The sequence below is a fragment of the Homalodisca vitripennis genome, chromosome 3, assembly GCF_021130785.1.
Source record: "Homalodisca vitripennis isolate AUS2020 chromosome 3, UT_GWSS_2.1, whole genome shotgun sequence".
In the NCBI taxonomy this organism is placed as follows: domain Eukaryota; kingdom Metazoa; phylum Arthropoda; class Insecta; order Hemiptera; family Cicadellidae; genus Homalodisca; species Homalodisca vitripennis.
Window position 1 is genome coordinate 203,549,865 of NC_060209.1, and position 288,358 is coordinate 203,838,222.

The 288,358-nt window shown below is 36.6% G+C and overlaps 1 protein-coding gene across 1 annotated transcript; it reads right to left on the reverse strand.

Annotated features, from left to right (window-relative positions):
* Positions 1 to 22,436: 22,436 nt before the first annotated feature.
* Positions 22,437 to 27,779, reverse strand: LOC124358560. The gene is made up of 9 exons (XM_046810863.1): positions 27,152 to 27,779; positions 26,718 to 26,994; positions 26,173 to 26,520; positions 25,846 to 26,090; positions 25,249 to 25,622; positions 24,010 to 25,158; positions 23,156 to 23,926; positions 22,751 to 23,034; positions 22,437 to 22,716 (listed from the first exon to the last, which is right to left on the reverse strand). The coding sequence occupies exons 1-9, from the start codon at positions 27,777 to 27,779 to the stop codon at positions 22,437 to 22,439; spliced, it is 4,356 nt and encodes a 1,451-aa protein (XP_046666819.1).
* Positions 27,780 to 288,358: the final 260,579 nt, after the last annotated feature.

A 288,358-nucleotide genomic window follows, 5' to 3' on the forward strand; every position in this document is an offset into this window, starting at 1 on the left:
AACTTCTTTCTTGCAGTTTTCTTACCAAGTCTTGTCTTTCTTCTCGGTATCTCACACAATCTTTTATTACGTACCAGGCATTTTCTCTCTCTCCACATCTGCATCTATCAGTCTCACTCAATCTAAATGTCATCAATTTTTCTTTATAATTTCCGTGTCCAGTCACACTTTGTACCATATAGTGGTTGAGACTAATCTTCATCTTTTCTCTATCTCTCACATCCGGAAAATATTTAAACGTCTTACGTCCCTTCATAGTTCTTTCCCATCTCTGTTGCCATTCCTCCAACGCAACTTCCCTCCACTCTCTTTTCGCTCTTTCCACATCTCCTCTTTCTTCTTTTATTTTTCTTACTGCAATCCGTATCTTTATTGTGAAATCTATTGGCATAATTCCTGCCACCACTCTAACTGCTTCATGCGACACTGTGGAGTATCCTTTTATGGCCCTTAAGATCATCGATCTTTGCATTGACCTTATCTTATTCACATCTCTTCTATTCATATCTGCCCCCCACAGTTCGCAGCCATACAACATTATGGGCTCAAACACCCCTTTATAAATTGTCATCATCTGTGAGTCGGGAAGACCCTTCTCCGCCTTCAGATACCTTCTGATCATTCCCATCAAGTTCAATACTTTTTGTCTAGTCCGTGTTATATGTTCTTCAAACTTCATACCTTCTTCAATTTCAACTCCCAAATACCTTGTCTTTCTGTCCGTTTTGATTCTTCTTCCTTCAACTTCTATCACAGGTCTCCTCACCATCTTCCCCTTTAACAATACAGCAACTGTTTTCTGTTCTGATAACACTAATTTGCTTTCTATTAGCCACACGATCCTCTCCATTGCGATCTTCGTTTTGGACTCCACTTCTCTTCTACTATTCCCTCTTACCATCACCAAAGCATCATCTGCTTATGCTAGAATATTAACTCTTTCTCCCAGATCAAGCTTCAACAGTCCATCGAATAATACCGCCCAAAGGAGCGGTCCGAGAACCGATCCCTGGGGGCATCCTCTTTCCAGTACTTTTTCCACCTTCGTATTCACTTTCGAAAAACTAAGTTTTCTTCCAGTAAAGTAGTCTCTGATAATTCTTATTAAACTTCTTGAACAATTCCACCTCCTTAATTGTTCCAAGATTCCGGGCCACCACGCACCATCAAAGGCCCCCGTTATGTCCATAAAGACTCCAAGCACAAATTTCTCTTCCGTCTCCTCAACCTCTGCTCTAAGCCTTCTTAGGACATCAATTGTCCCCACTCCTTCTCTATATCCATATTGGTCTAGGCTTAGTTTCCCCTCCTCTCTCAATCTTCTCCCCAGCCGGTTTACAATCAGCCTCTCAGCCACTTTTCCCAATACAGGCAATAGTGTCACCGGTCTGTAGGATCTCACCTCCGCTGGATCTTTTCCCTCACCCTTTATAAACACCTTTAAGTTTCCTTCTTTCCAATCATCTGGAAAAATTCCTTGGGCCATCATCAAATTCATCGCTCTTAGCATACTTTCTTTAATTGTTTCATACTGTCTCTTTATAATTTCTCCTTTTATGCCATCAATTCCAGGAGCTTTTTTATTCTTTATCTTCATTACCGCAGCTTTTAATTCCTCCATCCGAAATTCTTCTTCATCCATTCCATCACCATCTTCCTCGTATCTTCTCCTTAATTCTCTTTGTCTTTCTGTATCCATTTCTTCATCATCCGCTAGAATAAGCTTTTCCAACATATACTCCATTGTTTCTCTCACATCTTTGGTATATTCACCATCTTCCCTTTTCAAACTTGTCAACTTTATTGCAACTTTCTCCTTCTTCATTATCAATTTGTACATCCTTCCCCAAGGGTCTTCTTCACCCTCTTCAACCATCTTCTCCCATAATTTCATCTTCTCCTTTCTAATTTCTTCTATATATTTGTTCCTTTCTCTATTATACATTCTTCTATCTTCCTCCAATCCAGTTCTTTGCCATATTCTTCTTCTTTTCCTTGTCTCACTCCTTCTTCTTCCAATCTCCTCCGTCCACCATTCCACCATCTTTTCTTTCCCCGTACTCAGTGGTATGGCCCTATCACAGGCTTTAATTATCGCCATTTGCATAATTTTCACATAGTCGGTAGCATTTTTCCCCTCCATATTAGTGTTCATCAGGGATTCATTCATCATCCTTAATTCTCTATGGAGCACTCCCCATCTTGCCTTTCTCACGTTGTATGTTTTAGGCCTCATATTATTTGCTCCGCCATCTCCATCTCTCACTCTCCTCATATCATCATACATCATCACAATCATCCTGTGGTCGGCCACCAACTCCTCCACAATCTCCCAATCATGTATCTTATCAATTACATTCCTTGTCGCCATAGTTATATCAATATTCGAGCTTCGTCCTCTGCTGTCCTCAAAAGTCCTCCATTCCATTTCTTTGTTACAGGTTTCCATCTGCAGTATCTTTAGATACTGTTCCACCTTCTCTCCTCTTTCATCGGTCCTCCCACTGAACCATTCCTCAGACTTAGCATTTACATCCGCACAGCAAACTATGCTTCGCCCTCTTCTTTTAATCCTTTCCAGCTTCCTTAGTTTCTCTTCGATGCTCTCTGCGGGACTGCAGTAGAGACTCACCACTGTCACCTTCGTATCTCCATCTTCGATATTTAAGCTTACGCAATCCTTATCCGTTTCTCCTTTATTCATCAGTACTTCCCACTTCTGGCCTCTTACCACAATTGCAGCCTTAGATACTCCTTCACTTTCATCTTGGTAGATCGTCCCTCCTCCACTGAATTTTGCTTTTCCTCTCACCGTATAAGGTTCCTGAATACATATTACATCCAGTTCTTTTTCCAACACTTGTCTTTCCACACCATCCGACCATTTTAGGCTTTTTCCAACATTTATCTGTCCAATTTTAATTTTCATATCTTATGCTACTTAAATACGTTCTCACCACCCTCTCATACACTCCACACTCCGTCCATCTCACCGTGTGTCCTTCACCACCTCTGCCTTCTCTTTCGCAATTGCAACACTTCATTCGTTCCTTCCCTTCTTTACAGTCTCTCGTACTATGTCTCCCACTGCAATGCCCACAAGTGGGCTCAGTGTCCTTGCAATATTTGGCTACGTGGCCATATCTTTGGCACTGAAAGCACCGCACAATGTCAATGTAGTCCTTGACTCTACAGCTGCTCCAGTTTATATATATTCTATCCCTTTGTCTTAGGAAATTTCTAATTTTTCCTGTACATTCAACGATTAGATTCTCCAGCAGCCTCGCTCCTTTCCCTTCTCCTCCTTTCTTTTTCATTCTGTGCTTGATCTTAAATCCTCTCGCCAGCTCATCTTTACTTACGCCACTGTTTTCCATATTGCTCTTATATATGGTTTCCACAATTTCTTCTTCTTTCAGTCCTTGTTCAACATCATAAATCATCAAATTCGGTAGTTTCCTCTTAGGCTCTTCCACCTTTAGCCCTTTACTTTTAAGATTTTCATTAATCATCAACATCTCTGTATCTTTTTCGCTTTCAACTTCCACCATGATTCCATTTCTCACCTTACCTACTCTCTTTACTCTTAGACCCAATTTTCTAGGGTCAACTGCTTTCTTTACATCCTCCTTAACAGCTTCACTTTCTGCTCCATCTTTTTCTTATTAATACAATCCGTGCTTCATTAACTACTTTCTTTACACCACTCACTTTCGGTATCTTAAGCCCTTCTTTCAGCTTTCCAGCATACGTCTTTCTTCTCCCTTCTATTTCAACATCAGTTTCTCCCACCATACTTCCTTCATCCATCTTTTCGATCCTCCTCTCCAAACTCACTTCTCTTATCATTTTCATCACCTCTTCTCTTCCTTCCATTCTTCCTTTAATTCTTTCTCTCTCCATTTTTTTCTTTGTCCACACTGTTCTTTATTACTCTCAGATAGCCAAGTAATTTAGTTTCCACGGCCATACTTATGCCTTTTGACTTAATTCTGGTAGCTCTAAACCATCTCTCAATTGTCTCTAGTGTCTCTTCAACTGCTACCAAATTATCCTCACTTTCTCCTCCTTCTATCGGGCTGTCCAAACCCTCTCTTCTTTTCCTTTTCCTACTAGATTCTTTATCCGATTCAGCCGTTTCCGACTCTGTCTGAGTCAATCCTTCCTCCACTTCCTTTAATCTTCTTCTCTCTCTCGCTCTTCTTTCAATTTCCCTTTTCTCCGCCTCACTCGGAGATCTTCTCTCTTTCTCAATCTCCGACTCTCCTTCATCTTCTCCTTCATTTCCTTCTCCTTCTTCGCTTGCTATGGTGCTCTGCTCAACACCTTCCATTCTTTCAGCCACTTGCGACCTTTCTATCTGTGCTGGTAGAATGGGCGATCTTGCCAGACTTTTCCTTCTTTTCTGTTGTTCTAACAATTCTCTTTCGTATTTTTCTTTCTCCATTTCTTCTTTCCTCTTTCTTTCCAGTTCCGCTCTTCTTTTCTCCTCCTCCTTCCTTCTCCTCTCTATTTCTTATTTTCTCCTATCTCCTCCTTCAACATCACTCCGCGCAGGTTTGCTCCCCCAGAATCCATGGAGCGGCCTCCAGCCGTAGCTGAAGGGAGGGATTCAGTCCCGAGGGACCTACCCTCCTGGGGTAGTTTATCCTTTTCGTTTGTACCTGCCATAGTAATATCAATATCGAAGATTTTTGCTGCTTGTTTGTTGTAAAATACAGCCCCAATTCCTTATGGGAAAAGGGGTTTGGGCTATTGCGACTCCCGCCGAAGCGACAGCCGGGCCATGCGTTCGCCACCTCGCCAGGCCAATGAAGCACTGAGAACCATGAAGCAATGTCTAATGTGTCAAGTGTGTGTCCCAACTTTCATGTATCAGCGGAGACTAATGATGTGTGCCCCAGTATTCAATCGCCATCCGATTCAAATCTGTGCCTTGGTCTTCAGTCATCTGCTGATGTGAGCGTAGCACTTTCCAGTCCTCGATTATTACATGAGCAAAATAATGTGCTTCCCAGTGCTTCTCATTTGGCTCAACTAAATGATTCAAATCTGTGCTCTTTGAATATTGACCAGTCGGGAAACGACACAGACGTGCTGCCGGCAGTTGTAGGGTAGCACATCCCCCCGGAGACTCTGCAGTGGCAGATCCTGGACATCTGGATAGCCCGCCTAATACTGTGAAGATTCTGCACCAAAATGCTCGGGGCATCAGTAACAAGATTGATAATTTTCAACTTTTTATTGACGCCGAGAATGTAGACATAGTTTGTTTATCTGAACACCACCTGAGAGATTTCGAGTTTGAGGTTTTGTCACTGCATGGTTACACTGGTGTTACAGCTTTCTGTAGGACAATTTACCAAAAGGGAGGTGTTTGTATCTTTAGTAAATCTTCAATAAAACACAATGTTTTAGAAGTCTCCCGATTTTGTCAGGATGGTAGGTGTGAGCTTGCGGCAGCGATCTTTCAGTTCAGACAGTTTCCTCTTCTTGTTGTTACCGCTTATAAGCCGAAACCTTTTTCAGCGTCAGTGCAAGAACATGAGATGTTTTATGAATGTTTATCCGATTGCCTTCACAATATCACAAATCCAGCAGTTAGAACTGTTGTTGTGGGTGATTTTAATGTTAATCTCTCTGTTCCTGACATAAAAGTAGCTAAGCTTTTATCCATGATGGCATCTCACGATAGTGTCCCCGGTCTCCTCGGTCCGTTGGTCGACAGTCGGCACAGAAAAGACTTTTAAGTAATAAAGTAACTTTATTTACGAGGGAATTTAAAAACTCCCGGTCTGGGTGGGGAAACCTGGCAAGATGTTCATGCGGCTAGAACAATGGATGATAAAATGAGCTTGTTTATGTCCTCTATAGAGTTTTATTTCATTCAGGCTTTTCCTGAGAAAAGAGTTTGGATTCGTGGGCGTTCTCCAAATGCCAAAGTGTTTAACCCAGGAGCAAATTGAGCTACGTGATTTGGTTGTGCATTGGTATTATAAAACTAAAGACCTGAGTTCTTCTAATGAGAGAAGAAAACACTACCTTTCTTTGAAGAGGCAATTTAGGGCTAGTGTAAGGGAAGCTAAGTCATCTAAAGTTAAACATTTACTGCAGACTTCCTCAAATAAAGTTAAGACTGTGTGGGACATAGTGAACGAGCATAGAGGTAAGGCAAGAGTTTCAGCAGATATCCCTTCAACCATCAAGGATAGTAATGGAGTCATTGTTAGGGACCCGAAAGACGTTTCCAACTTGTTCAATGATTTCTTCATTAATGTGTTGAATGCAAGTTCATCTTCCACATCGTTGTCTCTTCTTCAACAACAATCAAGTGCAAGGGTGTCTTCATTTTTCTTTTCACCTGTTTCTGAAGTGGAAGTATCTGACATCATCAGATCTATAAAAGAAAAGGCTTCTTCTGGCTTCGACAATATATCATCGAAGCTTCTTAAATCATGTACGGAGTATTTTGTTAGGCCACTTGCCCATTTGATAAATTTTTCGTTTGAAAATGGCGTGTTTCCTGACATTTTAAAGTTGTCTATAGTGAAGCCATTGCATAAAAGGGGACTGGTTGAGGAACTTGATAATTTCAGGCCTATTTCGATCGGATCGTCATTTTCTAAGGTGTTTGAGAAGGCAGTTTTGATAAGGTTGGCTTTCCTGGAGAGTAATAACGTTTTGTTTGACAAACAGTTTGGTTTTGTCAAGGGAGGCTCAACTGTGAAGGCAATGTTTACTCTCTTGGATAATGTTGTTAAAGCTCTTGATGAGGGAAAGTTTTCTGCTTGTATCTTTTTTGATTTAAGAAAAGCATTTGACATGGTTTCGCATGAACTTCTTTTGCAAAAGCTTGACAGAGTGGGTGTGCGTGGCTTGGCAAATCAATGGCTGTCATCTTTCTTGAGTCAGCGTAGACAAGTTGTGGAACTTCCATACGTTGACGTAAATACTAGGAAAAGATGCTTTTCTGACGAGCAGATTGTCAAGACGGGTGTGCCACAGGGTTCCATACTAGGACCCTTCCTCTTTATTTTGTATGTGAATGACCTCAGCAGTTGTGTTTCGAGGGGCTTGTTGTGTTTGTTTGCTGACGACACATCACTTGTATTTGATGAGTCTTGCCGTTTCAATATGGAGATGAATACGTTTGTTCAGTGTACTTCAATAGTCCAGTGGTTTCAGAGTAATGGTTTGGCCGTGAATGCTGATAAAACTACATTGCTGGACTTTTCGATTTCGTCAAGACGCAATGACTCTTTGAGTGTTTGGGTTGGCGATGCAGAGGTTTGTTCTGAGCAGATGGTCAAGTTTTTAGGCCTAATTGTTGATAAGAATCTTAGCTTCTCCTTTCATGTAAATCATGTTGCACGTAAAGTCTGTGCTGGTATTTTTGTTCTTCGTAGACTTTCATCTTTCACGGGAACCGATGTGCTTCTGACTTCATATTTTGCATTGGTTTATCCCTTATCTTTCATACGCTGTTGAGATTTGGGGTTTTGAAAATTGCAGAACAAAACATGTATTTCTTTTGCAGAAAAAAGCGGTGAGAGCTATTGCTGGCATCCGTCAATCAGAATCCTGCAAATCACATTTTAAGAAGTTTAATCTGCTTACTTTTCCAAGTATATATATTTACCACACATTGGTATTTTTAAGCGAAACCAGGGCATTTTCGAGTCACTAATTCCACAGTCCGGACACTACCTCAGAAATAGCAACAAATTAAATATCCCCCCCCATGCAACCTCTTTTTTCAAACATCACTGTTTTTATAATGCCGTAATTTTTTATAATTCTCTTTCTGTGGACCTAAAGAATGTAAATGATGTAATGGTCTTTAAGAGAACACTGAAGGCTTTTTTAATAGAAAAATGTTTCTACACCTTCAGTGAATATATTGGTAAATAGTCTGTATGTATAGATGTAAACTGTACTTGTATTTTTATAATATTTATGACGAAATCCAATGCATGTTATATGTCTGTTTGAAAATAAAGGATATTTGATTTGATAATCTTGTTTTTAAGTTATAATCTTGTAAGGATACAATATAACTACTTTTTTTATTGATTTGAATCGCATAAAATCACCTTTTATTTTGTCCACTTTTGTATAAACATAATCGTTTGGTGAGTAAGCTTTCAGAAAATAAAATATTTTATTGAGATCTATTTTACAAAATGTAGTAATCTAGCGTAATATTTAGTCATAAATAATGTTTTAGTGTACATTATTTAATTTGGATGATAATTTCTGTAACCCAGAACCATTGTTTGTACTGCACGATTACCGTATCTTGGCAGTCCTAATATTGGAAAGTAATATTTGAGTTTACATTTTATGTTATTAAGATAACCGAGTATGGAAAAGTTAGAAAGAAAGCTTAGTGTAAAATAGGCCTCGATTTTAAATGAGCATTTCTTTATTTCTAGTTATACCTACAAAATAAAATAGATACAAAATAATAATCTAAAGTTTGATTCTAAAATCAGAGTTAGTAATCCTTACATAAAAGCAATAACAACTATCGGGATATCTGGTAGTATTTCTCTGTTGTGGTGGGAAAGGCATCTTATTCACTGTAATAACAGTTTAGGTCTCTTTGTCTCTTTATTTTTCCTCTGTTTTAGTGTTTGTATAATTAATTCTTAAACTATTGTAATGGAATTTTTAAAAGACAGCGGAGTATAGGAATGTTAGTATTTTGATATATGGAAACATAAATCAGTTTCGATTGTGTAAAGGCGTCAATCAGTCCAGTGGTAATTTATGTCTTGCATGTAAACATCAGCAGCTATAATAAGCATATAGATGAATTTTTAACTATTTTGAATAGAATTTGTGAGAAAATATTGATGTTATAATGTACGGAAACTTGGATGGATGAATGTGGTGTGATTGTTGGTGTCATAGTTAATAAAGTAAGCAGAAATCAAATGATGGTGTGATTGTCTATGTACGAGAGTGTTTCATTGTTACGCATGAGGAAGTCAGATTGCATGGGGCCACAAGTATTAAGGTAAACTTTGCATGGGATCACAAGTATTAAGGCAAACTTAACTACAGGTAACGAACGTCTGTGTTTACTCGTGGTATATCGTAATTCATCCTCTGACTGTGACCTTGAGCTAATTTATTTATTCAATTAATAAAAGTGTAATAATAGGCACATGGACCGTATGCACTGAATTGCAAAACCGCGGTCACAACAATATCTAGACGTTTTGTACGGGTCCGATTTTATTGGCTGTATTACTGTTCCCATAAGAGATATGAGTGTATCTAAAAGTTTTATTGATAACATTTTTACGAACTGTAACAGGGGGGAGAGGGAGAGAGGTTCAAAGATTCAAAGATTCAAAATTTCTTTATTTACATAATCGTTAAGATTAGTAATGGCGTCAAATACAAAGTTACTAACTATTACAGTGTAGAACATTAATTAACATATTATAAAACATGTAATGTTACATGATCAGTGATTATTACTTGACACAAATGTTAAAACTGTTAAACATTAAAAATAAAGCAGTGTTAAATGAATACAATCTGGCTGCATATGAAACTTCTACAGAGAAAAATGTACATATGAAATAGAATGAAAAAATCTAAAGTTAACATTGATGATACAAAATGAAACAAGTTGGAGTTAAAAATGGACATGTCAAAGTTTGTGTTAAAATGCTCTATCAAAGTGGTAAAATAATTTCAAGTTAGTGCTAGTTGAAATGTTGTTTCCAGTTATAGAACTCTGCTAGGCTGTAGAAGGGTCGGTCCTGAAGCCAACTCTTCAGGCGGCGTGGAAACTTTTGTACTTCTGTCTTCTTAAGGTCTTCTGGTAGAGAGTTCCACATTTTGGCGCCAGTGTAGCTGGGTTTCTTCTCAGTCCTACTAAGATGATGCACAGGAAGGCAGTAGTTGGTTGCGTGCCTGGTGTTATGGTGGTGGATCTGTGCTCCATTTCTTGCCGCGTTTGGCGCCTTGGTGTGTATATAAGTCACAACTTCTAGAATGTAGATGCTTATGACTGTGAGGATCCTCAGGCTCTTGAAAGTGTCTCTGCATGTTTCTCTTGGTTGAAGGTTCCCTAGAATTCTGATTGCTCTTTTTTGTTTTAGGAAGACACGTTGTAGGTTAGTGTTAGTTGTTCCTCCCCATACAGCTATTCCATAGCGTATGTGTGACTCAAAGAGTGCATAGTATGCAGTCTTGGTAGTTGTGGTGTCACTTATACTTCTCACTCTTCTCAGCACATACAGTCCTGTGCTAAGTTTTCTTGCAGAGTAAGTTGATGTGTTGTGTCCACGATAAGTCTTCGTCAATTGTAACTCCAAGGTATTTGGTGGAGCTAACTTCATCAAGTTCTGGTATTCGTGTGACAACTTCTCTGTTTCTTCCTAGTACTAGTTGTTTTGTTTTCTTTTCATTGAGGACAAGGTCATTATTGTGGCAGTATTGGATTGCCATATTTATGGCTGTGAGGGGGTGGGTTCTATTTGCAGGTCAATCGGTGCCACTTCTGCCAGCACTCTGATTGCGTCATGCGATACCGTGTTGTATGCATTTGCTACCTTCAGTAGAACTCTTCTTTGAATGCTCAGCAGTTTCCTCTTCAGTGCAATGTTTCGGACATTTTTCCTCCAGAACTCACATCCGTACAACATTGCCGGCTCCACGCAACCTTTGTATAGCATCATAAGGTGCTTCCCTGTCATACCTCTATTGGCTCTTGTCTGTCCTGCCAGTTTGGCGTAGACTCCTTTCATTTTATCGCACACCTCCTCCATATGTTTCTCTAAACTCATCCTCTGTCCTACTACCACTCCTAAGCACTTCATTTCCTTTTTGCAACGTATATATTCTCCTTCCACTAACAGCCTAGTTGGTCTTACCACCTTTCCTTTCAACATCACTGTCACTGTCTTTGATTTTGAAAACTTCAGCTTCCTTTGTTGTCCCCATTCTATTACATTTTCTACGGCCCTGCTACCCCTATCAACCAACTGTTGTGTACTCTGTCCTCTGACTATCAGCAATGCGTCGTCAGGATATGCAGTGATTGTTACTCTTTCCCCTAGATCCAATCTCAGTAGGCTGTCGAACGTAACATTCCACAGGAGTGGTCCCACAACTGATCCCTGTGGGCACCCTCGAGTCATCCTCTTCCCTGCCTCTCAATTTCCTACCCTGAGTAACACATCTCTAACTTGGAAGTAATCTCTAATTAGGCAATACAAACTCCTCGAGCAATTCCACATCCTTAGTACCCTTAAGATTTCTGGCCACCATGCCGAGTCGAATGCTCCCGCTATGTCCAGGGGAACGGCCAGCACATATTTCTCTACGGTCTACTCCACATCCCTCTTCGCTATCATCAACGCATCCACTTTTCCTCTTCCCTCCCTAAATCCGAACTGCCTATCACTTAATAAGTCTTCTTCACTAAACCATCTTCTCATTCTTGTTACAATCAACATTTCGCCTAACTTTCCCAAAACTGAAAGCAGTGTCACTGGTCCTGTATGATTTCACCTCACTGGGATCCTTGTCCTTATTTTTCAAAAATATCTTTACCACTCCTTTCTTCCACACTGATGGGAGAGTACTCTTTGATAGTATTTCAGTACCCCTAGTGGAATATTGTCAGATCCACATCTCTTGCCGTCATCAAGAGACATAATCTTTATTTCCACTTCCTGAGCTAAGAATACACTGAAGACAAAGTTATTAGTACTATCAAAGCTGAAGTCTGGGGTTTTCCCTGAATGCAGATAGAAAACTAAACTGAAGTTTCGGTCAAACATTTCACTCTTTTCCTGATCATCGCATACCATCTAACTATTAAGACATTCTTGTGGGTAATCTTGGTTTCACTTTTAAAGTAGGGTCATAGCTCCAGAAGTATTTAACGTTGTTAGGTAAGGAGTCACTTATGTGATTTTGGTAGTCCTGGTAACATCTCTATTTGAGAGTTCCTTGCACCTGTCACGAATAATAAAAATTCATAATATTCTGCAGGACTCGCAGTTTGTTTATATGGTTTTTATTTGTTGCAGTTTTAACATGGACTTTTCACTTTATGTTTTATAGCCTTTACTCTATGATAAAGAATTAAAATAACGCCAAATTACAATATAAAACAGCTAAGTTAATCAACGAATGTGTATGAAGAACTAGTGTATAATGAGGCTTTATGATTAATAATTAAAGCCGACCTATAGGCAAAAGAGAAAACGTCAAAACGTTTGTCAATAATACATCACAATCAACATGAACAAATTTGTCATAACCTAACTTCCCCCCCCCCCCCCACCCCCCCCCCCCCCCACCCCCCCCCCCCCCCACCCCCCCCCCCCCCCACCCCCCCCCCCCCCCACCCCCCCCCCCCCCCACCCCCCATTTTTATGTCGATCACACGCCAAGATTGGGATTAGTGCTACACACAGACGGGTTGTTATGTCTGTCAACTCAACTGTGCTGGACGACGAGACGCGGTGTGTAGTGATGACAATATAAACAGTTGCATGTCGATCACACGCCAGAGATTGGGATTAGTGCTACACAGACGGGTTGTTATGTCTGTCAACTCAACTGTGCTGGACGACGAGACGCGGTGTGTAGTGATGGCAATATAAACAGTTGCATGTCGATCACACGCCAGAGATTGGGATTAGTGCTACACAGACGGGTTGTTATGTCCTGTCAACTCAACTGTGCTGGACGACGAGACGCGGTGTGTAGTGATGACAATATAAACAGTTGTATGTCGATCACACGCCAGAGATTGGGGATTAGTGCTACACAGACGGGTTGTTATGTCTGTCAACTCAACTGTGCTGGACGACGAGACGCGGCGTGTAGTGATGACAATATAAACAGTTGCAATGTCGATCCACACGCCAGAGATTGGGATTAGTGCTACACAGAACGGGTTGTTATGTCTGTTCAACTCAAACTGTGCTGGACGACGAGAACGCGGCGTGTAGTGATGACAATATAAACAGTTGCATGTCGATCACACGCCAGAGATTGGGATTAGTGCTACACAGACGGGCTTGTTATGTCTGTCAACTCAACTGTGCTGGACGACGAGACGCGGTGTGTAGTGATTGACAATAATAAACAGTTGCATGTCGATCACACGCCAGAGATTGGGATTAGTGCTACACAGACGGGCTGTTATGTCTGTCAACGCAACTGTGCTGGACGACGAGAACGCGGCGTGTGTAGTGATGGCAATATAAACAGCTGCATGTCGATCACACACGCCAGAAGATTGGGATTAGTGCTACACAGACGGTTTGTTATGTTCTGTCAACTCAACTGTGCTGGACGACGAGACGCGGTGTGTAGTGATGGCAATATAAACAGTTGCATGTCGATCACACGCCAGAGATTGGGATTAGTGCTACACAGAACGGGCTGTTATGTCTGTCAACGCAACTGTGCTGGACGACGAGACGCGGTGTGTAGTGATGGCAATATAAAACAGTTGCATGTCGATCACACGCCAGAGATTGGGATTTAGTGCTACACAGACGGGTTGTTATGGCTGTCAACTCAAACTGTGCTGGACGACGAGACGCGGTGTTTAGTGATGACAATATAAACAGTTGTATGTCGATCACACGCCAGAGATTGGGATTAGTGCTACACAGACGAGCTGTTATGTCTGTCAACTCAACTGTGCTGGACGACGAAGACGCGGCGTGTAGTGATGGCAATATAAACAGTTGCATGTCGATCACCACGCCAGAGATTGGGATTAGTGCTACACAGAACGGGCTGTTATGTCTGTCAACGCAACTGTGCTGGACGACGAGACGCGGTGTGTAGTGATGGCAATATAAACAGTTGCATGTCGATCACACGCCAGAGATTGGGATTAGTGCTACACAGACGGGCTGTTATGTCTGTCAACGCAAACTGTGCTGGACGACGAGACGCGGTGTGGTAGTGATGGCAATATAAACAGTTGCATGTCGATCACAGAACAAAACGCCAGAGATTGGGATTAGTGCTACACAGACGGGCTGTTATGTCTGTCCAACCGCAACTGGTGCTGGAAGACGAGACGCGGTGTGTAGTGATGGCAATATAAACAGCGGGCATGTCGATCACACGCCAGAGATTGGGATTAGTGCTACACAGACGGGCCTGTTATGTCTGTCAACGCAACTGTGCTGGACGACGAGACGCGGTGTGTAGTGGATGGAAATATAAACAGTTGCATGTCGATCAAACGCCAGAGATTGGGATTAGTGCTACACAGACGGGCTGTTATGTCTGTCAACGCAACCAGTGCTGGACGACGACGAGACGCGGTGTGATGTAGTGATGGCAATATAAACAGTTGCATGTCGATCACACGCCCAGAGATTGGGATTAGTGCTACACAGACGGGCTTTTATGTCTGTCAACTCAACTGTGCTGGACGACGAGACGCGGTGTGTAGTGATGACAATATAAAACAGTTGCATGTCGATCACACGCCAGAGATTGGGATTAGTGCTACACAGACGGGCTGTTATGTCTCTCAACTCAACTGTGCCGGACGACGAGACGCGGTGTGTAGTGATAGCAATATAAACAGTTGCATGTCGATCACCACGCCAGAGATTGGGATTAGTGCTACACAGACGGGCTGTTATGTCTCTCAACTCAACTGTGCTGGACGACGAGACGCGGTGTGTAGTGATAGCAATATAAACAGCTGCATGTCCGATCACACGCCAGAGATTGGGATTAGTGCTACACAGACGAGCTGGTTATGTCTGTCAACCCAATGTGTTAGCGGCAGGATTACCGTAATTGGGTATCAACTGATAGCTGATATGTTTATGTCAACTCTCCCGTTTATTGTAGTATTGTTTTTGCGAATTTTAATATGAGTCTCTTAATTAAAGCAGGTCTAATTAAATTATGGGTTTTAACCCAGTTCATTATACATTGTTTATGTTTACCGAAATAAGTAAAAATGCTTATAATCAGCATACTTAGTTTTAAAAAGTTTTTTATTAGCTATAATGCACTAAAAAAATACATTGTTTCTAAAAGAATTGAATCAAAAGAAGAAATCAAAATTCTAGTATATTTTAATTATTTAAATAAAAAAAAAAATGTAATTACATTGTTATGGAAAATTAAATTTTTTAAACGCTGAATAGCTATCAAGTTAATTGTAACATGTTGAATATAAACCAAAAAATGAAGTAGCATATATGAATTTCAACGTCTTGATAAAATGTGAACAGTGAAGCACGGAAAACCAGAATAATTCTTCGTGAAAAAATATGATAATAGATTAAAATCTGTTGTATCCCCTGAAGCGAATTTCATGGGGGAAACACAATAATTGAAACGTTACTCTGGCGAATAAAATTTAAAACCTCATTATTTTGTTTCATATTCAAGTCTTATATTGTTTTGTGCAGCCTATGGACTGGCGGTATACACAAGCATCCACTCGGCATCTAACATCTCTTCTCTGCTGCCGATGGGAGTAAGATATGTCCGTTCAAGCAAGGGTTTGTTCCGAGTTTGTTTTCGGAGTAAAATAAGGCATGATAGGAGAATTAATAATTATATGGTTTTCTACGTCCCCATGTTACAATGACATATAACTATACTCAGTTTGTTTTACCCAATCTGATCTTCTACGAAACAGACCTATTTAAAAAGTTTTACTTGATAACATGAACCTTCAGTGAACTCGATGTTGCCTATAACAAAAATCAACATTGATGCAAAAATTTCAAGTTTTGTTCTACAGATATTGTGCAGTCACACACGACATCAAATTCTCTAGTTTGCAAATGTTAGGGCTATCTAACGTTCTAATAAATAATTTAATAAATATAACCTCCAGCCTTGCGAGTAGTTACATTCCAGGGCTGCTATATAATTTTCGGACGTTTTAGGCTAAAGGGTTTAGTATTGAAACGAATGGTATGTCATATATGGCAGTACAAGATGTGTGCAAGAGGTCACGTGCAGAACTTCGGAAAGTTTACCTGCTGTCAATAAATTATATGTAAATGTAACACCCGCGTCTATACTTCTCTACTACATATGGCCATTTATTCCTGCTACAAATATTATTTGTTGCTAAATGTATGACAATAATGACAAAAGTAATGTTATTAAACTTTAGACATAATACAAAGTTTAAATGTTATATATTTCCAAATTATCTTTAAAATCTGGTTTATCCTGGGTAATCGTCCGTAAAGAAGAATGGTGCCAACCACATTACGGAAAAATAATCCATTCTGAAGTCTCTCTTTTTGGTTTACCTTAATTCAGTAATTTTCAGCAAATGTACGCAATCATGTCCCCATACGATAGATAGCTCTAAAGGAAAGCGATCCTTTTGTAAAGATCAGTGGTGTCATTACCGACCCCAGAAATCGGGCCCCGTCGAAATATATATGTTTGTAAACGTGGAGGGTCCGGAAGAACCTTGCGGAGGGTGCAGACCCTTACGGAAGCAGCCACATCTGCGCAAATAATTCGGTCTCAAGGAGATCGCAGTGGGTTTAAAGGCTCAAGGAGAAAGATCTGGTATACGAAATCGACAAAATATGAACAATTGTCCTATAAATTATAAAATGTTTAGCACTTTTATTTGGTGTAATTGAGCAACTAAAAAACTGCAAACTAGTGGTATTATTGCTATGGCAACACACTAAATTACTTAACACATTATAGTTACAATTTGTCTGTAAGATGGCACATTTTTGCACACGTTATGATTCTTCAAAATATTCGACAGCCAAATCAGTTTTATTAATACTAAGCATTTGTTTGATAATCGGAAACGATTACTATTTAGTCTCCTTGATGTAACATAACCGTGTAAAATAGCAATTATATAAATTACTTATAAATTAATTATATAAATTTGAATTACAACTTTATGAACATTTGTATTGCAAATCTTTATTGCTTTAGGCAGGTAATTTTTTGTGTACAGGGTGTTCTTACTGTGTTAAGATAATTAGAAGATCTTAAAAAGTATTGGATAAAAGGTTCTTTTTACTGTGAGTAAGAACGTACATTCCACTGCTTCGGAATAATAATCGTACATGTCAGTGCAAGGCTGGAGATGCGTGAAACTAAATTTTGTAAGAGCTCTTAATCTGAGGGTTTAGTTTTTCTGTGCCTCATTTTCAGATTTTCCCTTCTTTTTTTTGAATAAACCCTATAAGCAGAAGTAATCACATTTTTATGTCACCAAATTGAGAATTTAACATTACATGCATCTGTTATAAAACGTAACCAAATATTTTTGTAATGTGATCGATCATAATTACGCATCTCGTAATTTAATCGTTTATAATCAATCCACAAGTATAAAAATATTGTTATAAGTCATAAAAAATAGGTTTTAAAATAAACACTCCATGAAATAAATGAGAAAATAAAATTATATCCTTAAAGAACTTTAGACAGCAATTTGCTAACATACAACATAGAACGAGCGTATTTATTCACACACGTCGATGTATCATTAAAGTGATTGGTAGGTATTTAGAAATATAATTTGTTAACAAAACTGAAATTCGGTAGTATTAATAAAAATCTAGTGAAATCATCAACGTTAAATTCACTTTTGTTTAGAGTTTGTTTTTGGAAGAATTGTGAAGATTCAGCATTTTTCTGGACATTCACTACCGTCTAGTGACACAAAAGAAAATACCACCCCTACGTTGCGATATCTTAATATCATATCTTTCTCGAGTGAATTACTAAAATTTAGGTTTTAAATAAACAAATTATGCATAATTCAAACGTTTTGACTCTAGTAATGAAACATAAAAAATCAGGTTGTGTGCATTTTTATAATTTTACGTGAACTTCTTAAACCCACAGTATGATTGCGCATTGATTTATTCAAATCGAGTCATTTATAGTCCTTCAATATACATACATTGTACATAAACATGTCAGGTAACAGAGCTAATATTGCAGATTTAATCTTTACTATTATATGAAAATGTAATGGTGCGCGCGCGCGCGTGTGTGTGTGTGTTGCTCAATCACGTAAAGGACTACTGGACCGATTGGAGTAAAATTTTAGATGAATGTTTTTAAGGTCTCTGGTTAACACATTCGGCCTATTCCTTATACCTAATATCTCTCCCGGCTACGCCCGCTGGTCTTAGAGACTCCCTTGACACACTACTACCAATTATATTTGTGAAATTGGCTTAATCAGCAGACAGAAAATATGTTTTTTGATCGTTAAGGTCAAGAATAATAAGTATAGTATATTATATAATATACATTATACACAGTAAACAAGTGATAGTAAATGTTTCTTGTTATTTAAATATAGTTTTAACCAAGATATACAAGTTTAATTGACTACAGTCAAATGCCATAATTTATTACATTGTAAGTTTGTTGATAGAAAAAGCTAAGGACTTAGACTGTACTCACTTTTGAGTTAGGATTTCTCCACACATTGCCTATAGTACAATGTTATTAAAATCATTGTAGCTATTCAATGAAATATCATGAAATACTTCAGAAAAATTTGATAATTTCAGAGTACCTTATACAAAACAATTTTCACTCTCCGACTTTAGTGCCTCGTCTTTAAATTTAAATTAAAAATGTATCAAGAGATTGGAATATCTTTCAGTGACTATAAATTATCCGAGGAATGTATGGAATGCCATTTAAAATAATATGCTCGTGGTGTCTCTGTTGAAAAAAATAAAATATCGGGTCAAGCCACGGGGTTGCGGGCTAGTATCTTCTGAGGCCATTAATTTAATTAATAAACCAAATTATCAGCTTAGTATCAAAGGACGTCTTATTTGAAAACTCTAACTTTACTCAGTTCGATTCTGTAGGTTTTTTTATTTTGTTTTCGGTCTTTTGGCAGCCAAAGTTAACTGACAATTGACTAATTGATTGGTCAACTAATATAATTTATGAAGCCTTTTATTATTTTGCATTATTTTAACAAAATAAGATGCTCGATTTATAACGTCGTGGTAGCTTAATCCCAGTTTGTCACTGGGCAAAGAAAAGTGTCTGAAAAAGCCTGTAATGTGATTAAACTGTATCTTAAACTTGTACAGATAAAATGCATTGTCAATAGCATATTTATTGTAATTTATTAGAAAATTTTATTAAAAATGAGTTTTTATGAAGTGAGTCAGCTTAAGATGAAAAATATAACAATTTTGATGTTTAATAAAACCAACAACAAACTAATCAAACAATTTTGTATGGCAATAAAAATGAGTTCTATGAAATAATTTGTTATGAATGTAAATAGAGAGTTTGTATGTAAATTTGTATAATATATTTTTAACGAATTCACGTCTTATATATATATATGCAGTGTGTGTTAAAAATATGGAATCACTATGTTCAATTTTTGATGAATTTTAGAAATTGGGAGCCGGCCTCCCAAACTCCCATTTTGGGGAAATGGGGAAAATTGTAACAATGACTAAAAGGTTTTGTTTCCTAAAAAGGTGTTCCCGAGTTCCATCTTTTTCCATCAGAAACTGAACAGAGTGTATCCATACTTTAAACTCACACTGTACAATACCCAAATCGTAACTCACACCGAGCAGTTTTACAATCAAGAAAAAACTACGAGAATGATGAGAGGTTCTTTTAGGGTAGACTGTTTCATTAAGGATCTTCTTTTAGTACTGGGCCGGACGTGAAGCGCGAGACAAACGAGAGGGAGGCCTAAAATATTCAGGCCGCGGTCTGCAATAAAACCGCAAACTGGGGCTCCTCCTGCACTGGGTAATATGAGAGGACAGCTGTTGTGTTCGTTCTACAGACTCTGGTGAATCTTGTCTACATTGCCAACCTATGAGGTTATTTTTAAATAAATTAAGATGTTAATTCATATGCCTGCAAGTTTATAAACCTCTGTACTAATTGGATATTTTTACATGTCTTGTACAATGCTGGTACCCACGTGAGCGTCTTCTTTGTTGAATAGTTTTTATCTTGAAATAGTTTATGTGTATTTGAACTTACATAGAAGGTTGTCAGTTAGAGCTGGTTTGTAGGCAATATTCATTATTGTCACCACTGTCTATACTATTTAAAAATACATGTTTAACCCAGATCGCTGTGATGAATTTGCAGCCATTTTGTCTGCTAAAGTCACACAGAAGACTTTCAATTTTGCATGATAATTCATTTCTACAGAGACAAGAATGAGTTATATGATGGCCTATGTGAATCCGTGGGATTTGGCTAAGTGTCATTGATTTTGAAGGTCAAAGGTTAAGGACAGTTTATCTGCGTGTTTTTAAAGTCTGCCTGCCCGTATAAGAATTCTTTGCTCTATAGATTGTTAGGATGAAAAAGCAAAAGAGCAGTCTGACGCCTTTCTATCGGTCAGTGCGCTACCTCTGTTGCTAAGTTCTGTTGAGCCACGAAATATTCCACTGTAACCGTGTTTACTTTTAATACTGAGGGTGTCACCAATTCTTAATACATCTTATATTCATCTCTGTGAAAAAACCATCATTGAATGCCTCTTTACAGTTCATTCATCCCTCCAGTAATTTGAGTACGTCATCTCCGCATGTTACAGAAAGTAATGTCTATGTCTACTTTGAGAAAGCCTAAAAAAAAAAAAAAAAAAAAAAAAAAAAACATCTGGGGAAATGTGAAGATATTATTAAACATTATAGTGTCGGCTTTTCCACTAAGATTTTAATTAAATTACAAGTTTAATTAATACTTAAACTATTTCACAGTGAACCCTTACCCTCACTGTTAAAAATATTAATTTAAAAGTAGAAAAAGTTAAATTAATAATTTTTATTGTGTGTATCTGCTACCTTACGATTCATCATAAATCCACGTGCGATGTTGTAAAACATACGAAAATAGGGGATGCTGTTGTACTGCGTTCGTGCACTTTGATAAATGACCTGCTTAGATCCTTACGTACCTTCTCGTAGAAATGTTAGGTTGAGGACTTATTTCATTCGTATATATTTCGAGAATTTTATACTTAAATCAAGTAACGCTATAATTATTAAGTAACATTAAAAATATAGTAATGTTGTGATGTTATGTGATACTCGCTTCCGCTCGCCGGGGGGCTCCGCCCCCCCAGGCCCCCTTAGGGGTGTTACTTTAAGTTCGGGTTCGAGATCAATATATAGGTATTAGCTAATTTTCTATTAGTACAGTTTTGAAATCAGGCAATTTTTTGAGAGTGGGTAATTTTATCAGACTCAATTGTATTTGGGGTAGATAGTAGTTGTTCAATATTCAGGTAGGGAGAAAAAGATAGGATTTCAGTGAAAAAAAGGTGAAGAGGCTGATTTATGAGCTTGATATCAAGGATATTATAAACTATTGCATTTGATCATTTGAAGGTAATAGAGATGGTGGTTTTAAATGAAGAAAATGCTTTTGATGGAATAAATGGGTGGTTGGAATTTCAGTACAAAAATATGTATGAATTTTGAAATGAGTAAAAGTAAGTTGGCTGTTTGTCGGTTAACCTACGCTCAGGCATTGAGGTTAGCGTATTCAGTCTCGCCACAGGGATGCACAAAACGCAGAGACCATGTATATGTACACATTTATAACAACAAGTAGCTTATTAAATCAGCTTTGGTTTTAAGTGCAATAGTTAGTTATGTTTATGGCATAACTTATGGTTGAATGCAATGGTAGAACAGGTTGTTAAATTGTTAAAGTATTGATTAAATATGTCAGATGGTTGATGGCATGAAAACACGATGACTTAGACAATGTTAATGAATGGTGAATTGACTTTGAGGTAAAAGAATTGGGTTTATTTTTTAGGATGAAAAGAATATTGCTGTTTAATTAATTTGTCATTATTCGTTTTAAGCAAAAGAGATGGTTGATTTTGTGTGTGTTGAATATGAATAGTGGTTTAAAAATATAGAATAAAATGTGTTTGGAATTTTGAAAAGAACAGAAAATCAGTTGTTTGCCCGTCGGTTTACCAACGCTCAGATATTGAGGTTGGCGTATCCAGTCTCGCCACGGGGAGGCCGGCAAACTTAGAGACCATATCTATTTACATATTTACACAAAACGGGGAGTTTTATTCTGGCAGATCCCCTTGCCTACTGCTAATAAAGTCATCAGGGAGTTTTGGTAAAGCAGTTCCCTTTGCCTACTGCTAATGAAATCATCAGGGAGTTTTGGTAAAGCAGTTCCCTTTGCCTACTGCTAATGAAATCATCAGGGAGTTTTGGTAAAGCAGTTCCCTTTGCCTACTGCTAATGAAATCATCAGGGAGTTTTGGTGAAGCAGTCCCCTTTGCCTACTGCTAATGAAATCATCAGGGAGGAGTTTTGGTAAAGCAGTTCCCTTTGCCTACTGCTAGGTCAAATCACGACGGGGAGTTTTTTTTAAGTGGCAGATCCCCTAGCCTACTGCCGAAGACTTAATCAGTGTTTTAGAAGGAGCTCGTCATATACAATATTCTTTGCATAGGCGACTCCTTCTACTATTCTGTCGTCTGGTACAAGAACGACGATGTCGTCTGGACGTCTCACTCTGCTCAACAGGACGTAGAGCTGGCCATGAGTGAAGCAGTCCGTTCTCAGGTCGACTCCGACGTACTCAATTGTCTGGCCTTGGCTCTTGTGACCAGTCATGCAGTACGCCAACATGAGGGGGAACTGACGGCGACAAAACCGGAGCGGCGATCCTTCGGCAAACGCGAACCTGAAACGTAATCCGGGGAATTCCGATAGGTTGCGTGTTGCCGATAAGTCTGACGGTGATCAGTCGGCTGCTGATCGCCGTCACAATGACTTTGGTGCCGTTCACGAGTCCATCACCGATATTTAAGTTTCTCATGATTAAGCATACGGAGCCGACCTTGAGACGCAGGACGTGATCTGGCACTCCTTTGCCAGTGGCCTGGTTGAGGAGATTTACGTCCACATCCAGCCCGTCGTCGTCTTCTCTGTCCACGGTGTCCGCGCTTCTCAACTCATGAATGCGCCCGTCCATGAGGTCTAGGATGCGACCGTTGATCTCCTTGACGTTTCACATTCAGAGTTGAGAGTATTGCCCGTCTCGCACAAAGATCAGGATCTCGCAGAACACCAGGAGGAAACACATCCGTTATTAAGTCCGCGAGAGAAGTGAGGCATCTCACCCCAGTGAGGGGAATGAGAGACTCTCTCTCGCGGCCTTCTCCAAAAAGTAAAGGATTTATTGTTCCATTGCCTACTCCAAGGAGGAAGTTGGAGTAGTCAATGGAACCACTAGTTCTCTGGGGTGTCGTCAGGGAAAATAGTGTGAACAGTCGCCACAGATGTGACGCCCGAAGTGACACGCACGCGACATCAGCTGGTGTGCGAGCCTTCTCAACGACGGGCGCAATCTGACGGAAGTCCCCGGAGCAGATGAAGATCTTATTCCCGAATGGCACACTACTATTCATGAGATCCCGGAGGGATCTGTCGATCATCTCGAAGATGTAGCGGTGTGCCATCGGGGCCTCATCAAACACAATGAGCTGTGCTGCTCTGATGAGTTCTGCTCGCTGGGACCCGTTGGTGATGTTCCACACACCTGTGCCGTGACCTAGGTCTAGAGGGAGTCGGAACATGCTATGTGCTGTTGTTCCTCCAGCCATGTTCCTTGCAGCAATCCCTGAGCTAGCCACGGCGAGTGCAACCTGTCGACAACCACGGACATACGCAAGGATGACACGAATCAGAGAGGTCTTCCCATAACCCCCGGGACCGTCCAGAAATATGATTCTAGAAGTGCGTCGGTCACGGGGGTTGAGAAGCAGAGAGCGAACGTACTCAAACACACGGCGCTGGTCTGGGGAGAGTTTGGGCACCCAGTCCTCAACGATGGTTCGCTGGAGGTTCTCGCCGTAGTTGAGTAGCTCTCTACCTAACTCAGTCGTGTCATCCTCGACGTAGGGAGTCCATGATCTTTCAAGCACGATCCCTGCTGGCGGAGGCTCCGATCGATGTCTATCAAGGTAAGTTTCACCGCCAGTTCAGGGTCGAGAGGGTTCCTTTCTAAGTGATCCTCGCTAAGGTGGTTCTTGAAAGACTCCCACAGAAGAGCAGCGGGAGCTCCCATGTTGCAGAGGATCACGAAGAAGGAACGGAGCCTACGTCCAGTCATAAACGTAGATGCCTCGCGCAGCGCGTGATTGTATTCTTCTTCGTCTTCCACCAGGCCGAGATTGCGGGCTACGTCCTGAAACGTCCGGCAACCAGGACCGCCACGAGCCAGAAGATCAACGTAACCACGGCAAGGTGTAGACATAAGTAGAATACGAAGGTAGTATTGTTCTCCTCGGTTGGGAGAGACCCACATCAACCTACATACCTTCTCACTACGCTGGCGAGTCGTTACAAAGTGATGGCCATCGGGGTGTTCGTACAATTCCGCAGTACGTGGGCGCTTAGTGTGCACCATGAACTTCTCGTAAAATGTCTGGTACGTGACATTGTCAAAAGTTTCATGGTGCGGGCGATTGAAGTAGACCATAAGCTTGGAGCTTGCTTGAGTGACTGCATCAGAGAGCTGTCTCGGCCGAAAGACAACACTTTGTTTGCCCTCTAAATGCACGGGAAGACACTCAACGGTGGGCTCGAGCTTTGACACAGGAAAGTCGAGAAGACGCCAGCATGCGTCGCTGGCACCCACCATTCTCTTCGTCACGTAATGCTCGACCTCATCCTCTTGTTTCCCCAGGGGAGTGACGGTTACGTTCTGGAGAGAACCGCCTTTCATGAGGTACTTAAAGAGGTACTTGATTACGCGACGAGTAGAAGCAAGCTCCAAGTTTATGTGCGCCTCGTATTTGAGCAGTAATGCGGAATTGTACGGAACGACCCAGCCATCATGCACTTTGATCTGTCTCCTCCGTGATGTGATAAAGCCTTCGTTTGTGTAGTCTCGTTTGTATTGGACGAACCCCCTCTCGTCCACGTGGGTGGTTTGGCAGGCAGGCTTGGGGTAGAACTTGTTGCAGTGCCCCTTTGCAGAGTCCCAGCACAGGAAGTCGGTGCGGTGGTCAGTACCACATGGACCATGAATCATGTGTTTCAGCACCAACTTCCTGAGTCTTCCAGCGGCTTCCTCCTCCGAAGGGATGTCTGCGCGTATTACGGAGTCAATGTCACGTGCCTGTACCGGTCCATCGCCGTCAATTTTAAACACAATGTGGGCATGAGGAAGGCCCCTCATTTGCATTTCAATGACATAGACGATGTAAACCGGACGGCTAAACATTGCTCCGCTGCGCAGATCTCGGAGGAGTTCGCCAAGTTTAATCTGGAAGATTCTGCAGGCTGTTGAGGGGTCACTGCGCCCGCTGTTGTGAGGGCAGGCCTTCTTGTTTTCCTCCCAAGTAGCACTGAAGGTGAACGTCAGGAAAAACGTAGGTGAACCCAGACGAGACACAAGGCCCATTGCGTTCTCGTAATGTACCTTCATGTATCTGGGTCCACCGGTAAACGAACTTGGGAGGTAAACTTTTCCAGCCTGCACCCCACCCTCACCCAAGACTGTTTCATCGCGGGTGATGTCGCCTAAAACCTGCCCACCAGCTTGCCTACCCCGTTGAGCTTCAAGGAGCTCGTCCAGTGGTCCTATCCTCAAGGAATTTTGAGCAGCAGAACGCGTTTGGGAGAAAACGAATAAATCTTAGACGCTCCTCCTCGTACCTCGCGAACATCTCGACCTGCCATGCTTGAGACAGCCTGCCGAAATGCGAGAAACGGGGATCGGAGAGGAGGAGACATCTAGAGTAATTGTATTGTGAAAGTTTCCCCCCGTGGTTGTCTAAGCGCCCAATATGCCACCCTAAATTACCTTGAGGATAGAGCAACGGATATTGGAAAGGCTCCATTAAGGGGCTAAAGAGGTCAACGGAAGACGGACGCCTATCACTCTTCTTCCAGATGGTCAATTTTCTTGGATCAGTTATGGTGTCTTCATTGCTCAATACAGCGTGCACTTCAATGCCTGTTTGCCTATCTCCAAGAACAGGGCCATGGGTAGATCTGCTGGTCACTTCAAATTCCAAATGAGCGTTGACTGAAGGCTCATCACTCAATCTACGGAAATCATTGATGAAAGGATTACAGGAAAGAAGATATGTATTAATTTCATCAATGACTTCTGAGTTCAATGATCTACCCATGGCAATGTTTTTTGCGCTCCTCGCCATCATCTATGTACAGGCGGCACCGGTTCACAAACTGGACATCACCTCCCTTGGTCCTAAACTTTTGACCTGGAGCGTCCAGACTGTGAACCTGGTGGTACATCTTACCTTCGATCTTAAAGAAGGCGAGGCCTGAAGGATGACGGTACCCCCCAGTCACCTCGAGAGCGCAGAAGGCAAACAAGTCATTGTAGGCACGGGCTCGTTCGATGAACAGACGGTTAGAATAGAAACTGGCGTCCAGAGGAGGTAAATTATGGACTTTATAAGATCCCTCACCGCAACACCATTTCTTCCTATCCTTCTCTTCATCGAACAGCCTTGCATGACAATGAGGACACTTTGAAATGTTTTCGTCCCATAAACTTATTTTTTTTAGTTTGTAAGAATTAATATAGACTAAATTATCTATTTTCCAATACGCCATTGGGCCATGTTCAACTACACGTCGTGCTAGTATGTTGGAAATGTGCCTTAATTCTGTCAATTTAGGATTTTTTATTCGAAATATTTGTACTTTTTGTAAATTTGTGTCAGGATGTTTTTCTGTATAACGCTGAACAGCACCCCTGTGAACTTCAGGATGCTGCTCAGTGTAGCGCTGAACAGCATCTCGATGGACCTGAGGATGTTGCTCAGTGTAACGCTGAACAGCATCTCGGTGGACCTGAGGGTGCTGCTCAGTGTAACGCTGGACAGCATCTCGGTGGACCTGAGGGTGCTGCTCAGTGTAACGTTGAACAGCATCTCGGTTGACTTGAGGGTGCTGCTCAGTGTAACGATGAACAGCATCCCTGTTGACTTGAGGATGCTGTTCAGTATATCTTTTCACTGCGTCCCTGTTGACTTGAGGATTGTTTGAGGAGTACTTTTTCTTTGAATTTTTTATCTGCTCCTCCTTAGTGGTTGAAAGAGTTTTAGGGCGGCCACGTTTCACTTTTTTAGGTCTACCCGGCCCCTTTTTAACTGGAGCACAGACGGACATGGTACTTATTTCTAATGGCGGTAAAGATTCGACAATGCTTAAACAAGTAGAATTAGGATCTTTGATTATTGGCTCAGGAGGAGAGGACACTGATAGCGTAGGGAACATATCCAGTCTACCCGTGCGCAGCATTTCAGCCAAATGGGGGCGCATTGATGGTATATCATAGCGCAGTTTGGCTGGGTCCCGGCCAAGGGCAAGTGAAGTAGCATTAGCAATGGCGAATACGCCGCAGTCAAAACCGTTTTCTTGCCTTTGGACGGGAATAAATGCTGGAACGATGGATAGGTCCGGGAACAGAAGGGAGAGCAGCTTAGTTTGGTCTGCAGTGAGGTGGGCACTGTTCAGACTGTCGTACACATACAAATTACTGCCATCGTGGAAGACCACAATCCAATGACCGATAGAACTGGCGTCGATCTTCCCCGAGAACAGAATTTGTATGTGAGGTGTAGCGACAGCCGAAACACCTTCCATTGCATCAATGGCCAAACAGCTTACAGGATGATACTCAGTGTTTTCATCCAGTATGCTTCCGAACCTATCCATATGGTCAGTACTAAGATAGTCCCCACTCTCAACCTCTCTTACCATTCCCTCGAGGAATGCATTCATTTTAAACGTCAAATAAAAAGGAATAAAAAAATTAAACAATAATTAAAAAGGAATATAAGCTTCAATTAAGAACACAAAAAACACAACGAGAACACAAGGAACAGTCAGAAAAAAGGGCAAAATGTTGCCTAATAGTACAGCGAAGAAGCAGAAATAGTCACTTGGACGTCAACAACAGTGCCCGCCTCTATCTACAATTTAGCTGATTTCAATAAATATTAAAAAGTTAAAAAGGAAGTTATAAGCTTTAACTAAGTAAAAAAAATAATAAAAAGATATAAGATAAAAAACAACGAGAACACAAAAGAAAAGTAAGAAAATTGGTCACAATATGGCGTAATAAGAAAGAAAAGAAAGCAAAGAAGTAGAATAGAAGTAGTCACTTGGATGTTAAGAACGATGAACGTGAACTTTTATTTAAACGTAAAATACATATATTTTTTACTGAAACAGTCAATCCATTAAGGAAACAACAAAAAAATAAAGCCTAGTATAAAACCGAAAATATTCAGCCAAGTTAAGAGTACGGCTATTCAAGTAGTCAATGTAGACTGAGTAGGAACGTAAAGTTAAGTTTGGATTTCATAGACATCTAGGGATATCAACTCCTACGTACCGTACAGAAGTCGCTAAGGCCATCAATTCTCTTCACTAGGATCCCTAATGTTGTCCCGACACAAAACTATCACTTCGGAAAGCAGCAACTGAATTTTGCTGTTGACTTTTGGAAACGCGAATGAAGATGGGTGGAAAAATAGCAAAAAATGACAGTTTTTTGCAAATATCTCGTAAACGGTAAGAGATATCGAAAAAATGACGAAATTTTTTCCACCCCTGGACCGTCCCCCACCCCTCTGAATTATTTTTCCCTATCTATCGACACCAAAAAAGTTAACCTAGGACTATCTTTACGTTAACCCCCCCCCTCCCCCACCCATCCTCGCAATGTCCCTATCTACTATATCACAAAATTATTTATTTCTCGGGATTGGGTAAACATATTGAGACACTTCAAACTGTTTATTGGTGTAGAATTTCACGATGCATCTTATGGTGTTATTATTTATTTTCTAAAAATTTGTTTTTTTTTATTAGAAATTTTTGAAAATTTAAAAAAAATACGTTTTTCAACTTCTCGCGCCTCCTGTATATACACTTTAAGAGATAGAGCAAAAGTTTAAATTGCAAACTTGTAGAGAGTTTCAAGGAGAATACTGTAAGTGGGCTCCGTTTTTCGATAGGATGCTTCGTTAAGTCACAATCGAGCGCCTACGAAAGGTCTACACGGGGAGAAAATGCGTCCGCCATTTTGATTTTTTTAAGGGGTTGAAAATGAAAAATTCTCACTTTTCGGGATTTTCCTGGTGGTTACACGTGGAAAGCTATCTGTGTACCAAATTTCAAGTCTCTATCTCATCTGGAAGTAGGTTAGAATTAGTATACGTGAGTGAGTGAGTCAGTCAGTCAGTCAGTTACACATGCGGTTGTATATATATTAGATTGTATCAGTGTACGATGTTGCTATTATTCAGTACGTGTAAATTCTTGTGCAACATTTTCTCAGAAATACCGTCAGTTAAGAAATTATATAATGGTACTTCCGTTCCAGTGTTCAACGAAATATAACCTATTATCTATATATTTTTGTAATATTAATCTTTTTTCGTGAAATTTCATCCTATAATGTGCTGCAGACAAATATTATAAGCTAATGTCAATCGGACCTCTTAAACATCGGCAACGTTCATGGCATGGTGAGAGTTCTCAACACACACATATCCATTTATTGCATCAACATATACGTATCCAGAATCCAAATTAGGATTCAATCAGATAGTAACATTTCTGATCGGAAAATCCGACGGAAAATAAAACGAAAGAAAATTATATATAGTTACACAGTACTGATACCTTACAGACTAGTGTTATGTTTACAATGCAATTATTGTTGTTTAAATTGAACAAGAAAACTTTCCAGTAAAAGTACCCAGTTTTGTTTTGATGATGAACTGCTATTTTTGAAAATGTCTATTATTTGTTAAACACAGTGTGTACATTTTGGTGTTTTCATTTTTCAATACAATAGTGATTACATTGTATTTATAGGTTATAATTTGCAAATACAATGTAATCACTATTGTATTGAAAAATGAAAACACCAAAATGTACACACTGTGTTTAACAAATAATAGACATTTTCAAAAATAGCAGTTCATCATCAAAACAAATCTGGGTACTTTTACTGGAAAGTTTACTTGTTCAATTTAAACAACAATAATTGCATTGTAAACATAAAACTAGTCTGTAAGGTACTTAATATATCAGTTTAATAACGTGTTTAATAGTTTTTTTTTTAAGATGTCTAAATTTACTTATGGACTCATAAATTGGACTACGTAAACCTATTATCTTCATGATTTGTTATAAATTGATTTATGAATGTGGAGCCGAATAGAAAAACACAATCAATCACTACCTTTCAAATTGAAAGAAGAAATAAATGATAGCCTAATCTATATAATTGAAGAGAGTTGACAAAGATCTTTCCTTAAAGAGTTCAGAAAGTTGGAACTGAGAGAAGAACTGCAATGGCCACATTAAGATAGCGTTTAACACTGCCATTACCGTTTCATGTCTTCGTTTCCTTCATTGTTTTATTCAATTGCAAACCATTTATATTGTCTAATACAATAATCGGAATATTCATATTGACATGAATAGCAATAGTTTTACAATCATGACACGATTGTTAGGGTTTTGCAAATCATGATATATTCCATATTTATTACTAATATAAGTCTTATTATTATGTACTTTAATTGCAGTAAGATGACTTCTTTATTCACTACTCGAATGTATTCTTATATAGTTTGATTTATTCTGATACTTTTTCATAATCTTTATCATTATGTACCGATTGTATTAAATAGTAATTTTGGGGTAACTGGATTACCGGTGAAAGAAGTAGGCCCAGAAGAATGATAAGGACTGGACAGTACAAAAAAGCCTTCTATCAGCGAGACGCGCATCGCAGATGGGAGAATTTGATAACGAAATTGAGAGGTGGGGTAAGGTAGACGTGCCGTACCTCCCGTCTCAGTTGATCTGTATTAGTGGTAACGATATAAAGCCTTTGAAAGTATTTAGAATATTTTCTTGCTAATCGTCATAGAACCTGCGGATGCTTTCAGCAATTTAATTCTCTAACACTGAAAAGAAGTAATTTTAAAATTCTCTAACACTGAAGAATATCTTTAATATTCTCTAAAATTGAAGAATATCTAATATTCTATAACACAGAAGAATTTTTACAATACAAATATTGTTGATATTTGAAGTAAAGTAAAGAAATTAGTAACAGAATAAAATTGAATTTTGAAGATAAATTAAAGTGAAGAATTGCCAGATCAGATTAGAGTGTGAAAGTTTTGAATTTTGAAAATTGAATAAAAGACAAGCTGTGAGAACTTTGTACCTCTTTTTGAGTGACGAATATATTGCAAGTTTGAACTTAAAAGTCACCAAGAAGTTTTTATTTTAATTTTAAATCCAGTGATTATTTTCAAGAAGAAGTTTTATTTTAGTTTGAACTTTATTAATTTCATAAGATTTACGTTTCCTTTTTGAACCTTTACAAAACTTAAATTTCAAAGCTAACCCCTCATGTGCCAGTAAAACGGTCAATTAAACTGTCAAACAATTAGCCGTTTCCCACAGCTTCAATTACATTATGTGCAGTATTAGTCAATGTGAGGAATTTGCATAGTTTTACCAGAATAGCAGTTTTAATGTGATTTAAGTGACAAGGTACTAGAGTGTGAGGTAAAAAATAGTGATGTGATCTTATAGTGGGTATCGAAAATTGTAGAAAATAGAGATGTGATTTAAGGATGAGGATTTCAGAATATTTAAAAAAGGTGAACAGTGAAAAATACGCCACCAAAAGATGTAGAAACGCCGTTTAGTGTAATATAAGGGTAAAGATACCAGATGATATGGTAAGGTAGTACAGTTTGATCTATGAGTCAGCATAACAAAGGACCTGGTAACGCAGTTTGGTGTGATCTAATAGTAAGGATACCAGAGGATAAGGTAGTACATTGTGATCTAAAAATCAGGGTGCCAGATTATGTGAAATTACAGTGCGACGTAATCTAAAATTTAGTCTATCAGAAGACTTGGAAAAGTAACTTATGTATCACTTTGCAGAAGAATCGGATGGATTGATTCGTGGTTAATATTTTAGCATAACTTTATTTTATTGTATTGAGATCGTAGGTCTGCCATAAAAATTGAATCACTTGATGCAGAAAGGGCAAAAGTGCTTAAAACAAAACTTTTCAGGAAAAAAACGATTTTTTCAAACATTTCTGATAATTTTAATAAAAAATAAAGATTATTAATTATGTTTATTACTTTAGAGCAGGACAATACCCATTTTTTTATTATTATTTATTTCCGTCATTTACTATTTATTATATTATTTATTGCACTTATGTCCTTTCTGCATAAAACAATATTGTCAATACGTAAAATGTGTTTTTGTGTTGTTGTTGACAACAATTGAAATAAACAAGGAAACCCATTAAAACATTGTTTCATTTTATTAAATTCAATTTAATCACTTTAAAAACTGCGAAAATACTTGAAATAGCCTGTTTAACATATTATATAGACCTGTGTCTAATTCATGAGGATAAAAATTGGAAATAAAATATGAAAATCCATTAAAATCATTTTAAAATATTGAAATTAAAACAGTATTACTGTTAAAATATTACTATTAAAACAAATAAATTTTGTTCAATTCAATAGATATAAACTTTATGAGTCATCTCTTGCTGTTTCTTGGCAAGTTGGCCAATCAAAAATGTCTTTTGTAGAAGAACTCGTAACCAACCAAGTATGGTTCTAGTTTTTTTTAGGTCATTGATTTTCTTGATATTAATGGCTATCTTACCACCTGGATATGAAAGGGTTGCTGGAGGTTCAGGTGGTTGGATTCTCCACTTTTTCAAATTGAAAGTATGCTTGGTTAAATCACTGTCGATGAATTCTCTCACAGTCACCATACCCGGGATAGCACTGTCATACTGAAACTCTATAAAAAGAAATTTTGAAAATCACTACTTTGTCCTTTGGAACTCCTCTTCCAGCGGATTCCACATATGCACATGTTATTTTTTAATGTTCAGTCCACCAGTTTTTGTAAGAAAATATGTTCCTGGCACTTATAGTTTTACAAACATACTTGTTTTTTTTAGTGCTTTTTAAAATCAGTTCATTGTATTCCTCCATAGTGTACACTCGATCGACTTTTTTACACTCCGCTTCACCAGACCAAAGTCGCGGTCGCACGGTAGGAATGAGTGGCCGCGGATTGGGAAGTAGTGAGTAATTTTATTAAATATTCCCCTGTCTGTTAAATCGCACAGATACAGACAAATGGCATGGTTACGATTTTGGCCACCACAAGAATCAGAAAACACCACTAAGTTTTTTATGTCTTTAGTAATTTCTATGGTTAAATAATCATTTAGCAAACTACACCCTTCATCAGGGGGTTTTTGGCAATGCCCGTCGTGATATGTATAAAGTACAGCCTTGTCGGTTTTTACATCATGAATACAGAAAACATAAATCCACAGTTGGCGGAGATAAAAAATATCTTGCACAGGGATGTTGGGCAGCAGCAGATTTTGCATATAATCAAATGAAAGTACTAGTGTAGAGCTGTCATCATTTTTTGAATGTTCTTCCATTTTCATGTAAAATATGTTGGCACGCCTTTTGTGCACAATAAGCTCTGCGGCAACAACCCTTTTAGCTGTGTCGTTGAGAGTTTGGTCTCTCAATTTCGATTTTAAACTTTCACATGTTAGACAAACATCTGCTTGAGGACCAAATTTTAAATCAAAATTTTCATGAAAGTATTCTCTAAAAAAAGTAATATGACACTTTACCCTCACATTCTGGGTGCTTGCATAAAAACATATCAAACATGATTTTTAAATTCAGACATGCATCTAAGTAATGCTTTTCATGACTACCGTAATGGGTCATTTTTGTAGGATAGGCCTGTATGTGGCCATGAATCTTTTGACATATATCTCCAGGAATGGCATTTCCACTTCTGTTTTTTCCACGTTTGTCTATTGGCGTTATATTTTGTACCAATAGCTACCACAGCCGAACAACACGTTTTTCGGATATGCCATATATAGAAATAAATGCTTTTTTGCAAACTGAAATCTTTTTGCCATTAAATTTTACAAAATATTTAAATGAGTGATTTCTTTTACTGAGCATGGCATTGGTGCTAGAATTAGCTTCAGACATACAATCAGTCCTAGTCTTGCCAGAGTTACGTCTCTTTTGAACATCACTTCGTTCAATTTGGCTCTGTAAATAAATGTCTTGCCCATCTTTGTCTTTAAAAGATGCGAAGCCTTGCAAAATACTAATGAAGTCTTCATCTTTAAATTGCTCAAAACACTTAAATTTACACTTACAATCATTTCCAGTACACCTGGCAGCCACTACCTTTCCACCATAGTTTGTGTATTCAGATCCGCTCACCCTAGCACTTTTAATAATATCACGCTTGACCAAATCACTGTTTACAAGACCTTTTATTTTCCTCGGTATGTTCAAGTTTTTTCAGTTTCACTGTCACTTTCAGCCATCACTTAACCACAAAACCTTAACAATCAATCACTAAATCAACCACAACCAACTTTAACTATAACCTCACTAAAGTAATGCAAAAGCGACAGCAACACCAAATAAACTGATGATCAAGATCAGACAGTAAGCAACTGTTGACAGGCTGTGTGCCATGTGCAAGTATAGTCTGTTTGATGCAGAAAGGACATAAGTCGATTTCATATGTCCTTTCTGCACTACATGGAGTGTATGGCCCAACAATACAGCTCATTATAGCTGTGATACATATTGCCCTTTATGCACCAAAAGACGTCTTTATAATCAAACAACCAATTTCAACAAAAAAAATAAATTCTCAATTGTGAGCACTTATGGCCTTTCTGCATCAAGTGATTCAATTAAGATCGTATCTTAGTTGATAAAATATGTGACGCAACATTATACTAGTAGAATTATTTTAGACAGGAAAATAATTGAACTTTAAAGAAACTTTCATTAAAAACAAGCAATAGCGCTCGCTGTAATGTTCCTGCAGCAAGACTCAAGTACTGCAATATTCCTCCACATTCCGCTCGACAATCCCGCCCCATTCCGTATACAGGTCATTGGAGTCATAACTAGGTCTCAGGAACTCTGTATAACACTGGTTTGTTCCATACAAATCTAGTATTTCTCTAGATGTTCCTGCAGTAGAACTCAAGTACTGCAATATTCCTTCACATTCCGCATGACAATCCCACCCCATTCCGTATACAGGTCATTGGAGTCATAACTAGGTCTCAGGATCTATTTATAACACTAGTTTGTTCCATACAAATCTAGTATTTCTCTAGATGTTCCTGCAGTAGAACTCAAGTACTGCAATATTCCTTCACATTCCGCTCGACAATCCCGCCCCATTCCGTATACAGGTAATTGGAGTCATAACTAGGTCTCAGGATCTCTCTATAACAGTGGTTTGTATCATACCAATCTAGTATTTCTCTAGATTTTCCTGCAGCAGAACTCAAGTACTGCAATATTCCTTCACATTCCGCTTGACAATCCCACCCCATTCCGTATACAGGTCATTGGAGTCATAACTAGGTCTCAGGATCTCTCTATAACACTGGTTTGTATCATACCAATCTAGTATTTCTCTAGATTTTCCTGCAGCAGAACTCAAGTACTGCAATATTCCTTCACATTCCGCTTGACAATCCCACCCCATTCCGTATACAGGTCATTGGAGTCATAACTAGGTCTCAGGATCTCTCTATAACAGTGGTTTGTATCATGCCAATCTAGTATTTCTCTAGATTTTCCTGCAGCAGAACTCAAGTACTGCAATATTCCTTCACATTCCGCTTGACAATCCCACCCCATTCCGTATACAGGGTTCAAATATACCCCATAGGAATTACGCAATATTCTATTGTACCTTTGCTCTTTTGTTAAATTCCGTTGTATGAAATTTACAATGTAGAACTCTCCATTTATCCTTAATCAAATTAAGTTTTTTCTGTCATAGAGAAAACATAATATATATACTGTATATGGGAACAAGATTAATTCTATTCCTTGTTGTATTCCAACATTAGAAAGATAGACATAGATGTTCTCGCCGATATATAACACACCTCATACAGATTCTGTATAAATGTTTGTTTCATAAAATAATCGTATTAAAAAATATTTGAAATTTTTTATATCTTAAATATATTTGTTTACCTTTATGGGATTAAAGGGAAGTCAGATAATATGACAAACAATATAAGGACTGTTCCTATCGAAATATAAAGTTCACTCACTATCCTGCACGTTTTTCATTTTGTTCAATTAAATTTATTAATTTCTATAAACTCCTACTTAATATTAATCTAAATAGTTCAAAAATAAATATGCATATATTTTGAGTAGACTACGTTTGTGTTTTAAAAATTAAAATATGTTTTTTGTCTTTGAGGACGTGTTATTAAAGGAAGGGAGTTTATATAGTTTGTACTCCATAGGCAAGTTTATAACTTTTTGGAGTGGATAAGTTGTAGATCCATAAATTTCTACATTAGGTAAGAAAATTATCACGTTTTACTTTAAACTTATCAAGTTGGTCACTGTCCTGCATGGATGTAATAATATTCAGCTGATATTTTCCTAAATATTTTATATTTACTCCATGTACCTTCCACATACTAATTACTCACTACAAAGGCAAAAGGGTCACAGGCGGCGATTTATATGTGTCTAAGTATGTAGAAAGTGTTTGAAGTAAGCATACAATATTTCAGGAAATGTGTAGAAATAAGTCCGAGGAACTGAAATGTTCTCAAGTTACAAACTATTTTACAAGTAACAAGTATTTTATTCCAGGTTATTTTTTGACATATTTTTCGAAACTTTGAAAATTTTCGTATATCCTCTTATTTTATCATAATATACTTTATCATAATTTTAAAAGCGAGTTCTGCTAAGGCGTTCGAATAATAACTCTCATGACTGAAATGATATTGCTTTAAATTAATTATGCCATACTGTAATTTGTAATACATTTAAATTTATAATTTATTATTTTATTCCGCTGGTAAATTTATATTGTCGCCGATAATAATGTAACAATTTTGTAAAAAATCTTACCTTTCAAGTTCATGTAGTTTGAAGTTCTTTTAATAATTATTTATTAAATATGAAGTATAATAAGACAATATAATAAACATATAATACTTATAATTGTAATAATAAGGTGGTATAAGTTCAATTTTAGTTGTTAGAGAGTGATAGGACGAAGTTGCTGGTTAGGCTCCTCGGGGGGAAATGTTTAGTAACCTAATAATGCTACTTATCGTACACTGATAGTATTGTAAACTATCATTTGGACTGCATTAAATGTGTTTACACATCACACCCCATATAGGTCTGCAGTAGACTTTAATTACTAAATTTCATCATGAAAGTTTCTCACTGCAGAATACAAAAGAATAATTTGTCGATGAATAAAACAATGAAGGAAGCGAAGACACGAAATGGTAATGACAGGGTTAAGCGCTATCTTAATGTGACCATTGCAGCTCTCTCCTCTCCGCTCTAACTTTCTCAACTCGTTAAAGAAAGATCTTTGTCAACTCTTTGTCATTGTATTGATCATCCTGCAACTTTTTCAAAGTTTTCTTGAACCTTTAAAAGACAATTTAGATTTCATAATTATTTTTAGAAGATATAAACATCACAGTTTACACTAGCATGTAAAAATGAACCTAGGAAATACTAATTAATTAACGTTATAGTTTGTATTGTAAGAATATTTCAGCTTCAAATAAGGCTCTTTTGGTATATTTCCTTCTATACTCACCCTGAACTCTACTTATATACATATGACATATCTAAATTGCCATCCGTGATCTTTTTATAATAGCCTGGTATATTTTAACAAAGTAAGATAATATAAAATCGTTATCTCATTTTTCTTTGTCAAATGACAAATTATATGCTTTACATTAGATGTGTTTTGAGTAAGTATAAAATAGTTGCGTTATAAAACTCAATGTTACTCTTTAGTTGAATAAGAAAATGTTAGAGAAAATGAAAAATGCGCTAACACATTTATAAATATTAACAACTTCAGCAGAATATGAAGACGCCCACCCAGGACAGTGACCAACTTGATAATTTAAAAGGAAAGCCTGATAATATCTTCCTTACTGATATGGAAACTGATGGATCTACAACGCCTTTCTTAAAAAGGTTAGAACTTGCGTAACCTGAACTTAGTAAACCTGACTGAAAACATGTCAAAAATTACTGCAATTCAAATTTACTTTGTTGATAGTAACATTGTTGTTTAGATCTAATGCTTAATATTTAATCAAAATGTACACCTAAAAATACATTAAAAATGGCACTAATCGTTTGTTTCTTTATCTAAATCTGAATAATATTGTTGATATTTTAGAACATTTAGAGCTGGAATTAGTACATTAGTTCAAAAGCACAGTCCAGCGAACTTTCGTCTAGCATAGTTCTTGCCGATTGTTTCAAAGGAAGTCTTCGGTGTTAAATTCTGACCATTTTATGTTCTGGCATTTTTTAAGACAGATGATTACTTACCTAATCGCTGAAATCTAAAACGGCGTTAAAATATTTGTACTGACTTAAAATGTAAAAAAATTTAAAATTGTAACAAATGTTTACACAGAGCAGTTGATCACATTACAAGTGCTCTTTCAATTAATATTTCACAACTTTAGAAATCAAGGTGGGATTTTGTCACTACTTTAAAAACTAATGGAGCGTGGCCCAGAAGATTTTCAAAATAAGAATAGTTCTATATTCTTTCTAAGGACCCTGTCAAATTTCTGCGCAATCGGCTGAATAGTTTATGCGTGAAAGCAAAACAAACAGACCACCGGGACTTTTGCATTTATAATATTATTATTATGAGAATTTGTAGGTACAGTTTTGAGTAGTTTTAGAAAAAAATCATCTGTTGCGACAGTTCTAATATACAAGGTATGACAAAAATTCAAGTTGATAATATAACACAAGATTATAGAGATTAAGATTATATAGAGATCCTGAGACCTAGTTATGACTCCAATGACCTGTATACGGAATGGGGCGGGAGTGCCGAGCGGAATGTAGAGGAATGTTGTAGTACTTGGGTCCTGGTGCAGGAACATTAAGAGAAATACTAGATTTGTATGGAACAAACCAGTGTTATAGAGAGATCCTGAGACCTAGTTATGACTCCAATGACCTGTATACAGGTTATATGGGGCGGGATTGTCGAGCGGAATGTGGAGGAATATTGCAGTAGTTGAGTCATGCTGCAGGAACATTAAGAGAAATACTAGATTTGTATGATACAAACCAGTGTTATTGAGAGATCCTGAGACCTAGTTATGACTCCAATGACCTGTATACGGAATGAGGTGGGATTGTCGAGCGGAATGTAGAGGAATATTGCAGTAGTTGAGTCATGCTGCAGGAACATTAAGAGTCATACTAGATTTGTATAGAACAAACCAGTGTTATAGAGAGATCCTGAGACCTAGTTATGACTCCAATGACCTGTATACGGAATGGGGCGGGAGTGCCGAGCGGAATGTAGAGGAATATTGCAGTACTTGAGTCCTGCTGCAGGAACATCTAGAGAAATACTAGATTTGTATGGAACAAACCAGTGTTATAGAGAGATCCTGAGACCTAGTTATGACTCCAATGACCTGTATACGGAATGGGGCGGGAGTGTCGAGCGGAATGTAGAGGAATATTGCAGTACTTGAGTCCTACTGCAGCAACATTACAACGAGCGCTATTGCTTTCTTTTAATGAAAGTCTCTTTGGAATTTAACTATATTTCAGTCAGGAATAATGCAGCTATAAATAAAATATCTAATTCACTTCTTGGCTGAACGTCAGCGAGGCGTATCTCTTGAGGGCAAGATCAATTTTATTCCTGTCTGCCTATTGTTGGACCTACAGAGTTGAACTTGCAAGAAGCTTAATTTTATAGATGCAACATCGACTATAATGGTGACTTGCCACTCTGTGGGGTTCGCCTGAGTGACAGTAAACAATTTTAAATTCGTTTTATGGGTATTCATGATGGAAAAGTGAAAATATCAGAACAAATACATTTTAAAACTAACTAAGTACAATAACTTTTTCCTTGTTAAATCTACAAGAGGAGTAGCATTGTTCTGTAATTTGGGTTAAATATGTTGAAAATAAAGAAAAGATATTCTAAGTAGACGAACAACCTTCCGGATCCTCCGATACAAGAATTTAACGCTTACAAGTGCCAGAAGATTGTGTGGAAATGTCTTTTCACGTTCTCTGATATCCTAACACTTAGATCACATAAAAACTGCAAATCTTATTGAATTGGAGTTGCAACTATTTTATTTAGCACGTTAAATTTGAAGAAAAATATTCTAGCCTTATCAAAATATGTCTCATTGTCGAAGTTTCCAAAAGGAAAATTAATCTTAATGCATTTCGAAAGAAAAAAACCTATTTTAGTAATATCATCATTATATCCGAATATGATAGATTTGAAGTTGTTTTCAGTATGAATGATCAGATTATAGTATTATACATAAGGAGTGAATTCTAATTGTGTAAAACAATGAAGGAGACGAAGACATGAAACTGTAATGGCAGTGTTAAACGCTATCTTAATGTGGCCATTGCAGTTCTCCTCTCAGTTCCAACTTTCTGAAATCTTTAGCGAAAGATCTTTGTCAACTGTCTGCCACTGTATAGATTAAGCTGTAATTTATTTCTTCTTTCAACTTTCAAAGCTGAACGACGGTCAGAAACCAGCGTATAACGTACCGGTACGGTATAGGTGTTATACAATCTAAGTTAAGAGCCATATTAGAATTTGAGAAAATCCTGACAAACTCTCAAAAGCCTAATGCAGTAACTGGTAATTTAACCTGACTATTAAGGCAAGCTTTATATTTTTTTAAACAGTAATGTAACAACTTTTAGTGCTTGCGCTTACGCGGCCTGTCTATAAAGTGACGCGTAATATTTCTTATTCACACTGCGTCGAAACATAACTCAAATTATTGTATTCTTGAAATATTTCGCCCTGGCTTTGGAAACCATTTTCAGTCAACAGACGTGGAACCATACCTGCCAAAACTATCAGCACATACATGTGAGTTTAAGGGGATGAAATTGAGCTTCTTACCACATTGGCTTCTTTAATCTGAGGCTGCCAGCTTTTTGATAGTTTGAAGCTATTTAATTTCTTCTCCTTCTTGATGGTTTCTGAGGATTCACTTATTATCCTTGGGTAATAGTAGGAACTGCGAACCGGAAAGCCTGATGATAACTTAATATGTAAAGTTGAAATATTCAATTTGTTATTCTTAGATACATACTTTTTAAATTTTAATGAGATTTTATTTCCTAAATATATACATATTTTTATAGAAGACACTACCCTAATATGAATTATGTGATTTTTTCGATTTTTGTATATGAAGGCAATTGAATTATAATTATAATTTTTTAAATAAAAGTAGGTGGATACAATCATAGTTAAGTAATAACAGGATTTCTGACAATTGCCATCGTTATAAGCTACAAAATTAGAACTAGACTGGAAGGAAGATAATTGCGGCAAAATTAATTTTGTTACTGATTTCTTAAAAATATGAAGATTTATAAAAGCGCATGCCCTCACAAAGAGAGTAGACTATGCCAAAATATTAACCGGAGAGTTCTTTAACACCATGTATATAAGGGTGTCTGGTCTGATTTTATTATATTTAAATGTGAACTCACGATTATTTTGGAGTTGCCCTTGAAAGGTTTGGCCATCATTCGTGCTGTGAGATCTGAGTCGTACTCACTTGAGAAGAGGTAGCCATTTTGTAAGGATACGGCTTTAAGCAACACCAGCGATTGGCCATTGGGTTTGTACTCATTTGAATAAATCACCTAACAAAACCTTGAAATGAATGACCAAGCATAAGTTTATTCCAGACACGTGTTTTTGAATGGCACGAAACGTTTACGAAGGGAGAAGAAACTCTTGAAGACGTATGGTCTATTGAGGTCATCAACATCAAAATAGAGCCAAACACTTCACCATAGATATAATGCTGCACGAAGATCCCGATTGACAGCACAACATATTGCTGACTTGACGTAATCATGTGATGCAAAGAATGATGGAAATGTGCGTAAGGATAATGGTGTTGCACACAAGGTAACAAGAGACACGATAAAGGATCGTAGCGATTGACGTTATGCCGCATCCTATCTATTTACCAGATCAGGCGCTTTGTGACTCCCACCTTTTCCCACAGGTGAAAAAGGATCTTCGAGGATGACTAAACAAACTCTTAGAGAACTGTTTCATTGAATGTTTTTAAAAGTGGGTAGAGCGTTACAATTGTTGTATAACACCTGAAGAAAAGTAGTTTTATAGTTTGTAATAGAATTTGATTAAAGAATTTACACGGTTTTTAGTTATTCCCGAAGTCCTCGCATAAGATCTTGTCTTAGCTCTTCCATAGGTGAAACGTCTCTTGTACGAGCCAGCGTTGCTAGCAATGACTGTGGTCATTCATGCATGGTCCTTGTCATAAAGTTTCTCTACCCACGTTCCTGTGTTTTTATGTCGGTCAAACGTTTGGCTGTGTAAGTCACCTTAACTTATTATAGTCCAGGTAGAGAGTATTCTTATGAATTTTACTGTATTTTATAAGAGCCACATTTATTTTTTAGTGAAATCTGTAGAGAAATTCACCAATAAAAGGAGTTGGTTGTCAGGCTTGATCATTTTGATGGGAAAGAAATTATACACAATAATATAGATAAGTTCGACATAATACTCGTATTTAAAACCTACGGCTATTTCGTATATAATACTTAGTTATGTCTACATCAGCCAGCAAGATACAGACAATAAAAGTCGATATGGCCAGAGTTCTTATCTAGTAGGCTGAAGATGGTACAGCAATTGTTCACGAGTATGACAGTTAGCTTTAACTCTCCTTTCTTCCACTCCTCTCCATTGTCTACTTATTTTCTTTGCTCCCGTCGTTTCAATTTTTTACTGCAATATAAAATATGTCTTCTATCCAATTGCTAAATTATGCCGTTAGTTCAAGTATGAACGCAAAGATACATTTGAAATATAGGGATAGTAAGTTGGATGTTGAAAGCTCACCTGAAGCTATCGATTTACATTTTAATCCATGAATGCATGGCCATAAATTAACATATTCATGAAATGAAGATGATATGTATTCCATTTCATTCCATTCCATAGTAATGGCAATGGTTTTTATTCATTAAGCACATTTTTTAATTTCAGAAACCTTTATTTAATTAGGGGGACATCGTTTCCAAATTATATTGGCTTAGTTATAGTATATTTAACAATCAACTGAAAGATTTGTGTAAGGTGAAATTAAATTATTATTAGTATTATTAATTTATTATGTTACATGGTACCATTTTTCATTTCAGTTTCAATTTAAAAATTTGCAAAATCATCAAAAGAACTATAAATTGTACTGTAACTGAATTTGATTACCATTAAATGTTAAATCACCTTTTCTTTTCTAATCTCAGTTTTAAGAATAATGTATAATATATTTAAATATATAATTATTAGTATTGTGAATTTATCTTCGCAAATATTTTAACTAAAACATATAAAGTTATGCAGGAAACGTAAGTTTCTTACCCTTTGGTTATCATAAAATAACAAAAAACTAGTAAAGATAATAAAGCTCTACTATTATAAAAATATACTACAAGTTTCACAAAACAAGTTTAAATATACACTAAATATTAACTAAAAGTAATTAACCTTTTTATAATACTAATATAAATACCATATCAACGTGCGCTCAAATCTGACCGCTAATTATAATATTTTGAAAACTGCTTACCGTAATACTTTTATTGAGAGTATTATCTTATTGAACTTCATGTGAATAAGATAAATTTACAGCTTTATGCGATATTTCAACAGGTGAAATACATGTACGATTCAGTAACTATTGGAGTGTGTTTCTTTCTTATTTTTTTAATTGATTGTATTATCATTTTACAAAGGTTATTCTTTATGAATATTGTGCACATAATTCCTCGGAGGATTTTATTGAAAACTGTAACTGTTCGTAGCACCTTAGGCATAGAAATCCCCCGTTAAGGAAAGTACAGACAACTACTTATATTACATTTGCCAATGTATGACACTTACAACTATAAATATCGATGCTATTACACGAAAGCATATTGCACTACACATATATTTACAGGGAAAGATAGCGATGGTTAAAGTGCTAATAAAGTGATATACTTCGACTACACTTATTTTAAATGCCATTTTAAAAATCTGTATATCTTAAGTGAACCAGGAAGACCCTCAAAATCTACTCGATGCATATCTTTACGGTAGCCGAAAAAATATATATGAAGTAGTCCACTTTTCTCATTTTTTGAAAAAGACATCTTGAGAGATAGGCGTGGGTCAGTTAACAAGGAAACACACGTATTCAACACAAGTAACAAACTCACGTGTTTCTTTCACTGCGTTAGTGAAGAAAAATGAAGAACGAACTGCACTTATTATTACACTTGAAATTTTGCGGGGAGTTTATTTCTATGTAGGAAACTCCGAATTTGATTATGGTGTATGACTTTCCATGAGATTTGGCTGATCGTTTGTGAACATTTTACAATTGATCTTATCGGTAACAAGAAAATCGTAGAATACGCAAATTTTTAGGAAAATATTTCTTCCGACTGTTTCAGAAAACAGAGAATTTCCGAGAGCCTCCAGTCCCTAGAGTGAAGAGCCACTTAATAACAGCTATTTTTAATATATTAAAAGTGCGGCTCTTGCATTGTTAATAAAGTGGAGAGGTTGTATCGTGGATATTTGTGCTACAATACCGAAGTCAGACATTGTACCCCTTCTAATTACTTAAGAAATACAAGTGACTTCTCGCGCGTAACAAAATGTTCCAGTATCTCAAACTTCATCATTGTATCTACTGTGTGTTTAAGATTAAACCAGGGTAAAACAGTATAATGCATACAATTTGTGACCACGAATGTACTATTGAAATTATTAGTTAGCCACTACGTGGAGTGGATACAAAATCAACATAACGTGCATATTTTATATTATTTGCTCCGAATATTATATTAATTTCTAAATCCCATGGAAGGATTATAACTGATACAATAGACTACAGTAAATGTATAAAGTATACACACTAAACATCATTACATTTTGTTTCTTGTGTGGCAAAATAGAAGTACGGAAAACAAAATTTATCTGTTAATTTTGCTGTACGAATAACGCAACAATAACGACACGTCATGGCGTGTTTACATCCGTGACGTCACAAGTTTACATTACATTATGAGGCCCTGCTCTGATACTCGACATATGTTTAATACGTTTTTGTGTATATAAACAGAGCATACAACTTAATACATGCATTTCTCTGTTAAGAAATTGTTTTCCTACCCAAAATAATCATTGTAAAACAGTTGATTAACATACTAATTGTATCAATAGAAAATCAACACCAAAAATTTTGACATAAATTACCTCTTTTAATCATATGAGACGTTTATAAACTATTTGCTAATTACTAACTAATTAACTAACTAACTAATTATTTATTCCCATTTCTAAATATTTCTTTATAAACGTTATTTGCCTTCAATAATAAAAGACAGATTTGAGATTTAAACGAGATAATTAAAATTATTGAAAATAAATATTCTAATGTAAGTATTGCACTATAATCTCCCTTTTTCACAAGAAAACATGATCAGTTGTACTCTAAAATGACATACACATTTGTAAGACATATGTGACTTGAGCTTCGTTCTGGGGACTTTAATTATTGATATTGTGATAACGGGTCCTGCCAGTATCACCACATGGAAAATCACCACATTGTAATTGAAGTATAATCAATCTTGACGACCACCATGTTACAAGCGTTAAACGATAGGGTGTGTAAAAGCTACTGATTGTGGTAACACCAATTACTGCACGAGCTAAGTTTAATTGAGTCTATGTGAGAACAGTTCCGGGAGAATAACTGACCTTTACCACGTTAACGATAGGCTGTGTAAAAGCTACCGATTGTGGTAACACCAATTACTGCTAGAGCTACGTTTAATTGAGTCTATGTGAGAACAGTTCCGGGAGGATAACTGACCTTTACCACGTTAGCGATAGGCTGTGTAAAAGCTACCGATTGTGGTAACACCAATTACTGCTAGAGCTACGTTTAATTGAGTCTATGTGAGAACAGTTCCGGGAGGATAACTGACCTTTACTACGTTAACGATAGGCTGTGTAAAAGCTACCGATTGTGGTAACACATATTACTGCTAGAGCTACGTTTAATTGAGTCTATGTGAGAACAGTTCCGGGAGGATAACTGACCTTTACCACGATAACGATAGGCTGTGTAAAAGCTACCGATTGTGGTAATACCAATTACTGGTAGAGCTACGTTTCATTGAGTCTATGTGAGAACAGTTCCGGGAGGATAACTGACCTTTACCACGTTAGCGATAGGCTGTGTAAAAGCTACCGATTGTGGTAACACCAATTACTGCTAGAGCTACGTTTAATTGAGTCTATGTGAGAACAGTTCCGGGAGGATAACTGACCTTTACCACGTTAACGATAGGCTGTGTAAAAGCTACCGATTGTGGTAACACCAATTACTGCTAGAGCTACGTTTAATTGAGTCTATGTGAGAACAGTTCCGGGAGGATAACTGACCTTTACCACGTTAGCGATAGGCTGTGTAAAAGCTACCGATTGTGGTAACACCAATTACTGCTAGAGCTACGTTTAATTGAGTCTATGTGAGAACAGTTCCGGGAGGATAACTGACCTTTACCACGATAACGATAGGCTGTGTAAAAGCTACCGATTGTGGTAATACCAATTACTGGTAGAGCTACGTTTCATTGAGTCTATGTGAGAACAGTTCCGGGAGGATAACTGACCTTTACCCACGTTAGCGATAGGCTGTTGTAAAGCTACCGATTGTGGTAACACCAATTACTGCTAGAGCTACGTTTTAATTGAGTCTGTGTGAGAACAGTTTCCGGGAGGATAACTGACCTTTACTTACGTTAACGATAGGCTGTGTAAAAGCTACCGATTGTGGTAACACCAATTACTGCTAGAGCTACGTTTAATTGAGTCTATGTGAGAACAGTTCCGGGAGGATAACTGACCTTTACCCACGTTAAACGATAGGCTGTGTAAAAGCTACCGATTGTGGTAATACCAATTACTGCTAGAGCTACGTTTCATTGAGTCTATGTGAGAACAGTTCCGGGAGGATAACTGACCTTTACCACGTTAGCGATAAGGCTGTGTAAAAGCTACCGATTGTGGTAACACCAATTACTGCTAGAGCTACGTTTAATTGAGTCTATGTGAGAACAGTTCCGGGAGGATAACTGACCTTTACCACGTTAGCGATAGGCTGTGTAAAAGCTACCGATTGTGGTAACACCAATTACTGCTAGAGCTGCGTTTAATTGAGTCTATTTGAGAACAGTTCCGGGAGGATAACTGACCTTTACCACGTTAGCGATAGGCTGTGTAAAAAGCTACCGATTGTGGTAACACCAATTACTGCTAGAGCTACGTTTAATTGAGTCTATGTGAGGAACAGTTCCGGAGGATAACTGACCTTTACCACGTTAGCGATAGGCTGTGTAAAAGCTACCGATTGTGGTAACACCAATTACTCCTAGAGCTACGTTTAATTGAGTCTATGTGAGAACAGTTCCGGGAGGATAACTGACCTTTACCACGATAACGATAGGCTGTGTAAAAAGCTACCGATTGTGGTAATACCAATTACTGGTAGAGCTACGTTTCATTGAGTCTATGTGAGAACAGTTCCGGGAGGATAACTGACCTTTACCACGTTAGCGATAGGCTGTGTAAAAGCTACCGATTGTGGTAACACCAATTACTGCTAGAGCTACGTTTAATTGAGTATGTGTGAGAACAGTTCCGGGAGGATAACTGACCTTTACTACGTTAAACGATAGGCTGTGTAAAAGCTACCGATTGTGGTAACACCAATTACTGCTAGAGCTAACGTTTAATTGAGTCTATGTGAGAACAGTTCCGGGAGGATAACTGACCTTTACCACGTTAACGATAGGCTGTGTAAAAGCTACCGATTGTGGTAATACCAATTACTGCTAGAGCTACGTTTCATTGAGTCTATGTGAGAAACAGTTCCGGAGGATAACTGACCTTTACCACGTTAGCGATAGGCTGTGTAAAAGCTACCGATTGTGGTAACACCAAATTACTGCTAGAGCTACGTTTAATTGAGTCTATGTGAGAACAGTTCCGGGAGGATAACTGACCTTTACCACGTTAGCGATAGGCTGTGTAAAAGCTACCGATTGTGGTAACACCAATTACTGCTAGAGCTGCGTTTAATTGAGTCTATTTGAGAACAGTTCCGGAGGATAACTGACCTTTACCACGTTAGCGATAGGCTGTGTAAAAGCTACCGATTGTGGTAACACCAATTACTGCTAGAGCTACGTTTAATTGAGTCTATGTGAGAACAGTTCCGGGAGGATAACTGACCTTTACCACGTTAGCGATAGGCTGTGTAAAAGCTACCGATTGTGGTAACACCAATTACTCCTAGAGCTACGTTTAATTGAGTCTATGTGAGAAAACAGTTCCGGGAGGATAACTGACCTTTACCACGTTAACGATAGGCTGTGTAAAAGCTACCGATTGTGGTAATACCAATTACTGCTAGAGCTACGTTTAATTGAGTCTGTGTGAGAACAGTTCCGGCAGGGTAATTGGCCTTAACCACGGTTACAAACTAATAATAGACATCTCCTTATCGGAAAATCGATTATTAATTACTGGGAATTTCATTCCTGATTAATGATAAATGAAAGATTAATAAAATGTAACGCAAACAGGTTAATTTAACTTTATTATGAGATATGCGCACGCCCACTTTTATTAAGCATTGGTGAATGTTTTGTGTTTCTTTACATCTCCTAATCATCTACAAATTCTTGATTCTGCAAGTTTTTTCAGGAAATCTTTTAGAGCATTTATCATTTGTTTGAACCAATATAGCATGGTTCCATACCGTAGGGAATAAATTGCGTGACCTCGTGTTTATGACGACCTTGTCCTTGCTATGCTGGTACGATTCATCTACACACAGCTCGAAAGTTAAAATATTATTCAACAGTTTCTTGAACTTATATTATAACAATATTTCTCTGTAATTTAGTCATCGAGGTGGTTGGAAAGGAGGGTGTTTTCTGGCATGTCATCACTTACTGTATAAAAATGTAATGGTGTAACTCTATCTATGTGTTTGCCTGAATGAATGTGTGTTTATGTGTTTTTAACTCAATCACGTAAAAACTACTGAAACGATTGTATTATATATAAATTGTAAATTATTATTCGATATTATAAATACGTTTATTAAAGAGGGTTTTCCATTTTCAACAATTTTAGTATACAATGTGGAAATACTTGTGGCATTACAGGTTAAAGTTTCGCCAAAGCTGCATGCACGTGTTAAAATTACATGATGGAACTGAATTAGTAAAAGAAAATAATTATTCTTCGATTTTATTGTTTCCATCATGGTTACAGATTAGGCCAATATAAAGATTTTCGCTAACCCTCAGCCAACTTCCAGGGAAAAATAGTGTTTTGGAGAAATCGTGCGGTATGACAAACAAAAATTTACATTTCCAGCCCTAAGGTACTTCGCTTAAACTTGGCCAATTAAACGCCCAATTAGTAATTTCACGAAATATAATTCAGTAATATGAACATCGTGCAAAAAAAGTATTTATTGCAAAAATACTTTTCAAAGTAAAAATATGTTTTTATCCTGTTTGACTAGTCGTTTCCAGTTAATTTTTGTTATTTAATATTATTTACCCTTCATATTTTCAATATCATCAGTCAATTTGACCACGTGACTTAACATCGCAAAATTGTCGTAATGTAATTTCGCTGTGTTAAATTTTGTTCTTGTAATGTGTGAGAATACGTTTATTGCTTAACAAACTTTATGGGTCAAAACCGACGTTTGACTCATCAGCATCACCTCAATGGTCTTCTAGTATTCCCACAAGAACCTGGACTCCCTCATTAGAGACTTACGTCTATTGTGGGAATGTGTGAGAGATAATTTGGCAAATTGCATACTTGGACTTTTTGAGTCATAAACGGTTTCTCTTGAGAAGCTCAATCATAGATGCATCATCTTCATGTAGTATCTCTCGATGTCACACAGATGTTGAACACCGTGAATGATTTGCCAATGATAATGTTTTGACGTACTTAAGAGAAATATATTGGTTTCGTCAACAAGTGACGCAATACTCTCCAGATAGATTTAGTGATGGAATTCTTCGATGAGTGATGAGGCAGGCGAGAGGTCGCAGATTTTTTTGTGCGGGCGTCTTATAAAGTAGAACCCCCCACTTCGGCAACGTTGCAGCACATGTGTGCGAATCTTTGTTTCAATATATAGGAAGGATGATTTACTGTTAATAGGTCATGGTTGTTAACAACTGCGCCAATAGATGTTATAACATTGTAATTTAAAATATACCATCTATTCCATTACTAGTTTTCATATTCTACGAACCAAACAATCACTACGAAGGAGAAACACCGATCAACAGAAAGGTAATCAAGATTGACAAAGTTCAAATAAGAGATAAATGACGTCAGTGACATACAATAAACACCGCGCCGGTATTTTGTCGTTCTCATTCTTCTCATGCGGTAGCACAGATGCTCATCTGGGCTGATGTCCGAGCACGTGAATGTAGCGTCAATCGATCAATCAATCCATCAATTACTCCATGTCAGTATTGACGATCAATCACTGCTCTTCTCTGAGCTCTACACCGGGTAATGGAATCACTTCTATTCTCAACAAGTTGCTTGGTCTGAATCACAGTCGTTAACAAAGTTTCTTTTCTACTACAAATACAATTTTAACTACAAATTTGATCGCTTGTGACAGCTAGTACGACGTTATAATTTTCAATCAACATTCAGGTCATTATGCAGATATTTCAATGTAAAGACATTATAATTCTATTGATATAATTCTAGATAAGAATATTCTGCTCACAATTCTAGTTACTATCCACAATTAAATTTATTTTCCGGTGGAGAGAAAGAAACTACGTAATTACTGTTGAGCTGACATCGCACAATAGACCCTGTACCCACGACAGCAGTCGGTTGTTTGTATTGCGGACCTTTCCCTGAATATTTCAACAGGCTACTGCTTCCTACCGTGGGCGCGTAAAAATTTCAGTTTTATGACCTAACAGACTTTTTAAAATTCAAACCCTTTTCTTTCGAGATTATAGTCAACATTTATATAGTTCACGAGCTGAGAGCCGAATTATATTATATAACGTTCCTTTGTATGCCATAGCTTTTTGTGACGTCAATAGAGGAAGTTCCCTTTAGAAAGAAATCAATCCGAGAGTGACTGATTAATGTATTGTTTAATTAGCTATATATATATATATATACATACATATATATATATATACATATATATATGTATGTATGTATGTATTATCTTACTAAACTATACTGACCAAGACCACTAATACTTCACACGAGACTAAGTATTGTAATTGAAGTTTTATTGTACTGGAGACTTCATATTTAACCATTATCTCCTCTGCATTAACGTTCGTCACAGAGCAACTATACACAAACAAGAAATTTTTACCACAACAGTTAAATAACGATTGTTAAGAAGAAAATCCTGTTAAGGCAGGTCAATGTTGAATAGGATGAGTTTCCGAATTAGTCCATACAGTAAACATATAAAACTTAAATTGTAAATTGTAGAGAAAAGACTTTATATGCAATAACTATTAGAAGATCGCATGTCCTTGGCTACATGGCAACTATACTATGTAACGTACAACAATTGTTTAGTTTAATGAACTTATTTTCGTACTTCTCTGATAATACATTTTGTAAACCTTCCTAAAATTATACTCAAACGTTTGAACACTAGGCAATAAAGATACCATGAACCATATTGTGATTTATCTATATGTTTCGAACTAATAGGATGAGTTTCCGAATTAGTCCATACAGTAAACATATAAAACTTAAATTGTAAATTGTAGAGAAAAGACTTTATATGCAATAACTATTAGAAGATCGCATGTCCTTGGCTACATGGCAACTATACTATGTAACGTACAACAATTGTTTAGTTTAATGAACTTATTTTCGTACTTCTCTGATAATACATTTTGTAAACCTTCCTAAAATTATACTCAAACGTTTGAACACTAGGCAATAAAGATACCATGAACCATATTGTGATTTATCTATATGTTTCGAACTAATAGGATGAGTTTCCGAATTAGTCCATACAGTAAACATATAAAACTTAAATTGTAAATTGTAGAGAAAAGACTTTATATGCAATAACTATTAGAAGATCGCATGTCCTTGGCTACATGGCAACTATACTATGTAACGTACAACAATTGTTTAGTTTAATGAACTTATTTTCGTACTTCTCTGATAATACATTTTGTAAACCTTCCTAAAATTATACTCAAACGTTTGAACATTAGGCAATAAAGATACCATGAACCATATTGTGATTTATCTATATGTTTCGAACTAATAGGATGAGTTTCCGAATTAGTCCATACAGTAAACATATAAAACTTAAATTGTAAATTGTAGAGAAAAGACTTTATATGCAATAACTATTAGAAGATCGCATGTCCTTGGCTACATGGCAACTATACTATGTAACGTACAACAATTGTTTAGTTTAATGAACTTATTTTCGTACTTCTCTGATAATACATTTTGTAAACCTTCCTAAAATTATACTCAAACGTTTGAACACTAGGCAATAAAGATACCATGAACCATATTGTGATTTATCTATATGTTTCGAACTAATTGTTTAACTATAATTAAAAAAGATGTGCATTTTTATAAATGGCATTCAAAATCTTTTATTATAGACAAGTTTTATTTTTTAAACTGTACTTTTACAAATATTTAATTAAACTTATGAACTAAGAAATATATTGCTTTATAGGTAACTTTTTTCGGAATTGAAAACACTTAACGATACTAGTATTTATACAATTATTGACAATTTTACACAACTGTTTGTCGGAACAATTAAGCAGTTTTTAGATGACAACAAACGTTTTTATATCACACTATTCAACGCGATGTAAACAATATTCGACTAACTTTATTGATTATTAATTACTATTACTGTTACATCCAATAAAATCAATAGTCGATGACCACTCCAGATTATTGAGTTAATTACTGTTGGTTGATTTCAATGAACGATTGATCACAAGGCAATTCTCGTCAAGATTTAATTAAAACGGAAGTGCATTGTATTGGAAACTGTGGTCACTAATTGGTATTGTGCTTAATACAAACTTTAATTAATTTACCCCAAAGAATATGTTTAATGATTGCTAAATGCTCCTAAAACCAAAGAGGGATTTATAAAAAGTAACAGGGTCCAAGCGACCAAAGAGACAACTAAAGTCAGAGGTTTCGCTCGTGTTTTATTGACCGAAGCCGATGTTTGTGTTGCACTCCACACTCGCCGACGGAGATAAAACTAACCGACACAAAATGCTCAATTTTAGAACGCGTGTTCGAAATGTTTTACATTTTCTGACAATCGCTTAGTAAAATTGTCCTTAACAATAAGGATATTTTAGGTTGCAGATAAACTAATTGAATTAACGATAATTAGTTTAATTTCCATGTTTATGGGATATCAATTTTAACTGTTAATATTTATCGATCAATCATTTAATTAAGCTTCTTAGATAGAAAACATGATCACTCAAATGAAGATTTGTAGATAGTTAGTCACTGTAAGTTAAGCTCTACAGATAATTTGCAACAATAAATATAAATGAATTACGGAAAGAAGAACGACAAAAATAGTATACGTTTTTACAATCCCAATATCATATCATTTTATTTTGATATACCAAACTTTTGTTAATAATAAAATTTCATTTTCACATTTATTATAATTCTATAGCAAAAGCAGGAAGAAATATATATATATATATATATATATATCATAATGTCTTTCTTCAAAATATTCTTAAAATTCCATATAATCACGATTTACTGTAAAATATTGTCACTTAAAGATCTTAACTGGAGTTGCGTGCAAAATTTGAAGATTATTGCCCATTCATTCTATTATTTAGCATTTATAGGTTACTATAGCATTTGCTTTGAGAATACTTGGTTTGTTTACAAATTTATTTCCTCTATGATCTTCTCGCTGCTATCATGGTTACCTATAAGATCAGTACGCTAACACACAACCAACCCTCATTAAGTGATATGCACCATCACTGAACTCGCTGTTGCCTTTACAGAAATAAATCTTTGTTCATAATTTCAAATTAGTAAATCAATTTGCTCTAGAGATATCGTGCGACAGATATTCAAAGACAAACGATATTTTTCCAGCCTCATGAGTCATAGGCTTTGCTACCTCTCAGTCAAATATATTTGTCCTGGGATTAAATATGTTAAACACTAAAAATTTGGCTAAATTTTAATTTTTGAAAACTTATAAATTAGTGACAGCGTAATCAATAGAACGGCAAAGAGTTGACAAAAGTTGGAGCGGAGAGGAGAGAGTTGCAATGGTCACATTAAGATAGCGCTTAACCCTGTCATTACCATTTCGTGTCTTCGCTTCATTCATTGTTTTATTCATTGACAAATTATTCTTTTGTGTTCCGCAGCAACAAAACTTTCCTGATGAAATATCGTAACTAAAATCTACTCCTCGATCAAAAAGTTTGAAATTTTAACCACGAACTAACCAGTAGAGCTACAGTGACGATTTTCTAGATGATGATTGCAACAATTTCAAATACATTGTTTAAAACTGCAACATGAAACTTTTAAATTAATTCATTGATAATTCAATTCAAATGCTGAGAGCCGGTTACCGAGCCGTTTAAGGCGTACGACTTTGGGTGTGAGTTAAGGTAGCGCAGGTTCAATCCACAGAATGCAGCAGTAGGTAGCACAGGTGCTCATCTGGGCTGATGTCCGAGCACGTGAATGTAGCGTCAATCAATCAATCAATCCATCAATTACTCCATGTCAGTACTAGCGATCAATCACTGCGCTTCTCCGAGCTCTGCTCCGGGTAATGGAATCAGTTCTGTTCTCAACAAGTTGCTTGGTTTGACTTACAATGCCTTTAGTAAGGGTTATGCTGTTAAAGAAATGGAAAAATCCTGTTTCCTTCACAAAGAAATGGAGTTACATTTTCTTATTTTGTCAGATATTTATTCTCCCCAGAATATTTTGTTTTCTATATAGGGTTTAGGATACATCTAAATTTGAAGTACAAATAACTGTACTTCGTCCGTACTGTGGCATCGTCCGTTATTGACACAGTTTTAGTTTTTCCCTAGGAATTGATATTTATACATTTCACTTTTTTAATTACCAATTTAAGCACTTGTAACGACTAGTACGTAGTTATAATGCACATAAACATTCACATTAGTATGTTGAGATTGCAATGTAAAGAAGTTATTATAATTCTAGATATGAATATTCTGCTCAAAATTCTAGTTACTATCATAAATTAAATGTATTTTTTGGTGGAGAGAAAGAAACTACGTAATTACTGTTGAGTTAAAATCGCACAATAGACCCTGTATCCACGACAGCAGTCGGTTGTTTGTATTGCGGACCTTTCCCTGAATATTTCACCAGGCCACTCCTTCCTACCGTGCGCCGGTAAAATTCCTGTTGAATGACGTCACGGACCCTTTAATATTCAAATGCTCTTATTTCAAGAATATACGAAAAATGTATATAGTTCACGAGCAAAGAGACGATTTGCATGATACAAGCTTCCTTTGTATGTCACAGCTTTTTTTGAAGTCAATATAGGATTACCCTTAAGAAAGAAACACATTAGAGAATGACTGAGTAATGTACTGCTAATTAACTGAAGTATCTATATATTGTTATTGATTGTGAAACATTAGGGTAGGTTATCTTTCTTATTATTGTGACTAACACCACTATACCTCATATGAAGACTAACTATTGTAATTGAAACTGCATATCCAAACAGTGTCTTCTCTGTGTAACCAAATACTTTGCAACACAACAGCCTTATAACACAATAGCTTTAACAATGTAGTTTAGTGTCGTCTTAAGAACAATACCCTGTTGTGATCGGGAAAAGTATAATATTTCTCCTGATTACTGTAAGTAAAAATTTGAAACAAAAGACTTAATTACACAAATAGTTTGATAGTTAATATATCTATTTAAGAACTTTATAAATTCAAAAGTTTTAGGATGATGCGATGAGTCGTCAAATGGTAGCACCATTTGTATTTTTAAATTAAAAATAGAGAGAAAAGACTTTAAATACAACTGTTACAACATTGAATGTCGTTGGCTACATATAAAATAAACCATGTAAATAATAAATTTCACATTATTGAGTTTGTTACTATTGATTTATTTCAAATAATCTAATAATTGATAAATAATTAATTATTGGTTACATTAAAATTTCATTAAAACGGAAGTGAATTGTGATGGAAGCTGTGGTCAGTAATTGGTATTGCGCTTAATACAAACTCCAATTAATGTATCTCAAAGAATATATTTAACGACATTTAGCAGCTCCTAAAACCAAGGAGAGATGTATGAAAAGTAAAAGGGTCCAAGCGACCAAGAGACAACTTAAGTCAGGGGTTTCGCTCGTGTTTTATTGACCGAAGGCCGATGTTTGTGTTGCACTCCACACTCGCTGACGAAGATAAAACTAACCGACACCAAATGCTCAATGCTAGAACCTTTTACTCGCGGACTGGCGCCCTCTGTGACAACACAGGTTTGTCTGTTTGTCTGCCGCGCTGCTTGTTTTTTAAACCAATTTTTAAATCTTTTGCCAATTGCTTAAAAATTACTTAATCATTAATATATATTAAGTTGCAAATAAATTGATGGAATGAGGGGTAGTGATAACTACTTTTTATATTTATGCGATTAATTTGTTACAAATTTGAGTTGTTAAATTATATATTCACATTACGATAGAGTTTGACACTGCCCTTACCCGAAGAACATGATTTCGACAGAGAAAGACAAGAGGATCAGTGTTTCCATTCTTATGAGTTTAACATACATAAATGTGTCCAGCTCTATATCAAGTAATTTTAAATATTTGTAAATTACTGAAAAACATTTTGACACTTTCTTGAAAGAGGATTTCAACAATATCAAATGCGTTCTTCGAGAATGCAACGTGACACCTTTACATTGTAATATTATAACCTTCTGAGAGATTTTCTGAACTTGGATTTATAATTTATTGAGGATTAAGATTGGATAGTTAAAACGTGAGATAAAAATGTCGAGAGAACCGGTTTCAGAGCGGTCTAAGGCGTCGGACGTGTTTTAACTTTTTTAAACAACTATAAATAACAAAACCTTTTATTTACTAAAATGTTCAGGATGGAAATTCTTTTGAAATTATAAACAAAATGATGCGTGTTTGCATTAGAAAGTTTTAACATTCGTACATGAGGCCCGTCGACAATTGAGACGGGTGGTCTGAAACGTATTTGTATGTACAGTATCCGATTACTTTTTGCCGAACCTTAGCGATCTCTCTAGAGCTGTAACATTTTAATTTGTGTCTGTCTGTCCATGCAATATTTAAAATATAATTTACGTATAGGCTAGAAACTTAACATTAAGCTTCATTTCCGCATAAGCAACAGTGAGCCAGCAAAATAGATAAATTTGTAAATAAAGCTGAGTAGAATTATGTGGCAATTTAACATAAGACGCTACACGCCTATTGCAATAAGCCTCAATATTTTAGGTGCAACCTCAGCGACGTCTGGGGGCATACTACTAACTTTTAAAATTTTATTAAAGTTGAAAGTTTTGAACAGTGTCATCTTATCGGTAATTTGTACTGCCAAGAAATTATAATTTTTATCTACTAATGTATGTGGGTTAGAGAGAATAAATATTTTCGTATTTTATTAGGCTATGTAGGCAATTGGGAAAGTAAAGTAATATTGGATCTGAAATGTGTACGAAGAAATATCTGGTTTTCGCAAACTGTTAGTTTTATGATGTTTACATATTCCATCACCTATAATATTTTAATGTCAACATAATATTAAATTCCTTAATAGAATTTATATTCTATCCATAAATTAAAACTTAAGCTTGAACAATGCCTCATTAGTGTATTTTCTCAGCCAAAGGAATTAAAAGGTGATACCAGCTGTTTCCTTTTAAGACGAGAATAAAATAGTTTTAAATGAAAGCCCACAGATTCATTAGTCCTTCCTTCTTATGATTTCAGAGATGTTTCTTATTAAAAGAAAATCTTGAAAGCGTTTACTTTTAAAGTAGTATGAGCGGATAAGATGAAATTTAAATATTTCCAATTGTTAAATATATTAATTACATCGATTATTTTAGTTTGTACATTTCGAAAACCTTATAAAACGTAGGATATTTTATGATAATAAACTTCTTTATATCTTGTCTTTATAACTCTTAAACTTAATAAAAAAAATTAGTCTGGATTTTAATGGCGTAAATTGAGGAAAAAGATTCAAACTTTACGAGTATTAGTAACAAAACAAATTTGTACTTATAGAAAAGGGGGGGGGAAGGGAAAGATATGTATAACTATATTATTGTAAATCATCCAAAGTTAATATGTTTATAATCAAAACCAGTGGTACAATCTTGCGAACAACTCAGGCTAAACACGAATCTGTAGGTGATATCGACTCAAGATGATACTTGAGATTTATTATATCCTGCGAGGACTACTAGAACTTCACGCACTTCACTTCCAAATTAGACGATTATAGATTAAATATCTAAATTTCGAATTGATTATCATTGCTTTATCGAATAATGACTAATCGTAAGGAAAAGAGGAGGATAAGTATTATGGATAAAAAAGCTAAGTCAAAATCTATTAGGGAAATAAATACCCGCTTATTTAGAATATTTAATGTTCTAAACTACATCCTATGGAAAAAAATGTTTATCTGAAGCTATAATATAAATACGAGTATTTATAACGATGATATATTGTGAAAGGAAAATTATTTTATAAAATTAAAATTGCACAAGATATTATAATGGTACGTATCAAATCTTCGTATCTAATTCTATCATCCAACTTTCCGAATATAATAAAGCAGAATAAACCTTCCTTTAATAAACACAAGTACGCGTTTTCCCTTACAATAATATTTTGATTAGCTGTATATTACATACAATAAGTATTCAAACGAAGGGCAATGTAATATATAATAAAATGTTGTTGTAAAACTATGCACTTAAATTTGAATAAATAAAGTTCTCTAAAAGAATCTTATTACTGGCAATAGGCGAAAACAGGATGCATATGGAACAAACCAGTGTTATAGAGAGATCCTGAGACCTAGTTATGACTCCAATGACCTGTATACGGAATGGGGCGGGATTGTCGAGCGGAATGTAGAGGAATGTTGTAGTACTTGAGTCTTGCTGCAGGAACATTAAGAGAAATACTAGATTTGTATGATACAAACCAGTGTTATAGAGAGATCCTGAGACCTAGTTATGACTCCAATGACCTGTATACGGAATGGGGCGGGATTGTCGAGCGGAATATAGAGGAATGTTGTAGTACTTGAGTCTTGCTGCAGGAACATTAAGAGAAATACTAGATTTGTATGATACAAACCAGTGTTATAGAGAGATCCTGAGACCTAGTTATGACTCCAATGACCTGTATACGGAATGGGGCGGGATTGTCGAGCGGAATGTAGAGGAATGTTGTAGTACTTGAGTCCTGCTGCAGGAACATTAAGAGAAATACTAGATTTGTATGATACAAACCAGTGTTATAGAGAGATCCTGAGACCTAGTTATGACTCCAATGACCTGTATACGGAATGGGGCGGGATTGTCGAGCGGAATGTAGAGGAATGTTGTAGTACTTGAGTCTTGCTGCAGGAACATTAAGAGAAATACTAGATTTGTATGATACAAACCAGTGTTATAGAGAGATCCTGAGACCTAGTTATGACTCCAATGACCTGTATACGGAATGGGGCGGGATTGTCGAGCGGAATGTAGAGGAATGTTGTAGTACTTGAGTCTTGCTGCAGGAACATTAAGAGAAATACTAGATTTGTATGATACAAACCAGTGTTATAGAGAGATCCTGAGACCTAGTTATGACTCCAATGACCTGTATACGGAATGGGGCGGGATTGTCGAGCGGAATGTAGAGGAATGTTGTAGTACTTGAGTCTTGCTGCAGGAACATTAAGAGAAATACTAGATTTGTATGATACAAACCAGTGTTATAGAGAGATCCTGAGACCTAGTTATGACTCCAATGACCTGTGTACGGAATGGGGTGGGATTGTCTAGCGGAATGTAGAGGAATGTTGTAGTACTTGAGTGCTGGCTGCAGGAACATTAAACGAGCGCTATTGCTTGCTTTTAATGAACGTTTCTTTAGAATTCAATTATTTCCCTGTCTAAGATATTTCCACTAAAAACGTCAACGAATCTGTATACAACCTCAGCGAATCTGCATACAACCTCAGCGAATCTGCATACAACCTCAGCGAATCTGCATGCAACCTCAGCGAATCTGCATACAACCTCAGCGAATCTGCATACAACCTCAGCGAATCTGCATACAACCTCATCGAATCTGCATACAACCTCAGCGAATCTGCATACAACCTCAGGGAATCTGCATACAACCTCAGCGTATCTGCATATAACCTCATCGAATCTGCATACAACCTCAGCGAATCTGCATACAACCTCAGCGTATCTGCATACAACCTCAGCGTATCTGCATATAACCTCATCGAATCTGCATATAACCTCATCGAATCTGCATACAACCTCAGCGAATCTGCATACAACCTCAGCGTATCTGCATACAACCTCAGCGTATCTGCATATAACCTCATCGAATCTGCATACAACCTCAGCGAATCTGCATACAACCTCAGCGTATCTGCATATAACCTCAGCGAATCTGCATGCAACCTCAGTGAATCTGCATACAACCTTAGCGAATCTGCATGCAACCTCAGGGAATCTGCACACAACCTCAGCATCGCGTTTTACGTGACGCGTGCTGTGTGCTACTCCTTCCTTTGGTATATCTACAGGAGGAGTAGCATTGTACATTGTATTGTCACTTGGGTTAAATATGATACAAATAAAAATCATCTAATTTTTAATTGATATTCTAAGCAGGCGAATAACGTTTTCTGGACCCATCACAATAGTTTAACACCGTATCCAGTGACAGAACACAATGTGTATTTGCTTTTCCACACTTTTAAATATCCTGAGACAGATCACATAAAATCTGCAACTCTAACTATATTACAGTTGAAATTAAGTTATTTTGCAGGTTAAAGTATACAAAACCCGATTCAAACCTTACTAAACTATATTATGATTCATTATAGTAGTTCCCAAAATGACGAGTGATCAAAATTCAAAAAAACCATTACAGTAATTATAATCATTATTTCCGAATGTGACAGTTTTGAAGTTGTTTTCAGTACGAATGATCAGATTATAATATTAGACCTAAGGAATGAATTCTAATTGTGTAAAACAATGAAGGAAACGAAGACATGAAACTGTAATGGCAGTGTTAAACGCTATCTTAATGTGGCCATTGCAGCTCTCCTCTCAGTTCCAACTTTCTGAACTCTTTAAGGAAAGATCTTTGTCAACTCTTTTCCATTATATAGATTAAGCTGTAATTTATTTCTTCTTTTAACTTTAAACATAATGATTTATATTGGTTTTATTTTCAGCTTAACAGTCATATATCAATATATAACCAACAAAATGGTTTACGAAATCTAATTTAAGAATTCTTAACTGAATTAAAGGAAATCTAAAAAAATATCAAATTCGTCATTAAAATAATAAATTAAATACCGGGCCGTTAAGGAGAGGTTTTTGTTTTACAATGTACATTAATTGTTTGGATTAAATGAACCTTTCTGTAAAATTACCCATTTTTAAGTTTTATATAAAAAATTTTTAATGTCAATTATTTGAAGAATACGCTATTTACATTTTGTCTTCTACATTTTTAAATATAATGGAAATTACATTTTAGTTGTAAATTTGTGTTTGTAAATAAAACCATAGTACTTGAAGAAAATATAAATCTAGGGTATGATAGTATATGATATATTTACGAAGATAAAAGGTGGTATTTAGTGAGTGTCTTACAAAATACAATATTTGCCTCCGTATGGTTGCCCACCTTGTAAGAAGTCCACACCGCAGACATGTTCTCTTATTCCTCTAGGATTCGAAGACCTATGAGGTCCAGGCCGGTGATGTTCTCAAATCTGCATCTGGAGGGAAATATCCCCAGACAAATGGCGTATAAAATGATGATTCGAAACAAATGGAGTGAGGTTATGGAGAGCGATCCGTTCCTACTTCCTACACTGAATTATAAAAGTGCGCGTATAATTATAAATTATTTTTCACATTTTAGTTCTTTCAGCTTTTTTGTTCGTAAATTTTAAAGCCTGACTGTCCTTCGCTGCAACAGCACTAGTTTTGATTCTGGTTATATTTATCAAAGTATAACATCATCTCCCTTTTTCGAATATTTTGTAATGTCGCATGTGAGATTACGATTAATCCTACCATATACATACTAAAATTGAATAGTTTGACTTATATTTTTTTAAACTTAGCAGTTTTACAACGACAAAGATAACTGTAATATAATTTATTAAAGATCCACTAGTATTATTTAATAAAGTGTTACTTTTATCTTTAATTAAAATCAAGTGTACATATTCACACTATTATGTTTAATGTTATTAATAGTATAATAGTAATTTGAGCAATATTTTAATCATTACCTGAACAAAAGATTAAACAACATTTGCCTTTGTTTGTTTCATAAAACAGGACATTACGAGTGTCTTAGAACCTTAGTGTCCACTTTCACTTAGTATTAGCTATTTAAATGTATTAAAAGTCCAATTTGTGTAGCCGTGCTTATTAGCAGTGTTTGTAACGTGCAGTTCTTGTGTCACAAACCTAGGGCAAGTTGTAATTTTAAGTGTTCAAGAAATTCAATGCGGTCTCTTGGGTTAATAACATTAAACCAAATTAGTATACGCTTATCATTCCTTATAATCATATCACGCATTATAAAATATAAAGTAATTACTAATTTGTATTGCAACGAAGTCACCACCAAGTGTACGTTTAAATTTAATTTTCCCCAACAGTTTTTTTGTTATTTTTGGAATTATTTCGAGTAGACATCCCTCGCTGTAACATTTGGAGATATTCATGATGTAATCTAATTACTCCATATAATCTGGAGTTACATGAATGAACTGCGAAGAAGCTATTTCAAATATATGGTTTTCACACAGATATGAGGATAACGAGTATCGAGTATCGGTGGCACCCACAGTATTAAAAGTAAACCCGATTATTGAAGGGCCGAAAAAAGAAAAAAAATTCACTAACTTGCTGAGCAATAGGCTTCAATGACATCTCATGGCTAGACAAGCACCGTCACAGAACTCATTCTTGTCTATGCAGAAATAAGTTCATTTATTCTGCGATATTCTGGGTGCTATCATAGTTCCAATAAGACCAATGTAAAAATGTGCTCTAAGTAAAATCTCATGGCATATTCCTTTCACGTTTACCACGGTTGAACCAAGTGTTACCTATATAACATGAAGCTTCATACAAAATTTCAAGTCTATAGTTAAGTCCCTATTCGAGATATCGTGCGGACAGACAGACAGAAAATAAATGTTTCCAGTTACTCGAGTTCCAGACTTCCCCGATCCTTAGCCAATTACACTAACGTTAGAGTTATTGATTGGTGAAACTCAATCAATAACGGACAGGTAAGTTTTATAGCCGTATAAATGCTAAGAAAACTTAAAAGGATCGGCGCAGAACCGGTGAATGCCGTGACTTACTTATCTCAGGCAACTTCAGCTAGACTTAGATGTTAAAAGTTGGCTACGTCTACTAACTTGGCTTAACACATCAAGTAAGCAAGTTTTCCCCTGTAACATGATTTGCATAGGTTACGACTTCCCTCGCCTTGGTTCCAGAAAATCAATACGTCTTCGTGAAAGGGAGGAAGCGATACTAATGTGAACTTTACATTAATGTGTACCGGAACAGTAAAGGTTCACACTATTATTGGTTACGGTCGCAATGATATTCTGTACGGAACAGTAAAGGTTCACACTATTATTGGTTACGGTCGCAATGACATTCTGTACGGAACAGTAAAGGTTCACACTATTATTGGTTACGGTCGCAATGATATTCTGTACGGAACAGTAAAGGTTCACACTATTATTGGTTACGGTTACAATGACATTCTGTACGTAACAGTAAAGGTTCACACTATTATTGGTTACGGTTCGCAATGATATTCTGTACGGAACGGTAAAGGTTCACACTAATATTGGTTACGGTTACAATGACATTCTGTACGGAACAGTAAAGGTTCACACTATTATTGGTTACGGTTACAATGACATTCTGTACGGAACAGTAAAGGTTCACACTATTATTGGTTACGGTTCGCAATGATATTCTGTACGGAACAGTAAAGGTTCACACTATTATTGGTTACGGTCGCAATGACATTCTGTACGGAACAGTAAAGGTTCACACTATTATTGGTTACGGTCGCAATGATATTCTGTACGGAACAGTAAAGGTTCACACTATTATTGGTTACGGTTACAATGACATTCTGTACGGAACAGTAAAGGTTCACACTATTATTGGTTACGGTTACAATGACATTTTGTACGGAACAGTAAAGGTTCACACTATTATTGGTTACGGTTACAATGACATTCTGTACGGAACAGTAAAGGTTCACACTATTATTGGTTACGGTTACAATGACATTCTGTACGGAACAGTAAAGGTTCACACTATTATTGGTTACGGTTACAATGACATTCTGTACGGAACAGTAAAGGTTCACACTATTATTGGTTACGGTTACAATGACATTCTGTACGGAACAGTAAAGGTTCACACTATTATTGGTTACGGTTACAATGACATTCTGTACGGAACAGTAAAGGTTTCACACTATTATTGGTTACGGTTACAATGACATTCTGTACGGAACAGTAAAGGTTCACACTATTATTGGTTACGGTTACAATGACATTCTGTACGGAACAGTAAAGGTTTACACTATTATTGGTTACGGTCGCAATGATATTCTGTACGGAACAGTAAAGGTTCACACTATTATTGGTTACGGTTACAATGACATTTTGTACGGAACAGTAAAGGTTCACACTATTATTGGTTACGGTTCGCAATGAAATTCTGTACGGAACAGTGAAGGTTCACACTATTATTGGTTACGGTCGCAATGATATTCTGTACGGAACAGTAAAGGTTCACACTATTATTGGTTACGGTTACAATGACATTCTGTACGGAACAGTAAAGGTTTCACACTATTATTGGTTACGGTTACAATGACATTCTGTACGGAACACAAAAGGTTCACACTATTATTGGTTACGGTCGCAATGATATTCTGTACGGAACAGTAAAGGTTCACACTATTATTGGTTACGGTTACAATGACATTTTGTACGGAACAGTAAAGGTTCTCAATATTATTGGTTACGGTCGCAATGAAATTCTGAGCGTAACAGTGAAGGTTCACACTATTATTGGTTACGGTCGCAATGATATTCTGCACGGAACGGTAAAGGTTCACACTAATATTGGTTACGGTTACAATAACATTCTGTACGTAACAGTAAAGGTTCACACTATTATTGGTTACGGTTACAATGACATTTTGTACGGAACATTAAAGGTTCACACTATTATTGGTTACGGTTACAATGACATTCTGTACGTAACACAAAAGGTTCACACTATTATTGGTTACGGTCGCAATGACATTCTGTACGGAACAGTAAAGGTTCACACTATTATTGGTTACGGTTACAATGACATTCTGTACGGAACAGTAAAGGTTCACACTACTATTGGTTACGGTCGCAATGATATTCTGTACGGAACAGTAAAGGTTCACACTATTATTGGTTACGGTCGCAATGATATTCTGTACGGAACAGTAAAGGTTCATACTATTTTTGGTTACGGTTACAATGACATTCTGTACGGGACATTAAAGGTTCACACTATTACTGGTTACGGTTACAATGACATTCTGTACGGAACACTAAATGTTCACACTATTATTGGTTGCGGCAAAAACCTAATCAGTTACCAAATAGCCTGTTTTAATAAATTAATGAGAATTACAAATATTTGAAAGACAATTTGTCTTATTCTAAGGTAGCTTTTATTTTTACGATCATAAATTAATTTTTATTGTAACTTTAGAAATTTTCAAAGCGTAAATATTTTTTATGAAAGAAAAACAATGAAATTTGTGTCATTTTTACGGGAAAAACCTCTAAAGTTGAAAAATTACGCCTATGTTCAATACGACGAAAATTTGCATATGTACATAACAAGTATTGTTGTTCCAAATATATTTTAAAGATAACACATAGTAAATACTAATTGAAAAGGGTTACACGATTAAAAATAAAGCAAAATTTTTATACTTTTGTAATTTTAATATATCAATGTTCGAGTAATATGATGTATATCTCATACTCCAAAAAGAAGCTTTCCGGTTCATACAAAATACCTTAATAACAATAAAAAACACATAAATCCTACTATCAATCCACTAAAATCATATAAATCAAGTTTTGTACATATTTGTTTATTTGCATTATTCTTCAGTTATTCATAAAAGTATTTACCGTTTTTGACGACAGAGAATACATTCGAATCCATTATAAAGTGAATAGAAGTCAAATTCATTTTCACAAGAGTCCGTGCTCACTGTTATTACCAAATGTTGGCAGTATCAAAATACAGAGAATTTGTACAGTAATGTGTCTTGAGGAGTTTAATTAATCAGTATATTGAAAACGGCTCTGCAAATAGTTGTTGAATTTGTGAATTTTAATTATTCAGCATCTATTTAGTACTTCATATTTTCCCATCTTGAATATTCAAACTGAATGTATCTACTAAAGTATCCGTTACTTTAAGTGGAACAGTGGCAAATTACTACAATACTACCGGAATACAATTGGAGTCCCATGAACATTGGCGGCAACCAGGTTACTACCGGTTTAAACGACGAGCTGCGGGTAACCAACCAATTATGATTACTACAATACTACCGGAATACAATTGGAGTCCCATGAACATTGGTGGCAACCAGGTTACTACCGGTTAAACGACGAGCTGCGGGTAACCAACCAATTATGATTACTACAATACTACCGGAATACAATTGGAGTCCCATTAACATTGGCGGCAACCAGGTTACTACCGGTTAAACGACGAGCTGCGGGTAACCAACCAATTATGATTACTCCAATCACTGTTGCAAGCGACGTTTAATTGAGTCTATGGGAGAACAGTTCCGGGAGGGTAATTGGCCTTAACCACGGTTACAGACTAATAATAGACATCTCGTATCGGATAATCGTTTGTTAGGTACTGCAAGTATCACCACTGACTAATGTAGTATCGGTTCGATGAAGTACAAGCTCAAAACTCAGTCCATAGTTTAAATTAAGATTAACACGAGATACATATACGTATTACACAATTTTTAAATTTAAATTAACATTAAATATAAAATAACAGAATCAGTGTAGGTTTTATATATCTGTACTCCTCATATTCATACTAATCCAGAGTAGCTCCAGTGGATGTTTTTCATTTTTTTACTGCTTGCGCTCATATTGGATTTAGGAAGCTTGCGATTCATTGTACTTTTAGTTTTATATTTCTGAACTCCTAGTACCAGAAATCGTCCACAGTATCTTGATTCATAATTACAGCTTGTGTGCAGGTTTTATATTTCTGGACTCCTAGTACCAGAAATCGTCCACAGTATCTTGATTCATAATTACAGCTTGTGTACAGGTTTTATATTTCTGAAATCCTAGTACCAGAAATCGTCCAAAGTATCTTGATTCATAATTACGTGTCAATTTAGTTATCCATCTGAGGAAGTAATCAAATTGCACATCTCGAAACGTAGTGTTACTGATTTCTTGTGTTACTAAACTATGACTAATGATAGATATTATACACTTACTTTTTAAGGTAAAATTGATTATGTCACTAAATATTGATAGATTGCTCTTGTTATAACAAGTCACAACCGTATGTGACCGAACTGCTGCACAGCCATCACATGCTACACTCCATCAGGCTGATCAATGCCTTTGGAGCGTGATAGGTTATTCTACAGAAAAATAACAAATTTACAGAATATTTTACATAGTATTATAATAGTTATTATATTGTAGTAGTTAAATATATAATATGCAACAACAATTTTAGTATATAAAGGATAGAAGGACCAATACACCAACAAACTCATGACTTTCAATTAAATACCAGACCATCAACCTTAGTTTTATCCGCTCTAAAACATTCTTCCACTTCTTCTGCTACCGTCCGATCTGGAGCATCCAACGAGGGTATATTATACATTTTTTCACTTAGGACAAGAAGTTTATAATAAATTCCACGTTCTGGATGTGCAAGGTTAGGGATAGGGCCGCCGAGATCCATGAGGAAGTATTTTAGACATTAATCTCAGTCATGTTTCCTTGGGAGAAGGGCAGGCCAAAGTGGGCAGGGAGTGGCACGTCCTTACGTCTAGACTAGCAACCGCCTTTAACACTTAGCGAGTCCCACCTACTCCAGCAGTTATCACCCGCTGTAGGTAAACTAGACCTATCGATCTACCCCTTGCACCCCAATATTTCAGCTCTTACGGCTAGACTAGCAACCGCCTTTAACACTTAGCGAGTCCCACCTACTCCAGCAGTTATCACCCGCTGTAGGTGAACTAGACCTATCGATCTACCCTTGCACCCCAATATTTCAGCTCTTACGTCTAGACTAGCAACCGCCTTTAACACTTAGCGAGTTCCACCTACTCCAGCAGTTATCACCCGCTGTAGGTAAACTAGACCTATCGATCTACCCTTGCAACCCCAATATTTCAGCTCTTACGTCTAGACTAGCAACCGCCTTTAACACTTAGCGAGTTCCACCTACTCCAGCAGTTATCACCCGCTGTAGGTGAACTAGACCTATCGATCTACCCTTGCACCCCAACCCCAATATTTCAGCTCTTACGGCTAGACTAGCAACCGCCTTTAACACTTAGCGAGTCCCACCTACTCCAGCAGTTATCACCCGCTGTAGGTGAACTAGACCTATCGATCTACCCTTGCACCCCAATATTTCAGCTCTTACGTCTAGACTAGCAACCGCCTTTAACACTTAGCGAGTTCCACCTACTCCAGCAGTTATCACCCGCTGTAGGTAAACTAGACCTATCGATCTACCCTTGCACCCCAATATTTCAGCTCTTACGTCTAGACTAGCAACCGCCTTTAACACTTAGCGAGTCCCACCTACTCCAGCAGTTATCACCCGCTGTAGGTAAACTAGACCTATCGATCTATACCCTTGCACCCCAATATTTCAGCTCTTACGGCTAGACTAGCAACCGCCTTTAACACTCAGCGAGTCCCACCTACTCCAGCAGTTATCACCCGCTGTAGGTAAACTAGACCTATCGATCTACCCTTGCACCCCAATATTTCAGCTCTTACGGCTAGACTAGCAACCGCCTTTAACACTTAGCGAGTCCCACCTACTCCAGCAGTTATCACCCGCTGTAGGGTAAACTAGACCTATCGATCTACCCTTGCACCCCCAATATTTCAGCTCTTACGTCTAGACTAGCAACCGCCTTTAACACTTAGCGAGTCCCACCTACTCCAGCAGTTATCACCCGCTGTAGGTAAACTAGACCTATCGATCTACCCTTGCACCCCAATATTTCAGCTCTTACGTCTAGACTAGCAACCGCCTTTAACACTTAGCGAGTCCCACCTACTCCAGCAGTTATCACCCGCTGTAGGTAAACTAGACCTATCGATCTACCCTTGCACCCCAAATATTTCAGCTCTTACGGCTAGACTAGCAACCGCCTTTAACACTTAGCGAGTCCCCACCTACTCCAGCAGTTATCACCCGCTGTAGGTAAACTAGAACCTATCGATCTACCCTTGCACCCCAATAATTTCAGCTCTTACGGCTAGACTAGCAACCGCCTTTAACACTTAGCGAGTCCCACCTACTCCAGCAGTTATCACCCGCTGTAGGTAAACTAGACCTATCGATCTACCCTTGCACCCCAATATTTCAGCTCTTACGTCTAGACTAGCAACCGCCTTTAACACTTAGCGAGTCCCCATCTACTCCAGCAGTTTATCACCCGCTGTAGGTAAACTAGACCTATCGATCTACCCTTGCACCCCAATATTTCAGCTCTTACGGCTAGACTAGCAACCGCCTTTAACACTTAGCGAGTCCCACCTACTCCAGCAGTTATCACCCGCTGTAGGTAAACTAGACCTATCGATCTACCCTTGCACCCCAATATTTTCAGCTCTTACGGCTAGACTAGCAACCGCCTTTAACACTTAGCGAGTCCCACCTACTCCAGCAGTTATCACCCGCTGTAGGTAAACTAGACCTATCGATCTACCCTTGCACCCCAATATTTCAGCTCTTACGGCTAGACTAGCAACCGCCTTTAACACTTAGCGAGTCCCACCTACTCCAGCAGTTATCACCCGCTGTAGGTAAACTAGACCTATCGATCTACCCTTGCACCCCAATATTTCAGCTCTTACGGCTAGACTAGCAACCGCCTTTAACACTTAGCGAGTCCCACCTACTCCAGCAGTTATCACCCACTGTAGGTAAACTAGACCTATCGATCTACCCTTGCACCCCAATATTTCAGCTCTTACGGCTAGACTAGCAACCGCCCTTTAACACTTAGCGAGTCCCACCTACTCCAGCAGTTATCACCCGCTGTAGGTAAACTAGACCTATCGATCTACCCTTGCACCCCAATATTTCAGCTCTTACGGGTAGTGGTGTACCGCTTCCGGACATGAACTGATATTAAACAAAATGAGGAAACAAATAAAATAATTTATTTCATCCTGGATTACAAAAGTATTACAGATCAAATACATGGAATATCACTATCCATCATCTTCTGGTACTGATGGACTATCCATCATCTTCTGGTACTGATGGATAGGCAATAATTTACTTATAAATTAAATCAGTCTACCTTATACTTATTTTAAAGGAGTACTAGTGCTATTACGCTAAATTAAGATAAAAAGCATGGAACGATTAACGATAGTAACGAGTATAATAAAAATAAGAATTACTAGCAGTGAATAATAATTATTATTTGTACCAATACAATCACTAAATAATAATAAACAGAACAGTCATCACAAAATGCCAACAACAAAAAATATTCATATAATGAACATTGTCCATTTTTACCACGCTTATCTATCTAGTCACTCACGTCTGCTCTAATGATTAGAAGTGTAAGGAGTGTAAATCATTAGAAGGACGACGGATGTTCTGTCGCTGTCCTTGTTCAGTGTAAGTCAGTCTGTAGTGCAGTTCAGCGTAATAACAAGAAATAATAAATAAGATAAAAAAGTGAGTAAATTTTGTAGTGCTGTGTAACATTTAGGAAAAGTAAAGGTAAGTGAATTATGCTGTGTTTTTTAATTATTTGAACTCATTTCTTTCCTACTTTAGAATCTGTGTTAGATATATTATGTTTTCAGTTTTCAAATCCCCTTTTCTGATAGTTTTTTAATACGTAAAAAGATTTTTGTAAACACAAAAATTCAATAAATAAATTAAAAAGTGAGTGCATAGTACAGTGCTGTGTAAAATTGAAAACAGGAAGGTGCGTTTTAGGGTTTTACTTCGCACTAACGTTTAGATTTGAACTAGGACAAACGGTTAGGCCGCTATCAGGACCGGAAATAAATTTTTCACGTACAAATTTCAACACTCTTACATTTAAACGCGTTTTGCAGACTAACCATTTATGATATAGGGCAAATTATTACTGAACCTTTTTTGTAGATCACGTAATTTTCCAATTCTAGGTTGTACTTTGTTATGAGGTACGACGTCTGTAGTCAGCAGTGATCCTGATTTTCAAGTCTTGGACACCAGTGGGATGTGTTTTAAAAACTACTGATTTCAGGTGACCCCACAAACAAGTCTAGGGGTGTTAAGTCTGTAGACCTAGCCGGCCACTCAATTAATCCTCTTCTACCGATCCAGTGATAAGGGTAGTGTGTCTCTTTGGCAATGCATGTCTTTTAGTTAAAAATATTTTCGATGGTTCGTTTACACAAAGTCATCAAGACATTTCAGATAGTTATTAATTTGGAGGAATCACAGTCAACGGTTGAGTCCTCAAAAAGAACATTAGGAAATCTTATTTCCTTTATTTAACAGGGATGATTGATAAAAGAGATCAATGAATACGCTATCAAAACGTTGTAAAAGTAATTTTAAACAGTGGATTAATCTGAGAAATAGAATGGTTCTAGTAGACACATTTAGAAAAGTTAGAACTGCCATTAACTGTATGGCGTGCGTGTAATGCGATAATGCTTTTGAAAAGTTCACGATTGATGTGCCTGAATGTCGTGCCAGGGCGGTGTTATAGTCTCGACACTGTAATTAATGTGGTGTTAACTACCGACACATTGCACATACACCGTGCAGTGACGGGTACGGCTGTCGTTAGGCTCTGTAATTGTTGTGGAATATCGACACCACTTCGTGACTGTATGTACCGACACATTGCACATACACCGTGCAGTGACGGGTACGGCTGTCGTTAGGCTCTGTAATTGTTGTGGAATATCGACACCACTTCGTGACTGTATGTACCGACACATTGCACATACACCGTGCAGTGACGGGTACGGCTGTCGTTAGGCTCTGTAATTGTTGTGGAATATCGACACCACTTCGTGACTGTATGTACCGACACATTGCACATACACCGTGCAGTGACGGGTACGGCTGTCGTTAGGCTCTGTAATTGTTGTGGAATATCGACACCACTTCGTGACTGTATGTACCGACACATTGCACATACACCGTGCAGTGACGGGTACGGCTGTCGTTAGGCTCTGTAATTGTTGTGGAATATCGACACCACTTCGTGACTGTATGTACCGACACATTGCACATACACCGTGCAGTGACGGGTACGGCTGTCGTTAGGCTCTGTAATTGTTGTGGAATATCGACACCACTTCGTGACTGTATGTACCGACACATTGCACATACACCGTGCAGTGACGGGTACGGCTGTCGTTAGGCTCTGTAATTGTTGTGGAATATCGACACCACTTCGTGACTGTATGTACCGACACATTGCACATACACCGTGCAGTGACGGGTACGGCTGTCGTTAGGCTCTGTAATTGTTGTGGAATATCGACACCACTTCGTGACTGTATGTACCGACACATTGCACATACACCGTGCAGTGACGGGTACGGCTGTCGTTAGGCTCTGTAATTGTTGTGGAATATCGACACCACTTCGTGACTGTATGTACCGACACATTGCACATACACCGTGCAGTGACGGGTACGGCTGTCGTTAGGCTCTGTAATTGTTGTGGAATATCGACACCACTTCGTGACTGTATGTACCGACACATTGCACATACACCGTGCAGTGACGGGTACGGCTGTCGTTAGGCTCTGTAATTGTTGTGGAATATCGACACCACTTCGTGACTGTATGTACCGACACATTGCACATACACCGTGCAGTGACGGGTACGGCTGTCGTTAGGCTCTGTAATTGTTGTGGAATATCGACACCACTTCGTGACTGTATGTACCGACACATTGCACATACACCGTGCAGTGACGGGTACGGCTGTCGTTAGGCTCTGTAATTGTTGTGGAATATCGACACCACTTCGTGACTGTATGTACCGACACATTGCACATACACCGTGCAGTGACGGGTACGGCTGTCGTTAGGCTCTGTAATTGTTGTGGAATATCGACACCACTTCGTGACTGTATGTACCGACACATTGCACATACACCGTGCAGTGACGGGTACGGCTGTCGTTAGGCTCTGTAATTGTTGTGGATTATCGACACCACTTCGTCGTTGGTACTGTATATACCAACAAGTATATCATTCTAATCCAATTTTAGAAATTTATTTGCCAAAATCTACAATTTAATTTTGAACTCCTCAGTTTAAAAAATTACCGTGTCATTTCATGGGGGATGATTTGACTCTTACAAGCACTCTATTGTTAAGTAAAATAAACTTAAAACAAATAGCTGTGGTGTGTAGGATTGGTTCAATGCGAATATAGAGTTTTGCTTAATTTTCTAGTCTGGACTAAGAGGAAGGTGAAATGGAGCAAAAACCAACATACGTAAAAGAAATGTAGTACAAGTACATACGTTAGTCTCAATTTTCCAAGAAATTTTTTTTGGCAATGTTAGGTATGCTGAGGCGACATTGTATTCTTTACTAAATTGTATAGGAGTGGAATATAGATCGTTACATGCCTCAATATTTTGACAATCTGAATAGTACAATAAATAACAACCTCGCTTTAACATACGGAAGTGCCTGTACTGAAATTGTGTACTGAGTGAATGTTCCATGAACTCGCACCTTTGAACCAAAGTTATCCCTTGAATGGGAGATTAAGTTTCTCGATTAATATTTGTTCCAAAGGCGCCCCAGCCAATTTTCCTTGTATAATTAGATTCCCGGAACAGTTTCAGAATCAAACGTGTTTGATCCCTGCAATTAAAAACTACCCTAGGTTTCCCCCGAGTATAGTTTCGTTACTAAGACAAGCGCGATTGTATTAAGACATGTTTATGGCCATTCTAGAGGTCTAAATTATTTGCTTCTTAAGCGAATTAAAAGTATTCTGGATCATTCTTTATTCCACAGACGGACGGCTATATTTTGTTCACAGATTGCTGAACAATTCTACTGGGTCAAAATGTATTCTTACGTCAACATTAGTAAAATCCGAAAGACTCAAGTAACGTGCACAGTTGTTGTGTACGAAATGTTTTAATGCATGGTTCACTAATCAAGATTTTATACAACAGTTTTTAATTATGTATAAGAATATATATATATATATATATATATATATATATATATACATTGAAAAATAATGTTATACATGACCTAATGTAAAATATTTAACCTAAATGGAAAACGGCTACCAACATTTGAAATAGCCAATCTGGAAGTAGCCTACATTTTTATGGATTCATTCTAACGGAATGTGTTATCCCTATTACATTCCATCATGAATTCCATTCTTCATGTACACACTGTGTGCATAAGTAGAGATTTGTTTGTACGAACAGGAAGGATATAAATCTAAAAGGGATTAGAAAGGCGATTTCAAACGGATCAAAACGTACCGTCTCCAATTGTTATGAGAAGACTGACAACGGAATAACAGTTTGTCACGTCAAATAATAACAGTTTGTCAGTCAAATAATAACAGTTTGTCACGTCAAATAATAACAGTTTGTCACGTCAAATAATAACAGTTTGTCACGTCAAATAAAGACGCAAATGGTTATTCTGATCCTTATAGGTTTCGCTCCAATAATCCGGCAAAAATGGCAAGTCGTATCGTTTTGTTCGCAACATCGTAACTCGTTATATCAACATTGTACCTGAGTTAAACACATAGTCTTTGTTGGGTAAGGCAATACACTGATGTTTTACGACATTTAAAGTAAAAATATTGTAATGGCTCCCATTTTGAAAATATTGATTAATAAAACAAACAGCTTTTGGAAATAGTTACTCTAGATGCGGTGACATTTAACCCAAATTTGGTAGTATTTAATTTATTAGTTTTCAAAATATAAAATTTTTGTAGAAACACCTACGAAAAACAGACGGGAAACTAAGCACCGGAAAATCATATTCATATGGTGAAATACGTTTGTCTTGACTTAAGCAATAATGTCATGTACGTTTGTACTAAGAGCACCAAGGACGCCCTTTATAGTTCATATAAGTTTAAACAGGATACACATTCTGGATTCCTGTATTCTTGTTACAAAATACACAAGACATGTTCAAACACGTCACAATTAATCTATGTGACTTCAAGTTCCAACCGTGGTGGAAGGGGAACCTGTACGTAGATAAGTTATTTGCTGGCCTGGAGAAGTGTGAGCGGTTAGGCCGAATAGTCCGCAACTTCAGTCCAGAACTACACACGCCTGGAGGCAACCGGAAATGCGAACCTCTCTCTCCTGCTAGCTCACTAAACTAAACGTCTGATTTCAGTTTAATTTTGAAAACATAATGGATCCCTCGCCCTTCTGATGACCTACTGATAACAATCTGATATAGACTGCTACAACTTGCATAGTTTTATCCCAGTCCATACAAAACAAATATGGTAGTCGCACCGATGATAGATTTATCATGGATATAACGCTAACCCAGAATTTGCATCTCAACTGCAAATTTCAATAAAAATAGGATACATAATATGCAAAACACTGACGGCACTTACTATTTGTAACTTGTCTGTTACAATAATAAATACAAAAACATATCCACACCACGTGTAGAGTAACAGATTGCATGCAAACTTTCAAGTCTAGTTTATTTAATTAAGCTACATGTGTCTATATGTAATATGATAAAATTACTCAGTATATCATACGTTTGTACTCAGATTGTTAAAAAACGTATTATCCTGGGATATTTGCATTCATAGTTACCCTTAAGACTATTAAAAGAATGTTCGCTAACTCTCAGCCAAATCCCCATGGAGCGACGTATGTACCATTATCGAACTCGATGTTACGTGTATAGACAGACAAACATGAAAATATCGAGGCTTCTCTAGAGCTCAGTCTATATATAAGAACAAAGTACACTGAACAATAATACGTATTGTATTATTTTTGCATTGTTCTTTTGGTTTATCTATCTTATCTCAGTGAGTAAAGGTCAGTGTAGGTTTTGTCTTCCAATCACTTAATAGTAAATTAAGGGTGTTTAGTCTATTTTACCGGTGTGAAAATTATCCAGAATTTTTAGTTTTATTTCCAACAAATTCAGTGGAATTGCATTACTTACTCCATATTTCACGATGAGAAATGAAACACAGAGTATTAAAACTATTCGTGCATCGAGTCACTAACGCTCAGGTGAATATGCTAACGTTAAACATTACATGTTACAGAAATATAACACTACGTTTCGAGGAAGTAAAGCCGCTCCCTTCATCAGGTGTTGAACTGTGGCATTTTATGATTTTTGACTCCTGAGCAAGAGGACAAATTTCAATTTTCAAAACGTGTTGTTCTATTTATGTACCATAGACGATGGCTAATGTCAGAAACCTATTATTAATTAAAATCACTTATTGTTAGTTACAAACTTTCAATGAACTGACGTTATTTTTTTGTTGGTGAAAGCAGTAAATATTTTTATATATTTCATAAAGACTTAGAAAAGTTGGAAAGATCGAAACTGCAGCGGAGGGTGCCTTGACAGTTGCTTATCTCTAGTAACTTCTGCCAGACTTGAGATGTTGTTAAAACTCTGTAGCTTCTCCTAACTTGGCTTAACACATCAAGCCAGCAACTTTCTCTCCGTAACTCGATTTGCATAGGTTACGACTTTCCCTAGCTTGGCCCTGAAAAATCAATACGTCTTCATGAGGGGAAGGGCGCTACTAAGAACTAAACTTTCTACCATTAACTAAACAGTTGGAACTAAATCTATTACAACTTTTCGTAAAGCATGTCATAATAACTGTAATTGCTTATCTATCAGGTTCTTCTGTTCTTCTCGTTTGCATGAGGGGAAGAACACAACGACGCTGCTAAGAACTAAACTTTCGTCTTTTAACTAAACAGTTGGAACTAAATCTATTACAACTTTTCGTACAGTACGACATTAAAACTGTAATTGCTTATCTATTAGGTTCTGTCCTTCACGTATAAAATATTGCCTTCAAGTATTCTGGAATGAAATATTATCTTTTAATATAACTTAAATTAATAATCCATAAATTAGTATTATTATGCTACCTTTCTCCTGTGCTAAAATAAAATGTTTCCCACTTCACTAAATATATATATATATATATATATATATATATATATATATATATATATATATAATCTGGTAAACTAAAAAACTATGAAGTAAATTATATGAAAATTATAATTACAATTATTATGAACTATAGTGAATATTGAAAGAACTATTAGTAAATAATTTACAATTTACGCATATTAGTGTTAGTCCGTGTTGTAAAAATTGTGTTCACTAAATGAAAAAAAATAAAACGGATTGGCATGAAAGTTTTAAAATCATTTATATAAATAATAAAATTTAAAGCTTTTTATTTAATTAAAAATACGGCAATTTATAATGCTTTGATGGATTTAAAAAATATTAAAATAGTTTTCATACATAAAACAACTCTATTACATATCAAGTTATCTTTCCCAAATTATGTACATAAAACATGCTACTAAGAAAATAATAATATACCAAATAATTATTTAAAATGTTACACAATTTAAAAAAGAAGGTTTATTAGGCAGATTTTACATAGTTTTTATTATGATGGTAATTAATTGGCTCTTACTAATATTTTACAAGTACTTACAATATACCAAAACAAGATTTCGCTATCCATATACAACATTCCAATATGATATATTTTGAACATTCCATGTATATCACGAAACAAACCGACCGTACTTGCACTGGGGTTTATAACCAATTAATTGACACTCTTGGGCCTACATGGATGGCTCAAGTTGTTTTACAATTCACCCACACCGTCCCGTAACCTCGAGGAACCTTGGCAGCCAAATTTGACTATTCAATAGAAATCCTCTAACCACACATTGGCAATGCCAGATACACGTATACGAACAGAAGAGCGCTCAAGAGAGAGGACATGCTAATGACATTGGTAATTAAACTGAAGTGAATTGTCCAGAACTTTCCAGAGCAGGAGCATAGCTTCAACACAAACTACAGACGGGCTGCAGTAACATAGAAGAAGGCGGGAAGGTGCCGCCATTTGTAAAACCACCGGCAAGTGGTAAACGCCACAAACATTTTAACACAAGATAATCTATTTTAATCGTATGAAACGTTTAACTATGAAATGATTCACAACTAATTATTTATTCCAATTTGGAAATATTTGCTTGTAAATGTTATTTGTCTTTAATAATAAAAAAGTATTTGAGATATAAACGAGATAATCACTGATAAATTTTCAAATTTACGTATTGAAACCTAATCTCCTTTTTTAAAGGTAATTGGCCTTAACCACGGTTACAGATACATCTACTATAGACAATAATAATAGACGGTAATAGACATCTGCAATCGGAAATCGATTATTAGACACTAGTGAGAGCATCACTACCAGTTTAATATAAACTAAACTATCGATTATAAAATAAACTTGAAGTAGTTATGATTAAAGCTTTTTAATTAATAACTATTAATACAAAATATTTTACCGGTTTAAAACATATAACGATTAATAGTAATTTACCTCGCCAGCAGCAATCACACAGAAATACGAAGCATTGTTGTTATACACAATCTGAATAGGATATTCTACAATTTTTCAATACTCAAAATTAAATTGCTACCATAGAAATAAAAATAAAAACAAGAGAAAACAATGTTATATTTCCTTATTACGAAAATATAGCTTGATTCAGATATCTAGCATTGTTATACTTGGTAGTTTGAAGTTATAAACATATCGGTATAGACTACAAGCATCACGTACAAAAAAAGGAGTTAAAATTGTTTGAATAAAGCTCCAACATACTCTACATAGCTATGGTGGAAAGTATTGATTAAATGCGAAAGTTCAATCTCCGCTCAATGCATCGTACTTTACTAAATTTCCCTTCACTATTCCTGCTTCACTATAGACTGTTAATAAAACACAGAAATGTATATTAATATTTGAGTATACAGTGATGGTACGCAGTTTCAAATGTATGTACTGGTTGTTTATTACCATATGACACATAATGTCCACTAAGAATCTATACCAACCTCATATGTTGTAGTCGATAAATAATTATCAGGATGCTAACGTCAATTTGAATAATATCCTATAATACGCTGTGACAGAATTTTTTTTTAGATCTCCTTTGATGAACATGACTCCAGATTCCAGGAGTCAAGTCTGACACAGCGTCAGATACCAGACGCTGTAATAAAAGGAAGGTGAACTGGAGCTAAACTCAATATTCACACCACCAACCCTTCCCACCATAGCTACGGTATATACTCGTACTATAGCTCTCAAATATAAGTCACAGAAAGGTAAAACTGTAATATTTAAATTCTGTAATGCATATCAAATATTTAGTAAATTTTAATATTATCAGTTAGATTTAAATTGTCTATGAAATCTGTGACGATGAGTTTAAATGGATTAAACAACTTTAAATTAATTCCTTTACGACCAAATACAACTATTGTAATATTGATCGATTGTAAAGTGATTCAACAAATTAACTCTGATATCCAAATACCAAATATTATTCCTCAATTATATAATCGAGAATGTACTGACCTAAAATGTAAATGTGCTAAAGTCCAACTTGTGAATCATGAAAAGTTATTTCTAACAATACAAAGTCATTTCATATTTTTTCTTTTGTAAAGTATTGTATGCACAATATCAAAACTATTATCAATTGAAATTAAAACCTGATAGCTTACTAGCGGTTACAAGCGATCGAGTTGGGCATTGTAAATGTACAACTTGTGAATCATGAAAAGTTATTTCTAACAATACAAAGTCATTTCATATTTTTCTTTTGTAAAGTATTGTATGCACAATATCAAAACTATTATCAATTGAAATTAAAAACCTGATAGCTTACTAGCAGTTACAAGCGATCGAGTTGGGCATTGTAAATGTACAACTTGTGAATCATGAAAAGTTATTTCTAACAATACAAAGTCATTTCATATTATTCTTTTGTAAAGTATTGTATGCACAATATCAAAACTATTATCAATTGAAATTAAAACCTGATAGCTTACTAGCGGTTACAAGCGATCGAGTTGGGCATTGTAAATGTACAACTTGTGAATCACGAAAAGTTATTTCTAACAATACAAAGTCATTTCATATTTTTCTTTTGTAAAGTATTGTATGCACAATATCAAAACTATTATCAATTGAAATTAAAACCTGATAGCTTACTAGCGGTTACAAGCGATCGAGTTGGGCATTGTAAATGTACAACTTGTGAATCACGAAAAGTTATTTCTAACAATACAACGTCATTTCATATTTTTCTTTTGTAAAGTATTGTATGCACAATATCAAAACTATTATCAATTGAAATTAAAACCTGATAGCTTACTAGCGGTTACAAGCAATCGAGTTGGGCATTGTAAATGTACAACTTGTGAATCACGAAAAGTTATTTCTAACAATACAAAGTCATTTCATATTTTTCTTTTGTAAAGTATTGTATGCACAATATCAAAACTATTATCAATTGAAATTAAAACCTGATAGCTTACTAGCGGTTACAAGCGATCGAGTTGGGCATTGTAAATGTACAACTTGTGAATCATGAAAAGTTATTTCTAACAATACAAAGTCATTTCATATTATTCTTTTGTAAAGTATTGTATGCACAATATCCAAACTATTATCAATTGAAATTAAAACCTGATAGCTTACTAGCGGTTACAAGCGATCGAGTTGGGCATTGTAAATGTACAACTTGTGAATCATGAAAAGTTATTTCTAACAATACAAAGTCATTTCATATTTTTCTTTTGTAAAGTATTGTATGCACAATATCATAACTATTATCAATTGAAATTAAAACCTGATAGCTTACTAGCGGTTACAAGCGATCGAGTTGGGCATTGTAAATGTACAACACATTGACGTCAATTGCTAGTGAGAAGCTATACCTGCGTCATTACTCAACGGGAAACAGATATTATTTGAACTTCAAATTTATTATTACCTTAAATCCTATAAACAAAATACAGTGTTAACAGAGGAGAATAAATATTTCATAAAACAATCTCACGTAGTAAAATGTAACACAATTCCTTCAACAACAAACCTTTGTGAAAGGCATTGTGATTCAGACCAAGCAACTTGTTGAGAATAGAAGTGATTCCATTACCCGGTGTAGAGCTCGGAGAAGAGCAGTGATTGATCGTCAATACTGACATGGAGTAATTGATGGATTGATTGATTGATTGACGCTACATTCACGTGCTCGGACATCAGCCCAGATGAGCATCTGTGCTACCGCATGAGAAGAATGAGAATGATAAAATACCGGCGCGGTGTTTATTGTATGTCACTGACGTCATTTATCTCTTATTTGAACTTTTACATTCTTGATTCCCTTCCTGTTTGTTGATGTCCTGTGTTTTCTTTCGTGGTGATTGTTTAGTTTATAGGATATTAAAACTCTTGTATCGGAAGTAGATTGTATATTTTAAGCTGCAGATGAACTGTCTGTATTATGATACTAATATTATAAATGCGAAAGTGCCTCTGTTTTTTTCTTCTATTTTCATGCGTAATCTGTTCAACTGTTAGTAAAGGAATTTTACATGGACTTTCTATGAAGTCTATGTCTATGGTATGAATATAAGCCTATTCTTATTTCGAAAATCCCTCCGGCTACGCCCCACTGGTCTCTAGATTTGCGAAATGTTATTTGAATGAGCTTGTTAAAATGTAATCAACTATTTTATGTAAACATTATTTTATGACAGCGCGACCAAATTTTTAATTAATTTAACCACTATTTTCAATGTGAAAATTATCGTGTGATTATCGTGTGAAAGCATAGAGTAAATAAGGCTGATAGTAACAAGACATCTATTTTAACCATTTCTGCAACAGCTGTTGAGCACAGATTAACACAATATCCACATAAATATACTCCCAACCTTACCCATCAAGAATATTCTGTCACTCCGGAGGCAGTGGAGAGGCCTTGTTAGGACTAGGTGCAATTTCTAAGCTTTGGGTCCTAAGAGAACAAATAATACAATATCAACAAAAGAAAATTAAAAGTTTTTGTAAAAATATTTTTTAAATGCACATTTTTAGCAAATATTATTACATACAACAGACAAAGTTACTACCTATCTAACTTTTAATATAAATTTGAAGACTGCTATATAACCCATCTTAATTGTCCTTTGACAGAAGTAGGAGCCCCATATCTGTGTATGTATATACATTTTATTTATCGAGAAAAAAGGCAATATCAACTATTGAAGAAAAAATATAATAAAACGAAGAATATTATAATGACCCAAAATATACAATTATTGAAAAATTTCTTGGTCGTGGCAACAATTCAAACTCAACATGGCGTTTGAAATATCATTCACTCGACCAGATTTAGCTATGCCAGCGACATCGTGCGAAGCCGCGGGTAACTGCTAGTAATATTATAATGTCTATTGAAGTAGCACAGTGATTAAGGAGTTGGCTGAAACTTGACATTGATATTAAATCGTCCTTACTATTCATCGAAACACAGATTCGCACACATGTGCTACAACAACACGTGACCGAAGTGGGTGGTTCTACTTACTGTATAAGACGCCGCACAATAAATCTGCGACCTCTCGCCTGCCTCATCACTCATCGTAGAATTCCATCACTAAATCTCTCTGGAGAGTGTTGCGTCACTTGTTGACGAAACCAATATATTTCTCTTAAGTACGTCAAAACATTATCATTGGCAAATCATTCACGGTGTTCAACGTCTGTGTGACATCCAGAGATACTACATGAAGATGGTGCATGTATGACTTTCAAGAGAAAGAGTTTATGACAGAAATTTGTAGGATGCAATTTCTCAAATCATTTCTGTATGACTCATTCTAACAGCAGGCGAAGCCTGTAATTAGGGAATCGAAGCTCTTGTGGGAATTCTAGAAGACCACTGACAGGATGCTGATAGCAAAGATCGTTTGGTAGCAATACGATTATTTAGAAAAATATAGTCTCATACATTCGAATAAAAATAAATTCCCATGGATCAAAAATACGGACAAAGATGTTGAATGAATTATCTTTAATGACAGTGATTCATTATAGAGTAAATTTTCCCTTTAAAGTCACAAGGTCAAACTGATTGAGAACATGAAATATTGAAATCGTTTTGTTATAACAATGTCAATAAATATAGATAGTAACCGGATTAAGAATATATTTATTTAAATATTGATACATTCACTCTTTTTGTTGCACAATGTACATATTTCATTATATTTTGTAACATTGAAAAGGAACTATTTATATTAAATATATTAATAGGGCGAACTTTGGTTTAGCGTTAGCGAAACCTATCGGTCGTCAGGCTGAAAAAAGTAATCAGTGATGAAATTACCAGTAATTAAAACTCGATTGACCGATACGAGATGTCTATTCTAGCAGTAATTGGTGTTACCACAATTGGTAGCTTTCACACGGAATATCGTTTAACGTGGTTAAGGTCAATTACCATCCGGAATTGTTCTCACATAGATTCAATTCAACAAAGATCGTGCAGTAATTGGTGTTACCACAATTAGTAGCTTTCACGCGGAATATCGTTTAACGTGGTTAAGGTCAATTACCATCCGGAACTGTTCTCACATAGACTCAATTCAACAAAGCTCGTGCAGTAATTGGTGTTACCACGATCAGTAGCTTCCACACGGAATATCGTTTAACGTGGTTTAAGGTCAATTACCATCCGGAACTGTTCTCACATAGACCCAATTCAACAAAGCTCTAACAGTAATTGGTGCTACCACGATCAGTAGCTTCCACACGGAATATCGTTTAACGTGGTTAAGGTCAATTACCATCCGGAACTGTTCTCACATAGACTCAATTCAACAAAGATCGTGCAGTAATTGGTTTTACCACGATCAGTAGCTTCCACACGGAATATCGTTTAACGTGGTTAAGGTCAATTACCATCCGGAACTGTTCTCACATAGACTTAATTCAATAAAGCTCTAAAAGTAATTGGTGTTACCACGATCAGTAGCTTTCATACAGAATATTACCTGACAATCGTTTAGCGCGTGTAACCTGTTAGTCGTCAAGTTTTAATTGGACTTCAATTACACTGTGGTAATTTTCCATGTGGTGATTCTTGATGGTGGTAGAGCCCGATACCTCAAGGTGAATAATTAAAGTCCCCAGAATAAAGCTTAAGTCAAACAGGCCGCACATATGTGTATGTCATTTTAGTGTAAAGTTGATCACTGTTTCTTGTGGAGATTAGGTTTCATACGTACATTTTTATTTTAACAATGATTATCTCGTTTATATATCATATTGTCTTTTATTATTAAAGTCAAATAACATTTATAAACAAATATTTACTAATGCGAATAAAGAATTAGTTGCAAATTATTCTTTTACATTTACGTTTTTTACGTTAAAATATAATATGGTGGTAATTTTCTATTGATCCACTTGGTATAACTTTACTTCAGTGCCGACGTTGATATTTAAAAGGAAGTATTATAAAGGAAATATTAGCAAGTATTAAATAAATATCTTTCTCTAGGTATCTAAAGTGCATCGACTAAATAAACCTATAATTATAAATATTTGTGCTTTGGAATTATGATTTGTATGCATTTTATACAAGATTTTTTGTAATTCTGAAAAGAATCAAGTATAATCCTGCCTTTTTAGGACAAATAAATAGTTCTGAAACGTCCATATGTTAACAAATGATCGTTAAACTCTACATGTCTTTTTAACTTTCCAAGTCAATACTGCAACACTTTATATTTTAATCGTGATGTTAATCAACTGTTTTACGATGATTATTTTGGTTAGGACAAAGAAATTTTTAAAGAGAAATGCGTATAGTACATTGACACAACAATGTATGGAACGAATGTCGAGTATCACAGCAGGGTTCATAATGTAATGTTAAATTGTTACGTCACGGGTGTAAAACACGGCATGACTTGTTGATTAGAGAGAAGTCATGTAGTTAACGCTATTCGTACAAAAAAATTAACAGATAAATTTTTTTTAGAACTTATCCGTACTTTTTGACACACAATTCAAAGAGAAGAAATAAATTGAAATAATATTTAGTGTGTATACTCTATACATCTACTGTAGTCTATTGTATCTTTTATAATCCTTCCATGGGATTTAGAAATTAATATAATATTCTGAAAATGTTATATAAAATATGCACGTTGTGTTGATTTTGTATCCACTCCACGTAGTAGCTAACTAATAATTTCAATGTACATTCGTGGTCACAAATTGTATGCATTATACCGTTTTACCCTGGTTTAATCTTAAGTACATAGGCGACACAATGATGAAGTTTGAGAAACTGGAACATTTTTGTTACGCGCGAGAAGTCACTTGTATTTCTTAAGTAATTAGAAGGGGTACAATGTCTGACTTCGGTTTTGTGGCACAAGCATTCCACGATATAACCTCTCCACTTTATTAAAGATGCAAGAGCTGCACTTTTAATATATCGAAAAATGTTACTAAGTGGCTATTCACTCTAGGGACTGGAGGCTCTCGGAAATTGTCTGGTTTCTGAAAAAAGTCGGAGAAAATATTTTCTTTTATCTTTTTGTTTCTTCGAGTAATGGAATACTACCAATCATTATTAATGATTCCAGTGTAATTCTTATTAAATTCACAAATCGTTGAATTTCATAAATTGAAATAATACTGAGAAGTCTAAGAAAATTATTTCAACAGTTCAAACTACTTGTCAATCAGTTGACAATATTTATTTTTGTGTTTAAATAGGTATAAGAATTCATTAGTATCATGGTATATTACAGATTAGTACGCATAGAAATATGTACTAACTTTCATTTTACTATAGCAAAAGTTACGTATCTACAACATTGGAGTCTGCCACACCACGTGTCACGTGACAGCGTAATCTATGTAATGGAAGAGAGTTGACAAAGATATTTCCTTAAAGAGTTCAGAAAGTTGGAACTGAGAGGAGAACTGCAATGGCCACATTAAGATAGCGTTTAACACTGCCATTACCGTTTCATGTCTTCGTCTCCTTCATTGTTTTACACAATTAGAATTCATTCCTTATGTCTAATATTATAATCTGACCTTTAATTCTAAATATATATATATATATATATATATATATGATTTTAGGTTTAAAAATACTTAACTTCAACGCTAAAATAGTAAGAGTTACATATTTAATGTATTACAAGTGCCAATATATCAGAGAATATGGAAAATCAGATCCGAACACTGTGTTCTCTCAAGCGATACGGCGTTATATTGTTGTGATGGACCCGGGAACGATTTGGTCTACTTATACAATCTCTTAAGTAATTGAATTTTATTTTCAACATATCCAAAATAACAATATAACGCTACACCTCTAGTGACTATAACAAGGAATGAATACTACACTCACGTCACGTCACATATGCAAAATTTCAAATTTATAAATCATTTCATTTTGATGCTCAGGCGACATGTAATAATATGACACATTTTTAAATGAACAGAATTGTACTTATTTCGTTAAATAATTTATTTCCTATGATATTTCCTCGTCGCTATCATTATAACACATAAGACACAGATGGTATAAAAGTTCACTGACGCTCAGCCAAGCCTTATAGCGTGGGTGGGAACCACCACCATAATAGTCGGTGCTGCCGTTATAGAAATGAAGCTTCTTGCAAACTTCAACTCTGTAGGTCAGTATTGTTTTCGAGATATAGTGCAGACATACAGAAAGGTAGAAAGAGAAATATATAATTGTTCTTTCCCTTCCAAAGATACGCTTTGCTGACGCTCAGCCAACAAAAGCATTAAGTTTTATTATTTATAGTGGAATTATCGTAGAATGGAAAATAATTGAACTTTAAAGAAACATTCATCAAAAGCAAGCAATACCGCTCGTTGTAATGTTCCTGCAGCAGGACTCAAGTACTGCAATATTCCTCTACATTCCGCTCGACAATCCCATCCCATTCCGTATACAGGTCATTGGAGTCATAACTAGGTCTCAGGATCTCTCTATAACACTGGTTTGTTCCATACAAATCTAGTATTTCTCTTAATGTTCCTGCAGCAGAACTCAAGTACTGCAATATTCCTCTACATTCCGCTCGACACTCCCGCCCCATTCCGTATACAGGTCATTGGAGTCATAACTAGGTCTCAGGATCTCTCTATAACACTGGTTTGTTCCATACAAATCTAGTATTTCTCTTAATGTTCCTGCAGCAAGACTCAAGTACTACAACATTCCTCTATATTCCGCTCGACACTCCCGCCCCATTCCGTATACAGGTCATTGGAGTCATAACTAGGTCTCAGGATCTCTCTATAACACTGGTTTGTTCCATACAAATCTAGTATTTCTCTTAATGTTCCTGCAGCATGACTCAAGTACTGCAATATTCCTCCACATTCCTCTAACAATCCACCTCATTCCGTATACAGGTCATTGGAGTCATAACTAGGTCTCAGGATCTCTCTATAACACTGGTTTGTTCCATACAAATCTAGTATTTCTCTTAATGTTCCTGCAGCAAGACTCAAGTACTACAACATTCCTCTATATTCCGCTCGACACTCCCGCCCCATTCCGTATACAGGTCATTGGAGTCATAACTAGGTCTCAGGATCTCTCTATAACACTGGTTTGTTCCATACAAATCTAGTATTTCTCTTAATGTTCCTGCAGCATGACTCAAGTACTGCAATATTCCTCCACATTCCGCTAACAATCCCACCCCATTCTGTATATAGGTCATTGGAGTCATAACTAGGTCTCAGGATCTCTCTATAACACTGGTTTGTTCCATACAAATCTAGTATTTCTCTTAATGTTCCTGCAGCATGACTCAAGTACTGCAATATTCCTCCACATTCCTCTAACAATCCCACCTCATTCTGTATATAGGTCATTGGAGTCATAACTAGGTCTCAGGATCTCTCTATAACACTGGTTTGTTCCATACAAATCTAGTATTTCTCTTAATGTTCCTGCAGCATGACTCAAGTACTGCAATATTCCTCCACATTCCTCTAACAATCCCACCTCATTCTGTATATAGGTCATTAGAGTCATAACTAGGTCTCAGGATGTCTCTATAACACTGGTTTGTTCCATACAAATCTAGTATTTCCCTTAATTTTCGTATTAAGATTATTTTAGAGAACTTCATTTATTCAAATACGAGTATAGTGCATAGAAACAACGTAAAATTATATTCTACCTTACATTGATCGTTGTTTGAATAACTATTATAAGAAATATAGATATTACGAGTAAAAAACTTTAATTTAATATAGCTAATTAAGTAATGAAGTATTTTATAAAGATAACTCATACTTGTATTTGTTACAGAAGGTTTATTATGTTCTGTTGATATTTGGTGATAGAATTAGATATATAAATTTGATAAGTATCATAACGAATACAATTTATTTTTCAGTATTTACCTCAAAATAAAAACATTACCTCCCTTACAAAACATTTTAAACTCTTCCAAGGCATTTAACAGTCTTCTAGACTTATCAGCCCTGCTTTAGCAATTCAAACGAAAATAGGCGAATTTTCTTTTCATAATGTGGAAATGTTACTTGATTATCTCTGAGTTTATGGTTTTGTTCGATTAAATTAGTTTACATTTTACAATATTTGTACTACCTATATAGAGAGTTTACAATACATGTGTCCATGTTTTTATATTTTTAAAAGTAGACTGTATTTAATTTTCAATACATACGGATGGTAAACGTAAATTTTACCTTAAAGGTATTTTATGTCTTCTTAATAACTGTTTCAGAGGATATTCAGAACTGTATGGCTCTTAATTCTTCCTTAAAACAATTTAAATTTGCAGTATTGCTAACGCAGTGTCCTTAAAGACAATTTTGTTGCTGTCTTTTTATCATTGATATTCGTTTAAATAATTGTATTTATGAGGTCAGAGTTTTTTAAAGAATTTAGTATAGGAAATTAAATGGTCCGAGCTGAACACATCCTTAATAGATTTTGTCTCAGGTTACTTATCCATGATCCTTAACCTCCTCTTTTCCTTATGGTTAGTCACTATGCGATCAGGCAATGAGAGCAAATTCCATAGGTAGATATTTAATGTATAATCGTTTTATTTCGAAGTGAAGTGCTTAAAGTTCTAGACGTCCTTGCAGGATATAATAAAACTCGAGTATCGTCTGGAGTTGATGTCATCTGAAGGATATTTGTGTTCCGCCTTCTGTTACGAAGTTTTCGCCTGAAGTTATTCCCCAGAACGTACCACTTGTTTTAATTATAACAGAATTACATTTCTATGCCGACCAATTACATTAATACCCACTAGTTATATTAGTCTTAAATTGATTTGTTTTATTCTTAAAATTTAACCAATAAGCAAGAACACAAATTATCATTGTTGTTATTTTAAGTAACTCGATACCTAAATATTATCATATAAACTAGCAGTTTCCCGCGGTTTTGCACGCGATTTATTGAACAAGTTTAATAATTTATGAAGTTAGGGGTTATTGAAATGTCAGATAGAAACATTTTTTAAGTACCAATTAAATACACAAATTTCTTTGCAAAATTTCTGAATATTGCTGTAAAACTTTCACAACAATATAAGTTAGATTATTTTAAAACACAGCTGATTTAATTCGATATTTCATTTTATTTGATTGTTCGTGAGGAAGATGTTCAAGAGCTAAACAATTAAGGAACACACTCTTATTTTAGGGTTGTCACGTGTAAGAACACTTCTGATTATTTTATGATATATTTTAGACATCATTGTAGAACTGGCCTTGTTTTCACGATCAAGAAAAATATACGTAGTAGGTACAAAAAGTTTCGACTTAAAAAACCATTTAACTTAACCATGACTTAAAAAAGGTATTTTCGGTGCCGTATTATTATTTAGATCGATTCTCTCATCAAGAATTAATTACATAGGTGGGCATCATAAGCCTGTTTTGTTGAAAAACCGCCTAAATTCCGGTCGTTGTAATCTACTTCCGATCTAAGGCATTTGTTATGCCTTAGAAGCATTTGCATTTTTACCTAATTCAAGAAACCATATAAAACCTTTTAGTTTCTCTTCAGACGAGGCAAGTCTGGGATAGTGAAAGATTTCAGATGCCCCAATAAGCAAAAGTTGAAGTGGAATTAAACTCAATATTTGCATTGGATCAACCCTCTGTACCATAGCTAAGTTTTGTGTACCTATTTCCGCGTTTATTATAAAACCACTCTCCTAACGTGAATGGCCAACGCCATACTGCTGTCACTCCAGTAAAAATTGCAAAGTTCAATTAATTCTATTTTAGACTATATTTAACTTTTTGGGTTCTTTTTTAGACTTTTTTATAAAGGAATAGTGTAAAAATGTATATTAAGTGTAATTAATGTCAGTAAATCTAGATATAAATCTTGGTTTTAATGGATTTTGAAAAAAGAATATTTGGTAATTGTCTATAACTATGCATTCAGATTTAGAAGTATATTGTATATTCAAGAAATTTAAACAGCATGGACTTGCCGGAACAAGTATTGTACTAAAATTACGAACGAAAGGATAGATTTGACCGTAACTTTGTAAGAAATTTATTGGTGCATATGACTAGTAGATGAGCCTTCTGCACCTATGCATTTATTACAACAATTCTACAGAAGTTTGAATTTCCATATCTATAATCCACGGTTATTCCAAATATGTATATCCTAAGTGTTAATTGATAAAGCCAAGCTCTAGAACTCTCGGGCTCTGTTATGCGGTGTTTCCACCCTTGGAAGAATGTTTCCACATGTTTGGTCCGATCTAAAATATTATTTAGAACTAAGATATTGAACCGTGCGATCCTGGTTGTGACAGTCCCAATTGGTTAGATGTCAAAGCCCCTCTTACCTTTGACAGTTTTAGCAAACATGAAGCACCACCCGTCATCAAGTTTACGCTAACTGACCTGACAATGTTGCACAACCGTAGTTATATAGTTTTTAATAGTGCATTAAATAATAGTTTCAGAAATAATGTAAGACTAGAGAAGTTGGCCTACTCGTAAATGGCAGAAAGGCCGGGATCTGAAAGGATGTAAAGGACAGCTGTGACGACACAAGCCGCCATATCGGACTCCGGAATTGTGTCTTTTATGAATATTACAACTCATTTTGCGTTACAAAGGGTGCAATATTCCAAGCATTGGCATTTCATATTGAAAAAGCCTAATGTTATTAAAGATAAATCAAGCTACTTTATTGCCAAAAACTGCCTTATTAGCTTTTCTTATTTTCTTTAACTGTAACTATATTAAAGGTGGAATTCGTGTGTAAACAATATACCTGCTGGGAAAGTGACCAGATATCGACTACCATTAGAGCCGGTTCTGACTCAGGAGTATATCTTCTCTTCATCAACGTTCATAGACGGGGGAATATATAGCCTCGGAGAGAGGTGTTCTTGGTCAGATATCTCAACTGCTTGACGAAAGGCGATTATACTATTAGAGCCGGTTCTGACTCAGGAGTATATCTTCTCGTCATGAACGATCATGGACGGGGGAATGTATAGCCTCGGAGAGAGGTGTTCTTGGTCAGTTTTGGTCTGATATCTCAACTGCTTGACGAAAGGCGATTATACTATTAGAGCCGGTTCTGACTCGGGAGTATATCTTCTCGTCGTGAACGATCATAGACGGGGGAATGTATAGCCTCGGAGAGAGGTGTTCTTGGTCAGTTTTGGTCTGATATCTCAACTGCTTGACGAAAGGCGATTATACTATTAGAGCTGGTTCTGACTCAGGAGTATATCTTCTCGTCGTGAACGATCATGGACGGGGGAATGTATAGCCTCGGAGAGAGGTGTTCTTGGTCAGTTTTGGTCTGATATCTCAACTGCTTGACGAAAGGCGATTATACTATTAGAGCTGGTTCTGACTCAGGAGTATATCTTCTCTCGTGAACGATCATGGACGGGGGAATGTATAGCCTCGGAGAGAGGTGTTCTTGGTCAGTTTTGGTCTGATATCTCAACTGCTTGACGAAAGGCGATTATACTATTAGCGCTGGTTCTGACTCAGGAGTATATCTTCTCGTCGTGAACGATCATAGACGGGGGAATGTATAGCCTCGGAGAGAGGTGTTCTTGGTCAGTTTTGGTCTGATATCTCAACTGCTTGACGAATGGCGATTATACTATTAGAGCCGGTTCTGACTCGGGAGTATATCTTCTCGTCGTGAACGATCATAGACGGGGGACTGTATAGCCTCGGAGAGAGGTGTTCTTGGTCAGTTTTGGTCTGATATCTCAACTGCTTGACGAAAGGCGATTATACTATTAGAGCTGGTTCTGACTCAGGAGTATATCTTCTCGTCGTGAACGATCATGGACGGGGGAATGTATAGCCTCGGAGAGAGGTGTTCTTGGTCAGTTTTGGTCTGATATCTCAACTGCTTGACGAAAGGCGATTATACTATTAGAGCTGGTTCTGACTCAGGAGTATATCTTCTCGTCATGAACGATCATAGACGGGGGAATGTATAGCCTCGGAGAGAGGTGTTCTTGGTCAGTTTTGGTCTGATATCTCAACTGCTTGACGAAAGGCGATTATACTATTAGAGCCGGTTCTGACTCAGGAGTATATCTTCTCGTCATGAACGATCATAGACGGGGGAATATATAGCCTCGGAGAGAGGTGTTCTTGGTCAGTTTTGGTCTGATATCTCAACTGCTTGACGAAAGGCGATTATACTATTAGAGCTGGTTCTGACTCAGGAGTATATCTTCTCGTCATGAACGATCATAGACGGGGGAATATATAGCCTCGGAGAGAGGTGTTCTTGGTCAGTTTTGGTCTGATATCTCAACTGCTTGACGAAAGGCGATTATACTATTAGAGAGCTGGTTCTGACTCAGGAGTATATCTTCTCGTCGTGGAACGATCATAGACGGGGGAATGTATAGCCTCGGAGAGAGGTGTTCTTGGTCAGTTTTTGGTCTGATATCTCAACTGCTTGACGAATGGCGATTATACTATTAGAGCCGGTTCTGACTCAGGAGTATATCTTCTCGTCGTGATCATAGACGTATAGCCTCATCTGACTGAGTATATATGAACGACTCGAGAGATAGTATTAGACTCAGGAGTATATCTTCTCGTCGTGAACGATCATAGACGGGGGAATGTATAGCCTCGGAGAGAGGTGTTTCTTGGTCAGTTTTGGTCTGATATCTCAACTGCTTGACGAAAGGCGATTATACTATTAGAGCTGGTTCTGACTCAGGAGTATATCTTCTCGTCGTGAACGATCATGGACGGGGGAATATATAGCCTCGGAGAGAGGTGTTCTTGGTCAGTTTTGGTCTGATATCTCAACTGCTTGACGAAAGGCGATTATACTATTAGCGCTGGTTCTGACTCAGGAGTATATCTTCTCGTCGTGAACGATCATAGACGGGGGAATGTATAGCCTCGGAGAGAGGTGTTCTTGGTCAGTTTTGGTCTGATATCTCAACTGCTTGACGAAAGGCGATTATACTATTAGCGCTGGTTCTGACTCAGGAGTATATCTTCTCGTCGTGAACGATCATAGACGGGGGAATGTATAGCCTCGGAGAGAGGTGTTCTTGGTCAGTTTTGGTCTGATATCTCAACTGCTTGACGAAAGGCGATTATACTATTAGAGCCGGTTCTGACTCGGGAGTATATCTTCTCGTCATGAACGATCATGGACGGGGGAATATATAGCCTCGGAGAGAGGTGTTCTTGGTCAGTTTTGGTCTGATATCTCAACTGCTTGACGAAAGGCGATTATACTATTAGAGCCGGTTCTGACTCAGGAGTATATCTTCTCGTCATGAACGATCATGAGACGGGGGAATATATAGCCTCGGAGAGAGGTGTTCTTGGTCAGTTTTGGTCTGATATCTCAACTGCTTGACGAAAGGCGATTATACTATTAGAGCTGGTTCTGACTCAGGAGTATATCTTCTCGTCATGAACGATCATAGACGGGGGAATATATAGCCTCGGAGAGAGGTGTTCTTGGTCAGTTTTGGTCTGATATCTCAACTACTTGAGTGGCCTACTTCATGACGTTTTGCGATCATGACAACGTAAGGATTGTAAAAGTGATCATACCAAGGTGATGGCTATAATAGGGAACATGAGGAGGAGATGGGGGTATTAAGAGTGGTCACGAGGAGGTGAGAGCTGCAAGAGTGGTCATACGAATGTGAGGGCTATAATTGCAATCATGAGAAGATAAGGCTTGTAAGAGTGATCATATGAAGGTTAGAGCTACAATTGTGAACATGTGGAGGTGAGGGTTTTAAGAGTGATCATCTATCTCCTTCCTCTATTCCTATTAACCTATATCATTATTTATTATTCTCTTGATGTGACATACTCTTCCCTTACATTTTTTTCTGTGTGTTTAAAGTCAAAAATACAATTAAATAATTATATTTATTTATTCTTCTTAAAACTCCGATGTCACTGAAATGTTGTATAAAATTTGTTTGATTCCCTTTCATGATTTTTTTCTTTATATTTTCTTCTTTATCTTACTAGACTATGAAGTTTACGAAAATTACGATCTTTTCGATTTCCTCGAGTTAATTTCATCAGTAATACATGTTTCTTCCCAATCTGCGCCCCTACTGTACGCTAATAATTATGTTTAGCAGATATAAAGTTATAATAATATAAATTATAATATATTATTATATATAATAAATCATAATAAATAGCCTTTGCGTTATATAAGTTTATAAGTAAGAAATTTACATACGGAAAATAAATTTATATAAATTTATTGATGTAAATAAAATTATATATATGTGTGTGGGGGTGTTTTATAAAATAATAATAATACAATTTAATCGTATCCGCTTATTCTATTTTTAAAGTAAACGCTTTTAATGTTTCCTATGAAAAAGAAACATCTCTGAAATCATGAGAAGGAAGGACTAATGAAGCTGGTTGCTTTCATTTAAAACTATTTTATTCTCGTCTTAAAAGGAAACAGCTGGTATCATGTTTTAATTTCTTTGGCTGAGAAAATTCTCTAATGAGGCATTGTTTAAGCTGCAGTTGTAAGCTATGGATAAGAATATAAATTGTATTAGGATTTTAAATGTTATTTTGATATATTTTTAATGCTTAACTATAGAAATGTAAACATCATAAAACTAACAAGTTGCGTAAAGCAGATATTTCGTGTATACTTCAGATCCAATACTACCATACTTTCTCAATTGACTACTTGACCTTGTAAAAAATACGAAAATAATTATTATCTCCAATCCACAAGGTATAAATACATAAAAATTATCATTTCTTAGCAGCATAAATTATGTATAACATTACAGAATTCCAAATGTAATAAAAACCAAGTTAGGGGTCTGCCACCAGGCTTCGCTGAGGTCGCTTCCAAAATTGTAAATTGAATATTGTAAGTCTAGAGCTCATTTCATTAGGCCACGCATGTTAATACGTTATATGTTACATTGTTTCATGATTCTACTTAGTTTTATTGGAAATCTTATTTCTTCTGCTAGCTCAGTGCTGCCTACATAGGAATGAAGCTTCATATAAACTTTTAAGTCTATAGACGTTAGTATTTTTAGATATTGCGTGAACAGACAGATATGAATTACAATTTCCCAGCTGTAGAGTGATTGCCAAGGCTTAGCATAAAGTGATCGGATGCATGCAAATATACAGTGTTTCAGACCAGCCGCATCAAACGTATAATGACTACTTGCAGTGATTTAGTTTAAACGATTTTTTCCCACTAAATCAACCCTAAAGAATTTGTTTGAAATAATTTCAAATCTGTAAAAATACAGCTTGTCCCAAAAATAACGGGTTCCATGTTCCAACACGTCATTTTGTACACACTTTCAAAAGCATTTGCATCCTAAAATTTCAGCGAGGAAAAATTTTTGTTGTTTACACGTTTTTTTTTTTTTTTTATATAATACCCCTTAGACCGCTAGGAAACCGGTTTTCTCAAAATTCGTATCTCACATTTTAACTATCCAATCTTAATCCTCAATAAATTATCAATACAAGTTCACCATATCTCTTATAAAATTAAAATATAAAAATTTAAAGGTTTCATTTTGCATTTTAAAGAATGTATTTGAAAATTGTTACAATCATCTTTCAAGAAAATGTCCAAATGTTTTTAGTAAGATACAGACATTTTAATATAGCTTGATATACAGCTAAGCATATTTATATCTGTTAAACTGGTAAGAGTGGAGATGCTGATCATCATGTATTTCGACTTTTATTACTGTTTTACAAAACAGATTTGGCTAAGCATGATAATCAATGGATCCACAGGGTTGACATTATATCCATGTTCTCTGTTACTTAATATATAATATATAATATAATAATAATATATAATATAATAATATATGTTTATATATGTTTATAATATTCTGTAACCTCTTATCTGGTGATATCTCAGGAGCTCGAGATCTTTACCACTCTTGTGAATGTTAAAAACTAAGTGGATTAAATTAACACTGATGTCGAAAGCAACATGCAAAATGTAACAATCCAGACCGCAGAGATCGATAATAGTTTTCTGACACCAAAAATAAATAATGAAATACTTTGTTTGGGATTGTATCCTCTATACGCACTATTGCCAACGTTATCGTGGGTCTCTTTTGTAATGAGTAATTCAATTCCTTTCTTCTGAATGGAATGTACTTAATCTGCTGTGGAAATTGTGGTTATATATAATAAATGGCCTGGGTGAAATTGCCTCTGCAGTATAACTATTGCTCGTTCTGACGAGCAGGCGCCGGCTACTGTAAATTAACAAAACCAGTTCAATTAAATCAGTGTACAAAATTAAACTTTTTAAATAGTGGATAAAAAATTACACGCCCGATAATAATAATTATAGAGCTTCATAAATTGACATATGCCCTATGTTGCTAAACCGTCTTGTCAAGAATAAAACTTAAGATTTAATAAAAATATTTTTGTCACATAGTCCTACACTTCCGTACTTACAATGAGTGCACACTTCTACTTTCTCGTATAAGGAATTTTATCATCGTCACAGTTTTATATATGTTTAAAGTTTTAGTTTGGATGAGGAGCATCAATAACCGGTACTGTTTTACGTTGTTATCGTCATAAAGATTGGAATTTGTTGTTTAGAAATGATAAATTTATATGGCTAAACATAAAGAAACTACATTTTAATGTAAATCTCATTATTCTCGTTCTACTGGTTAATTTGTGGTCAATTTTCAAACTTTTTTATTCTAAAGCAGATTTTAATTACTAAATTTCATCAGGAAAGTTTTCCTACTGCGGAACACAAAAGAATAATTTGTCGATGAATAAAACAATGAAGGAAGCGAAGACACGAAATGGTAATGACAGGGTTAAGCGCTATCTTAATGTGACCATTGCAGCTCTCTCCTCTCCGCTCCAACTTTCTCAACTCGTTAAAGAAAGATCTTTGTCAACTCTTTGCCGTTCTATTGATTACGCTGTTACTAATTTCAAAGTGTTCTCAAAGCTGAAAAATTAATATTTTGCCAGATGATGAGTTATGAAAAAATTTATAATCCCAGGATGAGGATAATTGACTGAGTGGTAGCGAAGCGTACATGGGGAAGGCGAAATTTCCCACGGTATCTCGAGAACAAATTGACCTACAGATTTGAAATTTTGCATGAACCTACTTTTCTATAAAGGCAAAAGCGAGTTATTTATTGATAGTTCAATCATTTCATGGATATTGGCTGAGGGTTAGCAAACATTTTTATATTCATATCATTGTAATCTTGATAGGAGCTAGAAACATCGTGAAGAAAATACAATCAAGTTGAGAAAGTATAATCAAGTTGAGCCATATAGCATTAGTACAAATGACATAGCAACATACATAAATAATAAATTGAATAAGCGATAAACCTGAAATTTGCATTAAACTCTAGTAAAAGTCGTTTCGCAACATTTGGTTGTGACAGTAGTTTTCGTCATTATACGAAATATTTGTAAATAAAAAAAGAACTCAAATTATTTTAATGACTTACATGAATATGCAGCTTTACAAAAACAAGTGTAACACAATTCAAATTAAATAAACTAATAAATACTGTCCTAATGTATGTCTATAACTAAACATCTTTTATGACGTATATTTAGCTTATTACTTTTAACTTTATCCTAACTTAGATTGTTAACAAAATTTTAGTATAGGGAAATTAAAACCTATAAGTATGAAATTTTGTAAAGTATACTATTTCGTAATAATTATTTTCGTACTTGTTTCATATTTATTACTAAGTTGTATCAATAGATTTTTAACATCGTAATTAACTATGAAAATAACCTCTATTCAAGCCATCAAGTTTTCTAAATAAGAAGCTCAATTGAATGATTTAATTGATTGTATTTTTGTATAATTGATTGTATTGTATAATTAAATTGAAATATGGAAAATTAGGCGTCACTAACGCTCAACCAATTAGTTTATTTTCAACTTAAAATATCTTTATTGTTAAGTAAACATTTTTTAGCTATTAGCATACAAATTTCAATCACACGGCGGAAAAACAGCAAGACCTGTGATCACAGAGGGCGCCAGTCAGTGAGTAAAAGGTTCCAGCATTGAGCATTTGGTGTCGGTTAGTTTTATCTTCGTCGGCGAGTGTGGAGTGCAACACAAACATCGGCCTTCGGTCAATAAAACACGAGCGAAACCTCTGACTTAAGCTGTCTCTTTGGTCGCTTGGACCCTTTTACTTTTCATACATCTCTCCTTGGTTTTAGGAGCTGCTAAATGTCGTTAAATATTTGAGATACATTAATTGGATATACACTAAGCGAAATGACAATTACTGACCACAGCTTCTATCGCAATGCACTTCCGTTTTAATTACATTTTAATGTAACCAATCAATTGTTCATTAGATTATTTGAAATCAATCATTGGCAATTAACCCAGTGTGAAATGGTCATAAACAAAGTGTTAAGTATGTTCGCACATTTAAAGGGATGTAACGGTAATTGTAATAAATAATCAATAATACTAGTGTTTTTACAACGAGTAGACTACTGTAATGTAAACAAGGCTTTTATTCACTACAAACAGGTCTGTAAAACTATTTTAAATTCATGGAATAATGTATAATTACTACTAGTCGTAAATTGTCTTCAATTTCGAGTAAAAAAGGCAAGAAAAAAGAGTAAATTGTAACAATAATATAATTACTAGTTATGAAGTATAAGTAAATGAAAATACAGTTTACAAAATTACAACACCGCTAAAACAAAAAAAACTGGCAGTAATTGAAGAATGAACATATCACCTTTTATATTTATTAGCTATTAAAAACCTCAAGATGTCAAAATGTTTTAGTAATTTTAGAACGGATTTAAAAAAAGTATTTTATCAGTGAAATACAAAAATAAGTTAATTAAACTAAACAATATTTGTACATTTACTTAGTTAGTTATTTATTTAGATAGGCTACTTGTTATGTAGCCAACGACGTCCAATCTTACATAGTTGTTCTATTTAAAGTCAGTTCTCTAAAATTTGAGTTTTACATTTACCAATGGTGCCACTAATGACACGACTCATCATATTCACTTCAAACTTTAAAATTTATGAAATTCCTAAATAAATGTATTAACTAACTGTTTGTATTATTGGGTCTTTCGCTTCAAATGTTTATTTACAGTAATCAAGAGAAATATTATACTTTGGCCTGTTCTTTATAATTGATACTACACTACATTGGTAGAGCTGTTGTCCTGTTACACGGCTGTTGTGTTGCCGGGTATTCGGTTACACAGAGGAGACAAAGTTTAAATATGAAGTTCCAAGTACAATACTACGTACTTAGATTACAATAGTTAGTCTCATATGGAATATGAGAGATCTTAGTCACAATAATAAGAAAGATAACCTACCCTAGTGTTTCACAATCAATAACAATATATAGATACTTCAGTTAATTAGCAGTACATTACTCAGTCATTCTCTAATGTGTTTCTTTCTTTAGGGTAATCCTATATTGACTTCACAAAAAGCTGTGCCATACAAAGGAAGCTTGTATCATGCAAGTCGGCTCTCAACTCGTGAACTATATACATTTTTAGTATAACCTTGAAATAAGAGCATTTGAATATTAAAAAGTCCGTGACGTCTTTAAACAGGGCTTTTACCGGCCCACGGTAGGAAGCAGTGGCCTGGTGAAATATTCAGGGAAAGGCCGCAATACAAACAACCGACTGCTGTCGTGGGTACCGGGTCTATTGTGCGATGTCAGCTCAACAGTAATTACGTAGTTTCTTTCTATCCACGGAAAATACATTTAATTTTGGATAGTATCTATAACTGTGACCAGAATATTCATATCTAGAATTATAATAACCTCTTTACATTGCAATATTTGCATTATAATCTGAATGTTCTTTGAATATCATAAAGACTAAAGAATATCATAAAACTACGTACTAGTTGTTACAAGCGATTAAATTGGTAATTAAAAACGTGAAATATATAAATATCAATTCCTAGTGAAAAACTAAAACTGTGTGAATAGCGGACGATGCCACAGTACGGACGAAGTACAGTTATTTGTACTTCAAATTTAGATGTATCCTAAACCCTATAAGCAAAATAAAATCTTCTTCTGAGGAGAATAAATATATCAGAAAATAAGAGAATGTAACTCCATTTCTTTAATAGCACAACCCTTATAAAAGGCATTGTGATGCAGACCAAGCAACTTGTTGAGAATAGAAGTGATTCCATTACCCGGTTGTAGAGCTCGGAGAAGAGCAGTGATTGATCGTCAATACTGACATGGAGTAATTGATGGATTGATTGATTGATTGACGCTACATTCACGTTCTCGGACATCAGCCCTGATGAGCATCTGTGCTACCTACTGCTGCACTCTGTGGATTGAACCTGCACTACCTGAAACTAACATCCTAATTCCTACGCCTTACACTTCTCTGTAAACTGGCTCTCTCAGCATTTGAATTGAATTGAAGAGTAGATTTTAATTACGATATTTCATCAGGAAAGTTTCTTACTGCGGAACACAAAAGAATAATTTGTCGATGAATAAAACAATGAAGGAAGCGAAGACACGAAATGGTAATGACAGGGTTAAGCGCTATCTTAATGTGACCATTGCATCTCTCTCCTCTCCGCTCCATCTTTCTCAACTCGTTACCCCCCCCCCCCCCCACCCCCCCCCCCCCCCACCCCCCCCCCCCCCCACCCCCCCCCCCCCCCACCCCCCCCCCCCCCCACCCCCCCCCCCCCCCACCCCATTTTTAAAAAAATTTAAATTTGGGGCCCAAAAAGGGGTTTTTCTCACCCCCTTAAAAAATTCTTACATCTTTATTACCGAAATAAAAATTACATAATGACGAAACATATACAGCAGTGACCTGCAATCGCTTGTTCGATGTCAGTACAGTAGTAGTAGTAGTAGTAGTAGTGTGGTGTAACATATGGTGTGGTGTAGTGTACTCACTACCTATAAATATACTCTTCAATCTTATTACCGAAATAAAAATTACATAATGACGAAACATATACAGCAGTGACCTGCAATCGCTTGTTCGATGTCAGTACAGTAGTAGTAGTAGTAGTAGTAGTAGTGAGGTGACATATGGTGTGGTGTAGTGTACTCACTACCTATAAATATATTCTTACATCTTATTACCGAAATAAAAATTACATAATGACGAAACATATACAGCAGTGACCTGCAATCGCTTGTTCGATGTCAGTACAGTAGTAGTAGTAGTAGTAGTAGTAGTGAGGTGACATATGGTGTGGTGTAGTGTACTCACTACCTAGAAAATATACTCTTACATCTTATTACCGAAATAAAAATTAAATTAATGACAAAACATATACAGCAGTGACCTGCAATCGCTTGTTCGATGTCAGTACAGTAGTAGTAGTAGTAGTAGTAGTAGTGTGGTGACATATGGTGTGGTGTAGTGTACTCACTACCTATAAATATATTCTTACATCTTATTACCGAAATAAAAATTACATAATGACGAAACATATACAGCAGTGACCTGCAATCGCTTGTTCGATGTCAGTAAAGTAGTAGTAGTAGTAGTAGTAGTGTGGTGACATATGGTGTGGTGTGGTGTACTCACTACCTATAAATATATTCTTACATCTTATTACCGAAATAAAAATTAAATAATGACGAAACATATACAGCAGTGACCTGCAATCGCTTGTTCGATGTCAGTAAAGTAGTAGTAGTAGTGTGGTGACATATGGTGTGGTGTGGTGTACTCACTACCTAGAAATATATTCTTCAATCTTATTACCGAAATAAAAATTAAATAATGACGAAACATATACAGCAGTGACCTACAATCGCTTGTTCGATGTCAGTACAGTAGTAGTAGTAGTAGTAGTAGTGTGGTGACATATGGTGTGAGTGTGGTGTACTCACTACCTATAAATATATTCTTCAATCTTATTACCGAAATAAAAATTAAATAATGACGAAACATATACAGCAGTGACCCACAATCGCTTGTTCGATGTCAGTAAAGTAGTAGTAGTAGTGTGGTTCGATGTTTGTACAGTAGTAGTAGTAGTAGTGTGGTGACATATGGTGTGGTGTAGTGTACTCACTACCTATAAATATATTCTTACATCTTATTACCGAAATAAAAATTAACATAATGACGAAACATATACAGCAGTGACCTGCAATCGCTTGTTCGATGTCAGTAAAGTAGTAGTAGTAGTGTGGTTCGATGTTTGTACAGTAGTAGTAGTAGTGTGTGGTTCGATGTTTGTACAGTAGTAGTAAGTAGTGGTGTGACATATGGTGTGGTGTGGTGTACTCACTACCTATAAATATATTCTTACATCTTATTACCGAAATAAAAATTAAATAATGACGAAACATATACAGCAGTGACGTACAATCGCTTGTTCGATGTCAGTAAAGTAGTAGTAGTAGTGTGGTTCGATGTTTGTACAGTAGTAGTAGTAGTGTGGTGACATATGGTGTGGTGTAGTGTACTCACTACCTAGAAATATACTCTTCAATTTTATTACCGAAATAAAAATTAAATAATGACGAAACATATACAGCAGTGACCTACAATCGCTTGTTCGATGTCAGTACAGTAGTAGTAGTAGTAGTAGTGTGGTGACATATGTTGTGGTGTGGTATACTTACTACCTAGAAATATATTCTTACATCTAGTAGTACTAAAGTAGTAGTAGTAGTGTGGTTGACATATGGGTGTGGTGTGGTGTACTCACTACCTAGAAATATATTCTTCAATCTTATTACCGAAATAAAAATTAAATAATGACGAAACATATACAGCAGTGACCTACAATCGCTTGTTCGATGTCAGTACAGTAGTAGTAGTAGTAGTAGTAGTGTGGTGACATATGGTGTGGTGTGGTGTACTCACTACCTAGAAATATATTCTTACATCTAGTAGTAGTAAAGTAGTAGTAGTAGTAGTAGTGTGGTGACATATGGTGTGGTGTGGTGTACTCACTACCTAGAAATATATTCTTACATCTAGTAGTAGTAAAGTAGTAGTAGTAGTAGTGTGGTGACATATGGTGTGGTGTGGTGTACTCACTACCTAGAAATATACTCTTCAATCTTATTACCGAAATAAAAATTAAATAATGACGAAACATATACAGCAGTGACCTGCAATCGCTTGTTCGATGTCAGTACAGTAGTAGTAGTAGTAATAGTGTGGTGACATATGGTGTGGTGTAGTGTACTCACTACCTAGAAATATATTCTTACATCTAGTAGTAGTAAAGTAGTAGTAGTAGTAGTGTGGTGACATATGGTGTGGTGTGGTGTACTCACTACCTAGAAATATATTCTTACATCTAGTAGTAGTAAAGTAGTAGTAGTAGTAGTGTGGTGACATATGGTGTGGTGTGGTGTACTCACTACCTAGAAATATATTCTTCAATCTTATTACCGAAATAAAAATTAAATAATGACGAAACATATACAGCAGTGACCTACAATCGCTTGTTCGATGTCAGTACAGTAGTAGTAGTAGTAGTAGTGTGGTGACATATGGTGTGGTGTAGTGTACTCACTACCTAGAAATATATTCTTCAATCTTATTACCGAAATAAAAATTAAATAATGACGAAACATATACAGCAGTGACCCACAATCGCTTGTTCGATGTCAGTACAGTAGTAGTAGTAGAGTGGGGACATATGGTGTGGTGTAGTGTACTCACTACCTAGAAATATATTCTTACATCTAGTAGTAGTAAAGTAATGAAATGAAATGAAATGAAATATGCCTTTATTCAAGAGGCGGAGTTAGGGCTATTTAGCCCTCTCTACCACTCAACCTCACATAATATACAGATATATATATATATATATACATATTTACATTTAATGACCTTAAAACTATAACAAATTCCATTTTAAATTTAAATTTAACCAAAATATATACTACTATGTAATAATTAAAAATCAAATTTATCAGCTGAATATGTAGAAAATTTTCAAACAAAGATAAATTAAAACTTAAATTAACAATTTACTTTTTAAATAATTTCTTGTTATTGCTACATTCATTCTCTCAAACACACAGCCTGACCACAGGCACGCCACGAGCACCGCCATCCGCCACCCCTACAGACCGCCCAGCAACAAGTCCCTGACCCCCGCCCCAAAACGAGCCCGACCTTCTATAATACGGATATCATCAGGAAGAGAGTTCCAGAGGCGACATGCCTGAACAGTGAACGACCTACTGAAGAAGTTCGATCGATGAACAGGAATTGAGAGTAACGTGGATCCCCTTCTCGTAGGTCGCTCACTTATATCGGAAATAAATTTGAAATTTTCGGACAGGTAAACAGGTGACTTGTTTCTGATAACTGAATGTAGAGTTGAAAGAATGTGAAGTTGGCGAAGTTGTTGAAGTTTCAGAAGTGATAGCTGTTTGAAAAATGGAGTCACATGCTCATAACGTCTGAGATTGAAAATAAATCTGATACAATAGTTTTGAGCACGTTGAAGCCTGTCCGAAAGCTCAACAGTCATGTCACTGATCACAGCGTCACAGTAGTTGAAGTGTGGCAGTATGAGAGTTTTAACCAGCATAACCTTGACACTGAATGGTAGATATAAAGCAAAACGCTTTAAACTGTGAATGCCAGCAAATACTCTATTACACGTTATCGTAACCTGGTCATTCCACTTAAGACTTGAGCTCATAGTAAGACCAAGATTTTTTAATTTGTTTTGAAAATTTAGTACGTGGTTATTGAGTTCAAGTTTTGGTGCAACGTTGAAGTCCAAACGGTCGATCAATCTTGGGTTTCCCAATACCATTGCCTGCGTTTTGTCTTCATTTAATTTCAGCCCATGTTTATTTGCCCAACAAGCAATTGATTCAATGTCTTGATTGAGTAGAACCATAAATGTGCTCAATTCATCAGGCGAACAGTGTACGTAAATTTGTAAATCATCGGCATAAAGATGAAACTTAGAGTGCCTTATAATAGATGTGACGTCATTAATATAAATTGAGAACAATAGGGGTCCAAGAACAGAGCCCTGTGGAAACACCCCGTGTTACGGCTTTCCATTCAGATATTTTTTCCCTTTCTTTGACACATTGCTGTCGCCCAGTAAGATACGATTTGACCCAGTTAACACACACTCATCGGAGAAACCATACTTCTTCAATTTGATGAGGAGAAGGGGGTAATAAACACAGTCGAAGGCTTTGGAAAAGTCAAAAAGCAGTAAAATGGTGATTAGTCTCTTGTCCATTGCCAATCTGATATCATCGGTGATTTTAATTAGGGTTGTGGTGGTGCTGTGATTAGGCCTGAATCCAGACTGGTATTTAGATAAGATGTTATAGGTATTCAGATAAGATGAAATTTGTTGATGTACCACTCTTTCAAGGCATTTGGAGAGACAAGGGAGAATACTGATTGGACGTAGGTCAGAAGGGGATTGCGGATTAGACACTTTTCTCAACGGACGAATTAGAGCATGCTTCCAGGTTAAGGGAAAGACAGATGAATTTAAAGAATAATTGAAAATGACTACTAAAACAGGAAGGGTGATTGGCAATGTATCTTTCAGAAAGCGCAAAGGTATGTTGTCAGCCCCAACTGCGTTGCTGGTCATCCTCGCGAAAGCAGCAAGCACGTCAGCCTCACTCACAGGTGTGAAAGAAAACTGGCGGCCAGCAGCCTCTCGAGGAGCAGCCTCCAGCTCAGCAAAATAATCGCTAGCTGCAGATATATTAACAGGGATATTAATAAAGTAATCATTTATAATATTGAGGTCAAACGGAACAGGTGGACTGATATTGGATTTACCCACACCAAGGTCTTTAATTTTACTCCACAGTGATTTAGTGGACTGAGGCTCTGAAAGTGTTGTGTGGTAAAATCTAACTTTGGCGTTACGGATTTGCTGCTGCGTGTGATTCCTAAAAGGTTTATATGCCTCCCAATCTTGAGTGGATTTAGAACGTTTAGCTTTTCTGAAGGCGGAATCCCTTTGCTTTTGCAAATTTCTTATGAAATCATTCATCCATGGAGAGGGGGCTTTGGTTACTCTTTTAGTTATGATTGGGGCAATGATTGGGGTAAAATAGTAGTAGTAGTGTGGTGACATATGGTGTGGTGTAGTGTACTCACTACCTACAAATATATTCTTACATCTAGTAGTAGTACAGTAGTAGTAGTAGTAGTGTTGTGACATATGGTGTGGTGTAGTGTACTCACTACCTAGAAATATACTCTTCAATCTTATTACCGAAATAAAAATTAAATAATGACGAAACATATACAGCAGTGACCTACAATCGCTTGTTCGATGTCAGTACAGTAGTAGTAGTAGTAGTAGTAGTAGTAGTGTGGTGACATATGGTGTGGTGTAGTGTACTCACTACCTAGAAATATACTCTTCAATTTTATTACCGAAATAAAAATTAAATAATGACGAAACATATACAGCAGTGACCCACAATCGCTTGTTCGATGTCAGTACAGTAGTAGTAGTAGTAGTAGTGTGGTGACATATGGTGTGGTGTAGTGTACTCACTACCTAGAAATATATTCTTACATCTTATTACCGAAATAAAAATTACATAATGACGAAACATATACGGCAGTGACCTGAAATCGCTTGTTTCGATGTCAGTAGTAAAGTAGTAGTAGTAGTAGTAGTGTGGTGACATATGGTGTGGTGTGGTGTACTCACTACCTAGAAATATACTCTTCAATCTTATTACCGAAATAAAAATTAAATAATGACGAAACATATACAGCAGTGACCTGCAATCGCTTGTTCGATGTCAGTACAGTAGTAGTAGTAGTAGTAGTAGTAGTAGTAGTAGTGTGGTAACATATGGTGTGGTGTAGTGTACTCACTACCTAGAAATATACTCTTCAATCTTATTACCGAAATAAAAATTAAATAATGACGAAACATATACAGCAGTGACCTGCAATCGCTTGTTCGATGTCAGTACAGTAGTAGTAGTAGTAGTAGTAGTGTGGTGACATATGGTGTGGTGTAGTGTACTCACTACCTATAAATATATTCTTACATCTTATTACCGAAATAAAAATTACATAATGACGAAACATATACAGCAGTGACCTGCAATCGCTTGTTCGATGTCAGTACAGTTAGTAGTAGTAGTAGTAGTAGTAGTGTGGTGACATATGGTGTGGTGTAGTGTACTCACTACCTAGAAATATACTCTTCAATCTTATTACCGAAATAAAAATTAAATAATGACGAAACATATACAGCAGTGACCTGCAATCGCTTGTTCGATGTCAGTACAGTAGTAGTAGTAGTAGTAGTAGTAGTGAGGTGACATATGGTGTGGTGTAGTGTACTCACTACCTAGAAATATACTCTTCAATCTTATTACCGTAATAATAATTAAATAATGACAAAACATATACAGCAGTGACCTGCAATCGCTTGTTCGATGTCAGTACAGTAGTAGTAGTAGTAGTAGTAGTAGTGTGGTGACATATGGTGTGGTGTAGTGTACTCACTACCTATAAATATATTCTTACATCTTATTACCGAAATAAAAATTACATAATGACGAAACATATACAGCAGTGACCTGCAATCGCTTGTTCGATGTCAGTAAAGTAGTAGTACTAGTGTGGTGACATATGGTGTGGTGTGGTGTACTCACTACCTATACATATATTCTTACATCTTATTACCGAAATAAAAATTAAATAATGACGAAACATATACAGCAGTGACCTGCAATCGCTTGTTCGATGTCAGTAAAGTAGTAGTAGTAGTGAGGTGACATATGGTGTGGTGTGGTATACTCACTACCTAGAAATATATTCTTACATCTTATTACCGAAAAAAAAATTAAATAATGACGAAACATATACAGCAGTGACCTGCAATCGCTTGTTCGATGTCAGTAAAGTAGTAGTAGTAGTAGTAGTAGTGAGGTGACATATGGTGTGGTGTGGTGTACTCACTACCTATAAATATATTCTTACGTCTTATTACCGAAATAAAAATTAAATAATGACGAAACATATACAGCAGTGACCTGCAATCGCTTGTTCGATGTCAGTAAAGTAGTAGTAGTAGTGTGGTTCGATGTTTGTACAGTAGTAGTAGTAGTGTGGTGACATATGGTGTGGTGTGGTGTACTCACTACCTATAAATATATTCTTACATCTTATTACCGAAATAAAAATTAAATAATGACGAAACATATACAGCAGTGACCTGCAATCGCTTGTTTGATGTCAGTATAGTAGTAGTAGTAGTGTGGTTCGATGTTTGTACAGTAGTAGTAGTAGTGTGGTTCGATGTTTGTACAGTAGTAGTAGTAGTGGTGTGACATATGTTGTAGTGTGGTGTACTCACTACCTAGAAATATATTCTTACAGCTTATTACCAAAATAAAAATTAAATAATGACGAAACATATACAGCAGTGACCTGCAAATCGCTTGTTCGATGTCATTAAAGTAGTAGTAGTAGTGTGGTTCGATGTTTGTACAGTAGTAGTAGTAGTGTGGTGACATATGGTGTGGTGTAGTGTACTCACTACCTATAAATATATTCTTACATCTTATTACCGAAATAAAAATTAAATAATGACGAAACATATACAGCAGTGACCTGCAATCGCTTGTTCGATGTCAGTAAAGTAGTAGTAGTAGTGTGGTGACATATGGTGTGGTGTGGTGTACTCACTACCTAGAAATATATTCTTACATCTTATTACCGAAATAAAAATTAAATAATGACGAAACATATACAGCAGTGACCTGCAATCGCTTGTTCGATGTCAGTAAAGTAGTAGTAGTAGTGTGGTGACATATGGTGTGGTGTGGTGTACTCACTACCTAGAAATATATTCTTACATCTATTACCGAAATAAAAATTAAATAATGACGAAACATATACAGCAGTGACCTGCAATCGCTTGTTCGATGTCAGTAAAGTAGTAGTAGTAGTGAGGTGACATATGGTGTGGTGTGGTATACTCACTACCTAGAAATATATTCTTCAATCTTATTACCGAAAAAAAATTAAATAATGACGAAACATATACAGCAGTGACCTGCAATCGCTTGTTCGATGTCAGTAAAGTAGTAGTAGTAGTGAGGTGACATATGGTGAGGTGTGGTGTACTCACTACCTAGAAATATATTCTTACATCTTATTACCGAAATAAAAATTAAATAATGACGAAACATATACAGCAGTGACCTGCAATCGCTTGTTCGATGTCAGTAAAGTAGTAGTAGTAGTGTGGTTCGATGTTTGTACAGTAGTAGTAGTAGTGTGGTGACATATGGTGTGGTGTGGTGTACTCACTACCTATAAATATATTCTTACATCTTATTACCGAAATAAAAATTAAATAATGACGAAACATATACAGCAGTGACCTGCAATCGCTTGTTTGACGTCAGTATAGTAGTAGTAGTAGTGTGGTTCGATGTTGTGTACAGTGGTAGTAGTAGTGTGGTTCGATGTTTGTACAGTAGTAGTAGTAGTGGTGTGACATATGTTGTAGTGTGGTGTACTAACTACCTAGAAATATATTCTTACATCTTATTACCGAAATAAAAATTAAATAATGACGAAACATATACAGCAGTGACCTGCAATCGCTTGTTTGATGTCAGTATAGTAGTAGTAGTAGTGTGGTTCGATGTTTGTACAGTAGTAGTAGTAGTGGTGTGAAATATGGTGTGGTGTAGTGTACTCACTACCTATAAATATATTCTTACATCTTATTACCGAAATAAAAATTAAATAATGACGAAATCAATCAATCAATCAATCAAATCAATCAAATTCTTTATTGCCTTTATACAAGTTTCACAAGCATGGCATCGTCAAATTAGAACAGGAACAAGAATAAAAATTCAACTTAATACTAAAAAAATATTAAGAACATTTCACAAATATAATATCGACTGTAGGGCATGAGTTATTATATTAAAAAATTTAAAAATTTAAGTTTAAGATTAAAGACTACATAAAAGACAACTTAAAACATTTAGATTCATACATTTTGAGATAGGCTGCAAAATTCAATAAATTCCTTAATGTCATATACACTTAGCTCTATCAACAGTATTTTTAACTTAAATTTAAATTTTTTATCATCAAGACATTTTATTTCATATGGTAACATATTATAAATTTTCTTACCTAATTCAAATGTCGATTTAATTGTTGTGTGATAATTACATTGCCTAACTCTAAGAAAGTTACTCTGTCTAGTAAAATAATCATGAACTGAGCTGTTAGTAGGAATTAGATCTAAGTTAGCCCTAATATACATTAACAAATTCAACAGATACAACGAAGGGACAGTAAGAACACCCAGACTTTTAAATAGAGGCTTACAATGAGTTCTACAGCTAACACCACATATAATTCTTAAAACTCTCTTTTGTAAAATTAAAAGCTTTTTTACATTATTATCACAGCCCCAAACAATTATTCCATATGACAAATGGCTTTGAATGTATGCATAATAAACAGACATCAATATATCTAAATTTACAGATAATTTAAGTCTTCTAATCATAAAAGTACATTTAGAAATCTTTTTACAAACATTTACAATGTGTGAGTCCCATTTAAGATTTGATTGCAACAGAACTCCCAAAAATGTAACTTTACTATAACTGACAAAGTTGCTTAAACTAAACTTAATGCTTTGAGTTTTATCCATATTAAGGCAGAGAGCATTAGCTGCAGTCCAGTCCTCAGCTACCGAGTTAAAATTAGACAACAACTGATTAGCCAAATTAAAATTTGAACAGCTTATTTGTACTGCTAAATCATCTGCATACATAGAGGATGAGACACAGACATTGCTAAGAGCCGATGGCATGTCATTAATATATACAATAAACATAGTCGGTCCTAGAATTGAACCTTGCGGTACACCAGTATGCACTTGTAAATATTGAGAAAAGCAACCATTATGAAACACAGATTGAAACCTTTCAGACAAATATGATTGCATAAGATTAACAGACCTAACATCAAATCCATAAAATTTTAGTTTCTTTAAAAGAATAAGATGATCGATAGTGTCGAAAGCTTTCGACATATCATAAAAGTTACCAACCACACATTTTTTTTGCATCTACATTTAATGTACAATCTTTCATAAAATTAATTACAGCCATACTAGTACTCTTACCAGGTCTAAAACCATATTGACTATTAGAAAACAAAAAATTATTCTCAAAAAATTTCATAACTTGATTATTAAGCAAAATCTCAAGAACCTTGGACACAACAGGTACAATCGACACTGGCCGGTAATTAGCTAAGTCACTCTTTAAACCCTTTTTATGCAAAGGAATTACCTTAACTAACTTAAGACACTGTGGGACAATACAACACTCAATACAGAGATTAAACAAATAAGACATTATTTCAGCTATAAAAGGTGATGCTAATTTCAAAATATGAGAATTAATATTATAAACATCAAAACATGAACTGCTACTTAATGATAACACTGCACTATGAACCTCTTCAACAGTTACACGACAAAACAAAAAGACTTCCTTTACATTATTATGTTTATTTACACCAGAAAGTTTTAGTTTATTTAAATAGTATGACATATCATGTTTTGCCTGAGGCACATCCTGGGCAATAGACTTAACACTACTAAGAAAAAAATTATTAAAACCAGAACTAGACAAAGTTGAGTCTAACTTATTATCAGAGGGGCATTCATTACCACCTAAACTGTCTTTGACAATAGACCAGATTGCTTTAGGTTTGTTAATAGCGTTCTTAACTTTACTACCATTGAAAGCTAGTTTAGCTTGCCTTACCTCATATTTATATCTACACCTAAGTGCTCTATATGAATCTCTATGAAAATCCAAACCAGTACTTCTAAAAATAGTATAAGTATGCAAGCATTGCTCTTTAAGTAACCTCAGTTGTTCATTGTACCATTTTGGCTTTTTAGGCCTACTTTTACAAGCCCTATTGTATTTAATTGGAAAGGCTATATCAACAATATCTAAAAACATACTAAAAAAAAGATCAAACTTATCTTCTATTGAGGATAAAGTGTACAACATTAGCCAATTAACTTTACTTAATAGTAATCTAAAATATGCACTATTTACATCATCAATTGCTCTGGATATTTTACAATGACTTTCAGACCTACTGTAGTCTTTAGAGCAAGAACCACAACTATTAACTGAATCAAGTTTACCCTTGAATATCACGCTATGGTGATCAGACAGTACCATCAGTTCCACAAAGGCAGAAATAATCCTATCCGGGTGCATAGATACAGCTATGTTATCAATACAGGTACCAACACTATTACCATATAGGCCAGGTCTAGTTACATCATACACAGAATTCCTCAAATTTAAACTAACAAACAAGTTTTCTAAAACCCTTTTCTGCAAGCTATTACTTAAAAAATCAACATTAAAATCATTACAAACAATAATAGAGGCATTAGTTTTATTTTTACTCACTAAAACATTCAGTACATTATTCAGAGCTTCGGTAAAACTATCGAAATTGTCATGCTCTGGCACTCTATATATTTCTAAACAAATAACATTAACTTCCTCAATGTACACTGCAGCAACTTCACATATTGAGGGTATGGATAGATTCACAAGGTGGGTTAACTCTTTAAACTTCAGAACAGACTTTAGGAAAATTGCCGTGCCTCCACGTTTTGCTAAAGGACGGTGATAGGCACTTGCCAATATATAACCAGGAATACCTAGGGATGTAAGGTTATCTCTGTGCTCCCAGTGTTCACATATACAAATCACATGAGTATCAAATTTGTTAGAAAGAAGAATAATTTCGTCCATTTTTTGGAGAATCCCCTGAACATTCCAATGGACCACTGTAAAGTCTACACATTGAAGTTGAGTTGGTTCCACAATAGGAACATTTAGGTAGCTCGAAGTGACTGGGAATTGTTGTCCAAAAAAGAATCACTGATATTCACAGTAGGCTTAGGCCTATTTCTCGAAGCACGGTATTTTCCAATAATGCAACCTTCGAACCATAAATTGGGATGCATAAGTTCTTCTCCCAAGGCATAAGGAACTCCAATCTTGAAAGAACTATATGTATTATACCTTGTTTCAAGTCGTTCACACACAAAAGTTTCAGATTCCTTAAGTGACTTTAGGTAAGTTATTATATCCTCTGAGCTAACAGAAGGGTCTAGCCCTGATAGGAACAACCAAAACAGCTTCTTGGCCGGTTTTAATAACATGTTTTCACTAACCTGTCTAGTACCGTGCACCACATTGCTTTTTACAGTTTTTACTGCATCACTGTAACTAAACCTGGTTGAGTTAGGCTGAAGAACAGATTCTTTAGACTTAGTCTCCGAGGCTGAAAATTGTTTCACCTTTGTTATAGGTTTAACCATGTAAGGCCTACTTTTGTAGTTATTTCCACTACGTCGACCTCTGTAACTTGCAGTTTTCCACTCTCTGTTAGAATTAGTAAATATCCGCTCAGAATTTTGCTGGATATTACCATTAACATTAGAACTAGTCTCTGTCCTAGTGGAAACTGTTTCTTCATTCTCACACGTTAAATTTGACTGAAGGCCCAAGGTAGTTTGAGACTGTACTACTTTGTTAGAATTTAAGTTATGCAAAGGCTCACTTTCCATTTGAGGTTGTTTGCTAAACCGTAAACCTAAACCTGGTTTGTTACCTATAGACCTATTATTATTACCCTTAGGCCTATCTGTATTACTCAAGATTATTGAAGACGGAGTGTCATCGGTATTAGAGTAATTATTTAGGGACGGTGTAGAAGAGTTAAACTGAGACCCAGAGCACACCTCCATGAGTTTCTCATTTAACTTTGAGTATTGTTCAGTTAATATGTCCATCCTGTTGCATAAATTTAAATTATTATCGTTCTGGATATCTAATTGATCCAATACAACATTTAGAATGGAAGGCCACTCACATGAGACTGAATCATCCATAAGTCTTGATTTTTTAAACAGCATATCTAATTTATTTTGACACTTCGAGCAGAACCACTTAACATAAGCATCAAGATCGTTAATTGCTGAAAACACATCATCATCTATCTCAGCACAAGCGGCATGGAAATGTCGATGACAGAAACCGTCACATACCATTGAAAGGTTAACATAAACACGACCATTACATTTTCCACAAGTTGCCGTTTGATTGTCATCGTCAAATGAAGGTTGTTCAGTTTCAAGGTTAGTTAACCTTGGTTCAGTTTCACTGATCCTCTTCTTTACTCCATCCAATTCTAAACCGCCTCCACTACGGGTTCTCATTTCCCGTGAGATCTCGTGATTCCTCACTTTAAGCGAGATTACAACAAAACTGAACTGAACCAAAACTGAAACACGTTGACAAAGAGTCACATAACCTCAAATCGCTTGAGTAGTTTTACCAAACTCAATTCAATGACTTTTAGAAGTGCACGAACAAAGTTTAATGGCTCAAAATGTAAGAGAATGCGTCCAAAATCTATTTAAATAGTTGACAACTGCCAAAAATATGATAATAAGTACACTTCGGACCTACAAATGAGCACTCGCAGGTGACGTAATATACTCACGTAATATACTACTGTACAGCAGTGACCTACAATCGCTTGTTCGATGTCAGTATAGTAGTAGTAGTAGTGTGGTGACATATGGTGTGGTGTGGTCAATGACAAATTTCGGAATGCGGGATAGTTGAAGAAAGTCTTCAGTTAGCATTGACAAGAACCCCTTCCAACACAAACAGGAGATTGGTACAGGAGCTACGGTCTCGCAGTACAGTAGTAGTAGTAGTGTGGTGACATGGTGTGGTGTGGTCAATGACAAATCTCGGAATGCGGGATAGTTGAAGAAAGTCTTCAGTTAGCATTGACAAGAACCCCTTCCAACACAAACAGGAGATTGGTACAGGAGGAACGGCTAGTAGTAGTAGTGTGGTGACACATGGTGATCGATTATTGCCTCCCTGTCTATGGCAACATTGTGTCTAAAGGAGATTTAGAAAAATTACAGAGGGTCCAAAATATGTGTGTAAGGTATGTATGTGGTTTAAGAAGGTTTGACTATGTTTCGGAGGCTCGACGATCGCTGGGTTTGTTGACTGTAGCTGATACTTGTACCCTGCGCTCCTCATGCCTGGTTTACAGAATCCTGACCACTGGCAGGCCGGGATATCTGAGAGAAAAACTAAAAAGCAGGTCTCAAGTCCGATCTCGCAGTACTAGACAGGATCAAGTGTTGGAGATGCCTCGCGTTCGCCGTGAATTTGAAAGAAAGCGATTTGCGTACTTTGCTCCCAAATTATATAATGAACTGTCCTCCAGCGTAACAGGCCAGGGTGTATCTGAAACGACATACAAAGAAAATATATACAAGTATTTAATGTACAATAAAAGGTGATATAGCCATATATAACTGTATGTCTAATATTGTGTTTTATTTATTAATAAGTATAAAATAAGCTTTAAATTTTTTAAGAACTATAATAAGACATGAGTCGTTTTGTAAACCAGCAATTATTGTTGAAAACCGCTCCAAAATAAAGTCCTTATTTATTTATTTATTTATATGGTGTGGTGTGGTCAATGACAAATCTCGGAATGCGGGATAGTTGAAGAAAGTCTTCAGTTAGCATTGACAAGAACCCCTTCCAACACAAACAGGAGATTGGTACAGGAGGAATGGCCTCGCAGTACAGTAGTAGTAGTAGTAGTAGTAGTAGTAGTAGTAGTAGTGTGGTGACATATGGTGTGGTGTGGTCAATGACAAATCTCGGAATGCGGGATAGTTGAAGAAAGTCTTCAGTTAGCATTGACAAGAACCCCTTCCAACACAAACAGGAGTTTGGTACAGGAGGAAACGGCTAGTAGTAGTAGTGTGGTGACATATGGTGTGGTGTGGTCAATGACAAATCTCGGAATGCGGGATAGTTGAAGAAAGTCTTCAGTTAGCATTGACAAGAACCCCTTCCAACACAAACAGGAGATAGGTACAGGAGGAACGGCCTCGCAGTACAGTAGTAGTAGTAGTAGTGTGGTGACATATGGTGTGGTGTGGTCAATGACAAATCTCGGAATGCGGGATAGTTGAAGAAAGTCTTCAGTTAGCATTGACAAGAACCCCTTCCAACACAAACAGGAGATAGGTACAGGAGGAACGGCCTCGCAGTACAGTAGTAGTAGTAGTAGTGTGGTGACATATGGTGTGGTGTGGTCAATGACAAATCTCGGAATGCGGGATAGTTGAAGAAAGTCTTCAGTTAGCATTGACAAGAACCCCTTCCAACACAAACAGGAGTTTGGTACAGGAGGAACGGCTAGTAGTAGTAGTGTGGTGACATATGGTGTGGTGTGGTCAATGACAAATCTCGGAATGCGGGATAGTTGAAGAAAGTCTTCAGTTAGCATTGACAAGAACCCCTTCCAACACAAACAGGAGATAGGTACAGGAGGAACGGCCTCGCAGTACAGTAGTAGTAGTAGTAGTGTGGTGACATATGGTGTGGTGTGGTCAATGACAAATCTCGGAATGCGGGATAGTTGAAGAAAGTCTTCAGTTAGCATTGACAAGAACCCCTTCCAACACAAACAGGAGTTTGGTACAGGAGGAGGAACGGCTAGTAGTAGTAGTGTGGTGACATATGGTGTGGTGTGGTCAATGACAAATCTCGGAATGCGGGATAGTTGAAGAAAGTCTTCAGTTAGCATTGACAAGAACCCCTTCCAACACAAACAGGAGATTGGTACAGGAGGAACGGCTAGTAGTAGTAGTGTGGTGACATATGGTGTGGTGTGGTCAATGACAAATCTCGGAATGCGGGATAGTTGAAGAAAGTCTTCAGTTAGCATTGACAAGAACCCCTTCCAACACAAACAGGAGATTGGTACAGGAGGAACGGCCTCGCAGGAACTATCCCGAGCAACTAAGTCATCGCTCTAACACATTATTTAACGGAAAAGCATTTTACCGGTACACGATAATTGCATTATGTTACGAACTGATGCTCTTTCTAAACCACTTACCAAATGACTATTTAGTATTTGTCATAGACCTTTCAAGAAGGTTTATTGCAGTTTTAGTATGATGGAATCGTAACAATGCTGTCTATATACAAGATTTGTACTTGATAGAAACAATGCTACGAGTTGTTAATGCAAGGAATGAAACTTTGAAAATTACCCTTTGATTTACAAATAACCGGCAATTACATTGAACCTAGAACCTTTATGTTCTGAGGAATTTAATTTCAATGTTTCAATTTACAGCTATATTCTTCTTTATTATTCCATTGAGTACGACCTTTGTTACTTTGTAACTAACCTTTACATTCTCAGGAAGTTACTTTCAACATTTCAATTTACAGCTATATTCTTCTTTACTCTTCAAGATAGAGGATGAAAAATTGCGATATCATAAGAATACTATTTTAATAGGAGATATTGTACGCGATAAATGTTTTAATAATAATAACAAATAATATTGAGTAAGACCTTTGTTACGTTGTAACTAACCTTTACAGTCTCAGGAAGTTACTTTCAACATTTCAATTTACAGCTATAATTTTATTACTCGCCTTGATTGTGATTTCAAGTTGAAAATTGATAAAGAAAAGTCAAGATAGCAAATTAAAGATAAACAAGTTCTCCCAAACTTGATAAAATTAATTTGTTATGAAAATAATATTAAGAACGATGTAAGTACGGAATAAAACTTTAAAATTACAAAAATAACGAATTTTGTTACTTTGAATGTAGCTAGCACCTTTACAGTCTTAGGAAATTAATTTCAATTGCAGCTTTACTTTTTTTTATCCGCCTAGATCATGAGTTCAAGTTGAAGTCAAGGCAAGATAGCAAATGAAAGATAAATAAGTTCTCCTAAAACTTACCTTGGTCATAGAGTTTAATTATAAGAGTCGGAACAGTTCTTGAATGATTTGTGTGAGGTAATAGCGTTGGTGAACTTTGCGGCATTAAAACTCTCGGAGAAACTTTCAAACGTCGATACATTAATATTGGATTGGACCGTCACAGAACCGCTAATAAATATGGAAGACGGTAGAGTGTGTGACTACATGTTCTGTGGCCTTTCAAAGATAACCCTTTTCTTATATGCATCCAGTTTATTTGAGTAAACTTAGTAACACTTATGTATAAACACATACTTCAATAGTAAATCTTATCTATAGATTGTGTTTGTGGGGCTCTAGCGCAAACAATCAATTTTTGAGAGCCTTGAAAAGTTTAAAAGAAAGCGAATCGAATCATTGCAAACATAAATTTTAGAAATTTGTGCCGACTAGCCGTAAAAAACTTGTAAATGTCGATTCTGCCCTGTCTATACACCATGGGAGTAGTTTCATTCTGTATGTCCAAATGTACGCAGATGAGGGGCCGTGACGTGCACGGATATGCCACAACAGGCAGAAAAACAACTACCGCTCTGGAAAACACAGAACGGTACTTTATGAAACACTTGCCTTCGCAAGCATGTATACATTTTATCAACAGATTGTCAGCTTCCATTAAAAATACACCAACGCCTAAGACATTAAAATCCCGTCTTAAACGCTTTTTAGCGTCAATGGAATTTTATAATGTCGGCGAGTTTTTGGCATGTAACTGGGAGACCACCCATTTTAAAACAGATCCTGGCGTTTGAAAATGGTGTAAATTGGCGAGTGATTGAGTTAATTAATTTCCTTATTATTACAATGTTATTTATTTATCTATTGTTTAACTTTTTCAGTCAATAACTTATAATTGAGCCTAGTATTTCTTATTGTTTAATAGAAAGAGACAGTATTTATTCAATACAGTAAACCTCACGCTATGCTACGGTAAAGCAGACCTGTAACAGTCAAATAATAAATTATTCAATAGAGCCGAATAAAATATGGTTTGTTGTCATGTTTTATGATGGATTGAATCACGTCACTAGTACATGGTTGACAGAATACACAGCTGATTGAATATGTATGCACAATCTGATTAATAAATAGTTGAATAATATTCAACCCACATCTATCCACTAAGCAAGGCAGATAGGGAGTGAAGATTGATATCAATGACAAAGCTTTATTTATAATAAAGCGCTCAGGTGTTTGTGGTAAACTGTGGAATAATCATCTATATTGAAATACAACATACGACAGTAATTATTCATCAAAGATATTGCACGAAATTTACATCAACAATTTTGTTGACTATTTTCAATAGTTTTATTACGATAAATATATTTAAAGGTTCAACTCTGAATTTTATTTGTACTTGTAATTGATTCTACATCTACACATGTTTTTATACAAAGCGCGTGGTAAAACTTGAAACCTCATTACAGAATTACACATTGAGTTACCTATATATAGGAACTAATCCGTTCTACTCTGCTCGTGTCTTGTTAGAAATAAATATTTCGTGTCCGTCAGCTAAACAGGGCAAGCCTAATTGTTTATTCAACGGCTGAGAACTCACGCTATGTTATGTAAACCGGCCAGATTGGCTATAGCTAATATAAATAATTCAACTGAATTGTACAAAAACGTTGCATGTCTATTGATACTGATCAGCTCAATCACGGAGACTGGGAAGTACATCGTGGCGTGCGGCGCTCTGTTCTTTACATCAAATATTTAATTGTGGCCTTGTTAGTGAGTAATATTCGCCTGGCAGCCAGCAAAACTTTAATTATGTTTTTTAGCAAAAAATCAGTAAAAGCTAGTTTTGCAACAGACAGCATTAAATGACGTAATTATTATTCCCTAACAAATATTGTTAGCCATTACATGAATTGAAGAATATTTGCCTTTCATGTTTAATTTATATAACAAATATCATTTTTATATTATACTGTTAAATAAAGTTGTCTCGTAAATTTGTATTTTTCAAATTAAAAATCAATAGTCTTCACATACGACTGTCATATAATGTATTTAATCGGTTAAAAAGTAAAAGAGTTATGTCTCTTTAGTGGTTGGGTGCATTCATTCTCTCCAATGGTTTGAAAGGCCACTCTTAATAGATCCAAGTGCTGATTTAATTACAATTTTAGGTTTAAGTATCATTAACAGCTGCTTTTAAATACAATAGAACATTTATATCAATAAAAATCTTTTAAATACAAGGAATAACTTAAATAGCCGTAAAATTTTATTTTATGCTATGTTAAAAGAATAACGTAGAATTAGTCATTGACTCGAGATAAACAATATTCTCGAAACATTTTGTCTAGAAATTTTATATTGAAATCTTAAACATTACTAATTTGAAACGAATAATGTAGTAACGTTATTATTATTATTTTTTTTTTTTTTACTTTCATTAGCTAAAAATAAATGCTGTTTCAAATAATTAGTGTTGAAAGTTTTGAAATTTATTTTATAACTTAAAATTAAAGAAACATCTTTATAGTTGGACACTATCTGAAGCGATATAGGATATATATTCACATGAGTGTTTTGGTTTGTTTTTGTATTTACTACAATGTCCTGAAGTTGTGGCACCCACTCGCAAGCCGCTCCAAGAAGGTTATTCACAGATTGTATACACACAAATATATTTCGTTAAATCATAATTAACCCGTTTTAGTATACATCTATATATCAGGAAGATCAATGCAATGCAATTTCATAAAAGTGTTAAGAAACGAAGGAAACTGCTCATATCAGAACAAATCAATCATAACAGAAAGTACATATAAATATTTTAAAACATGCTAAACATGGCTGTACGTACTTCGTTATTTGTTACAAAGGCAATATTTCTTATGGATACCTGCTCTCTTCTTCATGTCCAAACTCTAAGCATAGCTGAAACCTAGTTATCATTTTTCTGTTATAAAGTTTATAGGTGGAGTGTTCAGGGCCGCATTTTTAGATTATCATATTTCTTGTATGCTTATATTCATGTTATGGATATGAAATATTAAGAAGGAAGTGTATTTTGGCATACATATCGATACTTATTGTCTCTAACTCTATTAAAATATAGAATATTTCGAAGTCAATATATTTTAGAAACAAGGATACTCAAACAGTACCCTAAAAGTAAGCAATATAACCTATGCATTTGCCAACAAAACTCGTATTTCAAGAGTAAATATACAGTATAACCATTTCGATAAGGTCCTTAATATATACAACAAACAGGTAAATGTTAATTTGTTATTTATTTACTGAATCGAATGCTTATTACTCTATTTATGCTTATTAAAAAAACAGAGGAATATGTATAATTCGTGAATTTGTTGTTTCAAATATATTTCAGAAGAAAACTTTTTAATATTTTTGCTACGTAAAAATTATTATTTCGGTTTAGAAAAGTACAGTTATGGTTAAATGTTACTTCAGGATAATAAATTTTCAAATAAAAGGCAACATTAGCTTTACAAAATAGTTATAAATTAAATGGACTGTGTAATGGAAGGACTAACAGCAGTTGGAGTTCTGCAACTAATTTATTTTGTTTACTACTGTTGGGAGATTTGAAGTAAAACAGCACTAAAATTGGCAAACAGTAGTCGGGCAGGAGGAACGTGCCCTGCATGATTTATATACTGACTCCGAGTAACGGAATCCTCCAGTTCCTCGCTCTGGCTTCTCCCTCTTTGCTGTGTTCTGTACTCAGTTCACCAATTGGGAGTAGCTTACCTGAAATTACATTGACTCATAAATAGTTATTATATAATATGTATAAATTTGGTCCTAATACAATTTCACTCGAATATTAATTTGCGTTACCTATGGTTATATATGCTTTTTAATGTATGTCCAACGACCTACACTACGTCTTTACATACAGACAGCAGATTGCAGATATCACCTGGTTTCTTCTTGTGTCTTGCATTGGTTCGAAAAATACACTGATATAGCCCGTAATGTCCCCTGTCGTTTGCATACGCGGCATTCTCTCTTGAGCTTCCTTTAGGTTAGGTATCTCGAATTTAATGGTCAAATAGACTAATCTCATTATCGTGTTACATTGGTACTGCTCTCTCGCTTCCACCGCGGTCCAGGTTTCCTAACAAAATATCGTGCTGATGTTCGCTTGTTGTATCGGCTCGCCCTTCTTCTCGTGTTTGTTGTCCATCAAACCTCTCAGGCTGTGGTTCAAAACTTTGGTGCAGCTTACAACGTTAGTAGTGTGTTAACCTAGTTTCTGTAAGAGCTTAACACCAGTAGTTATGTTGTGCTTAAATGGAAAACTTCAATTGTTTATCGCCTGAAGCTGTAAACGAACTAAGGAACCGTGCAGGACTTAAACGCGCCTTTTATACTTTGTAAAGACTAACAGGTACCGTATCGTAGGCAACAACCAGTGCTCCACAGCCAGTTTCATTCCTTCAATTCTAATTTGTAAACTCTATTTCACCCCTTTGTAACCAGTTATGCCTGTCTAAAAATCAATTATGATACCCTTTATTAGTATTAAATCCATACTCGTGACGTGTAGGTAACCGTACCTACCGCTGTATAGCGTGTGTGTAATTTGTTGGTTTAGCAGTACATCAATAGTTGTAGTCACCATTAACCTCACCGTAGTCATCCATACTCGTGACATGAAGGTAACCGTACCTACCGCTGTATAGCGTGTGTGTAATTTGTTGGTTTAGCAGTACATCAAATAGTTGTAGTCACCATTAACCTCACCGTAGTCATCCATACTCGTGGCATGTAGGTAACCGTACCTACCGCTGTATAGCGTGTGTGTAATTTGTTGGTTTAGCAGTACATCAATAGTTGTAGTCACCATTAACCTCACCGTAGTCATCCATACTCGTGACATGTAGGTAACCGTACCTACCGCTGTATAGCGTGTGTGTAATTTGTTGGTTTAGCAGTACATCAATAGTTGTAGTCACCATTAACCTCACCGTAGTCATCCATACTCGTGACATGAAGGTAACCGTACCTACCGCTGTATAGCGTGTGTGTAATTTGTTGGTTTAGCAGTACATCAAATAGTTGTAGTCACCATTAACCTCACCGTAGTCATCCATACTCGTGACATGTAGGTAACCGTACCTACCGCTGTATAGCGTGTGTGTAATTTGTTGGTTTAGCAGTACATCAATAGTTGTAGTCACCATTAACCTCACCGTAGTCATCCATACTCGTGACATGAAGGTAACCGTACCTACCGCTGTATAGCGTGTGTGTAATTTGTTGGTTTAGCAGTACATCAAATAGTTGTAGTCACCATTAACCTCACCGTAGTCATCCATACTCGTGGCATGTAGGTAACCGTACCTACCGCTGTATAGCGTGTGTGTAATTTGTTGGTTTAGCAGTACATCAAATAGTTGTAGTCACCATTTAACCTCACCCTAGTCATCCATACTCGTGACATGTAGGTAACCGTACCTACCGCTGTATAGCGTGTGTGTAATTTGTTGGTTTAGCAGTACATCAAATAGTTGTAGTCACCATTAACCTCACCGTAGTCATCCATACTCGTGACATGTAGGTAACCGTACCTACCGCTGTATAGCGTGTGTGTAATTTGTTGGTTTAGCAGTACATCAATAGTTGTAGTCACCATTAACCTCACCGTAGTCATCCATACTCGTGACATGTAGGTAACCGTACCTACCGCTGTATAGCGTGTGTGTAATTTGTTGGTTTAGCAGTACATCAATAGTTGTAGTCACCATTAACCTCACCGTAGTCATCCATACTCGTGACATGTAGGTAACCGTACCTACCGCTGTATAGCGTGTGTGTAATTTGTTGGTTTAGCAGTACATCAATAGTTGTAGTCACCATTAACCTCACCGTAGTCATCCATACTCGTGACATGTAGGTAACCGTACCTACCGCTGTATAGCGTGTGTGTAATTTGTTGGTTTAGCAGTACATCAATAGTTGTAGTCACCATTAACCTCACCGTAGTCATCCATACTCGTGACATGTAGGTAACCGTACCTACCGCTGTATAGCGAGTGTGTAACTTGTTGGTTTAGCAGTACATCAATAGTTGTAGTCACCATTAACCTCACCGTAGTCATCCATACCCGTGACATATAGGTAACCGTACCTACCGCTGTATAGCGTGTGTGTAATTTGTTGGTTTAGCAGTACATCAATAGCTGTAGTTAGCAGACTTTAACAGTGCTCAGGCACGCTACTCTGGTACATCACCCGCCAAACTTTGTCGATGTATTTCAGTAGTTTTAAATAATCCACAAATATTACAAGTTTAAAAAAATTGATTGATCAAATTGTATCGTACTCATCTTGAATGTTTGCTTGTTTTGGAACATATACTATAAAATAGATTAAATGGGAATAATTAAGAGCAGAATAACTACTGTAATACGTAACTGATTATAACTGACCTTGATGCGATTATATTGAACGTTCCTTCAACAACTTTATTATCGAATCCCAATAAAATGGTTATTTTATAGCCTTCTGAATTAATAAATGTTTGAAAGAGTAATTGTACAGTCTGTCATAGCATGAAACAATAAAAATATGGAACTTACGATTAATCAACTTTCTGTACTTATTTATAACTAGCTGATACCCTCGCACGTAATTTTCAAAATCGAAGTTCTTTTACTACTTAGTACTTATTATTTAATATTATTAAGTCATATGACATTTTTAATCGTAAGTAGGCACACATAGTTTAATAATCGTGGTAAATTAATATCAGAATTTAACCTGACTCTTATATCGTGTTTTACACGTGTAACATTTCCGGTTAGAATTATTTATATTCCCGTCGCCATATTCGAGTCAGCCTTATTCCGCCGAGCGGAAATATAAATTCATATACCTCGTAAACCTGCGTCGGAAAAAAGTCTACTTTCTATTCCTTGCCATATTCTCCGGTCTAGGATATTTCCAGTCTTATAGTAAAGTTTACCTTGTTGTCTTCCTAAAGAAAAAAAACATACTCAGGATAGAAAAACCTACTTCTGTTAAAAGGCGTCTACTTCCGGCCGTTTAAATTCTCGTACGTGGATACAGTTGTTTTGGTCGGTGCCTTATTGCTGCGATCAAAAAGCAATGTACGCATTTAACTCTCGGAAATGGTATTTCTAGTACATTGTTAAATTTGTCATGTCCCGATGAAGAAAATGTACAGAAATACTTTCTACCGAGATGCCAATTACGGTATAGAGGAAATCCTACATATCTTATATCCATTTCCGGTATAAGGGAAATATCTTTATAAAGTTCATGCAGCATTACAAAATTATTATTTATAAGGTTTTGCGTATAGTCTTGTTGTTTTTCGTACATTTTCTGGGAAGAATGGATCGTTAAAGCATGTTACTGTTAACAAAGTTTCCCATTAAGCCACTTTTAAAATGCCAAATTGCAATGTCAAGGAAGCACTCCGGACTGGAGTTCCTTTTGTAAAACATTCACACAGCTTTGTTCATTAAGGTTGGTGTTAAAATAGTATATTTTATGATTTGTACGATGTTTAAATAATATTTAAAATTTATTATATCTATTAACTCTCCACTGGCGCAATCTGGAGTAAAAATATGTATTAACGTTTTCTTCTCTGTCTAAACTATACTACTAATCAACTCAAATGGTTATAAAATTTAAAAATAACAGCTATTTCTGCCTCTTCGTTGAACTTAAATCAGTTGAATGTGTCAACTGTGTTTAGTGTCAGTTTAATGTGAATCGCGAACTTTAAATATTACAAATTATTACAAATTCTAAATATTTCAGGTAACTTTTCCAATCGTTCTCTTCTTTTAAACCTTTCAACGCACATTAAAAAAAGGAATAGCTGAATTAGTCCAGCCATTCTAGAGATTGGCGCCTAGCAACATATTTTGCGATTTATTTTTATTTATAAGATGTTTTAAGATTTCATGATATTGAAGAGACAAATAAAAAAATTATTAACAAGGCAACAGTTATTAATAGCTGCCATAATTACACTTTACATAAAGTATATCTTTTAAATAACGATATATTTTCTTTTTAAATGTTCGAAATAATAGCCACATGTCAAACAAATATTTTGTCCCGTTATAAATGACATTTCAAATGATTACATTAAATTTTCGTTTCACGGAAATCTCACCAACATAACAAGGTACTGGACTCAGATACAGACCGCATTGCACCATCAGTGTAATCTTGTTACAAAAGATTTAATTCAGAAAAAATCTTACACAATCAAATCTCTAAATATTTTAAGATGCGTTTTAAACTGGTCGTAAAGAATAGTGAATTTCATGTAATAGTGGCGATCATTCAATCTAAAAGAACTTAATCATTGGTACCCAATGCTGTAGACAGCATTCACCTATATTCGAGAGCAAAAGTGGCTTAGGAGGGGTTTCATGTTTGAGTCTCGACAGCGCAACGAATAATTAGTTTCGTTTTAAAGCTTTTAAGAGTTTATTGCGATTCAAGAGGATTATACATGGTGCAATCATGAGGATAGCCGTGACACGTTTTTTTTACACTTTATTACAGAAATAATATTACGCACGTTTCAAGTAAGGAATGCTACACAAATAACTAATTTTGTTACCGTGAGAGTAAGTAGCACCTTTACAGTATAAGGAATTTAATTTCAACTAACAGATGTAATTTTGTTTATTCACCTCCATGGTGCTTTTAAGTTGATGAATTAAAGTCAAAAGATAGTAAATTAAAGATAAACAAGTATCTCCCAAATCTTCTCTCCCGATTCACTTGGTCAAACTTCTTTCCAAGACAGAGTTTAATTATAAGAGTCGAAACAGTTCTTGAATTATTGATGTGAGGTAATAGCGTTGGTGAACTTTGCCGCATCAAAACTCTCGGAGAAACTTTCAAACGTCGTTACATTAATATTGGATTGGACCGTCAAAGAACCGCTAATAAAATATGGAAGACGGTAGAGTGTGTGACTACATGTTCTGTGGTTTTTTAAGACAAACCTTTCATCTTATATGCAAAACCACTAAAACGGTTAGATAAATCAAGAGCAGTGTAGCATTTATGTTTATTCTTTATTTTAAGTTTGTTTTTGTTGAAATTAATCAAAACTCGTTCGTTGAATTAGCAAACCAACCGATCAGCCAACCGTCGCCTAAAATTATGCGTCTCTGGTTGCCACTGTTAAAAGTGAACTAAAAAGAAAACCTAAAGTACGGTACCAGATATTAGTGATTTATAATTGTAATAAACCAATGCGGAGTGAGTCACACCGTGATCATAAGAAGCTCATCTAAAATGAACCAATATTAAAAAAGGCCCACTTTAGTTTCCTTCCTTTTATGCCTCCATCTTGTTTCTGCCATGACGATCGTCATTAATCATTCATTTTATTTTAGACTTAGTGTGCAAGTTGACAAACAACATATTTGTTGTCATTCCTGACTTTTGCGTGTAACAATATTCTGGTATAATGTTTGTATTGTAACTTAGACTATAGTTATGTGTAGGTCAGTTATTTACCTGAGGAAGAGATCAGATTCAAGGTCTCGAAACGTAGTGTTACTGGGTGTTTTTAATCACTGAACGATGGCAAAATTCAGAAAAATTCTGATTCCTTCATTCTAAACAAGAATGAAAATTCTAAAAAAATACGGTTTTTACCATTTATACACTGATAAGGCCCAAATATTCCTACCTAAATATTCATTTTATATACAAATTATTTTTAAGGCTTTTGATTTTGAAGTACACGATCAAGAAATATGAATCCCCAAAAATTTATCTTGATAGCTATTTTATGTGTTTATAAAATTGCCATTTTAAAGTCAAACGATCAACAGAGACTTGGTGTGCCTAATATATGGTTACATTATTTCAAAATATCTAGTTTGGCCTGAAGATGATCACTTTCCTATTTATAACCTCGTTAGAGCAAACTCAGAGTTTTGTTTTATTGCAAAAGATTTTTTGGGTCCAACATTTAACGTAGCTATGATGGAGAGGGGGAGGGTTGATTCAATTAAAATGTTGGGGTTAGCTCTAGTTCACCTTCCTCTTGGTGCTGCGTCTGGACTGTGACTCTGCCTGTCTGTGTGTGTGTGTCTCTGTGTGTGTGTGTGTGTGTGTGTGTGTGTGTGTGTGTGTGTGTGTGTGTGTGTGTGTGTGTGTGTGTGTGTGTGTGTGTGTGTGTGTGTGTGTGTGTGTGTGTGTGTGTGTGTGTGTGTGTGTGTGTGTGTGTGTGTGTGTGTGTGTGTGTGTGTGTGTGTGTGTGTGTGTGTGTGTGTGTGTGTGTGTGTGTGTGTGTGTGTGTGTGTGTGTGTGTGTGTGTGTGTGTGTGCTGTTGTTGTTGTTGTGTTGACTCCTGGAGTCTAGAGTATGTCAGTCTGAAGAGATGTACTCAATTTAGGCAAAGAAACAATTCAAATTGATCTCTTTACATCGTACCGACATCCAGACTGCAAAATATAGTTAAACGTAGTTGAGGAGGTGTTCTTGTTGTCTCATTAGGTGCAAAAGATGCTGCACTAAACATAACGTGATCTAGAGCTAAACCCAAAATTCAAATTTATTTGATTGTTTTATATATTTTTTTTGTTTTATATATATAAAACAAAAAAAAACCTCTTATATATATATATATATATATATATATATATATATATATAGAGATAGATAGAGAGAGAGAGAGAGAGAGAGAGAGAGAGAGAGAGAGAGAGAGAGAGAGAGAGAGAGAGAGAGAGAGAGAGACAGAGAGAGAGAGAGAGAGAGAGAGAGAGAGAGAGAGAGAGAGAGAGAGAGAGAGAGAGAGAGAGAGAGAGAGAGAGAGAGAGAGAGAGAGAGAGAGAGAGAGAGAGAGAGAGAGAGAGAGCACTTTGATGTAAATCTAGCATTTTAAAGACAATAAATCAAGATTATTAAAACACGCTATTTTTCGTCACAAACATATCTCTGAAGTTAGGTATTTAATGTTTTACTAATATTTGTATCCGAATCAATGGTTTGTACACGTTACAGACCACATATTAATGCGCATTCATTATTTAGAGATGTAAAATCCAAATAATGACCAATTGTTTATGAATGAGAAAATGCTATGTTTTTATACTGTCTAACATAGAAATGTGTATATACTGTATGTATTTATAGTCTGCAATAACTAAACATTCTATGATTTCATATTTTATTTACTATATTAAACCTCACACGATGTTACGGAATAAAACAGATCGGCTGATGAAAATTGATATCTGAATAATAGAACTCAATAAAAGTGTGACGTGTTGGCATGATTTCTGGTAGGAAACCAATCACGCCACCTTCAAATTACCCGTTTCACAAGCCAAAGAGATAGTAAAGATTAATATCTGAATAATAGAACTCAATAAAAGTGTGACGTGTTGGCATGATTTCTGGTAGGAAACCAATCACGCCCCCTTCAAAGTACCCGTTTCACAAGCCAAACAGGTAGTAAATATTAATATCTAAATAATAGAACTCAATAAAAGTGTGACGTGTTGGCATGATTTCTGGTAGGAAACCAATCATGCCACCTTCAAAGTACCCGTTTCACAAGCCAAACAAATAGTAAATATTAATATCTGAATAGTAGAACTCAATAAAAGTGTGACGTGTTGGCATGATTTCTGGTAGGAAAACCAATCACGCCACCTTCAAAGTACCCGTTTCACAAGCCAAACAGATAGTAAAGATTAATATCTGAATAATAGAACTCAATAAAAGTGTGACGTGTTGGCATGATTTCTGGTAGGAAACCAATCATGCCACCTTCAAAGTACCCGTTTCACAAGCCAAACAAATAGTAAATATTAATATCTGAATAATAGAACTCAATAAAAGTGTGACGTGTCGGCATGATTTCTGGTATTAAACGTACAATCACGCCGCCTTCAAAGTACCCGCTGCACAAGGTAAACAGATAGTAGAGATTAATACCAATGTCACAATGTACAGAGAGCTAACTCGTTGAGGTAGGGTCCACCTCCATCACAATCCCATGAGGGACTTTGGTAGTAAACGTACAATCACGCCACCTTCAAATTACCTACTGCACAAGGTAAACAGATAGTAGAGATTAATACCAATGTCACAATGTACAGAGAGCTAACTCGTTGAGGTAGGGTCCACCTCCTTCACAATCCCAAGAGGGACTCTGGTAGTAAACGTACAATCACGCCGCCTTCAAAGTACCCGCTGCACAAGGTAAACAGATAGTAAAGATTAATACCAATGTCACAATGTACAGAGAGCTAACTCGTTGAGGTAGGGTCCACCTCCATCACAATCCCATGAGGGACTCTGGTAGTAAACGTACAATCACGCCGCCTTCAAAGTACCCGCTGCACAAGGTAAACAGATAGTAAAGATTAATACCAATGTCACAATGTACAGAGAGCTAACTCGTTGAGGTAGGGTCCACCTCCATTACAATCCCATGAGGGACTCTGGTAGTAAACGTACAATCACGCCGCCTTCAAAGTACCCGCTGCACAAGGTAAACAGATAGTAAAGATTAATACCAATGTCACAATGTACAGAGAGCTAACTCGTTGAGGTAGGGTCCACCTCCTTCACAATCCCATGAGGGACTCTGGTAGTAAACGTACAATCACGCCGCCTTCAAAGTATCCACTGCACAAGGTAAACAGATAGTAAAGATTAATACCAATGTCACAATGTACAGAGAGCTAACTCGTTGAGGTAGGGTCCACCTCCATCACAATCCCATGAGGGACTCTGGTAGTAAACGTACAATCACGCCACCTTCAAAGTACCCGCTGCACAAGGTAAACAGATAGTAAAGATTAATACCAATGTCACAATGTACAGAGAGCTAACTCGTTGAGGTAGGGTCCACCTCCATTACAATCCCATGAGGGACTCTGGTAGTAAACGTACAATCACGCCACCTTCAAATTACCCACTGCACAAGGTAAACAGATAGTAGAGATTAATACCAATATCCCAATGTACAGAGAGCTAACTCGTTGAGGTAGGGTCCACCTCCATCACAATCCCATGAGGGACTCTGGTAGTAAACGTACAATCACGCCACCTTCAAATTACCCACTGCACAAGGTAAACAGATAGTAGAGATTAATACCAATGTCACAATGTACAGAGAGCTAACTCGTTGAGGTAGGGTCCACCTCCTTCACAATCCCATGAGGGACTTTGGTAGTAAACGTACAATCACGCCACCTTCAAATTACCTACTGCACAAGGTAAACAGATAGTAGAGATTAATACCAATGTCACAATGTACAGAGAGCTAACTCGTTGAGGTAGAGTCCACCTCCATCACAATCCCATGAGGGACTTTGGTAGGAAACGTACAATCACGCCACCTTCAAATTACCCACTGCACAAGGTAAACAGATAGTAGAGATTAATACCAATGTCACAATGTACAGAGAGCTAACACGTTGAGGTAGGGTCCACCTCCATTACAATCCCATGAGGGACTTTGGTAGGAAACGTACAATCACGCCACCTTCAAATTACCTACTGCACAAGGTAAACAGATAGTAGAGATTAATACCAATATCACAATGTACAGAGAGCTAACTCGTTGAGGTAGGGTCCACCTCCATTACAATCCCATGAGGGACTTTGGTAGGAAACGTACAATCACGCCACCTTCAAATTACCCACTGCACAAGGTAAACAGATAGTAGAGATTAATACCAATGTCACAATGTACAGAGAGCTAACTCGTTGAGGTAGGGTCCACCTCCATCACAATCCCATAAGGGACTCTGGTAGGAAACGTACAATCACGCCACCTTCAAAGTACCCGCTGCACAAGGTAAACATATAGTAGAGATTAATACCAATGTCACAATGTACAGAGAGCTAACTCGTTGAGGTAGGGTCCACCTCCTTCACAATCCCATGAGGGACTCTGGTAGTAAACTTACAATCACGCCACCTTCAAATTACCCACTGCACAAGGTAAACCGATAGTAGAGATTAATACCAATGTCACAATGTACAGAGAGCTAACTCGTTGAGGTAGGGTCCACCTCCATCACAATCCCATGAGGGACTCTGGTAGTAAAACGTACAATCACGCCACCTTCAAATTACCCACTGCACAAGGTAAACCGATAGTAGAGATTAATACCAATGTCACAATGTACAGAGAGCTAACTCGTTGAGGTAGGGTCCACCTCCTTCACAATCCCATGAGGGACTTTGGTAGGAAACGTACAATCACGCCACCTTCAAATTACCTACTGCACAAGGTAAACAGATAGTAGAGATTAATACCAATGTCACAATGTACAGAGAGCTAACTCGTTGAGGTAGGGTCCACCTCCTTCACAATCCCATGAGGGACTTTGGTAGTAAACGTACAATCACGCCACCTTCAAATTACCTACTGCACAAGGTAAACAGATAGTAGAGATTAATACCAATGTCACAATATACAGAGAGCTAACTCGTTGAGGTAGGGTCCACCTCCTTCACAATCCCATGAGGGACTTTGGTAGTAAACGTACAATCACGCCACCTTCAAATTACCTACTGCACAAGGTAAACAGATAGTAGAGATTAATACCAATGTCACAATGTACAGAGAGCTAACTCGTTGAGGTAGGGTCCATCTCCATTACAATCCCATGAGGGACTTTGGTAGTAAACGTACAATCACGCCACCTTCAAATTACCTACTGCACAAGGTAAACAGATAGTAGAGATTAATACCAATGTCACAATGTACAGAGAGCTAACTCGTTGAGGTAGGGTCCATCTCCATTACAATCCCATGAGGGACTTTGGTAGGAAACGTACAATCACGCCACCTTCAAATTACCCACTGCACAAGGTAAACAGATAGTAGAGATTAATACCAATGTCACAATGTACAGAGAGCTAACTCGTTGAGGTAGGGTCCATCTCCATTACAATCCCATGAGGGACTTTGGTAGTAAACGTACAATCACGCCACCTTCAAATTACCTACTGCACAAGGTAAACAGATAGTAGAGATTAATACCAATGTCACAATGTACAGAGAGCTAACTCGTTGAGGTAGGGTCCACCTCCATCACAATCCCATGAGGGACTTTGGTAGTAAACGTACAATCACGCCACCTTCAAATTACCTACTGCACAAGGTAAACAGATAGTAGAGATTAATACCAATGTCACAATGTACAGAGAGCTAACTCGTTGAGGTAGGGTCCACCTCCATCACAATCCCATGAGGGACTTTGGTAGTAAACGTACAATCACGCCACCTTCAAATTGTCATGTGACGTGTCGGCATGATTTCTAGTAGTAAAAGTACAATCACGCCGCCTTCAAAGTACCCGCTACAAAAGGCAAACAGATAGTAAAGATTAATATCTGAATAATAGAACTCAATAAAAGTGTCGGGTTCACCTCCTTCACAATCCCATGAGGGGCTCTGGTAGTAAACGTACAATCACGCCACCTTCAAAGTACCCGCTGCACAAGGTAAACAGATAGTAGAGATTAATACCAATGTCACAATGTACAGAGAGGTAACTCGTTGAGGTAGGGTCCACCTCCTTCACAATCCCATGAGAGGCTCTGAGGGGGGCGGGTGAACGTACAATCACGCCACCTTCAAAGTATTCATTATTAGGATGATAGGATAGACGATTATCTACAATCCACATGAATAGGATGGGATGTTGATCTCTATATGAACAGAATGATAGGATAGATGATGATATCCGCATGAATAGGATGACATGATGGAATGTCGATCTCTACATGATTAGGATGACAAAATAGGATGTCATGATTCACTTTACATTAAACCTCATATAAAATTGTCTTCAATTTAAATGCCTTAATCATGTATCCCTTTTTCGAGAGACTCCCAACAGCTGTCAATGGAAGCGGTATACAAGATTGTAAATGCACATCGCTCACAAATCTCTTATTCTAAAAGAACCACGGTACTTAAGCCGGAGGCTCTTGCTCCATCGTTCTATGTACATAAACAAGTTCATCGCTACATAAGATAATTTGTCTTTCGGCCAGGCTGCCAATAATATTTTTAACTTCCGCAAACTTTATGCTTAACGATACTGTGCGTACACCTATCCAGATTATTGCTTCTAATAGTGTCAGGCGATTTAAATAGACTATTCAATGTTATTAGATTAAAGTTATTTAAAGAATACAATAATCGATTTTAAAATTGTAACTGACTGTGGAACAACGTAACCATTACTAATACGCCAAGTGACAAAGTTTATATTACAATTGTAAGCCTAATTGCAGAACGGATTTATCACACAATGAGTTTACTCATAAATTATTAATATAAATATATTCTATTCTACAATGACTACTAACACTTCTCGTTAGTTTTAGTCTCGGGTCTTGTTAGAAATAAATATTTCATGTCCGTCAGCTAAACAGGGAAAGCCTAATTGTTTATTCAACGGCTGAGAACTCACGCTATGTTATGTAAACCGGCCAGATTGGCTATAGCTAATATAAATAATTCAACTGAATTGTACAAAAACGTTGCATGTCTATTGATACTGAGCAGCTCAATCACGGAGACTGGGAAGTACATCGTGGCGTGCGGCGCTCTGTTCTTTACATCAAATATTTAATGGTAGCCTGGTTAGTGAGTAATATTCGTCTGGCAGCCAGGAAAACAGTAATTATGTTTTTTTATTTACAAAAGCAGTAAGAACTAGTTTTGTAATATGCATCGTATTTAAATAGCGTAATTTTATGACCAAAATTTTCATTCATTTATGTATAGAAATTCCAATTAATGTTATAAAGTAGTAATCAATGTACTTTTCAGAACTTTGTCTGTTCACAAACCCTGTTTTAAATCTTGTTACTTGGGATAGCGCACTACTAATGTAAAAATTTGAAATAGTTTAAATGTTTCGTAAGTATCAAATTAAGGAACTAAAAAAGGGTTCCTTTTTTATTTTGTGGTACTTAAAGTTTGTGAATTAGGGTTTAGCACGAAACATAAAAAGTACGTGTACTTTGAAATAATCTGGTATTCAAGTACCAAAAGAGGTAAAAGCTACCACAATACATCAAATTTGGCGAATCTACTAATTTTTATATCTCGGCCAGCATTATGTTGTGTTGTAACGAATCTTGCTGTAAATGTTAAATTTCAAGAATCTACGGCTCGAAAAAAACTCTAATTCGTTGTTCATCTTATTTGGCTGTAGATCTTGAATTTCATGAATCTAAAATAGAAAAATGTTCTAATTCGTACTTCAACATATCCTGCTGTATATTTTAAATTAAGGAATCTACTGCTTGAAACTAATTCTAATTAATTGTTTAACGTATCAGTTTCAACAATGATAAACAGCAAAAAGTTTTACTATAACTATCAATCTGTAATGGTGTAAAGTGATTTATAATACAACTATAACACTTTTAATGTTCGTAGTATTTCGTTACTCGGAGTCAGTATATAAATCATGCAGGGCACGTTCCTGCTGCCCGACTACTGTTTGCACTCTAGTGCTGTTATACTCCTAATCTCCTAACAGTAGTGAATCAAATGGTGAACTGAGTACAGCACAGCAAAGAGCGAGAAGCCAGAGCGAGGAACTGGAGGATTCTGTTACTCGGAGTCAGTATATAAATCATGCAGGACACGTTCCTGCTGCCCGACTACTGTTTGCACTCTAGTGCTGTTATACTCCTAATCTCCTAACAGTAGTGAATCAAATGGTGAACTGAGTACAGCACAGCAAAGAGCGAGATGCCAGAGCGAGGAACTGGATTCTGTTACTCGGAGTCAGTATATAAATCATGCAGGACACGTTCCTGCTGCCCGACTACTGTTTGCACTCTAGTGCTGTTATACTCCTAATCTCCTGACAGTAGTGAATCAAATGGTGAACTGAGTACAGCACAGCAAAGAGCGAGAAGCCAGAGCGAGGAACTGGATTCTGTTACTCGGAGTCAGTATATAAATCATGCAGGACACGTTCCTGCTGCCCGACTACTGTTTGCACTCTAGTGCTGTTATACTCCTAATCTCCTGACAGTAGTGAATCAAATGGTGAACTGAGTACAGCACAGCAAAGAGCGAGAAGCCAAAGCGAGGAACTGGATTCTGTTACTCGGAGTCAGTATATAAATCATGCAGGACACGTTCCTGCTGCCCGACTACTGTTTGCACTCTAGTGCTGTTATACTCCTAATCTCCTGACAGTAGTGAATCAAATGGTGAACTGAGTACAGCACAGCAAAGAGCGAGAAGCCAGAGCGAGGAACTGGATTCTGTTACTCGGAGTCAGTATATAAATCATGCAGGACACGTTCCTGCTGCCCGACTACTGTTTGCACTCTAGTGCTGTTATACTCCTAATCTCCTGACAGTAGTGAATCAAATGGTGAACTGAGTACAGCACAGCAAAGAGCGAGAAGCCAAATCGAGGAACTGGATTCCGTTACTCGGAGTCAGTATATAAATCATGCAGGACACGTTCCTGCTGCCCGACTACTGTTTGCACTCTAGTGCTGTTATACTCCTAATCTCCTAACAGTAGTGAATCAAATGGTGAACTGAGACAGCACAGCAAATAGCGAGATGCCAGAGCGAGGAACTGGATTCTGTTACTCGGAGTCAGTATATAAATCATGCAGGACACGTTCCTGCTGCCCGACTACTGTTTGCACTCTAGTGCTGTTATACTCCTAATCTCCTAACAGTAGTGAATCAAATGGTGAACTGAGACAGCACAGCAAATAGCGAGATGCCAGAGCGAGGAACTGGATTCTGTTACTCGGAGTCAGTATATAAATCATGCAGGACACGTTCCTGCTGCCCGACTACTGTTTGCACTCTAGTGCTGTTATACTCCTAATCTCCTGACAGTAGTGAATCAAATGGTGAACTGAGTACAGCACAGCAAAGAGCGAGAAGCCAAATCGAGGAACTGGATTCCGTTACTCGGAGTCAGTATATAAATCATGCAGGACACGTTCCTGCTGCCCGACTACTGTTTGCTCTCTAGTGCTGTTATACTCCTAATCTCCTGACAGTAGTGAATCAAATGGTGAACTGAGTACAGCACAGCAAAGAGCGAGAAGCCAAATCGAGGAACTGGATTCCGTTACTCGGAGTCAGTATATAAATCATGCAGGACACGTTCCTGCTGCCCGACTACTGTTTGCACTCTAGTGCTGTTATACTCCTAATCTCCTAACAGTAGTGAATCAAATGGTGAACTGAGTACAGCACAGCAAATAGCGAGATGCCAGAGCGAGGAACTGGATTCTGTTACTCGGAGTCAGTATATAAATCATGCAGCACACGTTACTGCTGCCCGACTACTGTTTGCACTCTAGTGCTGTTATATTCCTAATCTCCTAACAGTAGTGAATCAAATGGTGAACTGAGTACAGCACAGCAAAGAGCGAGATGCCAGAACGAGGAACTGGATTCTGTTACTCGGAGTCAGTATATAAATCATGCAGGACACGTTCCTGCTGCCCGACTATTGTTTGCACTCTAGTGCTGTTATACTCCTAATCTCCTGACAGTAGTGAATCAAATGGTGAACTGAGTACAGCACAGCAAAGAGCGAGAAGCCAAATCGAGGAACTGGATTCCGTTACTCGGTCAGTATATAAATCATGCAGGACACGTTCCTGCTGCCCGACTACTGTTTGCACTCTAGTGCTGTTATACTCCTAATCTCCTAACAGTAGTGAATCAAATGGTGAACTGAGTACAGCACAGCAAATAGCGAGATGCCAGAGCGAGGAACTGGATTCTGTTACTCGGAGTCAGCATATAAATCATGCAGGACACGTTACTGCTGCCCGACTACTGTTTGCACTCTAGTGCTGTTATATTCCTAATCTCCTAACAGTAGTGAATCAAATGGTGAACTGAGTACAGCACAGCAAAGAGCGAGAAGCCAGAGCGAGGAACTGGAGGATTCCGGTACTCGGAGTCAGTATATAAATCATGCAGGACACGTTCCTGCTGCCCGACTACTGTTTGCTCTCTAGTGCTGTTATACTCCTAATCTCCCAAAAGTAAATCAGTAAATCAAATGAACTAGTTGCAGAATTACAGGTTCTGTATGTCCCCTATTAGAGTTTTGTATATATTAGATCAATGTATACGTCTTATTTTAATGTAACGTAAATATTGATTTAAACGCAGCTAATTCCTTCAGTTTGAAAACTTTTATGGTATTACAAGGATTTAAATTTTTATTTTTATCATTTCAACATTTATTATTTTTCAAAAATACTTCTCAAATACTCTTTCTTGCAACGTACCCTTTTAAATCCTTTTATTTTAACTCGCCGAGAAATGTAGGCTATTCGTCATTAATATCTTATGTTTTCAAATTCGAATATAAATATTAAATTGAGGAGTTAGGTGAAAAGGGAGCAAAGTATAGGAATTTACATGGCTTTTTCTGTTTTCCGGCAATATGTCCTATACAGAGTTCTTTGATGCAATTCACTTGATGATGTAAGGCTTAATAATAGCTGTTTTATAACTAAACGTTTTTGCTCTTTTCACATGTATTGTGATTTTGAGTTTTATCAAAGTGAATCTCACTGTGGTATTAACGTTTTCTTAATTTTTAAATTGTATTACAATAAGTCGTATTAGTGTATTATGTATAATAATCGTATAATGTATATTGATACAGTATATAATGAAATATTGAGGCCGTTGAATGTGCAACCAAATGGTTATGAAGGAGTAACAATCAAATCATGTCGCCAGTTTATCAATAAAAATATGCTGAAAATTATATGCTGATGTACCTGATGACTAAAGAGTTCACAGTGAGAAATACAAAATTATTCTATAATAAAGTACAGTAAAACTTATATTATAGATACCATTCAAAATATAAAACTCTAGTTGTTTTTAATATATGGAATTTGAAAATATTAAATTAAACGAAGGAGATGTTAATTAATTTTATCTCAAAAAGAAATTTTATGTGAAAGAAATAAGTTGTGATTAAAATACCTTCGATAGTACTGTACAATGATCATTCGCCGCGATATTTACAGGCTTTATATTAGTTAAGTTGGTTATTGCAAACATTTTAAATGTCTTCTTATATTTAATTCCAATAAAATAAAGTAAACAATTTTATTTTAAGGATTTAATTTTTCCATGTTCTTAACGGATACTAAAAGAGTTATGGTACGACTTCCTTTAAAAATATAAAAAGATATCTTTTAAAAACTAAATCTTAGTAAAATACTAATAATAAAGTTAGTAGAATCAAAAGAAATTTTTGTTTTATGTGAGACTGTCACATAGTTTTTGCATTTTCGAAAATTTTGAGTGAGTTTTTCTCAAGGCAATAGCTTTTAGAATTAGCCATTTTAGACCTAAAGCCTCAATGAATGAACATCTAAAGCACAGTGGTAACTTTAGTATATCATGCAGATATAAACATTTTGAAAATTTTTGATATTCCGATATTGGAAGATGATTAATTCTTGGTCTACTCATGGGGATTAATTAGTGTTTTTTTTTTTTTTTTTTTTTTTTTTTTTTTTTTTTTTTTTTTTTTTTTTTGTCAACAAAAGTGCTGGAATAGAAACAATTCTGATAGCTTTTCTAGAAGTGAACCTCAGGAATTTAATCAGATTAATAAAGATTTTTAGGGATAGTGATCCAAGCACATTTGCAAATATTATTGACCTCCCCAGGAATCGATCCCTTGACCTCCTCGATTAGAGCCGCAGCCTTACTAGGTAAAGGTCAAACGCTTATACCATCCGGGTGTACCAAATTTTTTTGAAATCGGGTTACTCGAAGGTCTTCCGTTTCAATCATGTTAATACGATCACGGACAAAAAAACAAAGAAAACGAAAAAATCTTTTAATATCGACTACTTTTTTCAATGCAAACTAGAAATATTCAGGTATGCAACAGCTCCAAATCCCAAACAACTTCTCGAATGCAACATTAGGCATTCCAGGTTAGCTTGGGAATGCCGATAATCAGTACCATCGACCTTGTACTGTATCGACTCTCCCCCTTATTACGTTCGATAAGATCTTGCACAATCCAAGTGACCCATGATGACTCGCAGAATAAGGCTCAAAAGAGAACCGGCCTCTCCTTTTTCAAACAAAGCAAAAGTGTAGTGATTTTGTTAAGATATATAAATATATGTCTTTAGTATAAATATAAATGTGTGTTTAGTAGAACACTCAGAATCAATTTTAACTTCAAGAAGTAGGATCAATTTACGAATCGTAATGTACGTTAAATCATTACAATCACGCTGCTCTATTTCTAATTTTAGAGAATAACAAAACAGTGACAGATACCGGTACATATACGTATAAAATATCTATTATTTTCAATTCTGAACAAAACTGCGCTGTTACTTGATTATTGGAGCGGGAAAGTGCAGGGATAATTGTTTCCGTCTTTATTTTATGTGAGTGATGCAGTGCAGTTCAGAGTCTATTTCTCTTGATGGCAATGCTGTGTTTTAGTGCATATTGAGACGACGGATTTCCATTAGTTTAGGAATTATAAACATTTAAAGTGTTTAAACGCCGGTGTTTATATCCCAGGAGCTATGGCAAACTTGGAATCTTAATTTCAGATAACGAATTCATAGAGAGAATACAACATCTAATACTGATGTGCTACAGAGAAGGAAACATCTTTGTTACATCTCTTTCTTGAAATTGAACAAAAATATTAATGAAACAATTAATTTTTAATTTCCTTATGTGACATTAAAGCACTTTTGTTAACGATATCTCTTTATACTTCATAAAACAAAGCTTTTCAGATTTATTTGTGTAATTTTAATCAATGTAACATTTAAAACTTTTGACTCTTCCGCCAATATTACTGTCTACTAATAGTATTAAATAGGAACTTAGAGTTCTCTTTATATAATATTAATGAGTAAATATATTCTAAAACCTGTTATTCGACCACAGAAATAATCCTTTGCAAAATGGTGGCTATTTGAAAATATACAACAAACATAAAAAAGTTAGTCAAGTGTGAGTTTTATTCAGTTTTATTTCTCGTCTATCACATCATACAACTGTTAAAACTAAAAAAGGAGCTATTAATATTGTATATTGCTGAGATGTTTATGCCATATCACATGGTATTTAATGTTTTATGACAAAGAACACTTTAGCCTTGAAAGATGATTGAGTGATTGTGTATGAAAGTGGAATAAAATACTTCAAAGTTAAATATTAGTTTTTAGTTAGAAAGAATGAATGTTATACAACAGCGGTTTCAACAGCACCTAGCAGAGTTTATTATTATTATATAGTATTATTATATTGAGTATAGTATTCAATCTAGTTCACCCACGCTCTAATGTTTACTGATTATTGTATTAAGTGATCCCAGTTACAGTGTAGGTACACTTTTACAATCTGCACCGTCCAGATCTGACGTTGGAAACTCGAAGAGGAGGGAGAGTACGTGAAATATTAATGCAGCATATAGCAGAATTTGTAATCCAGTTCAGCTCACCCGAGCTCTAATGTTTAGTGGTTATTGTATTAAGTGATCCTACTTACACTTTTACAATCTGCGCTGCCCAAATCTGACGTTGGAAACTCGAAGTGGAGGGAGAGCACGTGAAATATTAATGCAGCAGCTAGCAGAGTTTGTAATCCAGTTCAGCTCACCCGAGCTCTAATGTTTACTGGTTATTGTATTAAGTGATCCTACTTACACTTTTACAATCTGCGCTGCCCAAATCTGACGTTGGAAACTCGAAGTGGAGGGAGAGTACGTGAAATATTAATGCAGCAGCTAGCAGAGTTTATAATCCAGTTCAGCTCACCCGAGCTCTAATGTTTACTGGTTATTGTATTAAGTGATCCTACTTACACTTTTACAATCTGCGCTGCCCAGATCTGACGTTGGAAACTCGAAGTGGAGGGAGAGTACGTGAAATATTAATGCAGCAGCTAGCAGAGTTTATAATCCAGTTCAGCTCACCCGAGCTCTAATGTTTACTGGTTATTGTATTAAGTGATCCTACTTACACTTTTACAATCTGCGCTGCCCAGATCTGACGTTGGAAACTCGAAGTGGAGGGAGAGTACGTGAAATATTAATGCAGCAGCTAGCAGAGTTTGTAATCCAGTTCAGCTCACCCGAGCTCTAATGTTTACTGGTTATTGTATTAAGTGATCCTACTTACAGTTTAGGTACACTTGTACAATCTGCGCTGCCCAGATCTGACGTTGGAAACTCGAAGTGGAGGGAGAGTACGTGAAATATTAATGCAGCAGCTAGCAGAGTTTGTAATCCAGTTCAGCTCACCCGAGCTCTAATGTTTAGTGGTTATTGTATTAAGTGATCCCAGTTACAGTTTAGGTATACTTTTACAATCTGCGCTGCCCAGATCTGACGTTGGAAACTCGAAGTGGAGGGAGAGTACGTGAAATATTAATGCAGCAGCTAGCAGAGTTTGTAATCCAGTTCAGCTCACCCGAGCTCTAATGTTTAGTGGTTATTGTATTAAGTGATCCCAGTTACAGTTTAGGTATACTTTTACAATCTGCGCTGCCCAGATCTGACGTTGGAAACTCGAAGTGGAGGGAGAGTACGTGAAATATTAATGCAGCAGCTAGCAGAGTTTGTAATCCAGTTCAGCTCACCCGAGCTCTAATGTTTAGTGGTTATTGTATTAAGTGATCCCAGTTACAGTTTAGGTATACTTTTACAATCTGCGCTGCCCAGATCTGACGTTGGAAACTCGAAGTGGAGGGAGAGTACGTGAAATATTAATGCAGCAGCTAGCAGAGTTTGTAATCCAGTTCAGCTCACCCGAGCTCTAATGTTTACTGGTTATTGTATTAAGTGATTCCAGTTACAGTTCAGTTTCAGTTGAGATTCTGCTACCCTCGACTATTTGCTTTACAGTATAACAAACTCACATAGCGTAATACCATTGCTAGTGCTGACACCGCGTATTATTGAACCCTTCAAAGAAATTGAACTGATCATAATATAAGAGAAGAAATATAAACAGTCAACGCTATTTTTACTAGAGAAATCCAAATCAGGTCTGTTTAATGTTATAATCTAGAGTTTTAAATAAGTAATAATCTAGGAGCTGAGAGCCATTTTCATAATACTTGGATTTTCTTAAAAGTGATACATAGAAAAGTGATAGATATTATTAACATTTGGTGGAGGTTGGAAAAAGGGCATAGAAAGAGTTAAAATAATGAAACGTATTATTTCTCATATTATATTTTTAACCCTTTTGATAGCTTCTCGTTTCGACCATCAACTCGTGTGGCTGACGGATCGATTCCTTTTCTTGCGATAGATGTACCATCGGTTTGAATATAATCCAAGTTTGGTGCTTATAGAGTGCAAACTGACTCTCGATTCCTTTCTTGTGATAAATGTACCATCGGTTTGAAGATATCCAAGTTTGGTGCTTATAGCGTGCAAACTGACTCTCGATTCCTTTCTTGTGATAAACGTACCATCGGTTTGAAGATATCCAAGTTTGGTGCTTATAGCGTGCAAACTGACTCTCGATTCCTTTCTTGTGATAAATGTACCACCGGTTTGAAGATATCCAAGTTTGATGCTTATAGCGTGCAAAATGACTCTCGGGTCCTAGACTATAAAGTGCAACTAATGCTTGAAAAGAAACAAATCGGGTAAGTGATAAGGAGGCTATCCGTCTTTGTAAACGTTAACTAAAAGTGTGTTAAAGTATCCTGCGCTTTAATTATCTTTAGAGGATCTATACAGTGATCTAAATTTAATTAATGTAAGTAATATTTAACTAAGGAAAGAAATTAATATCATCAACGTTATTAATTATAATGTACTGTAAATTAATTATAGGAAGCGTTAAAAGAATACAGAGGTTTTAAATAACGCTACTGAAATAATTTAAAAATTAGTCTGAAGGTACATAGAATGTCAAAGGTTGGTTTGCGCACTCGCTTGTAATCGCGATGTTGATAGTGCAACTGAAGACATAGTGCTCTCTTTAATGCACTGAGTTAAGATCTATTGGTAGTGAGTTGTACCGTTTTCGGGAAATGGAATTCGTTAAAGAAAATTAGGGTTATTATCAATTTTATACAGCGATAAACGGCAAAGTGTGTACGCTTAGGGCGATCGGTCTGATTAATCCCCCTTTTAGTCAAATTTTGGATGGAAGACATTGTAAAGTGTGAAGTGTGTTCTTTAGTAAGTATGTCTTAGGACAGCGTAGGGCAAGAGGTTTACCAGACTCCTGCTACTATAGCGCGCGATATCTGAAGCGCCCCTCAACTGTTCTCTGTTCCCTGCCTCCATGGTGAATGCCCTATCTGCACGCTCCCCCTATTCCGAAATCGGTTAAATCGGCGACATTTAGCTTCATCTTAGGATGCAGTTCATTTCAGGTACGGTTCCTGAAAAGTACCGCTGCGCAATAACAATCAATTTAAACACAAGTACGAGTATACTAAAGAAAGCATCATGTCGTTTGTTGCGCCGTCAACATCGTACTTGTATACCTGTGCGCAACTTCATTGCGCATGTAAAGTGCAATGATTGCTCCCATACGATATGAAACAAGCTTTCGTTATTCTATATTCACACTTTTGTTTAAATCACTGTGTTGTATCATGTAAATTACTTTTAAAATATGCTACTTTTGATAAAAATCTCCGTATTATGTTTGCACCACCCTTGGTTTGTTATGTAAATAAAGAATTGCAGTATATGACAGAGAGCACTTCTTAGATTAGTCTTAGTTCAAAATAAAACTAAGACTAAAAACTGTAAAAGAATTTTGATACTAGATGAAACAGTTTATACAAGTTGACAATGAATATAAAATTATTTGTATGGAGTATAAAGGGAAGTTAGACAAAACCGAAAGAGAAGAATGTTCGGTATTAACAATGAATCCAAAGCTCGAGGGTTAAAACTATTCCACCGCAACCTAGTTTCTGATAAGTTCCAACTCACAACTTCGAATATTTCTTTCAAACTGTGACGTTTCAGGCAAGATTATTATGAATATAATTTATGTCAAATATTCAATATTCAAATATAGATCACTATGCTCGTATACCCCCGAGCACATATGGTTTCTTCATGAGCGCTCATAATCTCCCTAGGAAACTCAATATTAAAGCGTTAATCTACCTCCGCTGTATAGCGTGTGTGAGATCTGTTAGTTCGAGTATTTAGCAGTACATCAATAGCTGTAGTTACCAGACTTCAACACCGCTCTGACTCGCTACTCTGGTGCATCATACGCCAAAGTTGGCAGGAGCATTTCAGAGTTTAGCTCAGGACAGAAATTCCCACATACGAGTATGTAACCTGTAGCCAATTTGCCTTGTACTGTATATAAGCAAAAATCTAGTTTATTCTTCAATCCACAAATAAATTTCTTATTTTTTCTCAATTATGTTTAGATCATATATGTTTAGCTTACTCAATCCACTGTTAGATACATATGTAAAAGTTAAATTCACATTAGTCCAATATTTTGAAAACTATTTGATTAAATATGGCGATTTGTAGTCATTGTATGTCGTATGTTGCCGGTGAATATTTTTCCTTGTGTCTCGGGGAACATTTAATCTTTTTAAGTTGTATTCACATTTTTTATAAGATTTTACCAAAGCCAGGAGCATGCGAGTGCAAGAACCAACTGGAAGTAATTAACGTTAGAGATTAACCAGTTACACAACATGGTACAAAGTTGACAATGTTTCTTTGGCCCAGACATAGCCGCGGGTGTCTTGTACTTGTTCGTTCTTTTCACCGTTTTAATTAGTTAATTTGTGGATTTCTGTCCATTCTCAAGTTGTATGTTGTAAAATAAATGTATACATTTTAGTTATTTATGTATTTCTTATTGAATTCATAATATAAGTTTTTGAAATGAGAATACTTGTGAACTGTGTCACTGGATGTCTTTAAATGGTAAAAAGAAACATATTAATAATCTGGTTCCACATTTCATTTAGTAACCACTGAAATGTAGTTGAATGTACAATGATACATATTCGTAATTTCGGAACTAATACAATGAAAAAGAAGTAGCCTAAACTGGCTTAGCCAACTGAAAGGTATACATTTGTACAGTCAACTTACCATTTCATGATCAAAGCGCGGTAGAAATAATAAAACGAAAGGAAAGAGGCTACTAGGGTCGTGTAAGTGTTAGGTGTATGTATGTTCCCGTTTGTATGTAACAACAAAGAGGAATCACCCACATTACAACATGCCAAAGCAGTGACTACATTAGATTTTCTTCTTTGTTTGTGTACGAGGGCAGACAAAGAGGAATACGCATACACAGGGCGTTTCAGCCCATCCATCCTCTTCGCTTTACATCCAGGCAGATGTTTAATCAAAACTCAATTGTTTTACTATATAGTGCCATATGAAATAATACATTAATTATTATCAATATGTGACTCAATCAGTAGTATCAATATTAAAAATAAAATATTTTTATTTTCAAAACTTTGACTGGAACACGTTTCTATTAATGTATACCAGTCTTGAATAAATCGTTAAAAAGGGTTCGCTAATATTCAAGTACACGATGTTCAACAAGTTATGAATAGATGTAAAGAACAATTTTTAAAATTAGTTTCAAATTATAACCCCCTTTCAAACTAGTTGACTACTCAAGCCCATTTCCTGCCCGTGTAACCACTAGAAGTCACCTCGAAGTTATAAATGCCTTAATTTATAATAACAAATATGAGGATGGGAGTACGTACGCGAAAATTTGAATTTTTAGATAGTGTTAGCCAATGAGTAAAAGTAGACCGTAGTGTTTACGTATTTTCTGGATCTGAACAAAGTTTTAATTTTTTTACCATTGAAGATACGAGAAAAAGTGAAGACCTAAAGATTGCCTCAGAAGGTTGTTAAGAGGGTTCTCGACAACTCTTTATAATAATACTAAGGCCAGGAAGTCATGTTAAATAGCGAAATTAATATATTATACAGTAAATGATTAAATTATTGTGTTCGCATTCTGGTTCCTTTTTTATCTTTTCTGGTGAAGCATTTTTTTTATCTAGCCTTAAAGATAATTATTCTGGGGTTGTATTAGCTAGTTCGTGATAGCAACACTTCGTGGTTGTATCTTCGCCAACACCGTTCCATAGCTATCAGCTGTCATAGCAGTCAGCATCCACCATCGTGGAGCCAAGATTCATAATCCAGTTAAAGAGTAAGTTGGGAGAGATTGTGATTTTAGAAAGACAGTATTCTAGATAATAGATTATATTCTAGATTATAGTAGAGGATATCAAATTATCCAAGAAAAAATTACATTTCAAAAATTTTATTAATCTGTTTTTATTATAGAATAAACTGTTAGTAATATAATTAAAATATATTTAAATTGTACGATAAGGCACTTGATATTTCCATAGCATTTTCTCATGCTTCATATTATTAATAATAATACAATGTATATTGCAGCCAATGATGTTTTATTTGTGACGTTTTACTTTTCACAGAAATAACCAGCTTTATGTCAAGGTATATTGCAAATGTACCCCGATAGAGGTAACACATGAAGAGCCTTGCCGCGTGGAATTGACGTCAAAGCGACCCTCGTCAGACATTCAGCCGACTCCTGACTGAGACTCTCAGCTGGAAGTACACTCATATTGCTATTGTGTTCACTAGTTGATCTACACGTTATATGGTTTGAAGTAAGCAATGAATTGCCACCCAACCGACCTTCGTCAGACATTCAGCCGACTCCTGACTGTGATTCTCAGCTGGAAATACACTCATATTGCTCTTGTGTTCACTAGTTGATATACACGTGATATGGTTTGCGGTAACTAATGAATTGACACCCAATCGACCATCGTCAGACACTCAGCCGACTCCAGATTGAGGGTCTCGGCAGGAAGTTGATATAACTGTGATATTGTTTGCGGTAACTAATGAATTGACACCCAATCGACCCTCGTCAGACACTCAGCCGACTCCAGATTGAGGGTCTCGGCAGGAAGTTGATATAACTGTGATATTTTTTGCGGTAACTAATGAATTGACACCCAATCGACCATCGTCAGACACTCAGCCGACTCCAGATTGAGGGTCTCGGCAGGAAGTTGATATAACTGTGATATTGTTTGCGGTAACTAATGAATTGACACCCAATCGACCCTCGTCAGACACTCAGCCGACTCCAGACTGAGGGTCTCGGCAGGAAGTTGATATAACTGTGATATTGTTTGCGGTAACTAATGAATTGACACCCAATCGACCCTCGTCAGACACTCAGCCGACTCCAGACTGAGGGTCTCGGCAGGAAGTTGATATAACTGTGATATTGTTTGCGGTAACTAATGAATTGACACCCAATCGACCCTCGTCAGACACTCAGCCGACTCCAGATTGAGTCTCGGCAGGAAGTTGATATAACTGTGACGGTAACTAATGAATTGAGGTTCAGACACTCAGCCGACTCCAGATTGAAGTTGATATTGTTTGCGGTAACATGTGTGATATTGTTTAACGATAATGTAACTAATGAATTGACACCCAATCGACCCTCGTCAGACACTCAGCCGACTCCAGATTTAGGGTCTCGGCAGGAAGTTGATGTAACCATGAAATGGTTTGAGGTAAGTAATGATGTGCCGTCCTATTATTCCACAATTTATGAAAATTATAGGGGTTGAAATTTTGTAAATAACAGTAAACTGTCATATTTAAATGTAGAAGAGATAATTTGAACTTTAACCAAATATATGTATTTGTTTTTGTATCAAGCATAAATTGCATTGTTTTTTTATTTTCCAAAACCATGAAAATATACTCAGACAGGTGGACAATAACTAAGCATTTCTGATCTATGTTGAGTAGGTTTTGCTTTGAACACTAGATCTCAAAAGATAATTCACTAAGGACTATTTCGGTTTACATATAACGTAGGTCTAAAGGGGGCTGATTCAATAAGAATGTTAAGTAAAGCTCCTGCAGAGTCTGACATCTAACGCTATCACACTCTTAATTTCTGGAATCTCAAGGTAAAAGAAACACCTCTTGTTGTAGTCCAAGAGTTCGTTGTGAACTTCGTCGTCGACGACCCTTTCAGATGTACGTGAACTCCAGGTTTTTAATAGTTTATATTATTACGTGGATTACGGTTCTATTTTATCCTATCAACAGTTTTTACTGTACGAGCTCTCTTTGGTACCACAATCAACACCTGTAAAGAGTCTCATTTTGTTCTAGAAAAGCATAATATTAAATTTCGTCTAAAAAGAAAAATATTAGGTTTCCTTTAAAACTTTCCAATTGAACAAGAAAACTAGCAGCATACATGACTGTAATAAATTGTTTTAAATTGTTGGCCCCAAATATATAAGCATAAATACATTTACGACCCTAATAAACATTGAAAAAAATGCTCACTTTAATCAGAATCAACCTTTACATTCCTAAGAGATTTTAAAATTATATCACACGATATTGATTTTTCACTTAAAAATCAATTTGTACAACAAACTGCGTGTAAGAACTTCTTTGGATTGTTTGTATATACCTTGGCATTACAATCATTTCTTTGTCTGTGTACTTACGTATGACCGTTACATTTGTGACGAACAGACCTGTAACAAAATTTAACGCTTTAACCTAGACTTCTTAAACTAAACCATTGACATAATTAAAATACTATTCGTGAGTTAGACTACGTTATTATAATGACATACTTAACGATGACAGTAGACGTAGCACTCCTAGAACCCTGTAATACAGTCTTGATGGATTGGTGAAATGTTCGCAGTTCTATATTTACAATGCTACCATGACTCTTGGCGAGTCAGAGAGTCGTTCAAAAGATTATGAGTATAATAATTATAAAGATATAAGGCCTTCTTAACCAAGGGAGTAGATTAGGTAGAGAATATATTAAAATAATTCATTTCGAGCTGAATCAACAAATAGACCAGGCACTTAGGTCGACCTGATTTAATGCCTCTGTTTGTTTACCTCTTAATTCCGAAACTACAGGACAGACTTGTATAAGTTTGTTTGAAGTTGAAATTTAAAAACATACTAGCACAATGTTTTATAAAATGTTAAAAGTTCAAGTTAAGGAATGATAAGGGGCAATCATAACCACAATAAATAAATTTGGACGTTTGATAATAACAAGGATATTTTAAAATTAAGTTAATACCGAAGTTCATTGAAATTTAAAGTGCTTTATTACAAAACATGCCAATTTACCGCATTCTTTAATTTTAACACATTTAAAATAATTATATTCTACCATTATGTTTTTACAAAGTAACACAAAAATTCGTTAATAGCCGTAAAACTGAATTACATAACTACCGCTGTGTTGTTGAGGGAAAGCCGGACTAAAGTAACAATAGGTACTTTATAAAGCCGGGTCATAAACGGGAACATTGCTCACTAAAACATGGCGGGTGAGAGAGAGAGAGCGAGGCTCGCGGTTACAAGCTTTATATATCCCACGTAATTATATTCACAGAACATTGTTCACTAAAGCACGAGGGGAGATAGAAAGACGAGGCATCGCAGTTACAAGCTTTATACAGCCCACGTAATTATATTCACAGAACATTGTTCACTAAAGCAGGAGGGGAGATAGAAAGACGAGGCATCGCAGTTACAAGCTTTATACAGCCCACGTAATTATATTCACAGAACATTGTTCACTAAAGCAGGAGGGGAGATAGAAAGACGAGGCATCGCAGTTACAAGCTTTATACAGCCCACGTAATTATATTCACAGAACATTGTGCTTTATACAGCCCACGTAATTATATTCACAGAACATTGTTCACTAAAGCAGGAGGGGAGATAGAAAGACGAGGCATCGCAGTTACAAGCTTTATACAGCCCACGTAATTATATTCACAGAACATTGTTCACTAAAGCAGGAGGGGAGAGAGAGCGACGAGGCATCGCAGTTACAAGCTTTATACAGCCCACGTAATTATATTCACAGAACATTGTTCACTAAAGCAGGAGGGGAGATAGAAAGACGAGGCATTACAGTTACAAGCTTTATACAGCCCATGGAATTATATTCACAGAACATTGTTCACTAAAGCAGGAGGGGAGAGAAAGCGACGAGGCATCGCAGTTACAAGCTTTATACAGCCCACGTAATTATATTCACAGAACATTGTTCACTAAAGCAGGAGGGGAGAGAGAGCGACGAGGCATCGCAGTTACAAGCTTTATACAGCCCACGTAATTATATTCACAGAACATTGTTCACTAAAGCAGGAGGGGAGATAGAAAGCGACGAGGCATCGCAGTTACAAGCTTTATACAGCCCACGTAATTATATTCACAGAACATTGTTCACTAAAGCAGGAGGGAGAGAGAGCGACGAGGCATCGCAGTTACAAGCTTTATACAGCCCACGTAATTATATTCACAGAACATTGTTCACTAAAGCAGGAGGGAAGAGAGAGCGACGAGGCATCGCAGTTACAAGCTTTATACAGCCCACGTAATTATATTCACAGAACATTGTTCACTAAAGCAGGAGGGGAGAGAGAGCGACGAGGCATCGCAGTTACAAGCTTTATACAGCCCACGTAATTATATTCACAGAACATTGTTCACTAAAGCAGGAGGGAAGAGAAAGCGACGAGGCATCGCAGTTACAAGCTTTATACAGCCCACGTAATTACATTCACAGAACATTGTTCACTAAAGCAGGAGGGGAGAGAGAGCGACGAGGCATCGCAGTTACAAGCTTTATACAGCCCACGTAATTATGTTCTCAGAACATTGTTCACTAAAGCAGGAGAGGAGAGAGAGCGACGAGGCATCGCAGTTACAAGCTTTATACAGCCCATAATTATATTCACAGAACATTGTTCACTAAAGCAGGAGGGGAGAGAGAGCGACGAGGCATCGCAGTTACAAGCTTTATACAGCCCGCATAATTATGTTCTCAGAACATTGTTCACTAAAGCAGGAGGGGAGAGAGAGCGACGAGGCATCGCAGTTACAAGCTTTATACAGCCCACGTAATTACGTTCTCAGAACATTGTTCACTAAAGCAGGAGGGGAGAGAGAGCGACGAGGCATCGCAGTTACAAGCTTTATACAGCCCGCATAATTACGTTCTCAGAACATATTTCACTAAAGCAGGAGGGGAGAGAGAGCGACGAGGCATCGCAGTTACAAGCTTTATACAGCCCACGTAATTACGTTCTCAGAACATATTTCACTATAGCAGGAGGGGAGAGAGAGCGACGAGGCATCGCAGTTACAAACTTTATACAGCCCGCATAATTATGTTCTCAGAACATTGGTTACTAAAGCAGGATGGGAGAGAGAGCGACGAGGCATCGCAGTTACAAGCTTTATACAGCCCATGTAATTACGTTCTCAGAACATATTTCACTATAGCAGGATGGGAGAGAGAGCGACGAGGCATCGAAGTTTATACAGCACACATAATTATATTCACAGAACATTGTTCACTAAAGCGTGACGGGAGGTGGGCGAGGAGTCATTGCGGGTACAACCTTTATACAGCACGCATAATTATGTTTACAGCATTTTGCAAGCAACTTCACCGAAACTACTCGTACTCGTATTACATGACACATTGTGAGGTGTAGTCTTGCCTTGTTTTAGATGTGCGGAGCATTATTACAAATGTTCACACGCAACGAATAAATGAGTAACAGATTTGAACATTTTGTAAGCAACTTCACCGAAACTACTCGTACTCGTATTACATGACACATTGTGAGGTGTAGTCTTGCCTTGTTTTAGATGTGCGTAGCATTATTACGAATGTTCACACGCAACGAATAAATGAGTAACAGATTTGAACATTTTGTAAGCAACTTCACCGAAACTACTCGTACTCGTATTACACGACACATTGTGAGGTGTAGTCTTGCCTTGTTTTAGATGTGCGTAGCATTATTACAAATGTTCACACGCAACGAATAAATGAGTAACAGATTTGAACATTTTGTAAGCAACTTCACCGAAACTACTCGTACTCGTATTACACGACACATTGTGAGGTGTAGTCTTGCCTTGTTTTAGATGTGCGTAGCATTATTACGAATGTTCACACGCAACGAATAAATGAGTAACAGATTTGAACATTTTGTAAGCAACTTCACCGAAACTACTCGTACTCGTATTACACGACACATTGTGAGGTGTAGTCTTGCCTTGTTTTAGATGTGCGTAGCATTATTACGAATGTTCACACGCAACGAATAAATGAGTAACAGATTTGAACATTTTGTAAGCAACTTCACCGAAACTACTCGTACTCGTATTACACGACACATTGTGAGGTGTAGTCTTGCCTTGTTTTAGATGTGCGGAGCATTATTACGAATGTTCACACGCAACGAATAAATGAGTAACAGATTTGAACATTTTGTAAGCAACTTCACCGAAACTACTCGTACTCGTATTACACGACACATTGTGAGGTGTAGTCTTGCCTTGTTTTAGATGTGCGTAGCATTATTACGAATGTTCACACGCAACGAATAAATGAGTAACAGATTTGAACATTTTGTAAGCAACTTCACCGAAACTACTCGTACTCGTATTACACGACACATTGTGAGGTGTAGTCTTGCCTTGTTTTAGATGTGCGTAGCATTATTACGAATGTTCACACGCAACGAATAAATGAGTAACAGATTTGAACATTTTGTAAGCAACTTCACCGAAACTACTCGTACTCGTATTACACGACACATTGTGAGGTGTAGTCTTGCCTTGTTTTAGATGTGCGTAGCATTATTACAAATGTTCACACGCAACGAATAAATGAGTAACAGATTTGAACATTTTGTAAGCAACTTCACCGAAACTACTCGTACTCGTATTACACGACACATTGTGAGGTGTAGTCTTGCCTTGTTTTAGATGTGCGTAGCATTATTACAAATGTTCACACGCAACGAATAAATGAGTAACAGATTTGAACATTTTGTAAGCAACTTCACCGAAACTACTCGTACTCGTATTACACGACACATTGTGAGGTGTAGTCTTGCCTTGTTTTAGATGTGCGGAGCATTATTACAAATGTTCACACGCAACGAATAAATGAGTAACAGATTTGAACATTTTGTAAGCAACTTCACCGAAACTACTCGTACTCGTATTACACGACACATTGTGAGGTGTAGTCTTGCCTTGTTTTAGATGTGCGGAGCATTATTACAAATGTTCACACGCAACGAATAAATGAGTAACAGATTTGAACATTTTGTAAGCAACTTCACCGAAACTACTCGTACTCGTATTACACGACACATTGTGAGGTGTAGTCTTGCCTTGTTTTAGATGTGCGGAGCATTATTACAAATGTTCACACGCAACGAATAAATGAGTAACAGATTTGAACATTTTGTAAGCAACTTCACCGAAACTACTCGTACTCGTATTACACGACACATTGTGAGGTGTAGTCTTGCCTTGTTTTAGATGTGCGGAGCATTATTACAAATGTTCACACGCAACGAATAAATGAGTAACAGATTTGAACATTTTGTAAGCAACTTCACCGAAACTACTCGTACTCGTATTACACGACACATTGTGAGGTGTAGTCTTGCCTTGTTTTATATGTATTCATATTTAATTCTCTTATTTTAGCTAGTATTATTAATCACGAAACTGTGCACGTTTTTGGAGATGAAGCATTGAGATAAAATTCATAAAAAAGATTTGTAAGTATAGAAATGTATGAGAGAAATAATACTAGTGTAATACAACTCCTATTACAAAAAGCAATATCTCTAAAGGAAATATAAAACGATATCATTCGTCTTTGCGTTGTTCACTGTAAGAACTTTAAAAGCATTTTCTTCAATCACATTCCTATTTTATTATAGTCTTTATCGTTATATAGGGGAGAGATACCCCTGTTCGCCACACACTGCCCGTCTCAGCTCATCTTCTCAGCAATCTGCTTTGAAAAATTAGAACATTTCTTCTTATACGATTTCATAACATATTCTTCTTCGAGCGTACAAACGAAATATCTATAGGATTTTCTGGAGATTGGAAAAGAAAACAGTATATACTTCGCTGGTTTAAATTGAATTAAAATAATCGTATACTGAGTGGGACTGATGTCTTTAACTTCTAAAACACTACAACTAAGACATGCAAATATTACATCCAGGATACATGTGTATCAGCGTCCTCTAACACGTTTAATAACTTCAAGTGAGATTTCCAACCAACAGATTCCAAATCCTAACTTGTTATACTTGCTGTGATGTACAATTACTAAATACCGGTAATTGTTTTATTTATATATAATTCATTTGACCAAACATTACAATTAATAAAACCATCCAAGTTAGTGTATTTTATTTCAACCAAAGTTATGGGCATTTATTACTGAACCGAGGGAACACTGGTACTAACACACATAGCACGAGTGTATTGTAGAAGCTCCTGAGCCAAATATCTCACTTAGAGGTCGTGTCAGGGTAAAGAAATATTCTTGAACTCTCTTCATTTATATAAATAATAAACTTGAACAGAGAAATAACTTTCTCATTTGCAAGACCAGATTGATTTTTCAATACAAAAGTTATCCATCTATAAATGATCTGACGGAGAAGTTGACCTGGAAAGCAGATCAGACCCTCTTCAGGAAATCACAACAGATAGCCGTGAAATCGTTTGGTGGGAGGTTTATCTCGCTTTGCGGCATTTCTTCCCGATATTCAGCAAGTTACTGTACATTCTATGTATTATAATATCAATTATATACAATGTGAGATATACAAATTTTATATAAAAGTGATCTTTATTGTATTTATTAGCTATTTTTGGAAAGCATGTAAACCTCAAACAACAGATATCTTCTACATTCTATTGCTTTTGTTGGATATATATAAACTCTTAGGAGTTATTTTTGTCATCCTGACATAATGACTCAAGCACAGACATCGACATATGCACTGAAGTAATGGACTCCACAACATGTTTTGTAACCAAACTGTACGCACAATCGTGTACGTGTGTTGCCACTTTACACTTTACATATCATACATTCGAGCTTGGGATCCTAAAATTTTATTATAATGAAAATTTTCACTTTCGTTATTTATTGCAGTATTTGTGTTATTGCTGTTAAAAAAGTTTTCAAATTGTATACTATTTAAATCTCTGTCTTTCTTAAGCAGTTGTCAAGAACTCCGCTGAAGAAGTCTGCTCATACAACAGATTCTGTCGTACAATTCTGTTTTCTGTTCGTGAAAACAGAATTTTGAGCCTTATGTTGAGCGTTTTCGGAATAAATTCCTAGACTTAAAGAATTTTACTATGAAGGAAGCCAATTTCATTGTATCTCGTGTAATTGATTATCCTCATAAAGTAACAAAACCAGGCAACAGCATGTGCTATTTGCTATTTATAAATTTGTTTCAATGAAATCACCAGTTGTGAGCTGAGAGATAAATCTCTTTTTATTTCGATTTACTGAAATAAAACGTATATAGTGTATACTGCATAATGTATTGCTTTGATGTCGGTTGGCCTTTGATGTGTACAGGACACAGTGTGATGCGCACCGACACGAGCTTTGATGTCAGCTGGTTGTTTAGATGTGGTTTGTGGCGTGGAATATCCATACGTGTATCTTTGGTTATCATACACGCTGCAGTTTCCTAGTTACAAATATAACAAATCATGGATCACCTTCGCGAAGTATGCCTCAAAACTTTACTCAATTAAAATAAATAATGAGGTAACAAATCCTCAAGCTTAAATACCACAATAGTGCGCAGGGTGACTGGAAATTAAAAATTAAATTTAACTATTTTTTTAGTATTTAAATATATTACCAGCGATAATAATAATAATAATGTATAACAGGAAATTTAACAGTATAATACATAGATATATATATATATATATATATATATATATATATATATATATGTATGTATGTATATAAAGCATATTTAGTTAATCGGGGCACCAATGCCTACAAGGGCAATACCTTAGACTAGAAGTATACCTTTAGGATCTACGTGCGAATATGTTTTCTTTATCGGGGCAGCAATCAAACCGTAGTACCACACTGGTAATAGTTTAAACTAGAAATACACTTTTAGCATCCACGTACGAATATGGTTAATTAGGGTTAATTGTAAGACAGGGCCTTATGGCCCTAAATTCGCCCTTTTGTATATATAATACAAATATAAGTCATTTGAATTTGAATATGTTTTCTTGATTGGGGCAGTAGTTAAAACTCTAGTACCACGCTAGCAATACCTTATACTGGAATTACACTTTTAGGATTTATGTACGAGTGTGATTTCTTTATCAGAGCAAAAATTCAGACCCTTTTACAGCACTGGAAATACCTTAGACTAGAAGTATACTTTTAGATCCATCTACGAATGTGTTTTCTTGATTGGGGCAGTAGTTAAAACTCTAGTACCACGCTAGCAATACCTTAGACTGGAAGTACACTTTTAGGATTTATGTACGAGTATGATTTCTTTATCAGAGCAACAATTCAGACCCTTTACCGCACTGGAAATACCTTAGACTAGAAGTATACTTTTAGGATCCACCTATGAATGTGTTTTCTTGATTGGGGCAGTAGTTAAAACTCTACTACCACGCTAGCAATACCTTAGACTGGAAGTACACTTTTAGGATTTATGTACGAGTATGATTTCTTTATCAGAGCAACAATTCAGACCCTTTTACAGCACTGGAAATACCTTAGACTAGAAGTATACTTTTAGGATCCACCTACGAATGTGTTTTCTTAATCTGGGCAGCAATTCAAACCCTAGTAATATACCGCACTGGCAATAGCTTAAACTAGGCGACTGCAAAGGTCGGAAGTAAATATTTTTAACTGAATGAATTCTCTCATAAATACGAATATATTTATTTGCTTAACCGGGGCAACTATGCATCATCTACCACAGCGTCTGAAATATAATGAATTTATTGAAACCAAAGCTTTTGAACTTCTTAGCCATGGACACTGACACAATATAAACTGTGTTAAATATGACTATTTTCCATTCCAAATTATGTTTGTGCTCTATCATATATAACGTCATGTGTGATTCACTGAGAATACTTATTATTATTTCACTAAACGTCTTATTATCAGTTTAAAGTCCCAGTCCCTTGCGTGCGGCGCCGCCAGTTACATAGCAGTTAGTAAGACGATTTATGTGTGTTAAAATTTGTACATTCGTGCAAAAAGGCGTATGAAATACATAGTTAGTATGCTTAGTGATAATATATTTTTCTATTAATAAAGGATAATTTGGGTATAAAACGTATCTAAAGTTCACAAATAAGCAGTGAGTGAGCTCAATATTGAGGAAGTTGCGGTAACCCGCGGCGTGCACTGAGACCACTCATTGTGTCTGGGCCATTCTACTGCGATTAAAACCCCATTATGGCAAAACTGCCCGCTATCGCATGCTCTTGAATCCTTTCTACTTCCAATTGCTGCGAGGTAATGTGTTTTATATTGGAGAGGAAAAAATACAATACGATACAGAACAGATGAAATTAAATTTCAGTTACTGGGATTGTTCGCATTCACATCGACAAGTTTATATCACTTACCCTTAGTTGTTAACCACTCTCCGTAGTGAGAGGCACACACGCCATATCTATCTGTATAAATACCAAAATTTATTGCAAGTGGCTTTAAAAATCTAAAAATACTCACCTTGTGTGTTACAGTTACAGTTATGTCTATTCAGTATTATTTTAATTACGTCTAAATTATTTTAAACTGATACTCGTAAATTGCACATTGTTTGTTGTTTTGAACTTTGTATTTTTGAAACTGTACCTTAGCTGTACCTGGGATTAATACTTTAGCTTCTGAAACTAAAAGCTCGTTTAACAATTTCAGTCCTTAAGCTCTTAAAACTTACGTTTACAAATAGCGAACTGGAACTTTATTAATTATATTCTGAAAACTACCCATCCTTGTTGGAGAAGGTTTGGAATATTTTTCTCGAGAGCAAAATTGAGGAATTACCCACAACGAAATTGTATGTAAAACTACGTTATGTAGTTACGCAAAAATTTGAATTTCTCCAAAGTAGCAGCAGATTATCATAAAGCTACATAAACTTATATGTTTTATACAGTTTAATCAGAAATATCAAGACACGCTCGTAAAAACAAATCCTTTTTATTACTATATCACGACTAGACTGGGCGTATACAGTCGTCTACTGAGGAGTATATCAAGTCCCATGTTTACCATATTCACCGGCCACGCGATGGCAAAGTATCGTAAATCACTCGGTGTGTGCATACACCAACAACACCGGGCATAACTGACGCTGATTGTATCAACCTAACTAGACTGGGCGTATACAGTCGTCTACTGAGGAGTATATCAAGTCCCATGTTCACCATATTCACCGGCCACGCGATGGCAAAGTATCGTAAATCACTCGGTGTGTGCATACACCAACAACATTGGGCATAACTGACGCTGATTGTATCAACCTAACTAGACTGGGCGTATACAGTCGTCTACTGAGGAGTATATCAAGTCCCATGTTCACCATATTCACCGGCCACGCGATGGCAAAGTACCGTAAATCACTCGGTGTGTGCATACACCAACAACACCGGGCATAACTGACGCTGATTGTATCAACCTAACTAGACTGGGCGTATACAGTCGTCTACTGAGGAGTATATCAAGTCCCATGTTCACCATATTCACCGGCCACGCGATGGCAAAGTACCGTAAATCACTCGGTGTGTGCATACACCAACAACACCGGGCATAACTGACGCTGATTGTATCAACCTAACTAGACTGGGCGTATACAGTCGTCTACTGAGGAGTATATCAAGTCCCATGTTCACCATATTCACCGGCCACGCGATGGCAAAGTACCGTAAATCACTCGGTGTGTGCATACACCAACAACACCGGGCATAACTGACGCTGATTGTATCAACCTAACTAGACTGGGCGTATACAGTCGTCTACTGAGGAGTATATCAAGTCCCATGTTCACCATATTCACCGGCCACGCGATGGCAAAGTACCGTAAATCACTCGGTGTGTGCATACACCAACAACACCGGGCATAACTGACGCTGATTGTATCAACCTAACTAGACTGGGCGTATACAGTCGTCTACTGAGGAGTATATCAAGTCCCATGTTCACCATATTCACCGGCCACGCGATGGCAAAGTACCGTAAATCACTCGGTGTGTGCATACACCAACAACACCGGGCATAACTGACGCTGATTGTATCAACCTAACTAGACTGGGCGTATATAGTCGTCTACTGAGGAGTATATCAAGTCCCATGTTCACCATATTCACCGGCCACGCGATGGCAAAGTACCGTAAATCACTCGGTGTGTGCATACACCAACAACACCGGGCATAACTGACGCTGATTGTATCAACCTAACTAGACTGGGCGTATATAGTCGTCTACTGAGGAGTATATCAAGTCCCATGTTCACCATATTCACCGGCCACGCGATGGCAAAGTACCGTAAATCACTCGGTGTGTGCATACACCAACAACACTGGGCATAACTGACGCTGATTGTATCAACCTAACTAGACTGGGCGTATACAGTCGTCTACTGAGGAGTATATCAAGTCCCATGTTCACCATATTCACCGGCCACGCGATGGCAAAGTACCGTAAATCACTCGGTGTGTGCATACACCAACAACACTGGGCATAACTGACGCTGATTGTATCAACCTAACTAGACTGGGCGTATACAGTCGTCTACTGAGGAGTATATCAAGTCCCAAGTTTACCATATTCACCGGCCACGCGATGGCAAAGTACCGTAAATCACTCGGTGTGTGCATACACCAACAACACTGGGCATAACTGACGCTGATTGTATCAACCTAACTAGACTGGGCGTATACAGTCGTCTAGTGAGGATTGTATCAAGTTCCATGTTCACCATATTCACCGGCCACGCGATGGCGAAGTACCGTAAATCACTCGGTGTGTGCATACACCAACAACACCGGGCATAACTGACGCTGATTGTATCAACCTAACTAGACTGTAAGCAGTGTAACACGTGAGGCCACTCTAATAAACACACCAGCAGAAAATCTCACAAAATTGATCACAACTAATAACTCAATCCTGAAATTCAGGTCACGTATTCTGGTGCCATCCTATATAATATTAAATTGATAGCATATTGCTTAGAATAGCATATTTTTAAGTCCAGTTTAAAAACTATTATTGATATCGTTCTTAACTTTGAGAAGCGAGTAAAGAATTTAATTGTAATAAAATTTGCACATAGAACCCGTAGAAAATGAATACCTAGGTGGGATATTCTTGAGATCACATGGTCGACTCCAGCTTTTCCATCAATATCTTAAATATGTTTAAATCTAAAGAAGAACCCATGTTCCAGCAAGACAGACCGACCCTGCGGCAGTAGTGATTGCTCCGTTAAGTGAGAGTTACGAAAAGATGGATCAACCGCTGCGGTGATATTGAATTGTAACTATCATCAACATTTTATCTTATGGACTAAGTATGGATGACCTCTGAGTATGGATGATCTCCAGTGACGCATCAAAGATCAAGGTCCAAATTTTGAATACACAAGCGGCTTTTGTAAACTGACTCAACTACTTGCAACAATAATGTCACATTTTGAGCAAAGACTGTACAGATTTCCTTTAAATAATCTGTAGAAATCATCCTTGAAGTGTTTTTACTTTATTTGTATTGTGCGAAGGCTCCACAGTGTAAAGAAGGATTAGGTATTTTGGAGTAAAATATGGAATTAATTTGTCCACAATTAATTTAGCAATATTAACCCTCATCTTTGGTAAACAGGGCAGCGGTAACAAAGTTTTTTCTAAATTATGTTACCTAGAATTTTTTAAATTTGAAAGAGTTTGGTTTTAAGCACTAAGAAGATTTAAGTTTTACATCTTGACTTTTTCAATGACTTTAGAAAGGTGGAATCCATTACAAGGAGATGTGTTGGATTAAAATGTTTGACATCTAATAATGACATATTTCTAAGTCTCACTTTGGTGTTTATCTTGTATTATTATGTCAGAGTGTTTGGAAAGCTTTGTATTTAAGACACATATTTGCCTTTTTCTGAAGCGTTAAATTTTTTAGACCCGATTCAAAATAAATATTACTAAAAAGATTGTATTTAACAAAGTTTTTGTAATCATGTTTTGAATCATTGCCTTTTAGTACGGAGAGATAAGACCGTAAATGATATTATACGTTAGGGTATATGCTTGGTTATAAATATTACCTACTTTTGGGAATAATCATAAGCAATATAAGACTAAAATACAATAACACCGAAGTATTTCAAAATAAAGGCGAAGTTGAAAACATTTCAGCTATAAAAACCGGAGAAAATAAAAATAGAAAAGGGAATTTTTCTAAATTTGGAAGATCTCGAGAAACCAATCAGATGAAACATTTAAAAAACCATCCAAGGCTCCAGGTTCATCGCTCCTGGGTAAACATTTATCAGAAATAACTCAGTAACAATTCCCGCCAGAAATGTGTACCGAATGGATGAAGCACATGGGTGGAGATATCCATCTTAGTAATGAAAACTCGAGATAACAAATTTCACACCAAAGTTTCATTGTGGAAACAAACGTACACGCACAAGTTCTAGGTATTAAATGGAAAACAAAACTTTGGTGCAAAAATATAATAAACATTAACTCAAACGTTATCTGGGGATGGACCTAGTGGTTCCAATGTTCTTTAGAAGATTGCCGACGATACTTAAAATTACGACCATTAACAAAACACTCTAAATGACTTTCCTTAAATGGAGAAGTTGACTGAGAAAGTCGGTAGACTTGGTTTGACATTGATTTTAAACATCAGATTTTAACAGTTTGTAGTCCCAAAAGAACCGAAGTGGAACTGAAAAAAGTGAATAGAGTCGAACTTGAACTCACATAAAACAAAACCGTGGCGGGATTAGCCATCCAGACAACTTTCGAGATCCAGAGAACATCTCGTACAGTCACGGTAACGTGGTATTAAATATTTACTAGTATCTAATAATAGTTCCAATACATTTTGGAAGTTCAGTAAATATATAGATATAAATATTATTAAAGTATTTTTATTTGTTTTAGAAATTTCAATACTGTATTATTTTTGTAAAACTTTTATTGTGAAAATTAACTAAAAGTTATATTTTTAATTGACTTAATTAATTTACAAAGTGTTTATGGTATGATTCTTTATCACAAAAATTCGAATAATAATTGTGCCTATATTTCAAAATAACATGTATGTAGCTTTGAAAATTTATTTTAGAAATATCGATATTTATAATCTTACTAAATACGAGGGTCATCCGGAAAGTAAGGTCCGATTTCTTATAAAAAATAAACAACAATATATGTTTCTAACTGGTTTTATTTACTTCCTGACAATTTAATTTTCAACATAGTTTCCACATCTGGAAACTGTAATATTATATATTTTTCAAGATATTTATCTCTTCAGAAAATAGCCAATGGTCAGTTGTACCAGGCCAATTACAACTATCAGAGCCCAGACCGATCACTGGTAGTGGCTGAGTTATCAGAATGTTATATGATAATGTAGTTTTGTTGTAAATACAGAATGAATCAAGTATTATCCCGTATTTCTGCAATTGTCTGACGATTCTCCAGGGCCTATAGTGAATTATTAGTTTTTATAATTTTAACTTTTCAACACCTACAGACTTCTCAGACGGCTAAGTCGTCTGCTCTGTGCTTCTGTCCTAATATTCAATATTCGCACTTGTGGAGGCTTTGTGTCGTATTATTGTAAATTATTTGTATCTGTTTTGTCGGCTTTATTTATTAAATTTGTTGTTTCATTATTAGTAAATATAAAATTAAAATCATAAGTGTACACAGTCTTCTCATCAGTTGATTGTTCAAGATTTAGACCATCGCGGCGTCAGTTGATTTATCTAAATTGAGTGTGTGTCCAAAAGTTTAATATTAAAGTTGATGATGACGAAAAAGCCTTACAATGTGAAGGATTTTGCCAAACAAGGCATCATGCGTCTTGTGTAGATCTTTGTAGATAAGGAATACTTCCAAATCGGAGAACTAAGTGTGTTCACTGGTTGTGTGTTCTCTGCTAAGGTCTGCCAGATGAATTCTATCGTAACGTGAATCAAGCTGTCGGTTTTATCAATTTACACAGTTTAAGTAGTACTGCTGCTCAGCATTGTAGGAGGACTAGCCAAAGACAACATTGATAAATAATAAATTGTGATCATCGTTGATCAGTGATCAAATCGTTAAACAACAACAAAAACAATCGCTTGTCAAAGCTGTGACTATCGATTTAGAACAAACCACAGGGAAACGAGTGACTGTGAATGAGGGCATACATCTAATCGTATAACCAATAGATCTAACGAAAGCTACTGAAAATGGATATTTATAAGCCTTCATACCTTCGTCTAATTGTAAATCTGAGGACAAGTGCTTAAAGCTAAACGGCCAACGTATTTTTGTTGTTGTGACAAAAATGTGGTGCAATAAACACAAAACCTTTTAAGCTTACTAAGAAACAATCGAGGCAAACTGCTCCACTAAGACTAGGGCTAGTGAAAGTGTAAACAACCTAAAGATTTTAGTTAGGCATCCAGCTGAAAAAATGTTTTGGTTTTCGGGTTAAGATTTACCCCAAAAGTTACTACTGAACATCTGAAACTGTATTTGAGTGACTTGTGTTGAAGAAGTTATTTGTGAATTGCTTAAAATCGAGTTTGATACTTATAAGTCTTTCAAACTATTCCTCAGTGACTGTGATCTGGAGTCGGTTCTAAATGCAGAGTTCTGGCCTGAAGGAAGCCTGATCGAAGAGTTTCACCGTCGTAGCGTTAAGAATTATGTTAAGAATGTACAGTTAGAAATGAAACTTTTGACTAACTTGTCCGAATCTGGGAAAGTGGACAATATAGGCGGACCTAGTCGTGTTCCTTTAAACGGCCTGAAGGTATTATATGAACTGACTGATTTGGAAGTTACTACTCGTATATATGTGGGAAAATATAAATGTTTGAATGTTAATGAACACTGGAAAGGCAGTTTTGACTTGTACTTTGGAATATTATCAACTTTTTGCATCGAATTGAATTTTGAGGTATGTGTTATTAGGCTTTTTACTAGTAAGGTTATTGTCATTTCGTTGTATATACCCAGCGATAGTAATGCTAGCATATTCCTAAACCAACTTTTTTCTTTTCTTTTGTTGGGGATATTTGCAAAAATTTAGGTGTGGTATAGTTCTATGTAGAGATTTTACAACTGAATCTTGTGGCAATGAACAAAATACTCATAGGCTCCACAATTTGTTAAGAACGGCTGGGCTCTATTGACTAAACTGTCACTAATATTGTAAACTCTGACTATAGGGTGTCCGGGCTGTACGCCGGGTGGTCAATCTTCACGAATCTTTTCATCAACGACATTGACCAAATCTTACGTGATCACTGATGGCCGGCCAAATCGCGGTTCATCGTGGACATTTTTCTGTCTGTCTATGAAAGCTCTCACCCACTTCGTACACTTCAATTATCTGTCTATGAATATCCGCTGCTGAAACGTTCCTTGCTGTCAAATACCGGACATCTAATCGTATTTCTTAGTCACGAGTTGATAAATTGTTTTAAACGTATTAAATTCGCACAGTAGACAGCACAACAATGATTTCACTGTAAATGACGCATGCGCATTGCGCTGTTCGCTCGCCGTTTACCGGGGAAAGGAGTTTACTGTCGGATGAGCTCAGTATTTCATGTTCATGTCTGACCTAATTAGACAGTGTCTTTGCAAACCATTTTATGAAGAACGGCGAGAATATAACTGATTAAGATTGATCAGAGTCAAACTATACTGATATAATCTATGTTCCCAGTGTTGTAGTTTCATGTTACAACAACAGGCGATTTACCATCGCGTGGCCGGGGAAAATGTTAAATTATTTTGGTGTGATATAACAGGTAAACGTGGCCGACTGTTGCTCAAAGATTACAGAGACTTTGACTATAATACTATAGTAATTATAATAGCTCTCCAATGTAAAAATAATCTTGAGTCGTAATCTGTCGCTAACAGATGCGAGTAACGTCATATAGACACAACCGCCTATTGTCTAACAAGTGAACTGGAAGCTGTTAAATGTTTAAAACGTAATGATTAATAAAAAATGTATAGAATATGCCAGAACACTTTACCACCTATCTCGGATTTTAAAATTAAATGTTGTAGCTTAATTCTTAACCAATATCATTAAAATTGATATTTGGATGTTCAGTAAGAGCCCTTAAATAAACCATACTTACTACAACATGTTTTATAATTTATTTCATTTAATTAATTAATTATTAAACAACTTGGTTTTATAAATTTTTCATTGGCCATAATGATATATATATATATATATATAAAATATAAACATGTAAAGTCAATAAACCATAACGGTAAAACTAACATAAAGTAGACCCAACCTATCATTCGGTTGGATGCTTTAATTATATCCTCTCCTAATTCCTAATGTATACGTATCTACCTCTCTCCATTTATCATGTAAGCTACTGTTACCGGACCTGCACATATCGCCCATATAACACCTGCTTTGTACCGGAAGGAAATAGGTTACATCACGTGACCTGATAATACCCGATATAAGCTGATCATACATGAGTAGTGTGTATATAAGCTGTCGACTTGGGTATCGTACACCTGAGATAACAGATTATACACTGTTATGACTGAGTGAAACAAACAACACGAGAAGTTAATGTAAGCTGAACCACGAGTACAGCGTGATTTACGTGTGGTGAGCTGATCATACATGAGTAGTGTGTATACAAGCTGTTGACTTGGGTATCGTACACCTGAGATAACAGATTATACACTGTTATGACTGAGTGAAACAAACAACACGAGAAGTTAATGTAAGCTGAACCTCGAGTACAGCGTGATTTACGTGTGGTGAGCTGATCATACATGAGTAGTGTGTATACAAGCTGTTGACTTGGGTATCGTACACCTGAGATAACAGATTATACACTGTTATGACTGAGTGAAACAAACAACACGAGAAGTTAATGTAAGCTGAACCACGAGTACAGCGTGATTTAAGTGTGGTGGTGAGCTGAACATACATGAGTAGTGTGTATACAAGCTGTTGACTTGGGCATCGTACACCTGAGATAACAGATTATACACTGTTATGACTGAGTGAAACAAACAACACGAGAAGTTAATGTAAGCTGAACCTCGAGTACAGCGTGATTTACGTGTGGTGAGCTGATCATACATGAGTAGTGTGTATACAAGCTGTTGACTTGGGCATCGTACACCTGAGATAACAGATTATACACTGTTATGACTGAGTGAAACAAACAACACGAGAAGTTTAATGTAAGCTGAACCTCGAGTACAGCGTGATTTAAGTGTGGTGAGCTGATCATACATGAGTAGTGTGTATACAAGCTGTTGACTTGGGCATCGTACACCTAGATAACAGATTATACACTGTTATGACTGAGTGAAACAAACAACACGAGAAGTTTATGTAAGCTGAACCTCGAGTACAGCGTGATTTAAGTGTGGTGAGCTGATCATACATGAGTAGTGTGTATACAAGCTGTTGACTTGGGTATCGTACACCTGAGATAACAGATTATACACTGTTATGACTGAGTGAAAACAAACAACACGAGAAGTTTATGTAAGCTGAACCTCGAGTACAGCGTGATTTAAGTGTGGTGAGCTGATCATACATGAGTAGTGTGTATACAAGCTGTTGACTTGGGTATCGTACACCTGAGATAACAGATTTATACACTGTTATGAACTGAGTGAAACAAACAACACGAGAAGTTAATGTAAGCTGAACCTCGAGTACAGCGTGATTTTAAGTGTGGTGAGCTGATTCATACATGAGTAGTGTGTATACAAGCTGTTGACTTGGGTATCGTACACTGAGATAACAGATTATACACTGTTATGACTGAGTGAAACAAACAACACGAGAAGTTAATGTAAGCTGAATACCACGAGTACAGCGTGATTTAAACGTGTGGTGAGCTGATCATACATGAGTAGTGTGTATACAAGCTGTTTGACTTGGGCATAGTACACCTGAGATAACAGATTATACACTGTTATGACTGAGTGAAACAAACAACACGAGAAGTTTAATGTAAGCTGAACCTCGAGTACAGCGTGATTTAACGTGTGGTGAGCTGATTCATACATGAGTAGGTGTGTATACAAGCTGTTGACTTGGGTATCGTACACCTGAAAATAACAGATTATACACTGTTTATGACTGAGTGAAACAAAGCTGAACACGAGACAAGATCATACATGAGGAGTACAAGCTGTGAATGTAGTCACGATTAATGAGCTGATGTGAGCTGAAACATTATTGAAGTAGTGTACAGCTGATACAAGCTGATACTGAAACAAACAACACAAGTAGCGTGATTAATGTATACAGCTGTTGATAACTACATGTTTTGATCGGCAACGAGACACCAGATAACAGATTATACACTGTTATGACTGAGTGAAACAAACAACACGAGAAGTTAATGTAAGCTGAACCTCGAGTACAGCGTGATTTAAGTGTGGTGAGCTGATCATACATGAGTAGTGTGTATACAAGCTGTTGACTTGGGCATCGTACACCTGAGATAACAGATTATACACTGTTATGACTGAGTGAAACAAACAACACGAGAAGTTAATGTAAGCTGAACCACGAGTACAGCGTGATTTACGTGTGGTTGAGCACGTCGCGTGTTCTGTATAATGTTTTAACACTTAAGAGGTTTTGTTCCCTTGTTCTAACGGTATTCAGTTTTCTGACACCTTTTAGTCAATACCTGAGCCAATAATATGACTGTTTTTTAAGTGAGCGTAACTTAATACGTTTATTTTGAGTTGTTTTAGGTTTATTAATTTATACTGAAAGAATAATTGGAATGGGTAGGATATCGTTAATTGAATAAATTTATTGAAACTCTATTGTTGAATATTACTTTTTTTGACTGGGCAGATTAAATAACAAATCAAATATAAACCATGCCATTACCAATATCAAAATTCTTCAATCTCAAAATATGATTGCATGGAACATTTTGTTCTTGCTATATAGAGTTAAATTCTGCCAAAAGATTTTAAGCAGACACTGGCAGTTATACACCTCTAACTTTATTTTTGAGTTAAAGGGGCGAAGCTGTATTGTGGTTGGCTGAAACCTAACCAACCAACACCTAGTATGAGCAACAGTTACAATATAATTTCGTTATAGGATGGTGCCACTTTTTGGTCGGTTTGACCCTATAGTGTTACTTAAATTTATTTAGCTTGAAATAACTGGTTACTTTTCGGCCCATATTGTCTCTTGCACCGTAATATCATCTGTATCATCTGTAAAACAAAGGAAATTAACATGTATATCACAGGTCACGTCACAAATTAAAACACCTTCTGGTATTGTAAGTTCCAGGTTTCCCAATCAGTAATAATACAGATTTTCGAAACGTTAGTTCCCAAATTTAAGTTAGTAAAGTATGAATTTATGAATTCATGTATGAATTTAACACAAAAAATAATTTAATTTTCGGTATTACTGTTTTCTTTTTCTTTTTTTCACAACGGCATTACCATGTTATTCAGTAAATCAATACAATACAATGATTCACAAAGCAATTATTCAGTCAATAACTTGTAGAAATGGATTAACAATAGCAAAAATAGATTAACAATTAAATAAATAAGTTGAGATTGAAAACGAAATTACATAATCCTTGGGTTACTCCAAACAAAAATGATTTACAAACGATCATAGCAAAATAAATACTATTATGATACGTGCAATCCCTAATATCTAATGTACATGCATTCCAACAAACCAAAGATGAGAGTACTTAAATGGTTGTTTAATAAATTAGATTGAGTTAACAACGAGAATCTGCCCTACGATCTCCCAAAAACAAAAATTTATTAAAGACATTAAAGACATTTATTTATCCTTCGGCAAGTCACATAACAAGCAATAGACATCGTCAATACTAGAAACTATTAGTTGACTAATTTGCCACAAGAGTGTTTTAAAAACTTAATTCCATTAAGCAATAGTACTCACTAGCCTATACACAATCTAGACTAAGTGTTAAAATTAAATTAAAAATATTCTTCTAGGTTCTACAGTGGATTATTTACAAGCCATTCATGTAATCTCTCTGAAAATTTACGATGGTTTAAATTTTTCCAAGACACTGGTAACTTATTGAAAAGCCTTATTCCCATGTTTTTATGGTAATTCATTGATTTTGTAAGTCTTAATCTAGGCAGCTCAATTCTTTCTTGGTTTCGTGTATTATGAGAGTGTATGGCATTTCTTTGTGTATAAAGATGCAGATTTTTCTTTATTACCATTAATACATCAAAAATATACAAATTTACAACAGTTAAAATGTTTAATTGCCTAAAAAGAGGTCGACAGTGATCACGCGGATTAGAGCCAGTTATGATTCGTATAGCTTTTTTTTGTACAATAAGAACCTTTTGAATGCTTATTCCATTTCCCCACACAATTAAACAATATCTTATAATACTTTCAAAAAATGAAAAATAGGCCATTCTTAAATATCTTGGAGACACTTTATTTTTAAGGTTTGCAAGTAAATAAATTACTCTAGACAATCTCTTACAAATATAGGCTATATGAGTTTTCCATGACAGATTAGAATCAATATTTACACCTAAAAGCTTCACTGTACTTAATGAATTTAAGAGATATTCTGTTTTTCAGGTTACCAACAGATGCTGTGTTTTTTCTTTATTTAGTCCATTAGTTTCAAACCAATGAGTTGCCTCTAACAATGTGTTTTCTGAAATTATTTTTAGCTGATCCATATCATTATGATAAGATAACAATGTTGTATCATCTGCATATATTGTAGAGTAACAGGACAAATTATTGCTTAGGTCATTAATTAAAACTAGAAAGAGTATAGGCCCTAAAACAGACCCCTGAGGTACTCCTAACTTAAATTCTAAAACTTCAGACAAACTGCCATTGTGGTCGACCAATTGCTTAGGCTCTGAAAGATATGACTTCAAAATTTCCAAATCTTTGCTATAGAAACCATAATACTCCAACTTACTCAATAAAATTACATGGTTGACTGTGTCAAATGCTTTAGGGTAAAAACATAGTGGAGCGGCGAGGCTAGAGTGTAGCGGAGAAGGGAGCTGAGAGGGTTGAAAAGAATACATGCAGTTAGATGCGTTGAATCATAGTGGAGCGGAGAGGGGCGCTGAGTTCAAGTCTCGACACGCTAGCCTCTCCTCTCAGATATTGATACCCGATTTCTTTGCTCGAGGGTTCAGTCGAGCCTCGTTGGTCAAATCGAAAATAAGTGCAGCTGTTATGGATACTGTCATTTATTTTATCTATTTTATTTATTTTATTTTACATTTATTTTATCAGTGGCGTGAACGCAGTGCTGTCTGGGACCAACAACAATCCAGCCACCATAATAGATTCATTCTCGATCGTAATGTGGAAGGAAATAGGCAAGAAAACAACTGTACAAGTACGAGAAATTCATTTATTAGAACACAAACAAAACATTAAAATTATTGCTCATTGTCTTTCTTAAATTTGATGGGGTTTTCCTGGAAATATGCCTTGAATGTATCACGTAAAAAGCATTGCTGCAGTTAGGTGTCGGCCCCTTCGTCTTGGCACAGGTTCGGTATAGCACTCGAGTCTTTTCACCAGGTATTACCTCGCTCAAATGTCTTTCAAATCCTTCTCTGTCAATTATTGTATTTTGAAGAACACAAACAGCTTTAACTATGTGATCGGCAGTCTCGTGTTTAGCTTCAATACTCTTTGCGAGTATTCTCCATTTTGAATACAATATTCCGAATGTACACTCAATTGTTTTTCTCGCCCTTGAGTGCCGAAAGTTGTATGCAGTTTTTTCCATCGTTAGGTTGTCAGCTGGGTAAGGTGTTAATAATCGAAGGGACAGAGGATAAGCTTCATCGCCTAGAAAAACCAAAGATTGTTTTGACGTATGTCCCTGGTAAATAACTATCATCTGGAATATTTAGCTGATTATTTTTTAATTTGTAAGTACATATCTGAAGCTGCTAGTGTTTGCTCCATCGTTCTGTTTACCGAATCCTCCAACATCGATCATAGAAAATCTGTACTGAGCGTCACAAACACCTTGTAATGCTATTGAATAAAACTTTTTGTAGTTGTAGAACATCGTTCCAGAATGTGGAGGGGAAATAATTCTAACGTGTTTGACATCTATGCATCCAATACAATTTGGGAAATTCCAAATATTGTAGAACTCTTGGCTGGTGCGAAGAAACGTATCTGACGTAGGTACAGGCATGTGTATTGGTTGCAAAACATTCCATATTTGTTTTCACAGTTTCGCTTACTATTTTGCTTACTGTTGAAGCTCCAATTCTAAATGTGAATAATAAGCTTCTAAAAGATTGCGCCGGTAGCCAGATATCTGAAATTTAAGAACACTATAACAGTTTAAGGGGTTATATCTAAATTTTTACTAAATAACAGAAAAGTAACAACCCTAATTCCTCGCTACATTCACCAAGGGTGTCTGCAGAAATTTTTCCCAGAGGGGGCAAAGCCTACCGGGGTTTGGGAGGTACAGTATAGATTACATCCTTCAAGAAAGCGGGGTCTAAGGGCCTCTCCTTACATAAGAGTTATATTTAATTTAGTAAACACACTGAATTATTAAATTCATTATTTTATTTCAGTGAAAGAAGCACAAAAGAAGTGGAAGGGACTTCGTGATTACTACAGAAGTGAGTTCCGAAAAACGCAAAAAGAGAGAATCAGGCCAGGGAGCAGATACTGTTTTACAAACCAAATTAGCCTTACTTTATGAGTTTGGATTTTTTTGAGAGGACAATTTCAGGCAAGACCCTCCAGTGGAAATATAACATTGAGTGAATACCGCTCTGAAAAGAGGAAAGCAGTTCAAACCGAAATTACAGAGGTGAGTGATAATAATCATGATTCGCCTGATAATGAGGAAGACGAGCACAATGTAACTGATGATACACTGATGAATGACAATACCCCATCAGTAGCAACCACTACTGTTAACAATGAAACCCAAGCGTTTACTCATACTAATGACTTTCGAAAAAGAACGGGTAGGCGAGATTACATACAACAGTTAGTGCAGCTTGAAGAAAAAAAAACTTTCAATGCTACAAGAAAAAAAAAAAGAAAACAAGAACTGGACAAGGAACAAAAAAAGGATGACGAAGACTTCAAGTTTTCGAAAGTCTAAGTCCCCATCTTAAGTTGATTACTGGAGTGAATAAATTAATGTTTCGTAATGATGTTCAAAATTTAGTCATGAAATACGCATACGGTAGTGGGTATGTCGACTCTTCAATCACGTTCTACCCCTTTGTCTAGTCATGGTTCTGTGACTAGCCCTTGTACACCAATCTCGATCGATGAGAACTCGTACACTTTGCTTAACATTGAAATATGCCTGTGCTGAGTCTAGTGTTTCATATGTGGAGTGGCAATCCAAACTAATTATTTGTTTGTCTTTTTAAAACTTCATTGTCAATTAATTGAAGTTAATAAATTGATTCGTTTTGATCTGTATTTTATTTAACTATAATTACTGTACCTACCAACATGAATGGTGTAATAAATATGCAATTATTCTATTCTCAATAACTTCCTAATATTAATGATTAGTATAAATTACCAGACATGTGTTAACCAGTACCCTTACACAGAATACGATTATACACATAAAGGTGAAAAGTATTTTAATTTATTTTCAATTTTAATACTGTAAATCAATATTTTATTACTTTAACGTATTTCATTTAAATAAATAAATATATATATATATATATATATATATATATATAATATATATTAAAATATTACGTTTACTTTAATGTGGAGTTGTATCGTTTAAGATTTTTGGAAAAAACACCCTGATTAGCAAATGCATAATAAATTTGCATAATAAAACTTACCTGAGTGTAATAAGTAGCTTCTCGTCACATTCAATCGGCTGCTTTTACAAAATTTGTATATTTGACCTCCATATGAGGAGAAATTTAAGTTCAATATATATTCAAAGGTACTGTAAATCCAATTCTGGTGTACTGGAAAAATCTATCTGGATATTTCTTCAACTGGGGAAATAGATGGTGGTACTCTCCAAATTCCATACGCTGCCTATTTACAGAGTGCACTGCACAACTTCTATTACCTAAAACAATCATTTTCAGTGCACTATTCTCATACAACACAAAATCGTCCATCACTGTCTGAAGACATATTGAAAAGTGAAACAACTGAAGCCTCTTGATTCACCGCGTTGATCGCCGCCGTACTATGTGCATGTGAAGCACCGCTAGCAACGGGGGTCAAAACCCTCTCAGCTACCTTCTCCGCTACACTCTAGCCTTGCCGCTCCACTATGTTTTTACCCTTACTCAGGTCACATAAGGTGACCTGGGCAGCATTTTTACTCTCTAAGGTCAGTAAAAGTTGATTAATTAAGCCATCAATGGCATGTGTAGTTGATCTACCAGGACGATAACCATACTGACTATCATTAAACAAACCAGAAAACTCAAAATATTTACAAATTTCTATTTTAAGAATTTTTTCTAAGACTTTCCCTATGACTGGGATACAAGAGATCGGACGGTAACTGCTGGGTATATCTGGATTACCCTTTTTAAAGATAGGTACCACTCTAGAAAACTTTAAAACTATTTGGAAAAACACCATCATTTATACATCTATTAAAACAATAAGTTAATGGTTCAATAATTACCGAAGCAACCTTTTTTATTAAGTCACTGGACAGTCCGTAGACATCTCTGGATGAAGAATTTTTTAACGAAATTATTATGTTAAACACCTCATTCGAGCTAACTGGTGAAAAGACACAACACGAATTGGCTGACACCAAATTTATACTTTTAAGACACTGCACTGCACTCTCCGGGGAAGCTTTGACTTTTGAACTTATATCTTCTACAGCAGTGATGAAATAGTTATTGAAGTCATCAGGCTGGATGCTGCTACCAAGATTGTTGACCGGACTGCGTTTAGCTGTTTTATTTATGATATTCCAGGCCGCTTTACATTTGTTGTAAGAATGTTCAATTATTTCTTCATTTTTCTGTATTTTAGCCGCTCGTAGTGCAAGTCTGTAGTGTCTTTTCAGGTTCTTAAATAATAGCAAGAGCTGATCGTTGCTATATTTATTACACATGTCTTTACAAAGTAGTATTTGGTTCTTCAATGCTGCTAGCTCCGGTGAATACCAACCAGTTGAAACAGAACGTTTTTTAAAACTCATATTAGCTGTACTAGCTTTTAATTTTTTAGCCTTCTTGAGTGGAAAACTAGTCTCAAATAAGGTCAAAAATCGTTCGAAAAAATTTTCGAAGCAGTTACTAGCTGTTAAATCAGGTGAAAAAGACTGTCACCACTGTTCCTCTTCGAGAAGTTGCATAAAGTAACTTATGTTCTTGGGAGTAATCAATCTAACGGTTTTTAATTGACTAGGCCTATCATGTGTGTAAGAAATAGGCTTACTCACCGAAAACTCAAAATGTAAGGCATCATGATCAGATAAAGATGGTCGTATGACTTCTGTAATATAATCATGTGGTTTCAAATTGGCAATTATGTTATCCAAGCATGAATTTCCACGTGTAGGCTTGTTGTTTGTGCAATATATGTCAAATTGCCTTAATACATTCAGAAATCTTTCTACTGTAGCTTTATTAGTAGTAACGTCAAAATGAGCATTTACATCTCCACACAAGATTAACTTGCACTTTAATCGAAAGAGAAAGATTAAAAGTTTCTCCAATGACTGCAGAAATATTTCTGTACTACCATCTGGTGATCTATAAAGGGACACCACGATCAGATTGAATTCTGTGAGTTCTACACCAGTAACTTCAAAATGGAGTTCATTGCAGAAATTCTTCAGGTCAATTTCCTTAAAAATATGGTTATTAGCAACATATATGCTTACCCCTCCGCGAATATGAACACTGCGACAAAAACTGCTGCCCAGAGAAAAGCCTTCAGGTACCCATAGCTCAATTTCATCTGTATTTAGCCAATGTTCTGCAAGGCATGCAACAAAGTATTTGTTTTGACATAACAGGAGTTCCAGTTCTTCGCATTTTTCCCTTAAACCTTGTATATTTATGAAGAAAATTTTAGCTAACTCTTGGTTTATGGTAGGCATAGGAACCAAGCAGTCGTACTGATTTTTTTCAGGGCAAGCTGTGGGCCAACACTGATATTTATATGGGTCAACTAATTTCCATTGACCTAATTTAAGGTTTGATCTAGGCCTACTTGTTAAGAAACTTTTTGGGCTAGACCATTCTCCCGGTTTAAAGATTCGGTAGATCTAGTCTTTCTTACTTTGTTTATAAATCTTGAGACGAATACATTCTCTGGCCAAAAATCAGGCGAGTATATGTCACTGTAGTAATTGGATGGAATGCCAACTTTAAATGATGAATATAACTCAGGATGTTTTGAATTAAGCTTTTCTACCGTATAATCACCCGCTTTACAGCCATCCAGAAATGTTTTCAGGTCTTCACACTCAGTTCGAGCACTCAGCCTAGAAACAAATAAGAACCTCATTTTATCAGATGTTGTAAGGTTATGTTTCTCTGTAGATTTTCCGGTGATGAATTGGTTCCTTTTCTTTGCATCCACTTCTCGTCCTAGATTAGGCCTAGCTTGAAATTTCAACCAGTTATCATTATGTGTAGGCCTAGGCCTATCACTTTCAATTTTATTTTCTTCTCTTAGCTTTCTTCATGACTTGTACAGTTGAAATTCTTCATTACTTTCTTGATTAGAGTTTTTAATGTCCTTATTATCCAAGTACACTTGCTCATCCCCTGAGACTGAGAGTATAGGCTTGGAAGGGCTGTTAGGCCTATCATTGGGTTTATTACTTCTATTACTATTAGTCAACGTTCTAGTATTAGTAAGTCCATTATCTATATTAGAAAATGTGTTTTTATCATGAAACATCAATCTACCTGCATATGACTGCCTCCTGTCACTGTTATAAGTCAAAATTTCACTGATGGCGTCAGCTTGATTATTCAATGATTGACGTAAATTATCATTGTCTTTCTTCAAGATACTATACTGTTCACTTATTCCTTTTTGATTTTCACTCAGATGGAAAATTTGATCAGTTAATATTTTTATAGTGTCATTACAATATGTATTGTTCTTTTCAACTGAAATAGTTTCAATTGAAGTGTCTTTCACTTCAGGCACTTTGAGGTTATCATGGCGGCACGTATCACACATCCATATAACTTTACGGCCCAGCGTTATTATGCAATCATATTCTTTTTCATCAATTCCAACACATTTACTATGATACCACAACTGACAATTTCCCTCACACAAAATCGCCATACTATTTTTAGGAACATTTTTCGCACAGGTTCCACACTTGATTTTGCTAGTCGGCGCCATCTTCAATTATTTATACAGGCAATACTAAAAAAATAATATTATTGTGATACATGCAATAGAGTCTATATAATTTAGTGCATTCTGACAATCAAGAAAAAGACTGTGCGATCGATTACATAAAACATGGAGTCTAAAATGAATTCTCTGATAAGTAACAGATTTGGCCATGCAACAGCAACTAGATAACTACTCTTCACTGAGGATTTTCAAAACTTCCTAAACGCTGGGAGAGAAGAGTTGAAGAAATCTACCGAGCTGGAGATAGCGCATATGTTGAAACATATGGTAGTTAATTTAAGTATTCATTTTTAATAGCATAATGAAAAGCCTGTTACCGAATACCAAGAACATTAAATACCTTAATATTTGTCCCTGAGGAACTCCATGAGTAATTAAGTACATAATGTTCCTTGCTTTGATTTGATCTTTCATTCGTCTATGTAAATGTATCCTTTCAGGAAAATTTATCTAATGAAAGAACCATTGAAGTCACTCCTAGGACTTAGAAGTTGGGATGGATTATTGCGATAGGAATTTTCTTCAATAACTTTTATTGATACCATGGAATCCTTAAAACACATGTTGTAACATGTAGGGTAATTGAGCATATTGGCCTTGTTAAAGTTAGACGGAATTTTGATATGGATGTTCAGCACTATATTGTACTCAAAATTCTTTAACGTTGAAAAAACTGCACGAAATTCCTACAACTATTTAACAAAAAATTCTCTTTTGATGGAGTTTTTGTTATATATTGAAGATGTTCGCTACGTATTATAAGTGTATCCCAGAACGCGATGAGACCGTATGATGAGCATGGGAACTCGATAATGAACCCTGGTACATGTTGAGCATGGACTTTGATGTCCAGTGACTGTTCAGATGTGGTTTACAGCGTGGGAGCTCAATAATGAACCCTGATACATGTTGAGCATGGACTTTGATGTCCAGTGACTGTTTCAGATGTGGTTTACAGCGTGGGAGCTCGATAATGAACCCTGATACATGTTGAGCATGGACTTTGATGTTCAGTGACTGTTCAGATGTGGTTTACAGCGTGGGAGCTCGATAATGAACCCTGCTACATGTTGAGCATGGACTTTGATGTCCAGTGACTGTTCAGATGTGGTTTACAGCGTGGGAGCTCGATAATGAACCCTGCTACATGTTGAGCATGGACTTTAATGTCCAGTGACTGTTCAGATGTGGTTTACAGCGTGGGAGCTCGATAATGAACCCTGCTACATGTTGAGCATGGACTTTGATGTTCAGTGACTGTTCAGATGTGGTTTACAGCGTGGGAGCTCGATAATGAACCCTGATACATGTTGAGCATGGACTTTGATGTTCAGTGACTGTTCAGATGTGGTTTACAGCGTGGGAGCTCGATAATGAACCCTGATACATGTTGAGCATGGACTTTGATGTCCAGTGACTGTTCAGATGTGGTTTACAGCGTGGGAGCTCGATAATGAACCCTGATACATGTTGAGCATTGACTTTGATGTCCAGTGACTGTTCAGATGTGGTTGAAAGCGTGGGAGCTCGATAATGAACCCTCTACATGTTGAGCATGGACTTTGATGTTCAGTGACTGTTCAGATGTGGTTTACAGCGTGGGAGCTCGATAATGAACCCTGATACATGTTGAACATGGACTTTGATGTTCAGTGACTGTTCAGATGTGGTTTACAGCGTGGGAGCTCGATAATGAACCCTGATACATGTTGAGCATGGACTTTGATGTCCAGTGACTGTTCAGATGTGGTTTACAGCGTGGGAGCTCGATAATGAACCCTGATACATGTTGAGCATGGACTTTGATGTCCAGTGACTGTTCAGATGTGGTTGAAAGCGTGGGAGCTCGATAATGAACCCTCTACATGTTGAACATGGACTTTGATGTTCAGTGACTGTTCAGATGTGGTTGAAAGCGTGGGAGCTCGATAATGAACCCTGCTACATGTTGAACATGGACTTTGATGTTCAGTGACTGTTCAGATGTGGTTGAAAGCGTGGGAGCTCGATAATGAACCCTGCTACATGTTGAACATGGACTTTGATGTCAAGTGACTGTTCAGATGTGGTTGAAAGCGTGGGAGCTCGATAATGAACCCTCTACATGTTGAACATGGACTTTGATGTCAAGTGACTGTTCAGATGTGGTTGAAAGCGTGGGAGCTCGATAATGAACCCTGCTACATGTTGAACATGGACTTTGATGTCAAGTGACTGTTCAGATGTAGTTGAAAGCGTGGGAGCTCGATAATGAACCCTGCTACATGTTGAACATGGACTTTGATGTTCAGTGACTGTTCAGATGTGGTTGAAAGCGTGGGACCTCGATAATGAACCCTCTACATGTTCAAAATGGACTTTGATGTCAAGTGACTGTTCAGATGTGGTTTGAAAGCGTGGGAGCTCGATAATGAACCCTGCTACATGTTGAACATTGGACTTTGATGTCAAGTGACTGTTCAGATGTGGTTGTAAGCATGGGAGCTCGATAACGAACCCTGCTACATGTTGAGCATGGACTTTGATGTCCAGTGACTGTTCAGATGTGGTTGAAAGCGTGGGAGCTCGATAACGAACCCTGCTACATGTTGAGCATGGACTTTGATGTCCAGTGACTGTTCAGATGTGGTTGAAAGCGTGGGAGCTCGATAATGAACCCTGCTACATGTTGCGCATGTGACTTTGATGTCCAGTGACTGTTCAGATGTGGTTGAAAGCGTGGGACAGTGGTCACATGTTGTTACAGTTCACAGTTCAGCGCTAATATGTCAAGGGAAATGTGCCGGTTGCCAGATTCACACAGTTGATTTCAAAGCAGTGGAAAACTACTGGGTTTCATAATTAACCTACTAGACAGTGTTCATCAGTACAATAGGCATGTGTTTATACACTAGTGATTATGGTAATGGGGTCTGTAAGTTCACGCAGAGGGCTGCACACCTATAAAGTAAATTTAGTTGGGTTGTATACGATTGTATCATATTTTATTCTGATAGGCCCATTATTATGTATGTCCTGAATTTTCTTACAGATAGGAAAATGGTATAATGTGAAAAATTTCCGTGGTTTTCAGAGCCATGAATTATTTTTAAATTTCTTTTTATGGATTAACAATGAAAGCTCTGTCCATAGCTATAACCATTATACATTGCAATGAATCTTAGCTGCCGAAACTAGTATCGCGGTATAATATTTTCTGAAATGGTTTGCGATTTTCTTATCCTGAAGTTAGTTGTAAATGAAGACAAATTCTTCTAAAACTTTGAATCTATACTCACTGTCTACAAAAAACAACCCGCAATGTTGTGTCTAAATAGGAATTTTAATATCAGGGTATTGGAGCAAAACCCCTAAACGAAACGTTTTGTCGGTTTGCTACGGTTTCTTGAACTGTAGAGTGCGTTAAATCTCTCACAAGGGTGACCCCAAAATCTTAACCCGTAATCCAATATTCTCCCGAAAAACTTTCCACACACATTGTAGTGTCAGTGGTCAACACAGGCCATTATCAATCAGCAAATTATCACAGGCACTAGGCTCTCCAAAAACAATATTTTAAACTCTCGTTTTGGAAAAGAAGACTTTCAATTAAAACAGCAATTTTTCGAAATTACTAAACCCCTAAAATTTTATTTTAACTATTGCTGCCCAGTTTATATAAAACATTAAGTATTAGAGGGGAAAACAAATGAATTACTTAGTAAATTTAAGTATCAAGAGTAAAACAGGGAATTCTCTGAAATTTACAAAACATCTCTGAACTCAATTTTTTTTAATGACAAAATCTTTAAAAAAGTATTACTAACCTACAAAAGCATGATTTCCCAAAGGCAATCTTCTCTTCAAAAGTTATTTAAAAAACGATTGACTACATAACTAAAAAGGAATTTCAAAACCAGATGATTAAAAAAATTAAGAACGAAATTGTAAAAAAATTTAATAAAGTTGATAATTACTTTATCAAATTGTCCTACTCCATAGTATTAACAAGGGACTCTATCATCACAACCACAAGTAACAATCTGTGGTGGAGGGGGTCAGAGCCCAGCTGTATAAGTGATGTCACAGCCACAGAAGAAATTGAACACATCAACCAACAGCTCCCAGCCAAAAAATCTAATTAGTTCAATCTTTTATCAGTTGTGTTTTTGTAGATTGTGAAAAATTGGTCAAAGGATTTAATACGCCCAATTAACTATAATCAATATTTTTTTAATCAGGAGATTTTCCTTGCTACTTAAAATTTCAAAGGTTGAAACAACAATTAAAAAAAGGAAAATCCATTTGATATGAATGGCCAGTTTCTATTCTACTTGTTTTGAGTAAAACCTTTTTGAAAACTTCAATAAAATTAGTTTGCCATGATCGTCACAAAACTCGTGAAATACGCAGACAGCATAACTCTCTTTGTCACTGATAAATCATCAACTTTATTGGAAAATCGTACCTTTAAAGATTTGAATAGTTGAAAGCAATTCAACCAGATGAATCCAAAAACCAACATTACAAAAACAAAATTTATAAATTTTCCTCTGTGGTCTGTGGACCTTGACACTGTAGTGTGTCCGCGCATGAAGCGAAGTCTAAGTTCGATCTTTCAGGCTTCATATAAAGCAATTCAGGTAATTGATTATATATGGAATACAGAGAAAAATATAAACCAACGTTCAAAAAGCTGGACTGATACCTTTTTCTTACGTTTGGAAAAAAATTCCTGTCCCCCTAAATGTGCCCTCACACGGTGACGTCATGTTCAAGACTATGAAACGACAGACAGGGACTACTACCTTACTGGGAGATATATACTCGTATGATGGTTTATAAACACCTTACGTCGCAGGCGTGAGTCATTTCGTTAACAAGTTGCCAAATTCTTTAAAAAATGCTCCATCGCTTAAAGCGATCAAAATTCGGCTGTGCTGTCTTTTAGAATTTTGTAGTGCTGACGAGGGTTTGGAATTATCCGATAGGCCGATGAATTGGAAACAGTGGAATGTCTGAAGTGGGAATCCATTGTGCTATAGACTAATGGAGGGATGAATGATTCATGTTTGTACTTTATAATGTGATGTTGTAAATTAACGGACCTTGAGGTGTCCCAGAATAAACCTATATTATAACGTTTACAGGCAATAAATAATTTAAATGATTAATTGAAGTGGGGATTACTAAACTTTCCTCGATCCTCAGGTATTATTAGGGAATAAGAAAGATTGGCGTTTAAGGTTTATAAATATGCAGATAGCTAAACGTTATTTATAAATTCTTGAGTAAAATATGTAAATCATATAAAGTATTAATTAAATTGTTAGCTTATCGAATCGTTTGAATTCAGTACTATAGTCTCAATAGCTACAATTATGTTTTAAAATTTTTATTTAATTAATAAATATCCTTTTCCTTATTTTTAAGGATCCTAGGATTATGTGATTTTAAAATTTCGAAGTTCAGTTAATATTCTTTACACACTATGTACCTTATTTAGGATGTTTTGTAACGATATCTTTTAGTGAACTGGTACCGTCATCGCTTAGTAATAACTAAGTATCATAATACTGAAAAGATATTTTTTAAATATATAATAACTCTTGTGCGTTAAACCTACATATCAGTCCAGCACTTCTACTATCTCCCACGGGAACAGATTATAGGCTCGTATTGTACTTGTGTTTATCCCAGGGGATGACCTTACTATCTACCCTCGACCAATTTACAGTTTAAGGCTCTCGGATCTGATTTATCTTCCGGCATTTATGGCAATAAGGTGAAACATAACTTGGTATCTATCTGTACGAAAAATGTAACTTCTTAAACATGTAAAAAATGTCTGAAGTACTCACTGTATACATTGGTTTAAACATTTTTTAAAGCGAGCCATTCACGTTTAGAGCGAGATCATTCAAGTAAATCTATAGCTATACACGCAAAGTGTATTGAATAAATACAGTAATAATGAGGAATATTGTTTCATGAGAAAGAAAGGTCCAGGCGGCATTGTGGTTACTTTAATGAGTTCACAAATCGCTGTATCCCCTGGCTTAAAATGGAACAAGGACATTTTTTTAAAGTTTGATTGCAACCTGAAGGCTTTATTTCCGAGGTTGAACATTGAGAAAATAGCACACACATCAATATTTATTTTGACAGTAGACAAATGTTTTATTTAAAGAAAGTTTACAATACTTTTAAACATTCCAAGAGCTCACAGAGCTGTACAAATATAAAAGTATATTGAAGTTTTACGTATTTTTTACACAAGGCTAACAAATGTGATGTGTATGTATTTTTAACCCGAATTCCACAAAATAAAAATCCATTATGTTATAATGCAAACTAAACGTGATTGTTGTATTACTTACTTTAAAAGTTTTGATTTATTTTATGATAATTAATTGACAGTACAATTTACGCCATTAATAGGAAGGGTCCCATATTCAAATATAGCGTAGTCAAAAATTATGAAAAATGTGTAAATTGATAGTAAATGCAAAATCATAACTCTCTATTGTCGCTTTTATTTACTGTTTACATTTTTGTCGTTGATCTAAGAGATATGTAATTGCAAAAATCTGTAAGTTTTTTATACGTATTTATTACACAAAGTTTACTACTGTCCCACTCAGGGTTTTGAAGCTCTTTACAATGTGGCTTGAAGTGAATTACAGAAGAGTCGAGGAATCGTGCATTAACATGTTGCTAATCGGTGCCCTTCCTTTGGCATTTCGTACAGTTTGCACTCTACCGCCAAGTGATTCGCGATCGTCGCTTATAAAATAACTTCGTACTCAAACAAGTGACTGCCTTAAAATTGTCTTCATTTGAAATCTCACCACCTCCCGTCTTTCCTTCATTCAAGAGAATAGGTCTTAAAACTTATCCCTTAACCACTACGAAAGGATTTCCTGGTTTGCAGGGCTACTGTACTATTGTGAAATATGCGATAAGACAAAGAGGTACTGTATACTCTCTCTGAGTAATCTTCATTCGACTATACCATCACCCCAGGAAGTTTCTAACGGTTTGTTTCCTAACCTGCCGCTTAATCAACAATTATCAAACACTGGACAACTATTCTTTTACTTCTTACTCTGTTTCCAGTTGTTTATTTTTATTTTCCAAGGCCATGCAAGCGTAAACGTAACCTATCTAGGAATTCATCACTGCGCAGGCGGTGTACATCGCTTGATCGAACAATGTTCCGTCCATGCAGTACTAAGGAGACAAGCACACGCCGGGCGACAATCTGCCTTGAGAGCTGATGAATCAACCTGTCAGAGACAAGAAAGATTAGAGGCCCAAAATTAACGCTACACAAGCTACATAAAGAGCATCAGAAGCTTTTCTTTGAACTCAACGACGTTTATGACAACAAGCTGAGCAGCAGCAACCATAACAGCGAGATAAACGTTTTATGTAGAAGTGCAAACCGCAAGCCTTCTGAATTTTTTGATCCGTATACAATAATTCGGGATTTCAATATGGTCCTAAACTTTAATATCAAAACATTCTGTAATTATTATTGGTCCAACGATTAAAAAATGCCATCTACGCGATGCTTTCAGGAAAGATGAAACGGCCGGAATTTGTGTTCCGATGGTAAAGTTTCAGTTTCTTTAATGATTGAACCAAACAACCTACAGACGAAATCAGATCATGCATTAATCATCAAGCTTATGAGCGAAAGTTTGAAAACACATCTATCAAACACATTTATCACAAGATCATGGATGCAGAACAAAGTACATTATATCCCACAGAGTTCTTAAATTCGCTTGAACTTTCGTGTGTAGATTTCAATTGAAACTAAATGTACCAGTTATGCCTGTCCGTTCTAGCCTCCTCCTGTCAAAGTGGGTAGGGGAACTCACACCCTCACGTTACGCTAGCAACAGACTTAACATAGGAGACTCTAACCACTTCGACAGTCATCCTCTAATAGACAATCATAGACTTGAATTTTCGATCCACACGTCAATGTGTTGACATTTCCGCTTGTGGTGAATGTGCCGTTGCTGAATTTCCTGGGGCTAAAAGTAACATTTCGATGTTTGCTGTAACCAGTTCAGGTTAAACTGGAAGGTATAAGCTAGCCACAAGTAAACCCCTCTTAGTTAAACTGGAAGGTATAAGCTAGCCACAAGTAAACCTCTCTTAGTTAAACTGGAAGGTATAAGCTAGCCACAAGTAAACCCCTCTTAGTTAAACTGGAAGGTATAAGCTAGCCACAAGTAAACCCCTCTTAGTTAAACTGGAAGGTATAAGCTAGCCACAAGTAAACCCCTCTTAGTTAAACTGGAAGGTATAAGCTAGCCACAAGTAAACCTCTCTTAGTTAAACTGGAAGGTATAAGCTAGCCACAAGTAAACCCCTCTTAGTTAAACTGGAAGGTATAAGCTAGCCACAAGTAAACCTCTCTTAGTTAAACTGGAAGGTATAAGCTAGCCACAAGTAAACCCCTCTTAGTTAAACTGGAAGGTATAAGCTAGCCACAAGTAAACCTCTCTTAGTTAAACTGGAAGGTATAAGCTAGCCACAAGTAAACCCCTCTTAGTTAAACTGGAAGGTATAAGCTAGCCACAAGTAAACCTCTCTTAGTTAAACTGGAAGGTATAAGCTAGCCACAAGTAAACCCCTCTTAGTTTAAACTGGAAGGTATAAGCTAGCCACAAGTAAACCCCTCTTAGTTAAACTGGAAGGTATAAGCTAGCCACAAGTAAACCCCTCTTAGTTAAACTGGAAGGTATAAGCTAGCCACAAGTAAACCTCTCTTAGTTAAACTGGAAGGTATAAGCTAGCCACAAGTAAACCCCTCTTAGTTAAACTGGAAGGTATAAGCTAGCCACAAGTAAACCCCTCTTAGTTAAACTGGAAGGTATAAGCTAGCCACAAGTAAACCCCTCTTAGTTAAAACAATTTCTTACTTTAATACTTACGTACAAACAGATGAACAGACCTGAAACAAATGAATCCCTTCTTTAATGCAAATATTCAATCCATGGAAACAGAATCACGTGCAGATGTTAATTTCTCTGCAATTCTTGTTGTTGAGAGGTTGGATACTAGTTAAATGGGGTTACCAAAGAAGCTGGTAACATACTAATATAATTTCTATTTATATCTTAATATTTCTATATATAAAATTACTACAAATTCTATTATTCAGTTATTGTAATGGAGATATTATATTATATACAAATATAACTCAATGATGTTTTTGCATTAAAATTATACATTTAAGTATAATTGAAGTATACATGTATAAATCATACTGCATGACAAAAAACTACATATTTGGTTAAAACAATGTAAGCAACTGCTTGCCCTACTTCCATACATATTTAATAGTAACGAATTTTACACACCGAAAGATTCGTTAATGATCGTATAACCTGAATTAAATAACTAACGCTGTGTTGTTGAGAGAAAGCCGGGCTAAAGTAACAATAGGTACTTTATAAAGCCCGAGACATCTAATGGGAACATTGTTCACTAAAGGAGGGTGGGAGGGAGAGCGAGGAGGCATCGCGGTTATAAGCTTTATACAGAACGTTTAGAATATTCTAAACATATTTAGGGAATATTTCTCGCATTTCAAATAATGTGTGTGTGTGTGTGTGTGTGTGTGTGTGTGTGTGTGTGTGTGTGTGTGTGTGTGTGTGTGTGTGTGTGTGTGTGTGTGTGTGTGTGTGTGTGAGATTCAACGTTTTGTGATTCAATGTTTATTGAAATTATATATATATATATATATACTATAGAACTGTGAGTAATATTTATGAACGTAAGTAGTCACTAGTTATATAATTCATAAAGCTTAATTCAGATCATATAAATAAAATTAAATAGATCATACAATAATACAAACATTAATAAGAGTGCAAACCATCACAAAAGAATACGGTAATATTAACTTGGTAAGTGGATAGAAAATAATGTCTGAAACCTGAAACATAAGAGGCTGGTTGGACAGAACCCTATAGTCATAGTCTATGAGCCGAGAGCCCTATAGTCATAGTCTATGAGCCGAAAGCCCTATAGTCATAGTCTATGAGCCGAGAGCCTATAGTCATAGTCTATGAGCCGAGAGCCCTATAGTCATAGTCTATGAGCCGAGAGCCCTATAGTCATAGTCTATGAGCCGAGAGCCTATAGTCATAGTCTATGAGCCGAGAGCCCTATAGTCATAGTCTAGGATCCGAGAGCCCTAGTCATAGTCTATGAGCCGATAAACATATAGTCATAATCTATGAGCCGAGGACCCTATAGTCATAGTCTATGAGCCGAAAGCCCTATAGTCATAGTCTATGAGCCGAGAGCCCTATAGTCATAGTCTATGAACCGAGAGCCCTAGTCATAGTCTAGGATCCGAGAGCACTAGTCATAGTCTAGGATCCGAGAGCCTTAGTCATAGTCTAGGATCCGAGATGTGGCAGCAGTCCTGGCCACTCAACTACAATCACACAGTCGGAATGCCCGTTATTGAGGAAGTTATGACAGTACGGGGTTTGCACTAAGCCCATTATTGTATGGCACCAGTCCTGGCCACTCAACTACAATCTCACAGTCGCAGTGCCCGTTATTGAGGAAGTTGTAACAGTACGCGGTTTGTACTAAGCCCATTATTGTATGGCAGCAGTCCTGGCCACTCAACTACAATCACACAGTCGCAGTGCCCGTTATTGAGGAGGTTGTGACAGTACGGGGTTTGCACTAAGCCCATTATTGTATGGCTGCAGTTCTGTCCACTCAACTACAATCACACAGTCGCAGTGTCCGTTATTGAGGAAGTTGTGACAGTACGCGGTTTGTACTAAGCCCATTATTGTATGGCAGCAGTCCTGGCCACTCAACTACAATCACACAGTCGCAGTGCCCGTTATTGAGGAGGTTGTGACAGTACGGGGTTTGCACTAAGCCCATTATTGTATGGCTGCAGTCCTGGCCACTCAACTACAATCACACAGTCGCAGTGTCCGTTATTGAGGAAGTTGTGACAGTACGCGGTTTGTACTAAGCCCATTATTGTATGGCAGCAGTCCTGGCCACTCAACTACAATCACACAGTCGCAGTGCCCGTTATTGAGGAGGTTGTGACAGTACGGGGTTTGCACTAAGCCCATTATTGTATGGCTGCAGTCCTGGCCACTCAACTACAATCACACAGTCGCAGTGTCCGTTATTGAGGAAGTTGTGACAGTACGCGGTTTGTACTAAGCCCATTATTGTATGGCAGCAGTCCTGGCCACTCAACTACAATCACACAGTCGCAGTGCCCGTTATTGAGGAAGTTGTGACAGTACGCGGTTTGTACTAAGCCCATTATTGTATGGCAGCAGTCCTGGCCACTCAACTACAATCTCAAAGTCGCAGTGCCCGTTATTGAGGAAGTTGTGACAGTACGCGGTTTGTACTAAGCCCATTATTGTATGGCAGCAGTCCTGGCCACTCAACTACAATCACACAGTCGCAGGGTCCGTTATTGAGGAAGTTGTGACATTACGGGGTTTGTACTAAACCCATTATTGTATGGCAGCAGTCCTGGCCACTCAACTACAATCACACAGTCGCAGTGCCCGTTATTGAGGAAGTTGTGACAGTACGGGGTTTGCACTAAGCCCATTATTGTATGGCAGCAGTCCTGGCTACTCAACTACAGTGAAACAGTCGCTAGAAATTAAAAATATTATAATTAGAATGCAATGGCGGTACACTAAGCCATGGTGGCCATGAAATTTCTTGGTAAGTTGAAAAAAATCATTCTAGTTATTAATTACCACAATAGTAGCAATGCCAGGAACAAGAATGCGGGGTGTAGACTGCAAGTAAGCGAATTAAAACGTTATATGTACTCTTTTACAAGACAATATCGTTATATCTTATTTTAGTTATTTAGTAATTATTGACATTTGTTAATTAGGTTCCATGATCTTATACTCTAGGCTGCTTAGATTGTATACGATATAAATCATTTTAGTAACATAATGCAACAAAATTGAAGTACTGTACATACAATAAAATGAGCTTATCAAACATGTTTAGTGTGTACACTGAGCTGTTGACTTGGGTATCGTACACCTGAGATAACAGATTATACACTGTTATGACTGAGGTCGTTGTGTGAAACAAACAACACAAGAACTTAATGTAGGCTGAACCACGAGTACAGCGTGATTTACGTGTGTGGTGAGATAATCCTACATGAGTAGTATGTACACTGAGCTGTTGACTTGGGTATCGTACACCTGAGATAACAGATTATACACTGTTATGACTGAGGTCGTTGTGTGAAACAAACAACACAAGAACTTAATGTAGGCTGAACCACGAGTACAGCGTGATTTACGTGTGTGGTGAGATAATCCTACATGAGTAGTATGTACACTGAGCTGTTCACTTGTGTATCGTACACCTGAGATAACAGATTATACACTGTTATGACTGAGGTCGTTGTGTGAAACAAACAACACAAGAACTTAATGTAGGCTGAACCACGAGTACAGCGTGATTTACGTGTGTGGTGAGATAATCCTACATGAGTAGTATGTACACTGAGCTGTTCACTTGTGTATCGTACACCTGAGATAACAGAGATAACAGATTATACACTGTTATGACTGAGGTCGTTGTGTGAAACAAACAACACAAGAACTTAATGTAGGCTGAACCACGAGTACAGCGTGATTTACGTGTGTGGTGAGATAATCCTACATGAGTAGTTTGTACACTGAGCTGTTGACTTGGGTATCGTACACCTGAGATAACAGATTATACACTGTTATGACTGAGGTCGTTGTGTGAAACAAACAACACAAGAACTTAATGTAGGCTGAACCACGAGTACAGCGTGATTTACGTGTGTGGTGAGATAATCCTACATGAGTAGTACGTACACTGAGCTGTTGACTTGGGTATCGTACACCTGAGATAACAGATTATACACTGTTATGACTGAGGTCGTTGTGTGAAACAAACAACACAAGAACTTAATGTAGGCTGAACCACGAGTACAGCGTGATTTACGTGTGTGGTGAGATAATCCTACATGAGTAGTAGTATGTACACTGAGCTGTTGACTTGGGTATCGTACACCTGAGATAACAGATTATACACTGTTATGACTGAGGTCGTTGTGTGAAACAAACAACACAAGAACTTAATGTAGGCTGAACCACGAGTACAGCGTGATTTACGTGTGTGGTGAGATAATCCTACATGAGTAGTACGTACACTGAGCTGTTCACTTGGGTATCGTACACCTGAGATAACAGATTATACACTGTTATGACTGAGGTCGTTGTGTGAAACAAACAACACAAGAACTTAATGTAGGCTGAACCACGAGTACAGCGTGATTTACGTGTGTGGTGAGATAATCCTACATGAGTAGTATGTACACTGAGCTGTTCACTTGTGTATCGTACACCTGAGATAACAGATTATACACTGTTATGACTGAGGTCGTTGTGTGAAACAAACAACACAAGAACTTAATGTAGGCTGAACCACGAGTACAGCGTGATTTACGTGTGTGGTGAGATAATCCTACATGAGTAGTTGTACACTGAGCTGTTGACTTGGGTATCGTACACCTGAGATAACACTGATTATATGACTGAGGTCGTTGTGTGAAACAAACAACACAAGAACTTAATGTAGGCTGAACCACGAGTACAGCGTGATTTACGTGTGTGGTGAGATAATCCTACATGAGTAGTATGTACACTGAGCTGTTGACTTGGGTATCGTACACCTGAGATAACAGATTATACACTGTTATGACTGAGGTCGTTGTGTGAAACAAACAACACAAGAACTTAATGTAGGCTGAACCACGAGTACAGCGTGATTTACGTGTGTGGTGAGATAATCCTACATGAGTAGTATGTACACTGAGCTGTTGACTTGGGTATCGTACACCTGAGATAACAGATTATACACTGTTATGACTGAGGTCGTTTGTGTGAAACAAACAACACAAGAACTTAATGTAGGCTGAACCACGAGTACAGCGTGATTTACGTGTGTGGTGAGATAATCCTACGTGAGTAGTATGTATACTGAGCTGTTGACTTGTGTATCGTACACCTGAGATAACAGATTATACACTGTTATGACTGACGTTGTGTGTTAATGACTGAACCACGAGTACAGCGTGATTTACGTGTGTGTGACATGAGTGTGTACAAACAACACCACAGACACTGTTATGACTGAGTACGGCACAGACAGTACAGAGCGTGATTTACGTGTGTGGTGAGATAATCCTACATGAGTAGTATGTACACTGAGCTGTTGACTTGGGTATCGTACACCTGAGATAACAGATTATACACTGTTATGACTGAGGTCGTTGTGTGAAACAAACAACACAAGAACTTAATGTAGGCTGAACCACGAGTACAGCGTGATTTACGTGTGTGGTGAGATAATCCTACATGAGTAGTATGTACACTGAGCTGTTGACTTGGGTATCGTACACCTGAGATAACAGATTATACACTGTTATGACTGAGGTCGTTGTGTGAAACAAACAACACAAGAACTTAATGTAGGCTGAACCACGAGTACAGCGTGATTTACGTGTGTGGTGAGATAATCCTACATGAGTAGTACGTACACTGAGCTGTTCACTTGTGTATCGTACACCTGAGATAACAGATTATACACTGTTATGACTGAGGTCGTTGTGTGAAACAAACAACACAAGAACTTAATGTAGGCTGAACCACGAGTACAGCGTGATTTACGTGTGTGGTGAGATAATCCTACATGAGTAGTATGTACACTGAGCTGTTGACTTGGGTATCGTACACCTGAGATAACAGATTATACACTGTTATGACTGAGGTCGTTGTGTGAAACAAACAACACAAGAACTTAATGTAGGCTGAACCACGAGTACAGCGTGATTTACGTGTGTGGTGAGATAATCCTACATGAGTAGTACGTACACTGAGCTGTTCACTTGTGTATCGTACACCTGAGATAACAGATTATACACTGTTATGACTGAGGTCGTTGTGTGAAACAAACAACACAAGAACTTAATGTAGGCTGAACCACGAGTACAGCGTGATTTACGTGTGTGGTGAGATAATCCTACATGAGTAGTATGTACACTGAGCTGTTGACTTGGGTATCGTACACCTGAGATAACAGATTATACACTGTTATGACTGAGGTCGTTGTGTGAAACAAACAACACAAGAACTTAATGTAGGCTGAACCACGAGTACAGCGTGATTTACGTGTGTGGTGAGATAATCCTACATGAGTAGTACGTACACTGAGCTGTTTGACTTGGGTATCGTACACCTGAGATAACAGATTATACACTGTTATGACTGAGGTCGTTGTGTGAAACAAACAACACAAGAACTTAATGTAGGCTGAACCAAGAGTACAGCGTGATTTACGTGTGTGGTGAGATAATCCTACATGAGTAGTATGTACACTGAGCTGTTCACTTGTGTATCGTACACCTGAGATAACAGATTATACACTGTTATGACTGAGGTCGTTGTGTGAAACAAACAACACAAGAACTTAATGTAGGCTGAACCACGAGTACAGCGTGATTTACGTGTGTGGTGAGATAATCCTACATGAGTAGTACGTACACTGAGCTGTTCACTTGTGTATCGTACACCTGAGATAACAGATTATACACTGTTATGACTGAGGTCGTCGTGTGAAACAAACAACACAAGAACTTAATGTAGGCTGATCCAAGAGTACAGCGTGATTTACGTGTGTGGTGAGATAATCCTACGTGTGTAGTATGTATACTGAGTTGTTCACTTGTGTATCGTACACCTGAGATAACAGATTATACACTGTTATGACTGAGGTCGTTGTGTGAAACAAACAACACAAGAACTTAATGTAGGCTGAACCACGAGTACAGCGTGATTTACGTGTGTGGTGAGATAATCCTACATGAGTAGTATGTACACTGAGCTGTTGACTTGGGTATCGTACACCTGAGATAACAGATTATACACTGTTATGACTGAGGTCGTTGTGTGAAACAAACAACACAAGAACTTAATGTAGGCTGAACCACGAGTACAGCGTGATTTACGTGTGGTGAACACATCGCGTGTTCTGTAAAATGTTTTAACACTTAACGAGTTTTTTACCCTCGTTGTAACGATATTCATTGTTATTACCTAGCCCAGAGCAAGTGATTATTAAAGCCAAAATCGCGTTTTGATTGTAATTTTTAGTTGGGGCACATTTATTTATCTACGCTGAAGGAATATTACAAATATATTTACATTACTCAAAACCATAATTCCATATTTATCTTACACTTCCGAAATTTAAATATGCCGGTGGATATCCTGCTAAAACAAACATTTTCACTGTTAGTAGTCCCAAAAAATAATAAGTCATTTAAAATTGTTCATGTTCCACTTATAACATTGAGCAGTGATCTTTTAAAAATCTAATACTTTAAATACTTGAGTTAAAATAACATGCAATGATAACTTAAATATGACAAATATAAATAAAACATTTAAAGAAGAGGTTGATTATGTATTATGATTCGTTTAGGCACGAAATATTCTTGTTACGTATTGAATATTAAACTGTGATTTGGTTATCTGTACCATCTTATCTTGCGTTGCTTTATACAAGTACTCAATATTAGTGGCGCTTAGATGAAAAATGTGCCCAATTGCAGTCTATTGAAAACAACACCCGTCCTTAGGGCCTTCACTTTCTCTAATATTAGGGACACTTTGAATTATCTCGCCATATAGGTGTTAAAGTGCTACATGACGTTTACTTTAGAGCGATTTGAACATACGCAACTATTGAAACTAACTGGCCTGTGATGGGAAATATGAATTTCGCTCAATCAGTGTCCACGTAAACTTATCAAGATATTGAATAAAATCCGTATAATGCACCAGAAAACAACCTGTGAAGGAATTGGTTGTTAAGAATTGACGGTGTCACGAATTGTTAATGAACCTGCTTTGTAAACTCGGCATTGGAGTTGAAAGTAATCTTGATAGTATCAGTATGAAGCTACTATCAAGATTACTATCTGCGCAGAGAGGCTAGCAAGTCATCAGAGTTATCGCTGATGTCAAGCTAAGACCGTTTAAAACAGTGATGATAACGTCAAAGGAGTTTTTATAAACTTTTCATGAATCTAACGAGCATTTTGAAAATGTTGTAAATTAACAGTTTGTTGTTTTTCTAAATGGAAAAATAAGAAGATTGGCGTTTAAAATTTTTGTCTGAACTACAGAAATTAATGGTTTCTAAAAGAGTAAACACATAATTTCCAGAATTTAATATACTTGTTGTCACGATTGGATGTAATTCATTAAATGATAATAGAATACATTTAAACTACCTAACTAAAAATGTTGAAAAATGTGGCTTACATTTATAGTAAGTTTATTAATGTGAAATATTGTATTATGTCAATACAATATAAAATGTTAACTTTCTATTTCACGCATTCACGCGTGCGCGCACACACACACACAGACACACACACGCGCGCGCGCGCGCGTGCTTCAAAATTACAAAATTTGTTATTAGACAGGTTTTAAATTAAATTCATCTAAAATTTTGTAAAAAAACTTATATAAAATTGTGTTTCACCTATATAAAAAATTGTATAAAATATTCTAATCGCCTCGACTGAAATTGTGATGGTAATATTGTGGAAACAACACAAAATTTAATACGAAATTCTATAATAAACTATTATTACGAAAAAAAAAGATTTTAATACTATATATTTCATTAAATTATTTAACATTCCCTATGTACTTTTGTCATCCCCACTATTTCCTTCCGTTATCTTCTTATTATGTTGTTATGGAAATATTAGTAATGAAAGCCCTTGCAAATAAATAGCGTAAAAAGTTGTTAAATATTTTATCTCGAATTTACTTTTTGAAAGTTAGTGGTCCCAGAACGGAATGAATCCGCAAAATAAGCGGATACCATTTAAGACAGTGCAATCGAGGGTTTGGAAAAGGTTTTTAATGCTAATTTAATAGTTTAAGATGAATTCCCTGAATGGAGAAAAAATTTACTTACTCTACATGCACTACTAACATTTGAAGAGAAATCTCAGGCAATTTGTATTACTATATATTTATTTACGACTGAAAGAAGTTATATAATTTAAGAAAATGAATTGTAGAAAAGTTGTTTCAAATTTTACTGCATTCAGGGAATCTACATTACATAAAATGTACTTCCCAAGGCGACAATCGAGTGCACGCCGTAACATGATTAGCATCGACTTGTGGTGGATGTGATGTGGCTGTTCAGATGTGGTTGACAGTGTGGGAGACAGCACACGCTTCGCGACAGTCCATACTCATAGGTGATATGTCAAGAGAAATACAACACTACCAAAATTCACGCAGTTTTAAAATAATCACAATAACACAGTTCCACATTTAGTCTACTAGGAAGTACTGTAGCTATTCGTCAATTCATATTTGATAAATTCAACGTCACTCGTCGAACATTTAACAGTAGTGTTTTAATACACGTGTAATTCTACAATTGTCGTGTAGACAATTAATTGGAAAATTTATAAATTACAATATCCCTTTCGACTTAGTTAACTGGTTAATCCTAACTGTTTTCGTAACCATTTCATCCCAGTTCATATAATTATGGAGGATATCTAGCCAACAATTTTAGAGCGTTACCAGAACGTATCTCTCCTCTGCAGTTTCGCCAAAAGCTCCATTAGACACTTTCAAATGAGTTATAACACCGTGAATCAGTGATAATCTTAGTGATAATTTATCACTGCACGATATCTGTCTCTGCACGATATTAAAGTGGACAGTGTGAACGTCTGTGGGCATCATTAAATGGTATTTACGCTCGTACTTCTGAAACTTGTTAGTTCAGAAAATAACTAACTTGTTAGTTCAGTTGTTGTTCTGAAATTTATATTGTGTTACCATTTATTTAAAATGTCTTCAATAATATATTATTGAATATATGCTTTATTTATTAATATTGCTAAAAATAATTTATATGTACGAGCTTTAATAATATAATATTGTAAAATTATTTGTACTAAATGCTGCAATGTTATTGGATTTATATCTGTTTTGTAGCATCAATAAAGAATTATTATTATTATTATTATTGTGGATAATATTTTTTAAATAGTCGGAAACACTTGTAACGGAAAATAAACGTGACAAGCCACAGCTTCAAGAACAAATTTGGATTCTAAAAGGATTTTAAGTTTACTCAAGTCCAGAGACTGTAAATATAGAAGGCTTTGTGAATAGTAACTATAACTGATTTGGAATTTAAAATATAACATGCTGAAACTTTGATGTACAAGCATGTTTTATGTACATAAGTTCATGTAAAATCGCCAATTAATTTCTTATATCGTCATCAGTTACATTTCCAATTAATTTATTTTGACGATTCAAATTTATTTTAGGTTTTTCTTACCATAGTGGTAAAAAGTTGTTTAACATGTGGGAACATTAGATATATTTTTGATTTTCTTCTTTTTAAGAGCTGAAATTTACCGTCAGTTAATTCTTAAATAGTATTTTTACTATCCATGAAGATATATAATAAAATCTGGTAACTTTTATAATTTCTGAGTATTTACATTTAGATTGTAAGTTTTGAATTCATTTTATGGCGAAGATAGTTGTGGATTTTAGGTACTTTTTGCCACCACCAGACAGTTATAAATAAAACATAACAACTTACAAGAATGACTGATGAAATGATATGTGATTAAAACTTGTATATCAACAATTAGGCAAACTTTTATCTGGAATACGGAGAAATCCTATATCACACCAACACTGCTGCCTTCTCCCACGGGAAGAGATTATAGGCTCATACCGTGCCTGTGTTTATCCCAAGGGATCACCTTATTCCCTCTCTCAGATCAATTTATAGTTTAAAGCCTTATAATCTAATGTAATACCTCCTCTGGGCTAGCACAGGCAATAGTTAGAAAGTCACTTAGATTTAAATAAGTGAAATGTAATCAAACTTCTAAATACTTATAAAAATTCATTATTCATTGAAAATAATGTTATTACACATTTCTTAGATGCATGCAAATTTGCATTACCAAAAGCAGAGCCAGACACTAAAAGGTTTACAAGAAAAAAACAATTACCTCACATATGGCCACAGAAAACTTCTTTTTCTCTAAAATATTTTTAAGATTGAAGATATATTGATCTGACATGTGAGTTATTTCCAAACGTAAAATTTTAAACACTTTTCGTTTAGAAAGACAATAAAATATAAGCAACATGAAAATGTACGTTACGACAGACAGTAAGTTTATGAATGTCCATAATAAGAATATAATAGGATCCAGAAGAAAAAAATGTTTCAGCAAAAAAGGATGAAACCCAGAAAAAAGACGTAATTAGATGATCACGAGTAACATCTAAGTTTTCCTATTCACACCCCCTCGAAACATTTCTTACACAATTCAATTACTGAAATATGTAATTGGCTTTCTAAAGAAAAAGCCATCTTTAATCTACGGAGTTAAAAGGAACTTTCTATTCCCCATTCTTACTAACATTTTGAGTAAACATTTTAAGGAGTAAAATAAAAGTGGGAGGTATGTCTTCCATTTATTTGGTCGCCAAAAATTTGATTAGTCAAAACTACGAATATGGAGATATACTCGTACATATAAATAAAAAGAAAGAAAATACTCTAAATAATAAAACAATTTCATATTTATAATGCAATTATGTCATATAATCTCACCACCCATTTGAATAGACAAGATTATCGATAAATGAATGTGAACATGACTGTATCTCGTGAGTGATTTATAGTATCCAAAAATGTGATTAATTACAATCACTTTTATGGAGAAATACCTCGAAATAACTAAAGAAAGAGTCAATTATATTTCTAAACGATTAATTATCTTAAAATTTCGAAAAATAATATACAGCAATAGGTGTTCCTATATGATTTTATGATGGATGATTATTTGAGATCTCAGTCAGATTACCACTTTGTAGGGTTGATAAGGTACATTCATTATTTCAATATACCGTGTTTACAACAATCTAAATTGTTTCGTTCTCCGACAATTGAGTATAAGAACTATAACACCTTAATTTGACAGAATGATAGTTTCCCGTCTGTGTACAGAATCCAAGCACGTTAATGTTGCATCAATCAATCAATCAATCAATCCATCAATTACTCTCCGTCAGTACTAGCGATCAATCACTGCGCATCTCCGAGCTGTACAGCAAGTAATGGAATCAGTTCTTCTTTCAACGAGATCCCGGACTGATTCAGTATCTGTGTTCCTCTGTAATATTTCACTTTTAAACCTGAGCCTGACTTTTGCTGAAACCATTTTATGTGATGCTAGTAATAATAATTTAGGTTGCTAACAAGTTAACTCATTACCTTAGTACTGTACCTTTTTGGGGTTTAGATAACTAACATTTACATTACTCATATTCCATGGTTTTCTTAAGTACAACTTCTGTTTAATTCAAATACAACAGGCTACGAAAGAGCGTAAAATAACTATGGAGTTCATGTAGAGAAATTCCTCTATTAGATCCACAGTTATAGCCAGTAGATAGTATTAGTTACACAGGAGATAGGCAGTATGTATGCTGAGCGGTGGATTGGTTCACCTTAACAGATAGTTAAAATGTACCTGAGCCTTTTAAAGAAAAATGGCGAGGGTTCACTTTTTCCATGCTACAATTTGTAGCATCGGATGAGTTACCTCTTGTATAAATAAGACATTCAAAGGAGCTACATCAAAAATGTTGAATTCTACAAAAGTGATTCGACTGGTTTGGCCCTATATCAAAGCTTATCTACAATTAGATTGAAGTTTCTTTAGCCGTTTGTGTACTCGTATTAACAAATGCAGCACCTTAAAAGAGGATTTAGGGAACACTCAGCGGCATTCACGTTGCGGGAAACCAATCGAAATTATGATCAATCTATCTAAGTATGTAGTGTAACGTAGTTATTCTGTGAAATTATTGTCTACGTAATATTGTTATTACTGGAGAGAAAAGTGTTTATTTATATAATTTAAGGTAAGATAAATTAAAAAATATATTTGTATAAGAAAATCAAATCAGCAAATGTACCCTGAGAGAGGTAACACATGAAGAGCCTTGCCGCGTGGAATTGACGTCAAAGCGACCTTCGTCAGACATTCAGCCGACTCCTGACTGAGACTCTCAGCTGGAAGTACACTTATACTGTTCTTGTGTTCACTAGTTGATATACACGTGATATGGTTTATGGTAAGCAATGAATTGACACCCAACCGACCTTCGTCAGACATTCAGCCGACTCCTGACTGTGATTCTCAGCTGGAAGTACACTCATATTGCTATTGTGTTCACTAGTTGATATACACGTGATATGGTTTATGGTAAGCAATGAATTGCCACCCAACCGACCTTCGTCAGAAATTCAGCCGACTCCTGACTGTGATTCTCAGCTGGAAGTACACTCATATTGCTATTGTGTTCACTAGTTGATATACACGTGATTTGGTTTGAGGTAAGCAATGAATTGCCACCCAACCGACCTTCGTCAGACATCCAGCCGACTCCTGACTGTGATTCTCAGCTGGAAGTACACTCATATTGCTCTTGTGTTCACTAGTTGATATACACGTGATTTGGTTTGAGGTAAGCAATGAATTGCCACCCAACCGACCTTCGTCAGACATTCAGCCGACTCCTGACTGTGATTCTCAGCTGGAAGTACACTCATATTGCTATTGTGTTCACTAGTTGATATACACGTGATATGGTTTGAGGTAAGCAATGAATTGCCACCCAACCGACCTTCGTCAGACATTCAGCCGACTCCTGACTGTGATTCTCAGCTGGAAGTATACTCATATTGCTCTTGTGTTCACTAGTTGATATACACGTGATATGGGTTATGGTAAGCAATGAATTGCCACCCAACCGACCTTCGTCAGACATCCAACCGACTCCTGACTGTGATTCTCAGCTGGAAGTACACTCATATTGCTATTGTGTTCACTAGTTGATATACACGTGATTTGGTTTGAGGTAAGCAATGAATTGCCACCCAACCGACCTTCGTCAGACATTCAGCCGACTCCTGACTGTGATTCTCAGCTGGAAGTACACTCATATTGCTATTGTGTTCACTAGTTGATATACACGTGATATGGTTTGAGGTAAGCAATGAATTGCCACCCAACCGACCTTCGTCAGACATTCAGCCGACTCCTGACTGTGATTCTCAGCTGGAAGTACACTCATATTGCTATTGTGTTCACTAGTTGATATACACGTGATATGGTTTGAGGTAAGCAATGAATTGCCACCCAACCGACCTTCGTCAGACATTCAGCCGACTCCTGACTGTGATTCTCAGCTGGAAGTACACTCATATTGCTCTTGTGTTCACTAGTTGATATACACGTGATTTGGTTTGAGGTAAGCAATGAATTGCCACCCAACCGACCTTCGTCAGACATCCAGCCGACTCCTGACTGTGATTCTCAGCTGGAAGTACACTCATATTGCTCTTGTGTTCACTAGTTGATATACACGTGATTTGGTTTGAGGTAAGCAATGAATTGCCACCCAACCGACCTTCGTCAGACATCCAGCCGACTCCTGACTGTGATTCTCAGCTGGAAGTACACTCATATTGCTATTGTGTTCACTAGTTGATATACACGTGATTTGGTTTCTGCTACGTAGGTAACTGTCATCCCGTACGTACTTTGATAATCTTTGATACTGACATTAGCTGAACATTTTGGTTATATAATTTTATTTGATGAGTTACCAATTTTTATTGAATACTGCAAATGTATACATAATGTTTTGATTTAATATTTACCCAGAACTGTACCACATTTGATCTATATAAGCAAATTTTTAATATAGTATTCGTGTAAGTATACATATAATCTAGTCGTAAGTTGACCCCTAAAAAATTTAACCTAATCTATCTAAATACACCCCTTCTCGTTTTCAACTTTACATTAGAAGTTGCTAGAGGTTTTAAAATGCCACTAATATCCAAAAATAGAAACAATTTTGTTTGGACATAGCAATAATTAATCGAGTAATGGTTCTTAGAAATATTTATAGTAAGATCATTTGTAATATCTAAAGTACTGGAGCTTTTGCATAATAATGAGTATCCAAATATTCACTAAGGAACTGGATTTAGTTGTAATCGAGTGGAGCTTGTATTAGAAATCCCGGGTCGGATGATTACTTATTTAAAACGGGCGCAGTCAAAATTGAGACGAATATTTACTAAGTACAAAACCATGAGCTTATTTAAGATGAGACAGATGTACACAGATAAAACGCGTAGAGTGTCAAAATAGAGAAGACTAGAGTTGTATCTCATCAAGCACAGGATCACTTCCAATGCAGAGGACACAAGCATAGTACAGATGAGTCTATCAAACTGCCCCTTTTTTCACTGGACACTCCCAGAACTGTAAGGTTAAAGTAAGGATATCATTGAAGTATTTTTTTGTTGAACACGTTGACTGCAGCAGACGCACAAGTGCACTGCACTATATAAACTGAAACAAATCAAACAAACCAGTGCGATCAAAGTAGTAATAAGGGGAAAAATAAGTTCATCTCTCCAACCATGAGAGAATAAGGAAAATTAAGGAATTTTAAAACTCCACGAAATAAAGAAGAATAGGATAAGACGAATAGCACACGTGCCTCTTTCTTGGGACATTTCAGTTGCTGGCCGGCGAGTGTAGGGTGCAAGATGTGTGGTGGACTAGCCACAGCCTTGACGCTGTGATGTGGTTGGTAGAGCAAAGGCTTTTGCGAAAATTGATTCAAGGGTGTTCGTCCTCAACATAAATTTGACTCTGCTCGCTTTACATTCTTCATCGCTACTTTCAGGCAAAGCAGTCTGGTAAGCCGACCGTAGAAGCTATGATAAGATTCCTTCAGTATATACAGGTAAGGAATATCGCGGATATTACTTTCTGGTCAAAAAGTTTAAACACTCGAGTTTTAAAGTTAACCACAAACCAACTAGTGGAGTTACAATAACAGGAGTTATATGGAAATCGTGCTTTGTTTATTTGTACGTTTAGACATATAAAGAAAATAATTTACAAACTATAGGCGAGAGTGGTACAAATCCGCCACTCTGGGCAATTCCGCCACCCCTTGATTTCGTCACTAAATGATGCGCCAAGTTAGCGTGACTAGTGCTGGCCCCTTGCGGCCAAAGAAGCAACCTGCGGTCAGTTGCGCCATTACGCCTGCCATTCTCAGTTTTGGTGTTTTAAGAACTTCTAGATTTTCTTCAAATCTTATGTAATTTTTGTCTGACATATGAATTGAGGTAAGTGAATAATTGTTTAAATTATTAACACATTAATACATAGATTTTGTAGCTTGGATATTTAGGTATATGTGTACACAATCGTTTAAGAATTTATCTACGGGTTTGTGAGTTATAGACTTAATCCGCCATTTTGGGCAAATGGGGCAATTCCGTCACTCCAATGTGGGGCAATATCGCCATGTGGCGGTATTGTCCCATTCAGTAGTTTATTTAGAAACTGAACCGTTTGTGGTTTTCAGATGGTTAGATCACGAGAACGAACGTCGCAGAAGGCGAAGTGGAGCGAAGAGAATCTTAAAAGCGCTATTGAAGCAGTCAAAAATGGTGTTTCGAAGAAAAGAGCAGCCTTAAATTTCGGAATACCAAGATCTACATTGAGAGATCGCCTGAAGTCTGAAAGTATGGCTAAGTCATCTCTAGGTCGGAAGCCAATATTCTCTGCTGAACAAGAAAATCAGATCGCTGATCACGTGACCCTGCTAGCAAAAATATTTTACAGTATTACAACTTCCGAATTGAGGCGTTTAGCATTTGACCTAGCGGAAAAACATGGTATAAAATATGATTTTAATAAAGAGACCAAAATGGCCGGCGTAGACTGGTTAAGAAGTTTTTTTAGGCAGACATAAGATTTCTCTTAGGAAGCCAGAAGCTACTAGTTTGAATAGAGTTAACAAACTAGTAACTAGTAGTAGTTAACTAGTTAGTTAGTTCGTTCGTTTAATAAGAACGAGGTAGACTTATTCTTTAACAATTTAGGAGCTGTTATTTCGAAACATAAGTTTCCACCTAGTCGCATCTACAACATGGATGAAATAGGAATATCAACGGTCCAAAAGCCTGGGAAAATTCTAGCACCCCAAGGACAAAAACAAGAAGGTGGTATCGCGAGTTGGGAACGGGGGAAACATATTACTACTATATGTGCCATGAGTGCATCAGGAGACTACGTTCCCCCATTGTTTATATATCCAAGGAAGCGTATGACCCCACAACTGACGAGAGGAGGACCACCTGGAGCCATATGTCGATGTTCTCACAATGGTTGGACCAATGAGGATATATTTATAGAATGGTTAAATCACTTCAGCCAACATGTGAAGCCAAGTGAATGTGACCCGGTCCTTCTTTTGATTGATAATCATGGCAGTCACATTTCATTGACAGAGTGTTTTGAATTCTGTTTTATGGACCATTAAAAACTGCTTTTAATAAGGAGTGTGATTATTATATGAAGTCACATTATCACGAGAAAATAACTCCTTATGACATCGATTCAGTATTTAGCAAAGCTTATTTAAGGGTGGCCACCTTGGAAAAAGCAGTTTCAGGATTTGAGGCAAGTGGAATTTATCCATTCAACCCAAACAAATTTTCCGAAGATGACTTTGCACCAGCCCAGTCTGTTGTTGAACAAATAGTCATCGAGGATAGAGAAGAGGGATTTGTTGAGACTCCTACTTCTACTGCAAGTTGCCTAACTGAAAAACCTAGTGACACTTTTCAATGCCGCTGCTAATGAAACCATGAATCACTCGCTAGAAATGAATATCAGGAATGATAATATGCCCTCTAATGATGATGCTATTAGCTCCAAGACAGTAAAGACTTCCTCTTTTGACCTATATGAAAACCCTCGTCCAGGGCCCTCAAAAGTAGCTTCGTTCAAAAGAAGTATTGAAGAAATATCCCCAATCCCAGAGCCAAAGAAAGAAAATAAGAAGGTTATGAAGGATAAGAAGCAACATTCAATAATTTTGACAGCCACGCCAATGAAAATAGTTCTTGAAATTGCAAAAGAAAAAAAAGATCTGAAACAGGAAAATAAATTGACCAAGAAAAATAATACAGGCTGTAAAAACAACAAAAATAAGAAAAAAAAATCGAAGAATGTGAAAATAAACTTGTTAAAAGAGGCAAAACTTAGATAGTAAAGATAGGCCTAAATTAAATAAAAGTAGCAAAAGGAAACTTGATTTCGACGAGTCGTCATCTGAAGATTTTGACGTGAAAGACCTATGCGATGATAATGAAGATGACGATGCCTTTAACTGGTTAGAAGACAGCACAGAGATGTGCCTCGTTTGTGGGGAGTTTGGAAGCAATGAAATATGGTACAGATGTGTCCTGTGTTCTAAATGGGCTCATTCTGAAAGACAGTGCAGAAAATTATGTTTGTGATTTTTTTCTCTTTGTTTATCACGCTTGTGACTCAAATAGACTGTATTATTTTTCATAAAATAGTCTATAAGATAGTTAAAACATTTAGGACATGTGTTGTACACACAATAAACTTTAGTTTAAAATAAAATGTTAATGTTTGTTATTTTTACACATATCCTCAATTATTTTTCAAGTATGACGGAATTACCCCATGGCCATGGCGAAATTACCCCACTATATGGGGCAATTCCGCCACTTTGCATGAACTGGTTTTTACCTTTATTCTAAACTTATAAAACTTTTCAGTAACGTTGTATATATTGATTTGCGTACCTATAAATGTATGTTAGCATTTCCAGTAATGAGATCGTAGTTTAAACTCGAGTTAAAATTATAAAAAATTAAAATGTCTTAGGGTGGCGCCATTACCCCACTCTCCCCTAACCTCCAGTTCTTTTTACTTACTTACTTACTTACTGCCGGGGCGTAACAAATCTCAGTCGATTCTTTGCCTCGTCCATTTGCCTCCACCAGTTCTTTTTAATGGGACGAAAACCTAACCTAACCGGTGTACCGGTATTTAGTCCTTTACAATCAAAATTGAAGTTAACATTTAACAACTCGAATCCGATTAACACAAAACATTTATTAAGGTACGTGCAGCTTAGATAGAAAATGTTGGTCTTCAATACATTTTTACAATCTCCGAATGGCCTACTTTTCCACTATTTTTAAAATTCCAGCCAGAAACGATAGCGGTGTAATATGACTTAGATATATTGGACGAATTATGCTCATTTTCGGGACTTAAACCATTCACTTAATTTGCGAAAGTAATAGACCTACAGTACTGCATCTGTACAATAGTATCTGAGATATTATAGTACTCGTATCTTATATTAATGTGACAAAATAATTACCAAGAACTATTATCAATTTAAATATTAAATTAAAGTCATTTATTTATTTAAAATGCAAAAATTTGATTCCTTATTGGTTAAAGTGTAAATTTTAAAAATAAATTGTTTACTTTAACTGGAATATGTAAATTAACAAAAGATAACGCTCTGGTTCGCTCAGTGAATAACGTGTTTACTTGGTTCACTGTACTCGCTTGTTTACTTGCTTTCCGCATCGAATAGTTCCCTCATATATTAAAGCCTGGGGGAACACGTATATTGCAACAACGAAAAATGATAAATGAATAATAATTGTGTCATCTTGTTCAGCACAAATGATGTTTCATAAATCATACACTATATTTACATTTCAATAGATAGAAACATTCGTATAAAAAATAAAATAAATTTAAATCCATAATTAATTAACTCTGTCAAGAATAATAATATCCAACTAAAATTCCTGATTATTTACTGTAGTTTACTTTGAGGCAAAAGTTTTAATTATGCAGTTAGCTTTTGTGGGCTATTTTGTGAAAAGTTGACTTCGGTTTACCCACTCGAGACTGCGAAGTGTGTAGTGTGTGTGGGCTTGGTAGGCATGATGTTCGGGTTCTGTCCACATTATTATGCGGTGTACTACACGAGACTGCGAAGTGTGTAGTGTGTGTGGGCTTGGTAGGCATGATGTTCGGGTTCTGTCCACATTATTATGCGGTGTACTACACGAGACTGCGAAGTGTGTAGTGTGTGTGGGCTTGGTAGGCATGATGTTCGGGTTCTGTCCACATTATTATGCGGTGTACTACACGAGACTGCGAAGTGTGTAGTGTGTGTGGGCTTGGTAGGCATGATGTTCGGGTTCTGTCCACATTATTATGCGGTGTACTACACGAGACTGCGAAGTGTGTAGTGTGTGTGGGCTTGGTAGGCATGATGTTCGGGTTCTGTCCACATTATTATGCGGTGTACTACACGAGACTGCGAAGTGTGTAGTGTGTGTGGGCTTGGTAGGCATGATGTTCGGGTTCTATCCACATTATTATGCGGTGTACTACACGAGACTGCGAAGTGTGTAGTGTGTGTGGGCTTGGTAGGCATGATGTTCGGGTTCTGTCCACATTATTATGCGGTGTACTACACGAGACTGCGAAGTGTGTAGTGTGTGTGGGCTTGGTAGGCATGATGTTCGGGTTCTGTCCACATTATTATGCGGTGTACTACACGAGACTGCGAAGTGTGTAGTGTGTGTGGGCTTGGTAGGCATGATGTTCGGGTTCTGTCCACATTATTATGCGGTGTACTACACGAAACTGCGAAGTGTGTAGTGTGTGTGGGCTTGGTAGGCATGATGTTCGGGTTCTGTCCACATTATTATGCGGTGTACTACACGAGACTGCGAAGTGTGTAGTGTGTGTGGGCTTGGTAGGCATGATGTTCGGGTTCTATCCACATTATTATGCGGTGTACTACACGAGACTGCGAAGTGTGTAGTGTGTGTGGGCTTGGTAGGCATGATGTTCGGGTTCTGTCCACATTATTATGCGGTGTACTACACGAAACTGCGAAGTGTGTAGTGTGTGTGGGCTTGGTAGGCATGATGTTCGGGTTCTATCCACATTATTATGCGGTGTACTACACGAAACTGCGAAGTGTGTAGTGTGTGTGGGCTTGGTAGGCATGATGTTCGGGTTCTGTCCACATTATTATGCGGTGTACTACACGAGACTGCGAAGTGTGTAGTGTGTGTGGGCTTGGTAGGCATGATGTTCGGGTTCTGTCCACATTATTATGCGGTGTACTACACGAGACTGCGAAGTGTGTAGTGTGTGTGGGCTTGGTAGGCATGATGTTCGGGTTCTGTCCACATTATTATGCGGTGTACTACACGAAACTGCGAAGTGTGTAGTGTGTGTGGGCTTGGTAGGCATGATGTTCGGGTTCTATCCACATTATTATGCGGTGTACTACACGAAACTGCGAAGTGTGTAGTGTGTGTGGGCTTGGTAGGCATGATGTTCGGGTTCTATCCACATTATTATGCGGTGTACCACATAAGACTGCGATTGTCATTGCACATTGGTTTTATCTTTAGGCAAGTTGGTTACGTTAAAAGTTCCATTGTATCGTAACAACTGAACCAGTTTCTATATTCCAAATATCAAATTAGCCTTTTGTTGACGTGACGCATTTGCAGTGGAATAAGTGAGTGAATGTGTGTTACACTAATTTAAGGTCAACAACCGCAGCGCTGCCAACTGTTAGTAAAGAAATCCAAAACCGGTTAGGAGAAAATCCAGAGTTCTATTATGGAAAAGTTGTTTCTATAACACAAACTACTCATTCATATACAATAAGGACATGTAATGTACTGAATATAGAGATGTTATTATATTGAAGGAACGCTTGATGTACCAAGTTCACAAATAAGCAGTCAGTGAGCCCAATATTGAGGAAGTTGCGGTAACCCGAGGCTTGCGCTGAGTCCACTCATTGTGTGGGAAAGTACGGGCCATTCTACTGCGATTATGGCAAAACTGCCCGCTATCGGATGCTCTTGAATCCTTTCTACTTCTAATTGCTGCAAGAAAATATTTGGTATGAGGAAATTAGGTTTGTTATTGGAATTGCTTGCTTTTACATCGGAAAGTAAATATTACTTGCTAATTATTAACCATTTCACTTAAACATTTAAAATTTAAGAACACTTTTGTTTCAGCATGTAAAAAAGTGTTAACCACGCACTCAAAATAAGGAAACTGAAGTAATTTGTCACTTAAATACGATAATGCTGATCGTACAACACATGTACATGACTCCTGCATTTTTGAACAATCAAACTGTGTCCATTCTATATAATTTAAATTGTGAAAACAAATGTAAATTTATCGTGTTTATACGTCTTCTACATAATCACCATTGAAAATTTGCTATCTCATTTACATTTCTTATAAACTTTTATATCTAAACTAAATTCTAAATTAGTTTGATTTGGACACAGTGTAATTTAACGAAATGGAACATGCAAGTTTCTGAAACCTTTTCTGAGTTCGTCCCGGGGTTCTGTCTGGATGTGTTTTTCCTACGTTTTAATTACATAAAACATTTTAATACACACCAATGTCACTAAGCATGAGACATTACCTGCTAGTGTGACATAATTTAACAATTCTGGTGATTATTCTTATTTTCTATTATTATTATTATCATGTTAAATGACGAATCACCTGTATGTCATTGTTACACGATGTATAAAAAAAGGAAACAGAAATAAAATTAAAACACTCTATTTAGATAAATGTCTAAACCGCAATATCCGGGGACAGAGTGAGAAGTTAACTGATACTGTCTCATTAGTTAGAGATTCTCTAGACTGATGTAATCTACACAGCCAGTGTTGTGGTTTCATGTTGTAACTGAGAGATTCAAAGGCAGTTTACCATCGCGTGGCCGGAGAATATGTTAAACATTTGGCTGTGGTAGACCCGCTACACTTGGCCGGCTGTTGCTCCTATTCCACATATAGACTTGAGTACACTTATCGAGCAATAGTGATTACACATCGCGTGGCCGGTGAATGTGTTAAACATTTGGCTGTGGTAGACCCGCTACACTTGGCCGGCTGTTGCTCCTATTCCACATATAGACTTGAGTACACTTATCGAGCAATAGTGATTATACATCGCGTGACCGGCGAATATGTTAAATATTTGGTTGTGGTAGACACTCTACACTTGGCCGGCTGTTGCTCCTATTCCACATATAGACTTTATTACACTTATCGTGCTATAGTGATTACACATCGCGTGGCCGGTGAATGTGTTAAACATTTGGCTGTGGCAGACCCGCTACACTTGGCCGGCTGTTGCTCCCATTCCATATACACTTGAGTACACTTATCGAACTATAGTGATTACACATCGCGTGACCGGCGAATATGTTAAATATTTGGTTGTGGTAGACACGCTACACTTGGCCGGCTGTTGCTCCTATTCCACATATAGACTTGAGTACACTTATCGTGCTATAGTGATTACACATCGCGTGGCCGGCGAATGTGTTAAACATTTGGTTGTGGCAGACCCGCTACACTTGGCCGGCTGTTGCTCCCATTCCATATAGACTTGAGTACACTTATCGAGCTATAGTGATTACACATCGCGTGGCCGGCGAATGTGTTAAACATTTGGTTGTGGCAGACCCGCTACACTTGGCCGGCTGTTGCTCCCATTCCATATAGACTTGAGTACACTTATCGAGGTATAGTGATTACACATCGCGTGGCTGACCTGGCGAATTTGTTAAACATTTGGTTGTGGCAGACCTACTACACTTGGCAGGCTGTTGCTCCCATTCCACATAGACTTGAGTACACTTATCGAGGTATAGTGATTACACATCGCGTGGCTGACCTGGCGAATATGTTAAACATTTGGTTGTGGCAGACCTACTACACTTGGCCGGCTGTTGCTCCCATTCCATACAGACTTGAGTACACTTATCGAGGTATAGTGATTACACATCGCGTGGCTGACCTGGCGAATTTGTTAAACATTTGGTTGTGGCAGACCCGCTACACTTGGCCGGCTGTTGCTCCCATTCCATACAGACTTGAGTACACTTATCGTGCTATAGTGATTACACATCGCGTGGCCGGCGAATGTGTTAAACATTTGGTTGTGGCAGACCCGCTACACTTGGCCGGCTGTTGCTCCCATTCCACATAGACTTGAGTACACTTATCGAGGTATAGTGATTACACATCGCGTGGCTGACCTGGCGAATATGTTAAACATTTGGTTGTGGCAGACCTACTACACTTGGCCGGCTGTTGCTCCCATTCCACATAGACTTGAGTACACTTATCAAGGTATAGTGATTACACATCGCGTGGCTGACCTGGCGAATTTGTTAAACATTTGGTTGTGGCAGACCTACTACACTTGGCAGGCTGTTGCTCCCATTCCACATAGACTTGAGTACACTTATCGAGGTATAGTGATTACACATCGCGTGGCTGACCTGGCGAATTTGTTAAACATTTGGTTGTGGCAGACCTACTACACTTGGCAGGCTGTTGCTCCCATTCCACATAGACTTGAGTACACTTATCGAGGTATAGTGATTACACATCGCGTGGCTGACCTGGCGAATTTGTTAAACATTTGGTTGTGGCAGACCCGCTACACTTGGCAGGCTGTTGCTCCCATTCCACATAGACTTGAGTACACTTATCGAGGTATAGTGATTACACATCGCGTGGCCGGCGAATGTGTTAAACATTTGGTTGTGGTAGACACGCTACACTTGGCCGGTTGTTGCTCCTATTCCACATATAGACTTGAGTACACATATCGTGCTATAGTGATTACACATAGCGTGGCCAGCGAATGTGTTAAACATTTGGTTGTGGTAGACCCGCTACACTTGGCCGGCTGTTGCTCCCATTCCATACAGACTTGAGTACACATATCGTGCTATAGTGATTACACATAGCGTGGCCAGCGAATGTGTTAAACATTTGGTTGTGGCAGACCCGCTACACTTGGCCGGCTGTTGCTCCCATTCCATATAGACTTGAGTACACTTATCGAGCTATAGTGATTACACATCGCGTGGCCGGCGAATGTGTTAAACATTTGGTTGTGGTAGAGACCACTACACTTGGCCGGGTTGTTGCTCCTATTCCACATATAGACTTGAGTACACATATCGTGCTATAGTGATTACACATCGCGTGGCCAGCGAATGTGTTAAACATTTGGTTGTGGTAGACCCGCTACACTTGGCCGGCTGTTGCTCCCATTCCATACAGACTTGAGTACACTTATCGAGCTATAGTGATTACACATCGCGTGGTCGGTGAATATGTTAAACATTAAGAATTTGAAATAATTGTCATTTTAATATGTATTAAAGCTTGTGTTTCTTTCAAATACTATTATATTTTATTTGTAACCACTCTGTTAAACTGTGACCTCTTCTTATAGTGACCTGTTAGCGGCATTCGACTTCTACAGTCATGTGAAGTAAACGAGGAAGCACAGCTGCTTGTTGTATCATAATCTATTTTACCTGGCTGAAAATGTCATAATTATCTTTAACATTGAATTAATTGCTATTAAACTCAACACACACACACACACACACACACACACACACACACACACACACACACACACACACACACACACACACACACACACACACACACACACACACACACACACACACACATATATATATATATATATATATATATATAATATATATATATATATATATATATATATATATATATATTTGAAAGTAATACAAAACGTGGGAAAAAATCAATGCTTAAGACAAAATGGCTCATTGTAATTATTTTAAACATATTTGTCAGTCTCAATTACAGATTATTGTCTGACCACGTACAAGCCGGAATTTAAATTACTACTTGGTCGGTACATTGTAAAGTTAAAGTAACTAAAGCTTTAATTTACGTGTATGACAGTACAATCAGACCATTCAACACTAGAAATAACTGAAGCAGTTTGTTATATCTGTTACACTCCAATTAAGTGCATAGAACAATAATTATTAATGTAACTGAAGCAGGGAGTTACAAGTATAACAGTGCAACAAAGTTTATTGATGAGGAGATCTAACTGAAGCAATAAATTATGTCAATAACAGTACAACTAAGTTCATAGAACAACAGAAGTAAACTCAGGCAGTTAGTTACGAGGATAACAGCACAGCTAAGTTTATTAAATTATAGTTTACTAGATTTAAGCAAATTGAACAGTAGAGGGAAGTTAACAGCATTTAGGAAAAAATATCATAAAGTAACAAAAAAATAAATTAGTATGTTCCAGTATATTTTTTAGACTCAAATTTTAAACAATGCAAAAGTAATGTTTACTATTTCATCAAAATCTGTTTCACATTGTTTCAGAAGAGATACGATTCATCAATTACTACATTTTCTTGAGGACATTACTTCTTTTCTTCAAATTAACGTTTTGTGTTTTGTTCTTATTTCACATTTTCCCACATTTATATAATTTGTTTCTTTATTAAAACACAAAACGTATCAAATTTCTCATAGCATTATATAGGCATTATTTCAAAATAAAATTAGTATTTTATTTTGTAGAAAAAATGTATTAGCAACAAATGATCAATTCGTTAATGTCTGGATAACTAAAATCATATACTCGTAAATTCATTTATACGTAGCTCTTTATAATTCCAGCAAGTTAAAACTTCAGATGGCAGCTTATTGATAACAAGATTCGAACGCTTGGGTCGTAGGTAATTCCAATGCTATATTTCAAATAGTGCCAAACTATTGTGATATTTTAAAATTTAAGGTATTGGCTAAGGTTTCGGAAAAAATGTACTAAATTTATACACATTCCTTAAAACAATCCTGTTTATAATATAATTAAATCTAGTTATCAGTTAAACTTTAGACATCATATATACTTGAAAAATAAATATTCACGAATAGATTCTAGATTATAAATTAATAGTTCATAAATTTGTTAATTGATTAAGTAAATCAATTCAATTAATTGTCAATAATCTTTTAATTTTAACTTAATAAAATTTGCAGATCAGTATTTAAATATTATATCAGTAAAAATAAGACAAAGAAGAACAGAATTGATAAAGAAAGAATATAAGTTTCACCCTTAAAACAAAATAAATTAATGATCCTGTGCGACAGAAATATCAATCATTAGGGCCAACCTATCGTTCGATTGGAATCTTAAATTATAGCCTCACGTACATGTAAACGTATCGCCTCTCTCTCTCAGCTTATAATATATGTTACCGTTATCGGACCTGCACATAACACCTGCCTTGTACCGGAAGGATGTGAGGTTACATCACGTGATCTGCTACTACCGGATATAGGCAGCTCAAGGGTCACGGTATGCTGCTAGACCCACTAATAGATAACACTACTGTGCACACTGCTAGTGTAACATGAGGTATCTCCAGTGTTACCTCTGTAACAGACAATCAACCCGAAATATTACTGTTCTACAGTATTCTTACCGTTAGTATTCTTACCGGGGGTTTCCTCTTGTCCTGAATACAATTTAAACTATGGCAAGATTGTGTTATTTAAAGTGAACAGAGAGTTGATAAAGTAACTTAAGTATTTAATTGTCCTTATTCAGTTTGTATTCAAGTTATCTTCTTAGGTTTAGAGAATAATTACAATTCGGACATTAAGAATTAAAATTATTTAAGCCAAACCGACAAAACGTTATAAGATTAAATTATTAAATGAACGGAAAGATTTTTTTTTTAATTTTCCTTAGAAGTTTGTTTGAAATATTTCATCCTTTATTGTTATCAGGGGATTTTTATCTCACCGTAAATAATAAATGTGTTAGATGGCGCTACATTTTGGAGAACTTGAGCTAAATCACTTATTGATTACCGCTATACCCTCGAGGTTAATGGTGTGGTATAAAACCCACATAACGCAGCTACAAAACGTCCTTTCAGAGAATTAAGATTTAAAAATTAATTATGTTACAAATTGTTTATGAAAAGCTTTTCGACATTAGTATTGAGTTTCAAAGAATTTTGATAAAGTACAAGATAAGCATAAAGATCAAAAAAGCAAGTATAAAGGCTTTTAAAGACAGAAAGGACATCCTGTCATAAAAATTAATGATGATGTCAAGCAAAACCATGAAAAACAGAAAACATAATCTCAGAGATATTACAAAGCTGTTTGTTCATCACGAAGGTACAGTAGTTGTAAAGAAGTTATTATCTAATTAGTTGAACTGAACTTTTCCTAGACTTGTAAGGATACATCATGATGTAACCAATCCATGATGTAATATCCCGTATATCTTACCGCGTTGAATGGAGAAGTTTTATATATCTATCTTTTTTTAATCCTGGAGAAATGATGGAATACAATTATCGTGATCATTTGGTTTAAGTATTAAACCGTTATTGAATACATAGATAATGTATGGGATTTTCTTATTAAATACTGCATATTAATAGTTTTTATAAAATTCCTATCATATTCTGTTCTCTCTCCCCCCCCCCTAGTTGCTAATGAACAAAAGCCGAGTATTTATTAAGAGACCTGTACAACCACCACTGTATATCAGGCACAGGAGTACAGGAGCACGATACCGATCTCCGATTAGCATGGACTTTGATGTCAGGCGGCGGTTCAGATGTGGTTGACACCGTGGGAGACAGCACACGTGTTTTCACAGTTCACAGGTGATTGCTAATATATATGCTATATACTAGGATTAAACTGTTGATTCTAGAACGATAAAATTATTAGACTTCACATTTAACATACTACAGAGTATTGATACTCAATGCGGCACTTTAAATACGTAATATTACTTTTATTACTATTGGTAGTTAACACTAGTGTAATAACACAATAGCATTTGTTTTTCTCATTAATTTCAATCTGTGTGCATACATTCAATTTAGATATGTATATGGATGCAGTCTTTGTAGATCTACCAAACGTTACAGAAACATTATTACTTTTTAAGCTCCTAGCTCCGCAGCTTCTACACTTGAATACCCAATAAATTTTACATGGATTATAAGTTGTCCCTTCACTTCAGAGAGTCTGTGATGGTGAGAAGTACGTGATGGGTACTCACCTAATCCTGTATCAACAAACGTCAAAACCAGGTACAGTTACATGGAGGGCGAAACGTTCCTACACGACACTGAGTCTGTGATGGTGAGAAGTACCCATCATCTCACCCAATCTTGTATCAACAAACGCCAAAACCAGGTACAGTTACATGGAGGGCGAAACGTTCCTACACGACACTGAGTCTGTGATGGTGAGAAGTACCCATCATCTCACCCAATCTTGTATCAACAAACGCCAAAACCCAGGTACAGTTACATGGAGGGCGAAACGTTCCTACACGAAGCTGAGTCTGTAATAGTGAGAATACCCATCATCTCACCCAATCTTGTATCAACAAACGCCAAAACCAGGTACAGTTACATGGAGGGCGAAACGTTCCTACACGAAGCAGGATTCTGTGATAGTGAGAAGTACCCATCATCTCACCCAATCTTGTATCAACAAACGCCAAAACCAGGTACAGTTACATGGAGGGCGAAACGTTCCTACACGATACTGATTCTGTGATAGTGAGAAGTACCCATCATCTCACCTAATCTTGTATCAACAAACGCCAAAACCAGGTACAGTTACATGGAGGGCGAAACGTTTCCTACACGATACTGATTCTGTGATAGTGAGAAGTACCCATCATCTCACCCTAATCTTGTATCAACAAACGCCAAAACCAGGTACAGTTACATGGAGGGCGAAACGTTCCTACACGATACTGATTCTGTGATAGTGAGAAGTACCCATCATCATCTCACCTAATCTTGTATCAACAAACGCCAAAACCAGGTACAGTTACATGGAGGGCGAAACGTTTCCTACACGATACTGATTCTGTGATAGTGAGAAGTACCCATCATCTCACCTAATCTTGTATCAACAAACGCCAAAACCAGGTACAGTGTACATGGAGGGCGAAACGTTCCTACACGATACTGATTCTGTGATAGTGAGAAGTACCCATCATCTCACCTAATCTTGTATCAACAAACGCCAAAACCAGGTACAGTTACATGGAGGGCGAAACGTTCCTACACGATACTGATTCTGTGATAGTGAGAATACCCATCATCTCACCTAATCTTGTATCAACAAACGCCAAAACCATGTACAGTTACATGGAGGGCGAAAACGTTTTCCTACACGACACTGATTCTGTGATAGTGAGAAGTACCCATCATCTCACCTAATCTTGTATCAACAAACGCCAAAACCAGTACAGTTACATGGAGGGCGAAACGTTTCCTACACGATACTGATTCTGTGATAGTGAGAAGTACCCATCATCTCACCCAATCTTGTATCAACAAACGCCAAAACCAGGTACAGTTACATGGAGGGCGAAACGTTCCCTACACGATACTGATTCTGTGATAGTGAGAAGTACCCATCATCTCACCCAATCTTGTATCAACAAACGCCAAAACCAGGTACAGTTACATGGAGGGCGAAACGTTCCTACACGATACTGATTCTGTGATAGTGAGAAGTACCCATCATCTCACCTAATCTTGTATCAACAAACGCCAAAACCAGTACAGTTTACATGGAGGGCGAAACGTTTCCTACACGATACTGATTCTGTGATAGTGAGAAGTACCCATCATCTCACCTAATCTTGTATCAACAAACGCCAAAACCAGGTACAGTTTACATGGAGGGCGAAACGTTCCTACACGATACTGATTCTGTGATAGTGAGAAGTACCCATCATCTCACCTAATCCTTGTATCAACAAACGCCAAAACCAGGTACAGTTACATGGAGGGCGAAACGTTCCTACACGACACTGATTCTGTGATAGTGAGAAGTACCCATCATCTCACCCTAATCCTTGTATCAACAAACGCCAAAACCAGGTACAGTTACATGTAGGGCGAAACGTTCCTACACGACACTGAGCAGTCTATACCATACAGTTACATGGAGAATACGACACTGAGTCATCGAGAAGTACCCATCACACCAATCCTGTATCAACAAACCTGTATCACTGACACAAACCAAAACCAGTATACGCCAAAACCAGGTACAGTTACATGGAGGGCGAAACGTTCCTACACGATACTGATTCTGTGATAGTGAGAAGTACCCATCATCTCACCCAATCTTGTATCAACAAACGCCAAAACCAGGTACAGTTACATGGAGGGCGAAACGTTCCTACACGACACTGATTCTGTGATAGTGAGAAGTACCCATCATCTCACCCAATCTTGTATCAACAAACGCCAAAACCAGGTACAGTTACATGGAGGGCGAAACGTTCCTACACGACACTGATTCTGTGATAGTGAGAAGTACCCATCATCTCACCTAATCTTGTATCAACAAACGCCAAAACCAGGTACAGTTACATGGAGGGCGAAACGTTCCTACACGATACTGATTCTGTGATAGTGAGAAGTACCCATCATCTCACCTAATCCTGTATCAACAAACGCCAAAACCAGGTACAGTTACATGGAGGGCGAAACGTTCCTACACGATACTGATTCTGTGATAGTGAGAAGTACCCATCATCTCACCTAATCCTGTATCAACAAACGCCAAAACCAGGTACAGTTACATGGAGGGCGAAAACGTTCCTACACGATACTGATTCTGTGATAGTGAGAAGTACCCATCATCTCACCTAATCTTGTATCAACAAACGCCAAAACCAGGTACAGTTACATGGAGGGCAAAACGTTCCTACACGACACTGATTCTGTGATAGTGAGAAGTACCCATCATCTCACCTAATCCTGTATCAACAAACGCCAAAACCAGGTACAGTTACATGGAAGGCGAAACGTTCCTACACGACACTGAGTCTGTGATGGCGAGAAGTACCCATCATCTCACGCAATCTTGTATCAACAAACGCCAAAACCAGGTACAGTTACATGGAGGGCGAAACGTTCCTACACGACACTGAGTCTGTGATGGCGAGAAGTACCCATCATCTCACCCAATCTTGTATCAACAAACGCCAAAACCAGGTACAGTTACATGGAGGGCGAAACGTTCCTACACGAAGCAGTCTATAATAGTGAGAATACCCATCATCTCACCCAATCTTGTATCAACAAACACCAAAACCAGGTACAGTTACATGGAGGGCGAAACGTTCCTACACGACACTGATTCTGTGATAGTGAGAAGTACCCATCATCTCACCCAATCTTGTATCAACAAACGCCAAAACCAGGTACAGTTACATGGAGGGCGAAACGTTCCTACACGACACTGATTCTGTGATAGTGAGAAGTACCCATCATCTCACCCAATCTTGAATCAACAAATACAATAACAAGGACACTTACATGCATGGTAAATTTTCCCTACACGACACTGAGTCTATAATAGTGAGAAATTCCCATTCAAAACACTATAACCTATTTTACACATTGTATCTATAAAGTAGCTATTTACTGAAAGATGTAGCTCTAAGCTGCCAAGAGGGATTCAATATACAACTTATAAGAATATACAAATATAAAATATACAGTTTTATAAGAATTTCCTATGAATTAATTGTGAAATTGCTGAAATAGTTTTGCTTTGAAATAGTTTACTAAATCTGAGCCTTAACTAAATAAAAACAAGTGGTTAACAAGAAAAAGTAGTTTTTTTTGTTTTAAAGATGTAAATGACTATTCTTGTACTTAAGATATCTACACAAAATGCGTAACTTGTGGAAAATTTCTACTCAAACTCTTATTATTTTACATTGTTTAGTTGGTTAAAACTATAAGCGAAACAATGGTATTTTCCTAATTTCTTAAATACTTCATACAAATAGCTGATTGGCGCCTTCGGTCTTATTCCAATGTACTGTATTTGGGCCATCAGCGGTTTGTTTTTGCCGACTCTACTTTCTTAGCTGTTTTAGCATAATTTACCGTTGAACTAGAGAAAAGTTACAACTAAATTTAATTCGTTTCTCTTTATAGCAAGATTTTTTTAGCAATGGATTTAAAATAAGATTTTAATCATTTGATATGATTTATAATGCAAGCTGAAAATTGTTTGAATGATAAAATATCAATACTAAATTCTATTAAATATAGACTATTTTATGACCTCTGTTTTCTCCTTAGCCAGTTCTTCTCACTATCATTAATTAAATGTATTATAATATCACCTGATTATCAGAATGGTCATTAACATAATATTATACATAAATGAAATATTTGCATTGAAAATTAGACCAAACTTTCAACTCGACCACGAGCCCATATATCACATATCACCACATATCAACCACATATCAGATTAGCAACCTTATACTCTCCCATGGGAACACATTACAGGCCCATATCGTGCTTGGATTTATCCCAAGGGATCACCTTACTCTCTGTCTCAAACCAATTTAGAGTTTAAGGCCTTGGAATTCAATATAATAGGAACCCAAACTAATATCTAACGTTATACTACCCTTGGCTGGAATACGCAGCAATCAGTAAAACCTAGCATGGTTTTCAATTTATTTGGAAATTAAGTTATATATTTTTATACATCTCAAAATACGATGTACAATTGTTTGACATGTAAGAATCAGATCATCTGAAATGCAAAAATTCAGATCAAATAGTATTTTTTCGAGTAAACGAATTTGAATTAATTTACAAATTGTAGGAACAATGTGAAAAATACATTTATAGTGAAAACAATCTTATTGAACAAATTAAGTGCTGTTGTTACGATGGAAATTTTCATTGATTTCACAAATCAATTTACCTCTTGATAGTCAATGAAGTAGAACTCGAAAATTTGCTTTACATTTTTATTTCCATTTTCAGGTTTATTGACAAACACTTACAGGGAGACAGAGTTGTATCAGACAATTATTGCATAAATAAAATCTGCTAGATATAAAAGTAGACATTTTGTTTAATAGAAAAACGGAAAAGTTTTATAGTATTCTCGTGAACTCATAAACTCTTGGGTATTTCACGAAGTCATTTGGAATTTTTAGTTGTAAAAATTAGAAGATGTTTGTTTAAAGTGAATTGTGGTAGGTCAATATGAAAGTGTACCATAAAAAATGTGAAATTAAAAATGACAAAAAAACAGTAAATAAGAATAAAAGCGAAACTATTGGAGTAGATCTAACAGAAACTCTAGTCTCATAAAACACCTTAAAACTAAACATTGTTACAATTCTTGTTGTATTAAAAAGAAATGTCAAGAACTTTAACTCAGAAGTAAATAAATGAAGTGGCCAACAATAGTGAAAGTTTTAGCCTATCTGCACTGTGAAAGCAGCGTAAACTTATTGCTTAATACAAATGTTATTGTGTTTAGCGAGGGACATTTTCTCTTACATTGCTGTTGATCATTCTGAATAATTATTCTCGTCCATTGCCCTGTATAATTCCAAGCCTACTTCTCTCCTGTAGAAGGCTGTTACATGCAGACGTTATTATACCAATATAACATCGCTAAAAAGGCAGTGGAATTTGGTTATAACAATTTCTCATTTATAATTTGCAAATTCGCAGGGTAAAAGTCTTCCAGAAGATATTTGTGCTGTGTAGGTCTGAGCCGCACTTCATCCAAGTTTACCACAAGCTATGTTCAATATTAAACTTTATATTGTTGCGATGAACATAATTAAAATGGCATAGTCGAAGTTAGTGTTATTGAAATAATTTGACATGATTATATGGAAGAGCGTTGCAATGTGAATATCGGAAATAGCAGCGATGCTTGTGTGAGGGCGTGTGTGTTGCATGCTCTCAGTGACTGGCTGCATTGTTAAATATCAAACAGCAGTAAATTATCAATTGCGTAGCTGGATTATAAAAGAGCAAAAGTTACAGTCCTGCTTTTGCTTTCTATAACTTTTGTTTAAAACCCTCTTCTTTATGGGTAATTTAGTGGTATCACTGTGTTTCAAATCCACTGCCCGATTATAGAGTCTACAAACGTTGCTGTCAATGTGTTATAACTCAGTATAAGCAATTGTAATGTACTGGTAAAATGTTAAAATATCAGGTATTACTTTAAATCTTCTTTTAAATTATTTACTACCACGCAAACCAGTTTACATACTACCTACTCACATAAATATGTGTATGAAGATTACGTGGTTGGGGTAGTTTGACTGTACAACAGATGTTGTACTGTAATATACAGGTACCTGTACGTGTTTATGTGCGGAGTGAATGTGGTACACTCAGCCCTAAGCCATTCCAGGTAAACTCCGTGAACAAAAATATGGAAAATACAGAGTAAAATTTGTATTCAACAAGGATCACCTGTAACAAAATACCTCCTTTATCGAGTATTAAAAGAGATTTGTTGTTCCAAGTTTGGAAAACTTGGATAGTTACAAAACTTTACCTTTATCAGATTTTGTTCTCTGACAAGCTGTTTATCATTCTATACTTCATAAAGATGAATAACATTAATTCTCGCACATTGGTTACGTTTTTCAGAATGCGGCCCAACAAAGATACGAAGTGCAAAGATTTCTGATTTGAAGTGCAAACGGAATCCTATTCTTGATAGTAAAGAGTACCTTCAGTCGTACTAAGAGAGGGCACAACCTCCTCTTACTACGTCGAAAAGAATAGTCAATGTTAGAACATAAAAGCCGAGATGTGTTGGTCCCATGAGAATTAGTCAGGGACTTGAAGCAACGGTTTTATCCCATGTAATAGAAAGACCACTAAGCTCAAAAATAAATACCAAAACATTTTTTTTAAATGTCAGTTGGATCGGTACACCTATAGTAAACGGATTCATTCTTATATAGATGTAGCCATATGAACCACATAACGTATACAACGTTGGGAAAGTCAGATATCTATCCAGATGTGTGATGATATGTAACACCTATATGTTGACTCTTGGATTGTATATATGTTCATATGAACCACATAACGTATACAACGTTGGGAAAGTCAGATATCTATCCAGATTTGTGATGATATGTAACACCGATGTGTTGACTCTTGGATTGTATATATGTTCATATGAACCACATAACGTATACAACGTTGGGAAAGTCAGATATCTATCCAGATGTGTGATGATATGTAACACCGATGTGTTGACTCTTGGATTGTATATATGTTCATATGAACCACATCACGTATACAACGTTGGGAAAGTCAGATATCTATCCAGATGTGTGATGATATGTAACACTGATGTGTTGACTCTTGGATTGTATATATGTTCATATGAACCACATAACGTATACAACGTTGGGAAAGTCAGATATCTATCCAGATGTGTGATGATATGTAACACCGATGTGTTGACTCTTGGATTGTATATATGTTCATATGAACCACATAACGTATACAACGTTGGGAAAGTCAGATATCTATCCAGATGTGTGATGATATGTAACACCGATGTGTTGACTCTTGGATTGTATATATGTTCATATGAACCACATAACGTATACAACGTTGGGAAAGTCAGATATCTATCCAGATGTGTGATGATATGTAACACCGATGTGTTGACTCTTGGATTGTATATATGTTCATATGAACCACATAACGTATACAACGTTGGGAAAGTCAGATATCTATCCAGATGTGTGATGATATGTAACACCGATGTGTTGACTCTTGGATTGTATATATGTTCATATGAACCACATAACGTATACAACGTTGGGAAAGTCAGATATCTATCCAGATTTGTGATGATATGTAACACCGATGTGTTGACTCTTGGATTGTATATATGTTCATATGATCCACATAACGTATACAACGTTGGGAAAATCAGATATCTATCCAGGTGTGTGATGATATGTAACACTGATGTGTTGACTCTTGGATTGTATATATGTTCATATGAACCACATAACGTATACAACGTTGGGAAAGTCAGATATCTATCCAGATGTGTGATTGTATGTAACACCGATGTGTTGACTCTTGGATTGTATATATGTTCATATGAACCACATAACGTATACAACGTTGGGAAAGTCAGATATCTATCCAGATTTGTGATGATATGTAACACCGATGTGTTGACTCTTGGATTGTATATATGTTCATATGAACCACATAACGTATACAACGTTGGGAAAGTCAGATATCTATCCAGATGTGTGATGATATGTAACACCGATGTGTTGACTCTTGGATTGTATATATGTTCATATGAACCACATAACGTATACAACGTTGGGAAAGTCAGATATCTATCCAGATGTGTGATGATATGTAACACCGATGTGTTGACTCTTGGATTGTATATATGTTCATATGAACCACATAACGTATACAACGTTGGGAAAGTCAGATATCTATCCAGATTTGTGATGATATGTAACACCGATGTGTTGACTCTTGGATTGTATATATGTTCATATGAACCACATAACGTATACAACGTTGGGAAAGTCAGATATCTATCCAGATGTGTGATGATATGTAACACCGATGTGTTGACTCTTGGATTGTATATATGTTCATATGAACCACATAACGTATACAACGTTGGGAAAATCAGATATCTATCCAGGTGTGTGTGATGATATGTAACACTGATGTGTTGACTCTTGGATTGTATATATGTTCATATGAACCACATAACGTATACAACGTTGGGAAAGTCAGATATCTATCCAGATGTGTGATTGTATGTAACACCGATGTGTTGACTCTTGGATTGTATATATGTTCATATGAACCACATAACGTATACAACGTTGGGAAAGTCAGATATCTATCCAGATTTTTGATGATATGTAACACCGATGTGTTGACTCTTGGATTGTATATATGTTCATATGAACCACATAAACGTATACAACGTTGGGAAAGTCAGATATCTATCCAGATGTGTGATGATATGTAACACCGATGTGTTGACTCTTGGATTGTATATATGTTCATATGAACCACATAACGTATACAACGTTGGGAAAGTCAGATATCTATCCAGATTTGTGATGATATGTAACACCGATGTGTTGACTCTTGGATTGTATATATGTTCATATGATCCACATAACGTATACAACGTTGGGAAAATCAGATATCTATCCAGGTGTGTGATGATGATATCTAACACTGATGTGTTGACTCTTGGATTGTATATATGTTCATATGAACCACATAACGTATACAACGTTGGGAAAGTCAGATAGCTATCCAGATGTGTGATGATATGTAACATCGATGTGTTGACTCTTGGATTGTATATATGTTCATATGAACCACATAACGTATACAACGTTGGGAAAGTCAGATATCTATCCAGATGTGTGATGATATGTAACACTGATGTGTTGACTCTTGGATTGTATATATGTTCATATGAACCACATAACATATACAACGTTGGGAAAGTCAGATATCTATCCAGATGTGTGATGATATGTAACACCGATGTGTTGACTCTTGGATTGTATATATGTTCATATGAACCACATAACGTATACAACGTTGGAAAAGTCAGATATATATCCAGACGTGTGATGATATGTAACACCGATGTGTTGACTCTTGGATTGTATATATGTTCATATGAACCACATAACGTATACAACGTTGGGAAAGTCAGATATATATCCAGATGTGTGATGATATGTAACACCGATGTGTTGACTCTTGGATTGTATATATGCAAGAAGTACACAATCCCATCCTAAATCTTCAATTATGGAATTATGTTGACTCCTGAATGGTAAACGCCAAAGCAACATAAAATTCTAAAGCAAGTATATCTCATTTGCTTGAAAACGTAACTGATATTGAATTCCAGTTATTGAGTTCACACAAACAGGAGTTGGGTTTCAGCTTTGTCCCAACTAGAGTGTAGGTTGCACACAGTTAGTTGTGGCAGGTTTTGATGACTGGATTTCAAGTAAATAATGAGAGCAAAGAGCAAGGAAGCGTGCAGTCTGCTAGGCTGCTTGCTTACAAAGAAATTACGAGTTCATTGGAAACTCTGGTACAACTGAGTGATTTCAGATTTTGTCCGTAAATTAATGTAACAAAAACAATTATAATTTACAATTAATTTTATTATTTCTATACTTATCTTTTAGCATAAAAAAGATAATAATTATTTATTACTGCTTAATAGTATAAATACTTGTCTTTATATTAAACTTCACTTGCAAAATGTACAAATCCAAACTAAATAAAACACGAAACTACACTTCTTGATAATGCATATACTACTGTACTGATACTTACGATATATAATACAGCATTAAAAAAAAGTTAAGTCATATTATATCTTAAATAGTTTAGAACTCAGATATAACACCTAAAAGTATTCAATATCAAGTTTACTTAGTATGCGTGTATTATTTGTATAAATATATTTTACTGTGGGAACAAACTCACTATTTTTTTATAATTTAGATTTTTAAATACTAAAAAAACGTGGTTTAAATAAAACACACGCCACATTGAATAGCTTTATCCCACATATGCATATTTAGGACATCGGTTTTTTTGGTGTGGTAACTCCTTTTTATCAAAATAGTCTCAATATTCCACAGGCTAATTTAGTAAGATCGAGTGCATTTTGAAAGGGCTGCGGACGTATCGTGGAGTGATATTTACATGCAAAACTTGTAATTCAGACATAGCGATGAACAGCAGATTTAAATTTTAAAAATAAAGTTCTTATAAGACATCCATAAAAGCCGAAAAAGGAAAGGATGGCGTGAGTTAAGAGAAAGAAGGTAAATAAATTCCATACGTGTATATTTTATTTATAACTTTTGTGTTTAATGTAATAACGACGTGTGCATCCAAATTTTAATAAATGAGATTTGTTTAATTTTTACAATTATAAAAGTGTTTTCGACAGTACATTTTTATTAGTAGTAAACACAGTGATCCAACTGCGAATTTGTGTATCAAGTATCGATTAGTTTGAGTTTGTACAATTCCACTTCACTTCGTAACAAGTTTGCTTTAAAATCCTTCGTCATGAAATAATTTACAGCCAACTATGAGATTTGCGTAGTCAACGTCGAGCAATTTTCACTTTTCCATTTAAATATTGTGCGAGCTATCAAACCTCGTATTTGTTAGGTTATTGTGTCCGCTATCCGCTATATAAATATAAGACGAGAGAACGTTACATTGTATACACTTAATGAGCCTTGTTTGTTTTAACATTTGCGAGACTGTACGGGTATTTTGAGTTCTAACTCCTTGTTTAAAGTTAAATTTATTTTAAATTTACTTAAATCAGTAAGCACTTAAACATACAAATACATTTTACCAGTCAAACAACGACTAAGGTAAAATTACCGTGACATGTAAATTAGTAACAGCATGTTAAACTCTGTACTTACTTATGATGTTGTAACTCTTCTGCAATTGTTATAATCAGTTATACCGCACGTAGTTATACAATAGGACACATATTTCATACTAAATAAAATTACCATTACGTTCGTAAAATACGAGTAAAATATATAAATACGTGATTGTAGGGATATGATCTGCGTGTTTGTAAATTTAACGTTCCAAAACCTTGAAGGTTTCCTGCATGAAGGAGGCGGACTCTTGGCCAAAGAAATCAATTTACGAGAGGCCTCTCAGCCAGCGCTCGAGAGCCTCGACATTATTCATTCAAATATTAGCAGTACTCCTGGACCGCAATATCGCTTTAATAAAAAAATATTGTAAAGTACATGTTAGGAAGGTCATCAAGTCAAATCACATTTATTTCTACAAATAACTGAAAAACAGAAGTAAAACTTTTACATTGAAAACAGAAAAAATGCAATATACAATAATATTCAAGTAATACAATTCTAAATAGTTAACATTAAATAATTTTAAGCTAAATAGTATTAAAAACCCGTATAGCACAAAGAAATAAATCCATATATCGACATAAAGATATATTGTGTGTGTGTATGTGTACCTAGTTAAAACAGCATTTATGATTCAATAAATTTGCTACCTAATTTCTGCATAGTCAAAAATAACATGGGAAAAGAGCCTAGCCTAGATGGGCCTTAATGCTCTGTGCGTTTTTTAGGATTTATCTTGAGCGGTATGTAGATTCATTTTATAAAATGTTTATTTAAAGAAGTGTTATACACATACACTATTACACACATCGGTGCTACGTTCTAACGTACCTCGAGGACTTGCCTCTCACTTAATACATCAAATTGAAGATCGTTTTAAATAACAGAGGACCAGGTTTCTCGGGCCTGGTAGTTGCATCTCACCCATGCGGCTTATTGTGCACCCTCTTCCAGGTTTAAGCTGTGTCAAATGCCAGGCCTTTACAAAACCATGAGATCTTCTGTACAAAGCCTACCTGTTCTAATCCCTCTTCAGTAAGCCTAATAAAACCAAGAGATCTTGAGCATTCGATCTGCAACGCCGGACATTCAGATATGACGTGCTCAGCTGTTTTATCAGCCTCGCCACATTTCCTGTGCAGGGTTTCCTGAAAATGAATCCGTAAAATTTTATGTGGCCTCATTACAATTCCTGATAGCTATATATTATAAACTCATTACGCAAATGTATTTATATATAATAAATTTGGAGTTTTAGGGTCAGCTAACGGTATTTGATCCATGACACACGTGAGGTTTATTCTCATGAGAGGCTAGACAAACATTTATGAATTATACCAGAAGATATTGACTTTAGTGTTACAGTCATGTGACAGAAAGAGAATATTCCCATTTGTCATCTATTCATTCGAGTTCTATTTTCAATATACTTTGTAACACACACTAAATTGTTCTAGTTTCTGTCAGGGTTTTCAAGTTATTTCACAAAACAGTGTCATACTGGAAATTTCATCACATTTAAAACTCTCACACTTTATTCTTTGATAAATTCATTTTGTAGCAATACACATTTTATTAATACGTTTATTTATGTATTAAATTTTCAGGAAATATCCGAATATATTCCAACGAATATCAAACGGTAAAGGTGATTATTGCAGCTCGTAGTACACAATTCGTATGGTGGGAAACATATAAGCGAATCTGGGGTTTTATTAACTCAATTACTAATGTTTTAATTGAATTATATGTTCATTTTCCTAATCCGTTATGCATTTTAGACCATATTAATTAAATAAATGTACATACAGTTTATTATATGATGAAATATCAATGTGTGAAACAATTTGAGTACCAAAACCAATAAAGTGAAATGAAATATACATTTAAAAATATTAACATACACATTTTTTTATCTGCGAGTATGTGTCAAGGATGAAATACATCTCTGGTAGTGTGATCGTTATCTGGTGACAATATACAACATTTTAGCTCTGAACATTTGATATTGACTGTTGCTATACATGTGAATCATGTTTCTTCAATAAATATTGATTGATTGATTTAGGAAAAATAAAGTTAATATTTAGAGCTTAAAATATTAGATCACATTAATTTTAGAACTTTCCTTCAATACGACGTCACATTACTTTTATACAAATTGTTATTTCACTTTTGATGTTTAAAATATTATTATATATCTACTATGTGAACTGTTCTCCAATGAATCAAATGGATGGTGATCGACACCAGTGATCGTATACTGTTCTGTGAGCTGCATATTGTAACTTCTAAAGAAAATATCAATATATTCCAACAAAGGCTATAAACCGGGAAGACGGAAGCCTTATGGTCGTAAATACGACACAATGTCTTGGCGTTATTTACGACAAGAACTCTGAATGCATTTGCGTTAAGCTAGATTTCCATTTATGTTTCAAAAGAGCATTATTTCATGACTCTTTTATATCCTATACCCAGTCATTCGTAAGTTACAACGATTAAATGCACCGATACTAAGGGCTTTGTTTGTGATAAATTTTGTGATTATTTTTTATGCCCTGAGAGCATAAATTATGTTATCGGTATGGTCGGCGTATTGCTTTCCTACGGAAACATTCAGCAAATTGGAAACAACACTAGACAAATATAAGATGTCTAAGTTTTTTATTGGCGATGGAAGGTTTGAAAAGATTTAGAACATTTTCATATATGTGTACAAAACACAACTTTTCGAGGATTAAATCTATCGTCTTCGTTAGATGAAAAGATAATTTCTATATAAAAAAATAAAAAATAAAGTAAGGACAGTAGCTCACTTGTCTGTCCGCCTGGGCTGGTGAGACGCGCTTCAGTGCTCTTGCCTCATCGTGCTCGTGACTGAACCTGTGCGGGGACAACGGCTAGGTTAATTTGCTCCTGACTGGAATTTTGGGAAAGGTAAATACCTTTTCTTTCTCTTTTATTTAATATTTTCTCTCTCTTTTTAAATTTTCTTCTCACCCGGTAGAGAGGATAAATTTCAACCCTCGATCGTTGTGTTATACATGTTGTAACATATCGTTCGTTTGTCCACACCTCTAGTGGAGTTTTCAGATCAGTTGATTACTTTTCTCAATCATTTAAGAAAGTAAAATATTTACAACTATTTTATTGGCTGGATGTTTATTCTTTCTTAGGTGTGGAACGGGTACGCTTAGATCCAAGTGGTGGTTATTATTAATTATTGGTTGAACATCATTAACAGCTAGTCTTATTTTTGTTAACAAACAACAACTAACATAAATAAATAAACCACATAGGAAACAGGATTTCCACTGTACCATCGTTCAGTAATGCATACATCACTAAACGGTGGAAAATTTCCAGAAAAAATCTGGTTTCTTTCACTATTCTACCATCGTCAAAAAAACTTCAAACCAACTAAAATAGCGTAACTCTTTCACTTTCCAACAAATCTATATCGTTATATTTGTCATTAAATGTCCAACAAAACATTATTTTTGCAAAATTATTGGAACACTAACGGTTTTCGAGATACTTAAATTAGAAAATTTTAAAATATCATCATTTTGATAGTAAAAGTGATTATTAACTTACTATTTTGATTATATCAAAAAGTTTTAAGTTTTTCGATAAATCGTTTATGTTGAAAGTTGGACACAATAAAAAGACTATTTAATGATAAAACATTTGGAAACAAACATGGATCATGTGTTTATTTTATAAACAAAATTTAACTACAGTTAAAGCGCTTTACTAGGTAAACTCAACATAAAACATCTAACTTTTTAGTATTGCTTTTGTTTTATCAGAGAATATCATATGTATGTGACACAACACTTAGTATTCTTGAGTAAACTCCAATACGGGTAAATTTAAAGAGTAATATTATCTCCAATCGATACCCTTCCTCCTGATAGTGTCTTTTCTGTCAATTTGTCCATATGCTATTTACATCAACCCAGAAGTAAACCGATATTTTTACACGACTGCTATCGGGTGTTTCCGGGGGGGGGGGTTGGTTTACCGATAAAGTATTAGCTAAACATGCTAACTTGAGTGCGGGTTCCACGCGAGTTAGCCGTGAAAGGTTACGGTGGCTGGGTTTCAAATAAATAACGAGAGCAGAGAGCAATGAAGCGTTTAGTTCTGCGAGAGTGGCTGGCGACAAAGAAGCCACGAATTCCGATCGGAGAATATACACAGTGAGTTAATGTAACCGATGGTATAATCCTTTTGAACTGTCAGAAACAATACGGATTACGAACTCCTATTAGGGTTAGGGTTTATTACAATTCACAACGATGTTAATTTACCGTTTCCTTGCAACATTTTGAAACTCTAAATATTAACTGCAAATAAGAATAATTTCCTTAATATACTGAGTGTATACTTTTAACCTCCCTATTATCAATAGTAGCCTACGCTTTAAATAAAGTTTATCGAATTGCTTAAAATAAGGCCCAAATATTATAAGAGACATGCCTTCAACTTCGTCTATTTTACATTAACCGTAGTTTATTGAAATTTCTCTACATGAATATCTCGACATTCCTAATATCTCGACATGCTACATAGTTTTCGTATAACAAAATAAATCTATATCACATATTACCAGGAAGAATGCATGTCAATCATTGATCATTAAACCTCGATCAATTTAATTCTTAAGCAACAGAGCAGCACAATTCAAACTTGAGAATACAGGCATATAATTTTATATATCCCTCTGTAACCAATGATTAAACGGTTTTACTTTTACTATATTTTATTTAATCTTAATGACCCATTACACTTATATAAAATAAAGGCATTTTACTTTAAACTACTGATAATGGAATATTACACACACACACACACACACACACACACACACACACACACACACACACACACACACACACACACACACACACACACACACACACACACACACACACACACACATATATATATATACGTATACGAGTATATATATATATATACTCGTATATTGAGCAAGTTGTACAAACTTCGTTCCTTGGAAAATCACTCTTTTGTACCCAAAAATGTACTTAGTTGGAGAGAAGGAAAATTTTCAAATGATAGTAGTTTTTAAAATGTTGATAACTATAAAATATAAAAAAATGTTCAGTTACTAAATTGGGATGACACATTTTGATGAATGGCACATTGATGAACATGACAATGGAAATATCAATTTATCCTCAGATACTCGTATTTTGAACTACATCGAAATTCCTAAATAAAAGGGTTAAATGTTAATTCTTGGTCTCTCAGATCTTAGATATTTGATATTGAATAATTCGAAAGCTTAGGAACAAGTTATTATAAAGGTTAATAGTGAAATTTGACTCAGGAAATCCATACAACGAATAAACGTTATTAACGATGTTAATACTTGTTTTAAAGTCTACTCCACGTATCCCTCCTGATTGAAAAACAAATCTCAATGCATAATGTGAATTAAGAAAATAACAAAAAAGTAATCTAAATATATGTTACGTTTGTATATTTACTATTTTATGTTATAAGCAACAAATGTTAAAAAAAGTCCTGATACAATTAAATGAAAGTTGAAGAACAAGATAGATACTCCAATACTCTGAATGTTGAAATTTGTTTCCTTTTTATAGAGTCACATTGAGTAACTACTAACCTAAAGCCGTATTAAACAATTATAAAGAAAATTTAAATATTTCCTTTGTAAAATAGCAATGAAAGTCCTGCCATGGTGGGACTTGTACAACTTCCATATTCTATTGTAGTCTCCATTGTTAATGAGGCAAACAAGGCAAGCAAGCAAGCGCACGCAGTACAGGAGGCAAGCGATAAATAGCAATGAAAGTCCTGCCATGGTGGGACTTGTACAACTTCCATATTCTATTGTAGTCTCCATTGTTAATGAGGCAAACAAGGCAAGCAAGCAAGCGCACGCAGTACAGGAGGCAAGCGATAAATAGCAATGAAAGTCCTGCCATGGTGGGACTTGTACAACTTCCATATTCTATTGTAGTCTCCATTGTTAATGAGGCAAACAACAAGGCAAGCAAGCAAGCAAGCAAGCGCACGCAGTACAGGAGGCAAGCGATAAATAGCAATGAAAGTCCTGCCATGGTGGGACTTGTACAACTTCCATATTCTATTGTAGTCTCCATTGTCAATGAGGCAAACAAGGCAAGCAAGCAAGCGCACGCAGTACAGGAGGCAAGCGATAAATAGCAATGAAAGTCCTGCCATGGTGGGACTTGTACAACTTCCATATTCTATTGTAGTCTCCATTGTTAATGAGGCAAAAACAAGGCAAGCAAGCAAGCAAGCGCACGCAGTACAGGAGGCAAGCGATAAATAGCAATGAAAGTCCTGCCATGGTGGGACTTGTACAACTTCCATATTCTATTGTAGTCTCCATTGTCAAATGAGGCAAACAAGGCAAGCAAGCAAGCGCACGCAGTACAGGAGGCAAGCGATAAATAGCAATGAAAGTCCTGCCATGGTGGGACTTGTACAACTTCCATATTCTATTGTAGTCTCCATTGTCAAATGAGGCAAACAAGGCAAGCAAGCAAGCGCACACAGTACAGGAGGCAAGCGATAAATAGCAATGAAAGTCCTGCCATGGTGGGACTTGTACAACTTCCATATTCTATTGTAGTCTCCATTGTCAAATGAGGCAAACAAGGCAAGCAAGCAAGCGCACACAGTACAGGAGGCAAGCGATAAATAGCAATGAAAGTCCTGCCATGGTGGGACTTGTACAACTTCCATATTCTATTGTAGTCTCCATTGTCAATGAGGCAAGCAAGGCAAGCAAGCAAGCGCACGCAGTACAGGAGGCAAGCGATAAATAGCAATGAAAGTCCTGCCATGGTGGGACTTGTACAACTTCCATATTCTATTGTAGTCTCCATTGTTAATGAGGCAAACAAGGCAAGCAAGCAAGCGCACGCAGTACAGGAGGCAAGCGATAAATAGCAATGAAAGTCCTGCCATGGTGGGACTTGTACAACTTCCATATTCTATTGTAGTCTCCATTGTTAATGAGGCACGCAGTACAAGGCAAGCGATAAATAGCAATGAAAGTCCTGCCAGGTGGGACTTGTACAACGATAATTGTAGATAGCAATGAAAGTCCTGCCAATGGACTTGTACAACTTCCATATTCTATTGTAGTCTCCATTGTTAATGTTAACGAGGCAAACAAGGCAAGCAAGCAAGCGCACGCAGTACAGGAGGCAAGCGATAAATAGCAATGAAAGTCCTGCCATGGTGGGACTTGTACAACTTCCATATTCTATTGTAGTCTCCATTGTTAATGAGGCAAACAAGGCAAGCAAGCAAGCGCACGCAGTACAGGAGGCAAGCGATAAATTGAGAGAGAATAGGTTCGGCAATTGACAGTTAAACACTTAGTTAAGCATTGTACGACAACCGGCTTACCCGACAATCAAACCCTCCCCCTTCCACCCCCTCACACAACGACCTCTTAAGCATCTATGGTTTTGCCAACCTTGTTCTGTCTTCTCCACAAATGTACTCTGGTCTTTCTGATTTATTATTATAAAACATTAGTGAACTTTCCTTCTTTAAATAGAGTATTTAATTTTTAGATCAAATTTGTTAAAACTAATACATTTATTAAATGAAACTAATAATAATTAAATAATTCCATGCTTACAAATTTCACGGAGTCCTAAAAGGACTTTTGTGATAGGATAGTCTGGATGGGTAAGGTTGGGGGTAGGGGTCTTCTCCTGTCAAGATACATGAGGAAGAGTTTTGCGTATCATTCTTAGTCATATCTCCTTTGGAAGAAGGGGAAGCCAGCTCCAAACCACCCTCTCGAGTCACAGCAGGCTGGGGTGGCAACCCTTATGTCTAGGCTGGCAAGAACCTCTGACACTTAGGGAGTCCCAAAAACTCCAACAGTCCTCTCCCGCAGTGGACTAGACCTATTTATCTACCCTGTCACCTCAGTATCTCGACATTAGCTGTTAGTGACATCCATAAGGTTGCCCAGATTTATCTACCCTGCCACCGCAGTATCTCGACATTAGCTGTTAGTGACATCCATAAGGTTGCCCAGATTTATCTACCCTGCCACCCCAGTATCTCGACATTAGCTGTTAGTGACATCCATAAGGTTGCCCAGATTTATCTACCCTGCCACCCGCACTATCTCGACATTAGCTGTTAGTGACATCCATAAGGTTGCCCAGATTTATCTACCCTGCCACCGCACTATCTCGACATTAGCTGTTAGTGACATCCATAAGGTTGCCCAGATTTATCTACCCTGCCACCGCAGTATCTCGACATTAGCTGTTAGTGACATCCATAAGGTTGCCCAGATTTATCTATCCTGCCACCCCACTATCTCGACATTGGCTGTTAGTGACATCCATAAGGTTGCCCAGATTTATCTACCCTGCCACCGCAGTATCTCGACATTAGCTGTTAGTGACATCCATAAGGTTGCCCATATTTATCTACCCTGTCACCCCACTATCTCGACATTAGCTGTTAGTGACATCCATAAGGTTGCCCATATTTATCTACGCTGTCACCCCACTATCTCGACATTAGCTGTTAGTGACATCCATAAGGTTGCCCATATTTATCTACCCTGTCACCCCACTATCTCGACATTAGCTGTTAGTGACATCCATAAGGTTGCCCATATTTATCTACGCTGTCACCCCACTATCTCGACATTAGCTGTTAGTGACATCCATAAGGTTGCCCATATTTATCTACCCTGTCACCCCACTATCTCGACATTAGCTGTTAGTGACATCCATAAGGTTGATATTATCAGCTGACATCCATAAGGTTGCCCAGATTTATCTACCCTGTCACCCCACTATCTCGACATTAGCTGTTAGTGACATCCATAAGGTTGCCCATATTTATCTACCCTGTCACCCCACTATCTCGACATTAGCTGTTAGTGACATCCATAAGGTTTCCCATATTTATCTACCCTGTCACCCCACTATCTCGACATTAGCTGTTAGTGACATCCATAAGGTTGCCCATATTTAAGTGACACATCAGTTTTTGCTGTACTCAGGGTAGGTTTAACTGGAGATATAAACCAGTTAGAAGTGAACTCTCTTGGGATATTGTTAAATGGTTAGACGAAATAAATTATTTCATGGTAAGGTCAGGTACGCCTCAAAAATTATCATTATTTTGAAAATGATTTTAAAATACAATGTGGTGTATAAGATTTTTCAATACGTTTAAGTTTTTATAAATTGAGAAGAAAATAAAATGTTCAATGGGATATCTTCATCATTTCAAAGTTTTTTTATTTGCGATTATCTTGAAAACATGCAGATTTTAATTTAAGATGTTTAGATTCAAAACATTGTCTGCCAGAATCTCTTTTTTCTATCCTACTCATAATTTGTATAAAACCATACATTTAAAAGAGTGTATAGATTAATTTGTTAATTCAGTTTAAAAGTTTACATGAATGTAGTATTGAATTTAATTCGAAAAAGAAGTAATTCCGTGTTAAGAATTTAAACTTGTGTTTGCTAGATTGAAGCCTGAGGCTATGTAAAGATATTACTGGGATGACGACTATACAGAGTGGGTTTTAATTTTTCCCCCATTTTCTATCCAATTTCTTCAGATAGCGACTCTGGAATACTTTTGTTTTTTATTTTGAAGCGAGTACTTTACGTGGTTTAAGTTTATATTTTCGACCGCCCGCGCAGCCGTCACGAATCCGCCATATTATAATTGGATAAACTTTTTAATCTAAAATATTTGATGCATGTGTTCAATGAGTTTTAATATCCTCATCCGTAGTTTGTGAGCATTATATCTGAAGGCCACTATTCTCTGAAATACCATTATCTCGAGAACCAATAGAGATTGAATTAACAATAGAGGGATATTATAATTTATGATCCTTCGGGAGCGACATAAGCCAATAAAATTAATATTGTTTTAACATTTCTGGAACGAGAAGTAAAGACAAATAAGTGACTCAATTCGATAGTGTAGTGTGGTTGTTCTTTGGTTCGGTTCCTAGCGAGATATATTAACAATTTCTTCGAAACAGTGAAATACATGAATGAACAAGTAAGTATTATATTCTACTGTAACATTGTTACTGCGGCTCTATATTGAGAACGCCAAAGAGCAACACGGACTCTGGCTTCTGCCGCAATCAACGAATAACTGCGTATTTAATCTGGGGATTGTACGTCCTGATTATGAGTGTATGACGTTATTTTTTTGTATTATGAAAGTCATAGATTTAAATAAAAACTAAGAGATTCAAAAGATGTTTAACGCAATACGGTATTATAAGTCGTAAAGATTATAAGTACAAAATAGTAATAATAATTTAAGGAAAATATAAATATTGCTTTATAAAACAAGGTAGGCAAACGTGTATCAATGTGTCACGTGACAGGCTTTGCTGAGGTTTAACACTTAAATATACGAGGAAGGTTTATATGAAGAGAAAGAGTAGACACGTTAGTGGAATATTATTGAATACAGATCAAAATGTATTATTTATGTTTCATAATCCAAATTGAACTGACGCTAAACAGCTCAACAAAAACGCGTGAACTGCAGCTGAACTCAAAATTCACTCTAAACAGTTATTGACACTTTCAGCTAAAGTTCTACAAACTGGCTGCGTTTTATAAAATATGAAGTACACAGTGTTTGATCGGTACTGTAGTGCAGATACGAAATAAAACACTAATATCTCAAATCTACTCCTTATTCCACTAGAGGCGACTTAAAACACATGCTAATACTATTTATAAACTCCTATAAATAACCTTAATAAGCAAAGCTGTGAATGTTCTCACATGAGATACTCCAAACTGGTGGGCTTCCTCGACATTGTGACAAGACATTTTAACATTGGCTCATGGAAACAGAGAAATGAAAGCTAACAAGACTTCTATGACACAAAGCCTTATAAACGATTACTTTGAAATGTTGCGTGATCTTAATAAGGGTTTCTGCCTTATACCGGAAGTAGATAAGGATTCTTTGACTTACGTAATTTAAAAGAACCGTAAGCAGAAGCTATTTTTACCGGAGTAGATTTTCTAGAGCTACATATCTATATAGTGTTTTTGATCGGGGCAATAAGGCAAACTATGCATACCACCGTAAGTTAATTACTAGAGTACTTGAAATATCTTAGATCGTAGGGATATGACGAGAGTAGAAGTAAACGCTTTTGGACCAAAATAGGCTCCAAGACCCGTATATTTGTATTTTAGTGATCGGGGTTGCAGCTGGGGAGTTTGAACTATAATTAATTTGAACCAGAAATGCTCATACACGGGGGAAAATATGTTATAAGAGCCAGGTTCACTCTGATACTCTGAACTATGTACACGTTAATAATGTCTACCTTCATCATATTACATCATATCTATCTATATATATAAAAGAAAGTCGTGTTAGTTACACTATTTATAAGTCAAGAAACGGCTGAACCGATTTGGCTGAAAATTGGTAGGGAGGTACTAAGAACTGGGAGAAGAACATTAAGGATACTTTTTATCCCGTTCCCGATTCAGGATTCCGCCCCACCGGTCCTCTAAAAGTTCAGAAATACCCCCGTAAGAAATGCAAGTGCCAGCAAACATATGTTATTAAGTGAAAGAGCCTTTTCAAATTTAATCAGCTGTGTTCTTTGTAAACATAATATTGTTATGTTGTTATGACTTACAGGGGACTTGAACGCTCCATATAAACCCATGTTACCATTAGGTACTTTTGTGTCCCATTATCTTAGAAAGTAATAAAGGATACCAACCTGATATTTTTATCACTTACTAGTGGTCCTATACAAAGCTACTGATCTATTTTTATGAACTTATAACTCTGTTTGGCCAAGTTATGATTTTTTTTATCTACGAGTTTCAAAATAACCCTGAAAATATAGACCTATTTTTCAGTAAAATGAGGCCTAATAAGTCAATACTTGTTATAATTGTTTCTTTGTAAAGATCATAGCATCATAGATAAGTACTAAACATTCCTGTAAAAATTTCAGCTTGTTTATCTCTATTAGTACTTTCAGAGAAAACGGGTCATTTGTGTGAAAAACTCAAAATTTTCACGGGAAAACGCAAAAAACCAAAAAATGTAGATAAAAAGTATGTTTTTCACAATACTTGAGCTCTAAAACCCTCCAGAAACATAATGTTCATCATTCTCCCTCTTTCCTCTCCAAGAGCTCTCCTTCTTGTCTTCACTCGACTTTCCTTGGTCATCACTACTACCTAATTTCTTCTCAGAAGAACTGAGTGGCACTACAACTTTTGGAGTAGTAGGCCGAGGCTAACTGTTGAGTTTTCATCTGGTGAAACTGAAGGTAAACCTTTTATAAAAACCTATTACCCTTTATTGGTACGTTTTTTAAAGATTCCTTTTAGGTCTAGTCATTATATTATCAAAGATCACAACTTTGAAATAAAAAGTCTATAAACACTGAGTCAACTTCCAATAATAACAAAATATTGTCAGAACAACAAAGTTGCTAGGTTACAAACAATTTACAATAACAAAACAAGCAGACATCCTGAGTCAAAACTGCTAAGGGGGGGGTCATAGAGAAACAAACCTAAGAGTAAGTAAATAATAAATCAGTAAAATCAGCACTATAAGGAAAAGCTCAACACTGGATACCAGACAGCCGTCAATGGCGTTTTGCAGAGCAACTTCAAAGATTTTATTTGAAGTAAAACAATTAGAAATTTTTTGTGAGTGATCAAATAAATATCACTGTATTCCGAAAATGTACAAACTACAATAAAAAAAAATAAAAAAATATATGTTAAAAATATTTTTTTTTTTGTCCAAGTCCCCTTACACCACTTTTTTCCTATTCACCGCCTCATATATAAATGCGACAAAAGAAAATATTTGTTTTTTAATAATTTAATTATTATTTTAAATTTCATTAACACTTATAGTTTGAAAGCACAGAGTAAGCTTAAGAGAAACAGAAAATTTTGTTTCAGCTGTTTTCTTCTGCAATCACTGTTAAATATAGACTTTTACTATCCAGATAATAGAATTCAAATTTGACGTAAAAATTTCACCTTTAACTGCAATATTTTATCTAATATAAACCATGCTCATGCTTGATCAGAAAGAGCAATGCAGACTATATCCAAAAATTACTATCTTACGTTGGCTACATAATATAAAGAATGTTATAAAACCAACCTTAGTTGTTTTTTTTTTGACACAGAAGTATGGTTCTCGAAACTCCGTGTGCACATATTAGTAATCGATCGAGACAACAAACCAAGCTCAATCATGGCATCGGAGATAGAACGTAATTTGATCCAGAAGTGATACACGCGCAAAGCCTAAAATAAAAACCATAAACGCAATTTCGCTTAACATCTGAAGCTCATAATCATTACACTGTAATAATATGTACCTAAAATATGCCTATTTTTCGATTCAAAATTACATTGAGCGCCATATTTATTACATTGTATGTGCGCTAATGAATTCCAACTTTTGACCTCCTTCCTGTCCCACGATGGTCTAATATAGTTCAATTGTATACAAAAATCATAAGAATTATTGGAGAAAATTTCCAGTTATTTCACAGGTGCATATTGAGACTGTTTTAAACATTTAAATCTTAAATAGATCATGAGCTTGGAGTATCTTTCAGTTACTATCATTTATCTCAGAAGGTAATAACGACGTTCAAAAAGAAAATATGCCCTCCTATGTCCCAATTTTTCTGTAGGAAATCGAGTGCGAAGCCGTGGGTATCTGGGTATTTGGTTGTAATTGGTAATTTTATTGAAAATCAAAGTTTTTCGTTATAAATACTAACTACGAATTTTTATTGACGAACTAGGCTGTTACCCGCAGCCAATCGCGCATTAATTGCTTTTACTAAGTAATATAAGGACTTCGGTTTCTTAAGATTTGCGTGCGAAGCCGTGGGTAACAGCTAGTATATTTATAAATACGCGTAGTATAAGGAAATCTAGTTTCGCTCGAATCCGCGGGCAACAACTATTGTTAGAAGAATGTAATAAAATTTAATGGAATACTCTATTGCTCATTGGAATATAACAATTTGTCAAACAAGTTCCTAATCTATAAAAATATCTTAATGCCATTAACCTGCCATTATAACCATACTTGTACACCGTTAAATTTTATTTTTTGAAGACATATTTTCTATTATATTAAGACCAGCTATTAATAAAACATGAAACAGTTAACTTACAGTAACAGGCTTCTATGAAATTAGTTTAATTAAAATATGACATTTTTAACTAACTCTAATGAAGTAGGCAATGCAATAAAACTGGCCTACAGATTAAAATTACGTAAGTGTTGTCTGCTGTGACGTACTTAATGTACTTGAATAAATGTACAATTTAATTCATACAAATATTACAACACCTACTTTCCTAATTACTTAAAGTAGTTTTGCATTTACGGTACTTTTTATGTACTTCTTTAATATAATTACCAATTTTTAAGCTATAAAGGTATTTTATTATGAAATTCACGGAGAAAAGTGCGATAAATACAATACAATCGTTAAGAGAACAATGCATTACATTTCATTTTTGAAAGGATGTGATTGTTGTATAAGATGAAAGCAAAAGATGGACTAAGTTTCTGTGAACTTTTAATAACAGCATACAGCAATATTATCATACCTTAAAAGATATCTATATGAGTTAAAAATAATATCGTTATACAAATAATTTATTTTTAAATTGTTTTACATAAAATCTTAGTATGAATGTAAATTCCAAAGTTACTAAATGTCTAAGTAAGTTTATCATACAAATATTTAGTGCAATCAGTTAATAAATACTATGCTATCTATTCCTTGCCACTGATATTCTTCCAAAATAATTAATGCTACCCAAATCAGTTTTACAACCTGAAATGTAACGAGGTCTGAAAAAATTTAAACTGATACAAAGCTGTTTTTAAATTCATAAAATCACCAAACACAATTATTATCAATATGTATTGAATGGTTAGTATGGTAGTATTTTTGCATGAATGTTAAAGAAACCGTCATGAAGAAACTCGTACAACCACATTGCATACTTTAAAGCCAGTATCGTATGACGCGATCAACCCCAAAACCCAACATAGGAACTGTATACTGATCTTAACACGCTGAGTACGGACTTTGATGTCAGCGCGAGGAACACTTTGTGTGTTGTTACAGTTCACATGTTCTTGTTAATGTATAACATGATCGGGTACATCATTTACACAAGTATTGAAAGTGTCTCGTAGAGCAAAGACCACAGATTAGTTTAAATTTTTACAAATCGATTAAATTTGTATACATTTACAAGAATCTACATCCTTATATTTATCATTAGACATAACACGCAAAACATAACGTCAGAATACTTAAAAAAACGTTTATTAAATTTTTAGAATATGAAACTCGCTATCGAAATGAATCTAACTGAATTCTAATATATTATTCTAGTCACAATGATTTGATTTGACAATGTCTCACAAAATGGCAGATCAGTTCAGCACTATCACCTTATAGCCAGAAGGACAGATTATAGGCTCATATCGCGTGTGTTTATCCCAAGGGCTCACCTTACTCTCTCTAAAACCAATTTACAGTTTAAAGCCTTGGAATCCAACGTAAACTCTCTCTCTCTCTCTCTCTCTCTCTCTCTCTCTCTCTCTCTCTCTCTCTCTGAGCCAGGATATGAAACAATCGGATAAAAAATTACTTTTGTATGGCATGTCTATAGTGTTTATGGTATGACACCGGTAATAGTCCTTTGTCAAACTTAAACTTTACATGTGCTCAGATGTATTTCAAATCAAATCAAAATGCCTTTATTTTCAAGCTTTTCTCAGTACATACACTGTTTTGCAGAACAATTCAAGTCATTTAATGGCCTTAAATACTAAATAACAAAGACTTGTGATTAAAACTAAAAGGAACAACATTATTTACGTCTTCTTATAGTATACTGATAGTAGGTATCGCAAGTTCAAAGTTGATCAGATACCTTTATGATATTGAAACATGATTTGAAAACTGCCTTGAACATTACCAAGGGTTCAAGAATATTTCCTTGAAGATTTTTTACGAGATTATTATTTAGTTTCAAATATGTGTACGAATATGAGGAAAGCGAGAAATGATTAAAGTATTGAGATCTTTATCCTCTTAATCATGCGTAAAATCAAAATTCACTATAAACGAAATTTAGCACAACAAAACCAGTGGTAATACACAACAAGGTAAACAGAAAACGTATATCATCAAAAATAATATAATCCATGATTTCGAAGCCGATACGTATTGTATTGTACACCGTGTTTTTCGAGATGAAATCGATAGAGCGATTTCCCTTCAGAATGTAATCGATTGAGCAATTTCCCTTCTGAATGTAATCGATTGAGCTATTTCCCTTCAGAATGTAATCGATTGAGCAATTTCCCTTCAGAATGTAATCGATTGAGCAATTTCCCTTCAGAATGTACTTGATTGAGCAATTTCCCTTCAGAATGTAATCGATTGAGCAATTTCCCTTCAGAATGTTATCGATTGAGCGATTTTCCCTTCAGAATGTACTTGATTGAGCAATTTCCCTTCAGCATGTAATCGATTGAGCAATTTCCCTTCAGGATGTAATCGATTGTCATCCGCAATAGGGGTCGAAATGAGAGGGTATCAAAAGGGAAAATATGAAATGATTAATTGTGTCTCAGGTCATATTATTCTTACTTTGACACAATTAAAATCAACCGTGATATATTTTGTATATATGGTTTTCTATAACAAGTATATAAAACAGTACACAGACTCCTAAAACGGCGACTTTCAATCTCTCTATCAAGTTATTTGACGATGTTGTTCATGTACCTGATGGTCTGATTTAAGTATATCAAACTAGATCAATGTAATTTGAGAAAAATATACCTCCTATGTCGGTAATCATGCGGAGATTATTTAGTGTAAAACAGTTTAATTTTAAGGAAACGACAAAAATGTCTACTTAAAAACATTTTTAATCTGTATAGGTTCAAAACTTGTGTCACTGTCTACATGCTTATTATTTCTTACAAAGTACAGCAGATGTAAATAAATGAAAAACACAATAAAAATATGCAACGATTTATAACTTTTAGATAGAATCAATGACAAGGTGTTTATTTGTCTTCAGGTCTCTCAGTAAATAAGACAGACATCTCGCAACACCTAATTTCTTCTCAAGTCCTGTAGTGTACAGGTGTTATTTGTGTATATGGGGCCCAGCGATGTTACTTACCATCACACGAGAGCCGAGCACGATATCTCCTCAAGTACCCCGTGCGAGATTTGTTGTCCAGGCAGTAAAGTCCTGTAGTGTACAGGTGTTATTTGTGTATATGGGGCCCAGCGATGTTACTTACCATCACACGAGAGCCGAGCACGATATCTCCTCAAGTACCCCGTGCGAGATTTGTTGTCCAGGCAGTAAAGTCCTGTAGTGTACAGGTGTTATTTGTGTATATGGGGCCCAGCGATGTTACTTACCATCACACGAGAGCGCGCGATCACGATATCTCCTCAAGTACCCCGTGCGAGATTTGTTGTCCAGGCAGTAAAGTCCTGTAGTGTACAGGTGTTATTTGTGTATATGGGGCCCAGCGATGTTACTTACCATCACACGAGAGCGCGCGATCACGATATCTCCTCAAGTACCCCGTGCGAGATTTGTTGTCCAGGCAGTAAAGTCCTGTAGTGTACAGGTGTTATTTGTGTATATGGGGCCCAGCGATGTTACTTACCATCACACGAGAGCGCGCGATCACGATATCTCCTCAAGTACCCCGTGCGAGATTTGTTGTCCAGGCAGTAAAGTCCTGTAGTGTACAGGTGTTATTTGTGTATATGGGGCCCAGCGATGTTACTTACCATCACACGAGAGCGCGCGATCACGATATCTCCTCAAGTACCCCGTGCGAGATTTGTTGTCCAGGCAGTAAAGTCCTGTAGTGTACAGGTGTTATTTGTGTATATGGGGCCCAGCGATGTTACTTACCATCACACGAGAGCGCGCGATCACGATATCTCCTCAAGTACCCCGTGCGAGATTTGTTGTCCAGGCAGTCAAGTCCTGTAGTGTACAGGTGTTATTTGTGTATATGGGGCCCAGCGATGTTACTTACCATCACACGAGAGCGCGCGATCACGATATCTCCTCAAGTACCCCGTGCGAGATTTGTTGTCCAGGCAGTCAAGTCCTGTAGTGTACAGGTGTTATTTGTGTATATGGGGCCCAGCGATGTTACTTACCATCACACGAGAGCGCGCGATCACGATATCTCCTCAAGTACCCCGTGCGAGATTTGTTGTCAAGGCAGTAAAGTCCTGTAGTGTACAGGTGTTATTTGTGTATATGGGGCCCAGCGATGTTACTTACCATCACACGAGAGCGCGCGATCACGATATCTCCTCAAGTACCCCGTGCGAGATTTGTTGTCCAGGCAGTAAAGTCCTGTAGTGTACAGGTGTTATTTGTGTATATGGGGCCCAGCGATGTTACTTACCATCACACGAGAGCGCGCGATCACGATATCTCCTCAAGTACCCCGTGCGAGATTTGTTGTCCAGGCAGTAAAGTCCTGTAGTGTACAGGTGTTATTTGTGTATATGGGGCCCAGCGATGTTACTTACCATCACACGAGAGCGCGCGATCACGATATCTCCTCAAGTACCCCGTGCGAGATTTGTTGTCCAGGCAGTCAAGTCCTGTAGTGTACAGGTGTTATTTGTGTATATGGGGCCCAGCGATGTTACTTACCATCACACGAGAGCGCGCGATCACGATATCTCCTCAAGTACCCCGTGCGAGATTTGTTGTCCAGGCAGTCAAGTCCTGTAGTGTACAGGTGTTATTTGTGTATATGGGGCCCAGCGATGTTACTTACCATCACACGAGAGCGCGCGATCACGATATCTCCTCAAGTACCCCGTGCGAGATTTGTTGTCCAGGCAGTCAAGTCCTGTAGTGTACAGGTGTTATTTGTGTATATGGGGCCCAGCGATGTTACTTACCATCACACGAGAGCGCGCGATCACGATATCTCCTCAAGTACCCCGTGCGAGATTTGTTGTCCAGGCAGTAAAGTCCTGTAGTGTACAGGTGTTATTTGTGTATATGGGGCCCAGCGATGTTACTTACCATCACACGAGAGCGCGAGCACGATATCTCCTCAAGTACCCCGTGCGAGATTTGTTGTCCAGGCAGTCAAGTCCTGTAGTGTACAGGTGTTATTTGTGTATATGGGGCCCAGCGATGTTACTTACCATCACACGAGAGCGCGCGATCACGATATCTCCTCAAGTACCCCGTGCGAGATTTGTTGTCCAGGCAGTCAAGTCCTGTAGTGTACAGGTGTTATTTGTGTATATGGGGCCCAGCGATGTTACTTACCATCACACGAGAGCGCGCGATCACGATATCTCCTCAAGTACCCCGTGCGAGATTTGTTTTCAAGGCAGTTCCTGTAGTGTATAGTATATGGGGCCCAGCGATGTCACACGAGAGCGAAGATATCTCCTCAAGTACCCGTGCAGGTTGTCCAGGCAAGTCCTGTAGTGTACAGGTGTTATTTGTGTATATGGGGCCCAGCGATGTTACTTACCATCACACGAGAGCGCGCGATCACGATATCTCCTCAAGTACCCCGTGCGAGATTTGTTGTCAAGGCAGTAAAGTCCTGTAGTGTACAGGTGTTATTTGTGTATATGGGGCCCAGCGATGTTACTTACCATCACACGAGAGCCGAGCACGATATCTCCTCAAGTACCCCGTGCGAGATTTGTTGTCCAGGCAGTAAAGTCCTGTAGTGGTACAGGTGTTATTTGTGTAAATGGGGCCCAGCGATGTTACTTACCATCACACGAGAGCCGAGCACGATATCTCCTCTATTACCCCGTGCGAGACTTGATGTCCAGGCAGTCAAGTCATAGCAAAAATTGTTAAAAGCTACCTTTTTATTTTTTTTATTTCAACTGTACTGCCATTTGACCTATTGATCCCAAACTTAATACAGTTCTTCCAGGTATGTTTGCCGTTCCCTGTATATACTCTTCGGTTTAAACATACGCTTGAACAATAAACTGACATAGTGCAGCACCGAAGGAACCAACAGAAAGTAACGAGACTTAACACGGCGTATCTGTAAGGGGTACTTGCAACTTTACTGCCATTTGACCTATTGACCCCAAACTTAATACAGTTTCTCCATGGACCACGAGGATTCTATGCACCGTACCGAAATTCAGTCTCTGGGCAGTTCTATAAAGAATTAACGAGCAGACAGACAGACAGTCAACGACATCAAGAAGGACCTCTTGGGTCCTCAATAAATATCATTTCATTCATTCAATAATCTGTATCTTCAATGCCATGTTTTTATTTGCTAATTTTATACATAGAAAAAGGTTTACAACTGAACTTCATGTGAAACTGTACATATCAAGAGGTTAAATTTGAAGAAGTTGACACCTGTCTTCGAAATGTAGCAATGCGTAATAATGAAAATTTTCGTACTATCTTCTCAAATCATCAATCATAAGTTTGAAATTTAATAACGAGGTAGAAGTAAGTCACACCAAATGTCACGTATCAGGCTCCGCTGATTTTGCTTGCAAAACTTACAATCTATAGCTCATTTAATATAAATGTCCTGTAGACAAATACACAGGCAGAAAATTATATAGAACAGAAATTATTACATCCCCAGAAAAAAAAGGAATATTATGTCAGCCTGCTGAATGATGGGCTTCAATAACCCTCAGACAAATTCATAGCTAGACATGTACCAACATTAGAATGCATTATTATCTATCTAGAAATATTATGTCAGCCTGCTGAATGATGGGCTTCAATAACCCTCAGACAAATTCATAGCTAGACATGTACCAACATTAGAATGCATTATTATCTATCTAGAAATATTATGTCAGCCTGCTGAATGATGGGCTTCAATAACCCTCAGACAAATTCATAGCTAGACATGTACCAACATTAGAATGCATTATTATCTATCTAGAAATATTATGTCAGCCTGCTGAATGATGGGCTTCAATAACCCTCAGACAAATTCACAGCTGGACATGTACCAACATTATAATGCATTATTATCTATCTAGAAATAAAAGTTTCATAGCTAGACATGTACCAACATTAGAATGCATTATTATCTATCTAGAAATAAAGTTTCATGACAATTTTAAAGTCTACATATAAAATCTTTCGCACGTGAGAAGTTCATATTTTTGTCCTTTGAGTCGAGTTTCATAGCAGTGTTCAAATAATAAAGTCCTATTGACTATTGAGTTCGGAAGGGTAATAAATAATACAAGAGAGTGCGCTGAAATCAAATGTTGTCACTGACTTTTAATATAGACTTTCCACTCTATTATTTATCTTTTTACTTTATGAATAAACATTTTACGTCAAAATCTCATATCGTTCTTCTGTGTTTGATTAAAATGTATTTATTCTTCTATTTTCTCGTTACCTAATTATAACCGATATCAGTATAAAAATATTCACCAACGCTCATCCGAACCCATAAATTGACATCCACCATCATCGCTCAGAGCTACTTAAATATCAATTAAACTTAATGCAAACTTTTAAGTCTATAGGTCAGGTCGTTTCCGTGATATCATACGGACAAAATTGAAAGTTTCAAGCCCCTTGGGTGGTAGGCTTCACTAAAGCTCAGCCAATAAATCAAAGATGGATAGTGTAATGTGGTTTGTTGATACAAATTGGTTTTATGTGTTTATAACATTGTTTTCGTACTTTTACAGTGATTGATTAGTAACTGCAATAGTTTCTTGACAGTAAATTAGTGCCCGAACGAAAAATTTCGAAACCAATATCATAAAAACAACGACATGACAGAACATACAAAGGGATTATTGTTTACTTATCTGTTATTCTTACGTAACGTTTAGTACCAATACTGTTCCGAAAACAAGCAAACAACTCAACTATTGTTCTCCCTGTAACTCATGATGTGTCAAACTAGTTAAAAAGTTTAACAACCTTAGCTGAAGCAGTAAATAAATTACGAGACCACAGGTGGGGAAAGTTTTCAGCCTGTCTGCGCCGTGAAAGCATCGTAAACTTTACTGTGAAATAATTATGGTGTGAAGTTGTGTTTGGACAGTGCAATTTCCTTTTCAACCTCATTTTAATTTATTACTAAGTATATATCATCTTATCACCAAAGTCAGGAATATAATGATGATCACAATGTAATATTATGCTGTAAATACTAGTTGCGCTAGAGTCAACCTATATTTGAGTAGCAATGTAATGACAAAATAAAAAATATTACTGCCCATTTAAATTATGATAACTTTCGAGCTTTGTGATTGGCAGATCTGAAAGACATGAACATTAAGAAGCCTGGAAACAATTATTTTTATTATACGATATTCAAGATTGGTCCTAACGTTCTGGGAACCGAACCTTTGAAGAGTTTACGAAGAGTTCCAGTTTGGAGTCAGAGTTCCTTTTCTAGGCTTCTGAGGGCAATATAACAAGAGGACGTGTTGAAGAAGATTGGTGGACTCTGGTGTTAACAATCTAAATTTTAATACCGACAATCTTACCCAAAATAAATTAAAAGTCTCTGTTTCTATTCCACTAGTAATAATGACCTCAAGACGTTATCAAGACGATCACTGCACCAGACGCCATATTACACTTACTGCTGTCTACTTAAATCACTTTGCACACAACCACAGTGGAGGTGTTAATGGCTTTTAAAATTAGCTGTTTATATGATGACAACTATTTCAGTTTAAACATCTATACTTTTTCTATTTTGCCTGAAAAGGCCATCGGTAGTGTTATATATTATATTTAGATTTTATACGTTTCATACAAGTATTGAGTTATCTGTTTATTCTTGTCAGGATGTAGTTCACAAAGGAGTGTCGTTTGTGATTAATATTACTCGTACTTTCTGGCTGGGTAAAGTTATGCCCATGTAACGTCACGTTCTACGTATCTAAGTTTATAGATAATATTAAACTTGAATCAGAAAATTATAAAACCAATACTTATTGGAAACAGGCAACTGATTTAAACAAATATAAGCTGTTTGAAAAAATCATAAAAGTAATAATGAAAATAAGTAATAAACGTCTTTCTCAACTGGTAGACGAAATGTGTAAATATTTTTGTCCAAAGCTTTTGGATTTAGAGTTAAGTAAGACCATTTAGGTAGATTTTCGCACGGAATAGGGAATTCACATAGCACAAATTATAAACCATGATAAAATTTAAGATAAATATTATATAGTAGACACATACAATCATTCATTCAACCGTCTGAACAGAAGTTTGTTTGTAGTTACTGTAAAGCTATCAGTTTTGGAGAGCAGTTGTAACGTTAGGGCAGACCCTCGAAAACTATAATAAGACAAATATAGGGCAATTTATGGGAAAAAATAGTGTTTTTGTAATTTTGCTTGTATATTTTTATATTTTAAACTTAAAATAAAATGTTGTGTTTAAATACGTTTGTCTAATAATGTTAAAGTAAAATAGTAAATAAAGCAAAATACATTTTCATGGGTATTGCAATAAAAATTGACTTGATTATTTAATGTTTAAATATTTTCAAAAATGTTAAACACTTAGTGCTTATTTGAATTTTTATAACAACAGAAGTGTGGTTCAAGGAGAGGGTCTGACAGTAATAGAATACATTTTCTGCAGGATGTGACCCTGATACAGTTTCTGTTAGGTTACTAATACATAGTTATGTGTTTAATAGTAGTGTTAAATGTATTTATTAATATATGTTACCTTACAATGAGGCCTAAAAGCTACAAACATGAATTTCGGACATTATTGAACATTTATTCTCATGAACTACATTATTATAGTATTTTATGAACATTCTCCAGTGGATTGGATGGTTATGCTTGTGGTACTGGAGTAAAGAAAGAACGAATCTACCTTCTTCTATAAAGATAACCGTTGAGCGATCCTGTCCATGGTTCCGAAGAACGTACATCTATTTCCCTAAAATGGTGTTTTACAAGGAGTTTCTTCACCTTAAGTCCATGTGCTAAATAAAAAAATATAGTCTAAATTTTACTATTTCAATACAAATATTTTTCAATTTTAGAGTAGTTTAAATGAAAAATATGTACATACCTATTTCGCCTTGTATTTTAACTTATAGAATAAAAATAAAAATATTGCATGAGGTAAACTTTTAGTTACATAAAAAAGTACGTGCTAGTGCTTAAAACCCCTACAAATGTAATAGGACAAAAGTTGTCTTACTGCATATGAGGCTCATTTTAATCTGTGAAACACAGTAGAAGTAAGATCTTTACCACTGTCTTTATCACCGACATAATAAGAATCAACAGAATGTAAGGCAGCGCTTATGTAAAACCAATTCCAAACCAAAGTAATGATAATCTTAAAAGTTATACACAAACTCAGTACATGGAGATGAATCTACTGTTGATTTTTAAAATACCTGCTAGTGTCAACTTATAGATCAATCAACCTGTTTTCTTTATTAAATTTGGAATTTTAATTAATGATAATAATTGTCGTATTAGAAAATATTATGATTAAAAAAGCAAAGCATATTATGGAAACGTAGTGGTAGTGTACATGATTCATACAATAAAGGTGACTGCGTATTCATAGCAACTTGATTGTAACATTAAAATGGAATTTCTTATACAACAGAGTGTACAGAACCTGAAACTAGACACGATATTAAATGGACTCCATGAATAAGTTTATACAACGTGTGCAGAGACACGACACTGTGTATAGAAGACTATTGCCCATTATAATGGTACCATTACTCTACTAGTGAAAGTTGCTTATGTAAGAGGCCCAAAACGAAGATGATAAAAAGGAAAGACGGAAGCCTGAAGGTTATATATTATACGACACAATGTCTTGACATTGTTTACGACAAGACTCAGAATCCATTGTCTTAAGCTGGATTTCCACTTTATGCTCAGACAGTCTCTTTTATACCCTATATTCGGTCATAGAAGATTTAATTATTGTAAAATATAGATTTTGAAATGTACTATTAATTTATAAAAAATAAGTGCGACTCCAAGGTTTATTACAACAGCAGTATAGTTTTCCGTACATGAGAAATCGTATTTTAATGCTACAGTCATTTCCAGTAACAATACCGCAATCTAGCATGGCTGTACTTACATGCCTTAGTGTTCAACCAAATACAAACCATGACAAAAATATATTTTTACCTATAAATATTTATAAAATACGAACTTAAATTTCGAGAATCATATTGTTTATCTAGATTTTAAGAATTTTAGATCATTATAAAGTAATTGCGTCTTCTCTTCACTAAGTTCTACAGTTATTGTACAGCAGTGCAAACTGCGATAACATTATTTTTTTACATTAAAAGTATAAGTAATACGTATACGCGTAATTGAAAGAATTTATCAAAGGTTTGCAAATATTTTAAATAATAACTTAAATTTTATTCAGTAATCATTTTGTAATATTTTGATTCTTGATTTTGTTGCATATTTTATTAATACTACGGATAATAAAAAATTTACAATTTGTTTAAGACCTAAAATTGTGAAAACAATTTTCGGAAGCGCTGAGTGACTAATTTTGTTTACTAATAAAACTTTTCGTGAAGCCCAACTGGTTCAGCCTGTAGGTTAAGATGCGGAGTCGCAAGTAAAGCAGAATAATTTTACGTCCTATGAGATTACATTGTGACAAAAATCAAATTATTAAGGCTTTCGGAAATGCCATAAGATCACCTACCAACTAACACTTGCAAATAAAATTTGTTTAATTTCCTATTAAACATAAGAAGAGAATAACAAGAGTTCACGTTTTACAATCGTTCTTTTCTGCTTCTTTGTTAGTACAAAACATCAATTTGGTCATGTTTCTTTCATTCTTTGTTTAAATTGTATGATTCATATAATTGAGGATGGATGGCTTAAAAGTTCAATAAGATATTGGAAATTTGCTATCATTACTCGTTATAAAACTAAAACTGCTTTTCAAGGATTAAAATCTACCCTCTACGTCACCCCCTTTGTCCCCAGTCTGCCACCTTCTCTGGTGCGTATATAACGCGTGTTGTTTCGTGCTTTCGGTTCTGTGCAGTGACGTCGCTTGGGGTTCATTTCCACTAATCTGGACTGTTTTTTTTTATGTTCCAGTGAGATATCACTTGGGTTTTTAACGTGCAACAAATATTTTGTTAATTGAGTAAAAATTGTGACGTTTTATTGCAGCACTTCTTAATTTTTTGTATGTCAATGTATTAGAGGTTGTTGACCCTTGAAGAAGGAGATGATTTAAATTTATATCGCCAAACATTTTCGTCGTGAATACGGTATATTGTAGAGATATTCGACTAACCCCAAAACACCTAATTAACAATAATTTAATGCAATACGTAAAATTCTTTGTGCTGTATTTGATTCTGATCAATAGTGATCATCATCATGATTGACAAAATTTGAATTCAGGGATAGGAAACTAGAATACTGGACAGCCGAGAGTGAACAAAGCCGTTCTCCAGTGGCATCCTGGAATCGTCCTGGAATGCCTGGAATGGTCGCCAGACTGCCAGGAATGGTATGCCACCCGACTGCATATTGGCTTGGCTTTGCCTAACTTCTCTAATTTTCATTGTTTGCGCCGCAAAGCTCCGTTAAACTCTCTTTATAAAAGGTAATAATCGCGTGCAGTTAACTGCATAGAACCATTATTACATAATTACAGTTCGACTTGATAGCTCGAGTGTATTAATCAGTGCTTGAATATTAACGTCAAATACAGCGGCCAATACAACGTTCAATGAAGTCCTGAATTAATTTTAATATTTGAAATTGCACAGAAAGGATCAATATAACGTGCCATCACACGCAAACATGATTTTCTTGCAAATGCTTTGTAATATAAATCGTTAACAATTTATTGAAATCTAAATTTTAATATAAACTTTAATCTTTATAAAAAAATTATGGTTGCCTGTAAAGTCGGTTTTACGGGCGAAGATTTTTACGTGACAACGTCTTTTTCTCGGTAGAATATTTATTGATATGAATATTATTAAATTGCACAATAGGAACAAGGAATTGAATGAAAATAAGAATTGCACAAATTTTAACTATAGAAATATATTTTGTTTACTAAAACATTGTACATAATTTGAAATTAATTAAAATTTTTTATTGTAAATGGTAAAGTTGAATAAAACATTTACTAAAATTGGAATTTGAAATTCTTGCTAAACACAGTTAAATTCTAACTCCGCGCGTGGTGATTGGTCGGTTTAGTTCGTTTGTTTGGTCGCACTGTTATGACAGGTTAGAGGTTATAATTTGTTATTTTAAATGTTTGACTAGCAATACGCGCTGTTTCTTCTCAATCGACTGAATTACGATTGATTGCAGAGTGATTTAAACTAATAATTTACTTAACACTATCAACATTTGTCAATAGTATGACATAACCTATGAACTCAGTTTCTCAACTTTTGTGTCAATCTAACAATTAATCAATCAATCATAGTTTACGATAATGAAATATCAGTGTACAATTATTTACCTTTATTGTTGTAGTTGTTGTAAATGAAGAATCTAAGCACTCCACATTTTCACGAATAAACATAGTTATCTGCTTTATCCCGTGCGGCGGACCCACAGTTATCTGCTTTATCCCGTGCGGATCCCGTGCGGCGGACTCACTGGACGGGCATCGTAACGTTACCGGGCGTTACACTTTGTCATGAGTGACTCCGAGCCGCAACCTAATTTAAGACGTTGTCACGTCAAAAATAAATGTAAACTATAAACTTGGCGTCGTTTCACTCTTCCTTAAACGATATATTTTTTATGTACTAGGAATTAAAATAGAATGATATTAGGCACGTCTACTGGATTTTAAAGAACCGTTGCCAGAAAGCCGACGGAGTACTGTTAGACGAGAAATGTCTGCTGTGTATCGTGCTAATGTTTCCGATGTACAACCAAAATACTGGGAATCCAAGAAATTAATGGTGTGACATACATTTTAAGGAAAGAAAATTAACTAAAAACCCACAAATAACCTTCCTCTATCTACTACGTGTCTGTGGAGCTAACGCTATGACTGTGCAGTCATCTTCGACAAAAATATCGTTAAACTTGTTTGCAGAAAATAAACTTTTGTGGCCACATATCTACATATTTATATAGGACCGATAGAACATTGCATGAAATTTACGAAGCTCCAGAATCGTTTTACACGAAGCCACACTGATAAGACGTATACTGGTCGGTTAAGTATCAACCACTCAGGATTTTTAACCCATTTCATCTCACTTGGACAGGCAAATGCGAATTATTAGCAATTCATATGTACGTAACATTTGCTCACAGGCCAAACTATCTCAAGAATCAAATTGGGTAACCAATGCTTCGACAATGTATGAACTGGAATAATTAGATGTTAGAAATGAGATGTTGTTTTATATTTAATTAATTAACTATTATTACGTTTCACATAGGTGTCCGTGAAATTTAATATGACTTAAAAAGCATCATCATTTTGAAACTAGGGACTTTTTATTTGTAGAAGTTACAATGTAGTAGGGTTTACTAATGCTGAATTGCAATATTGTAATTGAAAATAACTGTTTTAGAGTAACATTTTTAGACAGGCGATAAAAAGGGAGAGGAATATACTAGACGCCCTCTTAAACGGTCGAAGTTTAAGTTAAACCGCCACTTTTATCATAAGGGGCGCTTTGTTTAATTCGAATTTTTCTCTTCTGAACTGCAAATTTTTAACAGAAATGGAAGTGCGATACTTCACCTACTGTTTACGACTTTTACGGATCTCTTGCAAAGTATTGATTTAGCTTTACATTATATAGTGATGAGGAAGCTGTGATTTATAGGCTCACGGTTGTAGTTTATTGGGCCAAATCGTTATCCGGCCTGATTTTTGTTCCTGAGACGACCGGAACTTATGTTTAATTTACCCAACTTAATTTCTTTACTAAAGGGTTTGCTTGCACGATTCAAACGCTTCAAATAAGAATTAATTTTGTTTTCAGTTACCTTCGTTTTCTTTAAGTTCTAACGAGGAAAATAAAGAAGATTTACGTTATTTTTATAACAAATGAAGAATAAAAAGACTAAAAAGACACAAAAAGAACCTGTTAATTTTCAACTGATTAAATAGTGAAGGATTACAAAATCAACTCTGTAAGTTAATATATGTGAAAATACGTGACTTAAACAAAAAACAAGTTCGAGAAATGTGAAAAATGTCAAATATAATTTTTCCTAAACTTGACATTTATATAATGACTTGCATACCTACAAGAGAGAAGAACTCGTATATTTGGTGTAAATAATAAAGAAGAATCTCATTACCCGGGGATTAGGCTACTGTGCAAGTCGAGTCTATCTACCCTGCTCTCTGCTCCCCTGTTCCCCTTGATTATCTCATGAATATAACAGTACAGTTCAGCAAACCTAGTTACACTTTCTCTGATATGTTCATCTGTCACCAAGCCTTCTACATTTAGATGAAAATGTACACTGGCGATTCATGTTATTATCACACGTGGGGCGGTCTATCTGTCTATCCGCTTTACATCTCAAAAACGAGTTGGCATATAGATTTTAAATTGTGCATGAACTTCATTTAGTTAGATGATGGTACATCTCATTCCATGGGATTTGGCTGAGCGTTAGAGAATATGTTTACATCGCTATTATGGGTGAACATGGTGGAAACGAGGAAATATCAGAAAGCATAAATTCGGAAACAAACCCAATACACCAATAAGAGATTTAAACATGTGACTTTTTGTCTCACTATACAACACACGCAATATCATTTTATAGTTTCTCGGTGTGAAGAATTTTATTATTTTAACTCGTACGTGAAAACCAATTTAGTGGAACAAAATTTTAATTTATTTATCGAGAAATATTTCTTATGTAGACTTACAAATTAACGTGAAACTTAAAGAATTAGTTTTATGATGTGCCTTTTTTGTGGCAACTTCTTTTTTTTGTTTTTTCTGTCTGTCTGTCTGCCACATCTCGAGAATGAAATGAACAGTACAATTACAACAGTACAACAGTACAATTACAACAGTACAACAGTACAATTACAACAGTACAACAGTACAACAGTACAATTACAACAGTACAACAGTACAATTACAACAGTACAATTTAAATGTTTACACGCAACCTTAACGAAGCCTGCAACTACTCGTGTTGGAGGGTACTTCTTCAACCTTGTTTTATGGAATGAAGGCTAACGATATCAGATGGATTTACGATTAAAAACACATTAGTGTCAATTGCAAAAATACCATATTTATTACTTAGACTCTCTCTCGAACTCTGTTTCTCAAGCACTGGTGTCTCATGATCATGTATTCATTACTATGTCCATCACCAATATTTCTACCTGGCGCAAAGACTCTTTAACTCATTCTGTGTTTTTGTCTGCTCTGTTCTACAGCTCTCAGGCAGTCGACACATCGTCAAGATCTATGTGACCTCTTCTTTAGAGATTGGTAATGGCACATATATTTATAAATATAGTATACCATACTTTTTTGTAAGTATAGTTTGAAAGTCATCTGAGATATGGAGTTGCTGTTTGGGGGTCTGCTGCCCACACTCATCTGGAGCGAGTATTGATAATACAGAAGAAAGCTATGAAGATCATGTTTGGTGTGGGATGGCGTAATAGCTGTAGAGAAGTATTCAGAGCACATAATCTGTTAACGGTTATTAGTCTCTACATAGTCGAATCCATTGTTCTGGCCTCTACCAAAGCTTTGAAACGCAATGAGCAAGTCCACCAATATGAAACCAGAAATGGGTTAAACTATAACCTTCCTGCTCATCGCCTGACTCTGTATGAACGTAAGCCATCATACGCCGGGGCGAGATTTTTCAACAATCTTCCTCGAGAACTGAAGGATGACAACCCAATGACTCTGAAGAAGAAACTAGTTAGCTGGTTCTCGAAGATGCCGTTTTATAGTGTCAAAGAGTACATGGACGGGCAAAATTTTAACCTAAACTGAAGACTTTGTAATTTAATTGTATTGACACCATTCCGATCTCCAAGACTGTGAATAAAGATTTCTGTATTCTGTATATTTAGGTATGTTTATAATGTACAGGTTGGTACAACTTCAGGAGATAAAAGTACACACTAAAAGAAGAAAGCATATGTCCTGTCTTGCTTCGTGTAGCGTCTGTCAAAAACGGTAGGTGCGATAAACTCGAAATTGGCAAATTGGCAGTTACATTAAGAAAAGAAAAGGGATATTAACCAACAGTTGAATATATAACCCTTCCATTTCATAATCACGGCTTTTAAAGTATTCCAAATTAAATACCTCCAAAAACGTCAGCCTCACACTAATTGTAGAAACAGTGTATTATTGTACAATTAAATCTAACGATATTCACTTTGTTTAAAGTGGTTAACAAATAAAATATATTAATAGTCGTGTTTATTCTTACTTGGGGTATAAATAGTACTTACAAGAACCGAGTGTTGAGGTTTTAAAATAATTGGTTTTATTTAGAGTGAAACATTTCCATCCATATAAAATGTATTTTTTACATACACCAAAAAGGCGTTTCATCATCCATAACACGAATACCAAACATACTTATTTTGTACTGAACACATAATGACTGTATAACATAACTGTATCCTAACACGAGTTATTAAATGATAGTATGAAAAGTCAATATTTACTGACATTCAAAAACAAAATGGCGGCAACTTAAAATCTTTGTAACGAAATAATATAGTACAAAGAGCGGATTGTATCGAAATTAATAACAGCAATTTGAAAAATGTTTATAGAAAATAATTTGGACTTCATTTATGGAAATAGATATTAGCATGTTAAGTGCAGGCCAATGTGTACTGTCTATTGCGATAGACTGTAGCACCAGTCTAATTTTACAAGTCAGATTATCCGGTCAATTTATACTGAAATATAATAATAAATATAATAATAGGTGTGTGTGTGTGTGTGTGTGTGTGTGTGTTTGTGTTACAGGTTAGTCGTATACAGCCTGGTTACACCAAAGTTAGATTTACAAGTAATGTTTATTATATACTTATTTTACTGTACTTTACTTACTGATTAATACAATATTTTTATTCATCCATTACATCCTGTCTTATTTATTTTTCCTAGTAAAAACATACGAGTATACCATGAAAAAGTTAATTCATGTTGAGTTCCGATCACTGACTGGTTTATCTCATTAAACATAAATGACAATTTACGATGAAATTGTATCATTTTTATAACAACCTGGACTTTCTACGTCTCATATAATTGAGAAAATATATTTATTGAGTACTAATTATCATTCGCAACAGAGAACTCACATGAGATAAAATATTACTTACTGTACGAAGGGGTTACCCGGTAAAGATTTAATTTTTCTGCCACAAGTTTGCGAGTGCGCGGTCTACTTAACTATCGGTAAAAGTTTTCCACGAAGTTGCCTACAAGCTGGATTACTAACGACATTTAAACTTTGGATTGATCCGGAAAGTAATATAGCGTCTAAACTCAGAACTAACTCGATTATAACTGAACTCAACGAACGTCAGCTAATTTGATTGTGAATTTGCATCGACAACTATACACAGTCGACTGAATTAGAAGTGTTCTTGGGCCGAAGTTACACTGGAACTGTGCTCGGTTATAACTGAACTCAACGAACGTCAGCTAATTTGATTGTGAATTTGCGTCGACAACTATACACAGTCGACTGAATTAGAAGTGTTCTTGGGCCGAAGTTACACTGGAACTGTGCTCGGTTATAACTGAACTCAACGAACGTCAGCTAATTTGATTGTGAATTTGCGTCGACAACTATACACAGTCGACTGAATTAGAAGTGTTCTTGGGCCGAAGTTACACTGGAACTGTGCTCGGTTATAACTGAACTCAACGAACGTCAGCTAATTTGATTGTGAATTTGCGTCGACAACTATACACAGTCGACTGAATTAGAAGTGTTGTTGGGCCGAAGTTACACTGGAACTGTGCTCGGTTATAACTGAACTCAACGAACGTCAGCTAATTTGATTGTGAATTTGCGTCGACAACTATACACAGTCGACTGAATTAGAAGTGTTCTTGGGCCGAAGTTACACTGGAACTGTGCTCGGTTATAACTGAACTCAACGAACGTCAGCTAATTTGATTGTGAATTTGCGTCGACAACTATAAACAGTCGACTGAATTAGAAGTGTTCTTGGGCCGAAGTTACACTGGAACTGTGCTCGGTTATAACTGAACTCAACGAACGTCAGCTAATTTGATTGTGAATTTGCATCGACAACTATACACAGTCGACTGAATTAGAAGTGTTGTTGGGCCGAAGTTACACTGGAACTGTGCTCGGTTATAACTGAACTCAACGAACGTCAGCTAATTTGATTGTGAATTTGCATCGACAACTATACACAGTCGACTGAATTAGAAGTGTTCTTTGGGCCGAAGTTACACTGGAACTGTGCTCGGTTATAACTGAACTCAACGAACGTCAGCTAATTTGATTGTGAATTTGCGTCGACAACTATACACAGTCGACTGAATTAGAAGTGTTCTTGGGCCGAAGTTACACTGGAACTGTGCTCGGTTATAACTGAACTCAACGAACGTCAGCTAATTTGATTGTGAATTTGCGTCGACAACTATACACAGTCGACTGAATTAGAAGTGTTCTTGGGCCGAAGTTACACTGGAACTGTGCTCGGTTATAACTGAACTCAACGAACGTCAGCTAATTTGATTGTGAATTTGCATCGACAACTATACACAGTCGACTGAATTAGAAGTGTTGTTGGGCCGAAGTTACACTGGAACTGTGCTCGGTTATAACTGAACTCAACGAACGTCAGCTAATTTGATTGTGAATTTGCGTCGACAACTATACACAGTCGACTGAATTAGAAGTGTTCTTGGGCCGAAGTTACACTGGAACTGTGCTCGGTTATAACTGAACTCAACGAACGTCAGCTAATTTGATTGTGAATTTGCGTCGACAACTATACACAGTCGACTGAATTAGAAGTGTTCTTGGGCCGAAGTTACACTGGAACTGTGCTCGGTTATAACTGAACTCAACGAACGTCAGCTAATTTGATTGTGAATTTGCGTCGACAACTATACACAGTCGACTGAATTAGAAGTGTTGTTGGGCCGAAGTTACACTGGAACTGTGCTCGGTTATAACTGAACTCAACGAACGTCAGCTAATTTGATTGTGAATTTGCGTCGACAACTATACACAGTCGACTGAATTAGAAGTGTTGTTGGGCCGAAGTTACACTGGAACTGTGCTCGGTTATAACTGAACTCAACGAACGTCAGCTAATTTGATTGTGAATTTGCGTCGACAACTATACACAGTCGACTGAATTAGAAGTGTTGTTGGGCCGAAGTTACACTGGAACTGTGCTCGGTTATAACTGAACTCAACGAACGTCAGCTAATTTGATTGTGAATTTGCGTCGACAACTATACACAGTCGACTGAATTAGAAGTGTTCTTGGGCCGAAGTTACACTGGAACTGTGCTCGGTTATAACTGAACTCAACGAACGTCAGCTAATTTGATTGTGAATTTGCGTCGACAACTATACACAGTCGACTGAATTAGAAGTGTTGTTGGGCCGAAGTTACACTGGAACTGTGTTCGGTTATAACTGAACTCAACGAACGTCAGCTAATTTGATTGTGAATTTGCGTCGACAACTATACACAGTCGACTGAATTAGAAGTGTTGTTGGGCCGAAGTTACACTGGAACTGTGTTCGGTTATAACTGAACTCAACGAACGTCAGCTAATTTGATTGTGAATTTGCGTCGACAACTATACACAGTCGACTGAATTAGAAGTGTTCTTGGGCCGAAGTTACACTGGAACTGTGCTCGGTTATAACTGAACTCAACGAACGTCAGCTAATTTGATTGTGAATTTGCGTCGACAACTATACACAGTCGACTGAATTAGAAGTGTTGTTGGGCCGAAGTTACACTGGAACTGTGTTCGGTTATAACTGAACTCAACGAACGTCAGCTAATTTGATTGTGAATTTGCGTCGACAACTATACACAGTCGACTGAATTAGAAGTGTTGTTGGGCCGAAGTTACACTGGAACTGTGCTCGGTTATAACTGAACTCAACGAACGTCAGCTAATTTGATTGTGAATTTGCGTCGACAACTATACACAGTCGACTGAATTAGAAGTGTTCTTGTTGGGCCGAAGTTACACTGGAACTGTGCTCGGTTATAACTGAACTCAACGAACGTCAGCTAATTTGATTGTGAATTTGCGTCGACAACTATACACAGTCGACTGAATTAGAAGTGTTCTTGGGCCGAAGTTACACTGGAACTGTGCTCGGTTATAACTGAACTCAACGAACGTCAGCTAATTTGATTGTGAATTTGCGTCGACAACTATACACAGTCGACTGAATTAGAAGTGTTGTTGGGCCGAAGTTACACTGGAACTGTGCTCGGTTAAGACGAATTTGGTATTTTTTTTGTGTCCATGGAAAAATAGGTCTCTTGAATCATGCTCTAAGTTAAAAAATATTTCATAAAGTTAAATAGCCTAGGTTCAAAAACTTAAAAATGGTTCTAAAATGATTCCGATTTGCTTCAATAATTTTGTAGTGATTCGATATATACAATTAAAAACTTTAAAAGTCAAATTCAATTCTTAATTCAAAATAAAGTAGTATACTTTGTAGTTATACCTATTATGCTTTTAAGGCGCAATTGCTCCAAGAATAATCGAAAGTTAAATATTATCAATAACTGTGCCCTGTCCTCATATTTTTTGTGATTGGTAGAGCCTATAGATTTCCTACAAAATCCCCGATTAAAAACAATGGTATTAAAAACAAGCTTTAAAATTTGGACATTTAATCCCAGGACTGTTTTAAAATTTTGCATATTATATTTCACAAAGAAGACTTCTCAGAGACCACGCAAATCTTACATCAGCTTCTAAATATGGCTTCTCATGACGAGGAATTATAAATGTCAACTAGTATTAAATCAGCACGGAATTGTAGAAGTGTTTATCATTTGAAATTTGGTTAAATAATTTAAGCCCGTCTATAGAGCTTTAGTGGAACAAGTACAATATTAAAAAGAACCTGACATGAAATTCAGCGGCGTCACATCGGAGTCATCTAAGATAATTACAAAATTATTACCATTGCGTGTCCGCTACTTCAGTAACAACCGAAGAGTTCCAAATTTCCACCATTACCTAAATTGTAAACTGAGAAGGAGACAAACTACATGTCAGATGAAGAGTAGTGGTTGCTGTGCCTCACGATACGTTAAAGAAAGAAAATACAAAAATAACAAACTGACTTTTCATGTTGTCTCTTTACAGTATTCATGGAACTTCAGGTTTTCATTCCTGTGGACAAAATTAAAGTCTTTGAGGAATAATATGTTTTAACTGCGTTGTCTCGTTCTTTGTTGAAAGAAGTCTATAAATGCCAATTTCACATGAAATTCAGCATATAGGCATAATCAACAAATATCTCAAAAGAACTTTATTCAGAATTTTAAATTATTAATATGTGAAACCTAATCAATCATGAGTTTTGCATTAAAATCATGTTTTTGGACTGAATCATTAGATTTAGAGACTTTCAATTACTTTATTTAAATTATAATTCAAATACGTACTTTAATTGGTTCTAGTATTTATGTTTCTATATTTTGAATCTTGTATATTCATCGACTGATCGTTTCAAACACCAGAAAACTCTGTACGTCGAAAGATTGTTGTCGCTGCATGTTTTTAAATAAAACGCTTCTACGGTCTAAAGGCTCCACGCGCCGACAAATTTTAGACGACGGAAACTCTACAGTGATTAGCTTCAAAGTAATCTGATGATCCCAGTGATAACAACGTCCCAGACCTCAGGATGTTCCAAAGGTCAAGATCTCTCAGAGACTGATATCTCTAACATATACTCCAAGAGATTGGAATTCCAAGAGGCCAGGATATACTCTGCAGGAATCTCCTATTAACTCTAAGTAGTTCTGCTCATCTTTTATGTGATACCATGAATAGATTTCACCAATACGTTCTGCTAAATTTCCCTTTTATGTTTTTGAACATAAAAAAGCTTGACTCAACAATCATTTAATCAGACTGCTTGAGCCGATAGGCCTGTCAAAATGGCAGATAATAGAACAATTTAAACTTCACTTAAACTAAACAGATGAGAAGACTACCAGTCCTAAATATGCGTTCGGACGATATTAAATTTCTTTTTCAAGAATACTAACTGGTCCCCTGGTGGTACATGGACCACGTGAAGGTACACATCTAATACTGCTTATTAACGCATCCACACAGTATGTGGTGAGTTTTGTGAAGAACTTGCCAATAAAATACTGTTATAATGTATACCCATAGACGGTGTGATTGGTTTTAGATTTTATGTGAAAATGATAGCCTGAGAAGGGAGTTTAGAGGGGTTCATAGATTCGTATTTAGTGATAAATAAATATTTCATCCTAGTGACATGTTATTGCTCGTAAAGTGCGCATCTAGGAATCAGTAATGCCCCACGAGTTGGCGCAGATTTAATGATTTTTGGGTCATGTCCCGATCAACAGATTTTGTGTCGTTCCTTTTCAGTGAAACAACTGTAACTAGAGCTTTTCATCTTTATGAGATACAACTGGTTCCTTCCTCGGTTGCAGCAATATGGGCAGCCGTCTCATTCGCTTAACGAAGTACGCCTTCATCAGGCATGCGAAGAGACAGCATTTTATTTTTACTTTTGGGGTTATAATAAGGATCAGTTACCTCATGCTACTAGAAGTTCTTGTTGCTTCAATTACCCCAGAGATCTGATCGAAGAAAGTGAAATACCTGCCTATCAACCAGATGCATATCGTGTGACGATAAATGCTCAATTTGTACAATTATATAAACTGTTTTAACTGCTCTTACATTTAATTCACCACTCATAATTGTAAATCTAATACATATGTTCACACTAAAGCCCTTTAAACCGTTAACAGGCCAGATTTCAAATTGAGAGAACCAAACTCAGTTGTAAATATATCCATATAGCTACATTGGTCTGTTACTGAAAACCACGATATTCATTTTGAAACACAAGGTAATTTTGCTACGGAAAAGTTTCTGCGCAACCATCGCATCGTAACAGCCAGTTAGGCGAGAGGTAATGTATCCCAGTGGACTTGAAGTGGTGCACCACATCCGTCCTCCTGCACTGCAAGTCTAACACAGCACCGTACCGCGTTACATACTGTTCATACCAGACTGTCTCTGTGTCTCTTACTGTGAGCACGTCTGGCGAGAACGGCGCAACCATCGTAACAGCCAGTTAGGCGAGAGGTAATGTATCCCAGTGGACTTGAAGTGGTGAAGTGGTGCACCACATCCGTCCTCCTGCACTGCAAGTCTAACACAGCACCGTACCGCGTTACATACTGTTCATACCAGACTGTCTCTGTGTCTCTTACTGTGAGCACGTCTGGCGAGAACGGCGCAACCATCGTAACAGCCAGTTAGGCGAGAGGTAATGTATCCCAGTGGACTTGAAGTGGTGCACCACATCCGTCCTCCTGCACTGCAAGTCTAACACAGCACCGTACCGCGTTACATACTGTTCATACCAGACTGTCTCTGTGTCTCTTACTGTGAGCACGTCTGGCGAGAACGGCGCAACCATCGTAACAGCCAGTTAGGCGAGAGGTAATGTATCCCAGTGGACTTGAAGTGGTGCACCACATCCGTCCTCCTGCACTGCAAGTCTAACACAGCACCGTACCGCGTTACATACTGTTCATACCAGACTGTCTCTGTGTCTCTTACTGTGAGCACGTCTGGCGAGAACGGCGCAACCATCGTAACAGCCAGTTAGGCGAGAGGTAATGTATCCCAGTGGACCTGAAGTGGTGCACCACATCCGTCCTCCTGCACTGCAAGTCTAACACAGCACCGTACCGCGTTACATACTGTTCATACCAGACTGTCTCTGTGTCTCTTACTGTGAGCACGTCTGGCGAGAACGGCGCAACCATCGTAACAGCCAGTTAGGCGAGAGGTAATGTATCCCAGTGGACTTGAAGTGGTGAAGTGGTGCACCACATCCGTCCTCCTGCACTGCAAGTCTAACACAGCACCGTACCGCGTTACATACTGTTCATACCAGACTGTCTCTGTGTCTCTTACTGTGAGCACGTCTGGCGAGAACGGCGCAACCATCGTAACAGCCAGTTAGGCGAGAGGTAATGTATCCCAGTGGACTTGAAGTGGTGAAGTGGTGCACCACATCCGTCCTCCTGCACTGCAAGTCTAACACAGCACCGTACCGCGTTACATACTGTTCATACCAGACTGTCTCTGTGTCTCTTACTGTGAGCACGTCTGGCGAGAACGGCGCAACCATCGTAACAGCCAGTTAGGCGAGAGGTAATGTATCCCAGTGGACCTTGAAGTGGTGAAGTGGTGCACCACATCCGTCCTCCTGCACTGCAAGTCTAACACAGCACCGTACCGCGTTACATACTGTTCATACCAGACTGTCTCTGTGTCTCTTACTGTGAGCACGTCTGGCGAGAACGGCGCAACCATCGTAACAGCCAGTTAGGCGAGAGGTAATGTATCCCAGTGGACCTGAAGTGGTGCACCACATCCGTCCTCCTGCACTGCAAGTGTAACACAGCACCGTACCGCGTTACATACTGTTCATACCAGACTGTCTCTGTGTCTCTTACTGTGAGCACGTCTGGCGAGAACGGCGCAACCATCGTAACAGCCAGTTAGGCGAGAGGTAATGTATCCCAGTGGACCTGAAGTGGTGCACCACATCCGTCCTCCTGCACTGCAAGTCTAACACAGCACCGTACCGCGTTACATACTGTTCATACCAGACTGTCTCTGTGTCTCTTACTGTGAGCACGTCTGGCGAGAACGGCGCAACCATCGTAACAGCCAGTTAGGCGAGAGGTAATGTATCCCAGTGGACTTGAAGTGGTGCACCACATCCGTCCTCCTGCACTGCAAGTCTAACACAGCACCGTACCGCGTTACATACTGTTCATATACCAGACTGTCTCTGTGTCTCTTACTGTGAGCACGTCTGGCGAGAACGGCGCAACCATCGTAACAGCCAGTTAGGCGAGAGGTAATGTATCCCAGTGGACTTGAAGTGGTGCACCACATCCGTCCTCCTGCACTGCAAGTCTAACACAGCACCGTACCGCGTTACATACTGTTCATACCAGACTGTCTCTGTGTCTCTTACTGTGAGCACGTCTGGCGAGAACGGCGCAACCATCGTAACAGCCAGTTAGGCGAGAGGTAATGTATCCCAGTGGACTTGAAGTGGTGAAGTGGTGCACCACATCCGTCCTCCTGCACTGCAAGTCTAACACAGCACCGTACCGCGTTACATACTGTTCATACCAGACTGTCTCTGTGTCTCTTACTGTGAGCACGTCTGGCGAGAACGGCGCTACCATCGTAACAGCCAGTTAGGCGAGAGGTAATGTATCCCAGTGGACTTGAAGTGGTGCACCACATCCGTCCTCCTGCACTGCAAGTCTAACACAGCACCGTACCGCGTTACATACTGTTCATACCAGACTGTCTCTGTGTCTCTTACTGTGAGCACGTCTGGCGAGAACGGCGCAACCATCGTAACAGCCAGTTAGGCGAGAGGTAATGTATCCCAGTGGACTTGAAGTGGTGAAGTGGTGCACCACATCCGTCCTCCTGCACTGCAAGTCTAACACAGCACCGTACCGCGTTACATACTGTTCATACCAGACTGTCTCTGTGTCTCTTACTGTGAGCACGTCTGGCGAGAACGGCGCAACCATCGTAACAGCCAGTTAGGCGAGAGGTAATGTATCCCAGTGGACTTGAAGTGGTGCACCACATCCGTCCTCCTGCACTGCAAGTCTAACACAGCACCGTACCGCGTTACATACTGTTCATACCAGACTGTCTCTGTGTCTCTTACTGTGAGCACGTCTGGCGAGAACGGCGCAACCATCGTAACAGCCAGTTAGGCGAGAGGTAATGTATCCCAGTGGACTTGAAGTGGTGAAGTGGTGCACCACATCCGTCCTCCTGCACTGCAAGTCTAACACAGCACCGTACCGCGTTACATACTGTTCATACCAGACTGTCTCTGTGTCTCTTACTGTGAGCACGTCTGGCGAGAACGGCGCAACCATCGTAACAGCCAGTTAGGCGAGAGGTAATGTATCCCAGTGGACCTGAAGTGGTGAAGTGGTGCACCACATCCGTCCTCCTGCACTGCAAGTCTAAGACAGCACCGCGTTACATACCACTCACATTATCTATAGTATTTAAAAACGCTTTTATGGTTTTGTTTGCATGAAGATTTAATATACCTATTATTTTTTATCCATAGCTGGTATTAAATAAAAACTCTTACACTCTAGAGTTGCTCAATTTTAAATTCCTACGACTATAAGGGCCCTGCAACAAGGAAATCCAAAGTGCCAATGTATTGTTCTTCTCAAATTGTTAGCTAAACCCCATGCCGCCTCAGTGTATTATTTGACTCTGACTATTTGATTGAAGTAGGAGTCTTGTAAGGATTACTTCTCGCTAAGGGTCCATTAGGCATTCCTAATCCGAAATTGAAGACTTTGGATGAAGCTCTTATGCTTATTCAAGTTATTTTGCTTTAAATAAATTTCTTAATTTAACTAAAAATTAAAGTAATTCTTTATTACTCAATATCTCAATCATTTAATTGTAGAATTTTACTTAGGTTTTTAAAATTCATCCCATACTTATTCTTAATGAATGTTAAACCGTGGCCTAAAGTACTTCACAGACATAATGGAGTGAAGTACTGACCAATAGTAAATAGGTTTTATTTATATTCACGTGACCAAATCTTTATCTTAGAATGTTCATTATTTCCCACCTTTTCCTTTAAACATTTTTGAACCATTATATTTTGGCTTCGTTTCAACAACCTCTTTATACCAACGGGCTTTATTTACTCATATAAACATATTGTTACGTTTTGAGAAGGATAATTGTTTTTGGTATGCTTTGAAATCGTCTATTTATATGTGTAACTGTTAAATTTTAGTGCCATTTTTATTGCCTCATTTGATAATTTGTTCATTACCTGAAATACCTATATGACTTGCAGTCCACTGCACGGTAATATCTTTCTTCGATTTTGATATTTTGAATATTATTGAAAACATTGTATTTTGTTTCAATAAACCTTCGAAGCTGTTTTCTATAGCGCTTACTGCTGCCTGCGGGTCGGTTAATATAACGAAATCATTTAAGTGTAAATTATTTAGTATATTCAATACATTTTAAAATTGCTATTAGTTCGGCTGTATAACTAGACGAATACGGATTTAATGAGTATTGACCTGATATATTGAGCAGCGGAATATAAAAGACAGACCCAGTACCGTCTTTTGTTTTTGAGCCATCTGTGAAAACACACAGTGTTAGTATGTTGTGTTAAGTTTCTGTCTTATTGCCTGCAAGATAACTTTTTTATTTTGAAGACGTTTATTAATATTTTAAACTCATTTTTATCTGTTATATTTATACTATTGCTAGGGTTTTCATTATTGCCAATTATTAATAGAGGCAGTAATCCCATTGATTTCAAGGTTCTTCATTAATAGAGAAATTAGGATTCATCTGAGAAATGTTTTTAAATTATTGTAAAAATAAAGGTATCTTCTTCTTTTCCCAATAATGCATATACAGGGTGCCCCAAAATTACAGGACCAAACTTCACCAAATTGTTCAGGAGGTCAAACTAAACGAAAAATGTTATATACTGTATAGTCCTATCTTGCTTCGTTTACCTTAGATCGGCCATTTTGATTTTTACATACAATACGGGTTTTGATTTTATTTTTAATACGGGTTTACCGATTTTGTTGAAACTTGGCATAAATATTATAAACATGAACATAAGTTGTAAAAAAAATATTTTTTTAAAATCTTATGTGTATTTTCAAAATGGCGGCCATTAAAAAACGGTTGGTTTTCAAGTTATTTAAGTTTTAATATTTTAAATGGACAACTTATGTTCATGTTTATAATATATACATATACGTCGAGTTTAAATACATCAAACCGAAATAAGCAGGATGTTTACATTGAGTAATAATCTTATAGATTAATCTTTCAGTTAAAATATTTTTTCTTAAATTTAAATACTCCCCAGTAGGGGTGATGAGCATTCATATCCCCACATAATGTAAAACCATGATGGTTATTGAATAAGTATTGTTTCCAAAAACTTCTTTCAATTTTATTTGAAGGTTTACAATGTACATTGTAAATGTAAATAAGCCTCTTAAAATGAGCTATTTCAATACAGATTTACTGTATTACATTGATGTTGTAGCTAGATATTTTTCTTTGTTTCAAGTTTATTTTTGACGATTGAAGGATTGTGAAGGAAACAGGATTTTTTCCGGACATTTGATATTTTTGATATATGTAACAGACTTCAACATTAACGTATCCATCAAATCTATTTTTACCCTTTCAATATTGGACTTGTTATATTTAATGTAATCCTGATTTGTTAGCCTAGTTTCCTGAATCATACACACAAAAATGTTATTCTTTGTAATTGTATGTATGAATTCTGACCATTTATTTTTAAGTGATCTTACGCTCCTTTGGAACACCTATCCCTTATGTAATATGTTTAACAGTTTCCGACAATAATTCATACATGGCACAAAAAATGGCACATGTATTTAATTTGTGTTTTGCTTCAAAGTTCTGACCATGGAGCTATTTGTCTTAATATTTATGTTATTCTCCCCCATTTTGAAAGGGGCCAAGAAATCATCAACTTTTGTCTCGACGTGAATGAAATAGGTGTGGTTTCAAGTTTCAATTGTATTTTCTGTTCTCTTTATTCACCAGGGAACGTAAATATTCCTTTTCCTGTTCCGTACGCTGACTATTAAAGTCAGGATTTACTTTTTGTTGTGTCGGAAAACCCGTATGAGTTTTTGAATTGCGTACTGTATTAGTTCTGCTACCACTAATACCACTAGGACGTAAGACCTTAGGCTTATAGTTATTATTTTTATATCCTATCCTATGATTTTTCTATTTTTGTTAGCCTACTTCTGATGGAGTATATGTAAAGTTATAGTTACTCTCACTGTTTTGGCTGTTAAGCTCTGAATAATCTTCTTCAGTTAAGGGCAAAAACATGTTGACAGTTTCTAATAGGCTATTTGATTTAAACTTGAGGAAGCTCAGGAAAAAAAGCTTTCATATGTGCAGGTTTTGTTGGCTCTACCGTAAGAGTTAGACTTTACAAAATTACCTCTAATTTCTTTATATGTTATGGGGGAAACCTTGCTAGACGTATGATAATCCTCTTTCATTGAACTCATTCTATCCTTGATGTTCTTTTGACGGGTATATTCTGGGCAGATTTTATAGGTGCTGCTGTGTGCACCTAAGCAATTAATACATTTTAAAGGGGTCTGACATTCAACTGAATGAAAACTCTCTCCACAGTTTCTACATAGCCTGTTATTACTACAGGGATGTACTTGCAACATGCCCATAGGCAAAACACCGAAAATATTGCTTAATAAATATAATGTACGTATCTATCTTCATTCGAACATAATTAAGTTTTACATACTCGGGTATTCTTTCCGAGTCAAAAGTGACCTTTAAAAAAGATGTAGGTACCAGTCGCAATTAATTCGTCTTTTAATCCTATGAGCTTGAATAATATTCACCTCACCTTCTGCAAGGATTTCGCTCTCTAATATTTCTCGCTCTACATACATGACTCCTACAGAATATATTCTAACGGAGAGCATAAAAACATTGTAATGCGACAAGTATTGTGAATATACTAAATTATTAGCCGCCTCATGGATTTATGTGTTACCAAGAGTTTGTTCCTGAACTCTATATGTGTTCATTGTCTTCATAATTGGTCTTGGTTATTTTACCTATTGTAAAAGGGTTTAATTTACGTTTTTCTTTTTCTTAAATAATAATTTCAAAAGGTTCTCGATTATCAAATTTGTAATATCTCTTGATAAATGCTTTTTTTAACATTGGGAAAGTTTTGTTATTATCCTAATCCTCAATAGGGCTACTATCATCCATATGTCTTTTCCGTTTATTTTCATTGCTTTTTAAATAAGAATTATCCATGTAATCATGATCGGGTACAATAATAGTGAGGACAGCTCTCTGCACCTCCATATTCTCCATCTCGGCGGAGCTAGGGGCCGGACCCTCCGACATGTCGGGTAAGGCACCGTACACAGAAGTCTGCTAATAATTTACAGTAACACAAATCACAGGGGAAACTCCATCAAAAAAGCACCAGTTACTTCACCAAAGTTCGACCGGCCACTACAACCTAACCTCTCATTAAACGTCCAACTGATATCAAGGCAAAATCCAACTAAGAAATCCAAATAAACTCTCATTGACAGTTTGACTGTGACGTTAAAAAATAAATTAGTGAGCAAAATAATTAACACAAAAAACGAAACTAAGTTATCGAGATTAATTCAATTGACACACTAAGTTGAAAATGTTAATCTATGTGAGGAATGTTGTTCAATTAACAGCTGATTACTAAAACAGAAATGTTGGTCAAGTAAATATTCTCAATGCACCCACCGATGGAGCACACGGGAGACATACAAGGAGAAAAGTGACGTTACTTGTCTATGATTACACATTTACTTTATTTACTAATCGTCCGATGCAGCTTATCGTCTGCTAACTAATTTATACTTTACGATACCCATGTGTAGTGTAAGTAAAAATTCTCAAACATTTCCTTTAGTTATATTAGTTAATATGCAATACAAATTAAGAAACCCTACCTTATATTATAACTCATTGGATTTGAACTAATTAATGTTACTCGTGTTATAAACAACATTTAGCTCGTTATCACTGAAAAAGTAACAACAATAATATAGCCTTCGATAAGAAATTTCAAATTACTTTGGAGAGGCACTTTAATTGTTTAAACAGAAGGCTATTTCTACACATGGCTATCATACTTTTCTTAAAACAATTTTTTTGATTGTTTAAAACTTTGAAGTTGCTACAATATGGAATAAATTAGAACTTAAACATCTCGGAAGCAAAATATATAAATTAAACTTTTTATATTATTCAATTATACAATCTTTTTGTTGAATGTATCTATCTTTAATACTGTATTCAAATTCATTGATACGATATTTTTGTAATAACCCGAGCAATAAACATTATTAAAGTGTTGTATGATGAAGGCTCTATCAATGTTTACTGCAAATTAATTAAATATAAGAGAAATTTGTAATCCCAAAACATTAAATAGTTAGGTAAGGGCAATCTGTAAAGCAAGATTAGGAACTAAAGCACATACAGTACGTCTCTCACGGACAAACGAGGCTATTTTGCTTCTGGGTTAGTTCCTGAGATGCTCCCTTGCCCTCCACTCTCCGATAGCTAACTCACTATTAGCTCATTGTTGTAAGGTTTATAAACTCAATTTGAATAACTCTTTTTTACGGTACTAACCCATTTCATCAATATAAAGGAGTACAAATTTTAAAAGTTTAGTAGTGTCGCTTTTAACTCTAATTTTCACTAAACTATCAGGTCAAAAATTAAATATGGTTCAGTAAAGTGACTGTTAAGAAGAATATGTTTCTTTAATGGCTAAAACGATTGATTTTATTTTTTAGGAGTAACTTACTGACATCGATTTCATGCATAATTTAAATACTGTTCTAAAAGTAATGAAATAAATGAAAATGGACTTCAGTTCAGAAGCTACTGTTAAATGGTACCTAACGGAAAGTCTGTGGTTTTGATCTTCCCTGATCGTAACCCAGGATGGGGCAGGAAAGTTTATATTGTTTTAGACTTCACACTTGGAAGACAGTAGTTATGTTAATATCATGTGTTAGTAGAGCCTGACGTCGACAGGGCTTGTTGGCAAAGCGCCAGTCAGACCCCTCCTCTACCCCAATTCTCGCCTCCTCTCGCCACATCACTGTGTCAATACCGAACATCCTGTGTGGTGCAATGAGCCGCCATCGTGTTAAAGTCACATTCACGGTTACAGTCTAAACAGAACCATTACATTCCTACGGTGAGCTATCAGTTTAAACGTTGTTCCTGTACTCTGACCTAGCGCCTGTCAGACCCCTCCTCTACCCCAATTCTCGCCTCCTCTATCACTGTGTCAATACCGAACATCCTGTGTGGTGCAATGAGCCGCCATCGTGTTAAAGTCACATTCACGGTTACAGTCTAAACAGAACCATTACATTCCTACGGTGAGCTATCAGTTTAAACGTTGTTCCTGTACTCTGACCTAGCGCCTGTCAGAAATTCTCGCCTCCTTTCGCCACATCACTGTGTCAATACCGAACATCCTGTTTGGTGCAATGAGCCACCGTCGTGTAAAAGTCACATTCACGGTTACAGTTGAAACAGAACCATTGCATTCCTACGGTGAGCTATCAGATTAAATATTATTCCTGCATTCTTACGTTAAGCTCAGTTTAAACAACTGTTCTGTACTCTGACTAGAACACTTTTAATCGAAATTTATTATACTGTAACAAACACTTTAAGAATCCCACAAACCATGAATGGTGGATTAAAATTATGTTTATTATATTAATTTAAATATTAAATCCTGCCATATATTAAGCATTAACATTTTTTTCAAAATTATGTCCTGTACGAATGCATTCGAGAAATTAGCGACACCAAAGAGCGAAGGAGAAATCGCGTTTCTCCGATTGAGACGGCAGACTCATTTCCAAATGGAACTATAACGATCAGACGCACTCACGGAGGTAGTAGAAGCGGCAGTGAGTCGCAGTCGCAGTCGCGTGTTGATGGGCCGTATCGCAACGTAACCTTCCCCTAACGGCGAGTTTAGAACAAGCAAGTTTGTGATATCGACCGTAGCTCAGTGAGTCGCAGTCGCGTGTTGATAGGCCGTATCACAACATAACCTTCCCCTAACGGCGAGTTTAGAACAAACAAGTTTGTGATATCGATCGTAGCTCAGTGAGTCGCGTGTTGATGGGCCGTTTCGCAACGTAACCTTCCCCTAACGGCGAGTTTAGAACAAACAAGTTTGTGATATCGATCGTAGCTCAGTGAGTCGCGTGTTGATGGGCCGTTTCGCAACGTAACCTTCCCCTAACCGCGAGTTTAGAACAAACAAGTTTGTGATATCGATCGTAGCTCAGTGAGTCGCGTGTTGATGGGCCGTTTCGCAACGTAACCTTCCCCTAACCGCGAGTTTAGAACAAACAAGTTTGTGATATCGATCGTAGCTCAGTGAGTCGCGTGTTGATGGGCCGTATCGCAACGTAACCTTCCCCTAACGGCGAGTTTAGAACAAACAAGTTTGTGATATCGATCGTAGCTCAGTGAGTCGCGTGTTTATGGGCCGTTTCGCAACGTAACCTTCCCCTAACGGCGAGTTTAGAACAAGCAAGTTTGTGATATCGATCGTAGCTCAGTGAGTCGCGTGTTTATGGGCCGTTTCGCAACGTAACCTTCCCCTAACCGCGAGTTTAGAACAAGCAAGTTTGTGATATCGAGCGTTGCTCAGTGAGTCGCAGTCGCGTGTTGATGGGCCGTATCACAACGTAACCTTCCCCTAACGGCGAGTTTAGAACAAGCAAGTTTGTGATATCGATCGTAGCTCAGTGAGTCGCGTGTTGATGGGCCGTTTCGCAACGTAACCTTCCCCTAACGGCGAGTTTAGAACAAACAAGTTTGTGATATCGATCGTAGCTCAGTGAGTCGCGTGTTGATGGGCCGTATCGCAACGTAACCTTCCCCTAAACGCGAGTTTAGAACAAGCAAGTTTGTGATATCGAGCGTTGCTCAGTGAGTCGCAGTCGCAGTCGCGTGTTGATGGGCCGTATCACAACGTAACCTTCCCCTAACGGCGAGTTTAGAACAAACAAGTTTGTGATATCGATCGTAGCTCAGTGAGTCGCGTGTTGATGGGCCGTATCGCAACGTAACCTTCCCCTAAACGCGAGTTTAGAACAAGCAAGTTTGTGATATCGAGCGTTGCTCAGTGAGTCGCAGTCGCGTGTTGATGGGCCGTATCACAACGTAACCTTCCCCTAACGGCGAGTTTAGAACAAGCAAGTTTGTGATATCGATCGTAGCTCAGTGAGTCGCGTGTTGATGGGCCGTTTCGCAACGTAACCTTCCCCTAACGGCGAGTTTAGAACAAACAAGTTTGTGATATCGATCGTAGCTCAGTGAGTCGCGTGTTGATGGGCCGTATCGCAACGTAACCTTCCCCTAAACGCGAGTTTAGAACAAGCAAGTTTGTGATATCGAGCGTTGCTCAGTGAGTCGCAGTCGCAGTCGCGTGTTGATGGGCCGTATCACAACGTAACCTTCCCCTAACGGCGAGTTTAGAACAAACAAGTTTGTGATATCGATCGTAGCTCAGTGAGTCGCGTGTTGATGGGCCGTTTCGCAGCGTAACCTTCCCCTAACGGCGAGTTTAGAACAAACAAGTTTGTGATATCGATCGTAGCTCAATGAGTCGCGTGTTGATGTGCCGTATCGCAACGTAACCTTCCCCTAACCGCGAGTTTAGAACAAACAAGTTTGTGATATCGATCGTAGCTCAGTGAGGTCGCGTGTTGATGGGCCGTATCGCAACGTAACCTTCCCCTAACGGCGAGTTTAGAACAAACAAGTTTGTGATATCGATCGTAGCTCAGTGAGTCGCGTGTTTATGGGCCGTTTCGCAACGTAACCTTCCCCTAACGGCGAGTTTAGAACAAGCAAGTTTGTGATATCGATCGTAGCTCAGTGAGTCGCGTGTTTATGGGCCGTTTCGCAACGTAACCTTCCCCTAACCGCGAGTTTAGAACAAGCAAGTTTGTGATATCGAGCGTTGCTCAGTGAGTCGCAGTCGCGTGTTGATGGGCCGTATCACAACGTAACCTTCCCCTAACGGCGAGTTTAGAACAAGCAAGTTTGTGATATCGATCGTAGCTCAGTGAGTCGCGTGTTGATGGGCCGTTTCGCAACGTAACCTTCCCCTAACGGCGAGTTTAGAACAAACAAGTTTGTGATATCGATCGTAGCTCAGTGAGTCGCGTGTTGATGGGCCGTATCGCAACGTAACCTTCCCCTAAACGCGAGTTTAGAACAAGCAAGTTTGTGATATCGAGCGTTGCTCAGTGAGTCGCAGTCGCAGTCGCGTGTTGATGGGCCGTATCACAACGTAACCTTCCCCTAACGGCGAGTTTAGAACAAACAAGTTTGTGATATCGATCGTAGCTCAGTGAGTCGCGTGTTGATGGGCCGTTTCGCAGCGTAACCTTCCCCTAACGGCGAGTTTAGAACAAACAAGTTTGTGATATCGATCGTAGCTCAATGAGTCGCGTGTTGATGTGCCGTATCACAACATAACCTTCCCCTAACGGCGAGTTTAGAACAAGCAAGTTTGTGATATCGATCGTAGCTCAGTGAGTCGCGTGTTGATGGGCCGTTATCGCAACGTAACCTTCCCCTAACCGCGAGTTTAGAACAAGCAAGTTTGTGATATCGAGCGTTGCTCAGTGAGTCGCAGTCGCGTGTTGATGTGCCGTATCACAATATAACCTTCCCCTAACGGCGAGTTTAGAACAAGCAAGTTTGTGATATCGATCGTAGCTCAGTGAGTCGCGTGTTGATGGGCCGTATCGCAACGTAACCTTCCCCTAACCGCGAGTTTAGAACAAGCAAGTTTGTGATATCGAGCGTTGCTCAGTGAGTCGCAGTCGCGTGTTGATGTGCCGTATCACAACATAAACTTCCCCTAACGGCGAGTTTAGAACAAGCAAGTTTGTGATATCGATCGTAGCTCAGTGAGTCGCGTGTTTATGGGCCGTTTCGCAACGTAACCTTCCCCTAACCGCGAGTTTAGAACAAGCAAGTTTGTGATATCGAGCGTTGCTCAGTGAGTCGCAGTCGCAGTCGCGTGTTGATGTGCCGTATCACAACATAAACTTCCCCTAACCGCGAGTTTAGAACAAGCAAGTTTGTGATATCGAGCGTTGCTCAGTGAGTCGCAGTCGCGTGTTGATGTGCCGTATCACAATATAACCTTCCCCTAACGGCGAGTTTAGAACAAGCAAGTTTGTGATATCGATCGTAGCTCAGTGAGTCGCGTGTTGATGTGCCGTATCACAACATAAACTTCCCCTAACGGCGAGTTTAGAACAAGCAAGTTTGTGATATCGAGCGTTGCTCAGTGAGTCGCAGTCGCGTGTTGATGGGCCGTATCACAACGTAACCTTCCCCTAACGGCGAGTTTAGAACAAGCAAGTTTGTGATATCGATCGTAGCTCAGTGAGTCACGTGTTTATGGGCCGTTTCGCAACGTAACCTTCCCCTAACCGCGAGTTTAGAACAAGCAAGTTTGTGATATCGAGCGTTGCTCAGTGATTCTCGCACGAACATTAGAGAACTAATTTGCATTTCCCATTTCCAAACCTAGTGTTCTCAAAAGTTCGATTTAATTATTTAATCAAATTTTTGATTTCGTAATTAGTTATATTTGAGACTTTTAGAAACTCTGGTAATGATATATTCCAATATTAAATCAGAAGTATTAGAGAAAGAATTTGCATTTCCCGTTTCCAAACCTAGTGTTCTCAAAAGTTCGATTTAATTATTTCATCAATTTTTTGATTTTTTTAATTAGTTATATTTGAGACTTTGAAAAAACTCTGGTAATGATATATTCCAATATTAAACCAGAAGCATTAGAGAAGATTTGCATTTTAAATTTCAAAACTTGGTGCTCTCTAATGTTAAATTTTTTATTATTCTGTCAGCTTTATTATATCCTAGTATTTTATATTTAAGACTTTTAGAAACGCTGTTCATGATACATTCCAGTATGAAATTAGAAATTTCCGAAGTAGCAGGTATATCTAAACATTAGATTGACGGTAAGTAAATATTTCACAGCAGACTTATTTAGCGTAACAGCGAATCACAACGTCATATCCGTGTGTGTATAAATGTATATCGTTGTATCTTATACTTGAACAGCTGTTATTTTTTTCAAGAACCCTTGCCTATACGTTGTGCTAGATTTCAACATTACTAATATGGATGATCAAAGAAATACTTCCACTGCCAAGCAAATCCTAAAATGGTATAGGATATACGAGATGATCAAACAATATATCATTATATCAAACGAGCAACGAAGATGGCTCCAAGTTGCGTGACTGTTACCAGTAAGGCCTACACGTCCATGTCATATATCTACCGGAGAACTGGGTAGAGAGCAGCCGCGTACTTCCGCTGCCGCTACTGGGGTCCGACCGTAAATATTGTTAGTCGGGAAATATCTCACTGATGGATGTCGATGGAGTTTTGCATTGTGGAAAAATACGTTATACAAGTCCGTTCATGGTAACATATCAAGTACATTCCTAAAACTTCATAATGGATAAAAGATATTCGGAAATATGTCATCGTTTGTATGATTTGTGCTTGAAAGGTACGTACTGGTCGAGTGTGCTCAAGTGGTGCACAAAACTTCACTATTAGATTTTACTTATCATAATGAGTAAGAGATTTCTATTTAATGTAAGTAAGTATATGACATTTCTTATTTATATACTTACATTACATAAACACTTCTTACTTATTATGATTTGACAAAACCTACGGTGAAGCTTATTACAGTAATTTATGGACGCCGTGTATATTGGAGCACATGAAGAATAACAGTATCTTATTACTTGGTAGCAAACAATATAATGCTCAAATTAGAAAACACCCATTTTTTACAAATTTTATTAAGAAAAAAAATGGGTGGAATTCCCTAATTTTACGTTCATGAATGTGGTGAAACTTGGCAAACTGGACCACTAGTTAGTTTTCTAACGATTTAAACAGACGTATTTCAGAATATCTTTAGTATAAAACATTTTTAAATGCGCTTAAAATCTAGCACGTTGGGGTTATGGGGAACCGTGATGGCAAATCAGAATACATAACAAAGTGAGTAGTAAAACATGATTTTTACACGTGTTCCTTAAATATCGTGAAATTATGCATTCAACATGAGATAATCCTGTTACGTGATACATGGTGTGCTGTACCCCAACCTTGCATACACAGGGTTTGTGTAAGAGCAGACGTAAAACTGACAGTGCTGATTCTAAACATTAAAATAAAACTCATTTTACTGGAGACCTATCTCCTGTGAACTAGTCCCTGTGTCTCAAGGCGTCCTGTGATGATTACTGTGCTCGCTCGAGTACTGAAAGGTTTTTGATTATCAATTTTTACTGTAATTATATTAGATAATTACCAATCAAAAATATGACATACAAACCTAACAATAATAAATCTTTATGAGGTAAGCAACAATAAATTTCAGGTATAAAAGTGAATTACATTTTACTTAATTCAAGCAAACTTCCAACTTCATCTAGATCACTCTCATGAGAAATCAGAACTTATGATTTTTGCTAATTAGTAGTTCATCGAGAAACAGTTCAAATTGTCCCGGCAGTTTGACACGAACTCGTCTCGAACTATTTATACACCGACCCACATTTGAAATGAACTTAGAACATCGATACATTATTTAAACATTTGATACACTCAGGAAGTCTATGTATCGACTGTTTGAACACAAGTCTGTCCTGTGTTCCTGTACTGAAATTGTCTAGACATGTGACGTAGCGACACCAAGTCATTTTGATTTACAGAACAGGATACCTTAAAATAGTTTGGTAGTGAAGATCAGCAACCTTAGCTCCTTAAAGATATATCTACAATACTTTTGATATAAATTTTTATTAATTGACACATCTATTTTTGAATGTTATATACACTGTCTCGATTATATTCAGACGATGCGCCTGTCTCAAGTCTTCCCGACATCCAAATACAGGGGTATCAATCAGACCTACAAAAGTCATCCTGAATATTCGTGCAGAATAAAATATAGTTCTCATGCATATAAACCAGAATTGTAGTAAATCATTTATATGTACATGATTATTCTAAGTCTAGGAGGATATGTCAAACCTTTTATTCTCTCCCATTTCGACCTCCTCTAAAACTAGTGCGGCTGACGAGTAATGTCTACATCTGCTTAATGTAAACAATCCAAACTAGGTTTCGTCTCCAAGGCTACTGCGTGTATCCCCAGCAACTGTTCAGTCTGCCAGAGTGTTCGACTGGATTCTTAAAGTTTTATTGTACACGGAAAGGCTCTGTGAGGACACTATTGAGGTCCAATGGACCTGCAAACGCCTTGGTATTCGTAACCTCCAGATAGTATGTGGGCAACATTCCAACAGTGATAGTAGGCCTAAGTGTATCCTGATACCTCGAGGACATCGGCATAGCGGTATACGATACATACTAGAATTCAAAAAGTGATTACCGAAACCATATGTTTCTTAAATTACAAGTTCTCGCTTCACCGAATAAGGTAGAAACGTATGATTGAATACGGTGTGGACTATACGAATCTCAGACATGTTCAACTAAGAACAAAAGATGTACATAAGAAGTCTCCTGACCCGTCCTGAAGTCTTTCTAAGTAGCCAAAACTGTAAAACCTCTAGAAAAGATCAAGAAGTTGATTTAATATGTTTTTCAACCAGAAGATACGGAAATTAATTACAGTTATAGCAAAATCAGAATAACAAATGTTATAATAACTTGAGAAGGAAGAAAGATGTTGTGAGGAGGAAAAGCATTTGCATACAAATTTTGCAGTAATAATTAAATATTTTTGTTTGCCCACTACCCACCCCCCTCCCACCACACACTCCAGGTTCCGTGCAATGTCAGTCCAGTGTGCGTCAAAGGGGTAAGTAAGTAAAACTGAATATTATGGACCAGTGGGAATCCATTTTACGAATTCACAAAAATGCTCTACTCATTCATCCCGTGTAGAGTGCGATTACCCCTTTCGGAACCGTTGGCCCGCATGAAGATGAAAACGGTGCCGCAGTCCCAATCAATATCGGACGTTACACTCACATTCTATTTTCGTGTACTTTCTTGCTTGGTAACAAGTTTAACAAAATGGTGCCATTCATTGCACTGCTTATTGTTCAATAATTGTAGTTCAAAGCTTGATTCTAGGATGCTAATTTTTCATTTTCTGTAATACCACCCCCGAGGTACCCAGACACAACCGCTTGTAATTCTTCTGTTCGGTGCCGAATTTTCATCGCAAATCCGCAACAAAAATCTCACAACGGCTGATATATATACCATTCAATCAAGACCCAATTGGCAGCATTTAAATAATCAGGAATATATTTTTGAAGGAAACGGGGTTTTCCGGACAATGTCTATAGTTGTGTTACAAAAAATATCAATAACACTTTTCGAGATTTCCAATCTGATCTCTTATTCAGGTGAATGACTAACCTAACACATGACTGATCTCTATAATAAAATAAACAAATAATACCGGAGCGTTATGACACGCATAAGCCAAGAACCACAACCAACTGTGTTTCAACTCCACTAACTAAATAAAAACTTAATAAAAACAATACACAACACTAATTAGTAAAACTGAACACAGGTCATACATAATAAATAGGTTTGACCCGGCGATTAAACAAGTAGAACTGACCAGAGCCTAATAGTAATTGGCAATCGTCACGGCAGAAATTGGATGGTGGCAAAAAAGGAGAGAGAACGGAATAAGGTATTTATATTATTGCTTCACTCTAGATGAACTTCTTAAAACCATACTGTGATTTCCTTTTAAATAAATGAAGTTTAACGATGTATTATGTTAGCTTCATCCCAATTCATTTGATGGACTTCGGACCAACAATGGTGTGTAAGTTTTTACTTTTTTGTTAGGCCGTTTCTTGAATTTCTTTGTGTTTTTATCCTTACGTTTAGTGGTCTTTTTGTCTCGCATTAGTATTCCCTATTGCAATTACATTTTAAACTGTAAATGATTATACTGGTTAGTTTGCACTTATCTATTAGTATTTGTGGGTATCCATTGCGTCTAAAAACTGATTAAAATTTTGAAGTTCCACTTTTAATTTATCTTTATATGAGTATAAGCTCTTTGCTCTTTTAAATAATGGGTGGACCACTCTTTCTTTGGCAGATTTTTTATGGTTTGATTGATAGTGTAAATGCTGTCTTGTGTGTGTTTTCTTTTAAAACCCGCAATCTTTTAAGGACATGCCTGTCTCTTAACACACGCTCATCCAAAAAAGAAGTTTGGACTTCCACTTCCATTTTGAGGCGGATTGAATAGAAATACTACTAAAGTAGTTAAAAATTTATTCAATTTCAGTCTCCACGAGGAGAAACGACAAAGGTATCATCCACATACCTCCACCAACTCACAGGTTTGAACTGAACTAAATCCAAGGTTTGTTCTCACATTACTCCTTAATGATAGCGGAGAACCCATCGCCATCCCCTCAATCAACGACAAAGGTATCATCCACATACCTCCACCAACTCATAAGTTTGAACTGAACTAAATCCAAGGTTTGTTTTCACATTACTGACAGCGGAAAACCCATCGCCATCCCCTCATCAACGACAAAGGTATAATCCATCTTGACGGGTATTTGATCCTCTAACTCAAAAAGATTGCATTTAGAGCATATATTTCCTCACTTCCAAGAGCAGTCGATTAGACCAACGTATACACACAGATTATCTGAAAACCATTGATAGCTCGATCTCTTTGGAATCGGAAAACACCTTCTGTATTTTAAATAATGTATAAGTTTAGATTTTAGCGAGATAACATATTTTCAACCGAGAATGTATTGTTTTTAAAAAATCGCCGTTTCTATGTGGTCAGTTACGACAGTTCGATTCTTCGTATCAATTAAGTACAGAAAATTGTGGTATGGTTTCAATTAATAAGTTACACTTCTAGTTTTAGCCCAATATTAAAAAGCTGATTACTTTCCTACGGCGTTTAGCTCAAGATTTCTTTAAAGTATCTACATTAAAATTTATATCAATGACAAAATGGGTTAAATGTGTTTTTTTAGGAAAAACCACGTAAGCTTAATAGTTTTGAATATAACGTTTCCAAAGCTTGTACTGAATTTTAACAAATCGTTTTATAACATATACGAATTCAAGAAAACCGTTTCAGAAACGTCAGCTCGTCAAATATTAGAATAAGGAGCCTGTAGAAATTAGATATGACTTGGTCTGTCAGATGTAATGATTCCCGTGCAATGTAAGCATCGCTGAAGTGAATTCAATGAATGCTTTTATCACGCGATGTTATGTTGTTGAGTAGTAATCCATTACCACAATTTAGTCGCACACAAAACTTGACTGAGTTAGTTACTTAGTAGATAACTCTGTCATATGGACGAGGCGTGCCGAGTGACAGCCCCAGCGTCAGCAGCGGGCCATAGTTGCGATTATAGTGAGGTGACTCGAACTGAATGTTGTCCCACCGACTGAGCAGTGAGGGGAGACGGTAGTTCACTTCACAGCTGCCTGGGAGCGCCACAGCGGGCCATAGTTGCGATTATAGTGAGGTGACTCGAACTGAATGTTGTCCCACCGACTGAGCAGTGAGGGGAGACGGTAGTTCACTTCACAGCTGCCTGGGAGCGCCACAGCGGGCCATAGTTGCGATTATAGTGAGGTGACTCGAACTGAATGTTGTCCCACCGACTGAGCAGTGAGGGGAGACGGTAGTTCACTTCACAGCTGCCTGGGAGCGCCACAGCGGGCCATAGTTGCGATTATAGTGAGGTGACTCGAACTGAATGTTGTCCCACCGACTGAGCAGTGAGGGGAGACGGGTAGTAGTTCACTTCACAGCTGCCTGGGAGCGCCACAGCGGGCCATAGTTGCGATTATAGTGAGGTGACTCGAACTGAATGTTTGTCCCACCGACTGAGCAGATTTCCGAGATTTCCAATCTGATCTCTTATTCAGGTGAATGACTAACCTAACACATGACTGATCTCTATAATAAAATAAACAAATAATACCGGAGCGTTATGACACGCATAAACCAAGAACCAAAACCCAACTGTGTTTCAACTCCACTAACATTCACTTAATAAAAACAATACACAACACTAATTAGTCAAACTGAACACAGGTCATACATAATAGGTTTGACCCGGCGATTAAACAAGTAGAACTGACCAGAGCCTAATAGTAATTGGCAATCGTCACGGCAGAAAATTGGGATGGTGGCAAAAAAGGAGGGAGAATGGGATAAGGTATTTATACTGGTATTATTGCTTCGCTCTAGATGAACTTCTTAAAACCATACTGTGATTTCCTTTTAAATAAATGAAGTTCGCGATGTATTATGTTTAGCTTCATCCCAATTTCATTTGATGGTCTTCGGACCAATGTGTGTAAGTTTTTACTTTTTTTAGACCGTTTCTTGACTTTCTTTTTTGTTTTTATCCTTACGTTTAGTGGTCTTTTTGTCTCGCATACGTATTCCCTATTGCAATTACATTTTAAACTGTAAATGATTATACTGGTTAGTTTGCACTTATCTATTAGTATTTGTGGGTATCCATTGCGTCTAAAAACTGATTAAAATTTTGAAGTTCCACTTTTAATTTATCTTTATATGAGTATAAGCTCTTTGCTCTTTCAAATAATGGGTGGACCACTCTTTCTTTGGCAGATTTTTTTATGGTTTGATTTGATGGTGTAAATGCTGTCTTGTGTGTGTTTTCTTTTAAAACCCGCAATCTTTTAAGGACATGCCTGTCTCTTAACACACGCTCATCCAAAAAAGAAGTTTGGGACTTCCACTTCTATTTTGAGGCGGATTGAATAGAATTACTACTAAAGTAGTTAAAAATTTATTCAATTTCAGTCTCCACGAGGAAAAACGACAAAGGTATCATCCACATACCTCCACCAACTCACAGGTTTGAACTGAGCTAAAGCCAAGGGTTTGTTCTCACATTACTCCTTAATGACGGCGGAGAACCATCGCCATCGCCCCTCATCAACGACAAAGGTATCATCCACATACCTCCACCAACTCATAGGTTTGAACTGAACTAAATCCAGGTTTGTTTTCACATTACTGACAGCGGAAAACTCATCGCCATCCCCTCATCAACGACAAAGGTATAATGCACATACTTCCACCAACTCATAGGTTTGAACTGAACTAAATCCAAGGTTTGTTTTCACATTACTGACAGCGGAAAACCCATCGCCATCCCCTCATCTTGATGGGTATTTGATCCTCTAACTCAAAAAAATTGCATTTAGAGCATATATTTCCTCACTTCCAAGAGCAGTCGATTAGACCAACGTATA

Coding starts and splice junctions, on each gene's coding strand:
- LOC124358560 (XM_046810863.1), bottom strand. CDS start 27,779: ATGGTAAGAGAGGTTGAGAGTGGGGACTATCTTAGTACTGACCATATG. Junction 23,035..23,155: donor CTCTCATTCCCCTCACTGGG/GTGAGATGCCTC, acceptor TGAAACGTCAAG/GAGATCAACGGTCGCATCCT. Junction 22,717..22,750: donor GTCAGACTTATCGGCAACAC/GCAACCTATCGG, acceptor ATTACGTTTCAG/GTTCGCGTTTGCCGAAGGAT.